This window comes from Patagioenas fasciata, chromosome 1 (genome assembly GCF_037038585.1).
Source record: "Patagioenas fasciata isolate bPatFas1 chromosome 1, bPatFas1.hap1, whole genome shotgun sequence".
Lineage (NCBI taxonomy): Eukaryota > Metazoa > Chordata > Aves > Columbiformes > Columbidae > Patagioenas > Patagioenas fasciata.
The window spans coordinates 77,101,833-77,360,212 of NC_092520.1; the positions used below are offsets into that span (position 1 = coordinate 77,101,833).

The 258,380-nt window shown below is 45.0% G+C and overlaps 7 protein-coding genes across 18 annotated transcripts; 5 read left to right on the plus strand and 2 right to left on the minus strand.

Annotated features, from left to right (window-relative positions):
• Positions 1–41,149: 41,149 nt before the first annotated feature.
• Positions 41,150–74,361, plus strand: LOC136097136 (galactosylgalactosylxylosylprotein 3-beta-glucuronosyltransferase 1-like). Of its 4 annotated transcripts, none has more exons than XM_071809344.1 (6): positions 41,150–41,590; positions 62,671–62,815; positions 63,135–63,673; positions 65,203–65,499; positions 65,983–66,090; positions 71,009–74,361. In XM_071809344.1, exons 2-5 carry the CDS (start codon positions 62,704–62,706, stop codon positions 66,067–66,069), a joined length of 1,035 nt encoding a protein of 344 aa, XP_071665445.1. In that variant the 5' UTR covers positions 41,150–41,590; positions 62,671–62,703; the 3' UTR covers positions 66,070–66,090; positions 71,009–74,361. The 4 variants fall into 4 exon arrangements, with proteins under 4 accessions (XP_071665445.1, XP_065685289.1, XP_071665436.1 ...); XM_065829217.2 differs by having other exon boundaries at positions 41,151–41,590; positions 62,667–62,815; XM_071809335.1 differs by lacking the exon at positions 41,150–41,590 and adding an exon at positions 58,255–58,425 and having other exon boundaries at positions 62,667–62,815; positions 63,138–63,673.
• Positions 74,362–79,365: 5,004 nt separating this feature from the next.
• On the plus strand, positions 79,366–93,666 carry LOC136097135 (beta-1,4-galactosyltransferase 3-like). Its single transcript, XM_065829216.2, has 7 exons — positions 79,366–79,508; positions 79,718–80,177; positions 87,069–87,304; positions 88,173–88,363; positions 88,890–89,012; positions 91,937–92,041; positions 92,987–93,666. Exons 2-7 carry the CDS (start codon positions 79,940–79,942, stop codon positions 93,126–93,128), a joined length of 1,035 nt encoding a protein of 344 aa, XP_065685288.1. The 5' UTR covers positions 79,366–79,508; positions 79,718–79,939; the 3' UTR covers positions 93,129–93,666.
• A 998-nt stretch (positions 93,667–94,664) lies between these two features.
• B4GALT4 (beta-1,4-galactosyltransferase 4) lies at positions 94,665–135,665 on the minus strand. Of its 5 annotated transcripts, none has more exons than XM_065829212.2 (8): positions 135,644–135,665; positions 134,497–134,628; positions 109,193–109,672; positions 107,817–108,049; positions 104,062–104,249; positions 98,508–98,630; positions 95,807–95,911; positions 94,665–95,380 (listed from the first exon to the last, which is right to left on the minus strand). In XM_065829212.2, exons 3-8 carry the CDS (start codon positions 109,458–109,460, stop codon positions 95,239–95,241), a joined length of 1,059 nt encoding a protein of 352 aa, XP_065685284.1. In that variant the 5' UTR covers positions 109,461–109,672; positions 134,497–134,628; positions 135,644–135,665; the 3' UTR covers positions 94,665–95,238. The 5 variants fall into 5 exon arrangements, with proteins under 5 accessions (XP_065685284.1, XP_065685282.1, XP_071665474.1 ...); XM_065829210.2 differs by lacking the exon at positions 135,644–135,665 and adding an exon at positions 134,736–134,938; XM_071809373.1 differs by lacking the exons at positions 134,497–134,628; positions 135,644–135,665 and adding exons at positions 127,444–127,567; positions 128,260–128,403.
• TMEM39A (transmembrane protein 39A) lies at positions 135,090–156,433 on the plus strand. Of its 2 annotated transcripts, none has more exons than XM_065829207.2 (9): positions 135,090–135,463; positions 148,117–148,310; positions 149,746–149,968; positions 151,385–151,468; positions 152,853–152,995; positions 153,452–153,800; positions 154,611–154,798; positions 155,298–155,418; positions 155,910–156,433. In XM_065829207.2, the coding sequence occupies exons 2-9, from the start codon at positions 148,198–148,200 to the stop codon at positions 156,141–156,143; spliced, it is 1,455 nt and encodes a 484-aa protein (XP_065685279.1). In that variant the 5' UTR covers positions 135,090–135,463; positions 148,117–148,197; the 3' UTR covers positions 156,144–156,433. The 2 variants fall into 2 exon arrangements, with proteins under 2 accessions (XP_065685279.1, XP_071665468.1); XM_071809367.1 differs by lacking the exon at positions 135,090–135,463 and adding an exon at positions 141,269–141,357.
• Positions 156,434–156,986: 553 nt separating this feature from the next.
• On the minus strand, positions 156,987–175,544 carry LOC136097131 (uncharacterized). Its single transcript, XM_065829205.2, has 20 exons — positions 175,353–175,544; positions 175,220–175,276; positions 172,699–172,736; positions 171,332–171,472; positions 169,346–169,408; positions 168,096–168,216; positions 167,579–167,671; positions 166,384–166,544; positions 165,212–165,297; positions 164,909–164,992; positions 163,644–163,706; positions 163,424–163,501; positions 163,243–163,331; positions 162,462–162,498; positions 161,056–161,204; positions 160,778–160,840; positions 160,379–160,454; positions 159,634–159,718; positions 159,365–159,452; positions 156,987–158,815 (listed from the first exon to the last, which is right to left on the minus strand). The coding sequence occupies exons 1-20, from the start codon at positions 175,509–175,511 to the stop codon at positions 158,705–158,707; spliced, it is 1,842 nt and encodes a 613-aa protein (XP_065685277.1). The 5' UTR covers positions 175,512–175,544; the 3' UTR covers positions 156,987–158,704.
• Positions 175,545–175,590: 46 nt separating this feature from the next.
• CHD1L (chromodomain helicase DNA binding protein 1 like) lies at positions 175,591–199,844 on the plus strand. Of its 3 annotated transcripts, XM_065829202.2 has the most exons (23): positions 175,593–175,784; positions 177,027–177,139; positions 177,900–178,006; positions 179,850–179,964; positions 181,492–181,523; positions 183,601–183,682; positions 184,932–185,094; positions 185,446–185,601; positions 186,216–186,308; positions 186,737–186,833; positions 188,256–188,329; positions 189,429–189,539; positions 191,119–191,233; positions 191,680–191,833; positions 192,928–193,093; positions 194,434–194,579; positions 194,944–195,107; positions 195,842–196,050; positions 197,083–197,181; positions 197,940–198,010; positions 198,269–198,383; positions 198,633–198,741; positions 199,435–199,844. In XM_065829202.2, the coding sequence occupies exons 1-23, from the start codon at positions 175,688–175,690 to the stop codon at positions 199,508–199,510; spliced, it is 2,664 nt and encodes an 887-aa protein (XP_065685274.1). In that variant the 5' UTR covers positions 175,593–175,687; the 3' UTR covers positions 199,511–199,844. The 3 variants fall into 3 exon arrangements, with proteins under 3 accessions (XP_065685275.1, XP_071665447.1, XP_065685274.1); XM_065829203.2 differs by lacking the exon at positions 189,429–189,539 and having other exon boundaries at positions 175,591–175,784; XM_071809346.1 differs by lacking the exons at positions 192,928–193,093; positions 194,434–194,579 and having other exon boundaries at positions 175,591–175,784.
• A 5,536-nt stretch (positions 199,845–205,380) lies between these two features.
• Positions 205,381–252,078, plus strand: VANGL1 (VANGL planar cell polarity protein 1). 2 transcript variants are annotated; one of them, XM_065829201.2, is made up of 8 exons: positions 205,381–205,486; positions 213,693–213,981; positions 215,723–215,849; positions 219,283–219,890; positions 238,302–238,435; positions 241,728–241,860; positions 243,845–244,079; positions 245,751–252,078. In XM_065829201.2, exons 2-8 carry the CDS (start codon positions 213,899–213,901, stop codon positions 246,009–246,011), a joined length of 1,581 nt encoding a protein of 526 aa, XP_065685273.1. In that variant the 5' UTR covers positions 205,381–205,486; positions 213,693–213,898; the 3' UTR covers positions 246,012–252,078. The 2 variants fall into 2 exon arrangements, with proteins under 2 accessions (XP_065685273.1, XP_071665488.1); XM_071809387.1 differs by lacking the exon at positions 205,381–205,486 and adding an exon at positions 212,939–213,001.
• The last annotated feature ends 6,302 nt before the right edge of the window (positions 252,079–258,380 follow it).

Genomic DNA, 258,380 nt, shown 5'->3' on the forward strand with positions numbered 1-258,380 from the left:
CTTTTCATGCCGCCCTTGGGTTCCCAGACCTTGTTTGTAGGCTGCAGAACAATAGCAATTGCGGAAAATACAAAATGGGAGAAAACATCTTGGTAAAACACTCACACACAGGGAGTAGGATATAAAAACAAGAAGTGAAAGCTCAGCTCTGGGGACCCAGGATCTATGGGCTGTGGATAAAAACTATGTCTATTTTTCCAGAGTCTTACCTCTTGTTCTGCTTCTGGAAAATGCCAATGAGGACATAGATCTTCCTTTTCATCGATCCTAGGAAGTACATTTGTCCTGTGCCAATGCCATCTATTGACCTAACATATTCTGGATCCTTCTCCCACCTTTTATTTGGCACTTAGAGCTCAGTGAATAATTTTGCAATGAATTGTTTATTCAGCAAATCTCACTTATTTTTTCATTTGTGGAATATCCCAGAGCAGATTGCAATTTCCTCAGGTTCTTTATTATCTTCTGTTATCTGTCACGTTTTCTGCAGCTTCTTTGTCTCGCCCATGGACTGACTGTGAACTTTGAGGGTGATATTTGGCTAGTTGTGGTTTCAGGCATATGGGATAGCTGTGATGGGTGAGACTGCATGGCTTGAGAAAAACCAAGAGTGTAGTCACATGCCAGTGTTTGGCTGCAAAATAATCATCAGCATTACTTTAAAGTTGCTATTAACTTTTACATCTGCATCTTTCACTTAAGGGAAGGGAACATGAAAGAAAGGAGAATAATAAATATGGGACTGCATTTCATTAAAGGGGAATAACTTTTTCATTATATTCAGAGCAGGATATAGCCTCAGCTACAAAATTCAGAGACAGAAAGACAGAGAAATTATATTGCCAAGCTGCCAACAGCCGCCTCATTTCATTGCTATCCTGGGACACCCTGGTATTTCCTACGTCCCCCATCCCAGCCCCTGTTGTTCGGTTGCAGGAGTTGACTCTGAAGACAAGTGGAGCAGGTAGCGACACAGGAAAACAAAACAACACAAAACAAAACCATCCTTCCTCTAAACATGGTGTGGGCGTGGGTTGCCAAGCAAGGAAATCCCATGCAAGGGTGTCCCAACAGTTGGTGGTAGAGTATGTAGGAGGGCCCTTGAAAGGAAGTGCTTGTCTTGGCTGACCTCCTGGATTGTGTGCTGGCCCCACCTTGCAGTAATGAGAGGGTTGGTGGAATGCACAGGTTTGTTGCGGGCTCCCGTCATCCCTGAACTCCTTAATTTACCTTTCCAGTGAAGGAAGGAGGGGCAGGGAGTGGAAAGGAACAGTGACGGGTCTTTTGAACAGGCACTGACCAAGAGCCAAAGTACTTCGGGGAAAAAGAAGACAAGGGAACTCCACCCTTTTACCACAGAAGCGTCTCACTCACATCCCAAACCCCAGCTAGCTGTAGAGTCCTTCCTCACATTGAGAAGCAGGCTGGAAAGGAAGCCAGAAGTGGGATGTACAGGGACCCAGAAATATTTTGAAACATGCTGGAGGTCTGGTTGCATAGTTTTGGCCTCGTTTTGTTGGCACAAGGCCCTTTCTTCCCTTGTTTTGATAGATCACACTTGCTGAGGAGGCCCTCCTCAAGATGAGACGAGATAGCTCTGGGGACAAGTAACCAGCAGCAGCAGCTTTTCTAATTGTGCTTGTTCCGCAGTCTGTTTGGTTAAGGAGACTCTCCTCTCAGACCTGCTGCTCCATGCACAGAAGCAAGACTGACAAGAAGGACATGCTGTGGGCCTTCAGATAATGTCACAGATCTCACTGAAGGACTTCAGGCCAAGACAGCCTTTCCCTCCCACACAGCTCTTTGGCTGTCTGCTACAGCTGGAACCTCTTTTCTCTGTGCAGGAGGAAGACCGCCACCGTGCCATGTTTGACAGACCTTCTACCCTTACAGATGTGTGCCTCAGGGCCCCTTCCCAGCTTGCTAGCCACAGAAGAGGACCACAGGAGGTATTGAGAAGGCACCAATCCAATAAAGGACATGAGCCATGGTGAAATGTTGTTTGAATGCTCAGGGTATATGCAGCGCAGACAGGGAAAGGATTGTGGCTGTATGCAGGGAGGGGGCTTGGGTGCTTTACACCTCTGAAAGGTGTACAACACCATTGCTAAACAAGAAGGTCAAAATGAGGCGACTAAATCCTCCCAATTAGGCTGTGGAGGGAACACATGCCTGTGCTGTCTCTGCACCCTTGATCAATGGGGAGATGAGAGTGAGGAGGAACTGCAGGCCGGAGGGGCCCAGCCACTTCCCCACGCAAGAGAGGGCTAAGCTGATCTCAGCCCATGTCATGCTCTGGGGATGTGGGATGTTGTGGTGATGTGGGACATCCTGTGGCACAACTCGTGACAAAGCCAAGAAAGATTAAAAGTGCCAGAGAAGAAATGCCTTGGTGTGTTTACTTTTGGTAGAAACAGGAAGGAAGCTGGTGTGGCTAAAAAGAGCCCAAGCAATGTCCTTTCAGAAGCCTACATGTAACAAGCTATGTATTTCCCTACACATGGTAAATGCCAGATCTCATCCTTTATGTAATAGATTTCATGGAAGAGGCATCTAGTTAGATGGGAAATTTTTCACCTCCTGCTGAGGAGGCAACCCTATCTGGGTGGTAACAGAGCTGCCATTTAACTGTGAAGGTGATGAAAAGAAACACATCCGAGAAATCAAACGTGTAAAGTAGTGAGTTCAAACCTGGCCGGAGTAACCATGCCAGAGACCTTTCCTGAGGAAGGAAATGCAAGACATCTAATAAACACCCTTCATTAGGGGCTTCAGTATTCAGCTCACCTGAAAGAGAGCAACTCCACCGCTTCCAAACTAAGCCACTCAAATGAATCAGCTGTTCTTGTGGGTTTTGTTCCGTGCAGGGGGGAAAACCTTGATCCAAATGCTGATCACGACTTTTGTGCTTCGCATTCATGTGCTGCCAGAGCTGCAGTCCTGAGCTGAAGGCTCCTCAGCTTTTTCTCTTTACTGATTTTGGTTTTAAAGCAACTCAAACTGGCCAAGAGGGAACAAAGGAAATAATATAGCCTCTGTTGCTGAGAAGTTAACTTTTTCTCTGTGGACCTATATTAATTGCTTCTCTCATTAACGTTGGGAGCAGGTAGATTCAATTTTTGAACAAAATCACGGTTGGTAGCTGTTAGTAACACCTCAGCCTGCCTCTCTGGGAAAAGTACCCTCTCAGAAATCCCTGTCTCTGCAGTAGCTGAAGCCCTTTAAACATGTCAATCATTTTCCTCTGAGAAAAAAATTAAAATCTAACCTGACGTTGTTGCTGAGATGGCTGCGCTGGAGGCATTTGTGTGATTTGGGACACAGTTTGACATCTAGTGGTAATGTGTGGTATAATCTCAGAGCTCACACTGGGGAGTTCAAGGGTCACAGTCCCGGGCCAGACAAGCTGAGAAAGGATCCCTCCATCAGCCAAGGACACACCTGTGTGCTGCATGTACAGCCACATACCTTGGTATTATGTATCTTCTACCTTGTACTGGCATTTGATTAAGGGAGGAAAAACAGCTAAGACATAGGGCCACGTCATATTTCATGCAGAAAAAACAACATATTTTAAGAATTGTGTTTTGATCTCTCTGCCAATGATTTCTTGGATCATTCTACATGCTTTTACTATGCTCATGAAGCCATAGCAAGAAGGTCTTAACCCAAGTAAGGCAACAGAAGGTGTCCAAAGAGTTAATTTTGAAGTCTGCTAGGAGGCTGAGGTTAAAGAAATTTGCAATATTTCAGCTTCAGATTTGATCAGTGCCATTTATGATTGCAACCAGGAGAGTCTTGTGGAGCTGATCTGCTATGAGGAACTGAATAATGAATGCACAGATAGAGCCATCTTTATTAGAAGAAAATATAGGGAAGAGTAAAATTATTCAGGTGACGTGAGCTGCAGCCTAACCTAACACTTCTGAAGGGTTACAAAGAGACTGAAATCTTCCTTTTTTTTTGTACTTCTCCACATTTCCTACAATCAAAATGGGAAAGTATCATAATTCCTCCAGAAACATTATTTTAGTCCAGCCTGCACTCAAAATCTCATAGGGAAATCACATGTTCCCAGAAAGTTTGGTTGATTTCTACCTCTAAGAAACTCAGCTTGGACTGCAAGGATGAGCAGCTCCTCTGAACTTGCAATATCTACTTCTTACCACTGAAATCAACCTATGCAGATAGATAGTGGTTGAGCAGTTGCTCTATCTGCCTGGAAACATTAGATTAAACATGTGTACAGGGATTAATAACATTTTATCAGGGATTAATTTTGCCCACTGTGTACAGCTGCCAAAAGGAAAAGAATAAATATTAATTAGAAATTATATTAAGAGTTTTGGAGCACTCAAGGCAATTGTTTTCTTTCTATGTATTTTTCAAGAGAGAAAATTAAAACAATGCTTAAATCAGAATAGCAATTATGAGTTAGAGCTGATGAAATCATATACCCTGTCTTCCAGATTTAGAAGAGTAGAGAGACTCCATTCCTTCTCCCTCTCTGGGAAGTAAACCCATTTTCTGTGTTCATTAAGGCAGGGGGTAGTGCTCTGTAGTATCATTACGTGAACCCTATGTGCTACAACGCAAGCTACTTTTGAAGGCCACTCTCTGGTGCAGTAAAATGAAGTTTGTTCCCTGGGGAGCAATTTCTCAGTCTCTGGAGTGTGTTGAAGTGTGCAGTTTTAACTCCCCCCCAGGATGCAGCTCAGCTTGTCACCTGAAAATTGCCTCGTCAGCCCTTTTTTGGCAGAAACAAACCCAAGATTTCGGAGTGTCCAACAGATAAATACAGCTATGTTCAGCTAAAAAGGCCAAAGATTTGGCCCATTTTGTCGACCTGCCTGTTTAGAGGCATTCCTCTGTTTATGAAGTCAGGCAAAGGGCCTGGCTGGCTGAAGAGGAAGGGTGGGTTGGTTTCCCCTGGTAGGCAGATGCAAATCAGGGTTCTCCTCTGAGTAAGTCTCCAGCTTGCAGAAGTCTCCAGGTGCAAGAGGTGGAAAGGAGTAAGAAGAATCGGTAGGCTGGCTTGCGGTAAGGAAAATTTCCTTTTGACCCTGTTCTTGCTCTGACCCATGGCCCACACACCAAAACAGCCACAAGGTCTGAGTGTATCTCAGTCAAGTCTTCAGACTCTCTTCACAGCCCTGTTACGCACTTCACAGCTGCTTGCTTCCTTAAACAGTCAAATGAGCTGGTACAGTTTTTCTAACGAGACTCTTAATTCTGAGATAGTGAGCATCCCCTCCCAGCTTGGAGCAGAGAAAATCTGCACAAGCAATGAAGCCTTGTATTTCTCTCCCTATCATCAGGTTTGTATCTGTTTTGTTTTGTTTTTTTCCTTAACCTAGCTGCAGTCAAGAGCTCCTTGGGGCAGGAATTATGTATGTCTATCTGCAAAGAGGGTGCCATAAACATTTTAGGCACAAGACAAACAACTAAGTAGTGTTCCTCTAGAAACCAGGCACTACTAGAGAAAGAAGAGAAAATCCAGCAGTAACAGGAGATCCAGGGCAAAAGAGTCAGTGTCCTGGCCATTGACAGCTCTAGCGTTTTCTAGCTGGTGGGGATCCTGAAAGCAAATTTTATAGCAGGTATGCTTATGCATGTTTAATGTGATAGAGGTTTAAAGGAAGACTATCAGACAAGAACAGTGAAAGGTTATTCATAATCTATGTATTACTATCAAGGTGAGGGTATATAGGGTTCTTTCGTGGCTGGCGATGAAAAAAAAAAAAAGGTCATTACTTCATAAAAGACCTTGTAGCTTTCTCCTATTTGCCCTGACTTTGCAATCAGCCTGTGTTGCTTCATGTTAATCTCCGAGCCTGGGGACAGCCAGTGAAATCCCCACTGAGGACTACTGCACAGGAGCACAAATGCAGAAGAACTCTAAAATGTTTAAGCATTATTTAGAAAGTGTACAAATCTATGAGAACTCATTATGAGTACTCATGACAAGTTTCCATGGATTTATTTTTTTAAATAACACTTGGATATTTTGGAGAGTGTCAATTCAGATGAACCTAAAAAGACCTGTGTGGGAGAACGTTATAAAGGTTAGTCCTTTACAAGGTAACAGCCATGTCTTCCGTCTTTCAACAGATAATAACAAAATATTCTTGTCTTATTAGTATTATCTTAATAAAGATCACCAGTGCTCTTCTTGCTTTGTACAATATTATTTCCTTAAACACTTGATGCATTGTGTTGCAACTATGCATCACTGTTAAAACAAAATTACAAGGAAAGATTTTAGTGAAATTTATAAAATATTTGTGGAGCTGGATGCTGCTGTCCCCAAGGTAAGAACTGCCCTAGTATTGGCCTTCAAAACAGGAGGAAGAAAGAGGATTTTCATCCCTGCTTATAGGAGTTCTTTTTTCCTCTTTCTCCTCCCATCATGTCTCCTCCAACAGCCAGATCCTATAGCCCTCTCCAACTGGGAAGGTGAAATTCTGAATAATCAGGAGAATTCTGGCTTTTGCTGTCAAAAAAAAGGGGATCCAGGTCCTGGCATTTTACACTGCAAGCCTCTCAGCTCTAGGGGTGTGCTGTATTGCCTGCACAATATCAGCTTTCTACGTTCTTGTTCCCCAGCTGACTTCTTATATACTAAAAAGCACAATAAAACAAACACCAGCTTATTTGCTATGGAGAAACATTTGAAGGGAGACATGTATTGCAGTGTATTATGAGCTCTGATGCCTTTTGCAGGGACAACAGAGTAGAGGCTTTTGCAATCCATTCCTGGATATTGTTCCTATTTATCATTAATGCCCCTTACAACTGTGCTGGGTTCCTGTTACTGCCTCAGGCTCCGCAGGCCCACAGAGACTGTGCAAAGCACAGAGCCGGCATGGCCACTTATGCAGCAGCTGGTGGCCACTACCCATCGTGCTTCCAGCATCCCCACTGCCATGCCAGCAAGAGCCCCAGTATCACTGCAATTTAGAGACGAACCAAACAGCCTGGTGAAGCCTGCCCGTGTGTTTCTGGACAACAGTTTCCTTCATAACCTGGACCTCAGACACTTATTCTCTGCAGCAGAGCAGCTCCCGGGCAGAACTCACACTGAGGTGCTGGAGGAGCAGAGCTTTCCATGACATCTGACAGGTGCTCTTGTTACATTATGCCTTTGCAGAGGAGGTGCCATCATGGTACTGGCTGGGACCTGTGCCTGCCACATGCCCAGCGGTCCTTCCCCTGAGGCCCATCTCACCTCTTCTTTAAAGAACTAAACTGCAGCAGCTCCAGCGCTGGAGCTTGAAACGTTTTTCCCGACAGATTTTCAAAGGAGCTGTCAGGGGAGAATTCTTCTCCCCCAGCTGTGCAATGCCTACGTCAGACCTTGCCATCTACAATATCTCTTTCTATGATCAACTGCAAGGAATAGGCACTTGAAGAGCATGGTTCATTTCTTTTTGCTGACTATAAAGGGAGCCCATGACAATGAACTTAGCTGGAAACGTCTGCATTCAATCAAGCTGAAGGAAATGGATTCCATCCCAGGGCCCAAAATTTTTGGAGGCTCTAAGCATTTAACCCCATTGCTTAACATTCAGAAATTATTCCACATTTTTTAGGTTGGAAGCATTTCTCCTTTTTTCTGGCAAGCTCAGTCTCTCCCTTCTTGCATGCTTTAGAAAAACACATCATCTTGGCATCATCTCAGACTAAAACGGTGGATGCTAGTTAATTGTCTAACAAAATTGATTGATTAATTTTTTATCTATCTATTTATAAAAGTCTTTTAACACTATGAAGTACTATAGAAATGCCATGTTGCTGTCAATAATTAATGCAGTAACATCTGGTGGGCACAAAGATGGATCACTGCCCCACAAATTAAGGTACACCGTGTTAACTTGAACACTATTTTTAGGTGAGTACAGTTCATTACAAGCCTTCACATAACAGTTTTGCTGAAAGAACAGACCTTGCCTCTGACAGCTTTTATTGTTGTTCTTGCTGTGGCTAAAATAAAATAGTAGCCCGATGCTTTGTTTTCGTCAGGATTATTATAGATATTCTTTCTGCTCATGCCGTTCTGCTCAGTTTCTGGAGCCACCCCAGCAACTGGGATACCTGGTCCCCCGCCAATGCTCCACCGAGCATCTGTCCTGTGTGCCTTTCCAGTACCCTCCCCAAGAGGTAGCTTCTGTGAGTGTGTGATGATAATGAGAGGCATGTGGCTCCGTTTGATAAGTCCAGAGAAATGTGTTGTGCATTTGGGTTCCAACCGATCCCTCCTTTTCAAGGCTGCAGGAAGTAAATCAGTCATGTTTTAAATGATCCCACGCTCCAGCTGCTGCAGATTTGGAAATTGTTAATGAATGCTGCTCACAGCGTTATCTGCTTGTGGCCATATGGCTCTGTAGGGAGAAACTTCCATCCTGAAGTATTCTGTGCACCTTTCCGCTGTACTTGCAGCACTGCTGGAAGTCAACCATCACCGGGCTGAAGGGTGACAAACAAGTCGTGTTTGGTAGCTAGTGCACTGTAGCTGGGTATGAGGGAGATTTTTTTTTTCTTATTTTTTTCTTTTTAAATTTTTTTACACAGGTTGTTTTTTACATGGGCATTTCTTTTTTTGTTTTCTGTGCCTTTAAAGACTCTGAGTCCTAATGAGGTGTGGACAGCATTCTGCTTGGCATACTAACACATGAAATGGATCCTTTCTGATCATATGTTCTGACTTGGAAACTCTCTGATTCCTTTCTAAAAGCTCAACAAACTTTGGAAGCGATGTCCATTCCTTCTCCCCATATTCCAGTGCCAAAATTCTATCCCCTGTGTATGACTAGTGTGAGGCTTTGTGATATTCCTTGTAGACTAATAAAATATATGAGTTAAAAGGGATCTCAAACATTCATTTTATCTATCTCCTGCCCAAAAGAGAATTACCTATATCCGGACCATTCCTGGCAGGTATTTATCTACGTTTACCTGGATGGAAACCCACCCATCCCAGACAATCTGCTTCAGTGTGTCTCTAGCCTTACCCATAAAACCTGGACGTCCAAATTGAATTCCTCTTGCTGCAGTTCACCATGTGTCTTTTCCCCAGCACAGATACAAAAAAAGGATGGCTCCCATCCTTTTGTCACTAGTCTTTTATGTGTTGAAGACCGCACATCATCACATCCTCCTCCTCAGCCAATGTCATCTTCTCTAGATTAAACTAGCCCAGTACTTTCTGTCTTTTCTCACAGATCTTGTTTTCTTGACTGTTGACCTTTCTTGGCACTCTCCTCCTAGGCTCTGCCCAGTTGATCCACAAACGTTTTGAAGTGTGATGCCAGCTGTCGAGCTGAGTCTGTACCAATACTAGTGCTGAAGGATTGCTTCCCAAGTCTCAACAGGAGTCTAGCCATACTTCTTAGAATGGTCTTACACATTTTCACAAGTGTGACATTGATGATTCACAGTCTTGTTTTGGTCTGGTGGAAACCCTTCCCACCCACTCTTTTCTCAAGTCCCTCTATACAAGTCTGTGACAGAGATGGCAACAAACAGTTGCTTTTCAGTATCTAAGGGACTTGCTTCTCTTTGAATGTTACTGATTTACCCCTGGGAGAGATGAAAAATCTCCCATGGCTCATAGATATACCTTTTAAGAGCAACCTCCAGTATCCTTAAAATGTTTACATCAGTTTGCATGGCTGTTCAAAAACAGGCTTCTCCATGTAAGGTCCTTTTAACCCCCCCTATGAGGATTTCACCCTGTTTTGGTTGACACTCCCTGGGTCTTGGCCATCCCTGGCAGCAGAGTCGAGCACCCTACAGCAATGAGCAGGTCAGGAAGGGCTTGGCTTAAGCTGCAGCATCCCGTGAGCATGAAAGAGAGTGTTGTCGCCTGTCCTGCTGGAAATGTGGACTCAGCATTATGAGAACCCTTTGTTAGAGAACCAGTGGCAGATTCAGCGTATTAACTTCTCTGGTTGCTTCGTTGTGTGATGGAGAGCTGCAACGGTCCCTTTAACATTTCACTGCAGCTTCAAGGAAAGGCCCCTTTGAGTGTTGTTCCAAGGGCTTCAGAGCAGGCCAACAAAAACAGGCAGGGATGATTAAACTACAGACCAGTTGAGGTGAGCTTGACACAACTGCTGATGTTTGGGTCAGCCAGCGCTTGTCTTCGATCCAGAGGATTTTCCCTTTGACAGAGGAAGGTCCTGCCTCCACTCACACAGCTTGCCAGGCTGAAACAGGGAGGCGGTGCTCAGAGAGGAGGGAGGCAGATAACATCCAAAGGGGCTGCTCTACCATTTTCATAGCTGTTAGTATGCATAAGTGGCTGGAAGAGAGCACTCAGGAGAAGGTCCATACCAAACATTGGCTTGCTGGCTGTGTGAGAAGGATGTGGCAATGCTCTGTACAAAGCAAGAGATGGGTTACTCCTCATCTCTGTCGTCATCAAGGGCTTCCTACCTGCCCGTGACTCCTTTCCCCTCCTCCTGTTGCTCAGCCAAGTTCTTTTTCTTCCACACTCCCCATTCGGCTGAGAAGAAAACAGCCCTGCAGCATGACCAAGACAAAACAGAACTGTCAGTCTTCACTGCTGGTGTCACTGCCAGGCCAGATGACAGACAAGGAACCATTTCAGCTCAACTCTTTGGCAAGCTAAATGGGCAGTGCTGGGATTGATCACACACAGGCCTGTAGATATTCATTGTGGACTAGATGCACTGGTGCTTCACACAAGGGACATCCCTGTCTCAGCCTCTGTAGTTAAAGCACTGGAGGCAGGGAGAAGACGAACTGTCTGGAGTGACTTCCCAGAAAGTTAATGCCCTACTATGTTTCAAAAAAAAACCCAACTTTTTTCTCAACAGAAAATCTCTAAATCTTTTAAAATGAAGCTAGTTGCTGATCTAATTCCAAATGCTCTCTGCTTGACTTGAAAGTGATTTCAGCAACGCTTTGATCTATACCCAAAAGCCACTGGGAATAGCACCAACTGCTCAAACAGGTCAAAGCCAAGAAAGGAAAGGATCCCTACATTAGGAAAAGAAAAAAAAAAAAAAAAAGAATCCTGGTGGAAAGGATCGTGGTGCTTAGGCCTCCACCAAATCCACTCTGCACCCAGGCAAATCCACAGGCTCTCAGGAGTGCTTCCATTCAAAAATAACAATACCCTCTGAAAGGTCATGTGCTGTTGGGAATGTTTCCCTTCTCTTTCTAGATCACTCTATCCAGCCTTCTAATTACAGCTGACTACATTATTTTTACAAATAAATTATCCAACTAATTCAACCCTTTATCCAGCTCATGAATCATTAGCAAACAGACTTTGCTTTTTGTTGCTCTTGGTAATTATTTCATGAATGGTTCATGCAAATGAACTTCAGTCTGTGGGAGATGTCTGCAGCTTGCTCCCCTCTCCTGTTCAGGCTGTGTGAGTGGCTTCCTCACTGATGTGCTGTGCTTTACTGCTCTTGAACTGCACGTCAGAATGCTTTTAATTACAAGATTTCTCCTTCCTCATGCAGAAAATACTCCTGCCACAGCTGTGTCCCAAACGTTACACGCCAGGCAGAACCCCATTCACACCAGTCCTCATGAATAAGAAACAAAAGCGAGTGGGGGAGGAGTGGAGATGAGCAGCTGTGCAGAATCTGAATAAATATTCACTGTTTCCCTTTTCTGCAGCATCTGCTGTCTAAGTCTCCTTCTCATGTGCAAATAACACATGAAGTGTGTGCAGGGAGTGCTAGGAGACAGTGGTATGCCACAATTTTCCAGACTGGCCCACAGAAGTTAACAAGTCCTAATAATGTTTCCAGACAAAAATAAAGATTCTTCTGACCCTTATAATCCCTGTTGCTGCCTCATCCTCACACACCTGACATTTTTATGGAAAACATGCTGTTGCGACAGCGCTCCACCAGCCCAGTCTCCCTTGGGCATGCAGCTTGGCATATCCAAAGAAGTCAGAGGAATAGAAGAAGTTTTCATGCTGAAGCAGCTCTTTTCATCATATATTGTAGTATTGTCTCTTGCAGAATGATCAGGTAGATGTGTTCTAAGATGTAGTAAAATAGCTGATGACGCTTCTCATGTTTTCATATATGCTTTAGAAAGAAATGCCTTCCTGATGGCGATCCACTTAGACCTCAACACATGACAACTGGCAGCAATGGTTGTTCTCACCTACAGTGTAGTCCTGCAAATTCTGCTCTCTCGCATGGGCTAACCTCTTCCTCTGCCCTTGCTCTTGTTTTCTCCCTTAAATACTTTCCTGTTCTGTCTTGAATCCACTGCTGTTCTGCTGAGTGATATGTATCTTTTGTGCCCACGTATTACTGCCTGTAGCTCAAAGCAAAAAAAAAATTAAAAAAAATGCTTTCTGCCCTGTACCAAAAATAGAGAGATAGATAGATAGATAGATAGACAGACAGACAGACAGACAGACAGACAAACACACCAGTGCCACCAAAACCAAACTTGGAATGATCAGTTCATATTTAGCCCTAAGGCCATTGTTCACAAGATGCTATGGACAGCTCCCTGTGATTTTATGTTCACATTCTCTGTTGAATATTGCTCCCCCTTATTTACAACCTTTTACCTGCCATGCATTGAAGGTACTAATAGATCTTAACTGCCCTGGCTAGCTTACCTGGGCCTTCCATCCATTCACCCCCTAGCCATTAGCCTAGAACTGAGCTTAAAAAAAGCTTCTGGGACGTGTTGCCCATGTACCTGTGCTCAGCTCTGCACTGGCTTAATGAATTTTTTTGTCAGAGAGATGCTAGATCCGCCTTGTAGAAAGCCTTGGCTCGTTCCCTGGATGGTCCACGGACTTGACCCTATCTCTATCAGCACCCTGCTTGGTGCTGTGGGACTGTGCCTGGTCAGTGATGGTACCTGCCACCTGTTCTGCCATCTCCCTTGTCTACCCTATTGTCCCCCCTTATATTATCCTCCTGGTTGCTTTGTGCCACGAACAGCATACTCCTAGGGGTTGTCATTTACTCTCAGTGTTGCACCAGGAGTTCACAGACCTCAAAGGTACAGAAATCTGCAAGCACACCAAAATGTGTGAAGCCTTCAACTTCTAAATACTATGACTGGCTCAAATCTCTTCCACTTAAAAGCAACCATAAGTGGCTACCATCTAATAATGGCTATCTCTTGTGGACGATCCTGTCCTGTTGTGTTTGAGGAACTGTCCAGATCACAAAACTGTCACTACAGTTGTCCCCAGTTGTACCCAGTCTCATCTGAAGGGTTGAAATGTTGTTGGAGCCTGCCCTACATTTGGAGTTAACTCTCCTGTGGAAAATGAAGTATTTCAGTCTCAGTATTTTTCAGGCTGACATCTTTCAGCAACAATAAACATGACAAAGAGAGTGAAGAGCACTATTATAGACAATTAACCTGATTCCGGACTATATATAGCCCCTATATGCATTGTGGCCATTCACAGAGAGATTCCTGCCATGATATAGGGATTTCTACTGGACAGTCACCCTAAGCTGGAGGTGAGAGAGAGTCTTACAGAAGCACCATAGGAGCTTGCTGTGCGAAGTTCATCAATCCATAAAAAGCCATCACAGGCAGCTATCTGTTTTAAGAGGCTACTTGGCTCTTTTTGCTTCCAGAGAGTTTCATTTATTATTGTGGCTAGAGTGAGCTGCTAATATCTTCATCAAAGGCTTGCTTTTCTTTTTTTTTTTTTCTGGGCAAAACCTGAATTTTGAAAGCTCATGAGAAATGTTTGTTCCCTTAGAGATTTTAATTCTTCAGAATAAAAAAGCCCCTGTTTCTTCTCCAATTTTTTCTTTGTTTAGGCTGAGGAAGGGGTATTAAAACAGACAAACATTTTTTCTAATAGAACTGAAATAGGATGAAATTGCTTGATATGACTGAAGAAAGATGGTCCACACGGAATTAAACAGAAATTATGATTTAGTGTTCATTCCCAAATGAAACAAAGTTGGGGATGGGAGAAACTTTGGGAAAAAAAATGTAGGGGGATGTCATGTCTGGAAAACAGCCACCGTATTTTGCTAGTCCTAATGAAAAGTAAATGTATTTGGGTAAAGTGATGGGAGTTTCTAGTTACTGTTAATCAATTTTAGTCTGACCTCTGGCTGTACATTTCACAGCCACAGACTCCCTGTTGGTATTCTTCTAGACCTTTAGCTTCACCGAATGCAGAATGCTTTCAAAGTGCACATCGCAAGGAGTGAAACTAATTGCAAGATTGCAGTCAGCTAAGAAAGCGTGCCAGACTGTGAAGATGTTCTGGCATCAGAGCACTGATTTGGGACCCTGGCAACAAGATCCATCAGAAAGCTCTTACTGAGTTATAGGCTCTTAGATAACGCAGATTACTTGTTTAAAACAAAAACGAAAATAAAAACAAAACACACACAAAAAAAAAAAAACAAAACACACAAACAAACAAACAAAACCTCAAAGACCTTAAGAAGTCATCTGGTCCAATCCCTTGCTCAAAGCAGGGTCAACTGTGATATCAGACCAAGTTGCTCAAGGCTTTGTCCAGTCTGATTTTGAAAACATCCAAGGATGGAAACTGCACTTGACCCATCAAACTGATGGCTAATGACCTGAACCATGTCATCCTGAACCATATCATCCATTTTATGCCTCTGTTTATCTTCCCACCACAGCAACATCTGATCATAGCAGGAGAATGTGACACTAAAAGAGTTGTTCAGAGAGGAACTGTTTGTAGCAGATTACTACCATGCTGACTGACCACCACTTCCCTGCTGTCTCACTGCAGGATTTACACGCATTCACTGTTCAATATTCAGATTCTTTGGTGATAAACATGAACAAGATCAAATAACAGACTGAGCAACTCTCTGTGTCACTTTAGAATGTCTAGAAACTCCCAGGGATGCTGTTTATCCACAGGTATTTGCATGGAGTCCTAACCTCCTTAGACTTTTTCTTTTTTTATCTGTGTCTGTTAATCACTTGTGTTGCTTGCTGATGGGTAGGATGACATCAAATATGTGCTGTGTAAAATCCAGAGGCACAACTGTTCTTAATCCCAAAGATATAGCCAATGTTAAAGGTTCATATTTCATACTTGCAAGTCCATTATAATAGCTCAATGCTTGTTACAAGCACAAAGTCTCCTTTGTGTGCAGGAGACATGTCTAACACACGTGGCATCACAAGTGAATGATAAAGTTCTGCAAATTCCTAATGTTCATTTCTGTAGTCTTGGCTATAATAGAGGCTGGGGTTACTCTCCAGGACTGGATTAGTTTTCCACTAATACCAATAACTTCAGGTGGCTTTCAATAGCCAAAAAAGAAGAGAATTATGTGTGTCATTATTCACACAGCTGCCTATTTTTATTAGGACTGATTCCTGAACCAATTAGTGAACCACACAGTATGGCTATACACTGAGAAACTGTAGTATGGAGCACTGAAGAGCACAATAGATGGAAAGAGGGATGCAAAGTCATAGAATCGTAGAATCATTTTGGTTGGAAGAGATCCTCAGGATCATCGAGTCCAACCATAACCTAACTCTAGCACTAAATCATGTCCCTAAGAACCTCATCTAAATGCCTTTTAAACACCTCCAACGCAGTCTGTGAGACTGAGCTCCTAGTTGGTAAGGGTCATCCTTGTTATCTGTTATAGAAGACACACGGTGATAATGACAACAGTTACGTTTTTCATTTATTTCTTGTCAATTTTCTCTAGCAGACAGCTTCAGCACATAGCCATATACTCTTTTATCTACACTGGCATATGCCAAGATAGATAGAGTCTAAGTGCCTCTATGTCCAGAAGCTTCATCCTTAAGTCCTTACAGGAGCAGAAAAATCTTGGAGTCAGCAGGAAGGCTGCCAGCACTGAGTTCAAAGCTGCCTGGGAGGGTGTCTGCACTGCTGCTTTAGGGACACAAGGACCCTGCTCCCCCTCCTCTTAAAGTCTAACTGCACCTCATAGACATCCAGGAGATGATGGAGAAGAGAATACCAAGAGGTGGCCAGAAGAAATCAGTGATCTTGACTTCCTAAAAGTTCTTGATATTTATTGTTCACAGGATATGGGGTGGGGGTTTTCTCCCTCCCTAAAAATGATTCTTTTTCTAGGGCATAACGAACTTTTAGTCTGCTACTGTGTTTTGTCCCAGAGGCTAGTATAGTCATAAGAGTGACTCTTACACAGGCAGAAATTTTAAACAACGGTCCTAAAGAAAAAGAGGTTTCTAATACCTAATCTCAGTGCGTCTGTACATATTATGGGCCTGACTTCAGGAATTTAGTTTTGGTATAAATTTTTATGCCATCATACTTATAAGACACTACGTTATGAATGACCCGTATATTTTATATGGAAAAAGCATTCCTCATTAAAACAGTTACAGATGCCTAGTGCTAAAATCTACCTGCAGAAATGGTTGCTGGCAAAGAAAAGTCCTTTAGCATCCTCTTCTTTAACATATCTCAGCCCAATAAAAGATATTCACATTTTCAGCTAACTGAATCTCACCTCTATAAATAAGAGACAGGTACTTCGAAAATGTGCAGTAACACAATAAATGCCAACTTTCTTGAAAGTCACACTGCAAGTCAAAAGTTCACCTCTCTGAAAAGCCAAGATGGATGTGCACTTTCTGCAGCACAGAGGGTGTCAGATCTGTTACTTTTCCAGGGGGAAGGAAGAGATTGTACTTGAGATTTTCCATTTTAGTGCATTTGAGAGATATTTTTTATCCATTTACTCTCCTAGCATCAGTAGCAAGAAAGTGTGTGTGAAAGAGATTACTGAAAATATAGAGCCATTCAATAAATCAATAGTGTGCTTTAACTTGGAATATTGTGTTCAGTCCTACCCACCAGCCATCAAAGCGGTTACAGTAGAAATGGAAGAAGTTCAGAGACCAGTGACATGAATCATTATCTGCTTGGGAGGCTACTGTCAAAGAAATATTGAGAAGGATGCAATCCTTTAGTTTAAAGAAGAGACAAATAAGGATAATTAGGTTAGAGGAATATTAACCAGCAAAGTAGACCTAGCATTTCCTGGGACTCTTTTCAGTAAGGCAAACGCTGTGAAAATTCCCAGCCTGGGTCACTTTTGCGAGTGATTTTTTATATATTATTATAATAACTATTGTTTAATACAGGATAATGTTATACTGTGTGCTTTATAGACAAACATAAAGACAAGAAGCATCCACTCAGCATTCATCCTGCAGACAGTTGTAGCCACCCCCAGTCAGCGTAACCCACAGCAGAATGAAAATTCTGCAATCACAAACATATGTTTCAATAACTATTTATACCAACATGTATAGAAGTGCTGTACCCTTCTTCCTTCCTCTGTCTGTTTTCAAATAACACTGCAATGAAGCGCAAGTTTTCAATAACTTGATGGTTATGGACAGCTAATTTAGGTCCTGTAACATTTAGGGCTCAGTGAGATTATTCCTTTGCATGCATCAGTGTTCAGCATCTGAACTTTGTCTGCCAGTATGGCAGGTTTTGCCTCTCTTTGCTTAGATGCTCCAAAGTCTTTCATAGTATTTAGTCCTATATTATGTGGGATCCAAGGGAGAGTGGGGTCAAGCCACATAACTACTTGGGACTTGATCAGTTTATAAAAGCATTGGGGTACAGTTGCTTTTGTTAGCAAGAGCTATATTATGTCTCCTTGGAGAATTCTTGCATTCATATGTTCCTAAATATGTAGCTGTAGCTGCAGAGTTTTTCAGCTGTGTCCAATATGAAAGCCTCCAGTGTTTTGCCCCATTGCAAGATGATAAACTTCTCATCATACTCACAGTCATCCCTGCTGCAGGCTGAACATCTGACCCATAAGACAGTTTACGCATCTTAGTTTCCTTAAGTGTTATCTGCTATTTCTTTTATTCACGATGAATCATGTTTTATTCCCTCAGCTGTCCTGCTGAAATAAAGAGAGTCGCTAGTGATGGAGCAAAGTACAGCTACATGCTGGGGGAAGTGGTGGAATTTGCAAGACCTAGTTGAAAATGCAAATTTGTCATATTATCTCAGAGTCTGGTGGAATAAATCCTGACACTTCACTCCTAAAGGCATGGAGCACATTTGCACAGGGAGGCTTGGGGTGTAAGTCATGCTTTACTCAGAGCTTAGGCAGTATGAACCATGGTGCCCATGTCCTGAGGTGGCTCTCTGCAAGAGCACTCTTTAAGCACCACTGAGGTATGTTGCAATGTGATGCTGGGGTTTTTTTGTATGTAGTCATTACTGGGACATCAGGACCCCATGACTCTGAGGGCCAGAAAAGGTAACAGCTACCTGACACTATATCCTCATCAGCACAGGTTTTCACTCTGGAACCCCCTGCCACCATCAGGGAGCTCTAAGCCTTTGTTAAAAATATGATTCTCTTCAGCCACACGACTGTTAAACCTTTTTGCCTGTAGCACTGCTGACAATCCAGCCATGATTCATACTGTTCAGATGGAGCTGAGATCCTCTTCTGTTATATCATGCAGGCAAGAATATGAAAGGCTGAGGAAACAGCTGATGTACCCCTTCTTCTGATATATTCTTTTTAAAATGCTTGACTCAGCTGAGAGGCAACCAAGCATCGCCTGAATGATTTGCATTGGAGCAGGCACCTGAGCTTTTCCTCAGCCCAGATGACACAAGCGCTGGTACTTGGTGACTTGATGCTCGCAGTCCATTGAATGCAACAGGGGAAGAGATGGATCATAGGCAGGCAAAGTGGTTGCAAATTAGGGCAAAGGAATAAGGTACATATCTTGACCCATGTTCAATGGCAATGGAAACTGTGCTTTGTAGCAAGCTGAACAACAATTTCCCACATGGTTTTGCACAGAGACTGTGTTGTGAGCATACACTGGAATCAGATTTTAGACTAATTGCCATTTTACACACTGCATTTCCCAGATAAACTGTTCATTGTCCTCTTGGGTGTTTATTATTTGTTTGTGCTGTACAAAGCAAGCTGAGGCACATGAGTAAATAAGAACTCTGCACTAGTGTTGCACTTAGTGAAAGAGATGTCAGAGACTTGTGGCTGAGAGTCTAAACTAATGATAAGCATTGATCAAGAGCAAGTTTCTGGTAAAGGTATGTGTTGTGCTAGGGAGATTTGTTTTTTCATGCTTTAGTTTGTTCCCTATCAGCCACTGGTGGAGGAACCCCAAACAGTGTAACCAATGAGTCTTTCCTTTACAGAGGAGGTGAGGACACTGGCTGGGTAGATGCCTGTCTTGCTCCAGGAAGAACCAACGTTGGGTCTCTCCACATAGCCTGCTCTAGGAGAACCCAACAAGCCTGCCATGGGTTGGGAAACCACTTGTCAACTGAATCAACTTCTCTTTCGCGGTGATTCCAAAGATTCAAAACTGATTAATCCGATTGGCACAATCTGTGGTATTGGCTCCTTATGAAAACAAGAATTTTTTCAAGGTATTATACTGAAATTTTAATCTATGTTATCTCTCTGTCTCTATGTATGTGACTATCAGCATTGCAAGATCTCCTGTCTCAAATTTATTATTTGGTATTTGATATCATCTGCTGCAAAGATTTTTCTCCATCTAGTTGACTGTCCCCTGCTTATCAAACAGCCCTTGTAACCCAGGCCTCAGGCAGGCTACAAAGGAGACATCCTCTTACGATGGACAGTTGCTCATCTGCCTCAGAAGCCCTTGCCTGCATGACTTAATACACCATCCTCTGAAAACCCTCAGGAAGATGGAGAGATGTCACTGATTCCCAGTCTGCTGCTAAACAACCATGCATGTGACATGGACAGCACCACCGGCCCAATTTCAATGCAGCCTGCGATATTTAACTAGAGGGAGAGCAACTCAGGCAAGAAAGATATTTAGCTGGAGCGTAGAGGGAAATAATCTGACTTGCCTTATGGTTGATAGTTAAGGGACTCCTTGCCCTCCAGATCAGTTGCACAGATTCAGCTGCGTTCTGGACTTCTTAGCTCATCATCCTTGGACCAAAGTACAAAAGGTACCTTTTCCACTAGCTCCCCACAAAACTCCCTCCAGCTGTAAAAATGAGAGGCAAAGACATTTTTGTTTTCCTTTATTTAATATGTCTTAGCATTAAATATCATGGGTTTTCTGAAGACAGACAGACTTGACAGGTGCCAGGTTCCAATGCAATAGCTTTAATGGTTCTTATAGGCAAAAGAGCAAGCCATTTCCAAAGCTAGCCTCTAGCACTGTTATAAAACAAGGATACTGATAGAGTCTTGACACCAGATCACACAGTCCACACCCTGGGAGTCTAGCCACAGTGTGCAGGAGTGAAAAACTGACACTGAACTCAGCTCATCACAGATAAACTGCATTGATGCAGCAGCATATATGGGAAGAAAGGTTTCAGCTGCTCATCTTGCAGTGCAAAGAGGTTCTGTAACAAGCAAAAGAAATTGGAAATTCTCATTGATATAATTGGCATTGCTGAAACCTGGTGGGACAATTCGCATGACTAGAATGTTAAAATTCATGGGTTTAAACAGTTTAGGAACAAGTGAGTACATAAAAGAAGTGGAGGTGGCAGTCTGCATTAAAGATATCATTGCTTAATTTAGAGTTATTGATAATCCAGAACCAAAGGATGTTGAATGCATGCGGATTAATGTGTTGCCTAATAAAACCCAGGAGGCATGCTGGTATGGGGATGTTCCAGACTGCTAAATCAAACCAGAAAATAGGATGAGTTATTCTTTAAGTGCCTACTTCTTCTTCATACCTATGGCAGAAGAGAAAAATGAAAGCACTGTTTTAAGGAGCTTTAATCGTAAGGATATATGCTGGAGCTGATAGAGTTTAAAGGTTTCTAAAATTACAGATGATAATGACTGCAAGATGATTACATTAAATGTGGGCAAACAGAGGGCAGTTGCAAAGAGCTAATTTCTCAACAGTAGAAGAAAAATACAAGTGAAATTGATGGGCGAAAAATTAGGCATGAAAGATAAATGGAAATTGGCAGGTCTTACAGAAGAGTTTGTTATAAAAATGTATGGCTTTGCAATCAACAAAAGGCATGCTTTGGCTGAGAGCTCATCATCCTTATTCAGCTGCAAAGTCAAAGCAGCAATCAGAAACTGGAAAGACATGTACGATAAATGGGTTATACTGTATCAAGCGATAGACAGCAGTCAATATAAATTACAACTTGTGAATATAGAAAATTGATAAAGAAAACTAAAGACAAGTTGAAAATAAGTGACTGGTAGAGCTAAGGGCAATAAGAAGTTTAAGTGTTGTAGGATCTAAATGAATTCTATCAGTTGCATGGGTCTATGACTAATGGAGATAATATTTTATTATATATTGGAAAAAGGGAAACTGATTAAAGTACATCTCCTCGTCTGCATTAAAAAAAAAAAAAAAAAAAAAACTAAGAGGATGACAAAGTACTTTCCAGTCCATTAGTGTGTCTGAAGATATTAAACATCATCTGCTCAGGTTAGATATTTTGATGTTTCCAGACGTGAATGACTTGTAGCCAAGAGTCCTAAAGAGTTTGCTGTGCTACCTATTGATTAGAGACAGTAACCAACAGTAAACAAAACCTGGCGTAGAGGAAAATTCTCAGAAGACTGGGAGAATGTTAATGCTGTGTTCATGTAGCAAAAGATCCAAGCAGCTTATTCCAAGTAGTGGTAGGTGAGATAGCCAGCCGTCAGCTGACAACAAAGTAATGAGCACAAATATAATTAATGCCAAACAACAGGTTCTTACATAAAAAGAACATGTCAAACCTGCTGTGATTTTCTTGGATTCACAAGTTTAGCTAATGAAGATAACAACACAGGTTTCTTTTCACCTAGTAGTGCATGATACGCTGCTTAAAAAGTAGACCGGCAATGATTTTACAACATGCATAAAGCACATCACAAATGGATTAAGAATAAACAACTGCAAGACCTCTAGAAAGAGTTGTCAGGAGGAACTACTCTTCAAATGGGAATGGTGTCTCACACAGCTCCATAATCAGAACTGGGTCTGATGCCTAATGATCTAGAAGTAAATAAAAAATTGCAGCCAGTAAAGTTTATAGAGACATAAAGTCTGGTAGAGTAGTAAATATTAGAAAAAAAGGCAGTCATGGACCTGGAATTGCACCGAATAGCAAGTGGGTGCTTACAGACAAAATGCATTTTGACACGGTTCAGTGCAAAGATAAGAAGAAAGAGTGCAAGCCATTCCCACCAAAAGTGCTTCGGTACACATTGTTTCTAAATTGTATGTAGTGGCTATGCCAGGCAAGCGATGATCATCTCGTACCATTATGTGATTAAGGGGGCTAACTAAAAGCCTTGACTGCAGAAGAAAAAAACGGTTTTTACTCCTCTGGTGTAGAGAGGTTATTTTGTGTTTGTATAACAGTATTAGTGAGACTAAGCCTAGAATAATATGTTCAGTTCTGGTGTCCATCTCTTAAAGGATGCTGAAAAATCAAAGATAAAAGAAAATAGTCACTAAAGTGTTTAGAGGGCTGGAGAAAGTGCCTTACAACAGGAACCTCAGTGTTTAGTTTCTTTAGCTTATCAAAAAGAAGACTGAGAAGTGACTTGATTGCAACATTCAAGTATCTTCATGGGGAGAAAATGCCAGCTACTAAAGGGGTCTCTAATATAGCAGAAAAAAACAAAAAACAAAAAACAGAGTAGGAGCCACTGAGTAGAAGCTAAAGCTGGACAAATTTGTGCTGGATAAATAGCACGAATTCCAACAGGGAGGATGGTTAACCAGGAAACAGCCACTGACATAAGGTACAGACATCCCATTCCCTGCTGTCCTTCAATCAAGCCTAAATATTCATCTGAAAAAAAAAAAAATTAAAAAAAAAAAATAAATGCTTTCATCAAAAACAAGTTCTTCTTGTCATTACAGTGGCAACAGAGTAAGAATGCAAAAGACCTGCAGAGCACAGAAGGTCAGACTGCTTGATCAAACTGTGATTCCTTTTAGACCGAAAGTCAGCATACCCGGGAATTGCATTTGCGTTCCCTTGGTCAAATGAACCACGTTGTAAAAATCTGATCTCCAAGAAATAAAGAGAGTGTCTGCTGCTGCCGACTGTGAACATTTTATACCTCTCTACTGACCAGCTGCTGTGGAATCTGGAGTCTGGAGAATCACAACTAACACTGTGCTGCTCCTTCATCTGTCTTCCTTCTTGTTGCCTTTAGAGGTTTGGGTAGCAAACCCTAAAAATCAGCAAAACATGAGCATAAGATCATCTGTGGCATAGCACTGTGGCGTGTTGAACTCATTTCTCTCATCTGGAAAGCCGTCTTTAACCAAAACCCTTTGGAATTACTCAGTAATATTGTGTTGTGCTGTAGTGTAGCAGGGAAAGAATTTGTACAATGCAGGACCAGCTAAAGGCAGCTGCAGAGCCATCAAAGATATTTCATTCCCAGGAAAAAACAGCACTTCCATCCAAGATAATACTTTCAAACCAGTTTGGCGCTGTTTGAGTCATATAGTCAGAGTGGAGGCATAGCACAGATCATAGGAGAGTAAGAATTGCCTAAATTTATGGGGGGACTCCACCACTGACAGACCATGTCCTAGTGACCACCAGCCAGAGGACACTGCACCTCACCGCCTGTTTGAGGTATGAACACGTATGTACTGTTCTTCTTCCTGCCAGCTCAGGGTCTGGGTCCTGCAGGGCAAACTGGCTAGCTGCTCCCTGCAATCTGAGCAAAGGGAAAAGAATGGAAAAAGCCAAACGGAAAAAAGAAACACAAATCCATTTCGCAGCTAATTATTAATCATATACAGTTTCCCAGCATTTCGAAAGTAGTTCTTGATCCCCTCAGGACTATGCTTTAGCCTTATGAATCAGAAGCAAGCTTTCCTCTTTCTCTCTCTTTTGCCACATCTTTTTCCATTCTTTTGCTGCTTTTCCCCTGTCCATCATCATACACCTTCATTCCTTTCTCCAATACTTCTTTCTCCAGCTCCTGCTCTCCCAGTTTCTATTCCCTGTATCTCCTTCTCTTCCATCATCTCTTTTGCTCCATACTGTTTTCTCTCATATCCTCTCTCTCACAGCTCTACAACAGCAGTGGCCTGACACAGAAAAAGTGATCTGTTCCTAAAAGAATGATACAGCTGCAGCCCCAGCCTATTTAATGAAAGCCTCAAGTATACGGCAACAGCAGCTTGTGAGTCCCTGAGGCAGAGGTAATATTTTGTATTAATATTTGATATCTTATTTAGGATGCTAAATCAGATGCATGAAATCTCCCAGGAAGAATTGAACACGGAGTTCTGTTTAAATGATATGGTGCTAAGCCAGGCTGGCAGACCACCCCCTCTTGTCTTCCAGCCAGACCTCTCTGAGCTGCCCTGGTTTTAGATGGAGCACAACCTCCTGTCAACTTAAGAACCAGGGGAATACTATTTATGAAGCCCCTGTATTGCTGCAGTTAAAATTCCCTGCAACTGTGCTGTCCTCCAACTTTTGTCTTGAGTTATTTTGTTCTGTGGTGGAGTGCCTAACCCCAAATGCTGAGTCAGATCCCTTCCCATGTATCTCAGGACAAGCAAAGAAGATGACGGTGCATTTTTTACTCTCCCTTTCACACACATGCATAGGGACTTCACCCTCTCTCTGCATCCACATAGATGTTGTAGGGAGAATTAAAAAAACCTTATCACTCCTCTTCATAAAACACATGTTGCAGGCATGGCTTGTATTCAAACAGGCATCAGTTTTGCGGAACTTGTAGTCAGACAGGAATCATGTGGCTTGGGAAAACAATATTTCTCTGGCCTGGAGCTTTAGTCTCAAGAGGTCAGAGCTATAAGAAGCTTCTTGAAGCTCACATTCTTATCTACTCTGCCCCTGAGAAACCCTAGCACAACAGCTACTCATGGCATGTCTACCAACCTTCATCTAGGCACTTTCCAAAAATGCTGTACCTGACTGGGTTCCTTTCTTGAGGATGCAGTATCTCAGCATGAGAGCCACCTCAGCAAATAGAGCAGTGGGAGAAGGGAGGTTACCTGCCCTGCAAACACCCAGAAGGGCAGTAACAGGAGTAGGGAGAAAAAAAAATAAACAACAACATTTATTTTTTTCCTTCTGGGTTTGGGCAGACTGACAGGCACAATGAAATGTGTGGGTGTCACTTGGCAGGTGTGAATCGTTCAGGCAAGCTACGGTACACAAATTTAGTTGTTTTAAACTGTCTTAATACATCAGACATTGCCACCCCTTATGCAGATTTATTGCTGCAATCTTTCATGGAAAGGATTAATGTCATCCAGACCTGGCTGCTTTGGCCATTTGCATCAAGGCTGCCAGCCTGGTAGTCAACATTTCCTCCATGGCCATTTCTTTTATGAGTCATTTAGGAGAAGATCAATGTAGGGAATGGGAAATTCTGGGGCTTCACCCTCAGCATCCTTCAGTTAAAGCCATGTCCTATCAGTAAAATTACTCTCCATGGCCCCTTTCTGCTAGTACACCATGCGTTGCCCTGGCTGAGCAGAGAAATCCTGCCCAAGGCCTGGGGTCAGATTTTGAGAGCAGTTATAGCCTCATCTCAAATGTGGGCACACATCTGAGAAGTGACATGTTTCCTTGTCAAACACTGAGGCTGAGTCACTGTGTGACCCTTGCAGGCAAACCATTTCCCTTTGCTGAGCTGGTTTTCCTGCATGAGTTAGGGCTGATGGTAGTGACCCAGTTAGGTGCAAGATGGGGAGTCTAAACTTGTTACTGTGAACAAAAAATAATTGTTGATGTCAAGCAATTAGGTGTGTGTTTGTTTGCAGTGTTTGGCAGAGTCCAGTGTTATATCTGGCTTCATAGAAGCAGAGGATTTTATTTTTTTTCCTTAGGAATAGTGATCAGCTTTATCTCAAGAATAAATAGGAATAACTTTCCAGTTCTTCTAATTTCCTCATGGAAGTAACATGAATATTTTCTCACACCAGAGCTAACACTTCCTTCTCCCTCATTCACTGCTTGTCCTTGTGTTTCCTTGCCTGGCTACACAGTAGCAATTATCTTTCCTTTATCAGGCTGCCTGCCAGCACCGCTAACCTACCAGTTCCTCAGCAGAACCATTACACTTTCGGGGAAGAAAAAAAACATTGCCACCACGGACAGACAGCCCTGCCTCGCTGGGTTGGTGCAATGCACATGCATGGTTGCCCCCCATGTGCACGCATTACGTCCTCCCCACCATTAACCATTTTTATATGGCTTCTTGTTTGTTTTTTTCACCTCAGGGCTGCAAAAACAAGTGGACTTTGTTATATGCACATCCTTGTCTCTCTGTGCACTTAAGCAAGCCAGAGGATGCTGGCCTCTCTACAAGCACAGACCTGAAGGCTCTGCAGAGCTGTGTTACTGCCAGGCAGCCTTTCTACAGTACTGTACTGTGGTTCCCAAGGGTACATTTTCTTCCTGATATAAAATACACTGTTCTTCATGTCCTTCTCTTGGCTACTGCTCTTGGTCCTATTTTGGTCATATACATTTGTGCTATAAATGATCTCCTAAAATCAGAGCTTATCAACATTGGCTCTGCTCTCAGGGCTTCTTTTATTTCATCAAAGGTGCACTGACGTTCTTCCGTCTAATTTACTTCTCTTCTTTTTGGCTTTTTTTTTCCAGCAAATTGGTCATAAGCAAAAATTCAAAAATAGATCTCAGATAATAACCTTCCATCCTTTAAAATGTCTTGTTTTTCAGAGCTAGGAATTCACAGCTTCCACTACAACTCCAGCTTCAGAAACTACTTGGTTTTTATTTTCCCAGTGCCCATCAGATACTTTAGGTATTGGCTCTCTGAACCAGCCAGTGTATGTGTAGCAGGGAAGGCAAGGAAGAGGAAGGCCGATAGTCATCTCCACTGATTACTTTGGTTTTTTAACTAATTTCGCTGGGGTTGAATGTTGCTCCAATCAGTTCTGTAAGGAAACAGGTCCCCTAACTAGGACATCATATCCTCTGCTTGGGCCTGTAGAAATAAATCCATGAGATTCTGGAAGGTTGCCTGTGGCACCCAGAGTCCAGGGAGCAGTGTGGCCTTTTAGAGGTGGCAAAGCAGGTTTGCATTTGCATCCCTTCACCAGGGCAATCAGCCATACATGCTGGCAAGGTCTAGTGTGGAAATGTACCTGGCTCTGCTTGCAGATTTTGCACCCTGGACACGGCAACCCTGGCTGTACATACAGACTGGGGAACGAGATGCTGGAAAACAGCTCTGCAGAGAGGGATCTGGGGTTTCTGGTAAGTGGCAAACTGAATATGAGCCAACAGTGCCCTGGCAGCCAAGAGGGCCACCCATGTCCTGGGTGCATCCAGCACAGCATTGTCAGCCGGGCAAGGGAGGTGACTGTCCCGCTCTGCTCTGCACTGGTGCGGCCTCACCTGCAGCACTGTGTGCAGTTCTGGGTGACACAGGACAAAAAAGATACAAAGCTACTGGGGAGTGTCCAGAAGAGGGCTACAAACCTGGTGAAGGGTTTAGAGGGGAAGCCGTATGAAAAGCGGCTAAAGTCACTTGGTTTGTTCAGCCTGAAGGAGACTGAAGGGAGACCTCATGTTGGCTACAGCTTCCTCACAAGGGGAGGAGGAGGGGCATGTGTTGATCTCTTCTCTTTGGTGACCAATGACAGGACCCGAGGGAATGGCAGGAAGATGTGCCAGGGGAGGTTCAGGTTGGACATTAAGAAAAGGTTCTTCACCCAGAGGCTGGTGGAGCACTGGAACAGGCTCCCCAGGGAGGCATCACAGTCCCAAGCCTGACAGTGTTCAAGAAGAGACTGGACAATGCCCTCAGACACATGGTGTGAACTTGGGATTGTCCTGTGCAGGGACAGGAGCTGGACTTAATGATCCTTGTGGGTCCCTTCCAACTCAGGACGTTCTATGATTCTATGGATCATCTAGGTGAAATATGGGGTAATTGGTGCTTCAAAGCAGGTCAGCTCTTGAGGAGCATTGAGTGCTATGAAGAGACAACAAAGGTGGAGATTGATTCTGTCAGCAGCAGACACCAACACCTGTGCTGCTTCCTTTCTTCACCCAAGGCTTGGAGGACTGTTTGTGGGGAGAAGCATGTCTTGTTGATATCATGCATTACCCTGCATCAGTCCTATGTACAAACATGTTGCCAAACTTGTTAAGGCTGTGACCTCTTCCCACTAGCTGCTCCTTTGGCTGCATACCTCCGCCTTCCCCCCAAGACTGTGTGCTTCCTCCTAAAAATAATTTAAAAGAAGGGTCTTCTTTTTATTTTTTATTTCCAATTCTGAGGTACAGTTCAGAGCTTCATGGGATTTAATTCAGGCCAGAGTCACAGAAAATCAACTTCAAAGATTCTCCTCAAACTGCTGCATACCATAATCTTCACATTCCTCTTTCCTGCTCAGCCCAAACAGCTCTTGCCATTTTGCCAGTAGTTTATCTTCAGTTGCAGGTAGTAACAACAAAGCTCTTCCTCATTGCCAACCTGATTAGTTTTATCAGTCAGCCTGCCCTGCTGCTTTTGTCTGAGATTTTCCCCTACAAGATTGTCTCTCTTATCTGTAAACTGTGGTGGAACCTCTGTGGTTTAGCTTTGGACTGAGGAATAGGAGGCTTTCAGCTGTCAGCCATTCAATACATCAAATGGAGAAAGTCCTGCTGAATCCTGTGCAACCTCCCACTGGACAAACAAAATGCAGGACAAAAATCGCCTAAGCTCCATTCACCTGCTTACAGTTTCTTCTTAGGGCCTGATTCATCATTTCTACTAATTCATCCATCCAGTGAGGGTCAAAAAACATGCAAACAGCTTTTATTGGGGGAGAAAAACCTGAAAGTAGTCCTCTACTCCATCAGTGTTTCTCAGCGCATAGTCAGAAATGTTTAACCAAGTCTTGCAGAGCTCTTTCTGCATAATGGAGCTCCCTCTGGCCATCAGGTCATATTATCACAGATAATCAGATCGTATCAGTTTCACACAAAGCTCAGCCAGACAAGCAAACCAAGACAGTTTCCAATGCACCATAAATCTCTCACTCACATCACACATCATTTTGCTTTTAGCAAGACCACCCTGTCACAGCATATAATGTATAGTACCCATCTTACAGGGCAGCAGTGAAAATCAGGTTATAGCTGTAAAATGTTTTATTGCTAAGACCTATCCTTTTTATCCTTATTCTGAATCTCAATGTCTCAATATCTATGTTTCTGTGATTGTTTTAGGGTTTTTTCACTGTCATGCCTCAGAAAACACTTCCTTCTGCTCAGTAGCACCAGACAGTGGAGTTTTTCAGGCTGCATTTCATGCAGAGGAGTGTGCCATGGTACAGATGATCACAACACAAGGAAATATGGCCAGGAACCAACACAGAGTGCAAGAGGTTTCTTGCCCAAAGGGAAGTCACATGGAGAAACAGGGTGAACCTGCATCCAGCTTACTCTCCATCTTTCAGACTACAGCGAGCAAGGAAGGATCATGCAGGATAACAACGACATGGTAGGATATTACCCACAACTTGTCATGGATGAGCTACAGGTTGTTTAGGAAGGACAGGCAGGGCATAAAAGGATATGGAGATCAGTCCTATGTAAAGGACTGACTACACAGAACTTCAATGAAATGGTCAGTCTCTGAATCAAGACCAGCAGAGAAAGAAACATGGGGATGTTGTATTGGGGTTCCATCACAAACCACCTGACCAAGAGGAGGAGGTTAATGAGGCTTTCTAAAAACAGCAAACAGAAGTCTCCTTACTGTAGGGCCTGATCTTCAGAGGGGATATCAACCATCCAGACATCTGCTGGAAGGGCAATAGGAAACCCAGGAATTACCTAGGAAGCTCAAAATGCTACAGGGACAAAGCAATGTTCTTCTTCCTGCTCACAAACAGGGGGAAATGGTGCTGAATGTGCTCACAGAGAGTAGTTCGGGCCACAATAACCATACAGTGATTGAGTTAAAGATCTAGATCAGGGGTGTAAAACTCATTTTCACCAGGGGCCACATCAGCCTCATGGTTGCCTTCAAAGGGCCGAATGTAATTTTAGGACTGTATAAATGTAGTAGTTTGATACCCCTGATCTAGAGGACGGTTGGGAAGGTAAACAGCAGTTAATACTCTGGACGCTCACAAAACAAACTTTGCCTTTTTTTAGAGACTTTCTAGGCAGAATCACTTGAGAAGCTGCCATGAGGGGTTAAGATACCCAGGAGGGCTGACTGATTCTTACAGCAAAATTATTGAGAGCTTAGGAACAAACAATCTAATTGGGCATGAAGACTGGGTATTTCAACATAAGGCCCACTTGGATAAACCAGGAACTTCTCAATGAATTAAAATGCAAAAGGAGAGCACACAGGCAGTGGAGACAAGGATAGACATCAAAGGAGGAGTACAGAACCATTTCTTGGATCCTTGGGGATGAAATAATGAAGTCCAAAGCAAACAAGGAACAGAGCGGGGGTGATTGGAAACCTCAGCAAGAAACGTCCAGATGGGATTCATTTTAAAAAGTCAAGGCTAAAAAATTGCTAGCACATACTCAGCAAAGAAAAGATATGTGAAATGGTTCTCGTAACAGCATCAGTCCTAGGAAGAGGAAGCACCAACTAAACAGAAGGTTTTAATATAAAAACGTGTTGAAAATGGTCCTTGTTTCTTCGGGCAACTAACAAAGATGGGGAGCAATTTGATTCTGGCAAGAGTTTACATCAGCTGTTTACTTGTAGAACTTCTGGCAATTTCTGGAACTGGAAAACAGAGAAAAATGATGAGACCAGTCAGGGGACTAGAAGGTCAAATTTACAGCAAGTATTACAGAAGTTAAATCTATATCTGCGGGATAATAGATGACCAAAAGGGAACACAGCTATTCATCAATAGCTAAAGGGCAAGGCTGCTAAGGAGGCAGGGAGACAAGCTGGCATAAGCAGCAGCAAAAGAGGATATTTCCAACTTGGTGTCAGGAAAGTTTTGTGGCCAAAGTTGCACTGGGTCATGGAAAAGTTTCCTGTAAGCAGAGATGGAAGCTCTCTCTACTTCATTTCACTTGTACAGTGGCCTCTGTGCTGGGAAACACAAAGTGACCTGTGTCAGAAGTGGGTGGAAGTTTTTGGAGCCAGGATGTGAGAGGGGCAAGGAGAAAATGGTGTCAGGTCCTAAGAAGGGAACAATGTCACCACATTGGATTGCGCTGAGTTTCTACCTGCCACACATTCTTCTGCCTTTACCTGAACCAAAACATCTACTGGGGATTGCTGCAAGAGATCAAGGCTTGGCTCAGAATACAAACTTGGTTTCTCATAACCCTTAGTTTTCAGTCTTATTGTAAGAGAACTGACTTATCTCAACCTAGAGCAACACAGCACAGCAGGAGCTACAAGCATTTCCCATGAACCCACTTCCTCTCTCCAGGCAAGAGTGTTAGTCAAGCCGCTCAGTTCCTCGGCTGTGAAGTCCCATTTAGTCAGATGAAAGGGACATAAACAATTTCAATTAAGAAGGTGTTGGAAAGGAGTGGGAAAGGATGCTGGATGATGAAGAAAAGTGAATCCTCCCTCCCCGAGGGCCATTTGGGGAGAAAAAATCAAAGTGAGGCCATATAAATATAGACCTAGGAGCAGAGACCTGCACATCTGGGGTGAACTGAGTGCTATGTACAGTAGGGAGAGGCTGCATCATGGTTCCCCAATCTTGGTTCCTCTCTCCACCACATACACCCCCTTCCAGAGGGACTGCTTACTAACTTTGCATCCTGGCTCCTGGTTCTTCCACACTGGGCCTGCATCTGAAGATTCAACTCTTTAACACAGGCTTCAGAGAGAAGTGGCAGCTTTGGGTAATTGCAGTCTGGTCAATTGAAAGGCTGCCCTGTCCACGCAAATGGCAAAAGGCTGGCGATTCCCCTATCTCCCCCGGCCGGCTCACACCTTGCCATGCCCTGACTGAGCGCTGAGCTGCCACAAGAGGAATCCCTGACAGCTGCCGAGCCGTTAGAGAGAGACGAGCACTCGGTAATGATGTGTACGCTTTGCTCTGTCAACACGAAGATTTGTCCCCCGCCCCCGCTACCCTCCCCAACCTCGCCCCGCGGCTGGATTTCAGCCAGCGGAAGCCCTTTAGAAGATGGGAATGGATGCATCTTTCACAGTCATTAGTGTGGATCGCGCTAATGGGATGTCATGATAAATACTGACAGTTAGCTGAGGGCAGCAGCATTCACTGGGAGACTCTAAATGAGAGGGCAGCAGATGCTACGACAAGCTCAAAGTGTGCCTGTGGAGGGGGAGGATGTGGTGGGAAGGCAAAGGCAAGCTTGCGGGCAGGCAGGCAGGCTGCTGAGGAGCTGACAGAGCTTGCTGCTGCAAGATCACCAGCCTGAGAGCGGCCCGGGGCACTAGCAACGCTGCAAATGGAGAGCAAAGCGGGTTAAAGCCCCAGATTTTGCATATTAGAAAGGCAAGATGCTGCTGAAACTTCAGGAGAATCCCAGGTGTTAGCGAATGTGGGGATCTCAGAGTAGGCAGGGGGCTGCAGGGCAGGAGGGGGACACAGGCAGGATCTCATAGGTGCTAGTGAGCTACTGAGCACCACCAGCAAAGGTAGAGATGAGATGCTGATGTTCAGGAGAGAGGATTACTTGACTTGCATTATCATTTGAGCTCACATACACACACCAAAAAATTAGCTTAGAGCTTTGGTACCTCAGGGAACTGACCAGCATAACTATAGTTAGATAATTATACCATTAAATCTATGCTAATACTGCTAAGGCTAGTCATGAATTTTTTAACAAACCAGTGTTTCACTGGAAAATACCAACTGATATCATCAAAGATGAAACTTTTCTCAAGGACAAGCACATTTCAAATAAAAAAAAAAAAAAAAAAAAAAAAAACAACCAAAAAACGTTGTGGGGAGAGAGACAGAGAGGGAGAAACAATAAAAGCCATAACACACACTTATTATAGTGAAGTGTTTTCAGGACACTTCTGCTAAGCAAGGTTTTCAAGTAAATGTCCACACATGAATCAGACAGTCGAGGGACCTCAAATTGTGGATACTCCACCAATAGCACACACTGATCAGCAGGCTTTTAAGGAGCTCTTCCTGACCTCTCTGATTTATTTTCCTTGAAAAATCTCAAAATAATCTGATTTTCATTCTGATGCAGATCAGAAAACAATTTTTGTATCCTGAAGTTTGGTAAGGCAGGAAAAACTAGTTCATTCTCTGCTCTTAGTATAATTCACCCTCAGGGAAATGCTGTTCTAGAATAAAAGCATTTTCTTACTTTGGAGTAATTACTCTTATTCCAGAATAGATTATGCACATGAGGGAGTTAAAATAACATAGCTAGAGCAATAACTGTTATTCTATTGCCACACTACTCAACTTCCCAGTCTATTCAGGTCTTAAAGGATACAAAAGTAAATTGTGTACTCTTTTTCTTATTGAGAGTATTAGCTCTCCTCATGTCAATGTTGCAGGTAGATGCCCTATTGACAAAATTAGTCTTGCCTGAGAAAATTAGACCTGCAACAACAGGTCTTGTTCAAGGAGTTAAAATCAACTTTACTGATTGAGCAGCACTGGTGTGCAGCATTGGTGTGCATGCATGTTCACATATGGACACACATGTGTGCACACATACATGGAGCTTTTGTACATTCCTGCTTCTTTCATGTCCCTGCCCTAATCTTTGGCTGATTCTGAGATGAGAAACACAGAAAAAACAAGGAGGCTTTTCATCACAAATGAGACTGAAATAGGGAGGAGATACAAGGTGCATGTGGTATCAGCTCATTACGTTACATCCACACATCATTTTTCTCCTAATATTTCTCACTGGAGGTAGCTCTGAAGATACCACAATAATGACTATCGGCAGGATTTGTGTGGGCGAGGTGCTGAGAGCCAAGCAAGCCCCAAGTCTGAATTGCCATTTGAGTCTCCCACGCAGAGTGGCCTCTTCAGCGCTGAGACGAGGTCAACAGATGGAGGAGAATGGAGAGGAAGGGAACTCCATATCAGTGCTCGTGAGCTCATCCCATTTCTTTGCACAATGAATATATCCACCTGTTTCAGGTTGGGTGGGACGGCCTCTTGTTCTTAAAAGCAGCCCATGAGCATGCAGAGCATTGCCCAGGGCTCTGAAGGCTTTCTGAGCCCTGTTATGCCATTGTCACATCACATTGTCCCAGCACCACTCTGTAATGCTCTATTTCAGGCTGGAAAGAGAGTTTCATACTGCAAAAATTACTTAACTGGCCATGCATTACAAGCAATCAAAAGTGACAGGTCAAGATGCCTTTAACAAAAAGCCCAGCACAGTGGTCTTTCCATTTGCTAGTATAGCACAATATAGCAATCACTGAGAGTCTTTAATTCTTCTACAGACCCTTACATTTGCAGCCTGTTGTCCTGTTCAACTCCTGGTTTTGCCCATGGACACATACTTCGCTGCTGATTGACATAGAAACAGCATGTCTTGGAATTCAGCTCTTTTTTTTTTTTTTTTCCCTGCCATGCCACTCAGCACAGCTGTAATCACCTTAGCTTGAACAGTGCTTAAGAAATTTCCAGAAAGCAAGTGAGGAATTTTACATGCACTGAATCAGTAATGTCCAAGCTATCTCCAAGCAAAAACCTAGGCAGGACTACACTGGAGTGGTGGAGGCTGTCCATGTTGAAAGGGAGATTGCAAGCTTAGAGGACATCACGTTGCAAAGCAGACTGAACACCACCTATTTTTCTGCCTTGACAAATTCTGCTCTCTCATCAACAGATTCAGACCTCCGATGAAGAAAGGCTCTGCCCAGACTCACGTAGACAGCCTTGCCAGGCTGGTGTCAGTAGCTGACATAGTCAAAGGTACCCGTACGCAGAAGAAGACTGGATGAACAAGCATTTAAGTGCACACCAGTGAAGACCCGCATGCATCTTTCTGTGTGTCCATAACCCACAGCACAAGGCAGATTCTGTTCTAGACAAGGGTGATCAAAAGCTTCTGTCACATTTGTGAGACCTCTTCACATGTCTGTGTTGGAAAAGGCATGAGACTCACTTGGAGAATCCACAGGGATTCGTGGCTACTTCTCATTTAAAGACCACAAATCACAACTAGAGCTGTTAATCAGATCAGCACACTGCCACATCAAGAAAAAATTCCCATCTGACCACCAAGCATAGGCCTTTCATATAGGACTTTATAGCTGCAACTCCACCCAACTGCCAGCATGCTCCAATTCATATCCAAGCACTAACCCAATGAGTAAGGGGGGACACCAAGAGCAGAAAAGCCCTGCTCAGCCACCAGATGTTGCACAGCTGCAGCACTGAGTGTCACAGAGGACAGCACTGCCCTGGCATTTGCCTCCTTCCCCTCCTGGATGTATGGACTCTGCCCCCACGTGTCCAGCACCAGGAGGGGAGCCAGCCTTGGGGGCACACACAACTGGCGGTGATTGTGTGTCTCCAGGACAAGCTCATACTGTGTGAGGCAGGTTCCAGCCTGTGCAGGCAGTGCTATTTGACCCTTACGCAGACCATTCATTCCCCTCGTACAAAAGAAAGTCTTGTTTAATTCGATGTTGATGAAAGATGCAGAGCAGTGAGAAGCTCGGAAACAGAAGCCACTTTCTCATATAGCTGAGGAGCTGGGTGACAACTGCCCTCTGTTCTCCACCCCCAGCCTCCCTCTGCCTCCCCAAGGGAACAGACAAAGGACATGTCATGATCTGCTTTTGGAAAAAGGAAGGCTTGACATCGCTGTCAGCAGAGTGGTTACGGAAAGCAGGGCCCTTTGCATCCTTCTGGAGGCGAGATTAATATTGGCTGTCAGGAATGGTGGTGCAGAGAGATCTGCTGTGTTTGGTGTGTGTTGAGTGGCAGTGTCTCCTCAATGAGATCGGGGTCTGCATGACAGAGCTTTCAAAAGTTCCACCTGTATCAATTCGATGTAATGGCACAGAGAATCTAGCCTATGCTTTCAACAGATAGCTCACTTAAGAGATAATTTCCCATAAAAGCAGTTACTTACCTTTATGGAAAAGCCTTATTGAATTTAAAGAGATGAGACCAACAGAATGGCATAGAAATTATTCTTAAGGATGACATTTTAATAGACAGTGACTTTCTTTTTTAAGCCACCCTATAGAAATCAACCATCAGGATATAACTCTCTGCTCGACATTAAAAGATGGTTCATAAATCAATTGAAAGGTAAACTCGTATTTTCCCTCTGCAAAACCTTTCCAGATGGGCGGCATGATGAAGTGCCATCCCCTGGGTGCACAAGGAGCCCCTGCCCAAACAGCTCAATAGTACAGGAAGACCAGAAGGGCTGGCTGCCTTCAGGTGATGGCTACATATGTTCAAGCTTCTCACCTGCTATTGCGGCTACAGAAAATGCAATCTATTGTCACCTAAGCTTGGGTTTCTTTCAACTTCTCCATCATTACAACACTCCATCCCGTTCCGCCTCCATCACATGGGAATTTTCCCTGCTGCTGGTTAAGACTCTCTTTTGTGTTGCATTTCTTGAGGACAGGAGCAATTTAGTTTTCTAGGACCTGGGGAAAGGCAGTCACTCAGGCTCTCCCCAGCTTTCCACAGATAGCCCCCATCCCTTGGGTGCGAGGCAGACACAGAGGCAGGCAATTGCTCAACCCCCACAGAAGATGCATGAAGGCTCTGGCATGCACACAGCAACCCTTATGTACACTGTAAACTGACAGGGGATTTTTGTGAGCTCAGAGCACCTCTGTGGTAATGGTGCCTCATAGATGGCCAGGAAAGAGGCAGAGAGCCCTGGGACCACCAAGCCAAAATCCTGTCGGAGGCTGCAATCCCAACCCTCACAGCAGCTCCTTGCTGCACCTTTGGAGTCGTGCTGCTGAAGGAGCCTCCTCCCGAATGAAGAATAACAGATGCGTTTACCACACATCAATCTGTCTCTGTCTGGGTCCTTACATGGCCCCCATCATCATCCTATTCAAAAGCCTGCAAAGTATTTAAAAATAGCGTCAACACTAACAATCTCTCTTTCTTTCCTCCCTCCTCAGCTTGTAGCAGAAATAGCTTGATTAGTGTACAGTTCTGGTGCTTCAAGGGGGAAAGAAATGAAACTGCAGAGCTTGCAGAGTGGCTTTTCAGCTCTCTTCAGGCAGCAATTGCCGGCTGCTTCGCTGAAGCACAAGCTCTTCAAAGGATGGTAGGCTTTAGATCAAGGACTGCTTGTTCTGTCACACATCTTCTGAGACAGATTTACAATGAGGAGAGAGGTACTGCCACAGCTTTGGACCTTGGAAGAGAAGCACCTGAACCCTCTCCACACCTCCTGCCATCACTCCTTCACCATGTTCAGAAGGGTGGGAAGAAAAGGAGTTTCAGAGGGCATCAGTCTTGGAGACACAGGGATGGCTAGGCAGAAGACAGCTCAACAAGCTCCCTGAAAATGTGATCAGGCTGTAGCCTGGCGAGGAGCTTGGCAGGCAAGATCACCAAGGTCTCACCACATCCCTCAGATATGGATTTCAGGGGTGGCTTTGCAGAAACAGCTTGTCCTCTCCAGGGCTCATCCTCACTCTCAGCAGAAAGGGGGTGCCACCTCCTCAGCTCACACGGAAGGTTTCACTCACTTCAGTATGTGTGGTGTTTCGAGATTTGTATTTACACAGGCAGTGTGATACCACTCCCTAGTGATGCTTTATGGGCCATGTCAGCTGTGGGCTTGGCTTCTGACTGACCTTTTCAGTAGGTTTCCCTCCTGCTTCCACACACCCTCTCTGCTCTTCCTCCAGGGCTGCTGGTGGCTCTTCCTCACCTTTTGTTTGCGAAATACACCACAACAGCAGAACCAGCAACATCTCTGCTTGCTTCTCCCCTGCCTTGAGTGCAACGAAGAGGCAAGTTCTCAGCACAACCGCAAACAGATGGGTATCCACAGCACAGTGTCACACACCTGCCTACAACAGAGGACACTGTCAAAGTCCCTGCTGCCCTGTAGCCAAATCCCCTGGCAAAAGGGAGAGTGGGAGGCATGAACTCACCCCCACAGTCCTATAAGCTGCCTTGGATATTCACAGCACCATGCATTGCTCTTAGAAGCAGTAGCAGAAGGGGTGAGCCAGGAGAGCGGGAAGCAGCTGCAGCCACTCAGCCCAGATGGAGTAAGACCTCCAGAGGTTCACAGCACTGAGGCACAGCTCACTCCTTTGCAGCACGAGTCAGTGAATATTTTCCACAGTGTTTCCTCTCCTATGACTTACAGCAGGGATGTGGTCTGTGGGTCTGCCTCAAGGCTGACACAGCATCAAGCCCCCTTAGGGCATGGCAGTGAAGAAGAAGGAAAAGCAAATTGCAGGAATAAGTTGTGAACAGATCGCAGCAGTAAGCTACTTTCCCCAGCAGCATCTCTTTCAGGATCTCAAAGCGCTTACTGCTTGCGAAGGAGCTTAGCTTTGTAGTGACATCAAGACGAAGATTTCATGGAGCTTTTCACATCATGCTGTACATCCAGTGGAGGAAGTGTGGGCAGAAAGAGGGGCAGATGGCCTAAGATGGCACAGCATACTTGGGGAGAGCTGCCACCCAGAGCACTGGAGTGCAGACTGCTGCATTTGTCTGGGCTGGACACAGATGTGGTGGCAGTGAGAGGAGGAAGGACTTATCAGTGCAGCACCTCCACCGTGATGTGGCTGGGAAAACAGACTGCCGCAGGCAGTACTTTCAGGAGGGACAGGGAAGGTTATGGCACAGTGGATAACCCACTGTCCCCTCCAATCAATTTACTCTGGCTGTTCTAGCCAAGAGAAATAGCTCTGCACAGACCCACCTTCCTCAGACCTGAGTCCTAGTTTAGAAGTGTGCAGCTTTTGTCAAGAGCCAGCTCTGACCCGGTGAGGGGAGCACATTCCTGAAGCGCTGACCCTCAGCCCCTCCAGTCCAGCCATGGGATGCACTGCCTAAACTGTGTCTCTGTGTATAGCAGTGAAACAGTTGTGTCAAAGCTTGTGGACACGAAAAGGAAGAGCCTGGAGCATGAGTAAGCAAAGCCTGAGTGGTTTGAGATTCCAGAGTTGCCAGCAGCCTTGTATCTGATCTCTTCCTCCTGCCTTTAAACTTACGAGACACCCCCAGAAGTCAAAGACCTTCTTAAGAAACCTCTCCTAGAGAGGTCCTGAGGTTAGGGTGTTCACCCAAGACTTATCTCCAAGTTGCTGACCACACAAGATGTTTGTGGCTAACAATAAGTCAGTTATCTCCTCCGCAAGTCCCTTCTCCAGCCACAGAAGGAGGGTGAACTCTCTGTCCTGTCCCATGAGGATGCTGAGAGACTCAGTGACTTGCAGGGGGATGCAATCAATTTCTTTGGTGCAGGTTTGCCTAAAATCAAGGTGCTGCAGAGCTAGAGCACCCCAGCTAGCTAATTCTTGGAGCAGGCTAATGCTTATGCCAGTAGCGCAGGATTAATTTAGGCTTCTGCTGAGCCATCTGCAGGGAAGCATCTCACCATTTCCTAACACCCACATGCTGGCTTTCAGCCCTTAGCACACAGGACTCTCCTGGGACAACTGTACAACCTGGGGACTTTATGTCTCCAACACTGAGGACAGCTGGATGATCGGGTGGGTGGGTGGGTGGATGGATGGATGGATGCATGCATGCATAAATGGATGGCTTTCTCCCAGTGAGGGCAGCCTGGGGTACCATGGCTGGGTAATGCCAGCCCTCAACACACTTGATGAAAAAGACAGGTGATCTCGTGCCCCATTCTGGCCTATGGAGCTGTGTGAGAACAAAGCCAGTGGGTCTGCACAGCTGTGAGCATGGTAGCGGTGAGTGTGGCAGCAGGTCCTGCTGGGGGCTGAACACATCTGGCTCAGAGCGTCACTTTGGCAAGGGGAGAAGCAGGTGAGCAAAGGCACTGGCACACACGCACCTGCTGCTTTGCCCGTGTTGGGTTCACCTCTGTGTTGCACTTTGTAAATGTCATTTGGGCTGTAAAATGTCACTTGATGTCTTTCTTTCTGAGGTGTTTTCAGCAACGTCTGCTCCAGAAATGTGGCTGAGACCTGCCAGCTAACCTGAGGAGACAGGCTTCTCTTGTTCTTCTCCAGGAGCACTTTCCAGCCAAGGATCTCAAAACCTTTTGCCCTGCTTTATGCATCCCACAGCAGGAGCTTTGTTATTTGAAGCCAAACTTGATCAACAAGTCCCCACCTGAATCTGTGACTGTTCTACATTCTGTGCCTCGTGGTTTGCTGAAAGCTGGGGCAATCTCTTCAGGAGAAAATCCTGGGATGCAACAGTCACAACCCTCAGGAAATTAAGTGGGGGGCAGACATGTGCTGTCCTGCCCTGAGCAAGGAGGAGGAGACTGGAAATTAGACTTCTAGAGCAGGTCTGAGGTGTGATAGTCCTCACTTCTCCTTCTGCTCTCTGTGCATTCAGGCCCAGAGAGCTGACTGAGGGCTGAAGAGCTGCTTCATGCACACACCTTGAAGCAGCATGGTGACTTTATGGCTGTGAGACACAGCTCACATTGGAGGCAGGCAGGAAAAAGCCACAGCAGGCCCATCTTCTGCTCACACAAAACCTGCTCCTAGGCAGAGGCTGCGAGACAAAATGTTGGCTATGCTTATGTGGCCCATGCAAGAAATCACCCAGTGGCGACTGCAATGGGAAGTGGTTGAGCTAACACTCCTTGCTTAGCTCAGAGCTAGAAGGGAAACTGAGGCACACATCAGCGATGTTAGCCATCAAGTAGCAAGCAGGGCAATAAAACCCAGGATCATTGTGGCCCCCAGATTTGGGCTGTACCCCATAGGTTGCCTCATTCTTAGTCCACCCTGAGGGTCTGTAGTGCGGGCAGGCAGCTCCTCCTCGGAGCAGCCAGAGCTTCATCAGGGACCGAGAAATCAGTCCAGCACCCGGCCAGTAGCAAAGCCAGTCCCCCTGGAGAGACAAAACAATCCCACTCCCTCGCCTTCAGCGGGGAAAGCACCGGCCGGCCCCGAGGGAGGGAAACTTTCCCCTTCGAGGGAAAGGGCCCCGCTCCCTGTCCTTTCCCCGCCGCCGACCGCGACCCCGCGTTGGGCGGCGCGACGCTCCCGGGCGCGGCGCTCCGGGCGGCGGGGTCAGCGCTGCGGCGGTGCCCGGCCCCGCTCGCCTTCCCCCCCGGGCCCGGCTCGGGTCGCCTTCTCGCCGCTCCTTCCCCCCTTGCCGGCTTTGCTCTCGCCCCTGCCCCGCTTAAGGTGGCCCCGCGGGATGCGCGGCGCGCAGCAGCCGGCTGCGGGCGGCCCTGGCGCTCCCCCCACCCCCGGCACAGGGTGGCCTTAAATCGGCTCCGCGCCGCGCGTAGCCGCATCGTCGGCGCCGTCTGAAGGCGGTCGCCGCCATCCACCGGCAGCGCCGACGGGCCGGTCCCGGTCCCGGTCCCGCGGCGGCAGCAGGGCCGGCGGGGAGGACACACCTCCGCCCGGCGGCGGGCGATGCTCCTCCGGCAGCCCCCGGCGCGGTGCCGCCCCGCGCTCGGCGCCCCGGCATCTCCGCCGTGACCGGCGCATCTCACCAGGTAAGCGGGAGGCCCCCGGGCACCGGGGTTTTGGGGGTGGAGGGAGCGCCAGGGATGCAGGGGTGACCTTGCGGTTCCCCGGGTGCCTAGCGCTTGGCGCTGGGAGGGCTACGCTGCCCCGGGACCAGCAGCCGGGTCCCCAAACTTCACCCGTTCCCAGCGCCCGAACCGGCTCCGCGCTTCGTGGGGAGTCCCTGTCCTTGCACGCCTCTCTTCCCCCGGCCCGAGCACCTTCCAGAGAAGCAACATCCCGCTGCCAGACTGGAATTTTCCAGCTGTGGGGTGATGCCCCCAGTACGTGGGGCTATCCACTCGTGGCTGCAGCAGCCGCCGAGTCAGCGCCGGAGGGGATCTCCAACCAGGTTACCCAAACGCGGGTGCCGGGCACTCCGCTGCCCCCCAAGAGGTTTTATTGCGCCTCTCCGTGACAGATACCGGGGAAGCCGAAGGACAGGCAGGCGATGGTATTTGTGTGTGGCCACACAGAGCCCAGGTGGGGTCCGACCCTGAGCGGGTATCCCCGTGAGGAGGAGCTGGGGGCTCTCTAATAAGAGTTGAGCTGGGACAGGGCAAGAGCAGGAGGGCTGGGGAAGGTCTCTGCCCCTTTTCATCCCTGCCTGGCACATGGGTGTCTGTCGAGAGATGCACTTGCTGGTTTTCTGGAGCAGAGTTTGGGGTGGATGGTCCTTGGTGGTGGAGTTCAAAAGTGCTTTTTCTCACCCTCCTCTGCTGCTGCCACCCGTCCATCCAACCCAGGGCCAGGGGACAGCACAGGCAAACTCAGCAGCTGATGCATGAGAGGGAGAAAAAAACCCAGGTGCTGCAAGTCTGGAGGAAAGTAGCTGGTTCCTCAGTAGCTCCTCAGGCAAATCTGCCAAGGCACTATTTCTGTGTGCACTTGGGCAAAGGGGTGTTCGGATCAGTGGGGCAGCAACAAGCATCACCGTAGCAGAGGAATAATGACAAACAATAAATACCCATCTGGCAACTCGAAGCCTGTGCAGGTCAGAGAGGAGTGGGGGAGCACGAACAACACAGCCTCTGCAGGTGTTTTCGGCTCCTTTCTTGGACCCAGAGGAGGCCTCCTCGTGCAAAGCATGTATGTGGAGAGTACAGCAGGGTGCAGCGACTTCACACACAAGTCTGATCACCCACCTCTGCTCAGGCTCAAATCTCGTCTGGTGCAAAAGGGAAAAATGGGTGGTGACATTCATGCCTTACATCGCTGGACTGCCAGACAGCTTCAGACAGGGCTAGGAGCGGGAGCTTAGATAGCGAGTTGGGAGACAGGTGCACAGAGACAACAGAACAGGATGATACTTGCAGAAGGGAGGCCATCATTACTCTGAAAAGAGATATCTTGGTAGGACATTATGGGGAGATCAGTCTCAGGTAATAATAGAGAGGGTTACAGGGCAGAATGGGGGCACTGGCAAAGCTGCCTGTGACAGCTGCATGTCACATCTGTTTGCAGCCATGTGTGCTGCCAGTCCCCCTCTCTCTGCTTCTCAAAGCAGGATGCAGGGACTGGGATCACTTTTGGTTGGTGCCTGCTTCATGATTTCCTGGAAGTTATCTGTTTGTGGGCACACCTGGGACACAGATCCTATGTGAGCACCGGCGACCAAGCACACATTGTGCCAGGAGCTCGGTGGCTGTGATTCCTCCCCTCCTTCTCCCCTGGGAGTGACTTCAATATCACTTTCAGGGCACTTCAGTCTGCACTGAATTAAGGCTCCGCAGGACAGTTAATGTAGATGCACTGAGCAGCTAATGTGTAGTATCGGGTATTTCAGGAATCGGATGAGATCAAATTAAAGCTTTTGGCTTCTTTGACATTTTCGGTGTAGTAATAATTACAATAATTGATAAACCATTTATGCAACCTTGCAATACCAAAGTGATTCAACCTGCTGACACAGAGCACAGCTGAGATGCAGCCACCTTTACAATGGAGGGCCTCAGCCTGACTTGCAAGGCACTTAGCAGCCGCAGGATAGAAAGTAAAGCAATTGGGCTGAGGACACTTGCTCCCATGGCAAGGATTTTTAATGAGCAAGGCTCCGGCACTTTTGGGCTTTGTTATGGTGTCATTTGGGAAGACTGTTGCCTAGGGAGCTGTACAGAGCTATAGAGCAGCTAAATGTATGCAAGAGAGAATATACTTCCACAATTTACAGCCCTTAAATTCACATTCTGGCCATGTTTTGGGAATGTCTTTGTGACTAGTGCTTGTGTCCTCCGATGGCATCTTCCTTGCAGAGTGTCCGAGGTGGACAGCTCAAACTGTGTCTCCTGCGTACCCAGCATCCTTTCTTCTTGCCTGCAAAGCATCTGTAGAGGTGCTTTTTGGCAGGTAACTTTTCTCTGCTTCAGCAGCAGGCCAGGAGATGTCCTTAGGGTCTGAGAGCGAAGTCGTACCTAGCAGGCAGCTTGCTGGCAGGAGCCTGGAGCTGATTCACTCCAGCCATATCCCTGGATGGCTTTCTTCCCTTCTTCACCACAGTAATCACCTGCACACCCCGTGTTTCTCAGTGCCTTCACAGCTCTAGCCCCTGCTGCCCTGCTCCCTCGGGGTGCTGATGCTGCAGGCACAGTCACCCTCAGCTTCCCACTGATGCCTTGGGAGGCAATGTTGCTGTCCCAGCTGTGAGGAGCCACCCCGCAACTCTATCCACCTCCCGGGGCTTCTTCAAAGGCCTCTTCTTCCTCCTCTTCAGCACTCCCAGTTGTCTTTCCTATTCCCAATATTTGGGAGCAACAAAGAGATCTCCTGATGTATGCTGCAAACCTTCATATATATGCCTACGAGGGATGAGATATTTGATAGGCTCCAAAGATGCCCTTTACTGAGCATGCAAAATTGCTCTGGGAAAGCTCTGCAATTATTCTGAAGGATGTACACAGGAAAGATGATATCTGTCCCCTTCCTCCTTGTATTTAATTGTTCCTAATAAAAGAAGAAGCCTAAAAAGGTAGCAATAAGCCAGACTGGAGGCTGGGTCTTACACCTGCAGGGCCCTGGAGAAATCTAGAATTGCTCTGCCCTTTTTGCTCTTGGCTTTTCTGTCAAATAATAAGCATTATGCTCGTCCGCACTGTTTTCCCATCCTGAGATCTCAAAGTACTCCGCATACGTGATTAAGAGCACTCGCTGCCCACATACAGAGCTGTTTGTCAGGATGACTACCCCCACTTACAAGGGAGACACTGCAGCTGATAGCATCATAGCTGAGACAGCCCCAGATCGTCTGTCTCCCAGGCAAGGCCCTTGCATCTCTGAGAAGCACTTGCTGGGAAGCAGCTCATCCTAACAGGACTGCGATTTAAAACCTACGAAGAAGACTAATAAATACAGCGTGCGGATGAGACTTGTGGCTGTCGGTCACCCTCCTCTTGGACATGACGGTGTGAAGCCTGCCCTTCAAAAGGGACAGTGGTCAGACCCTACCAATTCTTCCAGGCTGGTGTATGCCTCCAAACAGCAACCCCACCCATGGTCAGCACACTTATAAAAACTCGGTCCTTCTTCCTTTCATGCTGTTTCAAGATGTGCAGGCTCATAATTAAGAGCTTGAAGTCTCTTCTGTCACACTCTCATGTGACATTAGTGCTCCCGAAGGTCTTTCTTAAGAGCTCGAATTTATCTACTTTGCCAGTGTTCCCAAGTGTTCAATCAACTGCCTTGTTGGCTTCCTCCGCTATGCGGTACGGGGGGCTGTCTGAGATCCTTCCCCCTGAGATAAAAGCATTGCACTCTGCAAATTCCTCAAATTTATAAAATGTGAGCTAAGTTTCCTCAGGAGACACAGCTTCCCAGGGCTGTGACACAGAGCTGGGATCTGCAGCCCCAGCACAGGGACCTTTAGATTTTGCTTGCTGTTCATCCCTCCTCTGAGCAGGTAATCCCACAACTGCCTGATGCACATAGAGAGATTCGTTAAGATGGGGCTAGTTAGCTCAGGGAGACAAACAAGGAAGGACATTGGGGTGAAAAACAAAGCAATCAACAATGTAGAACAGGGAGAAAAAAATGCTGCTCTATATGTCTTTTAGTAGATGAACTGGATTGCATTCAGGAAAAGGTGAAAGGTAGCAACTTGATGATGATAAAAGTAAGCATTTTCCCGTGCTGTGCATAGTGACATGTGGAACGCGCTGCTACAAGATGCTGCTAGTGCTGGGTGTAGGATTCAGGAAAAGAGGAGACATTTTGATGGATAGTAGATCATTCATCACTGGACAGGACAGTCCATTTGAAATAGATCTAAATCTTCAGGCTTCAACCTCTCACAATTGTCTAGCATAGGATTTCTTGTACCTTCCGAAAGCCACAACATTGATCAATGTAAGAGACAGAGGACAAAAGAAGACAGACATGCTTGAGTGAAGATCACTGGGGCATATTTTCATTTCCATGCAGGAGCAAAAAATATGTGTTTTCCAGCCTGTGTGCTGACACTTAACTGTCACAGGTTTGTGTTTTTGTCAGCTGGAGCAGGTTCAGGTTAAGTTCTGATGAGATTTGAGCTGGTCCAGTGGTGTTTAGGCTAATACTTGCCCTGCCTGTGCTGTTGATTTTAATAGACTGCCAGCACCCTGGCAACTTTGTGTGGTGCTGGTTTATGAATAATGCTGCATTACAAAAGAAAATGGTATTGACCTATTCTTCGGATGTTGCCTCTTGGCAAAGAGAGCAAGGGCATTTATTCCCAGTACAGCCAGACTCTAGCCAAGGAAGTTCTGGGATTACGTGGAGCTGAACAGGGTTAGCAGTCAGACAATATCAGCTCTGGATAAAAGATTTTAGAGCAGCAATGTTGTCTCATTCTGTAAGTTCACGGTGGGTTTGTGTGTGGGAGTACAGGGCACATGGGAGCTGCGTTTTGCTAGCAAAGCAGGATTGCTCCTCAGCAGTCCTTGTGTGGGAGAACTGGAAAGAGAAGCCAGGGAGCAGGCAGCCAGCATTAGCTTGCAGACCTTGTTTCCCCTGAGGTGATGCTCCCCATGCAGCGTTTCAGGGCAGCCTGGCTCCTGGAGATACCGTCTCAAAGGGCAGGGGTAGAGATGTAGTTTTAGCAAGGTCCTCTGTGTCCAACAGAAGTCCCCCCGTACCTCTTTCTAGAAACAGCAGAGTTTGATACTTGCCTGGCAGGAGTAGAAGTTGCTAGCTCTTCTCCCCCTTCATGTCCCAGTCATTAAAATAGGGTAGTTAATATTAATCTTGCCCTGAGCCTTCCTCATTCTGAAAGCATGCTAAAAAAGCCAGCTGTAAGGGCATAGTTCTCCTATGGCTACCAGATTAAATTTATTATTATGGTTATGTCCATAGCTACAGGTCATGCAACAGTGCTGGGCTCCCTGAAAGCTCTGTCTGAGACTACAGCAACAGGAGTGCTGTTCATCAGGGCAAAACTGTGCAAAGTGCCACCTCCGAGGCCAGTGCTAGGCAAGCCCAGGTGACAGCAAGGGATCTTGTCCCCTCTACAGTGATGGAGTATCTTCCTCACTGGGGGTGGTCCAGCATAGTGTGTTCGCTGGCTCCCCTCTCCCCTTTCTCCTGCATGGATTGCTGGGTTGATCTTAGCTTTCTCCCTCCCGATATCCCATCCCCTGGATCCTTCCCTCCTGCGGCCCTTCCCCCAGCCCAGATCCACACAAAGGTGAAAAGGAAGGAGGCGCCAATGACTTTCCTGTATCTGCCAGCTTCCCTCTCCACCTCTGACATGAATGAGGCCCTTCATGTGCTCCTCTTGAGCAAACACAGATGCTTTTGTTTTATGGGCTGGTGGGATGGGATGGAATTAATAAATCAGAGCGCCAGTGCTGTGCTGCCACATTCCTGCAATTTCAAGGCAAGATCACACACATTAAAAAAAAGGAGAAGCAAAATAGGCAATCTCTTCAGATGCTCTGATTGTGCCTCCTGCTTGCTGTTCCAGTTGGTCTCCTGTTCCCTTGGCCTTGTTCATTCCTGCTCCTCTTTTCTTCCATTGCCCTTTAACCTCATCTCTTCTCCTGTTCCCTCTGCTTCCCTCAGGAACCACTTTCAGTCACACCTTAATATCACACCTACACCCATTTTTATTCCCTAAACTTTTTGTCTGTGCTTCTCTCACCATCACACTACATTAAGTTCCACCCAAGGGTTGTGCATTCGTATATGAAGTTAAATGTCCCTTCTGCAAGCCCAGGAACCAGGAACTCCTCAGCTCTTATATTGTGGACCAAAATGGTGCTTTTTTTGTCCAATTCTTCCCTGCCTCAGTTTCTCTGTGTAAGGGGAATGGTGCTGCCTGAATGGTTCAATGAGTGACTCAGGGGATAATAAAACACCAGGTATTACTGTTCTCCTCTCAGACATGCTAGTTAAGAGTGTTCCTGCGAGCAAAATTAGTTCCTGCCCCAGGAATGGCCCTCTTTCTCCTTGAAGGGTAACCAGAAATACTTTGCTAGGCTTTGCCTAAAATGAATTCTTTTGATCCAAATAACAAGTTTTTAACATCTCTACTTGGCTACCATCAGATGGTAAGGGGCTAGGCAATCTTTTTTTTCCTCTCCTGTAATTAGCTAACAGTATGTTGGGTTTCAGGAGGGCAGTGCAAACCATGTGGTTTGTAAAAGCTACTGTCAAGAGGCTGAGACACATTTAACTCACTGCAAGGGTTTGGGGTTTTTGGGGGGGGTTTCTGTTGTTGTTTGGTTGAGGTTTTTTGTTGTTGTTGTTGGGGGACTTTGGTTTTGTTTGTTTTTTCTAATGAGCTTAGGCACTTGAAAGTCATTTGCCCAAGTGCTTATCCATTATTGTGCTCATCTTACCTGTGGGGGAACTGAGGCACTGAAGCAGGTGAAATGATTTGCCCAGATCCACACACTTACATTGTTGAAGCCAGAAAAAGAAGCAAGAAATCTTGTTTCACAGTTGAGTGCTTTAACCTCTGGCCTCAGAGGAGGCCGGCAAAGACCTTTATCTTGTTTAGATGAGTGGATAGTCATTCCAAGAGGACGCTGGGGCAAGGGTATCTTTCTGTACTAATACATGTCTTAATGAGTCCTGTTGCTAAGCGGCTTCAGTGAGAGATCATGCATCTTCTTCACTAAGCATTGAAATAATTTTTTAATCATTAAAGCTAATATAGAATCCTCAGAAACATTCAGATCTCACAGCAGGGGCTCAAATTAGCAAGCAAACAGAAACCAAATCCTGATTATCCCTATGCACCTCTACAAAGCCCATAGGCAGCATCTGCTGAAGTCAGACATGAGCTTGGCTGAGCTGGAGCTCAGGCTGGGCAGGGCAGTCCGAGGCGAGCTGACAAATCCTTCTGCTCCAAGGTCCACAGCAAATTTCTTTCTTCCCTCAGACACACATGCCAGCCCCCCACCTCTGCGGAGCAATAGTTAAGGAGGTAGGGGCCTTAACCGCTGACTCCACATAGCTGAGGGGTCCCCTGGCAGATCTTAGGAAGGAGAAATTATTTGCATTTTGGCAAGTGCTATCAAGTGGGAAATCTCAACCTGGCCAGCATTTCTGATCCACCCCACTTATTATTTTTTCCCCACTGGAACTACCTCCTCTATCCTACTCCAAACAATCTCTTGCAGCTTCTGTTTTGTCAACAACTAGATATTTCAGATGTCCTCTCCAGTCCAGCCCTCTGCGCTGCCTTCATTCACATATCTCCCCTCCACCCTTAGATACCAGCACCTCTTGCACTGTAGCAGCCCACAGGCTTCTCGATAGCTCCTCCAGTAATCCCAGTGCATTTCTCATTCTGGTTAGAAACACTCATGCTGTTTCCTGTTTTCCTCAAATCTACACCGCTCAGCAGCATGTTATCAAATGATAACAGGAGCTTTCTTTAGAGCAGAAGTGATGTTTCTGACTTCCATGTTAGAACAGGACTCTTGGAGCATTAAAGGAAAATGCAACAAATCTCTTGTTACTTGATATGCATCGACAGCTCCATTACAAGGGAAGGCACGGGACGCTGCTAAGCATTTCACTAAGACCCAGGCATCACTGCTGACCTCTAAGCTAAGAAGAATTTTGTGGGTGAATATAGTTTGCTCCAAAGGATTGTCTGAGAAAGAATAATTAAAAATTGCTCCTAGCACCTCCAAGACCCTTTGCGCATGGTGCTTCCATTTCTTGTCACCCACTTGAGAACAAATCCTGTACTGTTCATGTACCACGATCAATCTTCCTGCCTGCACTCCCAGTCACATTAGCATACTAGACAAACTCTGCACACTTCATCCCACCTAATAGCCTCTTCTGCAGGTGCTGCAGAGGACCCCCATGGCTCTCCTGTCAACACCTGCTCCCATTCAGCAGTAGATAAGCTGCCTTCAGCAAGTTTCGTTCATAGAATCATAGAATAGTTTGGGTTGGAAGGGACCTTCAAAGCTCATCTAGTCCAACCCCCTGCAATGAGCAGGGACATCTTCAACTAGATCAGGTTGCTCAGAGCCCCGTCCAGCCTGGCCTGGAGTGTTTCCAGGGATGGGGCATCTACCACCTCTCTGGGCAAACTGCCTGTGTTTTACCACCCTCATTGCAAAAAAATTCTTCCTCATGTACAGCCTGAATCTCCCGTCCTTTAGTTTAAAACCATTACTCCTTGTCCTATTTCAACAGGCTCTGCTAAAAAAGTCTGTCCCTATCCTTCTTACAGGCACATTTAAATTACTGAAATGCCACAATAAGGTATCCCTGAAGCCTTCTCCAGACTGAACAACCCCAGCTCTCTCAGCCTGCCCTCATAGGTGAGGTGTTCCAGCCCTCTTTGTAGCCTCCTCCAGATCCTTTCCAACAGGTCCATGTCTTTCCTGTACTGAGGGCTCCAGAGCTGGACACAGGACTCCAGGTGGGGTCTCACCAGGGCAGAGGGGCAGAATCACCTCCCTCAACCTGCTGGCCACGCTCTATTTGATGCAACCCATCCAGCAATCCAAGCCACACTTGAATTGTGTCTCCCTGGAAGTCAAACCAAGTCCTGTAGCTATTAAACACCGGTGCAAAATAGTCTATAGTCACGATTTCTGCTCTTTTGCACTCCCTCCTGCGTTGCACTTACCAGACAGATAAAATCTGATACTAGGTATTTCTCTCCTAAGCTCAACATGGGTCCTGACCTGAGTGTCAGGACAAACACAAATGGCCTAGAAATTAGTTACAGCAGCAGAACCAGGAAGCCAGTTTCTTCCTTCTTCCTTCCCAAGAAGTTTTGGGATGTTTCCCCTGCCTAGGAACTGTTACTGGCCTTTTGGGGGTATTTTTGCAGAGCTGGTAAGGGATGGAAGTAGTTCACATGTGCATGTGAGAAGCTGGGAATTCCTCACCCGGCTTGTTGACCTCTACAAATACCCTCACAGAGAACTGCTTTTGGCCTCATCCTGCCGTAGCTCAGAAACACCAAGGTGTCTGTCACGCTGAGGACAGACAAGATAACCATTGATAGAAGACTGGCATGCCAGGCACGAGCCAGAGAGGTAGGATGTGTGCATGCTTGCAGGGGTTTGGGAAAGAAAAGGGTAGGATCAACCTTAGTAACATAATCCTAAGATCAGCCCAACTTGGGCAGCACCCAGCATCCTTCTGCTGGGAGAGAGTTAATAAGTTCAAAAAGGAAACTCTACTGCAGAAAGAGAGAAAATACTGTTCACCACTCACATAATGTACAGAATCTTGTGAAGGACAAAGACTGTGAAAAGCAACCAGAAGTGCGCTTCAGGGGCAGGAGCTCATTGTCCAGAAAGGACAAATCTGACCTCTGTTTTAAGGCATTTGTGATCTAGAGATCCAGTCTCTATTTCGGCAGCTGCCACTTTTACCAGTATTGCTGTCTGTGGAGAGACTATACATTGACCCAGTGCTCAGAAAGCTTTTTGATAACCAGAGGGTGCTTTCCTCCCCCCAACACAAGGAGAGAGCCAGATGCCTCCCCAGAATCAGAAGCGATCCAGATCCACCTCTGAGATTTACAGCAGCAGCCCATTTCTTGTTTGAACGTGAGACTGCTCTTCGTCTGCCCTGATGTTTCAGGCCAGCCTGATCTGTGTTTGAAGGGAGCTCAAAGGGCTCTCAAAAGAGCAGAGGAGGGTTCAGAAAAAAGCCTAGTTCATCCCTCCCTCCAAGCAGAAGTACGCGTTCCTCAGTTACTCTGCCCAAGGCCAGCTGGCAGCCTGTCCATGTGGAAGGGAGGTTAGGAAGGACAGCACTCTCCAGCAGCCCCAAGTGCAGAAATGTAAGAGCTCGGGAGAGGCACCTCACAGTATTTTCTTGCTGGTATTTGTGCGAAGATCACACTCCAAGCTCAAGGGACAGACAGAGCAGACAATTTACCAGCTTGGACGGTAGCATCAACCCCTTACTACATGCAGGTCTTGAGCAGCTGAAGCATGCAAATTCACAGAGAAGCCCATTAATACAATACAGCACAGGCTGACCTCCCTCCCAAGAGAAGGTTTATAGGCACCACATGCAAATACCACTTTCAGCTCAGGTCACTTTCATTTGCAGTTAAGGAGCACAGTAGAGAGCAGTCCCTATACAACCAAGCCCTGTGGCAAGCCCTGTGCACTCTAGGAGAGAGCGGAGTTTGTTTCTTGTGCTGTGAGCTCATCTGCCCTCAATTCCTTCCCAGCCTTCCTTGCCTTCCCAACAGGCAACCCTCTTCCATTTTAACAGTGCAAGACCTGGAAAAATAGTAACCAAAACTTACACCTTTTTTTTTTTTTTTTTTTCTAGTAAGACTGAATTTATTGTCAGAAAGGGGCATTTGGCGTTTGCTACACATCAGCTCTATCAATTCGCCCAAATGCATCCACTGCATGCTTTTTCTACAAATAAAAACTTCTTTCTGTTGTGATGTAAGGTTATCTTCTGCCAGTGCCTAAGTTAGATATTTTGACTGTTAACCTGACTGCTTCCCTGGCATTCCTGGAAGGTGGGAATCACATACGAATCTCTTGATCTCAGATGCCTTTGGATTTGGGTGTGGCCTGCTCGTGGTCCAGAGTCAACCGCTTCCCTGTTAGGACAGAGAAGGACAGCAGGATGGCCTCAGCAGGACACTGGCCATCACCTTCCTGCCCCATTTTCTGTCATTCCCTTCCTCCCTTTCCATTTCATATGCAAACGGCAGGAGAACAAACACTGTTGTTTTCTGGCTCTCTAATTGTCATTCTGGTGTTTCTTTTAATCAAACCAAAGCTATACAGATCAGATGTGGCATTCAAGGTACAAATCAAGCAGCGGACCATAACGTATATCTACTGCAAAAGACAATTCTCTAGGTACCACTTTATTTCTCCATTCTCCATTTGTTTTGAAAAGTGTCTGCATGACACTTGGATGCTGCACAGCAAGTGGCAAATCTAATGAGTGCTGATGATTTATCTGGAGGAAGAGATCAGAATTAGCATTTTGGACCATCTCAGCTAGTTAGAGATCAAGCATGTTTCACACAGCTCAGAGAGCTGCAACAGCAAAAATGTCCATCAAGGAGGCCAAAGTGGAGTTTCTCCTCTTTCCACTTCTCACTTAACCAACTCCTGCCTGATGTGATGGCAACTCATCAGTTCTGGCCAGAGTCCATTCTGTGTTAATCTCTGGAGCAGCCACCCACATAAACATTTTGCTCAGATTTGCTGTTTGCATGATGTTTTCTTGATCACACAATTCAGCACGTATCTTCTGCCCACAGTTGTTTCTGTGCAGTAAGGGGTCTGGACTCTGATTCTCCAGTGTGCCAGTACACACATGTAACCATTAAAATGGTAGTATTTCCACAGGTTTTGGGAAGACAGTAGACATCTTTAGCTGCATCTGTGTTTTAAATGGCATAATTGCTGTTCCACTCATTTTCAGTGTGATTTCAGTCAGAGCAGCTTCTCCTTCAGTTTCTTTTGCCCTCCCTAGGAGTAACTGGGAAGTCCAGCAGGGAAGAGCATTTTAACATTGCCTTTGAAAATAGGAGGAAAACAAGCTGTCTAAATCAATCAAGAGTGTGCATTAGTGATAGTATGTTCCTCTGGAGGTATGCATTTGATGTCATATTGACACATATCTAAGATCAAAGCCCATCTCTGCATCCTGGCTGCTACCAGAGAAACAGCATTGGCCTTTGTGCCCCATATCTTTACAAGGAGCTTGTGATCAACGTGAAATGTTTTTCCCCCAAACAAGCACCTGTGAAATGTAATTATCCATCAAATAATGCCTAATGCCTTTTCTCTGAAAAAGTAATTCCTCTCCGTCTTTGAAAATGTTCTGGAAGCAAATACTATGGGTTTTTCCTTTCTGCTTTTGTAAGAAACCTGTAAAATGACAGCTCCCACTCCTGCTGGAGAGAAATCAGCTGTTAACTCAGTAGGAAAAGCTCTGGTTGAAATGTACAGATACTTTCGAACAATCCAGTATTGTTTCTGCTTCCTTAGAATTATTTTGCCTCCTTGGAAAAAAGAAATTTTTTTTTTTTTTTTGGATAATGCAGATATTGGGCTGAATCACGCTGATACATTTGGAATGATTATTCTGTAATAGTCATCAGTGCCTAAAAAGGACCTCAGTTCTGCCAGAGCTTGGCAGCAGGGGAGAGAAGTTGACATTTGAATAAGCTCCCGACTTCCCTTTCAAGAGGGGATCACTCCAAGCGGCAAGGTCTCACAGGAGAGAGCTGGCTTTCCCAGGAGACATCTGGTACCTCCTGCTTCTGTCTGGGCCAGAGCTGCCAATCTTTCTCTGGGTATTTCTGGCACCCCTGGATTACGGTTCTGTAGCACAGGGAAATATGGTTGGGGCAGAGCCCACCCTTGCCAAAGCTCAGGGGGACAAGGAGGCAGTGACAGGTCGTATGGGTCAATAGTGAAGGACATGTGGGGCCAGGCTGATTAAAAATAGTCTGGTTTAGACCTCCTTTTGCAGGCTCTGGAAGGCTCTCTGCACAGCTGGGCTTTGCAGCAAAGTTCAAGGTCTAGGCTATATCTGAACTGGGTTATCTTCGTTCCTGCTGATAGCCCAGATAGCGTCTGGATACCCTTGATCTTCCTGGGGACAGCAGGCTGAGCCACGCACCATCTCAAAAGTATTGGCTCCCGTGGGACCCAGCCAGCAGATTTAATTAGCTTCATTTCTTTTTTGTCTTCTGTTGGGGTTTTTTTGCCTTTTTTTTTTTTTTTTAATGAACTTGGGAACAAAGCCCTGTGTAAAGCATCACCCTCCCCCACTCCATGCTGCTCAGACACAAGCCACATATCTGGGATAGGGATGCTGTGGAGAAAGGCGCTGTGCTGAGCTGTTTACAGACCAAGGTTGAAGGAAGATGCTTGACTTGGGTTCACGCAGGCAGTGGAGGGATAAGGTTGTGGAGGGTGCACGGCGCATTCCCCAAGGATAAGCATGGTTTCTGAGATGAAGTAACTGCAGTCCCATATGGCAAAGGGATCGGAGCTGGCAGGGAGAGGATGAAGGCTTTCTTTGCATCTGAGGAAGCAGCGCGGGGGCTTGGGAAGGGCAGCTGTTTTGCTATGAGTGACTCACTTCCCGGGGAAGTTGTCCCCACAGGAGCCCGCGCACTGAGTGATAGAGCGGAGATGGGGCTGAGCCTTGAAACCCCACAGCTGCTGGTAGCTCTGCTTTTCCTGCCTTGGGGAAGAACCTGGCCATCCTTCCCCTTATTGTTTTATTATTTGTAGCTCTCTGTTTTTTATCTCTTCAGGGGGCTTAGTTAATTTTGCCTCACACTCTATCCCCAGGAGTGGTAGGGAAGTGCTCACCTCATTCAGATGGCAGGCGTCGCTTGCCCAGAGTCATTCACAAGATCTGCAGCAGAGGGAAGATTAAAACCCCCAGCAGAAGAGCGGCCTTCCACCTTCAGACAGGACTGTAGTGGCCTACATTGCCTGTGCTACTGGGAAGTCAAGATCCCAGTGAGAGTTAGCAAAGAGCCTTTCCCTTCCCTGTTCCACCGTTAAAATTTACCTTCCTAGAAAAAAAAATCCTTCTTTTTTTTTTTTCTTTGTTTTTAAACTCTCTGGTTCCAGCAGAGTTTATGGTAGAAACTGCTATTTATTGAGCAGAAAACCAAATCTCCCTTTTCGCTTTCTGTTTCCCACCCCCACAAGAAATACAGCTGGATGTAAGCCCTCAGGTGCTGTCCTTTAGATCTAGCCTGTCCTTTCTGTCCGACATTGACGCCATTCCTGCAGACCTGTCTTAGGGTCAGAGGAGTCCCGCTGCCGAGAAATGTCCTGTTGTGGCTACGTTTGCACAGTAATTACCCCTGCTTATCCCAGAGCAATAACCCATTCCACCCACTTCTGTTGATTCCTTGAATCCATCCTCCCACTTTATTGTGCACATCTCAAACAAGGAGGAGACTGCCCGGTGAGGGAGAGCACTGCAGCATCGAGGCCTGTCTCAATTTTAAACAGTATTGAAGTTTCAGCTGAAGGCTCTGATGGGCCCAAGGGAATGGCAGGGAGAGAGGACAGCAGTTTCCTGAGGATTTCAGCAAAGCAGAGACAGAGCCGTTGCTGATCACCACAAATACCAGCGCTGCCATGAATTATGCATTTCTTGTTTAAAGAGAGGTCGCTCTCATCAATAATTGAAAGCTCCCTGCTCTGCCTTCAGCATCACATCTCCCACACCGGGAGTTAGGGAACTCATGAAATCTGCATGGACTTCCTCAAGGTGGCTGGGGGCTGATGGAGAGAGGCAGCAAAACGCAAGCAAAACAAAGCAAAATCCCTGCTGACAATTTTGGTACGTGAAATTAAGAGTCATCTGAACCTGCCAGCAGCTCTGCTCCAGTTCTGTTCCTCACATCCCTCTCTCCTCCCCCTCTCCATGCCCCTCTCCTCTCAGGGTACGCACAGAACGGTAGGCTTGCGAACGTGGTATAAATCAAGATTAGAGGGTGTTTCTTGAAACTTTTGACTCCATTAGCTGAGACTAGTTTGCTTTGGGTGCTTGCCTAGAAAAGTTCCCAGGGGACAGTTTGAACTCTGAAATTTGTCCCTCTGGGAAGATAATGATCTTTAGAGTCTGTGTCTCAGACTACAGACATACAGTCCTGGGGCTGGTCCAACACTGAGGGTCTTGTAAGCCTGGCTCAGGCAGGCTGACTGCCCTGATCCAGAAGCTGCAAAATCATCTTGCCTGCAGAGCAAACTTTTCAAAAGGTGTGATTCTTGTGCTGAATCAGGTGAGTGGAGAGCAGAAATGAAACCTTAGAACAGAACTACCAAAGTCTGTGTGATGCTAACCATCTCAAAGTTATCAAAGAGGACATAAATTGAACAGCCTTTCATCAGGGCTATAGGAAAATTGCAGGCACCTGAAATCACATGTCAGCTGATCCTATCCCTAGCTTTCACCTTTCTCTACCATTCACCCACATGTGTCCTTTCAAACTACTCCACAACTCAAGAAGAAAGTCACATATATGACTTCTTAAAGTTGCATCTGAACAGTGAGACTGCTCAGGTTTTCTCCAGCCTGGGAATCCTTATCATGCTCCCAACACCTGAGCTGCCCTGCCTGTAGCAAATTTTACTCTGTGTTGGTAATTAGTCAACAGCAGATGAAGGGATCGATCACATATGATGCTCTGAGCCTCAGCCAGATCTTACTTCTCTTTAGCATGAGTCTGAGGCATGCAAGCTGGGACTGGACTCTTCCCACTATGTGCTTGTCTCATTCTTTTCTCCTGAATCCTTTCAGATTAATGCCCCCTGCATCAGCACACAAGCTTAAACGGAGACTGGATGCTGTTGTGTGCCAGGAGTTGAGAAGTCTGACAAAGCAGCATGAATCGAGAGTAGTATGCGAAACATTTTGTCCCTATCATACTCAGATTTGTGCTCTGTGTGTGTGTGTGTATTCGTTTATTTTTTCATGGAGAACAGAAGATTGATGGATGAAATTAAGAAGAGGGATGTGTAATTGGAAAACAGCTCAGGAAGGCTACAGGCAGCATATTGAAGGCATCCATCAAAGATCCAGATAATGTTGTTAAGGGTGTGTAACACAAACAGGGGCTGCAGAAGACACTAGGAAAAAAAATAAAAAGGAAGAGAAAGAGGAATAGGGAGGACAGGGGAAACAGCAAGGGAGGAAAAGAGCCAGCAAGAGAGTACAATCAATAATATTTGTATTGCAGTTGCATCCAAAGGCTCCTGCTGGGATCAGTGCAGGACTGTGCAAGCACATTAAGAGACAGTCCCTGCCCTCTACAGCTTAAACCCAGGAATTACGGGATGATCGCTGGAGGTGGGTTTAGATGATCACAAAATTTTCTTCTGATCTTGAATCTCATTTAATAGGATCTACTCTGAATGGGTTTAAAGGCAGAAGGAAGGTAGCTGGTTGTGCCAAGAATACACACAGTAGTGCTTGCCAGCCAGGCATGCAATTAATCTGAGCCACTTAGGGGACTTTGGTTTTAATTATAAAAAGTAGGTAAAAATCTGTGCAGTAAACCTTGGTAAGCCCCACTGGGGCCATCAGCAGACTAACCAGAGGCATTGACATGTGACTGGGTTTTGATTCTGTGTGTTCTAGAGGATGGGCTGATGCTTTAATGGACCACTTTGTGGGAAATATTCCAGGCAGGATGGACATTAAGAAAATGCAAAGGGCCTTTGTGTGGGCAAGGAGAGGAGATGAACACTAAAATGATTAGTAGGCCAGGGGATTCCTCTACTCCTGCAAACAGGGAAGAAGCGAGACTCTTAAGGACTGAGAAGAGGCAGGTGAAAGATGTAAAGGAACAGAGAAGAGCACAAGCATGATGGATGCATGGCGTGGCAGTGGGGGGGAGAAGGTAAGGTTTTAAAAAGAAAATAAGGTATTTCAAGACAGATTTTCTGAAAATCGGGTTTAAGTTAGCTCATCTGTGAGCTTCACAAGTAACCTGGTGCTATATGCAGGGTTCAACTTCTTCAGCATTGCATGCTTTGGTGAAGCAATAGAAAGAAGGTGCATGTAGAAATAAACGAGCAAGGAGCAACAGGGGAGTTGCACACACAGGCAGCACCTCCGCTTGTTTGCAGTGTTTGGGAAGCATGAACAGGGCTGCCCGTGAGGAGGAGGAGAAAGAACTAAAAAGAGAATTTGTTAAAGCTCTTCCAGCTCTGATCCACTCTCCTCTGTGCTCTCTTGGTAACACAGCTGCCACCGCCACCTCCTCCTCTCCTTCCCTCCAGAAGCAACTTCAGTTTGCAGGATGGGCATGCCCACTGCATAGAAACTGTGCCTGTATAATTAAGGCCTTTTATTAAAGGGAAAAACCACTGGCTGCCTGACTCTAGTTCAGGGACATTTGTAATTGCAAGCATACTAGAGGAAGCAAGGAGTTGTGATGACCCTGAGCCAGGACCTGGGTGGACCTACGTGTCTGCCACTGCTATGAGACAGTGCAGAGCCCTCTGTGGGTTTCTTTGGTGTCTCTGTCTGTTCTCATGGCCTTGAGTGATGGGAAGCTTTGCTATGTGCTATGTGCAAGGGAAACTATCCCTTGGTGTAAGAGTACCCTGCCCTGTGTCCAGCCTAGATCTGTATCTTACCAAACACCTATGCCTTCAGCACTAAAGCTTGAAGGGGATTCTTGTACCTGCCCTGGATCTGGCCATCAGAAAGCAACAAAATTATGCAGAACCAGCATCTTTGCTGCACAAGGCTCTTGCTGGAATCAGTAAAACAGTCCTGTGTGTGTCTGGCCACACAGACTCCTTGACCCACTCCTTCATCAGTTTTCACTAGCTTGAAAGTAGAGGAATGGCTGCCATGGAGTTCTCTGAGCAAGAACATAAGAAGCTGTGCTGGTTTGACTGAAAATGAGTTAATTTTCTTCATGCAGTTAGAAAACTTTCTTTTTGTAGCTAACACAGTCATTATTTGGATTTAGTTTGAGAACAAGAGAGAATACCCCAGGACAGAGTTAATGTTTTTAATTGCTCTGGTCTGAGAGCCAAGGACACTCTGAGTGCTCTGCCCACAGGTGTGAGGCAGTGAGGAAGGAGGGCATGGATGGGGCAGAGCTTGACTGACATCCAGACTGATCAATAAGAGCATTCCATCCCATTAGTGTCATGCTTTATGTTTAAGGAGAGTCAAGATCTTCTGGTTGCTCTTTCTCATGTTCTTCTCTCTTTTCGTCAGAGCTGGGGAAGTTCTTTTCGGGATGTTTAGTTCTGCCTTTTGCCATTTTGCAGAGGCCTCTGGGCCTTTCTGCCTTTTTTCTCTCTTTGACATCAGCTGTTCAGGAGCAGGTGCTGCTTCCTGGGACTGGCTGCTCAGTGTGGATGGAGTTTGTGAGGAACTGCATTGAATATCTCTTATTTTGTATTCTTTTATATATATATATTTACTAGTAGTGTATTAGTATTTTGTTATTTTATTAAACTGTGTTTATACACAGTCCCTTCCCTTTCAATTCTCTCTGCCATTTGGGGAGAAATAGAGGGGTGGTGAGTAAGAGGCTATCGTGGTTGTATTACTAGCTTGGCTTAAACCACAACAGAAGCACTACAGATTATCATGACAAATGGTTAGCTCCGGGAGCAGTGGAGATAGATTCCCTAGAAGGATTACTCCAGTGTGGTACCATTGCTGTTTAACAAGGAATGTGCTCATGTTGCTGCAATTACCCTGATAGGGCTTGTAAGTATTAACTTGCCTGCCAGAAGACTTGCTGAGATGTGCTAGTCTTCTGTCAGATTTGGCTGAAATGGGTTTGATAGTTATTGGCAGTAGGGTACTGATGAGCCCTGCAATCACATAATCCTTGTTTTGTCAAGAGATGAAGGTAAAATGTCAGGTAAACAATTAAAGACAGGTCCCAGGAAGGTCCCAGAGGATTAATATAGAATAGTATCCCCTGATTCCTTCCAGACCAGCCATGATGCTTCTTCTCACATGATTCTCTAAGGCTAAAGCAAGGCAATCCTTCTTCCCCTTTGGACAGATCAGGAGCTGCTGGGCCCATGCCCTGGGAAAGGAATGTCCTTTACACTCAATGCGCGTGCATCTCTTTGAAAACTTTGGTTGCAGACGAATGGCCTTCAGTATCTCCAGGAAATCCCTGGCACAGCAGGAATTTAGACCCAACCAATTCAAACCTCCTTTCCTTCCTTTGCACCTGTGTAATGCCATTGCCCTCTTCCCTCAAATTGCCCTCAGCCTGCAAAAGCTAGAGGGCCTTGTGAGGCTGTGCCACTCAGCAGCTTTTCAGTTCCCAGGGGCTGTGACTGTGGTTTCCCAACATAAATCTCTCTGCAGGAGGCTTATAAAAGTTTTATGCTCCCTTTAGCCTCCTAGTGAGCATCACTGTGGTAGCAAGGGAGTCCACTGGGAGAACTATTTGAGATCAGAAAGGTAATCCCAGAGGAAAGAGATTACAGATGTTACCAGGAGAGAGAGGGGGAATAAAATCCAGCTGTCAAACATCAGGCAGCCTACTTGGAGTGATAGCAGAAAGTCCTCAGATGGTGCCAAGTAACTTTGCTCTGTACTGTTCAGCATCAGAAGTGGATCCCTCTTTCTGGAGCACTTTCTGGAGCACTGCTTTTGTTGCTGGTGTGTAATAGCAGTATCGGGAGACTTCATACCCAGAGAGGGACCAAAGCAGAAGCTAAAAGTTGGAGGAAAGTGTTCCTGACAGTGTGCCAGAGCCATGCAGAGGGCAGCACGTGCACTAGGCAGGCTCATGTGATGTTGGACTTCCAGAAGTCATCTCTGGGATCTCATGGTCACATGAGCTACTGCACATGGGTTATTAAGGGTTTTTCAAACAGGTGGCCCAAGACTAGGATCTCATCACACCGTGACTATACACAGGGCTGAGTTACGTCCCTGCATGAGTGGTCTGCAATAGACATCAAAATGCTTGAGTCTGTATTTTTGAGAACTGATCATTAATGTTGGATACTTTGTTGCTGTCACGGCTACCTTGAGAAGCCAAGGATCTGATTTCCAGACAGACTGACTGCTCATTAATCGTATTAACTAGTGGGAGCTGAAAGTGCTCAACAATTGTGAAAAATCAAGCGCAGGACTACTGTAGCTTGGAACATCTGTAAATAAGCCACCCCCTGTTGTTGCTTGTTCCTGATACTTTTGTCCTTTATTTCTCTTTATTTCCTTTTAATTCCTCTCACCTTATAGAATGAGTTTCAAAAACAAATTATGAATGTTGCGATTCCTGAGATCTCATGATCACATACATTATAGAAACACTAAGAAAGAAATTGGAGTATTCCGAAGTCAGAGATTTAACCTAAATGCTGCAGTGGCCAAACACTGCTAGCTGGGAGTAGATAGGGATGTGGAATAATTAAACTTTCAGCAGGCATCACCAGCACTGTGAAATGACTGAGGCAGGGATTTTGTGGAAAACTTAGTAGGTGATAGCATGCATCACTGATTGCCTCAATGCATCTGCATAAGGAGGATGAATTAAAACTGCAGGAGTGAAAGAGATGCTGGCTATCTTGAGAAGCTCTGACATTTTCTGTTTTGTCCACTTGCATATGCAGGAACACAAATCTTGCACAGAGTTTTAAAAATTCTACAAAAGAAGCAAATTAAATGGTCATCACAAAGCTCGGGAATTAATACCAGCCCCAGAGAGGGGGCAAGTAACCATCCTCTCTGGCTTCAGAATCAGCAATATGAATGACCCCAGGTCAAGGACAGTGGGTTCATCATGGGGAAGCGGGAGAATCTGTATAGCAACATAAATAGATAAAAGGTTCTATTTAATAATACAGGAATTGGCCAGGGCAGCTGAATGGTGGTTCAGACTTGCAACATTGATGGGACTTCTTGTAAACTTAGCACTGAAACAAGCTGCCCAGAGAGGTCCCTTCCAACCCCAACCATTCTGTGAGTCTGTGATTCTGTGAAACTTAGACAAATGCCTTGCTGGTTCAGGGACCAACTTTCATCATGCCACCCTCCAAGCAAGCTAAACTCAGACTATTAGTTTAGCCTCTAGACTTACTGTCCTAATGTTTGTGGTGGCTGATACTTTAGAGGCCTTACTCTTTTTTTCTGCTCTGAAAGACAGGGAGATGCCTGGGCATTGGAAGCTCTCTGCAGCATGCTGAGGAGACGTAACCTTCTTACCACGCTCCTGATCGCCTTACCATGGGCTCTTCTCCTAACCTTGTGGCACCAGTACCCAACCACCCGCTACCTCAGCCTGCTGAGAAGTAAGTGCAAGAGTTCTGCTGTCAGTGTGCTGATGGCTGTGATGATTGCTGGTGCGAACCTTCAGTAGTAGATGTTCTCTCACGGGATGGGTTAAAGACAAACTTGCCCGAAGGCCTCCTCAGGGTTTCCCTACAGCAGGCAAACAAACTGTTCTTAGGACGTTAAACATGCACCTTCAGTGAGAAGATGCTGATGTGCTGAGTACTGACTCCGAACAGATGTGTCCCCAGCATTCTCTGGAGAGGAGACAGCCTGGCAGTGATTAGTTCTCTAACATCTTTCTTTATCTTCTTCCTTCTTTCCTTCCTTTTGTCCTAGAAGAGACAGATGAGAACGTTACCTCTAAAGCTCTCCTCAATGGTACATCTGCTCTGAGAGAAGAAGGCCTCCCATCATGCATTCGGCAGCAGCAAAGCATAGGGGCAACACCTAGAATCATCCAGAATTATGTGTACTCCAGGCCTCCCCCATGGTCAGACACCCTGCCAACCATCTTCGTCATCACCCCTACCTACACCCGGCCAGTGCAAAAAGCTGAGCTGACCCGTCTGGCCAACACCTTCCTACATGTACAGAACCTGCACTGGGTGGTGGTAGAGGACTCGCCCCGGAGGACCAACCTGGTATCCAACCTGCTGGAGAAGGCAGGGCTCAACTTCACCCATCTCAATGTGGAGACACCCAAGAGTCTGAAGCTGGGGCTGTCCTGGATCCCATCCCATACCCCAAGGGGGACACTACAGAGGAACCTGGGGCTGCACTGGCTGAGAGACAGCTTCAGCAACACCGCACCACCAGAAGGGGTGGTGTATTTTGCTGATGATGATAACACCTACAGCCTGGAGCTCTTTGAAGAGGTAAGAACCATAAGATTATATGGGACAGAAAAGCAGGATACAGCTGCAAACCATCTTAAGGCCAGATGCACTTGCAAAGACCTATAAGATAGGGCTACCATGTGGGCTTCTAGCATCAGCTGGGAGACAAGGGCTCTGGCAGGCTGCCTAGCACCCTCCTTGCCTGCCTTGTGCTCAGTGGGAGCTAGGTATAGGGCAGATGCAAACCTATAGCTATGCAAACCCAGTAGCCATGCTCTAAAGGGCTGAAAGAGCAAAGAACACACCTGCCATGGCATAGGCTGCAGAAGTTAATAGCCTCTCACACAACATTGCATCAGCTAGAGCCCCCTTTGGCAGGAACCAGAGGATACATGCTCCAGAATTTATAATTCTTCTCAGGGTGAGCTGACCTGATTTAAATAAAGACAAACTCCTGGCAAAGCATAAATCTGCACTGTTGTAGTGATGTGATGGGTAGGAGATGTTAGAAAAGTTGACTTTCTAATCCACTTTTTCTCCTTGGCTGCCCTTCAGTACTCTCAGTTTCAGCCACCACAACAGGACTGTGCCCCTGGGATCACAGAAGCTTGCCCAGACTTCTGCTGGAACCTTGGCTTTTGTGAGATATCAAGTCTATTGTAAACTTGCAAAAATGATTATTCAGTAAACTCCCTTGTCACAAATTTAAACCAAACTGTGCTACACAAATTGAAATACAGAGTTATGCATCAGAACACATTTCCAGTGTTCAGAATTGCTTAGATCTCTGTTAAGCTCATCCTTTCTTATTTCTCTCCAGGTCCTTTCTGACAATTTCAATAAAACCCCACTCTTTTTGGCAGTAGCCACGGATGAAAGAACATAGGTGGGGAGAATTTGGAATAAATGAGGACAAGGATGCATCAGTCAGGGAGGGAAATTACTTTCATAAGGGTGAAGTTGGAGGGAGTAGAGTTGATAATACGGAGCTAGAGGCCTGGTAGATGTTGTGTCTGGCATTTGCAAAAACCATGAAATTTTACAAAAATTCTAAAAGTTCAGATGAGATTGGAAAAGCAAAGGTTTTCCTTCTTCTGAGGGACTGAACGTGGGCACAGAAAAGCCGTGAACTTGGTGTTCAGAGAAGAGCGTGCTAAAACAGTCCTGTGCCTTTGCAAGCTGTAGCTCTTCAAGCAGCAGCACAGGTGCACAAGAGCTCAGCTCGTGCTGCCTGGAGCTATGTCATTGTGTGGGAAGTCAACGGGGGAGGACAGGTGCCAATGAAAGCAGAGGATGGCACGCTGATGGGGTGGGACAAACATTGCAGGGTTGAATCACACAGTCATTTGGGTCGGAAGAGACCCTCAGGATCATCAAGTCCAACCATAACTTACATGTAGCACTAAACCATGTCCCTAAGAACCTTATCTATGTGTCTTTTAAACCCCTGCAGGGATGGTGACCCTACCACTTCCCCAGGCAGCCTGTTCCAATGCCCGACAACCCTTTCCAGGAAGAATTTTTCACAATATCCAGTCCTCACAGCACTGTTTCTTTCTGTCACACAGATGCGATACACAAGAAGGGTGTCAGTCTGGCCAGTGGCTTTCGTTGGGGGACTGCGATATGAATCCCCAAAAGTGAGCCCAGCAGGGAAGGTGGTGGGCTGGAAAACCGTCTTTGACCCTAACCGGCCCTTTGCTATTGACATGGCTGGATTTGCTATCAGCATCAAGCTGATCTTGGAGAAGCCTCAGGCCAGTTTCAAGCTGGAGGGAGTCAAAGGAGGCTACCAGGAAACCAGCCTGCTGAAGGATCTAGTGACTATGGATGGGCTGGAGCCCAAAGCAGCCAACTGCACAAAGGTGAGCAGGACAAGAGACCTTGAAGATACATTCTCATTGCTGGGTTCTGGCTGCTTCTGCAGCCTTCAGCTGTGCTGCTCCACCTTCCACTGTGCCTGCCCTGTGCTGGCGCATGTCAGCACCAAATGGTGCTGGGACGGATGGGCAGAGCCTGCCAAATGCTTCACGGCTGTGAAGCTCGGGGAGCACTGAGGAACAGTTAGTTAATAAAGAGACTCAGGTGTACAATTTGTGCCCAGATTGCTTCTCCAAAGTCCAAGAGGTTTGGTAGAGGGTTGAGTCTGCGGTTTTGGTCCAGAGTGATCCCTGCTCCTTGTCACTGTTTCATGTACCTGTGAAGTCTCTCCCAGGTTCAACCTGTTTGAATGACATGCTTCAAACCCCTGCAAGCCCCAGCTTGCTGAGGTTCCCACCTGATGGATGCACTGCTCTCGCCATTTCTGTGGCATTCATGGCCCATTAACTCTTTGTGATTCCCTCTAGGTGTTGGTCTGGCACACGAGAACCGAGAGGCCCACTCTGGTCAATGAAGGCAAGCGTGGATTTACAGACCCCAGAGTAGAGGTGTAAGCAGAGAGCCAGCTCCAGGGTGTGAGTACCCTTGTCTTTATTGGTTTTGGCAAAGCAAACAATGTGTACCTGTTTCCTTACTTATGCTATTATTTCCTCAAAGACTGCATGTATGATTGCCCGAGTAACTCCCTTATCATGCCACCCTTTGCGCAAGAAGTAGATCCTCATCTTTACCTACTTACAGTCTTGATTTCATGCTCATTCAAGCCTCCTTGCAGTCCATGTGAAAGCTTTGCCTGCACACAGACAGAGAGAAGAGTGCCAGAAGCAGCCTGTGGTTTCACTCAATAATAACGACAAGCCAAATTCCTTGCTTCCCTATTTCTGCCAGCTCCAAACCCTCTTTAGTGTAGGATTTGTGTATGGAAAGAGATCACACCTCTGCAGATGAGGTTTTCCCCAGCAACCCTGCCACTTCTGCAGTGCCCCATGCATCCACTTTCATCTTTTTTCCTGTATGAACAACCATGGTATGGGTGCAGCAGGGAAGGGCTGATGGGACACTTGGGTGACCTCAAAATAGGAACCAGCAAAGAGCAACCTACACAGACTCTCACAAGAGTTTGAGGGGCTCAATACTAACATTAGCAGAGGTAGGAATACATCTGCTGCTGAGGAGAAACAGTGAAGGCACTAGCCGTGTCTTTGTGGTCCACAGAGCCAGGTTCAGCAGCAGGCTGGGGGATTATGGCAACCACTACAGGTGAGGGCAGGAATGTATCAGAGATCAGTGTTATGTTCTTAGAAGTAGAGATGGATTAAGAACAGGCTTCAGATGAACTGTGACCTCACCTGCCAGCTGCCATGCCCTCTTATCCTTTATGTCTGCCCTTTGCAGATTCCTAGCCCAAAAGTCCACAAGGATAAAGCTTGGGAGTATCTAGCTCTTTCTGGAATGACTCATAACTGTGGCAGGATACAGGATGCTGAATGATTTACTCCTACTTTGGAAGAGCTTCCAGAGCTGCTTTCAGTCCTGACACCAACATACACCTCAGCTCAGCTCTACCAGTGGAAATAAAACTGACAGCTTTTTTTCAGACAGTCATGAGTATTTCAGCTTCTGCAGTGATCTGCTGTGTGCATTACTAGTAGCTGCATACAGCATTTCCACATCATCTCATCATCTCTGAATGACAGCCATACAAAGTGCAAAGCAATCCCAGTGCCTGCTCACCCAGCAGCAGATGGAGGGACAGGAGTTAGTTACCTAAATATAGACACCTGGTGCCACCATAGGGACCCTGGGGTAGCCTATCTGGCCCTCCTGTAGGACACAAACTCTGTACCACATCTGCCAGCTTTACATTAATATCTCACATATCCCAGATAGGTAAATTATGCCTATGCAGCCCCTCTTTTAACCTGAGCTTCTGTGAAATCCACTAGCAGTAACGAGCTCATTTTACATACCCACCCATGCTGGGTCTGCAGTAGACTAAAGCTATGATTGCCCAAACTCAGCTTACAAGGATTCAGAATCCAGTTAACTGGTCTGGATGTACCATTCACTTCGTAAAGAATGAGCAGGTTTATAAAAACTCAGACAGATTAGACCTGCCTTGCCTGCTTGTCAGAGGAGGGGTTAACTGCTCCACTACAGAGTGCAGATGCGATGTTTTCATAAATGTGCCATTTATGTATCCCCGCTTTTGTCCTCACCCTTTCTTTTCTGCTGAACACTCCATGAGAAATGCCACACACCTGCTGTGGATTCTCATGGGAATGGCTCCCAATTAAGTCATTTGTTGTGAGAAAGAGAAGCTACCAGTCTGAAAGATCCAGATACTGCCACCCTTTCACCAGGAGGACTTGCACCCTTCTCCAGTGCCATTCTCTCAGGGTGCTTTCAAGCCAGATTCTTGGCTAGGCCAGCTCTGTAGATTTCAAAGGAGCTTTCCACTTGTATTAGCAGAGAATTTGACCACAATCCCTTCTGCACCACTGTCTGCCATGTGGGACAGCTGCTCTGACCTGCCAAGTGGGCAGGTGGCATCTGCTCCAGGAGACACCCGAAAGGTAAATTGCTTGACTGGGCAGTCAAGCAAAATCATTAGATTTTCCCCCCGCTTAAAGTTTTAAATTGAGATCTCTGCTGACAGCTATGATGTTTTGGAGGTCCTTATTATCAAGGCTGCCGAGCTTCAGAACCTTGACTGACATGATCTAGATAAGCCTGCACTGAGAAAAAAAAAAAATAGAGGTAAAATTGTTCCCCTGAGGATATTCTGTTCTTAGACACAATAGAGAGAATATTTCTGTCTTTCCCTCCTGGCAGTTAGTCCTCGTTGAGGATCGATCAAATTGAGCAATCCAAGTCACAGACCTCCCAGAGGCCTCTTTCCCCTTTAACGCCTGCCGATGTGAGCCAGGCAGACATTGCTCGGTGCAGGATTTGGTGCTCTGTTCATCTCTAGTTGTACCACTTGCATGGCTGCTTGGCACATGTGCCTACTTGGTGGATTGTCTGAGACACAGTGTAAAGGGACCTGCTGATCATGTGAACTGTGAAGACTGGGCTTCAGAAGGTGTTGCATAACTAGCAGTTATTTTGTCCTAGCTGAAGTCTCTTTCTTGCCTGCATTCCCACCACCCTTAGCCATGTCCCTGCTGAGTCTGAGGGAAAAACTCTAGGCGCCAAATCAGAGCAGATCTGCAAAGGGGGAGCAGTAAGATATATCAGGGCTTTGCTTTTCACGAGAGACAACAAAATTCAAAAGAAGAGCTCAACATTAAAAAAAATAAAAAAAAAAAAAGAAAGTGGTTTTCCTTTCTGCACTAGAAATTCTGCACTTTTTGCTGCCCTGAGAACCACTAGGCCGGATCTGAGATGCACTGGGATTGAGGATCAGGGGTGAGATCCTCAGCTACTTCCCCAGCCTCTTCATGCAAAGTGGAGGAGCAGGAGAGACAAAAATGGGATCTCTCGGCCTACCTTCAGCTAAACAAAGGCTTTCACTGTGGAAATATTTTGGAAAGTGGCCATAAACCTGGTCTCTGAGAAACACTGAGGGGACATGAAGAGTAGGATGTGGGGGATGTTGGAAATCCTAGGACTGTCTGTTTTGCAACAGGGGTTGCAGAGCAAGCAAACGCTATCACAGCATATGTCCCTACTGATTGTAATGAAACCCCCTAGAAACATAGGCTTTAGCTTCTCAGAACAGGAGATGGGAAATAATTTTTTCTTCGTATTTTACTTTGTTAAAGGCCTGAAAATTATCACTCAAGGTTAGTGTTATAAAAACTACCTATTCTAACTGCTAACATCTGTTAACAAGCATCTGATAGAGAAGAGTTTGCTTAGGTTAGCATAGGACTCCTGCTGCCTTATGATATTTGGAAAGAGGGAAGGAAGTCCACCTATATTTTAGAGTGTCCAGACAGACTGAACAGGGATCCTGAGATCTTATCCTCCTGCTTTTTCTTTAAAATAAATATCAGAGAGGTTAACATAATGATTTTACGGGGAGAACAAAAAAGTCCTTCAAAAACTTTTTCTGATTCATAAATAAGATACCCTGGCTAGGACTCTGCAGTGCAGATAGAACAAGCAGCACTTCACTCATATCCCCAGCCTGAAGCTGTGAGTAGTGTTGTTGAGGTGTCTGGTTACTGATATCTACCTGAGCCAGGGGACAGCCTGCTAAAGTGAAAGGTTATTTAGCAAAGATTTAGAAGTTCAGTTAGCTTAGTCTATGCCTTAATGAACTTACTGGGAAGACATAAAAGGAAGATAACTTGATTAGGAAGTCGTAGTGGGCTAGTTATAAATGGAAATAGTAGAACGTTGTCTGATGGAGGAAGTGTCTGACACCAGGTGAAATGCCTTGGTCATTATTTTGTTAGTTTTACTGGTTCTTTCAAAAGAAGCAGTGGAAGACCTACTTGATTGCGCAAAATCCTGAAAACTGCGTAAATGAGTAATCCTGTGTTATCTTGGAGATTAGCAGTAGTGCAAAGGTCTAGGCTACATTGACATGGGGAACTGGGATGACTTAAATCCATAAAGATAAAAAAGGAGTGGAAAAAAAGAAATATTTCAACTTTGAAAGTTCCTCAGGTTCACTGGGTACCTTCCTAGACTGCCTTTTCATTTCTCTGTGGATCTAATCTAAGGCACCCAGACATGTCCAGAAGTGTTCATTTGATAAATTTGATCATCCAGTTCCCACCTAATTTATATTGTAATCCAGAGTCTTAAGTGGAGAGGTGTGCATGTTCTTGGAAGACCCTAAAGCAGTAGGTGTTCTCAGGTTGTACTTTACGTATTCCAGGAATATGGATTCAGAGCAGTGGCCATAGTTGGTTTGATTTGCAAAAATGTGCAATAATTAAGGGTGTAATTGCATAATATTGGAATGATTTGAGTTCTAGCCCAATGCAAGCTGTAGGAAGCTGAATATACTGTTCTTGAGTTCCCAGTGAGAGTTACTAACAAATCGAATTTATCTGGTAAGAGGCATCCTCCAGCCCTTCAAAGGCAGGTCACTAGTGGGTTAGGTCAGGAAACCAAGATTGGGCAAAGAGCCAACAGGAGAAAACTTAAGTCCAGGGACCTCAGGGAGTGTGAAAATCTCATTTTTACTCCCTGTGTTGTGTTTTAAATCTAAAATTGTCCCATGTGAAAAGCCTAAATAATCCAAAGAGTAGGCTTTATAATGTTGCCCCCTGTAAAAGAAAGTAATTGTGTCTGGGAGAAAAGATGTCACAGATTCAAATCTCCTTTGATAAAGGGAGATGAAGTGTTGGGTTTTCTACTTGCTGGAGTCCTCTTATTACTAGGTGGCTATTAGTGAAAAATGAAGTGATTTGGCCAAATCTACATAGCTAGTGACAAAAGTTTGAGTTTGAATGCATCTCCTGCCCTGTTGTACTGGACGTGGTATTGACACCTCTATCTTCTTCTTACCTCATTTTGTGTTTGTTTTGACAGAAGCAATGGGCAGTGATTGTTCCCCAAGTTTGTCAGCAAGCCAGAGCAGCTGCGCGCACTGCCTGTTCTGCCCAGCCCTCTGCTCCACCACTGAAGGATGAAAAACACCCAAAATATAGCCACACTGATCAGCTCCTGCTGCCCAAAAGGTGGGGACAGAGCTGATGTGGTGCCCTGTGATCCTACAGCTCCTCATCTTTGACTTCGTGCACTGGCTCCCATTCCTCACCTGGGAGAGGAGTGCTTCCCTTCCCCTGCGGGCTTTGTGTTTTTAACCATTCATTAAAACTTATTAGATGTGATCTCCATTCTCAGCTGTCCCGGCACAGAGGCTGAAGTCCAGAATGGATGTGGGTGCCTCGGAAGATCCCCCCTGGCATATCGTCAAACCTAAGCTTCAGTACAGCAGCTGCGAGCTGCAGTGGTTCAAGGACAGGAGTTGTAGCAAAAGCACAAATGTGGACCTGTCAGCCTGAGGCTGGTATGCTCTCAAAACAGCTTAAAAACAAAGCTAGCTTGAGAGAGGCTCTCCCTCTGAAGGATGTACTCAGATACCCACATGGATCAGCCTTCAGTGTTGGCGAGGGAGCTGTGCTGAGGCGCTTCATTTGGGGTTTGGGAGTTCAGAAGGGACCTGGTGCCTACACCTCGGCTGAGAACTTGAACTGCCTTCACTTCAGGTTGTTTTGGAAAATGCTGTCCCAGATCCCCAGGCCCAGAGCCCTCTGGATAAAGTTCCTCTCCTGCTCAGGGAGACCCGGCAGGTACTATACCTCAAAGGCCATGCCTCCACGTCTCACTGCAAAGACTAGAAAGCAGGGGCAAAGATATGTGGACTTGAAGGTGGTGTTTCTAGCGTGGAGCCCTGCTGCAGCACCAACAGGCACTTCAGTAGCCTCAAATCACATATACAGACTTGTCTCCTGGACCTCTGGAAAGGAAAACACCTCTCTGAGGTGGAGGTGGGTGAGAAGTGCTCAGAGATGGGGAACCCTCAGCCTGCACTCGTCTCCTGTCAGAATGTCACGGAATGTGGAAATGCATCATCACAAAGCATATTTTGAGCATGTAAATGACAACTGAAATAGCAAATGTCACAAGGTTTTCCAGTGGAACTTTGAAAGGCATGTGTGGCCCTGTGAAGAGTGATGAGACCGTGTCATGTGGAGGGGTTTCCCTTTCCCTCAGTAAAACAGGAAGACAGCCAGGTAGAAGGCAGCCCACAAAGGAGAAGGTGGCAAATGAGGACCAGAGGAAGGATGCACTGGGTTAAAAGCACAAGTGTTGGTACCATGTGTGTGCGTGGGGAGCAATGTTGCTGTGACTTTTCCAGGAAGATTCCTTGAATGACCCAGAAACCCCTCTGAGCACATCTTGAAAACCGTCTTCACTCAGGCCGTGAGAAACAAGGTTTTAGGCATTCAAAACATATTGAGGATTTCACAGATGGGGAAAGTTATGAGCAATTGCATCATTCCCTGCCCAAGAAATTCTGGGCTGGCAGTAGACTTATTTATTTCTTGATTTATTTATACTAGAATTCTTCTTTGCCTATTCCTTGTTTCGTTTTGGTTATTTATCTTAGATCACCTGACATGCTCACGAAGATAGAATATTTCACCCTTCGCCCCAGACTCCCAGAGAGCAGTAGAGCCTAGCATTCTACCAATGAATGTCATATGTTCTGTGCTCCCTGGGGTTTCTCTACAATGGTGTCTTAAACTGGCAAAATAATCAGAAACACAGCAAGGAGGGAAGTACAGCAAAGGAAATTACAGTTCCTTTATGCAAGAGATGGGGTGGCACTAAGTTTCTGACTACCAAGCAATCATAGGGAGGTAAAAACATGTGCAAAGGAGTGCCTCACTCAGCAGATAGTCCCCATGGGATCTCAGCAAGCTTCCATGAAGGGGGCTCTTCAAAGAGTATCTGAGAGAGGGAGTCAGTCTGTGTTTCCTCACAGCCGTGCATCCTGCTATAGGAGGGGGACTAAATAGGAGGGGGTAGAGGGGGTGAGATGCCTCTTATCAGAGAGGGAGGTGGGAGAAGGCAAAGAATAGGCAGCAAACAGAGAAATTGAGACTGTGTTTAGTGAGGCTTATGCCAAGGTCTTTCTGGATGAATACACTCAGCACCACAAGGCCACCCTGCAGCTATCTCAGCATGAAGGAATACTGAATGGACCATGAAAACAATGTCTTCTCTGGGCCCTAAAAAGGTCCTTGCAGAGCAAGGGTCTGGCATACTGGCACTAGGTAGCGCGAAGGAAGCCCAGCATCTACAAAACACTTTTCATTCTCCATTGGTCAGAGCTTTATGTCCTGTCCTCTGCAGGAGGTGATGGGCCTTGCACTCCAATGGGCTTTGGCGATCCAGCCCTGCCACCAGGCAAGTGGGCTCAGTGCTTTCACCCAGCAGAAAACCAAGAGTAAGTCCCCTTCTTTGCGGTTTTGATGAATGAACAAGAGTGAGTGAATAAAGGATTTATGATCCTCTATTTTCCCCTCCGAGATGGGCAGGGTTTCTGCCTGTATGAAGAGGAAGGAATATGGTGATTAATTCCCTGGCCTTTAACCTCACACAGGGTCCCCCATGTTTTTAGAGAGTTCTTCTCTCTGCATCCCTATCAGAAAGCAAAATTATTATTCCTGGTTTTCCCACTGGGGATGTGGATTCCAGTGATATGCGCTGCACTGTCATTTCTATGCCGGTTGAAGCCTGCTCTCATGACCAGCACTATCGCACCATCTCCATTCTTGCCTGTGGAGAAGAGTTTCTGTGAATCAAGAAATTCTGTCAGTCACTAAATTGTGCAGGACTGAGGCCTTGTATGGACAATGTGGATGTGCACAGCTGATATTCCAGGCTAGCAGACATTTGGAGCTGTTCAGCACAAATATTCTTTTCCCTGTAGAGCAGCCTAAGGACAGCAAGGACTGCTGCTGGCCAAGGCGTATCAGCTAAGGGGAGGTGAGTAACAGACACCACGAGTTAATGTGGCTGATTGTGAGCAGAGCTGGGTGGGAGAGCCCGGGAGTGGAGCAGCGGTCAGAGTTACAGGCTTCAGAGAAAGTGAATGCAGTGAATGTAATAAGGAGGGAAGCTGCAGATCAAGCCTGAAGTGTTTAAAGAAGAGAAGGCATCCCAGCACCTGTTTTTTACTAGCATATTAGTATCTGATATTCATGTTCTCGGAGACTCATCCACTTCACCAACCAATAAATATTACTAACATTTCCTGTTGCTGAAAATACTATTGACAAAGGAGAGAGAATGTCAAGAAAGTACTTTTTAATGGTTATTTATTTATATTGAATGTTACTAGAGCGTTATTAAATATGATGTGAATAGTACGATATTGGATTATTGTCTTTTCTTGCAGCCTAAGTGCTTACTTATTTTCCAGGAAAACACCGCGGACTCTGTAATGGAGAACGTATCAGTTTTAGTTGTTCTCATTTCAAGGGCGCTCCTTCAGTCATCATCTGACCCAAATGCTACAAGAGAAACTCAAGCAAAAACATTTCAGGTCCCTGAGACCAGTGCCTGCATTTTGGAGAAGAAGGAAGCAGAAGGAGACAGGAGAATATAGTCTAAACTCCGTAGTCCCATGGCATTGCTAGCAACAAGCTGTCATTGGGGTGATGTGGTGACCATCCCTACTCAGATTGCTCTGTAAAGCTGCTGGCCACAGCTCAGAAGTGGGTGGCCATCAAAACACAGGGCAGGCAGGCAGTTCTCCATCACAAGGGAGGGGGGAAAGGTGCCACAAGCTGTCTCAGTGCAATGGCAAGCTGCATTGCACGGTCATGCCTAAACAAGGCTGCTGGTGGCAGTGGGTGGGCTGCCTGATTTCTGTGGAGGTCTACTGGGTGATGTTATGAGGTCTGCTCTGCAGGGTACACAGTATCTACTCCAGCTCTGTCAGGCCAGCTAGTTCCTGCATACTGTCTGCCCCTCTGGGAAGAGCCAGGACAAAGCACTCCTGGCAGCAGTATGGTAAGATACAAGGGATCTCCTTCAGAAATGTGGTGCCACAGTCTCTCCCAATTGGTTCTAGAGGCCATGAAGCCTCTCAAGAGATGTTTTCCAACTTCCTTCTTCCTGGAGGAGGATCAGTTGCTTAGGACAGCATGTGGTAGGAAGCAGGTGAGGGCAGAAGCTTGTGGTCCTCTGCAATATAGCCCACTGTATCTTCTGGGTAAGGTGAAGACACCCAGGAACACCATCAACAGGGTAAGGAAGTGCAACCTTAAGGTGTTAAAAGGTCTAGTCTTCCTAAACTGCACACTGTTTCAGTCCCAGGACCTATAAGCTACAACCGGCAGAGAAAAACGTATGAGCTCTCACTGGGACACTAGAGGGCAGTCCAATGGGATCAGGTAGAGAAACAACTCTTAGTTCTTCCTACAGACCAGAAGAGAACAGGTGCAGCTATTTGGCTAATCCAGAAGCCTGAGAGAAGTTAGTAGACCCAGGTTTCTGTTTCTAATGTTCTCACTGATTTAATCTGTTATTTGGCCAAGGTGTGTCACATCAGCAATCTGTAACTTTGTTGGTTTTTTTTTAAGAAGGAGGGGACCCTCCTCCCAGAAATATGGAAGCACTTTTATGACTCTTTTGAGAAAGCATTGCTAAAAATTTAACACACTAGAGTACAAATCAAATTTTTTCCTGTGTAATAAAAAAAATTACACTCACAAATGTGTTACATGAAGTGCAATGTTAAGTTTACAAGCCAAGATCCAAGATCCTCTGAAAGGCTGAGAAGAACTGCTGTGGCCGAAGGTACCTGAAATGTCCACCCCACTAGAAAGCACTTTCATCCTCAAAAAAGAGGGACAGCTCTGCTTGACTATGGTGGCTGAAAGCCTCTGCAACGCTTTTGCAAGGATTAATGCTACCTTCTTCTTCCCATGATAGAAGCCCTGAGTGTGGGGAGGGCAGTGAATAAGACATTTCTATCATCACTGCCTGAGCACTCTGCTGCAGTTTCAACAGGTATCTAGTGCAGGTCCTCTGAAACAAGGCAGGGAGAAGAAAGGGAAAGAGCAAGAGCAAGCAAGAATGAATCTTATTAAATGGTGCGAGGCACTTCTCTCAGTCCGTCATCACATTCAGGGCTGATTGGAGGTGAAATTACACTTGGAGGGAGGGGAAGCCCCCTCCCCTGGGACAATCCAAAGGCTCTTGCAGAAACTTAATTTCAAGCTCTGTTGAAGACAGTGTTTGTCCTTTTTTTCTTTTTTTTTTTTTTTGTATGCATTCAATTTAATTTCTCAGGCAGATGTGAAAATGAGAAAGGCAGACCTTTGACTGTGAAGACAGCCTGGTGCCTGCTTCTTACAGATCCAGCCTCACATTGTTTTCCTCCATCACTGCCCTCAATAAATCTGTGCACAGAATTTGCTAAAATACCCACCACGCCCCTCCCACGCTTTGGTGGACTCAGTCAAATAATTTTTTTTCCTTTTTTTGCATTTAAGCAATCCTATTCATTTTTAATTCAAAACAACCCACAGCTTTTGACAGCTTGGTTGAAAACAGGAGCACTGTGACCTTGAACAGGCTCGGACACACTGGCACCATGAAATTCTTATCTGTACTCTGCTCTACAGTTCATACTTGATCTCTTGTGAGTAAAAGGGTCACGGTGGTTTCTGACCCACCCACTTCAGTCATGATGACTGAAGGGGAAGAGAAGGAACTGCACTGATTTTGGAAGGCTCCTGAGGGAGTCATTCCTGGAGATTCAGCTCTCACAGCCCACACAGAGACACGTGCTGTTCAGCTCTTCTGCAGATAGTTGATCTGGCTACTTGCATGTTAGTTTTCCAGTCATGAGAGCATACATACACGCATGTAAAAATACATATTGGGGTAGGCTGTTGACTTTCTAGTTGACCTGCTTCTTCTGCCCAGGAAGTGACACAGGGTGACAATTTGTACAATTAAGCCCTGACTGCAAGGAAGTTAACAGAGCCGCTGGTGCAGGACAGTTCCAGTGGGTCCAGCTTCTCCCTGTCTCTGAGAAATATGGAAGCAAACAAGCCATGCCCAAATTATTCGTACAGTGCAATTTCCTACTGTGACCCAAGGGAGGATCACAAGCAAAGCATAAAGCATGAAGTAGTACCAGGCTCTAAAACAATTGCTATCTGCAACTCGAGCTCACACCACAAAAATCTTGGTTCCTCTGTTTGTGTCGCCACTGGCGCAGAGATTAATTCTTTCCTGTCTGTGGGATTGTACTCACTGGAGCTTTCAGAAGAAAAGAGAGTGTTGCTTTGTTTTATGGAGGAGAAGACAAGGATGATGGGTTTGCCATGGTCATGGAGGGAATGGTACAGGAAGAATATAAACAGTAGAGACTCACAGTGATGTGCAACAAAAGCAATTTTTGCAGCAGCAGCAGCAGTATTGGGTGGGTTTCACTAAAGCAAGACTTTGCACAGGCAAAATAAACATTAACTACATTTTTTTATTTAAAAAACCAATTAATTTAAAATTAGATGTCAAATGATTACAATTTATATCCAGGCCTTAAGCAACCCACTTAAATTGAATAATGGGTTGTTCTGTACAGCAGAACGACTGAGGTCAAGTTTGCTAATAATGTGTCCCTTACATCTTAGTCCAGCTCTGAAGCAAGAGTACTCCCAGCTCCCTCTATAAATGCCATCACCCTCTCCCCCCACCTGTTTCCCATGTGTCATGGTTTAACCTCAGCCAGCAACCAAGCCCCATCCAGCCACTCACTCACTTCTACAGTGGGATGGGGAGAGAATCAGAAGGGTAAAAGTGAGAAAACTTGTGGGTTGAGACAAAGACAGTTTAATAGACAAAGCAAAAGCCATGCACGCTAGCAAAGCAAAGCAATTCATCCACTGCTTCCCATGGGCAGGTAGGTGTTCAGCCATCTCCAGGAAAGATGGGCAACATCGCATGTAATGATTACTTGGGAAGACAAATTCCATCATTCCAAACATCCCACCTCTTCCTTCTTGTTCCCCCAGCTTTATATACTGAGCATGACATCATATGTTATGGAATATCCCTTTGGCCAGTTTGGAACAGCTGTCCCAGCTGTGCCCCCTCTCCACATTTTGTGCACCCCCAGCCCACTCACTGGTGGGGCGGTGCGAGGAGAGCAAAGGCCTTGGCTCTGTGTGAGCGTTGCTCAGTGATAACTAAAACATCCTTATGTTCTCAATACTGTTTCCAACACAAATCCAAACCATAGCCCCATGCTAGCCACTGTGCAGCAAATGAACTCTGTCACAGTCAAAACCATCACAACATGCCACCTCGTTTTGGGGGCAAAAAGCAGCACGTGCTTTGCCTGGTTTGGGTGAGACAGGAGCTGACTGCCCAGCCTGTGGCTACACCTTGGAGAGGGGCGGGAGGCTGAGGTAGGGGTGCCTGTCCCTCTCGCAGCCACAAATTTCCTTTTGACTACTCTCCTTAGAGCAAACCCAGCCCCTGACTTTTCTTTGAAGCCTTGCAGGAATTTAATATCTGTAAGACTTCTTTTCCTCTGCCTAGTTTGAGTGAAAATGGGCAACACATCAAGAATCGGTTATGAGTACAGGCAGATGGACTGACAGCACAATCTTGTAAGCCCCATCTCATTAAGAAATCAGACAAAAAAAAAAAAAAAAGAGATGGGTGGATGGGTGTAAAAGGCAACATTTTAATGGGCTGTGAGGCTGTGACAGGAGGTTCCTCACTGTGCAAGCTATGCTGCTGTAGACCCTTCAGGTGTAGGTAGAGTGTATTCATAGAATTACTTTGGTTGGAAGAGACCCTGAGGATCATCAAATTCAACCATAACCTAACTCTAGCACTAAACCATGTCCCTAAGAACCTCGTCTAAACACCTTTCAAACCCCTCCAGGGATGGTGACTCAACCACTTTCCTGGGCAGCCTGTTCCAGGGCTTTACAACCCTCTCAGGGGGAGAAATGTTTCGTAACATCCGATCTGAACCTTCCCTGGTGCCACTTCAGGCCATTCCTTTCAGTTCATCTCTTTCTGCTCAGCTCAGTGACCAAGTCAGAGTCAGAACTGCGGATGTGCTTTGAAATAGCCACGGTGGAGTTCAGCAGCCGCCCCATCGCTCCCCGCTCCTCCTCAGAGCGTCGTTACCCGGCGGCCACCCCAGCCGAGGGCCGCGACAGCCGCGGGCGCCGAGGAAACCGGTGGACTACAGCTCCCAGCATGCCGTGCGCCGGCACGGCACGGCCAGACCCACCCTGGCGCCGCTTTGCATACTGGGAGCTGTAGTTTCGCCGGACGGCGGGAGGGAGTGCGCGCCGGCTCTCTCTGTCATGCAAACCGCGGGGGGCGAGGCGAGGGGCGTGGCCACGGGTGCCGCTGCGTGACCGTTGGGCGGAAGCGGCCGCGTCGCCGCTGTCGTCCGTGCACTGCGTTCTTCATCCCGGTCCGAGGCGGAGCGGGGGGAGGCTGGGCTCTGGGCAGCCTCCGGAGGGGTTTACAGGTGAGTCAACGCCTGCCCACACACCACCCTGTCCAGCTGTGTGCTGCTCTGCCCGCGGGCGTCCCTGCCTCAGAGAGCCCGTCCCGCGGGGGCAGGCGTAAAGGTGTGAGAGGGCGGCCGCTGCGCAGGTGTCGCTGCCCCCGTGGCTCTTCTGCTCTGGGTGGGCTTGTACAGTTTTTTTTTAGTTTTTTTTTTTTCCTCTTCTTCAGTCCGCCTCACAGAGCCTGCAGCAGGAAGGGGTGGTTTGGCGCCAAGCGTCCTGATGAAGCCGTGCCAGAAGAGCTGGCTGCCGCCTCACAAACTTTGAAGAGGAGGAGGAGGAAGAAGGAGGTCTTCGTACGCAGTGATGCAGTCTAGAACGTAGAACAGCAGCTCGTGGAAGGCAGTGAAGCTTCTCACCACTTCTGATTCCAGAGCATGGGCTAGAAACTATGTCCCTCTCCCGTGTCGAAAATCCTTGTTTTCTGCTCTTTCTGTTTGTCTTCCAAGCAATATTTATCCTGATACTCTACCGAGGCGGACCTTCAAATGTGTTTCGTGGGTTTTTAGACTCGCATCAGGTTCTGGATTACTCAAAAACCCATGACGTGTATACAAACCTCAGCTTGTTCACCCAAGCTCCTAATGAAGAAACCATGCCATACTGCTCAGCGCAGTCACCAATATTTGGTAGGTGTGAACTGATAGTTTGAAATAACTGCTTTGGTACATGATAATACTGAACACTTTTTAAGTTGTATGTTTTTCAAACTTCTACAGTTTAGAAGTGGTATACTGATGTAGTAATTACACTGATAAAACTTTATTGTGCTGATGAACTCATTTTAATTGATTATACCAGGAGAAGTATTTTACTGATCTAAAAACTTCCAATATTAAGGACTTGGCTACATAGAGCTTTTAGAACAAGAATGAAAACAGTGCATGGTGTTAATACCAAGGTAGTAACACTTTTGTTTTGTTTTTTTGTTCCTTTTTTTTTGTTGGCAGACCTGTGTAAAATGCACTAATGATTGGACTTTGGTAACTGCCTTATTTTGACCTCTGACACTGTAACTCCTGGTTTGTCTCAGTCTTATATCAAGGCTGTAGTTCATTATAAATTGACCAAGTTAACTGTTTAAGTTGGCTTTAAATACTGATTGTATGAGACTGTAGCTTGGCACCTTGTTCTTCATGGTGATGTTCTTGGCCTATAATTGCCACGCATCCTTTAGGCTTAAGATTTGCCCTTTAAAGTCTGGTCACAGGTCAATTTGTATTTACACTAGAACAAAATTAGAGCTGATCCTAGAGGCAGCATTCATCCAGCTACTGCACTACTAAAACAGTTGAGAAACTTTAAGTAAATATAAAGTCAAAGCCATAAAGCAATGTTGTTGGTAGTAAAGTGGTGCATCTCTGATACTAGCAAATCAGTTCCACTCAGCCAGCCAAGAATGGATGAGTTCTGTCAACATGCACTTACAGGTAGTTTGGGGATGCCTGCTTCTTAGAGTGCTGTGTAGTAAGTTACTCTTGTCTGTTTTTCCATACTGTACAGGTTTCTGCATGTGTAGGTATTGCATATAACTAGTCTTAGAGCACTACTTGGTAGTTGCCCTGCTGTTCTAGGAAAGCTCATCACTGCACGTGAAGCACAGGAAGAGCAAATGGCTGACCTTTGTTCACAGGTGGAAGTATTGTGGAAGGCTACCACTGCTGTTACTCTTGTGTCAAGTTGCTTACTTTGGTTAGAGAGCTCCACTGGGATGCTTTGGATGAGCCTCCGTTTTAGGCTGCAATATTGATACTGATGCCTGTTCTTTTGAGAAGCATCTTCCTTCCTGTCTTCAATTAAACACATCCAGTATGTACGATGAAATTGTATGACAATTTTTGGGTATGTGCTTCAGCATTTCCCTTGGAAACAGCTCGACTAAGTAAATACTAGCATACTAACAGTACAGACCCCTTGTGCACAGCTGCCAGTTGGAATGGTCTTACTGTAGTCTCTGTTCATCACTGGCTACAGCCTATCAGTTCGTTTGGGAAGCTACAGTTCTACGTTTCCAACTTAATTCTTTTGTTTGAAAAAGAACAGCAGAAAGGTGCCTGCACCCTGCTCATATCCACTACTGACAAGAATCCATGGTCCTGAAAAGGGACAATTGAGAAAGCTTTGGTCTCAGACAAAACCAAACTAGGAACAATTCTGTGCAGCTTGCCAACAAACCATCAGATAAGCAAGAGTAGTGACGTATACGGTGGAGGCAGACACAGAGTAATCAATGCTCTGAGAGCCATGAAATCTTTTTAAGACCTCCTATGCATCCCTGAGAGTGTTGAGAACAAGGGGATTGGCCTGCACGTGGTACTTCAGAGCTGAAATGAAAACATGATGTTACAGACAGAAACAATCAGTAAGTTGACTGGGAGGGGAAAAGAAAAAGGCAAAGTAGTTGTGGAAGATGTGCTGCATAAAAAAGTAGAGCTGAGTATACGAAGCATTGTTGGTGTTGAAATACATAATTTGGAGTATTGATACAGAAAATGCTTAAGAAAAATGAATGTTCTACTACAATTTAACATTTATTTGGTGATATTTCCTTTTAAATATAAGAAGTAAACTATTCTTTGTGGTATTAATATATGCTAGCCTCTTCTGGGTGTGGTGGTGATTTGGGGTTTTTTTGTCTTGTTTTACCCAAGAAATGTGTGATACTCTGCAAGATAGTTGCACTCTGTATGTGATGGGCACATATGAATAGAGATATATAAATACTTTATAAATGCCCTGATTGGTTGTTATCATATTCTCTTATGGGACTGATCTCTTTTCGAAGCATTATATCAGAGAGGACAATGCCTTTTAATATTAATTTAATAAACTCTATTAAATGAGATTTCAAATCGATTCTTGAGGACTCCAGCTCCAATTCAGAGCTGGTAATAAGTCACTGTGTCGACTCCAAAGCATGTTAAAGTGACTGGAAGAACGCCAAATGGCTTAAATGGTTTCTGCATCAGGGCTTCATTTATGAAGTGCAGCACTTTTTCCACTTACGTATATAGTAGATCATTTCGATAACTGTTTGAATGCTTGCAGTTCATCTGTCTTTCTGCCTCCTGAATCTATAGCATCTTGGTTCTTCCAGGGCCATGGAGTAAGAATTAAAGGACAATTGCTGAACATCTCTGCCTTGGAGGAACTGGACTCTTAGTGACTCTCATGTTACTGTTTTAAAGCTTAGTGGTGTCCATTGAACCTTTTGTGACTGACAACTTCAAAGCGTTGTAGTAGATATGCAGTGCCTTTGTTAATATTGTGAATAAGTAACTTCAGTTCCCTTAAAGGTTTAAGTTTGTACACAAATAACCAGTTACCTGTTTCTTCCTCCCTTGTTTTCGGAAAAACAAAACAAAACAAAACAAAACAAAGTGTTTATAGGCTAGAGTTGTGCTTACTCAAACTTAACAATGTAGCATTTAAATTCAAAATCTGACTTGTTCACATTGCACAGAAATTGTGTTCATCTTTTACCAGGAAGAAGCTTGATGCTAAAAGACTCAGTTGTTGGTTTTGTTTGTTTATAAGAGGTACCTTATTTCATGCATGGTATGTGCTGAACGAGTTGGTTTGGCCCTTGAGGACTTCAAACAGTTGAATATTCTATCTGTAACTCTGCTGCTTATAATTTGCTCATGCTATGGAAGATTTTTTTTTCTCCAAGCCTTTCTTATAGTATTTACTGCCTTTCACTCCCATCTGTTGTAACCTTTTCATGAGTGTGACCATCTGTTGTGGTAATGAGTAGCTCCTGCTACATTTTCTAATGGATGTTCTCCTACTAGAGTTTCTTCTCATGGATTTAAAGAGAAGTAAAAAGGTGGTAATGCTGAGATTTATTTTCAGCTGCATTGGAGGCAGCTTTGTATTCTGTCGTAAGAAACTGATGCTTAAATTACAGCTGTTGTTTTGTTGCTTTTGGTTTTTTGTCTTTTTTTGGGTTTTGTTTGTATTTTTTTCTTTCATTCAAGCAGTGGTAGAATTATACAAATATGACTATTAATATACTGTGTGGTGCTGTGCTTTCTCAGTGAGATATTCATGCATGCTACTGTTCCCTTTTGTTTAGCTTGTGTAAGTTCTGCTTATTCTAGTTGAACTCAGTAATTATAGCTGCTAAGTCTAAATGTGTAGCAAGGAGTTTAGAAGTCATGTTGTTTCTTTCTTAAGATGGAACAGAGTTGGTCAAGATCCATAGATCCCACCCAGCAGTCAAACGTGTTGCCTAGAAAGTAAAGCAAGCAGAGAGTATGCTGTCACTAGTACCAGCTAACAATACAGACAAGAATTTGTGAGTTTTAACTTTATATGCTGAAGTTTCGTATTAGTCAAATACCCTTCCTGTGATGGTACAAGCACAGAAAGAGTTTAGGAACCAGGCGATGGAGAAATTGCTTGGACATTTCAGGCTGTTCATTCTGTACATTGTCTGAACTGGAATCATGTGCTTTCTACCCTAAGATGGGTTGTTCCTCCTTTCCCAAAGCTGCACTTGAGCAGTGTTGTTTTTCCCTGTTTGGGCCAGCCTGTAACTGCTCTGTTCATATCTGGATTTAATTGGATTACAGTGCATTAGCCTTTTGTTAGTTGGGCAGGAAGGAGACTTGAGAGCCAGAATTTAGTTTGTAGCCAAGGGAGGTATGACAGCTAGAGGTTTGGGGGATATAAATCACAGACTAACTTTTTTTTTTTTTTTTTTTTTTTTCTGTGTTTTCTTGGTATATACTAGATTGAGTTTCTGAGCTGAGTTGTTTGGGGTATGGAGCCAGGCAGCTTGGGAGTGCATGATATTTTGAAAAACCTGAAAAATGCAGATATTACCCTCATGAATCATATACTTAGGTATAGAAGGAAACATTGCATATTATCTTACTCATACCCTCATGTCCAAATTTAGATATGATTTTTTTGTAATTTAAGGATTGTTACAGAATCTTACTGTGCTATACAAAGAGCCCCAATTGTATTATAGAAAAAAAACCTTGCCTTTGTGGGAGAGCAAAAGGAATTAATTCCCTTTCTTATATTTTCCTTAGAGCAATGATCTGCAGTCGAAATCCAGTCTGAATATTACATTTCTTTAGGCAAGCTCCAGTTGTCATCAAATCAGTGGTGCTTAAGTTAAAAGATCTGATAATAAGGGAGTCCATAAATCTAAAAAGCAACATAAACTACAGGTTAAAAGCAATGTTGGACTGAAACATTATGGTCTTAAAGGCTGAAAGGAAACTGTCTGCATAGAAGTAGGTAATAACTTGATAAAATATTGGCCATAAGGGTGACCTAGATTAATGGGCCCGCAGCATGATTCTCTGAAGAACTACTGTTCTGTTTCAGGCACAAAGGTGTGGCAATATACTCCAGTTTCCTGCTGAGGGTAACACAGTCATAATAAATTCCCTCTGCATTTTAGATATTTAAGGAAGGACTGAAAAGCAATACTTAAAAGTCAGCTATTGCAAGATCATGCTGACAAGCAAAATTCAGGTTTTCCTTTTAAAAACAAGCAAATAAAACATGAAGTTGGATTGACAGTGGCTAGAACTTTTTGACAACATGAGGAATAAGATCAGTGGCTGTTCAGACCAAACTTCAGGAAATGCCATTTTGTGGGTTGCTCAAGGAGGGAAAGGCGACCCCAAATACAGGTTTGCTTATCAGAAATGTGAGGTATACCAACTTCCATGTACTAGCAAAATGTTTCCCAGATCTGAATGGACAGCTTGAATCTTATGACAAATTTAGTTCCTAAGCCTTGTTTAATACTCCAAAGAAAAAACAAAAACAACGCCCAAAAACCCATGGAGGGATGTTGCTTCCTTCTGTGTCAGTTAAACAGGATGTGGGTGAGTGCAGGCTCAATTTTTTTTTTCGTTAGAATTGTAGCAGAGACTTGAATGTAGGAGAATGTGGGATGGGCTTGAAGAAGTATCGCTTGGACTCACCCTGCTTAAACACTTAATTAGACTTAAGACACACCTGTAGCTTTCCCTGTTCAAATGAAAGCTACTAAACAACAGGCTTAAATATTTGCTCTTTCTGTCTCAGGCTTCATTATCAGAAGTATTTTGAGAGAATAAATTATTTCATTGGTTTAAGAGGGAATCTGACTTACAAGATACTGAAAACTTGCTTTTAGACGGCCATAGCATTCACTCTGAGCTTAGAAGGAAAAGGAAATCTTATTTATAGCTATTTAAACAGAAACAACCCGAAAACTTGCCTCACAGGCTTCTGGAACAACAAAAAAATATTTTATCTTTCAGTAGCATGGCTTGTCAGAGATTTGTTGGTCCTACTTAAAGCTGTCATTTGAAATTGTCAGCTCTTAATTGTGATTTAGGTGAAGGTTTCTTCCTAGTTCATTTAAGTAATAGATTTTAATCTTGTTCTGCATTTGTACTTTATTTTCCTAGAAGCTGACAGTGGTTGCAAACTATAAAACACTGATTTGTGTATAAATATAACTCTTCTGCTAGTGCTGGCACTTTTTCTCACTACCCAGAAGGACAGGCATTTAAACAATTGCAGAATTTGTTTATTCATATTGTAACAATATGAGGCTTGTGCTAAAATGGTGATTGACACTTTATATTGGTTTTCTTACTTGTGACTTGTCAAGCTTTTTCTGTCTGAAGAATGGAAGAATATAAAAATGCAGGTTTATTTTTTTAATTAGGTAAAAACTGTTGAACATAGCCAGTATGTTTAGTGTTTAAAATTGAAGTGCTGAGTAGAAGAACTATCATATATAGTTTCATTTGCTAACCTGCACGTTCTTGAAAATGTCATGTCTTTCTTCTTCCTTCTCAGTTGTGTCATCTGCTTCTCCCAGAATTTTGAAGTACTGCTTGCTTGTCACAGTGTGTGTAATTAAATAATATAGCAAATACAGCCATTGTGGCATGTGATTATAACATCAAATGGAACTTGGAACTTTTTGAAATATAAAGCTAACATTTCTAGAGCATTTGTATTTGTACAGGATTTAAACTATTTCTTCCCCAGCCTACTGCAAATCCTTTTGGACATCTTTTTCCTTGAATCGCCTCTGAAAGAGGCTTAGAGAATTGTTCTGTATGGGTAGCGAAAGCAGATACATCTGTTCATCTTGATTCATTTTCAATGCTGTTCTTACAGTGAATACAGTTATTCAAGGATCCCACCTAAGCAACACAAGACAAAAGGTTTGCTTGTGTAGCAGGGAGCCGATACCGGGAACAGGCAAGCTGCGCAGGAGTCTGGTGAGACTTCCTGGCTGTGCCAGGACTGGGGATGCCTCTGGCAGGTATCCTGCTGTCCTGGTTTGGAGCTATGTGGAGGTGACCAGCAGGCAGTGGTGGAATTCATCATGTGGGCACATCTGCATGGTGGTGTTAACTCTTCTGTGGTAGGGCTGATCTCTTAAGTAGTAAACATATGTAGCTGCTCTGATAGGTTTGAATGAAGGTTGGGAAACATCAGTGATTTTTTTTTTTTTTTTTTTTTTTTTCTCTTCTCTCTCCTTACAGTTGGTCCATTAACTATTACCTTCAGAGTGCTCCCTAGTGAAAGAATGATAATAAAAAAAAATCCCTTTGTTCAGGCTGGTGGCCTCTACAGGCCACCCCACTGCTTGGCCCGCTACAGATCAGCCATCCTTGTAGCCTACAGAAACCAGGAGAAGTACCTTCGCCATCTTCTCTACTATATTCATCCTTTCTTGCAGCGCCAGCAGCTCAGCTACAGTATCTACTTGATTCAGCAGGTAAATCTAAATCGGACATGCCTGGTGGCAGAGCTGAGCTTCCCAGTTAAGGGTTATGTTCTGAACAAGAAATGTGAATCTTCCAGTGTGGAAGTACTGTTTTATGCAGGGGTTAAGAGCACGTTAGCTATATGCTATCCCATCTCCGTGGCTGCTAATTATTGATATATCAGACCACTTGTCAAGATTATAATTCTGTTACTGATCTGCCACTTTTTTTTTTTTTTCTTCTAAAGGAGTAAAATTGTCTATGTGGTTAACTTGTATTTTCAGCTGTTCAAGAACTGAATGTGGTTTGTCTGTAGCATGTCATTGTGGCTATTAAGCAAAACTGTTGAGACTAAATGCTGAAGTGAAGTTGGATATGTTTAGTTTGTATCAAATAAAAACATTTGGCCTGACCCTGCTGTGGCCCAACCTGTGCAGGTCAAACAGCCATTTTAACTGACCTGGACTGGTATTGCAAAAGATGAGCTGAGAGAGCAAGTTTTGGATTCATCCCTGATTGGGAGGCAGAAGCTTTTTTGTTTGTGACCAAGATTTGTTTTCTCATTTCTAAGCTTTGATAAGTAGTAGTCACGGGAAAAATGTGAAAGTGCAGAAGTACACCTGTGGATTGACTTTTCTCTGAAAAGTCAGCCTTCTTTGGGTGCCACAGTGTAACCCCTGACACAGCAAAGCATACAATTGCTGAGCATTATCGTGAAGAGAGTGGGTAAAATTTTCATAGACTGGGGTTTCAAGTTTGTAGCCAGTATTGATTCATTCCAGTGTTATTCAACTGAATAAGGCTTTTCTGCTAACATAAATTTTAATTGACTTATCCTCTTTGTTGTTTTGGTGAAGAAATGTAGGCTTTCTTTTCCAGGTGGGGAATGGTACATTTAACCGAGCAAAGCTGCTCAACGTTGGTGTCCGGGAAGCCATGAAGGATGAAGACTGGGATTGCCTTCTCCTGCACGACGTGAACCTAGTGCCTGAAAATGATTATAATCTTTACGTTTGCGATGAATACTATCCCAAGCATATGTCTAGTGCCATGGATAAGTTTCAGTACACGTAGGTGTCTCCATTTTTTGGGGGTATATGTGTCCTAATTGGTTTACTTTCTGTGTGGGGACAGTGAAAGATACAATCTTTAAGAGGTTTTTTGTTTGTTTGGCACTAGTGACTTCCCCAGAAAAGGGTATTATTGCTCTAAGTATGCAACCTTGAAAAGTTCCTTGCCAGCAGTTCCCTGTTTCACTGTTAGCTTGGTGCCAAATGCCTGGCAGATTTGTTTGGCTTTATGTCCAGAATAAAAGTATAGGGTGGAAATTGTTGGATTATGTAGAAGATGTGTGATAGGATGCAGGTATTTTGAACTAACCGAAGATGGGAATTTCCAAACCAGCTTTACTTTGGTCTAGGTGGTGGGGGAAGAACAGGGGAGATGGCACATGATAGAAATGACACTGGTTTTGCTCTTCATGAGTGTAAGGCATGTGATTAATGTATGTGTGACTTGGATCACGTTAGTTTGTCGAGTACTGATATCAGCCTTCAATATTGATGCCTCTTTTTTTTTTTTTTTCCCCTCTTTCAGTCTTCCATATAAGTCCTTTTTTGGTGGCGTATCTGCTCTGACTCCAGAACATTACATGAAGATGAATGGGTTTCCAAACACATACTGGGGCGGTGGTGGTGAAAATGATGACATTGCTACAAGGTACTAATGCACAGGGCAGGCTTAAAATAGGACTAGTCTGGGCAGTGAAACATGTAGCATTAGCCTAAGAAAGGAACTAAGATGCAGTTCCTTAATGTGCTTGCAGTATCATTAAAATCCAAAATGCTGTTTGCATTGGGAATGGTTAATGTCAGAAGATGCTCAGAGTCTATGAATGTAATCATTGTGCGCTGGGAGGACAAAGCCTTCCTCAGACTCCGGAGGGTGGAATGTTGCTTTAAATCCTTGTGCCTTCAGTTGCCCTGGAGTGCATCCAAGGGGTTGTAACCACGAGTAGTTGACAAGTGACCCCACCGACAACCAGCACCAAGTGAAGGAAGGAATCTGTACGCTTGATGAATAAGAAAACCAAGAAGGTACTTATTAACTTAAATTCTCAGCTGTCTGAGAATTATGTTGGGCATCTAGGTTGCTCCAAATATTATCTAATGGCCAATACTTGGAATTAAGGAGCAAAATTCTAACTTCTCTCTTCAGTGCTGGGTAATGGAGAAGCCTGTGTACTATTGTGAGTCAGTGACAGCAGAATCTGATTTTTTTTCTTTTTTATTTTTTTTTTCCCTTGCACTTAAGTTGCCATGGCAGCAGCATGCTATAGAAGTGAATACAATGAGTTTAATTTCAGGTACTCTGCCTAATGTGAATTCTTCAAGTACAAAATCATGGCTGTAGCTTTTTGATTCAGCTTTGTAGGTGCACTGTGCACCTTCATCATCCTGCACTGAAGCAAGCTCATGGGGAGTTTATAAAACTAAACTGACAACAAAGGCATTGTCTGGTTTTTTTGGTCTTGCACAGTGTGACAAGTCACACAAGTTGCAGTGGAATGTTCTGTTCAAGAACCATAGGAGTTTTTACAAAGCAGTATTCTTCTGGGAATTTAAAGTCAGGTTTTCTAACACAGAATTCCTTCTTTTCCATTCAGAGCTAGCTAACTTAATGGGTGTGTGATTGTTCAGAGATTGGGCATTTACTAAAGAAGTTGAATGCCAGCAAAATAGATCTGTAAGTCAAACACTACAATGCTGGGTCTATTCAGCTGTTCTTGGTACATATTAGGCACCTAATGCAGTTTTCAGTCCCAGTGGCAGAGTCATGCCAATTATGCACTTCCTTATAAAAACCTCTTAAGGCAAGTAGGTTATGTAGATGCCAAAATAGCCCTTTCTTGAAGGGAAGTACATCATGTGTTGTTTCTCTAAAAACCAGTATAAATTATTAGCAATGTTCTCACCCACAGGTACATGGAAGCCACAGACAGTACCCGTTAATGATTTATTCACATACTGAAGTCTCAACCTGGAGAAGTTAGGAATGAGGTGGCTGGTTTTGAATGGCCAGCTTGGTGCACCTACTTGGTTTTGGATTTTAGGAGGTGCTCAAGCACTTGCCACATAGCAACAAAATCTAATTACTATTTGAAATTGGACATGGGAAATGTAAAAGAAAAAAAAACCTGTGTAAAGATTGATTTTTATTTTTTTTTTCTCTCTCTCCCTGGGATACTGTGTATTACAGCAGTTAACAGCCAACATGTTTTTTTCACTACATTTGCTATAGTTGGCAAACTGCAGTATTTTATGACACTAGTCCTAGCAAATATCAGGATCTACCTTTTATTAGAAGAAAACACTAATTGGAACCACTTACATGTTAACATTATCAACTCCAGGGAGGTATGTTGGGTTCTTAACAGTAAATTAGTGTGTTAACAGTTTCATATTATGGTTTTAGTTTAATCTTACAATGCAAAATCTGTAACAGCAAAGCTAGTTTAGTGTTCTGGCTTTTTCTCGGTTTTGCTTGAGCATGCAATAAGCTTATGCTCAGAAAACAAACCTCGTCTGAAATAATAGTATGTCATACTGTCAATGAAGTGTTGTAATCATTTGATGGCTCTAGACTAACAAATATTTTCTGTTCTTTAGTCTCTTTCAGCTTTATAACATTCTTCCTTCAGTGCAGCTTGCTGCTGTACCAGATCTCAAGAGAAGGCAATCGAATGTTGCAAACATGCCAGTTAGATAATCTCAACTGAACAAACATTCATTCTTACGTTCACAGGAATTTTCTCTGTGTAAGAGCTGCCCTGTGATAACAGAGGCCTGGTAGCCCTAGCACTATTACAGGCACTTTTTGTTAAACTAACATAGATGCCATCAGCAATGGGTTGCTTGAAAGTTGCTCAGAATGCTGGATTTAGGAGCTCTGCTCTGGAATTTTGAGCCTCCAGTTCACTTTTTTTCTTACCTGTGCTGCAGCTCAGCAGCTCACATTTATTTGTCTGGTGCCTGTATTTATCACTGATCTTTTATGAAGCTGGTCCTCTAATCAGGCCGTCTGAATGAATGGCACTTTTCAATGAACAGAGAGAAGTTTGATCTTAAACTCAGGACTGGCTTCCTTTCAGAAACTACCAGTTTGGGTTTGTGTGGGGTTGGTTTTCTTGCCTGTTGGTTTGTTTTGTCTTGTGGTGGTTTGTGTGTGGGTTTTGTTGTTGTTGTGTTGTGGGATTTTGTTTCGTTTTGTTTTAAGTTTAGGTAATAGACCTCTAGGCAGTACAAGCTCTGCTCATACAAGGAAGTGAAAATAATAACTCAATTGTCAGATTCATGGGAATTACTCTTGAATGCCCTCTATGCTGTTGTTCATTCTCTGCTTGCTGTAATCCTGTGTACCCCATATTGAAATGTGTTACAGTTGGGAGCTTTCTAACCTAAGCCTGGTTAGAACCTACTAGAGAAGACAACATGGCACTGTGTTCAACTTGTTCCCTTCAGCTTCTGCATTTTGCTTTGATTGTATTAACACTGAAAATTATCTTTGACTTTGAATTTTCTGATAACTAAGCCGAGAAATGCCATCTTTATGCTTAAGCAAACATTCTGTTTGTTGTTTTAAAGGATTCAGTTAGCAGGAATGAAAATAGTCCGGACACCACCTCACCTTGGACGCTACAAAGTCATGGACTACAATGAAGAGACAAAGACACAAGAGCCTTGGAGAAGGTAACTTGTTTTGAGGGCCTGGGGCAGTTAGGAGGCTCCTCTTTGCCTTGTGGTAGGTTGACTGTTGCCATCATCTTCCTCAGAACAGACAGTAGGTTTATGTAATGCCAGTGCTTGTTTTTCTGTTTTAATGAACCAATTAAAGAAAGCTCCCAGTCAGTTTTCAGCCAAATCATTCTGTTCTTGTCTCTGCATTTGAAGGGTTTCTCCTAGTCTCCTACTTTTTTTTCCTATTGTTAAGGACATACAGTAGCTAGGAAGCTAACACATATCAGACTTAAGCATCAATTTATTCAGGGAATAAAATTAAAAAACAAGAGTGCCTGTCTCATAAATAGGGTGAGTTGAGTTTGAAGAGGCACTTCGTTACAGCTTCCATATAATAAAAACTTGCTCTTCAGTCTGTGCAGATTTACAGTATGCCATTAAAATAGCAGAAAGCAGCATTCTAGTTTGAAGACATAAGTGCTATGAAGGACTTTAGCAAAGACCGAGTTTTACATAAAAGAGCTAGAGGGGAGGGTGTTGGGTCAAGTGTTGTGAAAGCTTCTCATACCAACAGTGCAGACTTCCCTCTATCACCTCAAAACTCAGGTTTCCATAGCAACCTACCTACAGCAGCCTGTGTACACTATTGCTGTGAGCCTCTGTGGTGCACTCCCAGGTCTCTCTAAGCTGGTGCCAGTTTCTTAGTTTTTTTGCAGACTGTAGTTGCTACCTCACTAGTCTCCCTCCCTGATTAGATTGTGGTCCAGATTGTCCTCCTTGTTTAGAATACTCAGTGTGATCTTATGCTAATCTGTTTAGGCTTATAAAAAGTCTTCTCTCTAGTCTGTAGCATGTGAGAAGAATTTTCTTGGGGCTTTTCTGTTAACAGCTTTCATCTGCTAAGCCCTTGTCCCATCACCTTTGTTCATCTAACTGCAGATATTCTTCATTTTTCAGTCCTACTTCTCGACACAACACCAGAAAAACATGGAAGGATGATGGAATGAATTCATTGGAGTTCAAGCTCCTTTCCAGAACGAAGCATCCTCTGTATACCAACATCACTGTGGACATAGGCTATGTTCCCCCATTTTCTTAAGAGAATGAAAACAAAAGCTCAGCATGGCCACATGTGTATGGGCATTCAGCCTCTACCTCCTGTTGTGGTGTGGAGTCTGCACCACCCTGGACTAATCCTTTTGTCTTTCATGCATTTCACTTTTCTTCTGACTGTTTAAGATTTAGAAGAAAAGGCTTCAGGAACAGGGTGTAACAGGTAATAAACAGGATGTGGCTTACTGTGAAACCTGTCAAAGCACAGACTGCACCTCCCAGCCCTTGGGGATCAAGGTCTCCTTGATAGTAAGTTGGTGCAAGTTTTCCTGAACCTTTGTTCCACAGCTGGATAGCTCTGTCCTGCTTCTTACTGAAGTGTTAATTGGGATGTAAGCCATTCTGTCAGATGGGCCTCTGAAGTGTGCAGTATTTTGAGAAAGTGTTGAAGCCAGTTACAGGTCTGTAAATATCTTTTGTGAATTAGAGTAAAAAAATGATTTAGGTGTTTGGGTTAAGATTTTCTAGAATATTTAATAAGAGAAAAATAAAGGAGAAAGTTACCCTGCAACTAGATAAAACAAGAGCTGTGTGGGTTTTTGGTTTGTTTTTCTGGCCTGATCCATCAGTGTTTAAGTATTTCAGGCTGAATGGGACCTGAGGCTGTCACTAAGTCTAACCTCCTGCTCAGAGTAGGGAAATTAATCTAGTATTTCAGCTGTTGTCCAAACATTAATTATCTTTCAAGGTTGATCTGTCTTTAACAAATACTTATTTTTAAAAAAAGTAAACCACAACACTGAGAACAACAAACGTGCCAGCAGGAGAGCTGTGACCTTGGCAGGAATGCATTTGTACTTACCTGACAGACCTTCCTGCTTCTGTAATCTTTCTTTCTCTATAAAGTCAGTCATTAGCACTGCCTACAGGGCCCAATTACTTTGCAAGCATGACAGAGGGTATTTTTTTGCTTGTAACTTGCAGATACTAAAATTCCCTGTTAATGCAAAAAGCTGCATTTAAGCTAAGCATTTATTTAAAGCTTCAGCCTTCTCTACAGCTGGAATAATGTGTCACCCAGCTAGAGGACCATTCTTCAATATTATAGCAAGCAGAAGCTGCTTTTTGTCTTGTAGTTCTTACTATATTGTGTCCTACAAGAAACTCCCCCAACCCTGGCTTTACATCTGCCTGCAAAGGATGCATATCCAACACACAGGCACAAGGACAGTTAGGTATAACATAGTAAGGAAAGTGCTCTAATCAAGACCTTAACAGAAACCCTGCAGCATACTGGAACAGTTAGTTAACCACAGACTTTCACTAATCTTCTAACACAAGAATTACAAATAATAATGGCCTGGGTATGTATACAAATATGCACTCTGCTAACTGTGGCCCGAAGCATTAAACGATGTGGACAGCAATTTCTTCCATCCAACACAGTTGGCCACTGCCTTTCCTTCCAGATCCACCAGAATAACACACAGCCTACTACAGAACTCAGACTTCCATCTTGCCACAAGACATTTCAGCAATCGCAGTGCAGAGTGAGCTGAGCTCATGAAGGACAAGGGAAGCCTTTTGAGTTCATTGGAGAGTATTTATTGAGAGACTTTTAAAATCTTCTCACATATTGCCATTATTGCCCTTCCCTCACACATCAACAGTTTTTCCTCACATTGGAAAAATGATTATTTTTTTTTCAGCAAGTTTGTGGTTGGTCAAGAATTCTTGTGCTTCTAATAGAAGATTGACCTGTTTGTTTTGAAGTCATGGGAGCATTGGCAGTGCTAGGCTGTCTTCCCCCTACAACAAATAGGAAGTTTAGGTAGAAATAGTTGCAAGAATGTTGTTTTTTTTTTCAGGAGACTCAGTTCAAGTCCTTCTGCTGGACCAGCCCAAACAAGGTCACTTTTGCAGATGTCCCAGCAGAAAGTGCATAGATGAACATTAGGACCTGTCTCTCAGGTCAGCCACTATCTCCAGTCCTCACAAAAGGAAATTCTCAACCAATCAATTAGATGCTGTGAAGAAAAACTTTCTTCTGTGCTACTGAAATACTCTTTCAAGCAGAGTGCCGGGAGTCATCTGCTGTAACAGCAACCACAAACACGATCTGTTGCCACTTCGTCTAATCTGTGTGGCACTCATCCTTATGAGATCTTGGGCTGCACACTGAAATCCACCGTGATGTTGACATATAAAGGGTTATGTTCCACTGAGAGCAGCTTATATGAACAAGAGTTCAGTCCATCTGTTTTCCATGTCCTAGATACCTGATGTAGAAGCTTCATCCTGAGGACAAGGAGGAGAAAATCTTTATGACATGCATAGGAGAGGAGTTTTGAGCTCTCTCCCACTACTAGTAAAATTAAAGGCAGAGCTATGGCCATTCTGTATCTACTGCAAACATGCAATTATGCTTTTCCTGTCCAGCATGGACAATCAGACATGGTGAAATGAGTTCTTTGGCTTAATCTCTAAAATGATAAATCATATCCATGTAACTACAACTTTGGAAGTTTCTAAGGAACATGACCCAGTCAATTCTAGGTAGATCTCACATACAGAACAACTGCCAGCTGTGAACAGTGGTGTCCCCCAGAGCCTCTAGCTACCACAAAATGCCTGTTTGGCCTAGAGCAAAGAACTCTGCCCCAGTTGCCCAGCCCCACGCCACATACCAAGAGAATGCAAGTTGGACCACTGTTCATGACTCACCTCTCTCCATTCTCTTCATTACCGTGGTCTCGTTTGTGGAAGATCATTGTGTACCTGGCTACGTCAGCAGATGGCCTCACGACTCTCATCTTCTGTATCTCAACCCTGAAAGAAAGAATAGTGGTGTGAGCAAGACATCACCAGTAACCAAGCTCTTAAGGAAAAAAAAACATTTGGAGACTTCATTTCTTATAGGTGCCATGGAAGCAAGCACAGAGAACTTCAACAGCCTATTTATTTTGCCAGAGAAGTGGGGCTCAGAGTTGCATTTCTGGGGAGCAGGTCCAGTAGGGTGACAGATACCCCCTTCTTTTGAACAGAAGCAGGTAGTTAGTACAGTAGAGATCATGTAGAGCTTTATGCACACATTATAGAATAGAGCACATTTAAATTAGTATTGTCTGGTGTAGTTTTTACTACCCTGGGAGGTCTGTAGCAAGATTTCACATATTTTGCAACAAGATCATCTCAACTCCTGCAAGAAAGCCCCTGTAACTTGATAGTTCTCCACGTTAAAAAAAAAAGGGGGTGGGGTGTGGAAACTTGCTTTCTTTTTTAACAGTTGGCAGGCAGCTGCAAAATTTTCACTTGTTGATATGAAAAATTGCTTTCTGAAAACAGTGACAGAAACATTAAGCCCCATATGTGAATTTTTAGTGTCTGACATCAGGCACTTGGTTGGAGCTTTTGTCCTTAAACATATCTGTGGAGCACAAGAATTTTTCCTGTCAGTAGAAAGGGTTAAATTCATGAAAAATTGAATTAAGGAATAGCCTGGGGTCCTTGCTAGTCACATAAGCAGCTGAAAGAGCAATAGGAAACCAAGAATTGAAGAAACTGAGCCCCTACAGCCTTGCAATGACTGTTTCTAGCCCTAAGTTATCAAACCAATACAGCAAATGATTTGAAAATCTCGTTGTGATGCACACCTTAGGAAAGGGCCCAGAAGAGACCATCACAGCATAGAGGCAAAACAGTCAGACCATCCAAGAACTCTCCAGCCCTGAGTTCCTGAAGATATCGAAGGTGATACTGCCATCTGCTGTCTTTGCTGAGGAACGCTGCAAGGATCTCTCTGCACAGCCACCCACCGAGACAGCAAGCTTCCCAGTCCCTACCTGCTGCAAACTGTGTAACCAGCCCAGTCCAAGGTCAACCCAAGAGGAAAAGCATGAGCCAAGTCCAGTTGCATTGCATGCTCCGGCTTATATGACTTAGTTTCCCCACCAAGACCACAACAGCTGCAAAGTTATAAGGCACCATGCACAAGCAAGCATCATATTTGATTCCAACCACTTGCAAACATCACTGAGACCCTCAGTAAATCCTGCTGATCTGCTGCACAGCTGGTTCCCTGCTGCCCACAGGAACATTTGAAAGAACACCACTATCACCTTTGTTCACTCGTTAACTGTGACACTTCTCAGGGAGCTGGAGAATAAGATGGGACCTGCTATCTCCTTTCCACTATAAAAGCCAGCTCCCAAGAGGTCACAAAGGAGAAGCTGGTGTATCTAGGTAGAGGTAGGGAGAAAAAAAAAAGTTGTAATTAAGGGACAGAAATTCACGTCACCAGCAGAGCTTTTAGATTTGAGATACAGCTGACCGATCTACTAAACTAACACAGACAAAAACATTCATTTGGAAGTTCCTAACTTTAGGATGCTTGTTTCACCAGCATAATTATTTAGCATCGCAAGGGATATGAATTTTATGTCCCCAAAATGTTTGTTTGCATATTTAAGCAACTGAAAAGGATAAACACTTAAGAATGACAGAATATACCCAAGTTACAAATTGATAGGCTCTGTCAACAGAGCTTGTGGGGTTCTGTTTGTTGTTGTTTTTCCTTTCTCCACTAATAACAATGCAGTATTAGAGGTTTCTTCCTAGGCAGAAAGCAAAAGTTCAAGATAAAAGTTTTGTTGACTTCTTTGTCTCACTAAACCTCTCAAACAAACAAGTTTCTCCTACACTGGCAGGCATGTCTGCAAAACTAGTTTTAACAAGAGCAGAGGGCATATGCGTACACATGCACTCTTTATAAAATTCAAGTTATTCATTATCTTAACTATCATCAACACCACCCACGTACAAACTAAGCCCTGCTTGGGTAATCGATGAATGCAAAAAAACCCAATCCCACCAAAACCGAAACACTCCCACACTCTTGCAAAGTATTGGAACTCGATACATTTGGGTCTCTTTGGCAAATCATACTCCAGACTTCCGTCATTTTATTTCAGTTATTACCAGTTTCCAAGCAAGAATACAAATACTGTCTGGCTGAGACAAAAACAAAACAACCAAAAAAAAACCCCTACAACCAATAAACAAAAAAACCACCACACCAAAAAACACACACACAAAAGATAAACAAGCCAAAACCAAACCCACAACACCCAAAAAACCCAAACCCACAACAAAACCCACACCCAGCCAACAATTCTGTCAGGAGGAGGATGACGTCTCAGGTGTGCCGAACCTTTTCAAAGAGGAAACTGTTCACAGAACTGCCTCTCACACTCCAAATCCCCACAGCAAGACTGTTTTGAACTGAAGGCTCCTGTAGTGTTCCACCTTTGAAAGCTATGTGTGAAGTCACTCCATTTTTGTTTTTTAAAACAAATTTGTCTACCTCTCGCATCCATTTCTGTCTAGCTTTTAAATAAATAAATAGATAAATAAATAAATAAATTACCTGATTCGAAGGTCATCATCTTCTCCACCCCAACCCCAGTAGTTGTTAGAGAATCCATTCACCTTGGAAAACTGATCTCTTGTTAGAGCAGTTACACCTCCAAAATATCCCTGGTACCGTAACCTAGAAGTACACAGGAAGAGAGAACAAAGAATTAAAAGTCACATTCTACCAACAAGGAAAATATCCCTCTGAAACTCTGGATCTAGACCCATCTTTCACAGAGTTAAGGGCGCACAAATCCATGAGGCAGGTTTTGTTTTCTTCTTCTTTCACAAAAAGATGGTGGTTTGCTTTAGGCCATAAAAGGTTAATGCTCCAACTGAGAGAACAGAGCCTTCAGCAGTAGTCACCCTCTTTACGCAACCCCCCTTGCCAGTCAAAAAGGGACATCAAGGACTCCGAGGAGCAGAAAAGGAACAAAGCCACACACTAATATAGTGGAAGCTTTGCAAAAATGATAGCAAAGCCCTTGGCTGTCTTAGAGCTGAATCTGAAAAACATGGAATGAAATCAGATCACAGCAAGGGGGCACCTGCTGTGGGACCTCAGCTCTGTTAGGAATGATGCAGGACCAATTCCATGGTAAGGTGCAGTGCAAGTTACTTAGTAACATAATGTGATGGAGCTCAGCTCCAAATGAGATTAATTTCTAACTTCTACCTTCCTTCTCCTGGAAACTGCATCTACTTTAAAAAGGTATTTACATACCATGCTTATACCATTTTGTTAATTGCATTTTATGACACCCTCCTCTTCCTTGGCCCTTAAGGTAACCATTATAACACAGCCTTTATTACAAACAAACACACACAAAACCAAGAAATCACCAAAAACCTCCTAAAACCAAAAACCCGTAACAAAACAAAACAAACCCCAAAAATACACCACATACAACCTCCCTCACAGACTCTTTCTCCTGGCTAATTTTTGCTCCTCTCGTAGGATCAAAGGAGAAGCACAGAGGTTGAAGGAGCTTCTGGAGATCAAGTAGTCCAACCACTCTGTTCAGAGCAGGTCTGCTAGAGCAAGTTGCTGAGGTCCATATCCATTCAGGTTCTGAGCATCTCCAAGGATGGAGACTCCACAACCTCCCTGGGCAGCCTGTTCCAGTTTTTTGTATGTTTAAATGAGATTCCCTGTATTTCGGTTTATGCCTCTTGCCTCTGACTGAGAAGGGCCTGGCTCCACCTTCTTCATTCCCTATCCACATTAGTAAGATCCCTCCTGAGCTGCCATTGCTCCATGCTGAACAGTCCCAGCACTGTCAACCTCTCTTCATTTCTCAGACGCTCCAATCCCATAATTATCTCCATGGCCCTGCCCTGGACTCCCTCCACTATATACACATTTTTGTCACACTGGGGAACCCAGAACTGGGCACAGCACTCCAGATACCATTCCACCAGTGCTGAGTAGAGGGGCACAATCACTTCCCACAACCTGCTGACGATGCCCCTCCTAACGCTGCCCAAGATGCTACAGGCAGCCTTTGCCACAAGGCCACATTGCTGGCTGATGTTCAGCTTGGTGTCTGCCAGGACTCCAGGTCCTCTTCTGCAAAGTTGGCCTCCTGCACACACGAGTCCATGAAGTTACTCCTCCCCAGCTGCAGGGCTCTGCATCTCCTTTGAGTGGAACTACTACACTTGAGATTCCTGCTGGCCACATTCTGCAGCCTGGCAAAGTCCCTCATGCATCAACCACTCCTCCAAGATTTATATCTTCTGAAAAGTTGCTGAAGGGGCACTCTGCCCTATTGTCCAGGTTACTAATGAAGATGTTAAACAGTACTGTCCACAGTATTGACCCCTGGGGTAAACCACTAGTAACTGGTCTCCAGTTGGACTTTGTTTCACTGATCAGAACCCTTTGAGCTCAGCAGTTCTGTCACTGTTCAGTCCATCTCACTGGCCACTATCTAGTTTATACTTCATCACTTTATCAATCGGGATGTAACGGGAGACAGCGTTGAAAGCCTCCTTTAAGTCAAGATAAACACTACCCACTACTCTTCCCTCATCCACTCATGTAGTCAATTCAGAGAAGGTTATCAAGTCGATCAGGCATGACTTGTGAATAGATTTGCTTTATCACCTTCCCAGGGATTAATAAGTGAGGTTCATCAGCCTGTAGTTCCTCAAATCCTCCTTGCCTGTCCTGAAGATAGAAGTGACATTTTTTTTCTTCCAGTCCTCAGGAACCTCCTCCAATCATCATGACCTTTCAAAGATAACAGAATGGCCTCACAATCACAGCAACCAGTTCCTTTTGCACTCATGGACACATCCCATTGGGTCATATGATTTTATGGTGTATGCCCAGTTTATTTAAGTATTCCTTAACTTGATTCTCTTCCATCAAAGGTAAGTCATTGTAAGTCCAAACTTTTCCACTGTTATCAGGAGCCTGGGATTCCTGAAGACAAATCTTGCCAGTAAGGACCAAGACAGAGAAGACATTGATTATCTTGGACTTTTTCTTGTCCCTTGTCACCAAGTCCCCTGCCACACAGCAGGTACATATTTTCCCTAGTCTTCCCAGCAGCTAACATACATGTAGAAGCCCTTCACGATGCTTGCAAGATTCAACTCCAGATATGCTTTGGTTTTCCTCACTCCATCCCTGCATGCTTAGACAGCACCTTGTGTGCTGTTGCAAGTCATCTGACTCTGCCTCCACCTCTTTCATGCTCCCTTTTTTTGCTCAAGTTTTCTCAGCAGCTACTTGTTCATCCACACAGGTCTCCATCCACCTTTGCTTAATTTCCTGCACATGGCATGGACCGTTCTTGAGCATGAAGGAGGCAGCCCCTAAAGATCTACCAGCTCTCCAGAACCCCTCTTCTCTCCAGGGTCACCTCCCAGGTGATTCTTCCAAGCAGATCCCTGAACAGGAAGTCCAGGGTTGTGATCTTGCTATTTGCCTCATTCCTTCTCTGTTTCTGACCTTCGCATCCCTGATCAGTTCTTCTTTGTAAGTATGAAGTTCAGCATAACACCTCCTTTCATCGGCTCTGATCACCCATGTCAAGACATTGCCATCAGTTCACTTCAGAAATCTGCCGGACGACTTGTACCCTGTTGTGTTGCACTTCCAGCAGACACCAGGATGACTGAGGTCTTCCATGAGGACCTGGGCCTGTATACATGAGGCTTCTTCCAGTTGTCTGAAAAAAGCTTTAACTGTCATTTGCTGGGATTGTGACATACTTTCCAAAATATGGTGTTATCTATATAAACATACAAAAAAGGATTGTTCTGAGCAGATGCAGTCTCTTGTACTCTACCTGTCTTGTTTTCTACCTCTGGAATTTTTAGTCTTTCTTGCTCTCTTCTCTTTTTCTCCTTTCCTACAGGAGACCAACCATAAGGCAGGTGAGGCCCTATCAAGTCTGAATTATCCATTACTACCTTGAGACTCCTGCTATCGGTACCCTAGAGAAGTGCAGTGAAGGGGCAGAATGGACAGCAAGGAGCTTACACACCCCATCATTCCCCTGCACCCCTGGAGAGGCAGACACTGAAGGAGCCAGAGCTGTAACCAGGACAGTGCTGCCCACTCAACCCTCCTCAGGCAGAGCAGAACTGGCACAGCCCAGGCATATCTTGCTCTTAGGTGACATCATCTATAAAAGCACACCTTTGTAACAGCATTCAACCACCTCTTCCCTGAGGACAAGATAATATCAGAGTATCTCCTTTGGGATTTTTAAAATGGGACTGAAGAAGTCATAAAATCAAAATGGTCATAAGGAAAGGATATCGTGCCGCTCTCAAAGAAATAGCTTAGCTATGCTAGGAAAGCTTTTTTCCCACCCTTATCTTTAAAGTTTGAATATATAAACCTTTTCTCAAAGAATCTAAACTCAAGTTGTAGTTTATATTACTAAACATAGGGTACTTGCTCTCCAGAGCTGCACAGCTGCTAAGGCTTGCATGCACTGCATCACCATAGATGATATCCCCCCCCAGAAGAAAAACAAAAATCCACAAGAAACCCACAGAAAACCCACATTCCTGCCCAGGACATTTTGTGTTAATGCAGATCCTGTATGACTTCAATATTGTCAACCTCATCTGAGTGACATGTCTCAGTATGCTCACCTCAGCCTAAACAAAAGACTGAGGGCACCCAAACAGGATTTCAACCTGTGGCCTCAGCTCAGTTTAGGTATCATTCTTGAGCTCAGGATCTCAATTCCTTCAAACGTTCCCAGGAATTCCCTTGGAAGTAGAGCATTGTTATCCCCACCTCACAGATGCATAAACAGAAGCAGTGACACAGAAAAGAAAGCACAAATCTAATTCAAACCACCAGTATCCTAGCGAATACTGGTGCAGGGGATTCACAATAAAAACATTTTGTCAGTGTAAGACTCTTGAAAGCCAAAACTTAAAGCTAACCTGTAACTAACAGCTTCCTTCTACAAACAGGAGAAATCTGAGGAAATAATTAGTAAAAAGAACCCTTAATAAAAGCAAAGAAGTCCATTTGCATACTTATGGAAGCTAAACACTTTCAGTAACTAAGGCACAGGAGGTTAAGTAAAACACCTCAAGCTTTGTGCCATCTTATTAGCCTGGATTCTACATGCCTGTCAATTAACCAAAGCAGTGGTTCTGTTGCTTTGGTGAATGACCATCCTGTAGCCTCCAGCATCCTCTCTGCAAAGCACAGTGCTTCAAAAACTTGTCATGAGCCTCGTTCGTTTGTGCTTGTTCCTCTTTTCACTGAATAACTGGAAAGTTAATATTATACTATATAAGAATTTGCACATCCCACCTCTTTCTCATTTATTTAACAAAGGAAACACAGAAGCAAAGCAGACCTTTACTTCAAAGTACTCAGAGATCAGCTTTTGAAGAGCCTAATTAATATTTAGAGTGACATGACCTAAAGGGTGACTCTTGAAATAAACACATTCAATGAAACCACTCTAGTCATTTAATTCATCGAGTTCAGAAGCTTTTTTTTCTCTGAGGTAAACTGAACCTGACTTTTTGCTTTAAATTATTTATACCAGACTATCAGATAGGGACACCCCTTTAAAAATCAGAACAATCCTGTATTAGGTGCTATACAGCTAAATAAAGGACAACACCATCCCTTGGCAAATTCTCGCATTTGAGCTCTCAATATCAGAAGTTACCTCTTCAGCAGCAAAGCCTAAGTGGCAATTTTATTAGCACAATAGTAAGATGACAATGTCAAAATCACAGGACCAGGAGACTGCAAATGTATATTTAGCTTTGACCGAAGGTCTCTGCACAACCTCTGTCATGTTGCTTTCCTCTCGGAACACAATTTACCTCACCCCAGAAACCAGAACGATGACAATGATAATTTGTACAGGTGAACACAGAGCTGACTTCAAACATGCCACACAGTTCTCTTTTGTCAGGAGGCGCTCTAGAGAGGCAGACCATTACCCTCAGAAATCTGGTGTCAGAAGGAAGGGTAGATACCAGTATACAGCTCTATCAGAAGAGGAACATTATCAGTAACGTGGCATTTCCCAGATGGTATTATTTCCATATTACTGGTTTCCTACCTGTATCCAGTATTGTTCCTGCCAACTACAAGGTGCTTTGGTTGTCTGTCACACGTGTAGACATTAAAGTCATTTTCTGGCACCAGATCCACATCATGGAAAATGAAACAGTCCCAGTTTGCTTCTTTTAGGGCTTCTAGGTATCCTACGTTCAGCAGTTTAGCTCGATTAAATTTGGTGCTGCCAGCCTGTGAAACAGAATGGAAAAAAAAACCACCCTGAAGAAAGAGTCAAACCTTTTGAATGTGACCCGTTCCTGGGCATTTGTTCTGATTGCACAGTGTGCCACCACGTGCCTGCGTCACAGCACAAAGAGCTCCCCCATAACATCAGATATATTACCAGAGCAGCCAGTGGTGCAGAGTGTTTCTTCAGTCTCTGCTTGCCATGAACAAACACAGCCAGGGCCAGGAGTGCTGACGGTTACCTGGGCACCAGCAGCACACATGCTGCACGATGCAACTCCACTACCATTGCTGCTCCTGTGCTGGAGTTCCCATCAGGCTACATAGTAAAAGATGCAACAGTAAACTGTTGAGAAACTGGTGCTTCATACAACTGTGTCAGTAAGGCTTATCGGAGTTTAAAAAGAAAGAAACAAAAAACCTCCAACACCCCCCACCCCCCAAAAAAAGATCTAAAATAAATAAAATTAAAACAAAGACAGACATAAAAAACATTACTCCTGTACTAATTCATTCGTAGATGTCAGAGCACCTGCCACTCTGCCACAGGTGATCTATGCTTGTCCACACAGCTTGGAGGAGAGCAATGCTTAAAGAGTGCAGTGTAGTTCCCTAAGCACACAGTAGGTGGCAGAGTGGGAAATAAAAATAAGTTATTTTCATTTTTAACTCCTATCTATAACCTAATTGTTTGGCTGCACAGGAACTCCCCATAGCACAGAGCTTCACTTTACTTTTACTGGTCTTTGTTGTTTGCTTTTGCAGTAAGTTACTGCATCTTCACTTTTCAAAAATATAATTTTCCACCTTTGAGGTATACACATATATACACACTCCTGGCAGTTTTGTAAGCTTACCATGACACCATTCACTCTGCAGCAACAGGTGTGCTTATCTTGCCATTTATTTTTCACTGGGCTGTACAGACATGCCAGCCTGTAGAAAGTTTTCTGCTGCTGAGGACAAAGGGGTCAGCTGCCTCCAGTTCTCACTTGGGAGGCACAGAGCCAAGCCCTTGTGCTCCCAGAAACTGATAGGAAGCATATTTTCCAGAATTACAAGTTTGTTTGTTTGTTTTTTAAAAAAAGCAATTTTCAGGAGAAAGGGGTCATTTGCTAGGAAGCTGCCTGGACAGAAAGAGGGTCCATGGAAGATAAGAAAGAAGCTGGCCTCTGCTGCTGAGAGAGGTTAGCTGTAGGGAAAAGCAGTTGATACAAAGCATGTGTTTTCATTCTAAGTAGTAAAGCTTTGCTCTAAAGCAGCAATTTGTTCACCATCGCCAACAGCCACGTGCTCCTGCACAAAGCAGATTTATGGCTCCTTACCTGCAGTTAAGGAAACAGAGCCCAGTGCCCACTTTGAGAAATTATGAGAGGGATAATCATTTGCTTCCATTCTCAGTCAGGAAATCACCTTTCCAATAAAAATTTAGATACAATTCACCCAAAATCTATGATATCAAATTTCTGAGGGTTTTTTGTTTGTTGTTCGTTTTTTTTAGAGCAGGTTTAAGTGTCTTGCATATTAAACTATCTGTCAGATAATCTTCTCCTGATGATGAAAACACAGGTTATTGAGTGAACAGAACAACTCAGATGACTAGAAAAAAAAAAACATACAAAGAACTTCACGGGTATCGGGTACCAGACCCAGCCCAGTTCAGCAGCAGCATCTCCCATCTCCTGTAGTTCTGGTTCCCCCAGCAGTGAAGCCACCACAGGCTGCTTCTTGCACAAAAGCAGCAAACAGGTGGCTAGAATTGCCTTCCAGGAAAGGCAGTTTTCAACGCTAGACCACATGCTGAACCAACAGCAAAGTTTACTCTCATCTTTTATTGAGGGGAGAATTGTCTTCCTTCCTTGCTACAGAAGAAGAATACTGACCAAATGACAAGCTTATGTTGAGAAATAAATTATTCCCCCCTTCAAGGATTACAAATTCACATTTTTTTCAGTATCATGTATGCACACATTGGTGCAGAGAAACACAGTTTTCAAATTGTTAGAAGTAGCCCATAAAGAAGAGATCTGGAGTATGCCCTTCAATAGCACACAGAGAAAAACATAAAAGTGGCCCATTTCTTAATCTTCCTCCGAAGTAAGCTCAGTGTATTTTAAATAGTTAAGTTCTGGTTTTAACTACTGCTTTTCCCAAACGATACTTGAAACAACTAATGGCATCACAAATGGAGAGTGAAAACGTATTTGCCATAAAAGAGAGTTTTGTTAGACCCACTTTCCAGTCTTTCAGTATGCCTATCTAAAGGAAAAGGTCAAGCAAAAGTTTCCATCTTCCAAGTAAAAACTCTGATAGAACAAGCTCAGACTTGACATCGCTGCTCACATCAGACAAGACTTTCCTACTTCTGTATTACTTTTGCTAACATGACAACTGCTGCTCTCCAGATCACGTATTGCAATAAACGAAGAACATGCATCCATTCTCCCAATGATTTATTAGTAACTACTGCTTGCTAGTTGGTGGGCCATGATACATATAATTACAGTACATACAAATGCAGAAAAAAGCCTCATTTTTTCCACTCTACAGGCCACATGATGACTCTAAACAATGAAAGAACAGTCTATTCCAACTGAAAGTATATATCCTGCCATGACTTTTTTGCTGTTGTGCCGTGTCATTCAGCAAAAGTATAAGCTTTCACCTAGAATGCACTGCCTCTTACTGATTGACTCTAGCCTCTTTAAACAGAAGGAAAGAGAAACCACATTGATTTATCTTTTTCTCCTGCTGTCTGAAAAATCTGTACTGAGTCAAAGCAGAACACTTAAGTAAACAACAGTAAAAGAAAGCAAATACTATAAAGGATCAAGAAAAATACAAGATATTACAAAAGAGAAATCTATACTGCTTTTAGCTTATGTGACCTGAACATAAGCACATTAGATCAAAGACAATGTGACATGCCCGTATGCTTGAATTTTAGCCACTGACTCAGTGGAGCTAGAAGGAACACAAATAAAGAAATTACTAAATCTTTCAAGATCCAAATGCTCTGCCACGACTATTTCTTCCCACAGTCCTTGCTGGACAAGTGAAGCACCCACAAGCAGTAGCTGGCATGTTTAGTTTGAGACAGCAGAAATAAGTACAAACACATGATACACACAGCTTACACAACAGTCAGTAAGCGGATGAGATGGGAGAGAAGAGCTAGATACAAACCGAGGCCTCCAATCCAAAAAATTTCAAATTTAAAGACAGAAAACATGTCAGCCCAGTTACGTACGTGTACACTGCAAGAGAAGCGAGTTGCACTAGTACGGCAAAACATGCCTGCCTTGAATAACTCGGGAACAGTGAGCTACTTAGACTGAGAAATGGTCACCGGTTAGAGACACTGTTTGTTCACACTTCCCAGCTTTGCTAACAGCAGCCAAGATCCTGCAGTGCAACCAGCAATGGCTGCACACACAGCTGCATCCCTCTACAAGCAGAAGTGTCTGAAGCAGGCTGGGAGGGCTGATGTTGGACAGCAGAGGCAGCAGCAACGCCCTCCTCAGACTGCACAGCACCCCACCCAAACACAACCCCGCACAGTTGCCTCACCTGGTGAATAACATAGATGCCGTAGTCCAGCTGCTGCCTCTGCAGGAAGGGGTGGAGGTGCTCCAAGAGGTACAGCAGATGCTTCTCTCGATTGCGGTGTGGGATGAGGATGGCCACATGCTGCAATGCTGAGCACTCTGTAGGGTGATACCGGCCCTTGGATACCTGAGGGTTCTCCTTTTCAACTTCTTCTAGTGTGAGAGATGCTTTGAAGGTGAGTTTGCTGGCACCTCCTGTCAGAGAAGCACAAGAAGTGTTCCTGAGGTGTTTCTGGTTGTGGCTAGTCCAGTCATGTAATGAGGCACTCTGTAACCAGCACAAGAAACCCAGGTTCAAGCCCCAGTTGGTTTCCCTGCCTTTCCAAGAGAAAAGTAGTGCTACAAAGACATTACATAGAGAGGGTATGGAGTGTTCAGTTGCTTAAACTGATTATAGTGATGATCAAAACAAATGTATTAAAAAAAAAAAAAAAATCAAGAGAAGTTCCACGCTGCCACAGGAGGATTGGCCAGAAACAGCCGCCAAGGCAAAGCAGAGGAGAGCAAAGTGGAAAGAGACATAGAACTGTGGCTGTGAGAAGTCATCTCTGCTTACAGCATGGCAAAAAAAAAACAACAAAAAAAAAAGCACCACAGGCTTAAGGCTATGAATTCATAAGATAAAATCTACCAAGGCTTTCTGTAGCTAAATGAAGTTTTCATCACTTCTCTTGCACTGAGCTATAATTCCAGCCCCTCCAGACTTGGACTCAGCAAACCCATGAAAGAGAAACAAGGCAACTGTGACAGCTGCAGCCGCATTGCATTTACCTAAGCAAATGTGTCTTAGTGTGCAACTAGACAGGAGCTTTTTGGACTTCATCAGAAGAATCCAGCTTCCCAAACAAATCCTTAATCGGGTTCACAAAAAAGGAAGAGGAAGATGACAATTACATGGTACTGCAAAGCAGAAGCCTGGTACTGCTAGCAACACCGAGACAACAAAAGAAGTGGGCTAATAAAAACAGCCAAGCTAAGGAAACAGTCACCTATTTGGACCTTCAATGTAAGTACTGCTAACCCCAATGCAGCAGCGAAGCCCTTCAGTTGTCAAGACAGGGACACAAAAATACATCTAATAATGAAAATGCAAAAAATTGAGGAACAGTGAAAAGACTTGTGGTCAAGATAAAGATAATTTAATTAAAATAATGCAAAAGGTACTCTGTGCCACATGTAACTTCCTCACCCAGAACTGCTTACTGCAACTGGCTGCATTGTATTTGTTTCACAGGAAAAGTGTCTTAATGGTAAAACAGCGAGGAAAAAAAAAATCAAGTCAACAGTCCCAAAGCAGATTTAACTTGTTAGAGAGGAGAGGAAAGCACCATCACTTACGTAGGTATGGAGAAAGAGCTGGGCAGTGATCCTGGAATGACTTCACTGTGGGAACTTTCGCAATTGATTTTATCTTCTCTTCCTTTTGACTATCCTCCAGGCTAGTTACCTTTCTGAAATTGTCCACCATGCTCTTAGCTTTAGTAATTTCCTGTCTGGAGTCCACAAAGTAGCTGAACATGGCCCATAGCACCATCAAACACAAAGTGACAAGCACCAACAATTTGAACTTGTAGAAGAGGTGAAAGGCACATGAGTTCAAGGCCATGGCTCTCCCTGATCTACAAACTGTTTCCTCTGCTCCGCTGCCGAGGCAGGTCACTGCACACCCAGCGGGGGGACAACCAAAGGTCCCAAGAAGACTGTCACAGTAAGGAAGGAAGGCTGGAGGTAGAAAGAGCTGCCATGCTTCCTGCTTTGTTGCAATTCATGGAGCCATGGTGCTGTTTCCTCTTCAAATGCCAGAATATACGACTTAACCTGGACAAAGGAAAAAAGGAAGGAGAGAGTTAGTTTCTATTGCCCTCCGCTGCCGTTCCTTCACAGATGTCATTAAAAGAACTTACGGCAAAACATGAAAGAAACAGCAAGTGTGAACTACTGGTCATAAACTAAGTCACTGAACTTTGATCCTAGCTCAGCCACAAACGAGCCACACGATTTTAGGCAAATCACTTTCCTTTTTGTTCTCCACTCCCTTCAAATCAGAAAGTGCAATCACTACTCCATATTATGTCTGTCTACAGTGCCTGGCAATACACAGGCTTTACTACTTCTATTATTATGAAAATTAACAACAGCTGCAAGACAAGGGATTCTCCTGGCTATAAGTAAAGTCAGCTCCCCCCACCAAAATGAAAACCACATGACTTGCTGCAGAATTAAACTGTTTTCTTCTGAAAGAGAGTATTATTGATGCTGCATTGCTCTGCACACCACAGTGTGAACCCTGCAATACTTGACTGGCATCAGAAATTGTTTCTCTGTGTCTGCTGCCGGCCACTACCACCTTGAGGGTCTTTGCCCTGTATTCCCCTCTCACATGTTGCTGCAGGAGGCAAATCTTCCTGCTTTTCAAGGGAAAGGTTCGGTCTTTCAGTACTATGCCTGTGAGGATCTGATCCTTTGTTCTGTTTCTTGCTCTCTTTCAAGAGCTCCATTTTCACACAGCCTTTCACTGCCATCATACTATAAAGTTACCATGCTAATATTTGTCTGTTATTATCATCTCAGAGCAGAGAAAGAATGAAATTTTAATAAAAGAGAGCTTTGATATGGAAAACACACAAGAAAATTGCCACCTGTGAGAAGAACAAGGACTAAGGCTAAGTGAAGCAAAGGCGGTGATTAAAGACAATGCACACGAAACAGGCTGCATCAAAGGGATGAAACACAAAAACATGGAAGGTTATTTTATACCAGATTTCAAAATGCATTTGAGACCCAGGAGAGATATTGCTGGCAGAAGGAATACAGTAACTCTACATTCCCACTAGTTTAGCCCAAGTGTCTTCCGGAAAAGTTTGCTGATTCACAGGGATGTTACGTGGGAGCCAGACCTAAGACTGACAAGCTGAAATTCTCAGTGTACTGCTAGAATTTCTCAGGGTTTGCTGGGAATGACCAGCGACTGTCCCTCTTGGCAGGCACTACACAGAGGGGATAATGAGGGGTAACCCAATCTCTCCATCCACACGCACCACACAGCGCTGCTCCAAGGATCCGAGAGAGGAGTTTCCAGTGACGTTACCACTGATGGCGAAGGATCTCCACAGCCACTTCGACCACAAAGAGAGAAGACAGAAAAAACAAAGAGAGGCTATACCAGAGAAGAGAATATTATTTATAAGGAAAGGAGGGAAAGAAAAAAAAAAAAAGGAAGAGAGAGAGGTTCTCAAGAAGGGAAAAAAAAAAAACCAAACACGTGCAGTCATCCCAATAACCACAGCTTTTTAGGTAGTTTTTGCTGGTTTTTTTCCCCTCTCTGGTCTTCTTGAAGAACACAAGGACAGACTCACCGAAACAAACATGAAGAGAAAGCCCAAGTTCCTCTTAATCCTCCTCTCCTTGTCTCCTGGTCCCCGATACCACATTTTCCAAAGAACTCTTTCTGTTCCTAGGTAAATTACACTGGAGACTACCTGGGTCTCTGCCTCATTGTTTTAAGATAGACAGAAAAATTAGCTTAGTGCTCTCATTTATATTGTTTCCTCTGATTTTCCACATGGGAAATCATCAGAATAGCCTGTACAACATTGACAGCATGGGTCTGTACAAGGAAACCTGAAAATGAACAGAACTAGTTGTTTGTTTGTTTTTCTGTTGATAGCCATTAACTCTGTTGTCAGAAAATACCAGCCACTGGACAAAACCTAACATCCAACTGACCTACAAAATGAGGAAATCTACACAGTTCAGGACAGCTATAACATTAATAAATAAATAAAATTTCAAAAGATCAAAAGGATCGGCAAATCTAAGCTGCATGCTAATAGCACATAGTACTTTCTACTGTCAGTTTGTAATAAACAACTGGAAAGCAACATTGAGGGGCAGTCAGTAACACATTTCACGGATAAAGTAAGCTTGATTACTTATTTCTGAAAATAATTCACTTTATAATCCTAAAAGGACTAAAACAGTATCCAGCTTATGCGCTCTCCTTGGTAGATTCACTTACATACTGGGGTAAAACCATGCCTCCATCACTTCTCTCCTATACAGACAACACTGACAACAGAAGAGAGAACTGGAAACTTTTTTCTCCTTCCACCTTATCAGACCTGTTCAATGAATTTTTACTACAGAATCAGCTGGCAGAGGTATCACATACACCTAGAAGACCACCGCTCTCCCTGCTGACAGCAACCCTAAAAAGTCATGTTTCTGCAAACACTCAATACTCCTTTCACCACAACCCTGGGACAAGCAACATTCAGCCTTAACATCGTGCTGTGTACCACCACCACTCTGGCAGGTGCGATACAGCCTTTTATTACAAATACATGTAGAAAATAGTAATGTCTCAGAACCACCACACACAGTCCAGAGGAAGCCCACCCCAAGTATTTTGGAGCACGCTTTCTGATAATCTGCTCCAAATGCCGACTGATGCTAACACTCAGCAGTGTGCACATGAGCCTGTCTGTACCAGCTCACCTGGAAACCCGATCTAGTTGAATATGTCCCTGTTCATTGCAGGGGCGTTGAACTAGATGAGCTTTGAAGGTCCCTTCCAACCCAAACTATTCTATGATTCTAATCCTCTTTGTGGTACGGGTCACACCACCTTTGTTACTTACAGCACAGGGCACACGTGCTGACTGAGCACTGGTGATGGTACCACCACCCCTGTAAAACCAATTCTCTAGTCTCTGATCCTTCTGCAGTGCTCTGCAACTTTATCCTAAATATTACAAACAAGCCTGGACCGGAACACAACCAGATGGAGCTATTAATAGTGACTAATAGAGTCATGTAGATATCCCAAAGCCTGGAGTTCAATGCAAGAACAGCAAGGATTTGTCCCCCTTATTTATTCCACTCCCAGAAAAAGGGCCACTTTAAACACAGAAACCTTCTTCTGACCTGGTAACCTTCCTACTGGTTCTGGGTTTAGTGAACAGCTGTCCTAACACACCTTTGGTGGTATTCAGAAGATAATTCATCAATCCAGAGAGACAGGAGAGAGGGCAGCAATGGAGGGGGCTCTCCAGCTTCTGATCCTCAAGGGGGACATCTGACGCATCTGTTCTACAAAAACTCCATCACCTTTTTAAAAGTGTGGTGGTCCTGCGTATTTTAAAACTAGAGGTTGAAACGGATGCCTCACTCCACTGTGTTTCGTACTAAGACTGACCACATTATCTCTAGGGACCTGCAAGATCATAATCTCCATAAACCCCAAATACTGGTTTGTTTTAATGCATTTGGTTCATCGTTGGTTTTTTGTTTGCTTTGGGGTTTTTTTGGGGGGTGTTTGAGTATTCCTGTAGCTGCTGTCATCAACCAATACTATGTATTCTGGCAGTTTTCATTGTGCTTTTCCTAACAACAGCTGTAGGCTATAGCTGAAGTACTGTAACAATATGCAAAATGCACTCCTGGGAATGCAGGCAGATGGGGGCAATGGGACTAAGATGTGAAAAAGCAACAGGAAAGGAGGGAAGAGGAAAATCTTAATTAAAGAAAGAAAAAGCACAATGGAGTTCACTTTGCAGCAAAGAGAACACTCCAGTTTACCCAGGAAAACAGAGGAGAGTAATCACTGTTTCACAATTTAAAAAATTAATCAAAAAGTTTAAATTCAGCTCAAGCAGAAAATGGGTTAAACCTAGTTAAAAATCTCCCCATGCTTCTAGGTCAATTCAAACACACTCTGCCACAGGCACGGAGGAAACCCCCCCTGACTAAACAGGAAAATAAAAAGTAAGTAGAAGGAAATTAAATGGGAAAACTACATGAATGGAAGACAAAAATGCTGAGATTTTCCATTGATATATTTTGTTTCAGCAATGACTTTTACTTCCTACATTTTGCTGAGTCTTGCTGGCAGACATGCTGTAATAATATAAACTAGCAGCAATAGCGCCTGAGAGGTGATGTCAGAAATATCATATTGATACAGTTTGAGTTAAATAATTCCATTTCTGAGCTCAACTAATGAGCAGTAAGCAGGATAACCTTTGGTTTTTACTATTACCAGCTGGAACATCAGTGTGTGCCTTTCAGGCCTCTATTACTTCCTAGTTAGCTCTCACACGAGAGAAAGACGTTTGCAGGACAGAAGTGATTCTGAACCGCAGCTCTGTTCAATTTCAGGTTAGTTGCTTCAGACTCGATTCACAAGTGCAGCAACTGGGGCAAAAATGGTCCAAAATGCTCTACCCTATTAGCCCACTGTGTATCATCACTGAAAAAACAGGGATTCAAATAAAAACATCCACCACTCCAACACCAGTTTATACTCTACAATAGCTGCATATGGAAAATCAGTAAGAAGTTACATTAATGATCAGGTATTATTACCTCACAGGTAATAAAGGCCTGTGATGATTAAATCAAAGACCTTAGAATTTGCTCATGTGAACTCTACTTGCAAGTTTCTACGGAATAACCTAAACGGCGGCCTTTTATAACCTCTCGGTTACTATTCAGCAGGTGAAGCACTTCCCCCAAGGGGGGTAATCTCTCCACAATAAACCAAGAGTATTGCAGCACAAAGGCGGTGCACTGGGAGAGAATTACCTTCACCACTCAACCCAAATGTGTTATAGATTAATCCAGGTTGAAAAGGACAACATAAAGTTCAGATACTGAACTTAATGTGCAGGGAATGACTATCAACAGGTGTTTGCTAAAAATCAATTTATTAAGTTCATAGCCTCCCACTTTATCAGAAGTGGACTGCGTTCTTAAAAAGAAGTTAAGACAGTTGCTTACCTCTGATGCACAGATTACTGGAAATGGGCTGTTCTCCCAAGGAGTTCTTTTTCTCCACAAATGAAAAATTAGAAATGAACTATCCATGGAAAAAGACATCATGAAACATCAGGAAGCAACTGGTAGTATCAGGCACAAGTACAAGCTTCTGAAATACTTATTTTGCTTGTTTTGTTGGTTTTAAATAACAGGAAGAGCACACAGGTGTAAAATTGCTGAAGTACAAAGATGTTAAACTATGAACATGAACTCTGAACTTCCTCCACCAACCTTATTTCTGCTCTCCTCTCCTCCCCTCCTGTTCAGTTAGGTGAAATCTCACACATATCTATTTCCTTTGTCAGCTTTGCAAGATTCCATTATAATCAGATGTTACCGCAAGTTCACAGTACTTGCATCTGACAAATGCAATCAGACTCTATTACTGTTGGAGTGAATTATTTCACATAACTAAAACTACATCTTCACTGAGTTCTATGGCAGTGTCAGAATGTTGCTCTTAAAATACACTTGAGCATTTCAACAGAGCAGCATGTATCTGCGTGCATGATCACAACTAGTCACTTTCAGCTCATCTCCACGCACACAGAGGGGCATAATCCATGTTTCACAAACTTGCAGCTTGTATGTTTATATTTTCTACAGAGAATACAGTATGTCATTCAAAATATGGTAAGCATGGAGATACTTGGGGTATTTTAAATGGAAAACCATACATGAATCAATTCACCCATCAATTTACCTTATGTTATTACTTCATAGGTTAAAAGGTGTTCGTTTTTTTTCTCCCCAAGATGCAAGAATGGCACATGCACAGAAACGTCTGATTCTACTAACAAATGATAAATAACTGTACCCTTAGGAATAAATGCGACTGAGAAACACAATGAAGAGCTATCACTTTCATGACCCCCACTGAAAATGGAGAACTCATGAACTTAAAGAGAAGGGTATCTGGAAATAAAAGGACAAGCAAGAGGTTAAGCCTCATTAAAAACCTCCCCGTTAGAGATACGAAAGGAAAACTTTATCATTGCCCTCTGGAGAACATTGCTTTACCGCTTCAGGCTAAGAACTCTTCATTTGAAAAGTGATCTTTCACCAGCAAGCTTAAAATACGTGGGTTGCTAACTCAGGCAGCTAATCCAGAGTCAAGAACATCAGAGTTTGGGCCTTGCTAAAGAAAGAAAGAAAGAAAGAAAGAAAAAACCAACCAACCAACCCACAACAAAACCAAACCAATTAAAAAAACAAAACAAAACAACAACAACAAACTCCCCCTCCCAAAATAAACCCCATCAACCACCACAAAAACTAGAGTATAAAAGGCAGAGTTGTAATGTATCCATAAAATCATTATTAATGGAGTAGCCTTAATAAAATACTGACTAGATTAGTAAAACAGAATTTACTTCAACCTTAATAGAGCCCAACAGTCACTCTGCAATTCACATAAAATAATGGAGCAGATGCTTTGCTCTTCATAACTTCAAATTAGACAAAATTAAACCCAGGATGATGTCCAGACAGCTTATGGATATCTCCAAAGATGGAGACTCCACAGCCTCTCTGGTCAAATTCTGCCAGGACTCAGGGATTGCCACAGTAAAATAAGTGTTTCCCAATGTTCAGATGGAACCTCCTGTGCTTCAGCTATACCTACTGCCTGTGGTCCTGTTACTGGGCACCACTGAGAAGAGCCTGGCTCCATCCTCTTTGCCCTCTCCCTTCAGGTTTTTCTACACACTGGGAAGTTCTTCCCTGAGCCTTCCCTTCTCCAGGCTGAATAGTCCCAGCTCTTCCAGCATTTCCTCACAGGAATGATGCTCCAGTCCCTTCATCATCTTCATGGCCCTTTGTTGGGCTCTCTTCAATATATCCATGTCTCTCTTGTACTGGGAAGCCCAGAAATGGATGCAAGACTCCAGGCATAACCTCATTAGTGCAGAGCAGAAGGGAAGGATAACCTCCCTCAACCTGCTGCCAATACTTCAGGGGTTGTTTCTCCCTCTGGCGTATCTGCCACTCTACACAATTTGGTGTAGTCTCCAAACTTGCTGAGGATACAGTCTTCCCCATCATCTAGATCATTAATGAAGCTGTTAAACAGGACTGGACCTGGCATTGACCCCTGAGGTACACTAGTTACTGGCCTCCAACTAGACTTGATGCCACTGACAACCAGCCTGTGGGCCCAGCTGTTCAGCCAGTTTTCAATCCACTTCACTGCTTCTCCAGCCCACACATCAACAGCTTCTCTACGATGACCTTATGGGAGACAGTGTTAAAAGGCCTTCCTGAAGTCCAGGCAGACAATATCCACTGCTCTTCCCTTGTCTACCAAGCCAGTCATTTAATCATAGAAGGTTATCAAGCTGGTCAAGCATGACTTGCCCTTGGTGAATCCAAGCTGACTACTCCTGATGATTTTCTTGCCCTTCATGTGCTTGGAAATGCTCAGCTGCTCCATCACCTTCTGAGGTATTGAGGTGAGGCTGATCAGCCTATAGTTCCCTGGGTCAGACTTCTTGCTCTTCCTGAAGACAGTAGTGACATCTGCTTTCCTTCAGGCTTCAAGTGCTTCTTCCAGTCACCATGATCGACCAAAGATTTTTTGAGAGTGGCCTTGCAATGATATAAACCAGCTCCTTCTGCACTCATGGGTGCATCCTGTGTATATCCAGTTCGCTTAAGTATTCCCTGATCTCTTAAGTGATCCTCTTCCACCAAGGTTACATCTTCCTTGCTCCAGCCTTTCCTCCTGGTCTCTAGGACCTTGGATTCCTGAATCTCAGTCTTGCTAGTAAAGACTGAGAAAGAAGACATTCAGTAGCTCAGCCTTTTCCATGTCCTGCATAACCAAGTCCCCAATCTCACTGAGCAATGGGCCCACATTTCCCCCGCATCTTGCTTTGTTACTTATGTACTTATAAGAAAGAAGCCCTTCTTGTCATCTTTGATATCCCTAAACCATGGTTGATATATTGGTTGGAGGGAGTGAAAAAAAGACCACGCAGTCAGACATTAAAACATATCCAAACAATAATTCAATTAAATACTAAACAAAATAATAATCCTCAAGATGCTGAAAACATGGTTCTTCCTTCTTCTATACTTTGTAACTCAGGGTAACTGTCCCTCAAATATAGGAGGGAAAACACGTGGTGCAACTAAGCCCTTCTTATAGCTCTCAAACCTGTCTCTAGCTAGATCTGACCTTCATCAAAGGTATCGAGAAAACTTCATGGGAACAAAAAGTGCAACTCTTCTTGTGACATAAATTCCCAGTGAAGCATAACCAGACCTAGTTTAGAAAGTTACAGCCGACTGCAAGGGCAGAGCACTTCAGGACACAAAGTTAAACACACATGGTATCCTTTTTAAAAAATCCATTAAAAAAATAAACAGAAAAAACAGTTATCCAAATGTGACATCAGCCAGAATTCCTAAATGAATGAAAGATGAGAAAGGTCTCCATCTATATGCAGACATATATCTAGACAAACACTACAAATACACTTCCAAATACATCCATAATCATATTGACCTACATAAATACTGCATGGTCTGCATTCACCAACATCGTATCTATTCTGATAACTGTGTCTGTGCTCTGCAGCTGTCTGCCGACTCAAGTTCTGTAGCCTGCCATGCTTTTTGAAACATATGCCAGACCCTACGTGCTTGCTCCAAGGTTCCCAGCACTGTCCAGAACAGGCTACCTGTAGGAACTGACGAGAAATGCAGTGTTGTATGACTCCTCCGTGAACAAGGGGGTTCAGTTCTCATCCTTGAGCCTGTTGGCACAAACATGAAGCCCTAACTTAAACCCCCTCCATGCAAGCAGCTCAAAAATCATACGCAAGGTTCCAGCAGGGACAAGCTAACCAGAAAGGTCAGAGCCATCCGTTTTCATTCAGGGTTTTCCCAAACATAAACACACATGCACTGGAGTCCGACATGCTGTGTGAGCAGAGCAGGCAAGCAACACACATGCAAGCTGGTTCCCCACACAAGGGCTGCAGGGTCCATCTACTCATATGCACTGGGCGTCTGCCCAGCCACCTGGTTGAAGCCACTAGCATTACTAAGCTTAGAGATACTGAGAAACTCTACAAAAACATTCTTTTTCATCTCAGCAAAATTCCTAAGTAGACAAAGAAAATAACAGAAGAAAGACGGATTACTGGTAGTCCTGATCGAGATACTAGTGACTGAAAGTAACCTTATAAACATAACTTGATATGCAATTTGAGCTGATAAAAACTCATTATTTTCCAAACACTTATTTTTCCCAAAAATGATTTGAGATAAAAATTGTCATTATAACCATGGTAAAGCCTAGATTCATGTGATTACTTATTGAAAAGATATGTTAAACAGCAAAAAAAAAAAAAAAAAATCAGTGAGAAAACACTTTCTACCTGAATTTTATTTTTCCTGTGTTTGTATTTAAAACAATTCACCATGGATGGAACATGTGCAGAAGAAGCTCCAGAGAGACATCTTCATTTGATGCATGGAAAATTCATATTTAGTTTACACAGACTACTTTCAGACTCTACCTGTTTCACACTGACAGTAAGGATAGGTTTCTTATCATGCAACTTCCACAAGCTTATGCACGAATTTCAAAGACAGTAGAACAGGTTCAGCAGCAAGAAAGATTCACTTCAACCTAACTTTAAAAAACTCATAAGTTCAAGCAAGAAATGAAGCATGAAATAGTTAACCTTGAGACTGCATTTATCAGCTCTGTACTACGCAGACTGTTATTTAGTATTTTATCTAGGCCCAAATCAAAAGCAGCAATGGGTTAGCTCTGGGAGTAACATGAAGTATAGCAATCATCTTCATTAAACCCTCTAAGAAAGAAATAAATTCTTTACAACTGACAAGGTTGAAAGATCACTGTATAGCATTGCCTTTTCTATGCAAGACAGCTCAAGTCCTCAAGTTTCATGAGAATCTAAACCTGATCCTTTTGCAGGCATTTCCTTCTTTTCAGCAGATTAGTTTTTAGTAGGGCATTGAGCTAATAGTTTTTAACATTTCCTTGATGCAATAGTTTTATAATCCTATTACCTCTTCCTACTAGAAAAAACAAAAAACCAAAACCAACCACCAACTGCACTGAGAAATGAAGCCACAGGCTATTAAAAAAAAAAAAGAAACCCAGTCATCAGACAAACACCCTTTCCACTCCACTTTCCACCACATCTTCACAATTTCAAGCCAAATCAATCAAGTGCATTAAACCACTCACTGCTGCAACATCCCTCCTTCCCATAGAAGTTACTCCAAGAAGTGTGAAAAGTGCTACGCAACCGGCATAAAGAGAAACCCACGCCATAAAGAGACCTGTTACCTTTCACATGCTGCAGGAAAGAGTCCACTCAAAAAAACCCTAAGAGGGTCCCTAGTGCCATCCTGCACACCCATCCCTCTGCTCCTGTCCCAGCCCATGACAACAGACAGATTCTCTCCTGTCCTCCTGGTGCAGCAGAACCAACACTGAGGCACTCGGGCATCTCTCGGCAGAGCACTGTGCCAGAAGCCTTTGCTCCTAAAAGCAAACCACAATTTCTGTCAAAACCCTTATTTGGAGATTTTTAAGGTTAGAGATGCCATTCTTCCTACACGGATCAAGCTGCCCTTTTGTCCCTACCCTCAGAGAAGTCCAGGTGCTCCCACTGCACTGCCCTCCGTTATTGCCCAGACATACCTGCTGATGACAGTGCAGCACAAACAGAAGTGTGTATTTTATGCAAGGGTCTTCCAACCAGCCTAGCTTACTGACCAGTCTATCAGCCTTGCAGAATCAGCAGGATGTAAACAACAGAGGTGTCCCTTTGCCATCTTGCCCATCAGGGGCCCTCCCAGGCTACCGGGACAGCAGCACCGCAGTGTCAGCCACGTTGGCGAGCCCCAGTACGGCACACAGCTGTCAGGAAGAGTTTTACTGCCAATCTATCTAAGCCTCCTCCTTAGCTGCTATATATTAAGCTGACAAACACACTTCCTTCCCTAGAATCGCACCTACATTAGAGGAATTTATGAGCTCACCTGTGTCAGGAAACAGGTGTGATTTTCTCATGTTTCCAGTCAACATACAGATTATGACAAAACACCCTAGAAAGGGCTGAGGACTCAGGGTATGTGGTTAAAGTAGATTGTATTAGAGGTGGGGAGAGAAAGGATAGCTACAGCCCCATGACAAGTGTTAATTTCCTGTAACTCAAACCTATTTTAACTCTTTGTGCAACATGTACAATCCAAGCTGGCATATACTTCAAAGCTTCCCCAAGAGCCCATGCATACAAACGTTGTATTTATTATTAGGACTACACAAGAGTTTTGGGGAAAAAAAACTTCCTTGTTTCAGACAGTAGTGTGGAAAAAAACCTGTAGGACTACTGTGTGTTTCAACTGGTCAGCCACAAAAAAATAAAACCAGCCTGGATCTCAACTGTCAATGTCTCTCCTTCCTCATCGCTCCAGTCCCTAAACTGTACTTTCCCTGCACCACCACCAGCTCTCATGCAAACATGGGGAGGTGAGCGGTATTTCTAGCAACCTTCTGCCTAACCTTCCCATTGAAGAATGTCAGAAGACCTGGTAAAAGTACCTCCAGAAAAACAGTACTTCAGCTTTCAGTTTAATAAGAATAATTATTTTAGAAGGATGATAATACATTTCCAGGCAATACCCGGTAACTGTCTCAAACCAGACAATTTTAAAGAGGAAATGTACAAGTTAGAAAGCAACAAACCAATGTGCATTTATGGGGCCTGATCAGAATAACAGCTGTTGCCAGCTAAAACATTCCAGTTGTGCGGAGAATACAAACAGATGTGCTGGCTCCACACTCTTTTCTTGCTATTTATTACTTGATAACTGCTTGATAGTCACTGCAAAAGAAGAAAAGTACTGGCAGCTCCAAATCCCTGAACTATGAATTAAAAAAGACAAATAATATGTAACACACCAGAAAATAACCTTGATATTTATCTTACGTAACTTACTGTCTCCATGCGTGTGGGCATCATGGAGGAAGCAATTGCAACAGATATAAATTAGGAAAAGCTTGACAAGCAAATACAAAAAGAACTTAACAGCAGAAAAGGACTGAAAGAGGACCCTCCACACATCTTTAACTCTGACATGCAGGAAGGAGAATAGCAGCATCTCACCTATCCCTAACAGGGATGCCATTGTTCTTTCACCCAATATTACCGCAACTAGGGAGTGCTATTCCTCTGTTCAAACCTGCATTGGTGTATGATCAAAGAGCTGAACAACTTGCTCCACAGGGAACACACTGGACAAAAGCAGCAGCCCCTGAGCACTGGTCTGCATGAAGTCTGCTGTCCTTTGGATGTGTGCCATTGATCTCCTGGCTGGCAGATACCCACCCAGTCACTCCCTCACTTCCCCCCTTCCCTACAAGACATGGAGAGACAATAAGATGAAAAACCTCGTGGATCAAGATAAAGACAAGGAGATCACTTACCAGTTACCATCATAGGCAAGACAGACTCAACTTTGCGAAAAATCAATTTATTGCCAATTAAAAATAGAGTAGGACAGTCAGCGACAAGAACCTATAATGCTCTACACCACTCCTTTCTTCCTAGGCTCAACCTCACTCCTTCATTCCCACCTCCTCTAATCCCCACCCCACAACAGTGCAGCAGGCTGGGGAACGGTGGTCAGTCCATAACAGCTCCACTCCATCACTCCTTCCTCCTCACATTTTTTCCCCTGCTCCAGTGTGAGTCTGTCCCATGGGGCAACAGCCCTTCACAACCTGGTTCTAGTACGGGTCCCTTCCACATGCCACAGTTCCTGTCTGAAAATCTGCTCCTGCATGGGCTCCTCTCCACAGGTTGCAGCCCCTTCAGGGGGCATTCAACTGCTGCGGTATGGGGTCCTCCACAGGCTGCAGGGTGGGATATCAGTGAGTGTCTCCTCCCCTCCTCTCCTACCTTGGTGCTCGCAGAGCTGTTTCTTTCTTTCTTTTTTCTTTCCCTCTTGCTCTCTCCTTTCTCATTGCTGCTGCACAGCATTTTGCCTTTTCTTACACACAATTTCCCCAAGGTACCACAAGATGGGCTAGTGGGCTCAGCCTTGGCCAGTGGCGGGTCTGTTTTGGAGCTGGCTAGAACTGGCTGTGTTCAGCACAGGCGCAGCCCCTGGCCACTCCTGCACCACCATCCCTGCTGCCAATACCATGCCACCTACACTCAATACAGCATTTCATTAGCTGAAGTGAAATACTGACTTAAAAGTGGTTTAAAAGATTCAGCATGTTGCTTGAGATATATGGCTTTTTAATGATTACCCATACCTGTTTTCCGAGAACATGGGCCATTTTCTGACTACTAGTACACCCAGGTGACAGTTTCCACCCTGTACCTCCAGCCACAGCTTGCACCCATGAGCTATACCCATGGGCTTCATTGTCCTCTGCTGACGTCCAAAATTCTAACTACACACTTCTACCACCTCAGATTAACTGACTGACACTTGTTGACTGTTCACCTAGACCAGGAGTGTCAAACTCATTTTAAACGGAGGCCACATCAGCCTCATGGCTGCCTTCAAAGGGCCGAATGTAATTTTAGGACTGTATAAACGTAGGAGTAGTTACATTTATACAGTCCTAAAATTGCATTTGGCCCTTTGAAGGCAATCACGAGGCTGACTTGGCCACCAGTGAAAATTAATTTGATATCCCTGCTACATGGCATAACTATTCTGCTATAGCTACACAAACCCATCTTCAGGTAGACAAACCTGAGGCAACAGTTTCACCCATGCAGAAGAAATTTCAGTTGACATTTTCATTTAATACAGGACCCTTGAGGAATCTTGGCTTTAGCGCCACTCTTGTTCCAGTGTTTTACATTTATCTCAAATATTAGGTAGTGGATACACAGCTACTTTTAACATTTCCAGACAACTTAGCGAGCAAGCAGCAGACATTTTTGCCACATTTCACTTACAGAACAGAGGCCCAACTCCTGGCAAATACTCAATGCCTAAAACATCACACTAAGATGTCCGAGACTACCAAAGGAAAAGCTTATGGTTTAGTTACTAAACAAGTACAGAGCCTTTGTTGCAAATGACACATCATTACCAAGCACAGGCCAATCGAGCAGGTGCTCCTCCAATACTCCAGCAGAGTTTTCACTTTCCTGAGATATAACAAACTCTGATTTTTATGCTAGGAAATGCAATTTAATGTCTCCAGGCCAAGAAAAACATTTATGAATGGCCTCTCTTGTTACACAACCACAGCCGAGCCACTGACCTCATTGTAAAAGACACAGCACTGTCAGGCTGAGTGAAGTCAAAGAGACGAGCAAGGCACCAGCAAACAGTACTAGCACAGCCTGTAACTACCTAACTGCTTACCACGGAAATATCTTTTAAAGAAACACAACATATTTTTAAAACACCTTCCCTTCAAGGTTAGTGGAATATCTTGAAAAAGCACATGATAAAACAGATTATTGTCAACACAAGAATCTCATGTATAATGGAAAGCTAAAGTCATGATTCAACTCAACAATATCCCATCTTTTTCTGGCAGCTGCTGCCTTGCTGGAGTGGTATCAGTCAGTATGGATGCCAGATGTCAGAGACTTTGCCCTTTTGGCCAGAAATGTGATGAGGTTTTTTTGTCAATTCCCCACTTACCTCCTGTACAAAAAATAATATCTGAGAAAAACACTACATTACAACAGCGCACATTTTTATTTCAGCTTTAAGTACTTCACAATACATTTTTAAACCAAAGTGTCAACTGCAGATAGATAACGCAATACTGGACAGAGGCTGGAGTAAGTATAGACCTGTGGCTACTTAACACATTTTTAATGTTCAGTTTACAAGTATCTATGAACAAAGTTGTAAAAAAATGAAAACTAATAAGTTGTACATGTATTATGAAAGCATAGGTAAAACCAGAATTCCATTATTTGTTTCTCATGGAGGTACTTCAACTTGAGAACTGCACTAATCACATTCCAGTTGAAGCTTCCTTAGGCATGAACAGATTTCACTTTTTTTTTTTTAACATTTTTACAGTCTTATCTCAGTAAGGATTACAAATTGTCAGTGCCCAGTGCAAAGACATCTGTCAAGAAACTGTGTAGACAGCATGACTTTGTTAAGCTATTAAATGATTTTCAATCAATCTGCAGACGGATTTTTATGCAGGAAGAAAGCTTCAAACATACAATTTAAGAGGTCTCACATCCTTTGAAGTGTTATGGCCTAGAATAGTGTTTGACATAATTCAAAACTGTTCCAACAATTCTAGTTCAACCTAGCAACAAGCAATTTTAGAGTTACTTCCATGAGCATTTAATTAAAAAATAACCCTGAAAATCAGGATACTATTAAACTCTTTGAACAAGCGGCTCAGTAAAATTTTGAGCAGTGGGAGATTGTGCATGACTCTTCCTAAAAATTGTTAAATTGTTCCTGTCCCTCAACAACCTCCTCCTCACTCAAACAGCCTCAGGGCTCTATCTCTTTCGGGGGGGGGGGTGGGGGGGTGGAAACAGAGAAGGTGAGGGGGATGATACTTAACTTGGAAGCAGACCAGGGGAAAGTATCTACTTTCCAGCCCTTCACTTCTCATTACTGTGTAAGTTATATTAACCTCTCCCCATCTCACTAACGAATACTATTAGCTGCAAGAGTTCAGAAGTAAACTGCAGGACTGAAGACTGAGGGGAACACCAGATTAGCACTGCAGATGCCCCAGCAACATTGGATCCTAACATTTTCCTGTTATTTATCATAGAATCATTTCAGCTGGAAGAGACCCTCAGGATTGAGTCCAACCATAACCTAACCTAACTCTAGCACTAAACCATGTCCCTAAGAACCTCGACTAATCGCTTTTTAAACACCTCCAGGGACGGTGGCTCCACCACTTCCCTGGACAGCCTGTTCCAATGCCTGATAATCTGTTTAATGAAGAATTTTTTTCTTAATATCCAATCTAAACCTCCCCTGGTGCAGCTTAAGGCCATTTACTCTTGCCCTATCACCTGCTGCTAGGCAGAAGAGACCAATACCCTCCATGCCACAGCCTCCTTTAAGGTAGTTGTAGACAGCGATAAGGTCTCCCCTCAGTCTCCTTTTCTCCAGGCTGAACAGCCCCAGTTCCCTCAGCTGCTCCTCATCAGACTTGTGCTCCAGATCCCTCACCAGCTTTGTTGCCCTCTGAACTCTCTCTAGTACCTCAATGTCTTTATTATAACGAGGGGCCCAAAACTGAACACAGTATTATAATTGTACACATTTAGAATCATCATGATACCTGTTTAAAAGGATTATTTGAATTATAATGCATGACAACTTTATCCCACAATTCACTACCTGACAAATACTACCCACTTGTTGCACTCAGCAGCAGCACTGTATATATGCTAAAAATATTTAAGGACACAAAGATAACACAACGATAGCTGTAAGACATGTTACTGTAGGTATGCCAAAGCACTTTCAACAGGAAAAACAAAACAAAAGTGAGGCACAACACTTAAAAAATAAACCTAAATATGGTAAAAACTACAAAGAAAAAAGTGATGGACACGCTCTCACATTGTTTACAAAATTTTCGAAGTCCCATTTATACACAGCACAAAAAACACAGCCTCTGAAGCAAAAAACGGCTAGCACATTTGCACCTGCTGGGTGCCTTCTGGACTACGTATTTGCCTAAACAAGCAAGTTTTTCACTGAACTCTTGCATCAAAGCAGGCAGTAATTTGACCAGGCTTCAGAATCTCCAGGCACACCGCCTTCAAACTAGCAGACCCCAAGTTCACCAAACTCATTCTTACAACTTAAATTTAGGATCACATAATTAAAAAATAGAAATCAAGTACCCATCAACTTCTATTTTTTCCTACATATTATTCAAAAAAGAATGTGGCAACTCAAATCAGAGAGAAAAAGAAAATCCCTAAGCCTTCCAAAGTTGAAGTAACGAATTTCTAACTTCCAACTGAAAAGTATTTGTGAAAATGAAATATCAGCTGTTACAAAGATGACAAGGAAATACCTACATAAATCAAAAACATAATTAATCATACTTAAGAAAGTGTTTATCAAGAAAACTCATTTTCAGTAACGGGATCTTGGATGAAAGGTGATATACTTCACAGTGTTAAAGAAATGTTCATGAAACATTATCTAAATTGAATAGTGACAGAGAAAAATACAAAAAACTGAAGACATGTTTTTTGGTATTCTAAATTTAATCAGAGTACTTGCAATTAATGAGAGAAGACTTACAGAATCATCACTGAGTCGCAGAAAAAAAAATCTCAGGAGAAAGAGCATCTCACGTAACTACCAACCTTACTGATAAAAAGTGTAAATATTTACAGTTAAAGAACGTGAACAGATCATAAAGTTTCTTTGTTCTGTTTTATTTTTTTATTGCTAGCCATCTCAATGACATCAAACTTTCACCTTCCTTTTCTCTAATCCTCTCTGTTGAAAACTGAGCTCTTCCAAACTGACTCAGCTGTCCCTTGGGAATTTCCTTAGCTGTTAAGTGAAAGGGTAGAAAGAATGTTAAATTGACAAGAGATCTTCATTGTTAACTCTTTGACACAAGCACGTATTAGTAAGAAATCAAACACACATATTCTCCTTTCTGACTATTATTACCACAGTGCTGTGAAAATCTTAAGTCTACAAAGTCTCCAGTCATGTCAGAGCCACATCTGTCCAAGTACTCCAGCCAGTAGCCCATTTCTGCATCCCCTCCATACCTGCAAACAAATTTCCATCAGCACTAGCCCACCTGGGGCATTTTCATCAAATGAGGGCTCCCATGAACCTCTGCAAGTCTCCTCTCAAGCATCCTGATCACTTTTGGCTCCTCCAAAATAATATCTAGAACGAGTCAAGAAGCCTATATCTCATCAGTGAGAAAATTTCAGTTAACAGCATCACTTGCCTGTGCTCCAGTTTCTCCACGTGTGAAACGGAGAAAATAATAACAGGTACTTTATTTACTTTTCCATAAAACCACTGAAAAGCTCTGGGTAAAGTGAAAATACCAGTGCACTATCTCTGTCCTTCTGACTTGTGATCTCTGAGCCTGACACAGTAAATACTTCCACCTGGTACATAACTTTTAGATATGCAACTGTTCCAAATTATCTCAGCAACACTACACTGGAATGGAAGTATGTTCCAGTGGACTTATTTGCAGGATCACATCCTCAAGTCCTGCCTTTGATATTCACGAGACATCACTGCAGAGGGATTCCCTGCATATACAGGGGACTGCCGAAAAGTAAAGGGGCACATGAGGCGAAGCAAAGTTCCCTCCATGCAGCAGACGCTCAGTGTGTGAGGCACAGACAAGCAAACCCCCTTCGCTCTTTTCGCTAAGGCTTTAAAACTGAAACACCGTCCTTAAGTTTGCTATCCCCACTACTCACTTCCACCCTTTCACCCCTCCCTCCACAATTTAACCCAGTCCCAAAACCCCGCTCTCTCCCGCACTCCCACTCTCGCCACCGCAGCGCAGTTCCCCTCCACCCGCTCCCCTGCTCATTTCAACCCAAGCCCGTACTTACGGGGCCCACGCCTGAGGGCGCACACAGCCCGGGCACCTCTCCCGCCACGGGGCCCCAGGGACACTCAGCCCCGCTGCCACAGCGCGCCCCTGCCCAACCGGCGGCTCTTGCCAACCACCGCCCCCGCGCGCAGGCGCCCTGCCCTCACCGCCCCGCTCCGCCCAGCAGCTGCCGCGGCGGCTGAGGAGGGAGTAAAGGGAGCAGGGCGGGGAAAAGCGAGGGGCGGGATGGAGGTGAGGTGGTCCCCTCCTTCCTGAAGGGGACGGTCCTTACAGGCCGGCCGCGCTGCGTAGCGCGGCGGAACCGCCTCCGCAGACCTCAGCGTGCCACCGCCAACCATAGAGCGCGGGGATAGTGCGGTCGCCCCCAGTCACGGAGACCATCCCGCCGCAGGGATAGAGCAACCCCGCGGTGGCCGTCGTTGTGTCCCTCCCCAGAATCATAGAATGTTAGGGATTGAAAGGGACCTCAGCAGATCATTTAGTCCAATCCCCCTGCCGGAGCAGGAACACCTAGATGAGGTTACGCAGGAATGTGTCCAGGCGGGTTTTGAATGTCTCCAGAGAAGGAGACTCCACAACCTCCCTGGGCAGCCTGTCCCAGTGTCTGTCACTCTCACTGAGAAGTTTATTCTCAAATTTAAGTGGAACCTTCTGTGTTCCAGTTTGAAACCATTACCCCTTGTCCTACCATTGGTTGTGTAAGGAACATTTAATGAAGAACTGTTGTTTTTACATAACTGAGGACTTGGCACCTAACCCTAGCAGGGGGGAAGGACTGAGAGACATCGGACTATGAATCCTTAATGTAATACACAGTCTCTTCCTGGAATATATACTGATACCTGTATACATACCAATACCTGTATTGATAAGTTAATTTAGGGGGAAGTGTAGCCAAAGTACCAGGAATCCATATCTTAAATAGACTCATAAGGGGAAGGGTATTGTGTGCGGCGGGATAGTTTGTAAACCCTGCAGTATCCAACCAATGGGGAACACGGGAGGGAAATTGCGGCCGGGATTTTGGAGAAATATAAGCAGGGGCTTTTTGCCCTATTAGGTGTGCCTACCTTTAGGTAGAACACCCAGTCTTGCAAAATCGTTATTAAAATATGCTTTGCCAAGAGATCCTGCCTGGGCCTATTATATTTGCAAAAGAATTGTTTCCTACAGTTGTCACCGAGAAGAGCCTGGCTCCATCCTCGTGACACTCACCTTTTACATATTTGTAAGCATTAATAAGGTCACCCCTCAGTCTCCTCTAAACTAAAGAGACCCAGCTCCCCCAGCCTTTCCTCATACGGGAGATGCTCCACTCCCTTAATCATCTTTGTTGCCCTGCACTGGACTCTCTCCAGCAGCTCCCTGTCCTTCTTGAACTGAGGGGCCCAGAACTGGACACAATATTCCAGATATGGTCTCACCAGGGCAGAGTAGAGGGGAAGGCGAACCTCTCTTGACCTGCTAACAAGCCCCCTTCTAATACACCCCAAGATGCCATTGGCCTTCTTGGCCACCTGGGCACAGTGCTGGCTCATGGTCATCCTGCTGTCCAGCAGGACCCCCAGGTCCCTTTCCCCTACATTGCTCTCCAATAGATATTCCCCAACTTATACTTCTCGGCGGGGATGGGCATAGCGGGCCACACTCGCTTGTTTGCTTTAGGATTTCAGCTCAAACTCATAAGGCTTAACTTGAGTGACACAGGTTGGTTGGTGGCGGCGGCTCAGCGTGCCCGTGGGGTGCGTGGCTGGGTGCCAGAGCTCTGCCCAGCCTTTCCGGCTGTGGGAATGCAGGTGCACCTGGCTCTTTTTGGACCTGCAGAAGAGTTTCAAGGGGCTGTGGGCACCACAGCATTTGCACTGCTGGTACTCATCAAAAGTTGAAAGTTTACCTTCCTCTCAAAATGTATTTAGCACTTCAGCAAAATTAGATGGGGCTTGGGAGGAGTTCTTAGAATCTCCAAAATCAGAATTTAAGATACACGTTTCCAAACCCCAATTGCTCAGGAAAGAGAAAGGTGTTGCCCTTGCTTAATCTTAAGTGGAACCACAAAAGGGTTTTTTGTGTCGAACTCTAGTAGAGTGGAAACAAAGCCATTTCAAGTGTGCATGCCCACATGCAGATGGCTGAAAATGTTTATCTGTTAATTAGTAAGTTTTCTTAACATTTGTAAAAAGCCTCAGAATCAAAGGTATTTTTGCCTGCAATACAAATTAGATCACCTTTTGGATTGGCTAAAATTCATATTGCTATAATGTAACATTTGCTCTTTCTCCAGGGAAAGGTTTCCAGTGTAACTGCCCAGCTGCAAAAACCAAACAATTTAAAAATATTATTTGGTCAAAATATCAAAGCCATTTCATTGACAATAGCAAGACAAGCAAAAGGGGGGCAGAAGGGATGACTATGGTGCTGTCCTGCTGAGCCTACCTGGCTCTAGGGTAAGGCTGAATACTTGCCCATCAGGAACTGGAATACTCCACCCAGACCTTATGAAGTTACACCCAAGAGGAATCTGCTGTCAAGCCTTCAAGAAAAAGGCAACATTTGTCTGTTTTTATGGTGAGAAACTACTTCTGTTAGAAGAACTAGAGAGGAGAAAACCTCTGTTTAAAAGTGTAAGAGATTGAAGGAAGCAAAATGTTGCAAATGTTTTTGCAAGGAAGTATAGCCTCCCCTAAAACTGTCAGAAATTAGATCTAAGAGAGACTGAAGGATAATCCTAAATTCCTTCTGTTTGTAAATAGTGAAGGATATTGATAATCCAAAATTTAAAAAAGTATGAGTAGTTGTCCAGTAAAAACTGTGTGAATGACCCCTTTTCTAATGGTATCAGTCACACCTGTTGATAGTTTTAGTTTGGTTTCATAATCACAGAATCACAGAATGTTAGGGATTGGAAGGGACCTCAAAGGATCATCTAGTCCAATCCCCCCACTGGAGCAGGAACACCTAGATGAGGTTACACGGGAATGTGTCCAGGAGGGTTTTGAATGTCTCCAGAGTAGGAGACTCCACAACCTCCCTGGGCAGCCTGTTCCAGTGCTCTCTCACCCTCACTGTGAAGAAGTTTCTTCTCAAATTTAAATGGAACCTCCGGTGTTCCAGTTTGTATCCACTGCCCCTTGTCCTATCATTGGTTGTCACCAAGAAGATCCTGGCTCCATCCTCATGACACTCAGCCTTTATATATTTATAAACATTAATGAGGCCGCCCCTCAGTCTCCTCCAAGCTAAAGAGACTCAGTTCCTTCAGCCTTTCATTGTGTAACTCTTAAATCCAGATACTACTTGCTGATTGTAATAAAAATTGCCAAAGCGGCATCCGTCTCAAAGATAGTAAGTTTCTGTTAGTGCTGTGAGAATTAGAGCTATAGATACAGGAATCACTCTGCTCAGAGAGTAACATTCATCATTGTCTGACCCAGCTGAGTGTGTATTGGCGTTATCCAACTTGTCAGTCCACATGCTTATTGCAGATTTAATCATCGTCTGTCTGTCCCAATGCACACAGCCAATCACATTCTCGCTCCTCCTACAGGTCAATGAAGGTAAAGCACAAGGTACCTCTGCATGTTTTCCTCCACAAGTGTTCTTATCTGGCAAATTTAGCATTTGTCAAACTTTCTTTAATCAGGTTTCTTTCTGCTCCACTAAATGTTATGCTTGTTGTAAGAAATAAGACCCTCTTATGAGAAAGGAGTCTGTATTGAGAAGGGTGCTGAGGTCTCCTTCAGTGATCTATCTTTAATATTTTATTAAGCAAAACCTTACATTTTCCCTTCCTCAAAAATTCACATTCTCCTAGGCGGGATCTTTAGCTCTTGATTTTAATCTCACTTGTGGAATATGGCAAGAACTGAACTTAAGCTATCCAGAATATCAGTCGTGTATCACTGAGCCCCACACCACATGCAAATATAGTACGATCTATTTTTTCCCACATGTCCCAGGGACTTGAGGTTTTCAAAGTGTAAAATGATATTTTTGAGATATTTGAAAAAGACTGAAGAACACTAGTTGTGGAAATTATGCCATCCAAGAAGTAATTATCTGTAAACTTAGTAGTGGGTATTTCACTGGAATGCTACATCTCCACTTTGGAGAAGAACACACAGTATATGGCATATTGAATAACATCACTATATTGAGGTGATGAACGGACAGTTTTTTTCCTGTTTGGGAAGAGGCAATGATATTAGACAGAAAGCCTAATACCTCATCAGTTTCCTTAGCACAGCATAAACAGTTTCCCTCAGAAATCAAATCTGTACCAGCAGGTTCTTAGTGCTACTAAAACATTACCAATGAAGCAATCTTGGATGTAGTTTATCTCAATACAGTGTCATAGAAATAGCAGAATTTCTGAGCAAAGAGAATCAGAACATGGGTCCTTTAGGTCTCTTTCTGGCAGTGTTGCTATCTGCTGCGCAGGGGTAGATTTTAAAGCCCCGCAGGTTAGTTTCCTAATCACATAGACATCAGTGACCTCAAGTGAAATAGTTGCCTAACAAGGTTGTAGAAGATGTACGGAAGCACCTTCTTCATGGACACAGGTACAAAGTTCATGTAGGAAGCTACTCCCTGCAGCAAGTGTGAAAGCAGCCTTTCTCTTTGTCTCTGTTCTTTAATCTCCCAGTTTAAACACAGGCCTTTTACACTGTAATCTTTTGGATGAAGGTTGTTTGCCTGGTGCAGTGTGGCACTGAAAAGTGAGCAACAGCAGTGACCCTTTCTTGCATGCAGATGTGATACAGAGGAACCTTTGGAAAGGAGATTTGACAGCTCTCTGATGAACTTAATGATAAAAATACAACACACTATAGATTTGCTACAAGGACCTTAGAAGATAAATGCAAAGTATTTCTGAAACAGCATTATCAAGGATAGATGGGAGTAAATTGTCCTGGGCTCATACTGTTTCCATGTAAGAACAAGAAAGGAAAAGATGAGACACCTAAGTCTCCATACCATTTCATTGAATTCTGTATGCATAACCATAAATAAGTATTATGCTAGGGAGGAGAGTGTGTAAACCTTAAAACGTTCAGAGTTGTTGTCAGGTCATTAGCCTAACTTTGACAAGTAACACAAAGCTGTTTGAGTCAAAATGCCTAGTAGCTATAAGATTCTTCTACATGTATCCAGACTTAAACTGGTGTTCAGATTTGTGGCCGAGAAGGAATTTCCCCCCAGCTGAATTGCCACAGACTTCTCCTACCTTACTGTGCTCTGCTGCACAGCTCCATCAACTAAGATCTCCTGAGCATATTTTGCACAAAGAGCAGCTTTCTATTAGAGATGGGGCCTCAGACTTTAGAAACACCTGGACTGAGTTTAAGAACATTTTATTTTTTGAAAGACTTCCCATTTTAGTTCATTTGGTTTGTTTGTTTGTTTTCTAGCTGATCTGGAACAATGAAACACTTTGGCAGATTTCCTAGCACAAGGTGTGTATTACAGAGGTGCAGACACAGTGACTATGGCTGCAGTCTGCTGGTACAGCTGGGATATCACTGCTCATCTCTGTGGCTACAGGGAGAAGGATGAGCAAAGTTGATGTGTGAGGGCAGTGGTCAGGCACATGTGGTCTGCTCAGAGTGCGGCAGCACGTAGACATGAAAATCATTTGAAGATGTTGTTGAAGCTGTAGGAAGGAAAGTGAATACATGAGGGACAGGCCCTCATCTGCTGACAGGGAATGAAGGAAAATTCTGTATCAGAAAGAAGCCCAACCAACACTGATATGCCAATGAGACTTTATCAGAGCCCCTTCCAGACCATTGTTTAAAAAGTAAAACAGAATAGAGGGGAGGGTTGGTCAGGCCTGCTCTGTGCCATTTATTATAGACTTACCAGGTTCTCAGGATAGAACTTTTAAGTGGTGCATCCCTATGCAGAATTGTCTACTTTTCACACACAATATTCTTTCTTTCCTCAATACTTCCTCTCCCTCTCTGGGAGAGTTTTCTTGTGATTGTGAAAGCTAATCGTTCAAAGAGATGCCTTTACACCAGTTCAGTTCCCCAGCTCTGAGCTAGCATCTTCAAGCTGGCCCAGAAGTCACTTGCTGAACGCTGCTCAAGAAAGCCTTGGGTTGGTTTGGTGTCAGCCACCGCCAACCTTTGATTATTTGCTGCCGCTTGGTGGCTATTGCAGACACTGCCCGATGTCCATTCCCCACCGCTCGCTCCTCACTGGGTCTTTCAGTGCCTGAGGCTGCCCCGAGTACCTGTGTGCACCTTCTCACATCTTCAGGTGGTCCAGGGCTTCTCCAGTTGGGCATCTGCATCACACCTCAGCTGAGCATGGCAATGGCGGCAGGACTTTTCAGCTGTTGATGTACAGTCGTGGGATTTGCTGGCTGTAATGAAGCAGATAATGACGCAGTTAATGACGATTCTTTTTTTTTTTTTTTTTTTTTTGGCATCTCACGATGCAAAAGGTGGAGCTTTCTGGATTTATTATTACCTGTGATTCTACAGCAACAAAAATGTTCTTGGTGCAACAAATAAGGAGACGGAGCATCACCCCCAGAGTCTCCTGCTTGGGTGTGCCCAGCGTCCCAGTGCTGTGCGGGTGTAAAACACCAACACAAAGGACAAACCAGCGGCGACACCGAGGCGGACGCCGCCACTAACGGGTCCCGGCAGCCCTGCTGCCACCACCAAGATGGCGGCGCAGCGCGGCCGCCCCGCCCCCGCGGCGCCCTTCCCTCCCTGGGCCGGCCGCGGCTCCACGGCCGCCGCGGTGGCTGCTGTTGCCGCCGCCGCCTGTCGCTCTGTGATGAGAGCATCAGCCCTCACTGCCACGTCTCCCGGGCAGCTGCGGCGGCGGCAGCGGCGGCGGCAGCGGCGGCGCGGGCAGCCGGCGGTGTGCAGGGCCGCGCCGGGGTGCCGAGACCGGGCCCGCCCTCCTCCTCCTCTTCCCTTCCTTTCCCTTCCCCGCAGGGCGGCCGCGGCTGCCCGCCCCTGCTCCTGCCCCACCGAAGGGCGCTGGGTGCCGGTGGGCAGCGGCGAGGGGCGTCTGCCCGGCGGGAGGAGAGACGCTCCGTGGGGCACCTGCCACCGCCACCTCGTCCCCCGCCGGCGGACCGGGGGGCTGCCGGGGGTCGGGGCTCGCCGCCGGGCCGCTGCCGCCGGAAGGGGACCCCGCTGCCGGCTGATGTCCGAGCCGCGCCGCCGCCCGCGCTTGGATGTGTGAGTACCGGCCCCGCCGCTCCCTCGGGGCAGCTCCGCTCCGGGAAAAGCCTGAGCGACTGAAGCGGGCGGCGGGCTCCGCCGGGACCCTGCCCAGGTGGTGCAGGGCCGGGCGGCCGAGCCGGCTCCCCATGGAGCTCCCCAGGCTGCCTTGGGCGTGAGGTGCTGCCTCTCGCCTACCTGTAACTTCGGGTGTGTGTGTGTTTATGAGGTGCGGGGGCTTCTGCCGTTTTTGTTTCTTCCTGGCTGGTAAGTTACCGCACCGGGTGCCGGGCTTCTCGTTTTGGACGTTTCCTGCTGTGTCTGGGTTTAAAGCAAGATGTCTGAGCATGTTGCTCAGAGCTGGGTGCTCTGCGATAAGAGGGTTGAGGATCGAACACGAAGAAGTTGGTCTGGGGTCATGGGGAGATTCGCTTTGGGCTTTTGAAACGCTGTCCATATGTAATCAGTCCTATGAAGGAGTTAGGAGAGGGCACTGTCCTGTGGCAGATGAAGAACTGAGGCAATCTTCTGTAAGTCATGGCAAATCTAACCCCCCATAAGGTACTGTTTCCAGAATAGATGTGGGTGCTGTTCTTTTTTGTACAGCTGAGGAAATGGTGTATCCATCATTCTCCGTTACAGAGGATAGCAGTTAGACTGGTGACTTTCCTTATTACATGAGGTAGCTCCTTTGCTACTCCAACACCATTTTAACATGTCAATGTGTAGCGGAAACAGAGGCAGCTTTGTTTGCGATTTATGATCACTCTCATGCATGTTTTTTCATTGTGAATAGTGGCCCTCCCGTGTCACTGCTATCTGTTATGACTGTAAGTGAAAGAATGAGATATGTATGTTATAAAGTGGTGAGTTGTAAATTTTTTTGGAAACGAGGCATTGGATCTGTAACCAACTCAGGTCTGTTAACTTGCTGCGATCAGAAGAAATTTTCTGGGGGTGGTATAGAGTAGTACGAGCATGGGACTGGAACGGCTCAGCTCCAGTTTCACAGAATGCTGAGAACAGAACGGGACAGCAGCCCGTTAGCCCACAGTGTGCTCCTTTGCTCACCTTCTGGCACTCCTGTTGTGGGAGTGGCTCTGTTTCTGACGTGGATTTCTCCTTCCAGCTCCTCCTCTGGAGTGCCAGCTCCTTAAGTCGAGGTGCTTGATATTGCGATCAGATAATACTCTTCTAGTAAAACCTGGGCCCACTGGAGCCAAGGTGGTAGCCAGGCACTGCTGACTTCTCTGGGAGTTGTGCTGAAACTTCACGCACTCCTTGTTGATCCTTGTCAGACTGGAAGTTCTTCAGGTGTAGGTATAGCTACTACTTGTTTCTGTTCTTGAGCATCTTTGACTTATATTTTGCAGTGGAAACCAGCATGTTGGGTGGGAATGCTGCCCAGATCTGATTTATTTGGAAGCGCAGAGGAGCTCAGGTAATATGACTGACGCAGTAAACTGTGTCCAACATGATGTGCACTCCTAATCTTGGGACCGAAGAGGTCTGCATGCCACCTGTACGGCTCATTCCGGGCTCTATTTGCAGACCTAGTGACTTGCAGGCATTTGAGACCTGGTTTTCCGAAGATCTGGTTATCCACACTCCTACCTATATTGCTTCAACCTGAGCATTCAAAATCATTGATAATTTAAATTAATGGCAGGCTTCTTATTTTCAATTTATTTTTTACTTTTATTTTTTTACAGTCATTTTGACTGTAAAGCTGGGAAAAAACATTTTGTTTCCTACTTTTGCAGAGTATGTTGCTATTCTGCGTGTAAGAAAATAAATTATTTTCAAAACTTCTTTCAAGGTACAGGTTAGCACCTTGCTGAACTGACACCAATGTCATCCTGCGGTAGTTAAGGAAATAAGCTATTCTCACTTTAGTGGCCTACCTGTATTAGAAATATTCATGCTGATGTAACATTGCCAATATAGGTATACTGTTAAAGCAGAGGCCTAATCTCTTTTTTGTCTATGCTTTCTTCAGACACCGCTTTTTGGTCTGAAATTTTAGAGAGAGACTCAAATGATGCATGCAGCATTTGAGGGAGGAAAAAACATACCCTTCTGCTGTTTTTGCAGTTAAGCAGCACTGAACACAGATCTTTCTTTGAAAATTTCTGTATTGCAAATTGACTTGGGCAACTCAAGCCTGGAGAGCATAAAACTAACCTTTTTTTTTCTTCTGTAGGCACCAATTCTGGATGTTTGAGAATACAAGAAGAGCATATATGCTAGAAATGTTTGTTAAGGTGGCTTCTAATTTCCATGAGTGTTAAGTCCAGAAGCCAGTCAGGCCACTCACTGCAACTCTGTGGAGTTACAGCTCTAAGGATGGATATGGTGTAAAGCAAGAAAACAGTACTGATTCTGAGACTATCCTACTCCTCAGTCTCAGTGCTTTCCCTGTGCCTCAGCATCGCAGAATCCTGGAAAAAAGTTTTCTTCTTGCATCTACAAACATGTGATTCAGTTTTAGTTTTATGGATGTGAAACCCTTGAGTTGGAGGGGTTGGATTCATACTCTGGATTTAAAGAGGAACTATGTTGTCAATACAAAGATGTGTGTGCATTTTAGCACTGGTGAAAATCAGTTCGAGATCTGGCTGAATTTGTTTACTATTAGAACATTTGGTCTTAGAAATATTACCAATTTCTGACCATTATTTTGTTTGTCTGTTGTGAAATTTTATGTCCTGGCATGTTTGTGGACTGAGAAATAGAGAGGAGGGTTGAATTTGCCTTGCAGAAGCTGCTTAAATACTTGAAATCTTTAGACTCTAGTATTACTGTCATACTTTAATGTGCAGCATGATATTCTGTTATACATATTTACCTTTGTTGTGGTCCGATTTTTGTTCTCCTTGCACTGCCATTCAGTTGGAGAATTCATACAGTTTGATGTCAGTACTGCAGTGCTACCTTATGCACAAGAAACTGCAAGCAAGATACAAAATTATGACAGTCGACATTCCTCTTCTTTCGGTGATCCCTTTCCTCTGCCATCTCCTTAATCCGCTCTCTGACTGCAGAGTTTGGCCTGTCACAGTAATGGATGGTGCCACGAAGTTCACTCTCTCTTCTTTGTTCACTCAACCACAGGAGGTCTCTTGTGGTGTTAGAAACTTTAGCCCATTTATGTATAACCATTCCACAAACTGATACCTACTACTAGATGAGCAGTAGAGCTTTCAGCAGGTGGATTTTTAAAATCAGAGGTGAATCTCTAGTAGCTGTGTGACTTGGACAAATAGTTCATGAGCTATCACAAACTTGCCCGAAAGGTTTCCTGCCATTCTTTGTGGAGTGTAGCCATTGGAGAGTAATTTCCAACCTTTTTTTGACTTTTTGGGCTGAACGTGTTGCAAGCGGAAAACGAGACTTCTAGTGGGAAGTGAGTATTATGCAAGCCAGTCAGAAAAACTGTGCTAGCTAACGTGAGGCAGCGGCATCCACGTGTGCTGGAGGTTTGAAATTCTTGGTTGAGAGCAAAATTATCAGCAGACATCTGTGACCCCGTAATACTTATAAGGGAGTGTGTCTGCAGATTCAGGCAGCTAAATTAGTCTTGGTATAATTAATTATATCAGGTATTAATGTATCCTATTGCATTTTCCTGAACTGCGGTGTTAGTTGCTCTGTAAATGGTTGTACAATGTTCTGAGTGCTGCCTACCTGAATAATGCAAGCTGAATTGAAGACTTTTACTGTTTTGTGGGGAGCTTGTATATCTGTTATTTAGGAGGAGATTACAGCGGAGCGATGTATTCTCATATGTGTTCTATGTATTAATGCGAATTTATGATTTATGCAAATTACCATTTATTTAGCATTCCCTGCAATAATTTGGCTTTTCCACCGTGTCAGGGATGTGCAAGTAGTCGTTGCACTGATGCTTTCCAATGTGAATCCCAGTGCAATGACATGGGGTAAGACTCAAGAAGCTGTTTCTTCCTTGCTTTCAAACTCATTGCTACAGATGGCAGATGCCTGCCTTATTTTTAGCTATGTGAGGACAAAATAGAAAAATCCTAGTGACTCCCTGTGATTTGTCATCATCGCTGTTCTCCATTAAATTAAACATAGCGATTGGCAGATGAGCAAAACCAGCAGGAAAGCAGCTTCTGTTTGTTTTTAAAAAAGCTTGTCTAAAGCACTAAAATAATACTGTAAAAAATAGTCACTACTATGTACAGAGACCCCTGGGAGGAGAAATACTTGCTGAACAGTTTATCCTGTTTGGGATAAGGAAATTGAGGTCTAAATCAGTAAAACAACTTCCCTGGAAGTCAGTTGAAGAGACTAAAGGCAGAGAGTTCCTGGTGTGCAGTCCTGTACTCAAGCCATTGAACAATGTGTATGTATTCAGGGTTTGGAGGAGAGTGCATATTTTGGTGGCTTGCTTGGCTGAAAATGTTAAGATGGGCTCTTAAGGCAAGAGCATCTTTTATTTTTTTTCTCTTCTGCCACCTCCCATAGGGGTCTGTTTTGCTGCGTGTTTGCCCCAGTAAGTTGGGAAAGAAAGTCTCTGTGGCTGTAGCTAAAATTCCTCTCCTTCCCCCGTTGCTGTGCAGTGTTCTTTGTAACAGAGGGCAGTTTCTCTGAGTTCATCAGTGGCTGTGTTTTAGCAGCTCCCTGACTGCATGCAGTATTTACTGAAGAGCTTTGGTGCAAGGTAGATGTAGGAGTGCATGTTGATAAATTGTATTAAGAGCCAGCTTTGATAGCTTTGCCTGTGTTGTGTCTGCTGATACATCGCCCTTGTGATTTGGCATTGCTTCCCAGCCGGTGTCCCTTTCTAAAGTGAACTTCTGTTTCTGTCTGTAACAGGCGCTTGGAGTTGAAGCTGAAAACTTTTATGTTGTTACATATCCAAACCCTGTTTTGGATCTAAAGCTGAAACTTTAGATCCTGAGCTTACAGACGACAGTGCAGGTTGTCTTTAAGAACTTTAGATCTAGCTCACTAATTCTCACCAGCTATTTGGTTTGAGCCTTCTGCTGTGGATGAGGCTGGACTTGCTGCCCTTTCCCCATGCGATTTAGAAGCATAGGAACTGTAGGACCAAAATAGACCATGACCCAACTGGTCAGGCCTGCATTTCCCTCTTCTGCTGGAAAAGCTCAACTTTGCAATTCTGTCTTGCTCTCCTATGAGGACAAGCCAATGCTTGCTTTATTCCCAGATCCAGTATTTGGCTGTGAGTGTTGCTGTATATGTCAAAAGAAGCCGAAGAAAATGTTAATGTCTTGCTAACTGTGCAATCCTGTTGCCTTGGTGAGAAGTGTGTTATCAGCCACTTGTAGCTCCTGAGCCCTGAGGATCTCGTGTTGTGGGTTTGGTTTTGTTTTGTTTTTTTCTCTCCACCTTTTTGGAAGATAATTTCCCTTGTCTTCATTCATAAAATTGTTCTAGTCATTCATTAGAGTCTTACTAAGCTGTTTACTTTGACCTCCTGGAGCAGTTAGTTGCACAACGTAATTATATGGTTATAAGGTATTATTTTATTATTCCAGGAACTGCAGGAACTGCGGCTTTGTTCTTGTACTTACCAGAGGTTCATTAAGAGCGCTTCGTGTGTGTATCTTCTTTCCTCCAATTCACAAAGACTTGAACTCATCTGTGTTCTGAAGAGGACTGTATCTCCTGCATACTTCTGGAAAGTTCTCCCTTGCAGCCTCTGAAGTAAGGTCTTTGAGGGAATTTTTAAAGAACGTACAGGATTTGTGTTGGAAATCCTTCTCCATTTTAAAGAATTGCTTTCTCAAGCTCTTGGATCATTTTCTTGATCTAGAGTATTAAGAACTTAAATCCATGTCCCATCCTTAAAGAGCTTACTGCACTTCAACCTGGAGAAGCTTTTCCTGGAAAACTTTTCTTTCCTGCTCCCATTTTTGTCGGTGAGTATTTGAAATACTGCGACACCCAGACATGGCAGATGCTGCCTTCACCTTGTCTTTAGCTAGAACTTTTATTTTCTCCACTTGTCTGTCTGCTTAACTCTAGCTTTCCTTGCTGAAGATGGCTGAAATGAGTCATACAGTAGATAGGCTCTTTGTGAAATCTTGCCTTTTTCTTGCTGCTTTCACCTTTTGGTTTTGGCACGTGGTTAGACGACTGATAGGTGGAGCCTCTTTGGCCAGAGTTGTGCTGTATCAGAAAAGCCTACAGACTTGGTCTTGCCAGGTTGGTTTTGTTATTACAGAGGAGGTTCTTGGTTCTTAGTCACTGAGCAAAAATTAGTCTTGCTGATGCATCACCTGACAGCGGTGATTCACCACTCAGCGCTCGTCCTCCTCGCCCAACCCTGCGCTGTGCTTCAGGGGGGTTTCTGTCTCTCTCCGCACCACATCTCCTCCTTAATCCATCGCTCCATACAGCACAAGGATGTGGAAAATCTGCTGGTTTGGTAGACCTCCCTCCTAACTGGTTTTCCCTCCCAGCCCTGGGGCCAGTGCTGAGCTTTGGGCCAGATGAGGGGTGTGTGCCTTTGGAGCCAGCCTGAGTTGAAAGGTTGTATTGACTTAGCCCTGGGGGAGCTCTGCACAAGCCAAATATTTATCTTTCCATCTGATAACCTGTTGGTTGTTTCCTCTCTTGTAACAACCAAATGCTTTTTTATTCCCAAACCAAGTTAAGGCTTCCACAGAAGTTTTGCAGCTTCTCAGCTTTTGGTGTGGCAGATGTGCGGGCGCTGACACGGTGGCCTTGTGACCAAGGCATGTATGCAGCCAATACTGTTCCTAGGCTCTCTTCTCATTTTATTTTGGTTTGTTATCTGTGGGGATTTTGTTGTTATTGTTTTTGTTTGGTTGGTTTGTTTTTTTTTTTTTTTGGTGGGAGTTTTTTGTGTTTTTTGTTTGGTTGGTTGTATTTTTCTGTTTGTTGATTTGGGCTTTTTTTTGGCATTATATTGGGTGAATCATTTGCCAGCTTTGTGTCTCAGTTTTTCCAGCTGTCAAAGTGTGATGCATAAATAAATAAATAAAAGGCTCACACTAAAAGGAAGTAAAAATAAGCCATAGTAACTAGGACTCAGAGCAGTTTGAAAGAAAACTTGACTATAAGGTGGATTCACTGATAATATGCAAAGACATTAGGATTGCTGGACAAATTTAAGTTTGGGGTTAGGTTGACCAGCTACAGCGACTTGAAGTGAGAACATCAGTAGCCCAGTGACCTTTTTACGTTGCCTGTTTCAATTTCAGAGAGTGATGGGGGCAGGAGGGAGGAAGAGGAGAAAGAGCCGTTTGTTGGCCGGCTGAAAGTCAGAACAGTTATGGTATATATTTAATCCCAAAGGTTAGAGAATCCTACCCGATTTTCCTCCTTCCATCCTTCCAGAAGTGGTTTCATCAGGGGCTAGTAACTGTCTTTTGCTGCCTTACAAACAAGGTTTTATAAATAAGCCACTGTCTGGGACTCAGTGAGCTGTTGTCACCTGCGGGGCTGCTTGTGGGCACTGGCAGTCAGCAGCCTCAGAAGCTGTGCAGGTGCTGGCCGTGCTGTTCCGTGGCAGCCCTGGGGACAGATCCTTTTGCTCAGGCCAGGGTGAAGCAGTGAGGTCTTAAATGGTCCCTTGCCTTTGTGGTCTGGGAGCTCATGCCTTGGGGCTTATACAGACCAGGATATATGTTCCTTTTTGAAGGAAAATGACCTAGAAGCTGGTGCTCCTGACAGCAGGGGAACAGGCAGGTACTGTAGGGGAGGAAGAATTGCCAGATGGCTGGATGCAGGAGTGAGTGCTCTGAAGATAGTGGTGCTCCTTGCCCTGGCGCTGAACGACTGCTTCTTGCACTTCTGCTCCCACCCTTCTTGGCGTGTACTTTCCCTGTGCCGTTCCCAGTTCCTTTATCCTTTTGTCTTGCACTTGACGCTAGCCGTGGTTCACGTTATTACCAGTAGCACCCAGAGGGGCTGGAAACATCACTGGCGTTTTGTCAGTGCTGGTGGTTCCCTGTGCTTTGTGTCAGTGCTCTGCAGCCATATTGTGGGGGAGGCTTACTGTGATTCCCTGTGAGGGAGCACCGCAGAGCTGGCAGGTGTGTTTCCATGTCTGCAGAGCTGTAAATTTCCTGTGCCCTCAGTACAGGAAAGACACAGACCTGTTGGAGAGGGGCCAGAGGAGGCCACAAAAATTATCAGAGGTCTGGAGCACCTGACAGCCTGAGAGAGTTGGGGTTGTTCAACCTGGAGAAGACTCCAGGGAGACCTTATTGCAGCCTCTCAGTACTTAAAAGGTGCCCATAAGAAAGATGAGGACAGACTTTTTAGCAGGGCCTGTTGCAACAGGACAAGGGGAGAATTCAGTCTAGATGTGAGGAAGAAATCTTTTACACTGAGGGTGGTGAAACACTGGTACAGATTACCCAGAGAGGTGGGAGATGCCCCATCCCTGGAGACATTCCAGGCCAGGCTGGATGGGGCTCTGAGCAACGTGATCTAGTTGCAGATGTCCCTGCTCATTGCAGGGGGTTGGATGAGGTGACCTTTGATGGTCCCTTTCAACCCAGACTATTCTATGATTCTATAAAGCATGGGCACCCTGAATGGGAAGTTTTGCTAGCAACCCAGACAATGCTGGGAGCTTCTGTGTTGCTGAGAAGGAAGAGGAGGAGGCAGGCAGAGCTCTCTCACTAATGGCCACAAAGGCAATGTATTGCTTCACCACAAGAAATCCTGTGCTTACTGACCAGGAAGAAAGGTGCTTTGAGCAAGGCGGAGAGTTGCAATGAGAGACCTGTGGTCTTCTCAAGCCACGTTGCTGCAAGTGAGGGTGGCCAGATTTCCCTTTGTGTTCTTGAGAGTATCTGGTTGTAGGACTTGTGGAGTCAAGGAGAGCCTCTTGAATGTCTTCCGGGCTCTGAGAGTTCTCACATCTTGGTTACATCAAGCTTCCCGAGAGGATTGGAGGCTCAGAGTTTTCTCCAATTAAAAAAAAGTCAACGCCATCAATATAGCAGGCTAACTATTGTAGTGTTTCCAGCAAAGAGATGGGGAACCAGGCAGACTTTTCGTTCTGATAAGTCATTGACCCTCTCCTGATTCGCCTCTTGTAAGAGCTGTTTGGGCAGCTGCTGATGCAGGAATATGATTCTGAGTGATGGTCCCTGGGGAGCAGGACGTGGCTTCATGCTGAACTATCCTCCTCTGAACTGGTGGATAGTTCATCTGCATAACCCTTCATCAGCAAAGCCTTGCTCTCAACTGTGGTTCTTCCTTGCTTTGATCCTACCTCATCAGGGTCACTGTGGAGCTGATGGATAGGAAATCAGAAGGTGTGATGCCTTACATTCCTACATCTTCTTAGAACCATGTCACAGCTGAAAGTTTTGTCTCTGTCCTGAAGAAAGACCGTGGTCCCTTTCTAGGACTCAAGAGCTGTCTGTATCCATATCTGTTCCCTGTGCACAGATAGGGCCACTGTCCACTATTCTGTAGCTGGTCTCCAAATCTTTCTTGTGTGTATTTATGATGCCCACGTCTGCCTGAGTGAGGAGAGGACATCTTGGAAACTAGGCACATTCTGTTCTGGGGATGTTGAGGATGCACGGACTATAAGAATGTGACTTCTTTTTGTGATATATTATAGGTGAACTAGAAAGAACAATGTGGAATCGCATTAATGGACTAAAGAGTCTTGTCAAGAAAAGCTTTTATCTTCCATTACTCAGTTTTTGTACCTGTGACTATATAAAAGAAAATCGCTGATGGAGTGGGGACTTGGTGGACTCCCAGCTCCCCTTGTGGGCTCTTAATTCTTAGTATGACTTGGATGCATGCAGGAATTTTATCTGTTGACATAAGGGTCTTGGACACTCTTTTTTTCTTAGAATATTTTTCACAGGAGAATCATGTCTTTGTTTATTAATTGCAAACCATAAAGAGACTTCTTCCCATGTCACTCTCCTCAAAAAAGGAGTGCTGTTGATTGGTACAAGGCCAAAAAAAGCAGTCTGAGAGTCAAACTGATCTGGGGAGACTCAGTTTTGTGTAGCTAGTTTTACAAAACAAAAGCAAACAAAAAAGGAATGGTTATTAGGCAGATTTTGCTCTGATAGACACCTACCTAATTTGATCAGACTCCAGTGAAGTTATTTAAAGCTTGGCTTGAGGAACTGCCCAGTCTGTATATGTTCATGGATCACTGTGAAAGGGCTTATTCAAGTGCATTTAAAATATGGTGCACTGACGTTAAGGAGGGCTCCTTTTCCACAGACATTCTGTTTTACTGGTAGGAAGCTGCATTTTACTGGTTTGCAAAACAAGAGGGTGGAAGTGTGATTACTCAGTGTCCAAGTGTCTATATTGGTGAGCATGTGAAGCATACTAATGGGATAATGCTAATTAGAGCTGTTAAATTATTTACATGAATTACTGAATGAGGTATAAAATACCTTCCACTGTTAATACCACTAATTAGACCACTGATGTATTGCATCCGTTATAATAAATAATCTGTAGGTTGAATCAGACCAATTGTTTTAGCTTCCACAGTCCCTGTAATAGTTTAATTTGGCTTAAAATGGCTTTCAAAGTTGTTCCTTTTAGAGGTTTTTATCTATTTTTCTTTGCCTTAGCTGCTTCTGTAAAGTGTCTGGATGTCCTAAGTGAACATTACATTGTGTGTTGGTGCCTCTGCTCATCTTGTGCATGCAGGAGAATTTTCTTCTTTTTATATTCAATTCCTGAAATAGAAATATTCCCAATTAAAACTCTAGAACATCCTAGAGAAAGGTTTCAGAAAACTTTAGAGTCTTGACTAGAAGGGTAAGAAAGGCTTCAGTTCTCTGTTGCGTTGTCATTGGAATTATAATGAAAATTTTGAAGTCTCCCAAAATGAATTATTTTCCTCCAAACCCAAATTGTCCTGTGTTTGCTCTCTCATTTCATGCAATTTCACAAGTCTTTGTTTTTTTATTTTTTTCTTTTTTTTTGCACAAGTGACCTTTATGTGGGTATGTGGGAAGCATTAATCTTTTGAAACATCCTGATTTTTTTTGTTGAAATGTTGAGAATTGGTTATTGAAGTAGAGATGAAGGATGGGAAATTTCAATACAAAGGACAATTCTTTGAGGGGTTTTTTTAGAATTGTTCTCCTGCAGGCTGTATTCATGGTGACACTGGTGTGACTCATTGAGCAAACTTCCTGGCATTTCTGCCAGCTGTGATTTCTCAGGATTTTAAAGGGGGTGATAACTGAATTATAAATAGACAATAGGTTCCATCTGTAAATTTCAAAGATAGACCCAGGGTTTCCCAGAAGGTGTGAGTACTTTTTTTGGACCCTGGGGTGTTTCTGGTTATGAGGCTTTGCCAAAAGGGCAGGTGATTAGGCTCCAGACATGCAGACAAACCAGAGTCCTTGTAGGGAGATGCTCACTAAGCGTCTGGATTCCGTACAACACACGTACTTGGAATGACTTCTAGATTCACTCTCCAATTCAACCCCTTACTCTCTCATGTCTGCTGGCTGTCAGAAACTTACCTGACTACTGAAATCCTTGTAGTGTTAGAATAGTTTGTGTTGGAAGGGACCTTCAAAGCTCATCTAGTCCAGCCCCCTGCAATGAGCAGGGACATCTCCAACTAGATCAGGTTGCTCAGAGCCCCGTCCAGCCTGGCCTTGAATGTCTCCAGGGACAGGGCATCTACCACCTCTCTGGGCAAACTGCCAGTGTTTCACCACCCTCAGTGTAAAAAATATCTTCCTCATGTCCAGCCTGAATCTCCCCTCTTTTAGTTTAAAACCACTGCCCCTTGTCCTGTTGCAACAGGCCCGGCTAAAAAGTTTGTCCCCACCTTTCTTATAGGCCCCTTTTAAATACTGAGAGGCTGCAATAAGGTCTCTCCGGAGCCTTCTCTTCTCCAGGCTGAACAACCCAAACTCTCTTAGCCTGTCCTCATAGGAGAGGTGTTCCTCTCTTGTGAGACACCAGTGAAATAAAAATAAATAAAACCATAAATATTTAAAGGCTTTTTTTTTTTTTAAGGCTGGGATATGTGATTGCCTCTGTGTGCATTTGAAGGACATGCATAATACATGTGTGTTTTGTTGCACTACACTGCTAGCTAGAACCACTTTTAAATGGATGTCCTACCATCATGTCAGTGGGGCTTTCGCAGCACAGAAGGGAGCTGAACCAAGCAATTAACTTCATTGATTCATTGAGACGCAATGAAGTTAGCCTTGCAAGAGCCTTTTCTAAGCTCTTGCAAGAGGGGTTCCAGCATCAGACCCTGCTATGTGATCTGTTGGGTGGTGAAGACCTGCAAAGCTCTAGTAGCTCCTTGCAGCAGAACAGGGAGAGGGCTTTCCCCAGGCTTGCTTTTGAAATGAGGCAGGCAGTCCTGTGGTCTCAAGTACTAGAGATGCTCAGTGGTGCTTTCCAGCCCACAGGAAGTGCAAGCAGTTGCTGATGGCTAATTTAAGCAGCCCCTTTTTAAAGACACAGTGTCAGTGGCATTCATGCTGTGTATGTAGGTGGATGCTGATCTAGTGCTGTTGAAATGGTACCATGTTTCAGGTGGTGATGGGTGTCCCATAGGGCTCTGCATGTATGAGAGTGGCTTCCCTTTGCATGAACTCACTTGGCCGGGGTGTGAACTAGGTGACCACTGGTTTGCAGCTTAAGTGATGTTTCTGCCTCCTTTGCAGACCTGGGAAGGCTTCGGGATTGTTGTCTGGGTCTCGGGGCACAGCCTGCTGGAGGCACTGGAAGTGGACTGGTTCCTGGTCATGCCCGGTGGAAGGAGGGGACCCAGCCGGCAGCAGCTAAGCCGTTCAGCTTTGCCTTCTCTCCAGACGCTGGTTGGTGGAAGCTGTGGAAACGGTACCGGTTTGAGAAACAGGTGAGGACAAAGGGAGGGTTGCTGAGACTCCTGCGGCCACGATAGTGCTAAGAGCCAGGATCCTTGATCCGCTCTAAATTCTGCCCGGGAATGTGGCTTCATGGCTAAAGGAAGGAACTGGGAAGTGGAAACCTTGAGCCCTCTGCAGTGGCATCAGGAGATGGCCCCTCCAAGAAGGGGCCCTGCGTGATAAACCTCTTCCAGCTTCTTTTCCGAGCTCTGCTGTTGCACATGCTTCCTTTTGTGGTCCCTCTTGTCTTCATGCATTAAAAATCACCCTGGGGGGGCAGTTCATAGAATTGTAGAATGTCCTGAGTTGGAAGGGACCCACAAGGATCATCAAGTCCAACTCATCTGTGAGTCCCCCTCCTACGTGAAAGAAAGGCAGGGCAGGAGGGTGCCTACATTCTATTTTATCCCTGTGGGCTGCAGATGAAACTAAGTCTCACAGTTAGCAAAGCTGATCTCCATTTTCTGGGGAAGTTGGGGCTTGAAAAAGGAACATCCAGTGATATTTAGATCTCCACATTTGGCCTAGAGACTAAAAGGGCCCAGTGTTACTTCCTTCCATACAGAAGTTAGCAGACTAGTGAAGTTATTTGCTCCGTGTTGAGGGCCTGGTCTACTTGGTATAGGTTCATCCTTACAGAGTAGAGAGATCCAAGCTGTTTAGCTTTGGCCTTTAAATACTTCCCTGGCTGTGAGAGATAGATGGCACAGTCTTGGATTCTTGAGGAACAGGTAACTGTTGAGACCATGGAGTTCAGTGCCCCAAGGTTCTGGGGGAGCATCCCTTATCCTGGTTTCAATCAGACACAGCATAGTTTATGGCTGAACTTCCTCCATCAGCTTAGCCTGCTGGAGCTTTTAGTTGTCCAAGCCTCCTCTGAAGGCCAGGGAAGAAGGAAGTGTGAGAAGACTTGAGAGGTCAGTCTCTGCAAGGTAGCCAAAGTCCTCCATTTCATTTTTAGTTACGTCTCTTTTCAAGAGAGGAACTGTGAGCAGAATGATGATGGTTACTTTGCAATACTGGAGAATGAGGCTGGGTGCTACTGTAATGTCGTAGTGATGGGTGGAAGGAGCCAAAATTAAGTGCTTGGTCTGGCACAGAGTCCTCAATGATTTTTACTTGGAGTTGCCTCCTTACTCTCTACCTCTGTTCCTCCATCTGCAAGTTTACTGAAATACTGCTGCAGCACTGCTGGCAGACCAATCTGTTGTCTGGTGAAAATGCTGGCTAGCGGTTTTGTCTGGGCTAAGAAGATGAAGAATATCACCACCAGTCTTGTCCCACAAATATGAATGCAAGGCTGCTGCCATCTCTCCTCTAGCAATGCCCAGTCCCAAATTCACAACCCCATGCACTCCCTGTCCTGGAAAATGGTAAGAGATTATGTAGAACTTTTACCAAATGAGTGATATCTGTCTCCTTCAGGAATGGTAGTGCCATCAGCCTCTCTGCGCCTCCAATCACAGCGCTGATTACTCCAGAGCCTGTACGGCACTGCCGGATCCCCGAACTGCCGTTGGATGGGAGTCTTCTCTTTGAATTCCTGTTCTTCATCTATCTACTGGTAGCCCTCTTCATTCAGTACATCAACATCTACAAGACTGTTTGGTGGTACCCATACAATCACCCTGCTTCCTGCACTTCACTGGTGAGTTCCCCAGCAAATGCCATCACTTATGCTTTTTCATTACACAGCTTCTTTTCATGCTTCTTCAGTCCAGGAATCACCAGGCATTTGACATTAAAGAAGTGTAAAGGAGTTCACATGCACCCCCATCAGCCAGGGCCATGTCAACCCCATTTTACAGGGGAGAAGATGCATGGAAGGTGAGAGAGAGGTGTCAGCAGGACTCCTTCAGTGGAAATTTATTTCAGATAGTTGTATGGCCTAGCTAGTCTCTAGGGTTTGAAATGGAGCTGAGACCCCAGGAGCCTGCTTTCTCTTGCTGTGGGTGCCCCTTCCCGGTGGAAACAACAAAGCCTGAGAGAAGGGCGATGATGCAAGTTTTCATTAAGGTCTCTTAGCAGGTCAGTAGCAGAGGAGTTGAGGAGGGGTCAGATCCTCAGCCTGTGTAAACCTCCCAGTCTCCTTGGTTTCAGTCTCCTTCCTGGCCTGTTAAGCTGCACAACCTGGCAGTGACCTGTACCTGAGTCAGCAAACGTCATCTGATGGAAGCCTCTGAGGTGGTCCTTCAATTTATACTGTGTCCTTGCTGCTTGGAAGTATGAGGTGGTTCCGTAGTTAACTATACCCACAGGTGGTGCTGGTGTTCCAGTTATCCAGCTGTTCATTTCAAATTCAGCTGTGTGATGCTGGACACAGCTTTCTTTGAAGAAAAAGCATTCTGTTTGAGGCTTGCTACCTGAAAGGATTTAATGGTCACTTGTTTGTTCCCATCAGAGGTCAAGCGCTCTTTTTCATGCAAAATGTCCTTAAGTCCCAGACAGCAGTATTCAGAGTCTGCTAACTGTTCTAGCCAGAACACGTTTGATGGCTTCACTGAAATACCATAAGGGGTCCAAGAATTGTATCTAACTGGATGCAACTGGAGTGAACGTTAACTTCTAATACTGACCTATGGCCCATGAAGATGACCTTTCTCAGATCAACTTGATTATCAGGGAGCACTGGTCACTACAGACCATTTCTGAGACCAAGAGCTAAAGTGAGTTGGTGTGCTCACTCTGGGCTCCATTTCAGCTGCCCTTTCTCTGGTTGCTCAGTGGCATTTCCCAGGAGAACTTGGAAGCTGTTCTCCATAGTAGGATCCTGGTCCTAGACATCCCTTTGACCCCAAAGATACCTGCCTGAAGGGTGGGCTTGTTTTGTTTTGAGTGGGAATCTCTGTGGGTAGGAACACCCATGTGGAGATCATCTTGCTTCTGGAGACATTCCTGTGTTACTGATGTTTATCCCTTCTCCCTCATCCCTAACAGAGAGATTTGGGGAATGCTTACGTGAGGTCCTAATGTGCTCTCAACAGCCAGCTTTCCAATTCCACCCCAGCTGGGTGGTTTCAGAGTCCCTTCCCCTGGTGAAGACCTTTTTTCTTTCCTCCTTCAGAATTTTCACCTCATTGACTACCACCTGGCGGCGTTCATCACAGTGATGCTGGCGCGGAGGCTGGTGTGGGCCCTCATCTCTGAGGTAACATTCCCACTGTTCCCTCTCCTGCCTGCAGTACTGATTGCAGAGCATGACCATCCATGGCCTGAGAAGGTTCTGTAAGTTGGATAGCTGGAGGGTTTCTTCCTCCAGAACAAGTCTGGGTGTGAAGGACTAAGATTTTGGGGATGCCTTTCTGCCTTGGAGTTTTCTCCTTGGGCCCATTCGTGTCCTGCAGTATTGAGTAGCTCTGTTGCCTCTGCAACTAGACTGAGATGAAATTGTCCCACTTGCTTCTGTATCCTTGCAGGTGCAATACTGTACCTCACTACCTCGTGCCAGAGAAGTGGCTGAGAGAATTGCAAGTCAGGTAGCAGAATGGCAAATAGGAATGTTAGTCAGGACTGGAAAAATGAGCAGGAGATTAGAGGTGGAAAGGTCAGTATGCTAAAGTGAAATACAAATAGCTGGTAGAACTGCTTTTCCAGTCCTGGTTACTCAATAACTCTGAGGCTCTGGTCATGTCACCTCAGATTTTGAGACCCTCTCTGTGTTTGTGGGAGCAGAACCAGATCAAATACATGTTTGAGAAAGGTCATTTTGAGGAAAGTGGAAGTTCTGTCCACTGAATTGATTAATACAACTCCAGGCTAAGCAACCAAATAATAACTTTAAAAATAAGGAACAGTTATGTCCTGTTGAACAGGTAAATGGAAAACATGGGATCTCTGAAGTTCTCTTTTCATCTCAGATTCCTGCCATTTTCATTTATGTTCACATCCTCCGTAAAACCTCCCATAGACTGAAATTTCTGCACCTTCCATGCAAGTTTTTGCACATCCCTTCTATTGACACTAACCCCTAAGAATGTTTTCATAGTTCAGTTGCCTTCTCCCCTCTGGAGGCTGGAACAAGCTTTCCTGCTGTCCTTTTAAGGTGGTACCTCCTCACTGGACTGCAGCCTGTGCGTAGACAGGAGTGGTGTAAATCTAGTTTGGGGATTGCCGAGGTGCACCATCTTCTCTTCCCTTAGCTGAGAACTGCGACATTCCAGTTCTTTAGGAAAACGAATGGTGACACCTGATCCTTCTAAAGGAAAGAGCAAGAGGAAATGTGTTTCAGGCTATCTTGGACTATTATTAGAGCAATACGGGACTTTGCAGCTCTGATTTTTAAAAGGCCCTCTTTCAATCGCACCCAAAAACTTGTGTTTATTTGAAACTTTTGGATTCTACAACTCCTGAATAAGAACAAAGGTATTTGTCTTTGTAAGAGTTGGTCTCCTGCTTCTGGCAGGAAGAGGGCAGCCATCCCTCTTAGAGTGCCTCCTGGCACCCCTCCCAACTTCTCCTCCACAGGCAACCCCTGTGCTCGTGTTCCAGCAGTGGTGTTACAGGGCCATTGAATGTTTCTTCTCCATTTACAGGCCTCTCAGGTGGGTGCGACATCAGTGATTCACTACATGGTGCGCCTGGTGCTGCTCACCCTCTGTGGATGGGTGCTTTGCTGGACGTTGGTCAACCTCTTCCGCAGCCATTCTGTTCTCAACCTTCTATTCCTGGGCTACCCGTGAGTGATACCGCCTTCTACCTTCATGGTGGGGGGAGCATAGCAGCTTAGGGGTGGCATGAACCACTATGGGAAGCAGCGCCATTGGCTGTAATTTGTCTCCTCATTTTATGATTAAAGGGGAAGCAGGAGTGGCTGGGGATGATGCGAGGAGGTGGCACTGAGTTGATGAAGCAAATTGCTTCAGTATGCTGTTTACGTGAGGGGCCTTGACTCTGAGTGAAGAATGAGCCATTGAGGTTGTTGGTTCCACAAATGGGATTTAAAGAAGCTTCTCTGCACACCTGTTGAGGCTGAAGCCTCTTGCCTTTGATGAGGGAGAAGAGTTGGCCACAAGCTTTTGGAGTGAGGGTGTGGTGTCCCTCTCATAAGGGCCACCATCTGTTGAGAAGGTGCCCCCTGCTTCATGTTAGGATGGCTGTCATTTCAGCCCTTTTTTCCTTTCTTTCCCTGCAGGTTTGGTGTCTATGTTCCTCTATGCTGCTTCCACCAGGACAGCAGAGCACAGCCCCTACCTGCGGACTGTGGTTACTTGGTACAGGACCAGATGGTGGATGATGGGGCTTCAGCCGTCAGCACTCTGGTCAAACCCAAAGATTTCCTCTCGCTTCTGTGGGAATCCCTGAGGGAACAGTTCAATAATCCTACATCTATCCCCACCCACAGCTGCCCCCTCTCCCCAGATCTCATCCGCAATGAGGTGGAGTGCCTAAAAGCAGATTTCAACCGCAGGATCAAGGAAGTTCTCTTCAACTCTCTCTTCAGTGCCTACTACGTGGCATTCCTGCCATTGTGTTTTGTGAAGGTACCTTTTGTCTGGCTCTCTGTGTCCCTGCCTGCCGTCTCCTTCTGTATGTTGTGTGAATTGCTGCCAGGCCAGATTCCTGGTTAATTCCCCTTTTCTCTGTCTCCCCTTTGGCAGCCCGGATAGCGGAGCATGGCTGCATCCGGAGGGCACTAGTACTGCTCCTGGTTGGCGGATAGGTATTGCCATAAATGTGATGCACCTCTAGTCCCATCACCCCACTTACTAACTCCCCTTCTCCCACCCCCTGTCCTAGGCAGATGGATAGCTGTGTTCTTCCTAGGAAAGGGAACCTGTTGTTACCTGTCTCGGATCCAACATCCAAGCTTTCGAGTGCTTGGATCAGAGGCTTTGGTGGTCAGCTTGTTAGAAAGCAGAGCCAACGAAGATGCTTGGCAAACTAAATCCAAGAACCTCTTGTCAATGTGGGGGTTGTATCTGTTGTTTTTCTGACTTGAACGAGCTCCAGTTGGTGTAGTGAAATGGGCAGGGCTCCACAATCCATGTAGTAGTCTTGGTGCAGTTGGTGCTCCTGGGGCAGCTCTGTGGCAGTGAAGCCCTTTGTTGTCTGCTGCTGGAGGAGGAGATGCACCAGCTGCAGCATCATCCCCCTTGCCCTTTCTCCTTCAAGTCAAGGAGAGGGGAGTCTTAAGTGTTTCCTAAGCTATTACCCTCTGAAATCACTGGTCCAAAAGCGCATGCCTGTCATGTGTGGTGTGGGTCTGCTGGATGCACACGCAGTACGTCCTTTGTTATTCCTTCCTCTGTTTTGTGACAGCGGTGCCAAGTTCTCGTCTGGTCTCTTTGCAGAGCACCCAGTACTACGACATGCGCTGGTCCTGTGAACACCTCATCATGGTGTGGATCAATGCCTTTGTCATGCTGACCACTCAGCTGCTGCCTCCCAAGTACTGTGACCTGCTCCACAGATCAGCTGCCCACCTCGGCAAGTGGCAGAAACTAGAACATGGTTCCTACAGCAATGCTCCGCAGCACATGTGAGTGTGGGGATGGGAAGAGGTTGGCATGTCCAGAAAGGGGCTGAGAAGGCATTCTAGTAGATGAGTAAATATCAGCAGTGCTTATCTACTACGGACACTTCTCCATTCCCCATGCAACTCTGCTGGTCTTTCAGTTCCCTAGAAACAGAAATGTGCTCTAGAGACCTGTCTGAGCTCCTATGGTCACTGCTGGTTCCTTCCCAGAAACAAACGCTGAGATTCTTCTTGGCTGCTGGAGAAGCAGCTTGTGCAGGGGCAGGGGGTGGTGCCCTCCAATGCAGTGGACTAGGGTCTTGCACTGGAAATAATTTGTTCACATTATCCAGAGTTCACCTGGTGCGTTTGTGATCACCTCTCTATGCTTTTCCAGTGGGAGCAAGGACTTGTCCTTGTGGCAGGGGGTCTGGTATTTTGCAAGATGCAGTCCATTTCTATGAACCTGCATTTGGGGAGCTGGGAGTACAGACGCTGATGTTCTGGCATTCTTTCCCCACAGCTGGTCAGAAAACACAATATGGCCACAAGGAGTTCTGGTGCGACGTAGCCGATGCCTGTATAAAGCGGTTGGGCCTTACAACGTAGCAGTGCCTTCAGATGTGTCCCATGCCCGCTTTTATGCAAGTATCTCTTCTCTTGCTTGACGTGTTACGTCTGTGGGGGGGAGGAGAGGCTCAAACCTAGCTGCAGCAGAGCACATTGCTGCACCACAGCCTGTTGCTGCGAAAAAAAATACAGGTTTGCAGAAGGGCTTTCCTGTTGCAGTGTTACAGTGATGGCACGATAGAAGCTACAGCTGCCCTAGCAGTGCTTTTTCAGCTCTTGATCAGGCAGTAGCATATTCTTAAGAGGGTTCTAGTTAACATTTTCTGGGGAAATGGGAAAGTACATCCTCTGGCCAATAGGTCCTCCCTTTCTCAAGCAAAATGACACTTCTACGTGCCTTGTTTCTTATGCTGCTTTCCCCACGTAGCAGCTAGCAGTGGTTGGAGTGCTAACATTCCTTCTGCCCAGCACAGTGGTGCCTGACAACATTACTTACTTAGCCCTCCCTGCTTTAGCACTGCAACAAATTACAGAACTCTGTCCTTTTTTAACTGTTTTCCTGCAGTTCCTATTTCACCGTCCATTACGGCTGCTCAACCTGCTGATTCTCATCGAAGGCAGCGTGGTCTGCTACCAGCTCTACTCACTGCTGCGCTCCGAGAAGTGGAACCACACCCTCTCCATGGCCCTTATCCTTTTCTGCAATTATTATGTCTTATTTAAGCTCCTCCGGGACCGGATAGTATTAGGCAGGGCATATTCCTACCCTCTTAACAACTATGGACTCAAGGCACACTAGGCCGGCCAAACGTGTACCCCTTCTCTTTCCCCAACCACAGGGCAGGGAGGGAACCTCAGAAAAAAAAAAAATATTTTCGTACAGTTCTATTTTTTTCTTGCGGCGTTTATAAATATTTAAAATATTTTATATTTTGTATACTATTGTTTTTGTGGGGCGGGAAGGGAACCAGTGGCAATTAAATGTCGCTTTATAAACAAGGTGTTATTTTATATATATATATATATATAAAAAATCAATGTGTATATACAGTATATCTATACCCATACATATATCTATGTGAAGCAACAGGATTGTGTGTGTGGTCACTGTGTCTGCTTTGCTCACATAACTGCCTTGCTGTTGCATACTACGGAGAGACAACTGCTGTTCATTAGGAACTGGTCTGGTGCAGGACCTGGATAAGCCTCCAGCTAGGGGAAGAAAAGAAACATGGGGTCCTTTCACCAGGATGACTAAAGTTTATCTTAGTAACCTCAGTAGCAGGGAAGTCATGCAGTGACGTGATACCAGTTTAGGGAAAGGGAGGAAGCGGTGTGCAGAAAGACAAAGTTGCCGTCAGTCAGTAAAAGCTCTCAGCTCTTTCTTCTTCCCACTGTTAGCAGGATAAAAGTATTATTTTTTAAAAATAGCAAACTCTTTAACTCCTACCTCTCCTCCTAGCAACTTGAGCTCCCTCACTCTTCCCAGAGAATGAACTAAAGATTGAAATTATAATTTTGGGGTAGTATATCATTTAGGAAGGGATTTGAAATAAATAGCTTCATCTAGCAGGACAGTAATTGAATAAACATCCATCTCTAATCCCTGAGTAATAGCATTAAATTAGGGAATATTCAGCAATTTCCTTCAAGCAGTAATCTTCCTTGCAGAAGTTTATTCTTGTCAAACACTTATTGCTATACAATGCACTTCAGTAGTATTTCACTCTAAGGTATTTTGATAGTATTTAATAACTTATCAGTAATAATAGAGGAAAAACTTTGCTTTTAAAACTGTTTTTCATAAAGCTGAACGATACTAAAATCTAGTGAAAAAATAGTTGTGGCAGTATCACATAGAGGAATAGAAGATAAAAGACAATATCCACCATATAATTAATTTAACTGCAGATGCTGGTGACAGCTGATGGGAGGAGCTGATGCTTTAAGTCAGGTAATGAAGGAGCAGATGACAATGCAATGTCCTTCCATTCAGGTGCCATCTGACCTAACTTTAGCTATTAGTAAAGTGCTAGCTCTGTTTAAAGAGTGGATATATGTGGGGAAAACCAAGACCAAACAAAGTGTACTGAGTTTGGGAGAAACTGCAACTACTTTCTGTTCCTTCCTTCCTTCCAAGCTAAGTAAGAATACAACAATCTTCTCTGCTTCTGGCTGTAGGACAGCTTCTCCAGCAGCCTGATCACAAGCCCAAGATACCTGATGAGGTAGGCAATGGGAGATGCCTCTGGGCATTAACCCCAAACTACTCTAAAGCAAACACAAATGCTTTATGTGGTATAACCTCATCTTTAATCCATGCCTTTATTCTGCCTTGATTACTTCAGGAAGTACATTTTGGATAAGAGGGGATTGGCTTCTTATCAAGACCAGGCTCTTTGCTGCACATGGCTTTGTGCAGCAGCTTTCTTGCACCCAGCTTCAATTCTTGCAGTAGCTCAGTAGTTTGCAGTAGTTTGCTTCCTACAAACGTCACTTGTTTGTTACAGCTGGCTCAGCACCCCTTAAACAGTATTTCACAGCATTACCAAGTAGTTTCTTCCATTTGGACACCTAAATGATAGTAGGCTTATACTTAAGAAACCAGTGTGAGAGAAGAGGCTCTCCAAGGCTTAGCTTGGGAAGTAGGAATGCCCAGCAAAGCCAGAATCCTGAATTAGGGCTTTGGGTCACAGAGGCGATGAGGGTTCGTGCTCTGCTTTTCCTTCCCCTTGCACATAAGGCTCGTGCAGTTTGCAGGATAAAGGGCAGAAGCACGGTGACACTTCTATAGCTAAAGGCTTTCTATTTTGCACTGAGGGATTAAGTAAGGGGCCAAAACACACACTACCTCATTACAGGTGTGTCACGATCCTCCTCATTTCAAGGGAGCGAGGCATTACTTGCTGCCTCTCCCCCTCAAAACAGCACCTTGGTTATGTCCTGGAGCAAGAGGAGTTCTCTGAGAAGTTTTAAGGTCTAGAGGTTGTACCTTTGCACACACAGCAGTATGAACTGCCTGCATGCAGTCCTGTAGATGAAATTGTCTTCCATCTTTACACAAGACTCCTACGTGGAAAGACATTGCAGAAGATAGTTGCAGCTTCTCCTGTTGGCAAAAGCACAATGAGGAATGAACTAGCACAGTTGGTCTCCCCAGTGTAAACCGGACTATGCAATAACCAACAGAAAGCAGAAATTATGTCTGCCTGCTTAGATGAGGGTTCCTCCCCATTCCTCAAATGGACCTGCTACTAAACCTTATTTAGGTGAACACCGAAAACAAGTCCACTGTAATACTTGATCAGATCAGGGGAAAAAAAACTAAACCACAACTTATTCCCCATCTTGGTCGCTCCATCATGCGAGGACATCATAATAAATGGATGGTTTTCTGGTCTGGCAACGGAACTCTTCTAGTTTCAGGCCAATCCTCAGAAGAACAGCTTCATCCCACCATTTTGCCATGACCTGTGAGAAGATGAGAGAGGCAGAGAGAAAAAGGAAGAGGAGAAAAAAAAAAAAGTATCATCAGATGCTCTTGAAAGCCCTGGAAAATGTAATTTCTTGCCTCCGTCTCAACAGCAGCTGAAGGACACATGCTTTTCCCTTTTATCCCAGAACTGCATTTGAGATAAAAGCAGTTGTGTGACTCTTAATTACAAGACATGGACCTTTCATTCATGTGAGACCCATTTCAAGAGGGAAGGTCTTAAAGAAGTTACAGAAATGAGAAACAGGAAAAAGAGCGGAAAGAATAGTGACAAATACTGGGTACTGATGAAACTAGACAGGAAGACAGAGAAACTTGTCTCCCATATACCCAAAAAGTCCCCCTGCCATTCAGGAGTGAGTCACTGTGACACAAATCTCTTCAACTACAAGTTAAAACTTCTATTATTAGTACCTGCCACCTCCTCAAGTGTGCTGTGTGGAACAGCCGGAACCTGCTTATAGTGGTTCTGGACAAAGCCAGCTGGGGATTATGTGACCCAGCATATACAATGAGCCAATATTCACCTGGAAGCTGATGGGAAGCCCAGCAGCAGAATATCCAATGGGGACTACAAGGCCTGGAATCCCAGTGAAGTTACCGAGCTGCATGAACCTGTGGGAAAAGCTGTCATCAGCATTCCTGCCTTGAAACAGCAGCAAAGGCATCCTTTTTTGAGAGAGGCAGCCAGGATCTCTCTCCCCTGCTCTACAGCCTGAGCTCCTTCAGTTAGTGCAGCTAACAGAAGTTGTTCCCAAACTTTTGCTTCCGCAGTGCAAGCAGCACCCCTTCTTACCTCATGGACCGGACGGTGAGGGACATATCACTGCTCCCAGTCAAGAGGTCAGATTCGTAGATTCTTGGGGCAGTGCAAGCAACAGCTGTAAAGGAATCACAAAATGTTTGAGATTCAAAGGGAGCTCAGGAGGTCATCTTGTCTAACTTTCTGTCTCAAGGATGGTCAGCTAGAGCAGGTTGCCCAGGACCACATCCGAATGGCTTCTGAATATCCCCAGGGATGGAGATTCCACAGCCTCTCTGGGCAACGTGATCCAGTGCTTAATAAGCAAAGGAAGAGTCAGGCAGTGGGCAGTCTTTAAGGAACAGCTCAGTTCATTAAAGCCACATGTTTGATATACAGTGGTGATGCAAACCCACACTCCTGGAATGCAGTCAGGTTGCTGGGATTTATGAATTAAGCAGTTAAGTTTCTATTTAGAGCAAGAACATTTGCATACATAAGTAGATGTTCTGTCCCTCCTGTGTAAATGTGTTGGCTCTGCAGCTTGTGTTTCAAGTACCAATAAGGTGTTTCTCACTGTCATGGGTGCAGGCAAGAAGTCTAGAAATACACAGCAAATACAGAAGTAGACAGCAGTCTTTCAAACCAGGCTGCATTATCTCCTAAAGGCTTGGGCCACAGCAAAGTATTTGCACAAAAGGGATGCTCTTAAAATTGGGGGAAAGTTAAAGGAGTGACTATTTTTAAAATGCACCATACAGCTGTTGGGGACCAGCTCTTTGGCCAAGACCGCCAATACCTGGTGTAAGGATACAGTTCACCGTGGTGAAGATCTCTCGCAAAAATCTCATGGTCCGAGTTCTCTGTCGATTGGCCTGCAAGCAGAGAGACTATTGTCTGACCAAGCCCTCTTGGTTCATGAGGCTCATGTTTGATGTTGACAGACTCTGCCCATCACAGCCTATGCCTTTGCAAAAGAAGACACTGTTCCTGCAGTTTGGAATCAAGAGGCAGGACACCAAGTCCAGATGTCATGTCCTCTGTGGTGCTCCACCATTCAGCAAGCTTACACAGCAAAGGGCTGTACAGCTGAGCAGTGTCTTTCCACGTGTATGGGAAGGGTAAGAGAATCCTCTACCCCACCCTTACAGTTTCGCTAGATGCCTCCCTTCAGCCTTCACCACCGTATGTTCCTTACCGTAATATAATCCAGAGCTGTGAACTGGGAAGCCAAGGCCAGGTTAGCCCGAGTGTCCAAATTCTGAAAGAGAGAACATGATCGTGGCTCTGCTTGCAAGAAACTGATTGTGAGAGCCCAGGAGTTCTCTTCCAGGCCTGCTCTCGTGTATCAGTAGTCACCCAACAGGTGGTTTGTCACAGAAAAAGCAGGAAAGCGTCAGGTTTCTCACTGACATGAAACACGTTCTGTGTCAGCTGGGACAACTACTGGCACTGATGCAAGCTACTGCTACTTACCATTTCCTGGAAATGTTTATTGAAGTCGGGTTGCAGGAAGTCCCTCATCTCACTGAGAATGCAGATTACATGTGCTACTCGCACTTCCTCCATCTCTGGCAGAGACAGCTCAATCACGCTGGCTCCCAAACTCTGCAGGTGCTCCACAGCTGCGTGCACAACAGGTAAAGCACAGACAGCATCCCTGAGTTCACCCAACTTCACAGAAGGGTTGTGAATCCCCACACCCTTGAGAAGTCAGAGACCCCATCAGGCATCACAAGGCAAGCATCTTCGGTGCATTATGTGGCATGCAGACTGCTGCAGCCACTTCTCATAAGTAAAAGCCTTCAGCCTACCCAGATCTCAGTATTCCAACAGGGCAGGGGTAGGGGACTTTCAAACAGGTTCCTAACTTATCTGCTACATTTTGCCCATGTTCTTCTCTTCCCTCTAGCTGCCCAGTTAACCCAAAGAGTAAAGGTGGACTGACAATGCTTCCCTGAGCACCTGACATGACCAGCATTCTATCAGCATGAAATGATTATTTAGCGTCATGAGATTCCCATTCAAAGGCCCTTCTGAACCACAGCGGTAGAGGAACGCAGAGGATACTCAAGAGATCAGGTCAACAGTATGGGTTCAGTAAATCCTGATGCACTTCAGCAAGGCTGAACACCAAGAATTCAGGAAAAATAAAATCTTTTGCGGTTTAAAAACAATCACCTCCTTTCTTTGACCCCAACTTCTTCACAAATACTCAAGCTTGCCTATTTCACTGGCTTATGGTGCATCTCTCCCAAGAAAACTCTATGCATGTAGAAGTGTTTCTATGGAAATAAGGAAGCTGAAGAAAATCCAGGCAAACAAAGCCTGAATACTGTGAACTATCTCAGCTCCAATGCATAGGAGGCCAACTACTAAACCAGGCACTGTAGTCTTTTTCCCCACCCCCACGGGTTGATTCTGCTTAGCCTAAAATCTGACAAAGACATCCTAAAGGCACCATTTGGCTGATTTCAGGGAAATACCAGACGAGGGGTTATATCACAAAGACCCAGTCCTGTCTTTCCTACTGAACTTTATGTTGTGAAACAAGTCCCTCCCTTAAAAGTCTTTTACCATTTAAACTTGCAGAGTAAGTATTACTGAGCACAGATCTGTCTTTATACAGACAGAGGCTTAGCACACTGGACTGCATTCTTCCATTGTAACCTGACAAGCCTACAACTGCTGAGCTTTTTAACCCTCAGCAGTCAGGAGGGCTTCCCTAATACAAAGCTACTGCTGTTGGTCTAGCCAGACCTCTTGACGCATCTGGCTTTTAGGACTTCAGGCGAGATCTTTTTAATGCATACATAAGAGAAGCACCAAGCGATACCATGACATTAGGCAGAATAAGAGACTTACAGCCTTTTCCTCTTTACCTTTCTCACAGATGGATAGGATTTCTGCATCACATGCCTAGAGAATAAAAGGAAAGAACTAAGTAGACTTTAGTCACTGCCCTCCTCTACTTGGTGAGCACCCCACCAGGACTTGGGTCCTCATGGAGCTTTCCTTGTTCCTGTCCCTAATGGCAGTGAAACGCAGCCCTTCAGGACTGCCTTACACTGGCTGCTCCATCTAGAACAGCTTGCAGGTCATGCTCCTAAGGAAAAGGAAAGGTTGTCTTTTCCAGAAGAGAGGATATTCCTCCTTTGCACTTGGGTAGAGACAGAGAGAGTCCTTATTTTCCTCCAGGGAAGAAATCCTGACCACATTTGTGGGGCTGCATTACAATTGCCAAGCAGTACTAGCTTGCAAGCCCAGTTTCTACATTGGAATGATGAAATAGCCCTCAGCAGCTACAGCATTGTCAGCAAATCGATACACTAATTTTCCTCATTTGATTTGAAACTTAACTGCCTTTTATAATCAGCTCAGAAGCATTTCTTCCAATGGAAACAGCAATACAAGGAAGCATACCACCATCAGCTGTACGGTCGTTACCTTTCCTCATGCCTCCATCAGACTTTCAGTCAAAAGGCTGGCTTATGAAAAAACCTATCCCTGTCAATGTTTTCACCCATGCTACATTCTCTTCCAATTATAGGACTAAATATGAGAAGCTCTAATGATGACAGGCAAGAGAACAGTGAATGCACTGAATTCCTTTAAAAAATCTAATTTTCCAAAGCAGCAGACAGAGATAGAACAGGCACGCACCTTAAAAAATGTCCAGTCCACTCCCAGTTTTAGGCCTTTCAGGTCAGGAGCACACATATCAGATAGGGTTGCTTTGGGCTGTTTTAGTCCTGCGGGGAATAAACAAGAGTTCCTCCTTTTATCCTGGATGCGCCTAAGAAGGCAGAGCACCTGGGCTCAGGGAAGGAGAGGGCTCACCTACCATATGGATAGAGCGGATCTGGCTCAGCAAGGATACTGTAGACAATGGCTGCATCTGCCACTGAGGTACAGATAGGGCCTGTGAAAGAAAGATCAGTTCTAAAAATGTGACAAGGGGTAAAAAATACCTTCCTCCCCAGGTCTTTTGGAGGCACACATTGCCTCCTCTGTGAGAACATCACACAACAAGGTCCCTGAAATGGAGCACAAGTTCCTCTTACCTACACTGACTGTGGAGTAGGAGAGTGGCAAGCTGCCGTGACAACTGATGCGCCCAAATGTACCTAGAGGAAAAGAAATGGGCAGTTAGCTAGATATCGTCAGTTGCTGGTAAGATCTGACCTAGGTGGTTTTGGTGCACCCAGTCACTTAGCAACACACCCCTGCCAGTCACGTTTAGGTTTGGTGTTTTGGAGCCCAGTCACTCATCATTCAGTACCCTGTTCTGCTGACCATGATCTGACTCATTCACAAATAGTGAAACTGGTTTCCCTCATAATACATTATTTAGTTGAGGGGAAATATGTGCAGGGATGTTTCCAAATATATGCATTTAAATATGCAGAAGCAGCATCTATGGTATGGAGGATGGAGAAGCAGAAGCAGGATTATCAACAGCACAAGATACCACCCCCCCAGGAGATCTCACCCAATTCACCAATGAGACTTCATGCCTAACACCAATTGTCTTCTGAGAGTACTTTTATTGCCTTTCTGATGAGTAACATTTTTGTCATCGTCATCATTAACTTCCTCAGATGAATCAAGATTAATCAAGTTGATCACATATAGAAGGATGGAAAAACAGAGTAATGGCTGAGTCTCAGATGAAACAGCTGAGGTCCTTTGGAATGATAAATCATTCCCAAAAGCCAGCATCTCTTCCAAGTGACAATCCTGCCATGCCACTTTCCACGCTGTAGACACTGCCCTATGCATTTTTTAGGTCCTCTGCACATTCTCCTTGATAACATTAATTTTTACTGCTAAAACTGCATTGCTACTTCTTGTAACTCTGAGATAAGAGGGAATGGCTACATACTGGCTTCATACAAGCATATCACCAGGTTTAACTTAGCAGATACAAATCTGAGCAGCATCAGCCTTTCCATATAATTGGGGTGATGGCAAACTATTGTGGGTGGAGATGTTTTTCACCAGCTCATTACAGATACACAACTATGCGGGGAACACTTCCCAGCAAAGAAGAAAGATTGAAGATGGACGAGTGGGTAGAAAGGGTGCATGTATGTTTTCTTTAGCATTTGACTCAAGGAAGTAAATTTTTTTAACATCTGTTCAATAGCCAGTACTGAGAATACTTCCATGCTGCCAGGCCAGTACGTCTCTCAGGGTGTTGTACTCCAGAGTCTCTCTGGTCAAGTTTTGCTTGACAGGAATTAATGGACTGTGCCTGACTTGTTTGTGGCATCCTATCTGATACAGCAAACAAGATGCACCCACTTCCATGATTAAAGGTCTCTACCTTTCAGCCCCACCACACCACAGAACGAAGCAGGAATCCTCACAGAGCCGCCTCCATCTGTGCCAATAGCCACCGGGCAGAGACCTACAAAAAAACACCCCACACATTGGCTTGTGATCAGAAAGACCTAGTGTTGTCCTGTCCATTCTACCAGCAGCTGTAGCCAAGACAGCACACAGAGCTCTCTGTTCAGCTAGGAGTTCATTCCAGCTTCTAAACACCTTAATAAAAACCAAATGCCTGAGGTACTTTGGCTCAGAACCTTCCTCCCACCACTCCTGAACTCTGTTTAGAACCACCTACCTGCTGCCACAGCTGCTGCTGACCCACTGGAGCTCCCACCTGTGAAGTGGTTAGGCTTGTAGGGATTTCGAGGGATCCTGTGGTACCTGAAGCAGACAAATAATGTTGAAGCTTTTCCTAGGAAGGACTGCGTGCACTACAGGGCAGGGAAAGATCCAGAAACACAGCTCAGGGATTCTGATCCTAGTAAAGAGATACCATGTAATTCCAGATAAAGCTATGTCCCTAGAAAACAAGATGTAGAAAAGACTTCTGCCTCGGAGTCCAATCTCTTGTTACCATAAGCAGCCTATCCAAAAGCAGCAGACTCAAAGCAAGCTCCAGCTCTTCTGCCTGTGACAGCACTGTACCGTGACTGCACGCCGCAGCGCATCACCCAATTCCAAAAGATGGAGCAGCTGGTGGCCAGCAATTCTTACAGACAAGCAAGTCAGCACCCCCAGCTCTGCCCTTTATCCCAGAGCAGCAGTTTCAAAAGTGTCCAGATGCCCCAGTCCTCAGACACCAAAGAGCACTGCTGGCTGCAGAGTCCAGCCGACCTCATACAGTGAGGAGATGCCCTGGCATGTTGTTGCAGCTGAGAGGGAGCCCCAGTTGCCCCCAGTTGCACACACACAAAGCGTGGCCCTACACATGGCTTCTTACCAAGGCTGTGAGGGCTGCTGCTCTGGAACAGCAGTTCTCAGCTTGGCTATAGCTGGAGAATTCGCAATAATAAAGCAAATTTCTGTTTTAGCTAGGAAATAAAAACACTATGTTCTGCTGAGATGATTTTACCTTTTCTCACTGTTTGGGCCTTTCGCCATTACTGTGACTGAGCATTAGATTACTATTTATTTCCTTTCTGCCACTGCTTTTTTTCTACCACTCATCCTGTGTATGTTCATACCTCCAGGCCTGTAATGCCTGACAAACGAAGTTCCTTACTCAGCAGACACCACTTAGATCCTCTCCTTCCTTTGGTTTCAGGAGCCTTCAGGCTTCCACAGCTACTCCGACCCTCTAATCTACAACGCTGAGTTTTCATACCCACACGGTTCTCCCTGCACAGGGTGCTTCTAGCAGTTTTACTCTCACATGCTTGCCTTCTTTTTGTACCATTTTCTGCCAGTTTTGGACAGACATTTAGGTCTTTCTAGATGGGGCAGAAGAGAGGGGAAAGGGATTTTTACCTATTAGGATTGCATCCCGTTGTTCCAGTCCCTAGTTCATGCATGTTTGAGACTCCAATAATGATAGCCCCAGCCTCTCGCAGCTTCTGGGCCACAGTAGCATCTTCTGTTTCGGGCTCTGTCCCAAGATACACTGTTCCCACTCGCTGATGGTAAGGTACCTTAGCAAGAAGACACCTTATTATTCATCCTAAAACCCTGGCAAGGTAGGCAGGCACATGTACATGCTTCACACGTGCACTTCCACTCCACAACAGATTCCAGACATTAGGACCCACAGAGGTAAGGGCTAGGAAGCTTCACTCTTCAACTCATCCTGTGTTGGTTTCTGTTAGGAGGGACGCTTAACTCTTCAATATTTGGTCCTTCTCCCATGCAGAGGAGTCCTTTTAATACCATGACACAAAAAAGCAGAAAGCACCTAGGTGGTCAAGAAGTCTGCCTTCCTACAGCAATGCAATTGCTGTGCCCAGAAGCTGCAGAACAGACACCTGGGACCCACAGCACACAGGATATCTGTTTTCCATTTTTTTATGGACAGAGCTGCAGCATTTCAGATCTGCAGTGCTCTGAAGTAAGGTACCAAGATTACATGAATGCCAAACTACCAGCTGGCCTAATTTTCAGGGTATACTTAGTACTCTGAGGCAGCAATGGAAGAATCTGTATATAAACATAACTCCTACCCTATGGGTAGGTCTCTGCAGAACCTACAACAGCTTGACGGCACTGCCAAGATTATTTAATAGTAATGTTGTTAGGCCACAGGCACAACTCCTCATCAGTGGGGATTTTCAAAGTAACTTGCATATTTCTGACATGTGTCCTTTAGGTAAGACACTTTGCCAGTGGAGGAGAGTCAGTGCCTGAGAAATGCAGAACAGTTACACCCATTGCTACAGATCCTTTTATAAATTCTCATTTCATCACAAGAGGGACTGTTTCCCACCCCCACCCTCTATTCCTCATGGATTAAAAAGATCAGCATAAGATATGGAACACATCTGCTTTACCCAAGATCTGTCTTCACCTGGCAAAACTCGTTAATCCTACTCATTACAAACCCACATACTACCCTTTATTACAAACATATTCTCAGGCTTCTCCTGAGGAGTTAGTCTTAAAACCTTGTCACAGTGAGTTGTCCAGGTTGACCACCTGCAGCATGAGCTGATAACTAGACAAGGAAACTCACCACTTTGAACTCTTCTTTCAGACACACTGGGATGCCATCCAGATAAGACAGGGTACATTTATTCCTGTAACGAGCAGTGGAGGCCTCAGCCATCTGTACAGAGAAAAAAACCTGTATGTTATATATATTTACTTGAGCTGAAGGTCATTACTGGTATCAGAACGGATACCAAAAATGGCTTTCTCAGGCTGCTACTAAGCCAAACTAAGTTTGTTTCTTCCTTCTTCCACCATATGCTTATGGGCAACTACCACTTGGAAGCATCTATGCTAACGGATGCCATATAAGCACAGAAGTCCTGTTTTAAATATAGTTGTCCAGCAGGAAACAGACTGCTTTAATGCTACCTCTCTCTGCAGGATGGAAAGCAAACTTGTTTCTAGTCCTCCACATAACGAGGGAGAAAAAATGTATATATTTCTCTGTGCAATATATAAGAAGAACTTCTGCCCCTTCTAATGGATGCTGCTGCTCTTGGGGTGGCAGAGGCTCCTTTCCTAGCAAAGGCAGACATTACCAGCATTATTTGCTCCTGGTCCCATTGCACTATCGCTCTGAGTGGGGGCGTGGATTTGTCGCAGTCCTCCAGCGTGGCAATGATGTTCTTTGCTACCTGAGATGGCGTCAGCTTCCCACTCCTACAGGACAGAAGTTGGGACCTTGTTACAAGACCCCCGCACCACATCCACACACAGGGTTTGTCTCTCACGTAGCAAGATGGCAGCTGTCACAGCTGTAAACAAGAACTAGATACGAATCTGTGTGCGGTGATGATTTCAACACAGTTGACACCATCAAGATGGAAGACTCCCTTCCTTAAGGGGAGAATTTGTCTACACACCACATCCCCAACCCTTTAGAGTAGGGGCAAGAGCAAGGAGAGTTACCCACATATTCCTGAACCACCAGATAAACAGGGAAATCTTTACAGAGAGTCCTCATGCTCCTGAAAGCCTGAGGCTATGAAACTCGCAGTATCATGAACTAAGACCAAAAGGCCAGCCCTCATTATACAGGCCTCTGGTTACTGAGAATGGGCTCCCAGCAGTACTGTCATAACCCACCTTCAACAAACTGGACTTCCTCCTGGTAAGAGGCTAGGTTACCACAAACACATCTCTGTCTGACACGAAAGCCTCACAGTCTGGATGCACCTATAACACCAGAACGCGGATGCCTTTTGCTCCAAGGCCGCAGCCTGCTGGCAGAGGTGGCCCCTGAGGAACAAGTGCTAGGAGCACAACAGGATTTTTCTAAGCACACATCCACAGGCAACCAGCAGTTACTGAGCAGCCAACAAGCTTGCAGAGCCTCAGAGTCAGGGATGTGGTTCCAGCTCTTTCCAAGCTGGACAACCTTACTGGGTAACAGCAAGCAGGCTGCTCACAGGAGCACAATCAGCTGGGGAACCAAGGGATTCTTCAGAGACCCACAGGATGTGCAACATGCATCATCCAGATGAACCTTCTCACTTACATGTTTGGGCAAACAAGGTATGTAGAAATGTCTCCCATAGAAAACTGACCATCAGCCAAGGAAAACAGAATTTAAGTATCTTTGCAGAGTTTGTAAAAGTCATGCCAGCTCTCCCAGTTGGCTTTCCTTCATTATTCTATTTAGAGGGAAAGGAATGCAGAGGGTGATGCTAAATAGCGGTACCTCAAGGACAATCCTAACAAAGAGATGCCTGAGAGCATGTAGAACAGCAGCAGCCCACACCAGGTGAACATGCGAGACAGATTGTTTCCAGATCACAGTTTCACCTACCGGTAGCAGTCCAGGTAGTCTTTGATCCCTTTGAAGCTAAACCCATTGCTAGTAGAATCAGATCTGCAAAGAAAGGATTAAAGAGGCAACTGTGAACCATCAAAGCCACCTCTGTTTAGACCTGTAGACTTCAGCATCACAGTCCAATGGAGGCTGGGCATCATCCACTCACAGTAAACTGGCTGGTCACCATTTGGACTACTAGACCACGCATTTCAGCTCACACTCTATCGAACTCCTTGCACACATGCCAGACACCAGATACACTTAGGATTCCCCAGAAATAAAGGGTCAGTCTTGATGACATGTTCTAGTTCCTTCATATTTCTACCACAATACAGCAGTCATTAAACTGTTCAAAATTTATTCCAGGTTTACACTGGCTACTCACTGCTCCAACATTACAAGAGTAGGCCCAGGTGGCCAAAAAGGCCAAGAGCATCCTGGCTTGTATCAGGAATAGTGTGGCCAGCAGGACCAGGGGAGTGATCATTCCCCTCAACTCGGCACTGGTGAGGCCCCACCTTGAATCCTGTGTTCAGTTTTGGGCCCCTCACTACAGGAAAGACATTGAGGTGCTGGAGAGAATGCAGCGGAAGGTGACAGAGCTGGTGAGGGGCCTGGAGCACAAATCTGATGAGAAGCCGCTGAGGGAAGTGGGGCTGTTTAGAAGAGGAGAAGAGGATGCTGAGGGGAGACCTGAGCGCTCTCTTCAACTACCTGAAAGGAGGTTGTAGCATGGAGGGTGATGGTCTCTTCTCCCTAGTAGCAAGTGATAGGACGAGAGGAAATGCCCTCAAGTTGCACCAGGGAAGGTTTAGATTTGATATTAGGAAAAAATTCTTCATGGAAAGGGTTGTGAAGCCCTGGAACATGCTGCCCAGGGAAGTGGTGGAGTCACCATCCCTGGAGGGGTTTAAAAGGCGTATAGATGAGGTTCTTAGGGACATGGTTTAGTACTTAAGTTATGGTTGGACTCAATGATCCTGAGGGTCTCTTCCAACTGAAATGATTCCATGATTCTAAGTTTGATCCAGAAATAGCCAGCAGCACATCCAGTGTGTGGTGTAGGAGGGGGAAAAGGTGCTATGCAGCATACACAAGGATACACATCAGCAAACTGCTTAAAAACTAAGTTGATGGCTCTAGCACATAAGAAATAGACCATTTCTCATCAAAACAGAATGAACATAAGATCATCTGAAGAGCTAGCTACAATTACTACTTCTGAGATGTCTCCCTATCATCACCTAAACCAGAAGTCATATCCTGGAATAGAACACGGTATGGGATCACAATGTGCTACGGAGGGAAGAGGTAAGGCTCCAGTAACCTGCTCCATAATACTCAATGTATCACTGGAAAAGCTGGGGACATGACCAGAAGGCTGTACCCACCAGGATCCATGCCTGCAGGAAATATATCCTTCCCTCTAAAGTGAAGGAAATGAAAGTTTTTCCTTGCTGTAGCTTAAGAATTCGAGTAGGGAACAAACTTAGTCCTGCTAAAAGCCGAGATACATACAGAGAACCCGCTCTCTGAGATGCTAATTAAGTGCAGCTCATATACACTTTCAGTACCTACTCAATAGGCCCACAACTAAGAACCAAAACCAGATGGGGAGAGCATTCACAGCAGCCCAGCTGCTCCCACCTCAGCATCAGACATCAGTGAGACACACGAGTCTGAGTAACATTTTGCCCGGAATCTAGTGGGATTTAATCAAGCATAGGCTGCAAGCAAGAAGCTTAACAGGCATTTATCCAAGCAACCTGTCTAACAAAGCCTAATACTTCACGTTGCTTGTAACTACCGGTGATTTACAAGTTACGAAAGGAAAGATGACTGACAGCATTATTTGTTTTGTAAAGTAGCCGAGCGTGTAAAAGATTTTAATCCAGATTACTGACAACAGCAGGTTCCCACTAATGTAACAGTGCTAACACGTGTGTTCTTCCACTCCACTCTTACACATCACATACTGACCTTCCATCTAGCAGCTGCTCAATAACATCTGAAGTGCTTTTAGCGTCAGACTTGTCTTCTGTAACCTCCGCAGCAACCTCTGGGATAAATGTGGGATCTTCATGAATGTCAAGCGAACGCATGAGTGAGAAGTTGTTCAGCCTGAAAGCAAGACAGTCACTGCTAGAGTTTGCAAGCTCTACCATGACTAATTCTTCAGATTGTTCAGAGGGAAGCTTACGCAAGAACATTTTGTATTAGCGGTCTGCTCTCACAGCAGGGAATTGCAACCATTACAAGATAATCTATCACACCTTTCCAAAAGGCAGCATCAAATCTATTCTGTTTAATAAAGTCTCCTACCTCTTGACATAAGGCCAACTGGCCTCCGTAAGCCCAAGCTGGGAAAAAAAGGGTGAAAATCTTCAATTCATTTAATTATAATGCGAAAGAAAAGAAACAGAGAAAATAGTATAATTCATAGTGTTCATAATACCATACATTCAAGTACTAATCCTGCTAAAACAAGAACCTGCTTCAACATAGTTTGCAACCAGATACAACAGGCTTGCAGCACAAGCCCAGCGCTTGGAACACATAAAGTGAGGAAGTCAAGACTCGGTCATAAGATGTCTAGGAATGATCTGCTGTATAACAGCAGTGCCACTTGTCTGGGTTTGATTCACTCAAAAAGCCCATGCCCCAAGTAAAAACTCAGGGGTACCAACTGTGTGTATTACATTTCTCAGTGTCCCATCAAATGACCAGAAAACTATGTGAGCCAAGTGCGGGCCTGAGGTTCCTCACACCTCTTACCTGAGTGGCTCTCAGTGCAATGTACACTTGACAGCACAGTTTCTAAACAAAAATGCAAAGTGAGAGAGGAGAAAAGGCTGGCCTAAAATAGTTAATATCTTTAAAAAGAACATGCTAAAACCTTTGAACTTCATGTCATTTCCTCAGTACTACTATTCTTTTATTGCTACTGGTGACAAACACAGCAGATTTGCACATCTGCAAGCTTTGAAAGAAAGACTGCTCTTCAGCAAAAGGCAAACCAGCAAACTGGGTTTCTATGCAGCCGCTCCAGTGTGAAAAAGTTGATTTCTTGTGATAGAGACTCACTCAAACCAGAATAGTTAAAAAAATATAATCTAGTAAAAACATGCATGAAATAATCTTGCTCACTCTCCAATCGTTATGCAGCTTCCCTCTTAGAAAAGGTCATTTCAGATAATCTGTAGGTGGTGTGCAATGCAAGCACCTTTAAAAAGCAAACAAAACAAAACCACAAAGAAACAACAAACAAAAACAAACAAACCAAACGAACCAAAAACAACAAACAAAACCCAACAACTTGAAGAGGTGGAAAATCTCTGCAGTCTTACCTTATTAAGAACGGCAGTAAGCAGATCTGTCCAAAAGCCTAGAAGAAAGTAAGCAGAAACACTGTTTTGCAGCAACTTTGACCTGATCACCTTCCCCACTAGACAAGGAACACTGAATGTGCTCACGGTTGCTGGAGTCTCAAAGCATCCTACAGAGCATGCAATGCTACGTAGTAAAAAAATAGTGCAAGTACTTGTATTTCAGGCCACAAAATGGGCTGAAATGCTTCCCCTTCCACCTCTCATATAACTATAAAGAGTGTATTCTTCTGTCTCTCCTGCCTTTGTCCTTCCCTGGCTTGGTCCAGAAAGTCTGCAGCTGCGGGCTGCAACACTGTTAAGAGACACGCGTATAGCACCCATCCATTTCTTTCTTCATGTTCCACAGATTGGATAAGGTAGAAGCCTATTATTATTTTGTGTATCCCATTGTTAGGATCTTCCCTGTCACTCAACCAGCTCCTGCAGTACACCAAGTGAGCTTGGAAACACATGAGAAATTTGAAGGCTCCATGGTAGCAGGCAGCTGAAAACACTCTGAATAACTTGCTTCCCAATGTAGCAACAGCAGCAGCCCCAAAGAGAGCAGCCTTGTTCTAGCCTGTCTTAATAGCTTAACAACAAACTTTGAAAACGTATTACAGGATGTACAAATACAGTACAAGTCTGAAGCAAGGCTCACACTCCTAGATCCATGAAGCGATATACTGCCTCACACATTCCATAAGAATTACAGTCTGTTTTTGGGAAGGCATTGCTCCTAATCTGCACCTAATATAAAACAGCACAATCCTGTAACATACTGAGATGTTGTGTGTCCCTCACCCAAGGGGGATGCCAGGAAAGGAAACAAGCCCAGGGCCACGTACCAGAAACAGTCACAAAACAAAGGGTAAAAAGGTATTCTGGTTATTATATCCTGGAAGAAAGACACTTGCAAAGTATTCTCACAAATAAAGGCAGAGCCCATCACTAGCCTTCACTCCAGATTCAACCAGGCACTGAGCTCTGTAACAGGTCACGTTGCTGAAATGAGACCTTCATACCTAACTTTGACACCAGCACAAAAAGAAAGGCCAAGTAGCAGCAACAAAATCCACCTGCTTTCAGGCAGATGATGCTGCAAGGCACTCACTACCAAAGGGACAGAGGCTTTTCTCCCAACAGCACCCTGCTATACAGTGGCCGTGCCTCCTCCACACTGGTCTTGGCAGGAATCAACCCACAGGCTCAAAAACCATCCAGAGGGATTTGGCCAGGTTCAAGAAGTAGGACCATATGAACCTCATGAGGTTCAACAAGGCCAAGTGCAAGGTCCTGCACCTGGGTTGGGGCAACCTCCAGTATCAATACAGGCTAATGGATGAAGGGATGGAGAGCAGTCCTGTGGAGAAGGAGTTGAAGACACTGGTGGATGAAAAGCTGAACGTGAGCCAGCAATGTGCACTTGCAGCCCAGAAGGCCAAACATACCCTGGGCTGCATCAAAAGGAGTGTGGCCAGCAGGTCAAGGGAGGTGATTCTGCCCCTCTGCTCTGCTCTGGTGAGACCCCACCTGGAGTTGTGTGTCCAGCTCTGGAGCCCTCAGCACAGAAAGGACATGCACCTGTTGGAGAGGGGCCAGAGGAAGCCACAGAAATGATCAGAGTGATGGAGCACCTCTGCTCTGAGAATGGGCTGAGACAGTTGGGGTTGTTCAGCCTGGAGAAGAGAAGGCTCAGAGGAGATCTTATTGCAGCCTTTCGGTAATTTAAAGGTGCCCATAAGAAAGATAGGGAGAGACTTTTTAGAAGGGTGTGTTACGACAAGGGGTAATGATTTCAAACTAGAAGAGGGGAGATTCAGGATAAACATGAGGAAGAAACTTTTCACAATGGTGGTAAAAGACTAGCAGTTTGCCCAGAGAGGTGGTAGATGCCCCATCCCTAAAGACATTCAAGGCCAGGCTGGAGAGGGCTCCGAGCAAACCTGATCTAGTTGAAGATGTCCCTGCTCGTGGCAGGGGGAGTTGGACTAGGTGAGCTTTGAAGGTCCCTTCCAACCCAAACTATTCTATGATCCTATGAAAGACAACACAAAGCCCATTAGTGGAGGAATTCTGGGGGAACGGGTGCCTTCACCACCTTCCTGAAAACCCCACTCACAGGGCTGAGGGACCTCAATCCTTTCACGTCTGAGGAAGGCTGGTGGCAGCTGTATTCTGAGTTTGATGTCAGCCTCAGGCTCTCCATACCAGAGGACCCTCATGACACCCCCACCCCAGAGACCAGCTCTCCCCATAGCATCCCACCCGGGGGACAGGGTGAACCCGAAACCACGCAGAGAACCCCAACTTCCCCACAACTCCCCTACAAACGCGAGTTTAAACTTCTCCCTGAGACCTCCTCCCTCTGCAACCCCCGGCAGTCCTGGCCGGTTTCCCCCAGCAGCCGCAGGTTTTACTGCTTTGTTTACCCGGCTCCCTCCGTGCCGTCAGTTGCCCGCCGGGGGCGGCGACCCCGACGCCCCTCGCCCTCACTCACCGTGTTGGCCACATGCACGAAGAGGCGCAGCCAGGTGCCGCACAGCCGCGGTGCCCACTGTGGAGAGGAGGCGAGAGGTGAGCACTGCGCCCGCTCCCCTCGCCCGCCCATTCCCTCCCTCCCCGGCGCTCACGGGGTCCCGCGGCGGGCTGCAGCTCCGCGGCTCCGCCCGTCCCGGCTCCCGGCGGCGCAGCACGGCCTCCGCGCTGCCCGTGTGCCGCCGCACGCAGCACAGGTAGGCGGCAGCGGCCGACAGCAGCGAGAGCAGAAACAGCAGCAGCAGCGGCGCCATGGCGGCTCTGACACCGAGTCCGGCGGCGGCGAGCCCACCCCTCGCCCCGCCTGCGGGCCGGGCCTGCCCGCGCACCGAGGGCGCCTGCGCTCCGCTGGGTGAAGAGTGGCGGGAGTAATGCCGTGAGCGCTGGTGCCTGGCAAGCCGTCGGCTCCATCCCGCCCCCGGCAACCGCCATGTCCCGCTTTTTCCAGGCGCTTCGCCGCGGCGCCAGCGTCCAGGCGGCGAGTCCGGGCGTAGAGGAGGCGGACGTTCACCGGTGGGGTCTGACAGGTCAGCGGGCCGCCCGACCCGGGGCTGCCGGGGGGAAGTGGGAGCGGAGGGAGTGGTAACGCGCGTCGCGGGGTCGGTTTCCGTGCGAGGATGGCGGGAGGCGACAGAGGGGCCCTGTGTTAGCAGCCTTAGTGCCTGAAATAAATCAAAGTATAAATGAAAGTGGCTCTTGGACGTGTAAAAGTGCGCTACAGCTGCTGCACGGAGTGGTATTGCCGTACTCGCTGCTCCATGCAAACCTTCCCCAGGTCAGTCGTGCGCCCATCGGCTTTGCAGCTAAGTGTGAGCTTAGGCCCGGGACTTGGCTCCCTGGGCCCGGCTTTTACCCGTGCGGTGTCCCAGTGCAGCCTTAGACACCTCTGTGCTTCCGGAGCTGATCCACAGGGCAACGTCTGTCTGCCCCAGCGTGCATTGGTGTTGAGTGTGAATGTTTTTGAAGTGCTCTTCACTACCCGAAGGGTAGATGTTAAAGTGGAGTGCCCAGGCTATCCATCCTGCTTGCACGTTTTCCTTAGCCGCAGGTAGCCCTTATTTCAGTCCCCCTGCCAATTTGGGTTTGTGTTTCCTGCGGGCTGGTGAGTTACTTCACCCACTCAACAGTGTCCCCAGGGATGAGAGGGTGGCAATGGTGCAACGTTATTAACAACACACAGCGCTTGAGTGTGGGTACAGGGAAGGATCTTGAGAACTCCTACTTGACTTGTTTGGTGGGGTTTTTTTGACATATTGTGCCCTATAATAAGGATTGCAATGGTGGTAGTAGCTACAGTGACCTACAGTTCAGGTCTGCCCTAGTTTAAGTGCAGGAAAGCTGCATAACGTCTTGTGGAGAAATGATTATTATACAATAGTAGATAGACTGTTACTGGTAGCCTAAAGCGTGTCCCTGGATCTAGTATTTATATATTTTAAAAAGTGGCTGGAGCTGAAAATCAAGCTGTCTTTTAGGAATGCAAAGTAGCAGATTAAATATCAGATTAGGTTCCTTGTACAGGCTTTTGTAATGACCTGGGGCGTTTTTGTGGGTACAAGTTCCTGAATATACTTTAATGGGTTTACTGTAACACTGGTGTCTCTGTTCTCCAGCAGGGTAAACCAGTTTCTGCTGAAAACTTTTCTCACAAGGCTGCTGTTTGGGAAGGCCTGGTTGCGCAGGACCCATTTCTGGTGGCTTCAAGGTCTAATTGTGTATGGAGTGTATTGGATAACTATGTAAATATAACAAATTTCTTTTATTCCCAGGCATTAAGCTTCGTCCCTATCAAATAGAAGGTGTAAACTGGCTGGTGCAATGCTACGAAGTCCAGCATGGCTGTATCCTGGGTGATGAGATGGGTCTTGGGAAGACTTGCCAGGTGTGTTGTCTTCTTCTGGAAAATGATCTCTGTCTAATTTAGCCCAATGTTTCTCCAGAATGAAAGGAAAATCACCCTAATGATTGGTCAATTACACAGCCCTATCCTGAAGTCCATAGTCAAAAGAGAAAGCTCATTCTTTCATTTCTTAATCACTTTAAATCCCTGTGAGGTCCTGAGTGACACTCCAAAAAGGTTTCAGTGTTTTGTAAAAAGATAAATGGTCATTTTAGATGGACATCTGAATGTGTCATTCATAGTGTGCAGACCTGAAGGGACAATACATAGTTAGTAAAGAGAGGTTGATGTAATTTTGATGAACATGCAGCAGGATGATTTTTGTGTTTGTCAACACAGGGATTAAAATTTACAGGTGTAAATTTTTCAGTGCTGCCTTTTTTTGTTTGGTAGGTTTTTTAATGGGTTTCAGTTTTGTTGGAAAATGAATGTTTGTGCTTTGGTTCAGCTGATAGTATTCAATGGGTCTTAAATAACGAACTGGTAGTTTTAAAAATTATGTATGGTAGATCTTCTTGTTTGTGACTGTGGAGAAAAGTCTTTGGAAGGGGGCTCCAGATAGCAAGGTCACTTTTTTGTCCCTGATGATGGATCTCACTTGACATTCTCTTAGCTGTGTTTAGTGCTAGAGAGCTGGTGGGAACCAGCTAAAAAACTTAAGAGGGAGACAGTTTAGGCAGGTTCAGGTTATTGGGTTTAACCCTTTTCTTATTATTAAAAAAATATTTTTTTTGCCTTTTAGACTATTTCTCTTCTTCTTTATTTGACAAAAAAAGTAACAGACAAAGAGAGATTTCTGATACTTTGTCCTCTGTCTGTTCTGAGCAACTGGAAGGAGGAACTGGAGAGGTAAGTTTCAGTAGTTGTCTGGCTCATCGTATTCTTGCACAGCAAGTTGCAAAGATTCTCTTGAGCTCAGTCCAACAGTTTTCTTCCTTTCAAAAGGAAAAAAAGTAAAATAGGAAGCTACCAAAACAGCAGACCAATGTAAACACCACTTGCAGTTAATGCGTAACCTTTACAATGCTGTGGTATATGTGTGTTGTGGTTTAACCTGAGCTAGCAATACAACCACAATAGCCACTCACTCACCCTCTTCCCCACACCCCCAGTAGGGGAGAGGATCGAAAGGGAAGGAAGAAACTTGGATTGAGATAAACACAGTTTAATAAAATAAGAAAATACTAATACACTACTAGTAAATATATATATGTATATATCAAATAGAAATAAAAGCTACTCAAGGCAATTCCTCACAAACTCCATCCACAACCGAGCAGCCAGTCCCAGCAAGCCAGTCCCCAACACCAAAAAATAAAGAGGAAAAAGGCAGAAAGGCTCAGAGGCCTCGCAAAACAGGAAAAGCTAGACTAAACATCCCACACAGACCTACCCCAGCTACACCCCAGAGAGAACAAGAAATAGCAGAAGACCAAGAGAAAAGGGGAGCAACCCAGAAGAGCAGCTCTCCTTAAATCTGAAGCATGACACTAATGGGATGGAATGCTCTTATTGAACAGTCTGATTATCAGTCAAGCTCTGCCCCATCCACGCCCCCTTCCTCGATGCCTCACACCTGTGAGCAGAGCTCAGAAAGTTCTTGGCACTCAGACCAGAGCAATTAAAAACATTAACTCTGTGCTGGGGTGTTATCTCTTGTTCTCAAACTAAATCCAAATAACGAACATGCTAGCTATGAAAAAGAAAGGCTGACTTTCAGGCCAAATGCCCCCACTAGCTCTGTACTTTTTATTGGTTTGTAATCCGCCATGCTCAGCCTCTCTTAGGCAAAATCTGCTGAAGACAGCCAGGATTCTGTATGATGAAAGGTAAGACCCAGTGTCTTTCTTGGCATGCTCATATGTGCATGCAAAATACATTACATCTGTGCATGCAATCCATCTTCACTGGGGTGCAGTGACTCTGCTGATAGCACATATGCTGTGCCCAGAATGCATACATTAAGATGGAACCCAAAGTTTCCTTTTAAGAGAGAGGGTGTTGGGCAGTGCTGTCTCTTGGCGTCTGAAGTCATCCAGGTTACATTCTGAAGTGAGCTGGCCTTATTTGGATAGACTTGCGGTTGGAATAGTTGGGGGAAAATGCCTCCCTTCATAGATCAGCAGTGAACAGCTACCCAGGAGGAACATTAGGCAGATATCAGTGGTGGAATTAAATGAGGAAGAATTTTAAGATCCCAACTTTTCCTTTGTAGAACTGGTTTTATCTGCTTTTTTGATGAAGAGGATAGATTCTTGAGGCCCTAACTTGGACCTGTTTGCAGCAAACATTGTTTGCCTTTATTTTAGCATGATTTAGGCCAATTCTTTGGTCCCAGCTAGGCAAACTGTGTTCATTCACCTGCTTCTTATGAGCTTTTTCAGTTCAGGATAGCAAATGTGCCATGAGACTGGTTTTCAATCATCTGCCTTGGACTTCAAGACATAGAACAACACAGTTTATTTTGGACTTGTCCAAACCAGAACCAGGAGTTGAGGTGCCAACCTGAGATGCACATCAGTCAGGAAGGGGTTAGATTTTGAGATTCACATGCATCTCATAGGAGGGTAGGGTAGTGGACAGGAGGTTCTCATTATCTGTGCAGTAGGTATGTTTGATAATGGGGTCCAGGGTCATAAACACATGAAAGACCAGGCTCACTGTTTTTGTTCTGTCTTTCTCTTGACAACAGGTTTGCTCCAGGACTTTCCTTCGTGACATACATAGGCAACAAGGAGGAACGACCCAAACTGCAGCAGAACCTGAAAGAACAATCTCACTTCCATGCACTCTTGACAACATATGAGGTACATGATACCTTTGTCTTTTGAAAGGAGGGCTCAGGTTTTTCCTTGCCTTTTCCATTGCTCTGTACCACCCAGCTCATGTCTTGTCCTCTCTACTTGTCTCTAACCTTCCTCGGTGATTTTTCTAGTCTGTAACCCATTTCACCAACTCATCTAAGTTCATGCAGATTTTGTGTCCCTAAGATACTCTAATTCAGTTTTTACTGCACAGCTGTATCACACCTTGAGTAAAGAAAACAGACACATGTCCATCCTTAACTAATGCTAAATGGAAAAAGACAAAGGCATTGTCTTTGTATAACGCCTTACAGACCTTTAATATTTAATAGAAATATACACGTGTTATGTTCATTAAGATTCTATTAATTAAGCAGTGCAAGAACAGTTAGAAAGCATTTGCCTTTTTTGTGCCCTCTTCAGCATGCCCTCCTCAGACAAATCTCTCATTCCTGGACTGCAAAATGGTGAGATTCCTGTTGCAATTGATAGGACTTTGGGCAGAATCCGATCAGAGGTCTCCTAAGAAGGTTCTGTCCCGCTGTAAATGGAACCAACCAGAGTAGGGTTTCTTCCTTGGTCACTGCTTTGGACTTGGCATGATCTGGTGCTTAGTTATCTGGAGTGGGAAAAAGCCCTTATTTTTCTGTTATGAGTCCCGCTTGGGTGTTACTTCATACCAACACTTTGGTTTTATTTTAACAATCTCTTAACAAACACATGAACTTGAAATTTGATTAAAAGAGTCTCTTACAGCTTGTTCCGACCCCCTCCTCCTCTTCTGATCTTCCTTTGCCTTTTTGCTTTCCTTCTCTTTAAGTATTTTATGGTCTCTTCCCACTGGGAGCTGTGTGACCTGTGCTGACAACGCTGAACCTGCATCTTTTTCCATGTTGCACAAGTGGGAGTGGGTAGCAGTGATAACCCTTGTCCTAAATGGGATAAATGGAGGTGCTCATTCTGAAGCAAGTCCAAGAAGGCAATTGTCTGTATTGAAATATTCACTTAGCTAGGATTTTTTCTTGTCTCTGCTGCTTTTAATGATAAAATTCTGTGCTTTTTAAGGATTTCTCTTGAGTGACCTGATTTCTCTTCCTATGAATCTGAAGTTGGGCAAGCAATGTCTGCACTTTGGGATACTATTAGGCTGATGTAATATCTTAGAGTAACCCATTGAAGCGTATGTTTGGTTAGAGTGCAAAAGACTGCGATGCTGAAGGTGTGTGGTGTTTCTTACTGAGTGAGAATCATATGAAAAATTTACAGAAGTGAAGAGCATTTATGATGTGTGTAAATTTTCATTAATTCTCTGAGGTTCTACTTCTGGTGTGTTGCCAGACAAGTGTTAAAAGGTAGGATCACAACAGCCTGTTGTTACAACAGCTGTCATGTTGCTTCCCTTAGGTAGTAAGTGGTTTCATTCCACTCTGCTCTGTTCCACTATAGTTTGTAAATAGACAAAAAGATGTTCTGTTTCTTAACTGGTATATTAACTTCTCATGAATCACAGTTCATTTCTTTTCATTGCAGATTTGTCTGAAAGATGCAGCATTTCTAAAATCGTGAGTCTGGTTTTAGTTTTTTAAAATTTAATTCTGCATGTCTGTCGGTGACTCCTTAAGCGTATGTTTGTATGTGTGTGAGATCCCATGCTTGTTTCACAAGAGCCAAGGGTGTTCTTTGCTTGTGATTAGAGCTTTTGCCTTTGCCAGATTTCAGTGAAGAATCTTTAATGTCAACTAAGGTGTATGTGAACTTCCCCCAAGGACAGTTTTCAAGCCAGCTAATGCAAAATAATATGATACATAGTGGCTTATAGCAGTATACTAAATATCAGTTCAGAAGACTGATATTTAGAACAGAGGAGATCTCTCAAAGATTCAGATTGTAAAGGTATTAGATGCAAAATTTACTGAAATTGACCTGCATTATACTATAGTGATCATATGGTAATACCATATCCTGAAGTTTATTGCCTTCTGCCACCAGTCATAACTGTGGAGGGTTTATGGAGCATTATGCTTTCTAGCAAGACTGATTATACAGCTGAAGATCAGCCTGCAGGAAGTATTGTCATGGTCATGCAGGATTTTACAGAAGCCGACAGTTGAAGTGGGCAGGAATTTTCATATCTTTTAGCAACAGTGCCAATGCCTTGCAATAGTGGTTAGGTGCTGTGTCACATTCTGGGGACAACCAGAGGTCATGAATGGCTCAGGATCTTTGTAGAAGCAGAAGCCCAGTGGCCCCCACTGACAGAATTTTGGACCTCAGGACTAGTCAGGCCCACTATGGGTGCCTTGTTGTCTTTCTGCAAAGCACCTGCCCTTGGCCACAGGTGGAAACAGAAAGTTGTGCTCAATGAATGCCCTGTGGTAGAAGCCAGGCCTTATGAAAGGTAGCCATGGCCATACTGTCCTTACAGTTTCATATAATGTCCTGTGCTGCTGCATATGATCCTGCTTATTTTGCAGCTTAGCCACGGGATGTAGTACCTAGGGAGAGCACGTAACTAGCTCTAGTATCATACAAATGTCATCTCCAGTGCAATTTCCTACTTGTAAGGTTAGCACATAACCTCAAAGCCATGCCTTCAAGTTTGTTTTTTTTTTTTGCCCTCTAGTATTCCTTCTGGAAAAAGTGTCTGCTAATCATTTGTACCTTATTCTCTGTAGGAGCTCTTTTTAAAGGCGGGTCAGAGTTACCAGATGTCTCACCACCACCATTCCTTATAAGCAGTGTAACAACACAAATGAGTTGAGCAAGAGCCCTGTTCTAATGTAATGTGGAGAGATTCAGTTGCTGAGCTTGTAGAATAAGAAAAATGACATTTTACTGTCCTGGCAGTATAAAACCACTCTTAAAAAGCAAAGAAGGGGAATCAAAGGACACAGAAGAGATGTGAGGAGAATGTAGATCCCTGTGATTCCAGCCCTTATATTCTACTAGGAAGAGAAGTGTGTGGGTGAGAAAAGCTGGAGGGTCATGCTTTCCCTCTCTTGCCTGCCCATCAACCAGTCTTAGCCATATGGAAATCACTCTGTGATGTGGGAGTTGAAACCCTAGTGGTAAGCAGGCACAAACACTGAGGGCTGAAAAGATCTGGGGTTTAAATTAAGCCTAGTGAATCTACTAGGTCACCAGTGATTCTGCAGCATCCTTGATGCATATAGCTGTATAAAGTCCAGGACGTGCTGAAGCTTCTGTCTTGGGTGATTTGCAAAAAGCTCTTAATCACTTTGCCATCACTACCTGATCGTAGTTGCTGGGCTTTTGCACAGGTGCAAGGGCCTAGTTTCACATCTCTTGTTGCAAATTGTGGACCTCCTTAAATGTTTGACTAACTTGTGCTTATGTCATTTTCCCCGTAGAAATGGGGGTGGAGAGAGAAGGAACAAATTCAAGTGAATTTACTTAGTTTTGATTTCAGAAAACCTCATCCAGACTACAGTTAAGAAGCTGAGTTGGTTCTTGAAAAAACAGTACTTGTGAATTCCTCCCACTCTGCTTGTGATGTTTGCTTGGTTCATGGCATAGGACCATCTCAAGTTCAGCCAAGCAGTGCCACTGCTTATTTCAGTGTTTTAGCACTGACCAGAATGAATTGTCTGCCCCTAACTGAAAATGGTATTTTTTCAGCTTTAACTGGGCTGCCTTGGTTGTAGATGAAGCTCACAGACTGAAAAATCAAAGTTCTCTGCTTTACAAGACGCTTTCTGAGGTAAAATAACTCCTGCATCTTTTAGTGTCTAAAGCCTCTTTTCTCTTCAATATAGCATATAGATTCTCCGTTCCTCTGAGTATTTATTAAGCTCTGGGCCACAACCAGTTGCCATCAGAGCTGGTGAACAGATTCCCATATTTAGTGTTAGACAGATTAAGGCCTGTCGAGTTGGCTTTTCATGGGCAGTATTGAGAGCTTATCTCGCATTTTGACTCACATTTGGGCTTGACATATTGGAGTAATTTGAGAGACCAAAAAAATGTAAAGCAGCCATACATAGTGCCCCACCACAGCTGTGCTACTGAAGTGGTAGAAATCTGACTGACCTAAGACAATATAAAGCAACAAGAGTCTTATCTCCAGCTCTGGGAGAGTGAAGGAACGCTTGCCTGGTTCATGGGACATCCAGTCGTGAACTATTGACTTCCATTGTCCCATTTACTGGAGCCATCCTTTTTAATTTAAATTGTTCTGGCTTCCAGAGCACCCTGTCAAAGTACAACGGATGCCTGATTGAAGGCTACACTTCTTGTCATGGCAGTGAAACATGGGCATTAAGTCTGGGCTCACATCATCAACAAAGAAGTACAGCATTTTGAAAAATACTTTTTTAATAAATTCCTGGAAGTCTTATATCTTCTGAATGTATTGCCCATGGTGTCTGTATTTCAGGAGCTTTGGTTGTAGTCACAAAGAAATGGGCATCATGTACCTTAGCTCTCCTCCAAACGTATTTTCTATCACCAGTCTTGTGAGAAGACTTGTGTTTTTTCACAGTTAACCATATTCCCCAAGTCTCTTTACAAGGATTGCTGTAAGCAACTCGGGCTTGTGTTTGCCAGTTTGCCAGTTAGCCAGCAAATAGAAATGGAACATAGTCTTTTACAGTTTCATTTCACTGTCCTATTCCAACAGCATTTTCCAGTCATCTCATTACCTAACACTGAGCATGCAGTATGTAGGGTGCATGAATCCAAGGATGTTAATGGTGTCTGTTTTGTACTTTGTTCTTATTTTGCCTACACTGTCTTCCTTGCATTGGTGCCATCCTAGTCAGTTTGGTGGAGCTGTTTGACTGTCACACCATACATGGATGGTTTTGGCAGACATTTGCAGCATTCTGTGGGCAGCTCTGTGCCACCTGTCATCTTTATGTTGAGTTTGAGTGGTGTGGGTGGAGCTGTTTATTAAGTAACATTGCAGATATTTTCTCCTAATAATTTTGTTTTGTTGCTGGTTCTTTCAGTTCTCAGTAGGCTTCAGCCTGCTACTCACAGGCACTCCAATCCAGAACAGCCTCCAGGAACTGTACTCATTACTCAGCCTTATTGAGCCTGACATCTTTCCTAGGGAACAAGTGAAAGAGTTTGTTGATTATTACCAAACGATTGAAAAGGAGAGTGAGCCAGGTCAGTAATAAGCAATATTGTACTTGTATCAGAACCAGCTGTTTTCTTGACTAGGAAGCAGACATGTTGTGTCCCCTTTATTTGCCTTTTGTTGTTGTTGTTAATGCTGACTAGCTTTAAAACAAAACCACTGAAAGTAATGATTACTTACCTTAATGTAGCTCTTATATATTTAAAGTATGCAGCTATGTTTTATTTTATCTGTAAAACTGGGCTTGAATCATTTAACTAATAGATGTAAAGTTCCTTATGCATTTATATTGAAAGTGTAGTTGTGAAGGTACTGTATAAATTCCATACATTTAATGCAGTAATCTCCTCTGATTTTTTTTTTTCCCTGCCTCTGCATAGCCAAAGAATTGCACAATCTTCTGCAGCCATTTTTGCTTCGAAGAGTCAAGTCTGAGGTAGCTGCAGAGCTGCCAAAGAAGGTGGAAGTGGTTCTGTACCATGGAATGTCAGCTCTGCAAAGGAAGTACTACAAGGCCATTTTGACGAAAGATCTAGGTAAATGGATTTGAACCCTATCAACTAATTTTAAAAACGACATGAATTCCTTTTGTAAATCAGTGCTCTGTTGTGCTGAAGGAGAAGATACTTTGGCCTGCAGAATATGCATAGAATGAACATGCCAAATTCACTGCTTTGCACTGCTTGATTTGCAGTATTATCTTGCGATAAAATAAGAGATATATTAATATAGAGCTGAGCTGTTGCAGCACTGGGGTGGGTAGCTTCAGGATTCTGCTTTGGGCCAGCCTGTAATTAAAAATACTTATTGCCAGGTAAGCCTGCTCCTATCCCATGTTTTTGTGTTCAGAGTGGTACAGGGAGTTTTGGATCTGTAGGTCTCTACAAATTTTCCAACAGTAGTAATTTACATCAGGGTCTTTTTTTAAAGGCTTGTCCAAAAAATGTGAGAGAAATTTTGTTTGGTCCATGAAAATAGATGTGTTAGTTGTGAGATGGAAATTCAAATGCAGATGTCATATACAGAGAGAGAGATACTTCAGTACTGAAGCTCTGCAGAGCAGCGCTTGGCGCCCAGACATTCCCAGTCACACCCATTGATGGAGTGTGGGCTTTCCTGCTCAGATCCTTTTCTGTGCTTTTTGTTACAGATGCATTTGAAAGTGAAACAGGAAGGAAGGTTACTCTTCAGAATGTCTTAATTCAGCTTCGGAAGTGTGTTGCCCACCCATACCTTTTCAATGGTAAGAAAGTACTCCTCGCTCTTGAAATAGAAATAAGTTTCTTGATTTACACAATGTTTTTCTATTATTGCTTGGCAGTGTAATGCTTAGAAGCAGCAAGTAATAAACAATGTTGTACTCGAATCAGAACCAGCTGTGAGTTTGTGACCAGTTCCAGCATATGACAGTTCATCAATAATGAGGATAAAGTAAGGGGGCTGCGTGAAGTCTGAGTTTCTTACTGCAGCTCTCTGCTTGTTTTCTCATCGATGCATCTACTCTCACAGAAACAATGAAATCAAAATGCTTTTGGGAACTACTGAGGCTGTTTGCATTGTGGGGGTCTGCTTGGCAATAGCTGGCAGTGCAGATACACTGAGGTTGACCACTGAGTTGTTATAACACTTTCATAGTATTATGTCTACTTCTGGAATTCCTTTCTGTTCCAGGTGTTGAGCCAGAACCCTTTGAGATTGGAGAGCATATTGTTGAAGCCAGTGGCAAGCTGTGTCTGTTGGATAAACTCCTTTCATTCTTGCATGCTGGGTATGTCATGTTGGTGTGAGGAAGATAGGGTGGGGTTGACATAAAGAAGTAAACTGGGAAGGCAAACTACCTTCTTTAGCCATATATTGAGCAGATATTCATCACAATGCAAGCACTGCCCTATTTATTGCATGTTACTGACCACTTGAAATAGGTAATTTCACTACAGGGAGCTACATTGGAGGTGGTAGAGGAATCTAAAAGATTTTTGCAGCTTCCCTTTAAACATTTCTCAAAACACTTCACCAAATCTCTCACATGTTCTCGTATTGGGAAAACAACCATCTGACCTGGTATTCAGCATATCTGGTTTGACTGTGGGCTTCCTGAGAATGGCTTCAACATCAGTTGGGTTCATTTGTGCTGCCACATCTGTGTTAGCCTGGGAGACAGAACACACAGCAAATGTGAAAAAGAAATTCGAGTGGACCAAAAACTGAGAATAAGCTGAAACTTCAGCTTTGGGAATGGCATTCAGAACTCCTGGTGCCAGGCTTTGGTGACTTCAAAACCTGGAACCTGAGGACCTTGGGTATTTATGTCCAGCTCTCAGATGGGATACAAATGAAACTGCCGTTTGCATTCTTGTGCGGTCTCTGAAGCTGTGTCTCCTGTGTGACACAAATTCTACTTTCTCTCTTAACTGGGCTGAAATTTCCCTTTGACTACTTCCAAAGGACAGAGCTTCAACAGACCTTGGGAAGTTCTAATGTGGTTATGGAGGTCTTTGTCCTTCTGCTGTACAGCACTTTGTGAGTGGATGCCTCTCCCTTAAATGTCTTTGCCACAGGACCAGCCCTGTGCAAAACCTGGGCTTTGAAACGCCCACTTCTTGCTGTACAGTGAAGTCTGGTTAAACAGAGCACTGAGGCCTACAGCTGAGAAGGAGGAGAGTTGATGTCTCGCTTATACATGATTGTAGGCAGAGTTTGATCTTCGAAGGTCATTTGCTGGAGGAGGAAATGCTCCACTGTCACAGAGCTGTTGATACTATATTTTCCCAGCATCTAAGATGCTTTGTAGTGTGTGATTTGAGAGCAGTCTGGTGCCAGGTCGTGCGGTGAGGAAGACGTCATGACACTAGGTTGAAGCTGAGGATCCTTTTAGACAGGCTTCTTTGGATCCTCACCAGGCTGTATCCAGCCAGCAGCAGAGCTGTGCCAGAACCTTGTCATGTCTCTGTGACTCCAGACTCTAGACATGACAACGGATGATGGCAGATGAGGCCGATTGGTTGCATCTGGATGTGGGGCTGAGAATGTAGTGAGGAAATGGGCCGTGACTCTGTGAGGCTTAGTGTACAGAGATGATGAGGTCTTGCTGTGTAACACTGACTGGTTGAGCTACTGTAACCCCTCTGCCACCCTGTGGAGTGCTGTCACAGTATGTTGAGACTCATGGTGTCTCACGTTCTTCTTCCAGTGGCCACCGTGTCTTGCTCTTCTCTCAGATGACTCAACTGCTTGATATCCTGCAAGACTACATGGACTACAGAGGTATGTTCTGCGTGCTTTGGCAGCAGAGGATTTATCCTCATGATTTCTGCCATATATTATTCCTCTGATTTTGGTTCATCTGCCTGGGATTGAGAAAGGACTGTGATTAGAATTTATTGTTTCTTAGTAGACAGAAACCATATTCTTGCAGTGGCTCTGTAAATTGTAGGGTCTTGAGTTCAGCTCTTTGCTATGTTACCATCTGCCTGTAATGAGCTGGCACTTAAATGTTGTTCTTGAAAGTAGTTTCAGCTTTGGTTCTTCAATAAAATGGAGCTAACAGATGGCAGGGTAGCAATATGTCATTATATACCTGTGTTCAATTATGGGCCTGAGTCCTGAAGTAATTGCACTGACGGCACTAGGCTTGCTCTAGATTCAGTTTGTCCAGCACAAAATGCAAATGGGGCCACATTCATACCAGGAAATTAATTTTTGATTAAAACTGTTGCTGGCTGTGGGGCACCGACATGTCTGCAAGGGCAGGTTGGATCAGACCATTTTTGGCAAGGTTGCCACAATGTTCTTGGGACATTTTCTTTTGTTTCAATCCACATGGCTCCATGCCTACTTAGGATTTCCTATGAAAGAGGCTTTTGTTTGGTGTTTATGGTTTTGGACAACTAATAATGCAGGATAAAGCCAAATGTAGGGCCATATCCCATACTGCTTGCTCACAGGAAAGTGCACATTAAAGGAGTTTGCATAAGGAGGATCCAACGGTTGTTGGCGTGTTTTGTGGGGCCAACAGCCAGCACTACATAGTCTGAAACGGGACTGCGTGCTAACGTTCTTTTACTTTGGCTCTGAATTTTCCTGCTGTGTTTCCAAGCAGTAAATTAAATGCGAAGGGTCTCTATTTCAGTATCAGCTAAATTACCCTTTGCCGACAGTCAATCTGGAAGTCAAGGTCACTACTTCATTCTATATGAGATTTAACTAGGAAAGAATGAAGGAGTTGACGGCAATAAAATGAGAATCAAGGCAGGAGGATTTAGCATAAAAAGATTCAGGACAGCAGTGAGACAATAGCAAATGAGGCAAGAGGGTAAGAGCATAGACAGAATTTCAGAAACATACATGTTGCTTGTTTGAAAAGGCTATAGCTACGAGCGGCTGGATGGTTCTGTCAGGGGTGAAGAGAGACACCTTGCCATTAAGAACTTTGGTCAACAGCCCATCTTTATCTTCTTGCTGAGCACCAGAGCAGGTAAGTAAGGAAAGGAGAGACAAACAACCCATCTTGTTTCTGCACTCTTCTTTTCCTCTCTCTGGCAGGATTTTGGGGAGTTCTGAATCCTGCAGAGCCTGTTCATGTGGGGGATTTTTCAGTGAGACAAGACACATCCTGAACTTGGGTCTCTCAGCTAGGACATCTGGTTTCTTTGCTTTTCTTTCAGCAGCTGGTGCCAAGATACTTTTTATATTGCAGCCACTTGAGTTACTTTTTTAATTCCAAGTCCCATAATGCCTGTCTCTGTGCCAGGTTGAGCTTAAGGAGTTTTACTAGCATCTTATTTCTGCAAGCACCAGACTTCAGGCAGGAACAGACTTCCTTTAAGTAAGCTGGTGGAATCGCTTCACGAGTTCGCTGAACATGGACATGCTCTCTAGCTGGCAGACAGACTGACATGAGAGCATTTTATTCTCCTGAGACGGTGGAGAACACCATGGGACTGCATCTCTGCTTCTTCCCCTCTTAGCTCCTCAGGCAGATCTGTGTCTACAGTTTCAAACCTCCCTGTCTCTCTATTCAAGCAAGTGCAGAGGCAGGCGTGTTTCCAGAGGAGGGTTTCACACTGCTTCGTCTCAGGCATCAAACTTGAACTCAGTTTTGCTTTGGGCTTCTGATCAGGCTTTCCTGGGTGAGCTTGGCTCCAGTGATGCTGCAGTGCATTCAGGGGAGTACACGGAGAGACTGAAGAGAAGCACCTAATGCTGGATGGCAGGAATAAGTGTGTCTCTCACCACAGTGCCTGAACTCTCCCTGCCCTTGTCAGTGAGGCTCAGAGTTGTTTTTTACTATGGTTTTTTTTACTCTTCTATGTCTGTCCAAAGAATTTCGTATTCAACTGGGAACAGTAATTCCATCACTGTTAGGGACAGAGATTTGAGGTGCATGGCTGTCTCCACATGCAGGTATGTTCTGGTTACTGTGAAGAGGTACTTGGCATGACCTGAAAGAAATGTAAGGCAGCAGGCTCTCCCTTCTTTAGCTACAGTATGTAGTCACAATAACGGATATTGTAAAATATGTAATTAACTGTATTTTTTTTCTTTTAATTCCATGAGAGCCCATGCTCTAACCTCAAAAACTTTAAGTCATATTAATACCTAGGCTCTGCTTATTGTACGGTTGAGCCTGGTGTTTTCCACTGCTTCAGCAGTGTATTTCCTAGTTGATTCTGTGCTGCAACTAAGTCATGACTTGAGCAGTCTCTTGTAGCCTCGGTGAAGGCAGTCCTTGCTGGGTTAATCTGCCTGTCAGCTGAAGAATAGCCATGTTCAACGGTCTTGACAAGCAGTGCTCTTCGTGTTGGCTCACTTGCACCCTATTTTATTTTTTTACTGTATTGCACCGAACAGCTTGGGTTTGGGCTGTTGCAGAAAGCTGGAAGTGGGCAACGGAAGACCTACCCACCTTTTTAGACCCTTATGAGACTTAGATTTGGGGTTGAGAGATAGTTTGAATTAGAGTTGATCAGATTTGACAGAACCTTGCATAGCATAAATTCTCAATCTTCTCCTTTATTTTCTGCTGGTGACATATTTTGTGACCTTCTTTGTAGGCGGCGTTGGCATGAACCTGACAGCAGCAGATACAGTTATTTTTACTGACAGTGATTTTAACCCGCAAAATGACTTGCAAGCAATAGCAAGAGCTCACCGGATTGGGCAGCACAAGTGAGAAATGTTGCTACTTCTGGTTTGGTTGTTGATTCTCTCGGTCTCTCAGTATTGCTTTCCCTGTCCATAAGAAACGGAGGGTTACAGTACAGTAAATTGAAGAATAATGAAGGAGAGCAGGGAGGATTTTATGTCTTTGTTTTTCTGTTGCAGCCTTGTGCAGTCTTGTCCTTGTCATGCATTTAGGGTGGGAGCTTTGTTGATTTGGAGGCGGAGAGGGAATCTGGAGGTTTGCCTGCCCTTTTACACTGAGGATTTCTCCTCTGTCGAGAAGTGATTGTATCAGCATTACATTTCTGCTGATTATTTTTGTTGATTTTGTTCTTGCCTTTTTTTCCTTACCAAAGGAGTGGGTGAAGGGATAGTGCACTATGCAAGGAAACAGCTTTAGTGCACATCAAAAAAAAGAAGAAAATAATAAGAATTTTCTTAAACTTTTCAAGGCCTGTAAAAATTATCCGCCTGATTGGGCGAGATACAGTTGAAGAAATAATCTACCGAAGAGCTGCTTCTAAGCTCCGGCTGACAAATGCCATTGTAGAAGGGGGTCAGTTTGCCCTGGGAGCACCCAAGCCTCCGGCAGCACCAGAGTTACAGGTAAAATAGAGCTCTATCCTCAGTTTGACTCCGGTAATGTCTTTAGGAATGTTCAAAAGTGTTTCTATCTTTATGTGTGATATGAACCTAGCCAAACACTTCTGTTTGGGGGGAGATGTACATTGACTTACCAGCTTTTGCATATCTTAGGCACCAAAATGATATCACAGGTCCAGACGAGATCTTACGTTTGCAGACAGTTTTTACAATTTTGAGGCACATCCATTGTTGCAAAAGGGTGTCTTTTCTTGGAGAACAGGGGAAGGCAGAACCTCTCCTTGTTTTACTTGTTTATTTTTAATTTTAATAAGTCGAAAGTGGAAGCTGACTCATTGTTTCTAGAACTTATCTGCTATTCTCTCACAAACAGACCTGATGATAAGTACTTAGTCAGCTTTGGGTTGCTGGTCTGAAACTTGGTCAACCTTCTGTGGACCTATTGGTAAATATAGTGTCTCGGGAGTCAGGGCATGATTTAGAATTGTGACCTGAAAGCTGAGGTTTGCGCTAAGGACTTGGGTTGAAAACCTCAAGCAAAGTGACATTTAGGGTAGAACATCCCCTATATGCAACTAAACCTAGGAGAGGTTTGGAATTAGTGTATCTTTTCCCCTGCCAACTCCCCTCCCAGCCCTGTCAGCATGTATCTCAGCAATTACAGTTTCCGTGGGAGAACTGGAACTGAGCCCGTAGGAAATTCCATGATGATGTTTTTCTCCCCATGGATTTTTGTGGTATTTAAGCTTTTGTTTTAAAGGAGTTGGGGGCAAAACCAAGCCTGTTCTTTCTGCCTATTGAAGACAGCTGCTTGAATTCAGTCAGTAGAATGCTATTTTGTCATTTAGCCGGGAACAAAAGTGATCGTTCAAGTCTGGATGAGTTTATGTTTGAGGGAGATATGTTATGGGGCCTGCCCCATCAGGTGTTGGGAGAACCAGACGTGTTAAAGCATAAGTATTTTGACAGGTAACGTTAAGGCTTGGATTTCTGTGCTTGCACATCCTTTGCATTTAAGCCTGAGAAGCCTGAGACACCGGGATTGACATGCAATTAGGAGATATTAATACTGAACTTCCCCTTCTCTTTGTTTAAAGCTGAGTGAAATCTTGAAATTTGGCTTGGATAAATTGCTCTCCTCTGAGGGGAGCACTGTACAGGATGTGGAGCTAGAAAACATCCTTGGAGAGACAAAAGGAGGGAAATGGGTAATGGATGTTGTGCTGCCACTTGAACAAGAGAGTGAAGAGGAGGATACAGAGAGTAAGTTAAGAATCTAAATACCTATGAAATGCATGTCACCTGGGTGCTGGTAGAGAAATTTTCTCAGGCAAGCGTGGTATTTCTCAGTCAACAAGAAGAACAGTGGACTTAAGTATGTGACTTGGATTTTGTTTGTGGCCTTATTTCTGGGCTTTTATTGGTCTTTTTCTTTGTTTTTGTGTCTTTATTTGCCTGTTTGAACACTAATGGTAACAATACTTGCCCAGTTTTGGTGGCTGGGGGGCTGAATTCATGTGCTTCAAATATTTTGAGACTTAAGATGAAATTAATGAGAAAAGGGGAAGTATTCAAATTGTAGCTGCTGTTTTTCCCACAAAGAATCTTTAAGATATATCTATAGTTTTAGAGATGTAACAGTAACTGAGATATAACAATAACTTAAGGAAAGTCTACATAGCAGGTGTTTTGTATTTATCTCCAAACAAGAGATTATTTGCCATGAAAATCACAGGTTGAAATGACCTTAAAAAATTCCAAAATGTGAGATTAGAAATGCAGAGTCATGGTGTCTAAACAACTAGAACAAACCCACTTTGTCTTCAGTACTCCAACTTCCAGTCCAAATGTCACACAATTCTGGTTCATTTTTTATAGCCCAATACTACACGAGAATAAATTCTAAGGATACTTCCCTTCTTCTAATGTCATGGTGAGAAAGACTGAATTTCTGTTTTGAGTACAAAGTGACACGTAAATATAGATCTGTGACTGAAGCAGAAATATGGCCCAGGAGGTTAGGGATTGTCCATCCTGCAGCAGTTGCTGGCAACAAGTAATTATTTGCTGAGACTTAGCAAAGAGTGGTATTTTCTGTTGGTAATTTAGCGAGGAGCATCAGGGGCACACTGTGTAAAAGTTATTGGGGAAAATAGCTCACTTGATGAGCAGTTACTCTGGGTTGCCAGAGTTATGTGCTTTTATTTTGTTTGGGAGCTCCAAAGAAAATGTTTGCTATCCATTTAAAAGAGTTGCTTGTAACTAGATAGCGCAGCTGAATTAATTTGCTACTGGCAAAGATGGAATGACCAAAGAGAACAATGGTGGAGCCACAACCTCAAATAGTTAATTGACTGAAATAGGAAAAAAGGTTCTTTGCCAGAATAAATGACTTAAATGAAAAGCTTTTGCCTAAGGAAGTAAATTTTGATTCTGTTGTTTCTATATGATGCTGACATGTTATACAAAAAATATGATGAGACTGAACAACTTCTTCTGCTGAGTGTAGAACAGTGTTACAGAGAAGCCAAATTTCTTTCACTGTATACTTAGGTGTTAGTGGCTTTCAGTTACTTTTAAAACATTTTAATTGTGTTTTAAAGATCACATGTATGTGTACGAAGGCAAAGATTATTCAAAAGAACCCAGCAGAGAAGACAAAAAAGCATTTGATCAGCTTTTGGATCTTCAGAAAGCCTTGACTGAAGAGACCAGTAAAGAAGGGAGAGCTCTCCGGAACAAAGCAAATGTAAGACAAAAGACATGACAAGGCACATGATGGTCTTTCATTTGCTTGTGGAAAATGAGGCTGACAGTTTTCTCTCTTTACCTACAGCTTGCAGAAGGAATGTTAAAAGATCTGGATGTCAATGTGGCTCTTCTAATCTGAGGGCTTGACAATTCAGTAATTCTGATAACAAATCAGAGATATCATGTGCAGGGCTCTAATAAAAACTTAGGTCGCAAAACCACATATTATGGGACAATTGGGATCTGATGATTAAGGTCTGTGAACAAGTACACAAATGGGAAAGGAATGTAGGTTAAGGCAGATACCAGATATGGCTTAGAGATGAGCAGTTTGTTTCCATGGTGCTTCTTTCTTTCTCCAGACCCTTCTCACAGGCCTCCGGGAACAGTCAACCAGGAGAAAGCACTTGTTGAGCGCAGAGGAACTGGAGGCTAGGAAGAAGAAGCGCCAAGAAGCAGCAGCAAAGAGAGCAAGGCTCATAGAGGAAAGGAAGAAGGCAAAAGCAGAGGCGGAACACAAGAAAAAGTATGGTTTGTGTACTGTATCTACTACTTGTAAGCTGATGTCTGTTATCGTCTACTCTAGAAATGTGTGTCTGATTGACAAAAAAAGTTGTGGTCTGTATCCACTCTGGCAGGTGTGGCTGGGGATGAGGGAAGGAGATGATAAAATGGCTCTGGCCACCCTCACGAGAGAGTTAATTTCATACATCACGATGTTTCTGTCTGTGTGTGTTCAAACTGCGTAACATAAGGATGTGAAGGTGGAAAAAAAGGCTTGAGCCCCTAGCAAGGTTCTTTTCCTCTGAATATACTGCCTGACTTCACATCTAATTTAATTCATAGAGACTGGCCTGAGCAGGAACCCCATGTCTGAATGTACAGTGAGCTTGTGGGAGAAGCTTTCTGAAATGTCACATTTGCCCCCCTAATTATTGGCCTGGCTTCTGTGGCTCTGTGGCATATGTCTTAACTTACTCCGCCTTGTTTCCTAGATGTTCTTCCTTTTCACCACTCTGAGTAGCTCCTTGCCCTTTGTCATATGGTCACTTTTTCCATGCCTGCAGTTGGCTTATCACACTGGCATGTGGCTCTTAATATCACAGATAGCAACTGTGGTAAACTTGGTTCTGGTCTAACATAGGGGAGGGAGCAGAGGTAAGGCAGGTCTGGGTCTCCTGTATTTCACTGCAAAGATCTAAACCAATGTGCATCCCCCCAACTCTTATTTTCATTGAACATCATCATCTTTTGTTTCAGGATGGCCTGGTGGGAGGCAAATCATTACACGTCTACCTGCCTTCCTTCAGAGGAAAGTGAATCTGAGGAGCCGTTTGAGGAGGATAAGGCTGGGCTGAATGTGGATTTGGAGTACAAAGATGCAGACCTGAACTGTATCAAGTACGTCATGGGAGATGTCACCCACCCCAAAGCAGAAGAGGAGGATGCCATCATTGTCCACTGCCTAGGTACAACTTATAACAAGGGGAATGTGGATGGGTGAGGTGGGAAAGGGGGCTGAATCATCCCTACTAGCTCAGTAGTTTCTAATTCCCATCCAGACTGAAATAATTTGGATTTGAGTGGTTTTTATCTTGAGGCAATACAGACTCTACTCCACCATGTGCAACCCACACAAGTACTAGCAAGGTGTACATGGGTCTTTTCATGCCCTCTCTGGATTTATGGGTGGGTCTCTTGAAAGGTGCCCGTGTGGCCTGAAATTGTATGCCTGTGGCCAAATGGACGTAGTACCTCCTGAGTTGAGGGCCTTTTCTTCATCCCTGGTAAGATGTAGGGATTGAACTGAGATATTGAAATAATTTCCTTTATACAGTCAGCAGAGACACACATTTCCAGAGGCTGAGGTCACAGCTGCTCTCTCTTGGTGCTTGTCTCTCAACACTGACAGTACAGCAGCTCTAGGCTAGTCTCCTAATTTAAGGACACTGAAGCTGAGGGAGAGAAATTCAGGTTACAGCTTTCCTCCTGGATCAGTCTTGGAGCTGCTCTCTGGCCAGGGCTGTAGCAGAACATTTTAAGATGCTCTGGCTTATGTTAAACTCAGCACAAAAATTCGTGTTTCAAGTAGAAATGCCAAGTAAAAGACTGCAAGTAACAAGCACCTAGTTGTGGGAAGCCCAAGGCACCGATGTGGAGACATAGTAGTGCATGCTCTATACACCTATATGCATATATGTAAGGATACCAACAGGTTTATATGCTCAGAGCCACGGTTAGTGCTTGTTTGGGCATTGTTGGTGGACAATAAGAGTGAAATTCTTCCTGCAGAGTTTTTCAGGGAACTGTCAGAAGTTTGTTTTTCTCAAAGGCTGAAGTTTATCCTCCAGGATGGTCCCTTCAGTACCAGCTGACTTCAGTTTGTGTGTCATTCTCCTATCTGCTTTTGATAACCATTTGTACAGAGTAGGTCCTTTTCCTGCAGGGGTGGTCTTCAGCCTTACTTTCTAAAAGGAGTGTAACTTGTCATTTCATTGTAGATGACTCTGGCCGTTGGGGAAGGGGTGGATTATTTACAGCTCTGGAGGCTCGTTCTGATCAGCCAAAGAAAATATATGAGATGGCAGGAAAGATGAAAGGTAAGAGATTAAAATATGACCTTAGGCCAAGGTACTTGAAAGAGCTGAAATCCCACTGATGTTGCAGGACTGTAGTGCCTGGATACCTTCATACTCATGTTTTTTTGTCTTTCTCTAGATATGTGCATCCCTAGTTCTGAAAGTAGTAATATAGCCAGTGCTTTGACTTGACTTGTTATGAGTCTGAGAACTCTGCATAGGGGCTGGTCATTTGGATCCATGCTAGAAGACATTTAAAAAAAAAAAAAAGAAAAAGAAAAAGAAGAAAAAACCAAACTCGTTCATTATTCACGGGATGTTTTTCACTATATAAGAAAGAGCCCTTTATCTTCTGTCAAAGTTCTTTTAAGAATGATGAAAGTCACCTCAGGCAGTATTCAGCCTTTGGTTCTCTCCAAGCACTGACCTTCTCCTGAGCATGTATTAGCAGTTTTGAGATACCTGCAGTTGGTAAGGAATGCACATCTTGCTGAAAGGTGGATCTGTTTTTTTCTATTTTCCTGGGAGATGCTTTCTTCTTGTTCCCAGTGTCTCTTCATTTGTGGTCTTTAACTGGGATGTGTGTGTATCTTGGGTGGGGTAACATCAGTCTTGTTTGCCTGGGCAAAGGGACTGACTCTGCTGAAAACATCATGAGGAGACAAAGAAAGCCAAAGAGAATACAGAATGTGACAGTGAAATCACTGCTGCATTGATTCACGGTTGACTCTTCAGGACTGATTTTTTTTCGTGTTGTTCTCTTCTTGTTTTCTGGACAGACCTGGAGTTAGGAGGAACTCTGCTGTTCCCGATTGATGATAAAAAATCCAAGAGAAAAGGCCAAGACTTGGTGAGGATGTGAAGCTCCTTTTTGTCTTGCTCTGTCCATGTGTTTTTAAAGCTGTGTGAAATGAATGTTATGTTCTTTTCCCAATAATAATGGTACTGAATACAGAACAGGGCTAAGTTGCAGTTAAACATTAGAGAAAAGGAAATATTTTTCTCATTTATTAAAGCTAATAGTAATGTGGTTTTCTAGCAGCTGTCACTGTGTCTCTTAGTGCTGTATATAGACTCCATTTCATGTTTTTGTGTGTTTTCTCCTTAGCTGGCCTTGATTGTAGCTCAACACCGGGATCGGTCCAACAACTTGTCTGGCATTAAGCTGTCTGCTTTGGAAAAGGGCCTGAAGAAGATTTATTTAGCAGCCAAGAAAAGGAATGGTAAGTGTTTGTGCAGTAGAACAGTGAATCTTAACACGTGTGATTGCACCTAAAGATGATGACCAGTTTCCACCTCTCCTGTACTGTTTTTTCTGAAGTGAAGTAAGAGTGAGATCCCCATGGCAGATATGTTGTATTCCAATCTATTTATTCTGTTCTTGTTGGGTAGCTTGAAGTCTTTATCTACATCGCTTTCTATATGTGTATCTTGTCCTAAGGAATGTGCGCTCTCTGTTCCCTCCTTCTCAGCAACAGTTCATCTTCCACGTATTGGGTACGCAACAAAAGGTTTCAACTGGTATGGTACCGAACGACTCATCCAAAAGTACTTGGCAACGCGGGGTATCCCCACTCTTATGTATCCTTTTGCAGTATGTTTTATTTGGTTCACAATCTAATATTGAAACGATCCCCTAAATATCTTGGTAGGTGCAAAGCAAGCAAGCAAGGCCGGGCACAGATGCTGCAGTCCAGCTGGAAACTCGTTTTATCTGACTTTGTTCTCATCCAGGTACTCATTGCACAATGAGGACTTAGTGTCTTGGGTGATAATGACCAATTAGTGTGACTCAGTATGCCTGTCAGAATTTGTTGGGACTAGATGCTGGTCTTCTGTTGACAGCCATCAACTTACCTGTATGTGCCACCTCTGTGGAGCAGATGCCTGGAATTTCAGAATAATGGAAGTGACTCAAAGTAGCAAATGTGAAAAAAAACATTACAAAGTACCACACAAATGATAACTTGCTTCCTTGGCTCAACATGGTGGAGTTGGTGCGTGTTAGGACAGGCTTTTTTAACAAAACAGCTCATTGTTTTCACCTTACAGAAAATAAAACAGAGGTTTACAAGGAGGTTCTGTTTTGTCACTTCTCTAGGAATACATATGTTTGCTATACTGCCACTGCCAGTAATTCTATGAAAATGAAAACCTGAAACAAAGACAATAGTATTCAGAGCATTCTGCCTCTTTCCTTGGTGAATCTCTTAGTGGACGTGTTGTCTGGCACTCCTTGACGCTTAACAGCATTTCCTTAACACTTCTTGTTAGATACTATTTCCCTAGGAATAAAGGCTCTTCTGCTTCACAACCATATTCATCTTCAATGACAGTCTCAAAGCCATGAAGATGTAGTAATTCCGTTGAGAAATGTGAAAAAGCCAAGGATCTTTTCAACATCGCTCAGTCAGTCTGTATGCATCCACTTCAGAAACATGGTTTACACAGCCATTATTTGCTCCTCTATCTCTCTGCCTTCACTGGGCAGAACACTTACATGTTGTTAGTGGCTTTGGAGAGGAGTGAGACTGCTTCAGAGTTCAAAGAGTCTTCAGATAAGGATGTTGGCTCAATCCCAGATCTGTTTTGGAGGTGGAAAATTAAACTTTCACTGATGGTCTGTTATTATCCCTTATATTAAGTTATTGCTAAGGCTTGGAATAAAGTATAGTTTGGCTATATTTTTCCCCTCTTCAAGTCTCATCCCTTGTTTCACTATACCTGTTTCCAATCAGCTTTTTATTGGTTACCTTGGACTGTGTGTACGTGCCCACATAGACATCTCAGTGGAAAGGAAGCTGTCTGCATTAACAACACTGCATGACAACCACAGAAGTTGACTTGCATTTGTTCAAATATACATTTTATCCACATAATCATGTGCTCACAATCTCACAGAATCCTGACCCATATTCTTGGCAAAGGAATGCAAGGCTGCGAAAATTTGAGATTGGCTTTATAAATTACACCTTTCCTTTTCCCACAACTGTTTTTTCATTACACGGTTCTTTGTTGCAGCTGTTGGGCAAAACCAGTTTCTTATTGCTGTCCAAAAAGCTGTGTGAAAGGTTCCATGACCCTTTGATTAACTTCAAGGGAATCTTAATACAGAGTTTTTGATGTTGGCTTTACTATGTTGCAAGTTTTTAGCATTGTTTGCACTGTTGGTTTTAGCATATTTTCTAATTTTGTTTTGTTTTCAGTACAAACAGGCAATAGTAGCTCTCCTAATAAGTGTTTTGACCAGAGAGACTGTGAGGTACCAAACTTAATTCAGTGTAAAGTTCAGCTTCCAATAAGAAGTTACCCCACAAGGAGTGGAAAGTACGTCTTTAAATATCTAATTGCCATTTACACTGCCTCTGCAGCAGCGTCTGGTTACTTAATAATTTCAGGCCTGAAATGACACAGCTCATCACGCAGACTGGTGTGTTCCATACTAGAAGAAGCCTTCCTGAGTTGGATGCTCTGTCATTAACTCTTAGCTCTACCAGAAAGCCCCAAGTGATTCATTATCTCCTTTGACCCTGCTGAAGCTCAGGTAAGCAAGCACTGCACAGCACTGCTCTGGGTAAGACTTTTCTTGCAGCTACTCCCAGGAACAGCCCCTTTGTATTCGGCAAAGGGCTTGCAGGATCGGAGTCTGACTGTGAAGACTCAGATGAAAGGTGGTGAGTAGATGTACATTACCTCGTTTTCCCACTCCGTTAGGCGAACTGGCGCTCTTCCAGCAGGCCAGCTGGTGGCACTGTTAATCAGCTGCAGCAACGCATGTTGCTCCTCGGCCTCCTTTCAGAGAGCAGGGCAGTGATCTCCAACCTGGAAAAATGCTCCTTCTGTGCCAGAATTAAAACACCAATCATGCTTTTCTCTTTCCTAGCTTGACTGAACACGTAATTTCAGTCTGCAGACTGAAGGCTCTGTTCTTCCGCCTATTGTTTTCCTGTATATTTGCCCTGCTTTAGGTTTCATTCCTGAGTGTTCTAGAGTGTACAGTCTCGTGCCTCAGCCTCACACACACCTATGGTGAAATCCCAGCCCACCCATTGGTTCTCTGGTCACCGTGCAGTTACACATGGGCAGGATTTGTCTTGTGGCTGAGTCCCCCAGAATAGGTTGAAGTTCTGCATCTGCCACCACTATATTTGAGGCCTCTTGCTTTCCTTTGTTTCTGCAAGAAAGCAGGGCTGTGCCTCTGTCCTGTGCCCACCACCCTGCTGTAACTCTGACTAGAGTTATAAAGGAGAGGAGGGCATGACTACCTGCCACTTAATGTCCCTTACCCTCTAAGATAAGGTCTACAGGGGCCTGAGAGGTCCCTGGCACACACAAGAGGAAAGGTAATGGTATGCAATGAATTGTAGCCCTCTAACTTAGGGGCAAGTCAGACAAAATATGTTTTCTTTTCTCCCTCTAGTCCTCTTGGCCTGTAGAGATGAAATCTACCTTATTTTTTCCCCTTTAAATTTACTTAGGAAAAGCTACTGGAGTGTGGGGGGTTTGATATTTTTTTTAAAACTATATTCTTTCTTTAAATCTGCTGAACCCAAATAAAAGTCCTACCTCTCTATGTGCTTTGAAATGGAAGGAAGATTTCAAGTGAATCTCTAACTGGGTTTTGCAAAATCTCAGCCAAGCGAAGTTTTTCTAGTGTTTGCTGCCCACCTCCATTTCTTTTTATGTGGGCAGAAATCATGTATTTTGGATAATTAATTCCATAAAGGGCTCAGTAGATTTTATGCAAGTTGCTATGCAAAATAAATGTGTCATGCTGTTTCTTCAGCTGTGCAGTACTATGCATTTTCCCTTTCTAAATAGCAACCACCCCAAAAGGGAAGGAAGGTGTTCTTTTGCAGTCGTGTCTCTCTGGCCTTTCTCTTCCTCTAAACAAGATTTTCTGCAGCATAAGGGGTGAAATGTGGCTCCTTGTGCATATCTGTCATTGCACGTTTACTTAAACTTCAGATGCTTGCTCCTAGATTGAGGTCAGAGGCACGGAGCAAGATCATGCACAGTTCAGATGGGTTATACACGCAGTTTCATCAGAGAGGAACTGCAAAGGGGCATCCAGTCTCAGTGAAAAACTTCCCTCTCCAGCCCATGCTGGAGGCTCCAGCTCACACCATATAAGAACAAGCAGTAATTCAGAATGACATTTGTACTTGTGTTGGCTCCCTCGGATTCTCAAAGCATCGTGCAGACAAATTCTGTCTTTGGTGAGGAATCTCTGTGGTCTGTAACTTAAAAATTATCTTTTCATTCTACTCAGGAAACAGTAAAAAAATGGAGAAACCAATCAGGTTTCATGGACACCTATAGATATGTGATTTTTGTCACTGAATTATGTCACAGACAAAAATTATTTGGATAGGGAAGGTGGAGTCTGGATTTTGGGGAAGGAAAGAGGAAGACTGGTTTCCAAGGTGATGGAGAAAATCTACAGCAAATTCAGCCTCAGTATCTTAACAAAAAATGTTTTATGTATGTGCCTCCAAACAAGGCAGAATCTGGCCCACAAAAATGATCAGTAGAAAAATACAAAGATAACTAGATGGATTTACATCTAAGAGAATCTAATGGTCCTGAAGGGGAAAAGAAAAAAAAAAAAAAAAAGGAAATATTTAAGCAAAGATAGGACTTAAGAGTGTAACCTACATGTCAAATTGTATGAAAATTCTGACCGCTTTACAATAGATGATCCTACAGGAGAGAGAGCAGACTCTTCCCACTGGTGTCCAGTGAAAGGAAAAGAGGGAACAGGTGCAAACTGAAATACATGAAAACAAATAAACAAACCCACCAAAACAAAGAAACACCAACAACAGCAAAAAACAACTCTGAGGATGTTCAAACACTGGAACAGGCTGAAGAGGGAGGTTGTGCCCTCTCCATCCTGGGAGATGCTCAAAACACAATTAGTCACAGCCCTGACCAACCTGCTCTAGTTGATACCGTTCTGAGGGGGGAGACTGGACTAGCCGATCACCACAAGTCCTTTCCAACTTAAACTGTTCTGTGAATCTATGAGATCTGTTCTGGGTAATCTAAAAAAAAAACTCTAATCTCACCTATTCAGTAGTGTACAGGAGCATAGCACTTTACAAATTATTGAACTATGACCCGACCATGCAAGTAGCTTGACTCAGGCAAAAGATTTCCTCATGTCTCAGTGGTTTAAACAGATGATGAGAGATAAGCATGTAATGGTACCTAAGCATCTCCCCCTGAGCCTCTCTTCAGCGTATGCCTCCTTTGTCAACATTCTGTGTGACAGCTTGACCTAGCTGGGTGCCAGAGGGCCTCACTGCTGGGTGTAATGGGTATCTACACCAGCTAGGTCTGGACAAGACACAGGTGCTGGTCCTCTCTGAGGTTTATATACATCCCCAGGTAAGATCTCTTAGCAATCTCCCTTCTGTGGGCATCTGCAACAAGTCCTGCTGCTCTAGACCATGAAACCAGTATTTAGAAGTCATTTAGAGTAGCAGAAAAAGAAATACAGACTTAGCAGTGGAGTTTCTTGGTCACTTTCAAAGCAGTCCAGTTGAAGACCTTTGAAAAAGTCCCCTTTCCCTTGTTGAAGTTTCCCTCTGAGTTTCCATAGCCTTTCAGGCTGGGGCAGCATCTCCCCTTTCTCCCTTTTCCCACTGAGCACAGGTCAAACCTTCCTCTTTGCACCAAGTTTCTCCCTCGTGCCTGATGGACGGCCTGCATAACCTCTAGCCTGTTGTCTTTTGTCACATTTTCCCCACCTCTGAGCCAGGAGGAAGCAAACCCTGTGATGATAGTCGAGCGGTGGGGAGCCATCAGCAGCCAGCCAGGCTGAGAGCTTTCAGCAAGGTGTCAGACACTTTTCCAGGGCAGGGCCATCGCCTGGAATGCAGCAGAGTACCCGGGCCTTGGGCAAGTTTAGACACATGTAGACACATAATACAAGATGGAGCCTATCACTTGGTATCAGCTTCTACCAGTCAGTCACAGGCTTGGGTAAGCATGTACGCCATGTGAAACAGGAGGAAATGTAACTGCCAATTCAGAGTGATATGAAAACTTTTCTAATTCTTCGTTGACTGTTCCACTGTAAAGTCATTCCATGTTGTACGGGTGTTGAGTATGGCTCAAGTGCCACAAATCAAACCATAGCATGATTTCAGAAAAAGGGATTGAGAGAAGAAATAAAAGATGTCTTCTACAGCACCCACAACAATGTAACAGAGAAACTACCTGACAGGAATAACTTGAGTATTTTCTGCATTTGTTCCCTTTGTAGACTGGATTGTTCTTGAATAGTTCAAAGTGTGGGACTGGAATCTAGGAGGTCTAGATTTTCTTCATGTGTTCCCAGCTGCTGTTTCATTGTACAGCCCGAAAACTACTTTTAAAGGGTAAGACGACCCAGGGGTGAAATGAAAAAGGAGCAACATCTGAACACAGAAAAGGCGGTAGCATGGCACATAGAACTCTGTGTGTTCCCTCTCCGGCTGTCCAGACCAAGCAGCGTAAGGAATTTTGGTGCCCAAGGTGGGCTTTGGGCAGCCTGTTAGAGGCTTCGGGCAAACCAGGCCCTTCTCCTCGAGGGGCAGTGCAGACCTCTTGTGACAAGGGGCAAAGTCTGCTGCAGCCATAGGCCACAAGTGGAGGAAATGACCAAGCTGACCCGAAGGCTCGTTGCTACAGTGCCTAGCACATGGTGTTGGAGAGAAACCTGAGAACGTGGTTGTCCTGGATGGGAGAGCTCCAAAGGGCTGTTTCACCGGCTGAGGGAGAGGGTGATGGCGGAAGGACAGGCGAGGGCAAGGCTGGGTGGAAGAGAGATGTAGGAAGGGCTCAGCCTTGGAGGGGTTGTGGCGCTCAGGAGGTGGGTGCCCAGGAGCAGGGCGATGGGTAGGTCTCAGAAGGAGGGGCAGCAGCAGGAGATATGAGGGACCCATGTTGTAAGAGCTGAGGTGCAGAGGACACAGAACTGCAGGGTAAAATCAGGCCTGGAAGGGTTGAGCAGCAGGTCCAGCCGGGGGTCCCCACCACGTACGGCTCCAGCGAAGGCCGGCTGGGTGATGCCAGGGGCAGGCAAGGGGGCTGAGGTCCCGGTGGGAGCCACGGCGGCCGCTTCTCGGGAAAGGAAGCACCGCTCGGAGGGGAGGTGGCTCTGGCGGGGCCGGGGCGGTGCAGCTGCCGGCGGGGGAGGGACGGGGGAGCAGGGCGGGGCGGTGCCGGGCACAGGAAGCGGAAAGCGGCGGCAGCAGCGACGGCGGCCGCCGCCGGGGGAGGACGGCACGGCGGCGCGTCGGTGCCGGGAGCGGTATGGGGTGGACGCGGGTGGGAGGTGAGTCCGTCCGTATGTCTGTCTGCGTGTGCGGGGATGGGGGCGGCGTGTGGGGCGGTGGCGCTACCCCTGCCATCCACCACGCCCTCCCGCCGCCGGGACCCCGCCGCCCTCTCCGCCCCAGGGTGCCCGGGCCGGGGTGGCGGGAGCAGCTCTGGGGCAGCCTCCTCGGCGCCTGGCGGCAGGGGTCCGTCCCGGGCCGGGAGGGCGCTCAGAGCCCCGCCGGGCTCCGATGGTGCCGGCTGTAAGGGTACCCCGCCGTGTCCCGATGCTTCCTGGGGCGGCTGGATGCCGATCCCCGTGGCTGGGCGGAGGGGGAAAGGCGGGCAGGGACGGCCACCGGGCCTCCCTTCATCCGGCCGGGGCTCTGTCGGGCAGCCGTGGCGCTGCCCTGCCCGCGGTGAGGCTGCAGGGACGGCGGGTCGCGGCTCCCGTGCCGCGGGCGGGAGAGACCTGAGCTTCCCCGGATACAGCCCTCAAAGGCCGGTGAGGGCTGTACGTGGAGCCCCTCAGGGCGGGCAGCAGTTTCCCTGGCAAAGCCTTGCCTTTGAAGGAAAGAAACCGTGCGTTGCTAACACACCAGCACAAGTGAATTCATGCTGTGGCGAAGGCTGTGCTGATGTTTTGCATGCCCAGGTTGTATAAAAAAGCTGCTTTATGCCTTGGTTCATCATACTGGACAGTGCGGGGGTCACTGCCAGGAGGAGGGAGGGCACAGTCATGCTGCTCTGCCTAGAACCGTGTTTGGTTGCCGAAGCGATGCATGTAGTCACGGGCTCGCAGGACTGAAGGGTTGTGTCCGTTCAGCAAGTTATGGCCTGGGGAAGCTCCCATGGCTGGAGATAAATCTGCTCCAACAACAGCGATGGAGAGTAAAGTCTCCCTCTGTGCCTTGGCAGTGCTGGCCTGGGACGCGTACCTGAACGCTTCAGAGTGTGCCCAATAGAGGGCAAAGCTATTGCTGTAGCTGTTCATTTCCAGGAACAACGTGCTTTGGAGAGGCACTGTGAAACAGCAGCATTGTTTTCTTATTTAGAAGACTGTCAGGATTATAAACGAACTCTCTTATGCCAAGGACTGAACTCTTTGATTGCAGGGTCTATGGAAGCATGAATGCCTTGATGGCAGGCTTTTGTTCTGGGGGCGCTTGCTTAGCAATTCTTTGGCAGTTTGAAGCAGTGGGGTTTTTTGGCCCTGCATTTGTCAATATGGACTTGACCACAAGAGCTTCGCAGAGAGAAAGAGTTAAGAAATCAGTTGCACTGGCTGGAAGAGCAAATTAGGATGATGCTGAGTGTATTCTGTGATAACGTGTCTTGTGGGCCCATCACCAGGGCATCCTGACTTTGAGGAGAGGAGTTGTGGGAAAGAGAGCTTCAGCAATGCTTTACAGCCTTTGAAGAGTTTCATTTTGACTGCGCTTGGCTCTTTTCCTCCTCTGGGGTTTGGCTAGGTAGCTGGCTGTGGCTATGGGACCAGTGTTGGCTTTGTGATCGTTTTACTTTTTAATTTTGAAAAATAAATGATGAATAGGGTCTTACAGAAAGCATCCCTTAAGAGTGCTCCCAAAGAGTTAAAATTTTGAAAGGATTCCAGCCTGTGCTGAAACCACCCAGGCAAGCATCTGACTGCCCATGGTCATGGGCCAGCAGCTCCCTGTGTCTGCTGCTGGCCTTTGGTGAGCAGTGGCAAGGTTCTTGATGGCCTTTATCTTACGGATTTGTGTACCTAGGCTTACTGTTACCGGGAGACTGGAATACTCTACTAGCAAAATGCTACCAAGATGACTGTAGTTGTCCTAGAAAAACTGCATGTTGTATTGTTGTGGTAGCTGGCCTTCCTTCCAACCCCATTTCTGACAACCAAGTGAAGAGTGGTATCAGAAATGTGGCTTTGCTGCCATAGGGCACATTGTGCTGTGTAGAGACCAGAGAGGGGAACTGTGATGTCCAGTTCTGCTGGTGTGAAACAGTGTCACACTTCTCCTTATCTGTTACTGTCACTGGGGAAGTTTGCAGAGGGAGAAAATGAACCCTTGTGAAAACTCTTATGCCTTCTTTTGTCATCAGCCTTTACTTCAGAATTATCTGAAATAGGTCAAATTAAAAACACAGTGGTTATTTCCTCAGGGGTTAACACCCTTTCCCTTCCTCCTTGCAAGGTCAGAATGGTGTTGCCTTCGTACAGGGTTGAGCAAGTGGAGCGAGACAGGAGACTCCATACTGTGGAGTCCCAGTGTGTTGTATACTGGGAATCTGATCAGGGTCTGTAGACTTCTTTTTCTTTTTAACTTCTAATAGAAAATGCGGGAAGACATGCAGTGTCCTAAAGAAGGGGGTGCGCATTCAGCAGAGAAACCTTCTGCAGTTTATAGCCTTTAATGCTATCTCAGTATCTAGATGCTATGGCTGAAAGTAAACTTTGAAAGTAAAGTTACAGGTACTGCCTCCTTGGATAGGCAGAGTCTGAAGAATCATGTTTGTTTCAGTAAAGCTGTAGGGCTTTATATGTCAGTATAGTAAACTGCGGTCCTGTGCACGGTCCAAGGTGCTCTAGTTTCGCGAGGGTGAGACCACAATACCTTCTACCATGTTGTGTGGCTCTGGGGTTGAGAGTGGTACTTGAAGGTCTAGCGACACAGGAGAGATGTATGAGCAAGGAAGCGCGAGATTTCACCAGTCCGACAGGACGACAGCTGAGGTGTAATTTACACTACAGACCATTGCTGGTTTTGCTTCAAAAACTTGGACAGTGCAGGCTTTTGGCCTGGGCAAAGGAGATCCTCCAGGGAGGTGCTTCACTGATTAGTCCCATGTGTAAAACTTCCCAACTTCCAGCTGTGTAATTGGGAGGCAAGAAGCTGGGGCTTCCCTTTTGGAAACACTGCTTGCTTGGCTGGTGGTTGTGGTCGGGCATTTCTGCTGTCAATTGGAACAGCCTTGCTGTCTTTTCAGACCTGTGTTGTCACATGTTCTGATTAAACATGCAGGTGGATTGCCTCATTTAACCAAGTGACTCTTTTTTTTGAAACATCCCTGTCATGGTTTTCAGCCTAGGGGCTGGAAATTCCCAGGGACCTATGAAATCTTTCCAAGAAGCCTCTGAGAAGCAGAAGGAAAGAGAACCTAGTGCTGAAAGGCTTGAATTTCCTGAGTACTGAACATTTTTTTTTTAGAATGAGGGGCTTGCAAATCAAGAGCCACTGCTGTAGAGTAAAAGTCCTGGTTTACACATATATCCAAGACCAAAATTAACCTTATTTAATTACATGCAAAAATAAATAGAAAGCTTTTGGAACAAACTTGGTGATTAAAACTGAAATCCTTGGCTCTGTGAGTAGATTAGCATGGGCGGACTTCTGTGCGTACAGATCAAATGGCTGGATTGGGGCCTACTCAGGAAATTCAAAAGCAGAAGGTTCCTGTGGCATTGCTCATAGGTCTTACTATACATGCAGTCAAACATAGCAAGTTACGCAACTTGCAGTTTTTCCTGAAGTGAATAATGGGAATACGCTGCAGCCCTACCACGCAGCCGAGTTAATGCTAGAGTCGGAAGGCTTCCACACTGCTTAGCCACCTTTTAATTATTTTCACTCTTGAACCTTAATGCTATCCCATATCTTAGCTCTTGGGGTTCTGCATGTTTAATTTGTAAAGCTCTTCGTTTCACTGAATGAAGGAAAAAAGCTTTCTCGGCGTGATGGCTCGTGGGCATCCGTTACCCTATAGACAGCTGGTGCTGTTTAACAAGCGAGGCTGACGGCGTGTGGAGCCGAATGTGCCCACATCCTTGTGGACACTTGTGGCTGCTTGTGCTCCATATGGCACTCCCAAATATATGTAGCTTCATGAACCGACTGGTAAACCACCTCTGATTGTGAGCTTTAAAAAGGGTAAGATTGAAACTGTACGGACAAGGATTTCAAAGCTGAGCAGCTTTGGAGTTATTTGCCTCGACTTAACAGGGGAAAATCCATTGGGGAAGCATGGGATGTAAAAGAGCATTCTTGTTTGCGTTTGCCGTCTTTGATTTAAAGATGTAACTTGCTCTTTTAAATTTCTCTTGGGCTGAGAGCCAAACTATGCTCCCTTGAAGATGATCACAAAGCAAACTTCACTGGAAATGGGACTGGGCTCCCAGCATGGAAAATAGTTATTCAAAAGAACTCTTTTTGGAGATTTATGAGCCTATGAAAAGAGGGAGTTACAATGAGTTGTGTAGCTGCGTGGAAACTGTAATTACAGTGATCTCTGCAGTACTCAGGATAGCTACATTTCTCCACTGTCATTCAGGATGCAGCCATCTCTACTACCAGAATAGGGTCCCAGAATTTCCTTTGGGGTATCCTTAGCGTTGTTTCCCATCTAGTACGTGCTTGTCGATGACAGAAGGATGCTAAGGGAAAGGCATAGTGAGAGTGCCAGCCCTGCTGGGAGCAAAGTGCTGGGTGTGCAGTGACACAGTGCCCTGGTTGGAGCGGAGGAGGCATCCCCGTCTCCCCTCCAGTCCTTTGCTTGCACTGCTGTTGGTTTTGCTGTTTGGGGCTGCGCTGTGAACTAGGTCACGGAAAGGATCCAAGACAAAAGCGTGGCGAGGGGGAGAAAAGGGATTTTTTGTTTTGTTTTTCAGTGGTGCTGTTTGCTTGCCTGAGAATTGTGTTGACACAACCGAGAGTGGTGAACCGTGGTGTGGAGGTGGAAGCTACTTAAACCAGCTTTCTTGTCAGTGCTGAAATACAACTGTACCCTCAGGCCAGAGGAGCTTTCTTTCAGACAGGGCCAGAAGCTCTGCGAACAGAGCTTGCCTTCAGTGGCATCCTGCAAGATGTAATGATCTTTTGTGAAACCGTTTCAATTGGCTAAATTGGGCTCTCCATTCACACTTGTGTGTGGAGGGATGAGGCCCCAAATGATGGGGCTGCTTCTTCATGCAGCAGTTGTCCTTGCCCAGAGGGGTATGATAAGAATCGTCAATAGTGGTTTAGTAGTGGAGGTGTTTTAAGTACTGTGCTTAGCTTGGATATGGTTGTGCTATGTAGGACACACATACAGCTTGTCTTCAGTAGCTTTGCTTAGGCTCTGATGGTGTGCACTATTGAGGTGGTGGCTAATCCAGGGTTGACTTCTGTCTATGCCATTGAAAGATCTCCAACCTGAAAATGTAGCATGTTAATTTTTTTGGTCCTTTCTCTGGCTCTTCCCCAGTAGTTCCCGAAGCTTTTCTGGGGTAAGGCTGATCCCCTTTCTGCTGTAAAATAGACCAGGAGGTAGGTAACCTGCTTGGCTTGGCTATGAGGAGCATGTGTTTGAATGGTGCTCCTCCCTCCTTGGTTTCTTCATCTCATCCTGCTCAGACTGGGAGTGGTATCTGGCTAGCAGCCCAGGCTGTCATTTGTTGGCCAAATCTAGGAAACCTTGCTGAAGATCTGCCTCTGTTGAGCACCAAAGCTTCTGCTTTTTCCAGCTGAAGTTGAGAAGAAGTATTTTATTCCCAGCAACCACCTTGGTGGGAAGATCTGTTTAGCTACCAGTGTATCCTGCAGTTGGGGTCATGAGGTGGTGCAAAGTCCCTGACCTCATCTTATTGCTTTTGACAACAATCCAAGAGGTTTAACGTTTTTTGAGGCCCTTCTTGTTGACTTTTCACAGGGCTGCGTCAAAACCGTTGCTCTTGTTTACACAGAAAACTAAAGTTGGCATGACCCAGCCTGCCCTGATGTTCCTGCATTGGTCCTCCCACAAGTCTGCTTTCTGTGCCTGATGCCCAGTGCTGCCACATTCTCCCACCATCAGATGGGCACTGCTTGCTCACAGTTCCTGTCCAGGCAGCCCGTGCATTTCCACAGCAGCCTCTATCTACCTGCTGAAATGTTCTCTGATATTTCCAGGGAAGTGTGACCTGTGCTGCTGGGAATGGGAAGGCTCTGCTCCCTGTCCCCGTCTCAGCTCTGCTCCTTCTGTCTAGGAGTTGGGGTGGGGGGGTGGGAATCTTGTTTGTGGTTCAAGGAAAAGGCTGGGAGTTGATACTTTCTAGAAGCCTAAGAAAAATGTGTAGCTCTTACTGATGTATGCCAACACCTCTCCTTGCTTTCCGTGTTCTGTAATGTGGTGGTATGTGTTTGTGAAGACAGTGGTTGTTCTCAAAGGGACTCTAGTAATGTCACAAACAGTCAGTGATGCAAGCCTTGTTATCACCTTTCATACGACTGAGGGTGTTTCTGTTTTGTAATGCCTAGTTTTAGTAAGGTCCTCTGTAGTCATCTCTATTGGTATCATAGTGCTTTTTGAAGACAAGGCAGTGGTGGCCTCACCACCATTTATTGGGAAAGGACAGACACAGAGGAAGGATTTTTTCCAAGGTTGCCTAGCAGGGCAGAGGTAAAAACCAGATTTAATGAGTCCCAGCCTATTGCTGGAGCCATAAGTTGCAGGCTCTGTGCAAGTCAAAGGAGTTGATGAGTGTTAACATCATGTGTCTTAGGCCGGGGGATTTTTATTCCTGCTACAGTAATGATGCAATTTTCGAACTGTGCCGTGCCTTGGCTTTATGTTTTGAAATGCTTAAACACTTCCTATTTCCTCCCCTCCCAGAACCAGGCCTTTCTTTCCCATCCTTACTTGTCCTTCCCAGATTCTCTGCTGCCTTTAAGGAGCTTTCTCAAGGCACGATATGGCCTTAGAGCCAGGGGATACATGTACGCTAAAGGTCTCCCCCTGCCTTCTCCTTTCCAAGAGCCCTGGCTAGCCCAAGTATTGTGCAAATACCTACAGCTCCCAGTGCAGCAGGAACACTGCTTCACGTCGTCGCAGATTGCACCGCCAGCCAAGGAACCCCGTGGGGAAGAGGCTTTGTTCTTTGGCATGGCTTGCATGTGGTAGAGCTCTCTGCTTGCTTATGGGCTTTTCTGGAGGTGTTAACGGAGGTATCTTATGGTTGGAAAGAATAGTTGGACTAGTACAAAGCATGACTTCTGTTGTTGTCCCTCTGTGTTTGGGGAGGGAGAAGGCGGAAAGCAGTGGTTTATTGCTAACAGCTTTGAAAACCGCTGTGAACAGAAAATAACGGAGGAATCTAATTTAATTTTAAAGTGGTCTTTTGCCTGCTCTGAAAGTGTGGCATGGCTGTGGCCCTCCATTCCACCAGTGTTGGCAGGAGGCATATGAGGCTGCTCCTTTGTGCCAGACTCTGGGCTGTAACAGGGTACCTTAGCTGCAACCCTCCATCTGTACCTCTTCACCATTTGCACGCGTTTTCCCAAATGGGTGACAAACTCCCATTCTTTCCATTTTTCTTCCCACCTAATGCAGGATGTGGGTTTGGATAAGGGGGTTGACATCCACCCTTCTTCCCCTCAGGGTTCAGGAGTTGTGACATGTCACTCTTAGGAATTGTTCTGATGTTGCCCTGCTGTTGTTCCAGAAAACTGACCCTCTTCTGCTCTTTCCTGATGAGACATAAGCTTCTGTTCCAAATGGAAGCACGTTGTAAGAAGTGTTGGCCCATATAAGCTAGGTATGATCTCTAATCAACTCTCCTCAGTGTTATTAGCATGTGTATATATAGTTATAATTTTTAATAAAATTCAATTCTCCCAAGGCTCGAATTAGCTTCTGGAGGCAAAGGTTATAAAGAAAGGGAGGTGCTTATAGTGCCATTGATTGTATAGTAACTAGTGCTTGTGAAACCTTGCAGTTGTGAAAACAAAGCAGGTTCAGACATGGTGGTCTGATCCTCTCCTGCATTTTCTTAGGAAAGTCACCCTCGCCCCCCCACCCCTTGCCCCTGTTTATAGGCTACAATGCTGCTGTTCTGAATCTGGGGGTATTTGGGCTCTGTGCTACACAGGTGAAGAGATGTGGGTATGGAAGTTGAGCCCGGTGCTTTTTCTGGGGGTGAGTTTCTGTATCTAAGCTGCTGAGCCTTCTCCAAGTCACTGTCTTTTCCAGGTGATGACTTACACAGTCTTCTGGATTTTTAGATGAAAGATCTAGACTTTGCAAAACAGAGATATGTTATCAGCTTATTTAAAGCTCTACAAATGCGTATATTTCTCTGGACTGGAGAGATATTGGCCAGGATGGGCTTGCAGATTGGGCACAGTACGTGAGTTGTGACATGTGGCTGGGATGAGGGAATTGCTGCAGTAGGAATGCTGTTTTGCTTTGCTTACAGTGCACTTCCATGCCCATTTTTCTCTCCTTAGGTTGATCGTGAGGAACCAAGCACCCTCCCTTTCCTCCCCTGTGGTCGGATGCCTTGTAAATGAAGCTCACTCACTCCCTGAGGACCAGGCCTCACTGATGACGGGGAAGCAAAGAGTACCCAGGAAAGCACTTTTTTACCACGGACTCCACCTCGGGAGCGCCAGGAACTCATCTGCTGAGTAACATCTGTGCCTCTTCCGTGCAGATGTCTGCTGCAATGGATACAGAATCAACATATTCGGGATACTCCCACTACTCAGGTCACTCCAAAAAAGCCCACAGACAAGGGTAAGGAAATGCTTATTTTTAATTACTTGCTGTTTTAAGTTAGAACATGCCTAGTGGAAAATAACTGTAAACTGGGATGGAATCAGCAGGGCCACAGCTCTGGAGGAGATACGTGCATAGAGTCCTCATGAGGAACCCAGTGAGGAGACTGGAAGCAATAATGCTGCTAATTTAATGATGTTCAACCTGTTGGATGCACTCTGGGGTCATGTATGGCCAGAAAGATTGAGAAAGTGCCGATATAAGCAAATAATGAGTAGAGTCTCTGGGGAGGAGACGTGTCAGACTTTCTAAACTGATAATTGCCAATTGTTTTCTCTTCTGCTGATGCCATTTCTTTATTGTGTGTAACAATGATGTTTCCTATGTCTCCCCACTGCCCTCCTGGCTACTCTGTTGCTGGTGTGTTGGGATTTTTTTTTAATGGAATTTTAGTGGTACTTAAGTCCACAAGAAGTCTTTTATCAGCATTGATTGGATTAGAAGTCAGGCTCTTCTGAACTTGAATAGCAAGTTCTCTCTGTTGTGGTAGTTCAGCATCCTCAAAAATGATCTTGCTCTAAAACTTCTGATTACTTGGAAATGTTATCTTTTTTTTTCCTGCGTCATCATTAGTTTTACATGCAGAATGTGTGCTAATTAAAGTCTTCACAACTTAAAACTGAGCTGGTTCAAAATAACTTTGCGTTTCAGAAGCAGTTATCCTACGTGGCTGGAAAAATAATTCTTCTAGGAAATGAAGTCTCTTTGCTTGCAGTCCAGTTATTGAGTAAACCATCTCTTGCTTGCCTTTTCTCCCTTCTTTAACACCTCCAGCCTCCAACATGGGTTGCCCTTTGAAACTTAAAATACAATGTGGAAAAAAGCCTTCAAAGTTCCCAAAACAGCATAAAAAAATTCTAGAACCTCTTCCTGTGAACAGGAAAAAGTCTCATCCAATGAAATCTTTGTACTTTGGTAATTCCAAGAGAGGTGCACTGGAGAGAGCGGAGCTGGGACACTGGATGTTCCTGAGCTTTAAGCTGGTCCACAAGCACAGTGAGTGTCTCTGGTGCAAAGGCTGCTTTTCTGTGCAGGCAGGAAGAGGGAGGAAAATATTAGTGAGCAGATTGAGTGGGACTTAACTCATCTTGAGATGTTCTCAGATGAGAAGTCATGAGGTCTAACAAGGGTATTCTGGAAGTCAGTGCTACCCTGGTACCATTGATGTTCCTGCCGTCTTTGTAAAAGGTTGCCTGGGGATTATTAACCAGTGGAAATAGGCTTCACCAGTTGTACTGCAGTGTTAAAGTCCTAGTTGACAAGACTCTGTGTTGCAGGACCTAAAGCTGTGTTGATTAATTCCCTGTATCCCTGTGAGACATTTGTTGCAGGTGGGGAGCTGTGTAGATGAGTTAACATCAAGTGGAGTTGCCAGTTTGGAGAATGAGAGCTTCCCTTTCATGTGCAGGACTGACAGAAGCTGTTCTAAGAGAAGCTGAGGTGGCAGAGATGTACCCCTGTCCCCTTTGCTCTATGATTACTGAGGGTGTAGACAGTGCCAACCACCAGGTTGTAGGCTGCTCTGGGCAAGGTCCCTTTCTACCACTTCCAAAGGGTTTTTGTCACCGATTGACAAATATTGATCAAGACATGGGCTAATGCTCAGGGCACCTGCTGCAGGCAGAGGTATAGCAGGTTCCGGACCTTGCTCCAGAAACTGTCCAGTAATGTTGTTCTCCTCTTGTTCTGTTTGGAAAAGGAGTCGGGACAGGCACAAATCACCACGAAGCAAAGATGGCAGTCGGTCTGAGAAGTCCGTCACTATCCAGACACCTCCTGCAGAGCCACTGCTTGGGAACGACGCCTCTCGAGCGGAGGAGGGCCAGGTAAGGAGGGAGTGAATGCAAACGTGGAGTGTGGTTTCTGGAATAGAGCATATGACTTACCAACATGTGAGTAGGAGAAAAAATGTTGCTCGTGTGCTGTTAGTAAAGAATCGTGACTTACAGCTGTCCTTTATTCATGCATAAAGCCAAGGTCTCAATCAGTTTTGTCTTTTTCCGAGAGCATTATTTTTGACAGCACCAGTGCTGATGTGACTACTCCTGAGGCACTAATTTACCTTTGTCTCCAGAGCGTCATCTGCCAAGCTCTATAGAAACATCTTGTTTCCATCATCTCACTGTGCATTTTTTCAGGTCAGCCCTTTCACCTGTATGTGCACTTTTGTTTTTAAGCAGGACTTGCTCTGGGTAATCATATAAAACACATTAGGACCAGTATCCCAGTAGGAAAGGGAGGCAAGAAATGTAAAATTAATGTGAAATAGCTTGGAAGGAGGGTGAACTTGGTGAAAGCTGGTATATTAACACTGTGTTAAATAAAGAATGAAATAATGCTGACTTTAGATTGCACCTAGGATGGATCCAGTACTCTCTGCTCTGGCAGTTGATGTGAAGGTGCATATTCATTTTCAAAGGATGGATGATGTTGCAAGACATAGGGTGCAGGATGTTTCAGTGCCTCCTGGGCTGGATTTGGGGTCTGTTAATCCTTGACTCTGGGGCTCCACCTCTGCTGTTTTTAAAAAAATAAATAAATAAATTGATGCCCAGTTTCTACTCAGATTGTGTATGGTAGTACTTGTAACGGTATTCATGTAGCTAGAGGTGCGCTCGCTTCATGTATTGCAGTTTGGTATTTTGTAATCAGATGCTTGTTTTCATGAGTCCTAGATATGCTAATCGATCTAAAGGTGCTGGTGGATTCTTATGCCCTTGTTTTCATACAGACTTCTTCAATGTGAATTAAAGTTGAAGAAAAATAAGTTGATGTATGAGCAAGATTTTTTTTTTTTTTTTCAGTGAGCAAGGTTGCCTGGGTTGAGCCCAACAACTTTGTAGCATTGGAGATTTAGACTTATCCATATAATTGTAGAGTTTTTTGCTTGTGTCACTTAAAGTGGAAAGAGGTGTTATAAGGGGTAGGCTGGGACTAGGGTTGCCTGTTGTCTTCTGGGCTGTAGCCTTAAGCTGCTGTGGTGTTTCTGTCCCTTCTCTCTTCTGCACAGTTTCTCAGTCCATCAAATGGAGGAAACTATGCAGAGCTGTTTCGTGCATAAACATAGAATAGTTGAAATGCTTAGATTGCTTTACTGGAGACACTAGCAAAGAGGGAAATGTGATAGGATTATGCTGCCTTTCAGGACATACTGCAATGCAGATATCTCTTCTGAGGCCTCTGTTTTGGTGAGAAGTGACTCAAAAAAACCTCATATTAATTCAATATGCTGACTGTGGCTGGTCTGTCTCAAAACCCTACTGCTCTAGGCATGGGCGGTATTCATGTCTTGGAGTACATTAGAAGTTGAATCCCTGGAGTTGTTCAAAGTAGTCGTACTGCCCGTGTCTACTCCTTTCCCAAAGATTCTTGGAGACTCTTTCCTCTAATTCTGTTAAGGAAGCTAGTAAAGGTCTAAAACTATGCCTGTTTCTTTAGAACAAAATGCTTTGATCAGCATGTGTGGCTGCAGGAGTCTGGAGGAAGGTGTAAATCCTATTAGTGACACAGGCTGCAGGAACATACACTCAGGAAGGCAGGAGGAAGAGCAAAACGTGCGCTTCTCAATGAGCGTCGCAGCGACAAAGGTGTCAGGTGCCAGGCAACACAGCACACGCTGTGCTGCTCCTTGGTGTGTATTTGTGGGAAGCAGCAGGAGCCTTCATGTATATGAGTCACTGCAGCAGCAGCTGTGAGTCAAATCCATACATGTCAGTGTAACTCTTTGGCCGTGCCAGCACTGGGAAGGATCAATTGGAGGCATCGTGGGATGGGAGAACTAGATTGCAGACGTCCTCTGGTATAAACTAAGGAATAGATGAGACTTTCAGAAAAATGTAGTGTAATCTGAAGCTTGACTATATGGCTGTCAGGGAGGAACCTCAAAGTCAGTTTTAGGGGACAAAACAGGTTCCAAAACAGACTTTATTCTGGCTGGAAAAGTACAACCAATGAACCGACCGAAACAGGGTTTATACAATCTGTTATCCCTCCGATAACATAAGATAAAGGTTTGGATATCAGCCGAGGAGATTATTGAGGTGCAGCAAAGGAGAAGAATGAGGATCCACGGTGTGCATGCACGCACTCACAAGAAACAAAGCCAGAGCCCTCTGCCCCAGATACTACACTCATCTGCTTCGGCAAGGACTACACTTGCCTGGTCAGCAAGGACTACAGTAGATTATCACTCACCCAAACAAGAGGTGAGGTGCTCCCAATCTCAGGAAGTTTCTTTAGATGGTGTTCCTGCCTAAGGGGAGAACCCCGACACTGACCGATTGCTCAAAGATCACACAAAGGGAATCTTTGGCAGGAACCCAGTTTTATAGTCTGATCAGATCTGGCTGTGGGCATTCCAGAAGCTCCTCCTCTGCTAATGACCCTGGCTAACCGACTCAGGGTCCCACAAAAGAGCCATTAACTGCCCCATTGAAGGAGAGGGGGATGTACAACTGCCACAACAGTTCTCAGAGGGGGAAAGAGTGCAACTGCCACAATGGCAACTGTGTTTCAGGTAAGCCCCTTTGAGTGGCTCTGACAATGGACTGTACCAGAGCTACTTGTTAGTCCAGGATCCTCTAAATTTAAAGCCCCATACCTGAAAATAACCCCTTTGACCACCTACGATTTGTTGGTTTAACTAAACTTCTATTAGAATGTATCAACTATTGAGGGCAGTGCTACCGTAAAGGAGGATAAAAGAAAACAAAGTGGAGGAACTTGCTGGAAGTGTGGTTACTTCTGTGACAGATGGAAAAAATGTGTGAACATGTTGTTGATTGTGTAACAACAACTGGCTTGAAACACTGCAATGAAAGCTTCCCTTCCAGGTGCTTCTGTGGTGTACTTGCGCTGTGGAATTTGTGGGCTAGAAGGGTACTAGTCCTTGCCCTGCACATGGGAACTGTTGATTACTGCAGTTTCCAACAGTTATGTGATATTACTCATTAAGTGTGCTGGAAGAGGAACCTCTGGGGTACAGCGAGTGGCATAGCAAGTTGAGCTACCTGCTCTACAGTTACAGGCTTTTAATACCTAGTGTTTATAATCACTGGTTTGGACAAGTTGCTGTTGTCTCCAAACCTTTATTAATTTTCATGGTTGATTATTCAATATATTGAAGATTGCTTTTGCTATGGTTTTTTTTTTCTGGAATTTAAGTCTGCTGTAGCAGTCTTTTTCCAGGAAAGAAAAATAGAAGACCTGGAAGGAATAACCTGATTGTTTCAATATTATTTTTATTTCTTCTTCCCTCAGGATGACAACTGGGGTGAGACCACAACAGCAATCACAGGCACCTCTGAGCACAGCATTTCCCAGGAGGACATTGCCCGTATCAGTAAGGATCTGGAGGACAGCGTTGGGTTGGACTGCAAACGTTACCTGGGCTTGACCGTGGCAGCTGTTCTCGGACTCCTTGTCTTCCTTACCCCCATCGCCTTCATTCTGTTACCCCAGATCCTGTGGCGGGATGATCTGGAGCCGTGTGGTACTGTCTGTGAGGGACTGTTCATCTCTGTGGCGTTTAAACTCATCATTCTTCTGATTGGGACCTGGGCTCTGTTCTTCCGCCAGCCTAAGGCAGATTTACCGAGGGTGTTTGTGTTTCGGGCCCTTCTGTTGGTCCTCATATTCCTGTTTGTATTTTCCTACTGGCTCTTTTACGGCGTTCGCATCTTGGACTCGAAGGACACCAACTACCAAGGAATAGTGCAGTACGCAGTGTCTCTGGTGGATGCTCTGCTCTTCATTCACTACCTGGCCATTGTGCTTCTGGAGCTGCGGCAGCTGCAGCCCATGTTCACTGTCAAAGTAGTTCGGTCAACCGACGGGGAGTCGCGATACTACAGCTTGGGGCACTTAAGGTAGGTAAGAGCCCTTTGAAGTCCAGTGGTGCAGATAAACGTGACTATGCTGTGAGGTGAAGCATCAACTGCTTTTGTAAATGTGATGTCACTGGTCGCTGAATCCTCCCCCAAGGGAGTCTCTCCAGAGTTAACAAACTCAACTTCTCTTCCCCTCTGCGACTGCGGGAGGGGTTGTCCCTGCTCTGGAAGGATCCTTTGCCTTTCTGTAAATGAAAAGAGCTGATGGCACAACTTGTGGCGGGTCATTGGGCTAAGCCTTCTCTGGGCTTCTTGCCCTTTCTTCTTGCTGGAGGAAAGGGTAGAAGCCTGCCTGCGTGGCTGGGGCTGGCTTTGTGCTCTTTGGCTGTAGGGGCCCGATGTCAATTTTAGAGCAGCTCTTCAGGCCATGCAGAACATTGCTCCTTGGAGACAGCTGACAGCAGGCCAGCCCATGTGGCAGTGTCTGAAGGGAGAAGCGACTCGCATGGTGTGAGGAAGCATTCAGCAACCTAATGTGCTGTTGAAAAGGTCCGTGTGTCCTCATTGGTGTGCGCAGCCAAGAATTGTTTGAGGCACCTCAGCGAACATGGTCGGATGGAGCACTGTCGTTTGGATCCTGTGTCCAACTTTTGCGGCCAGTTGAGGTGCTTGTGCTCATGTGTTTGTGCTCTGGAGCCTGTTGCTGTGACAGGCTGGGCCTACCTTGAAGGGCTTAGCCATGTAGCTACACTATGGGATCTGAAGGCTGCTGCCAGTGACTAGGGACTCCTCCCTTGTTTCCAAGATCAGTGGTTTTCCACAGTTTTATGTTGCCCTGAGGGAAATAGCGTTTAGTCCTGCTGAAACAGCTGCCTTGATGCAGCCAAAACCTCCCAGCAGGTCAGGCATTTAGGAGGAATATTTTTAATTGAATACTGGGGCACATGTAGGTGTTTTTTTGGCGGTGCTTGCTATGCTGTTTCTGGTTTGTTTTTGTAGCATGTTGCTCTCTTTTTCGTAGGTATGGATCAGTTTGCTGGGTCAGGTGTACCTGGGAGCGTTTGAGAGTTGTGTAGTGTCTGTAGGTATGATCTATGCGTTCCTGCTTCCACCTTCCTCCTGGAGTTAATGCTTCCCTCAGCAAAGGTACAAGAAAGGACATTTGTCTCAATCTCCTTAGTTTCTGTGTGCTGTGAAGCTCTCTAGAAATCTCTTTGTTCCTGTGCTCTGTTGAGCTAGCAGCTGAGCTCTGAAGATGATTCCTCAGACTGTACATGCACTTAAACATCTGTTCCGCTTATCCTGTCCAGACCCCTATGGCATGCGTATCTATTGCAGATGGAGAGATTAATGTCTTCTGGTTTAAGTGGCTGTAGGAACAGTCTCCTGCAGTCATTAGCTTAGCAGTGGAATTGCTTTGAAGCAGATTTAGTGGGTGAAGCTCAAGTCTGAGAGTTGACTCCTGGATGTCATTTCTGGCTTACTGGAAGAACTCAAGGCCTTTTGGGTGAAGTAGGTCTGGACTCCTATTATATTTCTTCTCTGTAAAATGTGAAAGAGAGGCCCGCTGTAATGAAAGTGTTCCCCTTGATTTAATGAAATGCCACCTGCAGGGTTTGAAAAATGAAATAATCTCTGCTGGTTTTCTTGTGAAACTTTTTTTTTTTTAAAACTTAAAAATACCTCTGTGGTACATGACAGATCCAGTGGAGCATATAAGACTAGGGAGGTGGAGAGATGACTACCAAAGAGTTCCCCTGTGCCACAGCTTTGTGCCTTGACATTTGCCGGGGTAGTACTCTCATAAGTGAATTCCGCACAAAACGCTTAGTATATGTATGTCTATATCTATATACACCCAGTCTACATAGTAGGTTTGGTTTGAGAGAGTGTGTGGGTTGCTTGGTGCTAGATTGTGGGTTTGTGTTCAGAGGATTTAAGATCCTGTGCCTGCGGACATCTGCATACCTGACTTCAACCATGTAAGTAACCTTGCCATCGGAGGCAAAGAATTTGCTCAAGAATCAGTGCACGTGTATTAGAAATGGTGTTTTTTTCCAATTCTCTCCTTGCATCTAGGTTTTGAAATGTCTCAAGTGATGCAAGAGCAGCAAAGAGTTGTAAAGCATAGGATGAAATCTGAGATGTATGAAAAACTAATAACTTCTAATTTGTTGGCAAACTGATTGTAATTTTGTTTGGCATATTGAACCCAAACTATGCAGCATGTAGGTGCTTTAATGTCTTGTGTTACAGGAGTCCTGTCAAGTGTGCCTAATAACGGTAAACTACTGTTGCTTTTTCCTTAGTTTCTCATAGATGAGTGTAATGTGTATTGACACAGTTTGGAGTCTGTGTGTCTTCCCATCTTTACTAATGTAAAGGTAGAACTGTGTAGGTTTGAGTTATCCAAGTATCTCCCAGCTAAGGAAGAGCTCATTCTCTCTCTCTCCCCCCCCAAGAAACAGGGAGAGTTACTTGTATGCAAATGGCAAGAGCTGCTGGTCCTGACACGGAGTGTGGCCCCAATGTGATAAACACTGAAAGAAATAAATGCAGATGTTATCTCCTTCAGCTTCTAAAGGCTTAGGATTGTGAGATGTTTATGCAAAACATGAGAAATTTGGGAACTTTTGCACACTTTTGCAACATAATTTTGCAAAGTTTCCATAAAGGTCTTGACATGCTTGTTGGTGAAGTATCAGTCAGGATCACTCGGGGCTGCCTGCTGCCTCTGGCTGGCTTTCTGGCTGAGGCACAGGGTTGGAGTTGAAGGTATGCTGATGAGAAAATGTGGAGACATGAAAGGACAGTTTGGATTATTCAGGAAGACTGGAGAAGTCACCTTGTGGGTGTGCTGGAGAGGTGATTGTAGCTATGATGGAGTGCGCATATACTACTTTTTGCTGCCTCTGGGCTCTCTGTCACAGCGTGTGCTTGCTTCACCCCAGCACTTGTAAAGGGGGCTTAGATAGGTTGTGGGCTGCCACCTGGACGGAGGAAGTGTGCTTTAAATAGGTATAGCAATCTGCCTGCCTCCTGAAATCAAAGCCTTGCTGCCTCAGTCCAGCCTTTTGTCCTCTTCATGCTCCCAAATATCTGACAAGTTTTGCTCCCTGGCTGTCCATGGAGTCTGTTTCAACAGTCCAGCGGGCTCTGGAGAAGCTGGTAGTGAAAAGTGTGTGTTGAGTCATCTTATCTTTCTCAGTGTTGTCTCTTGAAATAGATCGGGATTTTCCACAAGAAAATTGCAGATACCAATCTTTTTAATCCAAGGTTGAAGTTTTTGAATTCTAGGTCTTTTTGATGAGGCAGAGGGAGCTGCTATGTAACTATGAGGAAAATAGGCTTTGTAGGGGAGAATGGAAGAAAACAATAGCTCAGCCACCCTTCTAGGGAACCGTGTTTTTGCCAGCCAGGGTACAGACAGGATTTTCCACTCTCCCTGGCTCTAAATGCAGCAAAGAAGCTGAAAGTGCTGAGTTAGGTATTCCAGTCCACTTCTGAGGGCCCTGGGTCCAGGAGGGTGAGCATATTTGGGAGTAGTTCCCCAAATTTGTATTATAATCAACCTATTAATAGGCTGGCTTGGTCCCACCCCCAGCACTTTGGCTGTAACTTTTCTTCTGGGAGACCTGACTGCCAAAATGAGCGTTCCCTTTGGCATTGATTCAGGAGCTTGGAGGGGAGGTAGAAATTAAATTGGAGTCCCAGTGAATGTAGTGCCAAGTCTCAGCTCACTGACTGCTCTGCTGCTCCTGGTAGGAAGGGTTGCCATGCAGCGGGAATGCTTTATGGTGATATGTAGGGGTAAATAGCGGAGAACAGAGTAGATGCAAGAAAGGTCAAGCGTAGGAAAATGTGAGTGAGATGGGGTGAGTATGCTGGGTGAGACTTTTGACAGCGACAACAAAGGGGAACAAAGGTGGGGAAGAGTGAAAGGAGAGAACTTTTCTGTTGAAAGGCCGATAGTTTTGTGAACTGAGGCTGGGATTTGCAGCTGAGGCTTCGGTTTGTCCCTGCAGATAGGGACACTGATGGTATCTGTCACCCACAGTTAAGTTCCTTCTGGATGGCTCAGAAACTATGTAGGAAGGATGTTGCAGGAGAAAACCTTCCTTTTCTGTCACTAGGATGTTAAACATATTCCCTTTCTTTACAGTGAATTATCTTTCCCCACCCTAGAGCTTTGCTAGTCTAGACAGATCAAGAAAATGAATGGCTTCAAACACATGTGGTAATTAATGATCTTACACACAGACTGAATGTTGAGCTCCTGTGTAGTCTTGGTTTTCTCACGTTAGAAATGTCTGAGAGTGGGTCTTTCTCATCCCAGCAGTAGGAATATGAGGAGCAGGGCCTTGACAGTTCATTATGTGTTGGGCAGTATGAAGTACTTAGAGTTTCAGTCTGCTTTTCTGCCCTTCCTGGCATGGGCTCGCCTCAATGAACCAGCTGGTTGGGGAGGCCTTTGGAATCAGGATACAGCTTTTGCAGACAGCTGCGAACTGGTTGATGTTCTCTGCCCGCCTAATCACGAGAAGCCTTAGTACTCAGAAATATCAGCTCTGTGTGGAAAAGATCTGTTAGAACATTACCTGTACTCCTGTTACCCATCAGCATTTGGATGAAAATTTGCTGAACTGGGATTTAAAAATACAGGAAGAGAGCAGCTGCTTACTGAAAACAGGCACCTGTCTCTGGAGAGCCTATACCTTCCCTACAGGAACAATTCATCTCATACTGAAAAACCTCATAGCTTCTACATGCTCACGAAACAAAGTAGATGTATATGTGTTTCATGGAAGGGGAAAACACTTGGCCTGCCTCCCAGCTGAACCAGAGGTGCCAGAGTAGCTGTTTCTTAGATGGTGCTTGAGCCCTTACCTTTAATACACACCAGAGCTGAACCAGAATTGCATGGTGGATGCCGATGCTGCTTTTGAGCCAGCTGCTTTGGGTTTGCAGACTTGTATCTATTGATCCTATTGCTTATAAAATAGGTCTCTAGGCTATCAGTATTTACTGATCTAATCTGATGAGTGCTCTCTTGGCTGTGTCCCTTGGTGCCGCTGGGGCTATGTTCCCTAGTGAGGAAGCATGTAGAGGTCTAAGGAGCAGGAATAAACTTTTTCATACCCCAGCCTGCATTTGTAAACCTCACGCCATCTGACCTTGTGACAATAGGCTGTTGCTCAAATATGCCTCCCCCTATCAAGGGTGAAATTTCTCTAATGAAGAACACCTGGTCAACATTTGAACTGTACAGAGCTCTCTTGCCTGGAGTTGTGTCAACACTTCTCTCTAGGTTATGCTGTCCTAAAATCTGCCTATCCCCCAAAAAGGCATATAGACACCTTTGTTTCTGTTTCTAGTGTGGTGAAATGTATCAGTTTAACCGTGGGTTTAGGAAGCTGGATCTCTTGCCTGAGGGAAGAAGTGCTGAAATCTTGCGGTTTTCTGGAGAAGGCGCTTCATAACGTGTGTCTAATTGCATTGGTCATTCCCAGTGTGACTGATCCCATACAATTGTGTGCTATTTCTGTTTCCAGTCGGGCAGTCAGAAGCAGCACTGCAGAGCACTCGGAGCTTGTGCGCTCGCTCTTCCCTCTGCCCTGTGTGCAGTTCGCTTGGTCTGCATTCCCAGTGAACAGAGGAACTACACTGACACCCCCCTCTTTCTCCTTGAGGTTTCTTCAACCCTCACCGTCTTCCATAGTGATAAACACTGTGATGAAAGAGATTGAGCTGATGGGTTTTTAGCTTGTTCTGTAGCAAAACATCTTATTAACTGTCCTGCTGCCTTGATTACGGGATCTTCCTAGACTAGCATGTTCCACAGACTAGCGACTTTGCAAAGCAGCTCCGTTGCCAGAGCCTGGATGGAGTGTGTGAAATCGGCCTAATTCCTTAATGCATTTTTTTCTGCTCTGAAATCTGTACAAAGCACCCTGATGAGCATTTGTGTGACTGTCCATCCCCCCCACCCTGTCTGTCACCAAACCTGATGAGCACTGGCATTAGTCTCTCCTCCCAAGAAGTTCTGGGATAGCCGGTTAAATGGGTGTTAATTGCATCTGCAAGTGTGAAGCTCTTCAACGAGCTGAGCTGTCTGCTCCAGAGCAGCTTCTTTAGCACTGACTTAGAGGTGTTAGACTTGTGACCTCCAAGCCAATGTCTTTCCAGCAGCACTTCATACAACTGAGTGCTTACAAGCGCCGTATTTGCAACTCATCATCTCTGCAGCTGGGCCGCTTCTCCATGCTCTTGTTCCCGAGCTTGCAGAACTCTCTGTCAACAGTTGTGGGGCATGGGCAGTTGAGCATTAGCACCCGTTCAAACACCCCATGCCATGGAGCAGGGAAGGAGGCTCTGACTTGGGACTGAACCAATAATGACTTAATGGCAAAAGACTTCCAGCTGCATTCTAGTTGCATTCTTAGTCACAGGGCATACCTTTCCCCCTCCCACCTGTGTCTGCTGTCTCACATCCAGGGGTACGGTGCTACAGAGAGCGTTTTGCCTCATTGCTCTTGCTGGGAGGGTGCTGGTGGAATTGGAGAAGTGAATTTTCTGGTAGTCCCTGAAAAAATGTGTGCTGTTGCCTGCTGAGCAGGGACCAATCTCCTTTGATGCTCCAGATGAGTTATGGGGATGGTGCCTTGCTCTGTTTTATGAGGGTCTGTTTGATGGTGCATGGGGTGTGTTGGCAGCAAAGACCAGATGGGATGTCTTACTTGAGTGAGAGTAACACCTCATTAAGAGGATGTTTGTTTGTGACAGTAGTGAACAGCAGACACCAGGAGTGCCAGGTGCTTCACATTAGAAGGGAGGAGAAGGTCTAGGATGGACTGTCAGTATCTCACTGCATGCACAACTCATCTGGGAGTTTCTGATGTGGTAAAGCCTGGGAGTGCTCTGCTTTTTTTGAAAGGAGCATGTTTTTCTACCCCCTTACCTTTCTGCTTGTTCTTTTCAGGAGGTTTTATACATGGCTTTACATGTAGAGCTGCTCTTCAGCTTGATAAAAGCTCACAGAGCTCAGGGAACTGAAGTGCCCATGGTCATCTTTCTACCCAGTTCTCCTTGCCTGTTTGATGTTTGATTACCCCCCACTGCCCCTTTTGTACACACTGCCTCTCCTCTTCACCAGGAGTGTGGAATTGAGTGTAGTAGATGACAGCCCAGGTACCAGTCGTATTGCGTTGCTGCAGATGCACCAGGCGGTGGTGCAGGGTGGTGGTTATACCTTGGAGCGATCTCACATTTTTGGAATACTTAATACTTTAAAAAGTTTACAAGCCTACTTGTAAATGAAGGGCCTGCTGTCAATTATTAATTCCCCTGGTTAGTACAGTATTATTTGCTCCCTGGCAGGGAGCTGCTAGGCTTCGTCCCTCTGAAAGAGATGGTGTGGAGGAAATGCCATTGGTTTTATCTGCAGGGATTTCCCTACTTTTTGGGTTGTCTTTCAAAATCAACACTGCCCAGAAGTCGAAGAACAGCATGCACTCCAGCCTACCCTGTACTTAAGGGGTTTGTCGTGTAATTTCTTTTCCCCTGCTGTCAGTGCCCTCCAAATCGCCTGTGTGTACCACCCACGGAGACAGATGGTCTCCCTAAGCTGCAGAACAAATTTTGTGGCCATGAAGATACTTTTATCTTCAAATGCTCCAAAAAAAAAATAATCCACCCCCTCAACCTTTGACATCCATTTCTTGTGGTGAATGATGAAATACAAATATTCTGCAAAGGAGTGAGCTGTGTGCCCTTTGGGGGAAAGGAGAAGGAGGCTCATGTTTTGTTAAAAGTGCAAGAAATGGTTCTTGTACAGCACAGTGTCCAAGAAAAGAGATCCTGTGCTGGATGAGTAAGGAAGAGTTAATAGGGAGCTGGGTGGTAGTAAAAAAAAAAATCCCCCTTCCCTCCGCACCCCCACCCCCCCCCCCAGCTGAAGGCAGTATTTTCGCTTATAACCTGATTTCCCCCTCCAGCTCTCTCTTGACATGAATCTCTGTGCTTCAGTTCATCTCGTGCAGTTTAGTTTGAGTGGAGACCTCGGCTGATGCTTTGGGAAGAGCTATTCACCAGCAAAATAAGCTCCGAGCACAGCAGTAAGGACCTTAACAGAAGTGTGAGGGGTGCTGCCTCTGGCGCATGCTCCCAAAAGTCCTGGCAGAAGGTCATTTACATCCTTGTTGGGGCTGGGTTTTTAACACTCAGCACAGAACCGTGGATGGCTTCCCTGCGGCAACCCAGTGTTGTTTGTAGGGTTTCTGGGTGCTGGCCATAAAATGAGGTGGCTCTTGCTTGTACAAAACTTGCTGGAGTGGAGCTGGGTGGGGGATGCCCTGCCGTGGAGGGGTGCTGTGCAGGGGGTCCTGGGCTGTGGTTTAAGAGAGCTGATATTCCTCTGTGTGCAAGGGTCTGCTAGCAGGTAGCATTGATGCTGCCTCTTCAGGCCTGGCTGTTTAGGCTTGCAGGGAAATAATGCTGCGAGGTGTTGTGAGAGAAATCCTAAAAGAAGAAGAAGCTGCTGTGTTGACTCAAATGGTGAGCTTCATTCAAAGTCTGGCTGTGTTAATCCCATCCCCTGCTGCGGGATCAAGTAAGAGCTGGTCCTCTTTCCTGAGAGAGCACCCTACCAGGCCGCTGTTGGAGCAAGAGCTGAATACTGATGTTTCATGGCAACAGCATCTAAATGTAAAGTCCTGTTACAACACTGAAGTTTTGCTGCCAGAATCTTTGAATACATTTTGTTGTTTCCTTGGAATTAAAGTTGCATTTCTTAGCTTTCACTTAAAAAAAACCAACAACAACAAGAAAAAAAAACACAACCAAAAAACCCCAAACAAAAACCACAAAAAACCCCCACCAAAAAAAAAATCACAAAAAAAACAACCAACCACCACCCCCTACCCAGCCCCCCCCAAACAACAACAAAAATGCCAAACAAACAAAAAAACACACAAAAGAACAACAACAACAACAAACACCCTTAGTTGCTTCATAACCATTTATGTAACTTGAAGAATTCCTTGTCTGAAGAGTCTGGCCTTATTTGATGCTTGGTCAGGCTTTAAATTATCTTTTGAAAATGTAGACTCTTATAAACTTCTTGCCATACCTGCCAGTTTCTGCATATTTTTTTTTTTTCTTTTGAGGCTCAGACTGATCAAAGGCACAGCATGCATTTTTATGTTGGGAAGAGGAAATGCGTTGCTGTCATGGTTTACGCTGCTCCCAGGGACTCTGGAAGTGGTAATCCAGGGTACTGTGTATTGCCAGCTGCGGCAAGGTTCCTAGGTGCTTGAGTGGGGCACCAGCTTGAGCTGGAGGCTCCTGGGTGCCCTGTAGCTCAGGGCTAGGGGAGTTTGTACTTCATCCCTTCCATGTCTGCACTATGTGCCTGTCAGACTCTTGCATGCAGGGGAAGCTCTTGGTCTTGCTCCAGATTCCTGTGTTCAGAAGGTAAAGCACACCTTGGTGTTGTCCTATCCACCCTGACTTGTGTGGAACTCTTTGAAACTTTAATGTAACCTGCAATGTGTAGAAATCTTTGAAAGAGATTAAACCTCCCTCATAAATACTCAGTACACCCTTCAGTTACATAAATGCTTGGTCATAGTTCCACTTTGCTTCTTAAAATAATGCTTGCTACAAAAACTAGTCCTGTCAACAATCTGGTTCTCTCTCACCCCTCCCAAAGAAATCTTATCTGATTGCACAGGAATCTGAATGGTGGAACTGGTAATTTATATCTCTGTATTATCTATATAGCTTTTTAGTTAGCTTATCTTTCTTCCTGGATTATTTTACCCAGCTCAAATTCGCAAACTTTTAAACTGTCCTTCTGCTGCTTGAGGTGTACAAAGGTGACACAGGGCAGAAGGCAAGAGGCAGGACTGGTTTCATTGAAAGCGGTACTGCTACATGCATGAAGATGTAGGTTGCACACATGCATCCCAACAGTCTGCCTGCACAGCAGGAGCAGTCAGTCGTTGGTTGTGGGTGGCTCTGTCTGCAAAGGTCTGCTCTGCTGAGCCTGGGGAAAGGAGAACATCAAGTCCTTGCTTCTTCTCCCCTACCCAGCAGGCCTACAGGGGACCAGCGGTGGCTCAAACATGAGGGATGGGTCTCATGTCCCAGGCCACATCATTTAAGGTGCAGACCCAGATGTGATGTACCCCGTGGCAGCTTATTGTTGCGGGCTTGGTGTAGAGTCAGATTGCCAGCAGTGAGATGAGGCTATAAATTGTTATCCTGAACTGTGTGGGTCTCCTTCCACCGAGACCATTGGCCTAAGTAGTCTGCTCAGCTATGGAGATCTTAACTGCAAGATTGACTTCAGCAATGTCTCTGGCTCTTGCAAATCAGTCACAGGTCTGCGTAGAGTTGGGTTAGGACAAGTGGAGCCTGCTTGGGCTGCTGGCAGCTGGGTGCAACACTCGTGAGGCCCAGGGAAGCCAACTTGTCCCTGCTCTGTTGGCACCTGCATCTCTCTGTTGTGCCTGTATCTGCCACGCTGTGCAGGTTTGTGGGGACAGCCTGGCAGCAGCTTCCTCTTATCATCTTTTCACTTCAGTTGTCCCCTTTGTGCTCTTCTCTCACTGCCCTTCTTCCCAACCTGTCAATTTGCTCAGTAGATAAAGGTAGCCTTTCACAGCTTTGGTTTTGCTTCAGTGTGAGCAGACAGTAGTAGATTTTTTCTTCTCCTAAATAAGCAAATTAGTATTCTCTCTAGTTCCCTTAAGGACACCCTACTGCTTTGCAAAACCATGGCACGCAGGCAGACTGCTTGGTGTGCTGTCGGTGTGCTTGGAAAACCCATTTCTGAGCTCTAGCGCATGGATCCAGCTGCTCTCCATGTCTTATTCAACTACGGCTGGTTCCTGAGGGCACTGAGTTGAGCTTGTAGTGTGGGTGTCCAGCCAGGCGTTGGTTTGGTTCACTGTGGGTGTCTGGGACGTGGTTGCTCTCATCTTTTTTTCTCTGCTGTTGCAGCAGACCCTGGGGCAGTGAGGTGCTGGTAGCAAGGGCTAGCTCTCTGCTTGATGAGAAGGTAGCACCTTCGCCTGTTTGAATGTGTTATGCATGATCAAAGGAAAGTGGATGTCTCTAGTTGGAGAGCTGTTGGGGCATCTGCTTGTGGTTATTGGTGTCTGAGGGACTGGTTGAAATCCAACCCAAGCTGTTAGTGCCTGAAAGCTGCTGTTGTCTGCTGGCTAATCCGTGAGCTGTACCGTTTGGATTTAGTGGTTCTGCTGGGTGTCTGCATGGTGAATGCTTGAAAACACCCCCCCCACACACACTGTTCGTCTTGGAGAGACGGTCTTGGCGTAGGAGGATGTGAGTGGTTTGCTTTGGAGCCTGCTCTCCTGGCAGCTGGCTTCCTCAGCCTTCTGGGGCAGAGGTTTGTCACGCCGCACGCTCAGGCTTTCACAAGCTGCTCTTTCAGATGCATCCCCTGAAGCTGCTCCTGTTGTACCCGTCCCCATGGATGGGCTGAGGTAATCGGTGCAACGTACCTTTGCCACATGCTAACAAACTCCCCTTTGCTGCTCTGCATGGGGGTGGAAAACAGCCTTTGGTTACCTAGGCTGACCCCTGCCAATAGACCGTCCTAGAATTGCATTCAGTGAACCTGGGAAGCAGCTTAGGCTCAGCAGGGGCTTAAGTTTTTCCTTTCTTGTGAAAAGAGTCCCCCACCTCCCACAGAAAGCTCCTCCAGTGTTCCAGGTCCTCTGTTGTTTCTAAAACTCACTTTAGGATTTTGCAACTTATTTCTTAATTCATTTTTCAATCTGCTGAATATGATGCTGGAGGTAACAAGTGTCCCTATGATCTTTGTCTCCCTTGGCACTGCATACTGTGAAATAAGATGTTTACTGTGTCACTGAGGAGAAGTGTGGTGCTGTCACAGTATCCAACCTCAACACAGTGATTGTCTTTTTCTGGTAGACTATATTATTTGGTAATTTGTACCACTCTTTGAGAGGATTGTGCCCTTTTCCTCCTTCTCCTCACTATATATTACTATTAGTATCCGGGGTTTTTGTCCTGGCTAATTATACCAGGTGCCACCTTGAGCTGTTGGAATTGAAAGCAAGGGCAGTGCAGCTGTTGGGAAAGCATTCATCAAAATGTGAAGTTCTACCAATAAAGGTGACTGGGAAAAGCATTCAGCCCACATGCTGGTACCGTGAAGACCAGTTAACTTCATGAAGTATCAGGATGTAAAGCTTCTCAGAAGGAGAATTGCAATGGGAACATGCCTGTGGGTTTACTGTGGTTTTATAGCACTCTGTACATCTGTAGCAGTATCTTCTTAGTACTACCCTGGGAATACTTTTATAGGGTTCTTCAGGGAGGCTTAAATAAGTAGCTTGTTTGGATCGTGTGACATAAAGGAGCAGATTCCGCCCCCCCCCCCCGCCCCCCCCGCCAAAGTTTGGTCATACCCTTCTGTAAAACTGTCTTTTTCAAAAGCTCCGATTTCCATATTCACAGCTTATCTGGACACACAGTTAAAATCCTGTTTATTTATTTTTGAAAGACTGGGAGGGGAGAGAACAGATGGGGACTGGTTGCTGCACAACCGTGGCACAAACTGTGTATTTGGGCTCCGTTTAAATTGTGCCATTAATAGATGTACGTTTGCTTCCTTTGGGTCATCAGTCATGCTGCCATCACAGTGACAACCTGTTAACTATGCTGAGCTTTCCTTCCCTGTTAAAGGCTTGACCTTGCAAATTCTGTTCCCTGCCTGACCAAATGTCAGAAGTCAGGTATCTAAAACAAACTTTCTGCATCCCGGTTGCCTGGTGCCTGTTCCAGGGAGGGCGAGGATTGCATTTGGCTGCCTTAGCAGAGTAGAAACTTCAGTTGTAGTCGTCTGACAAGAAAATGTGGTTTTCCTGTTCCTAGAGGTTGCAGTCTTGTTCTCCTGACTCTACCAAGCTAAAATGCTGTTCTAGTTACGACGATCAAAAGACATTTTTCTGCTCTGCTTGCTTGGCTGCAGCTGCTGAAGGAGTTCCTTGCCTTGGCATCTCTGCAGAGCTCTGACTCCAGCTCTGTGCGAGAGGACAAAACTGTAGCTAAGGCATCCGTGCTACTGCAAAGCGCTTCTGTATGACCTCTGTCCCCTCAGGAGCCTTGCTTCAAGGTGCTGCTTGGGGAGGACAGCGAGTACCAAATCCCTCATGCCCTGCCAGCTCATGGGAGGCAGCCCCTGATGTGACTGTGCTGCCCCGGGTGCATCTGCCCGGGCAGCCTGTGGTGGCCTCGCCACTATCTGTGGTAGGCATGATGGGGTGGCAAGTCTGTGTAGAGGGCAGTGGAAATACCTTCTGTAAGAGCTTCCATCAGGAATGTTGTTGGTGTGGGAAGTGCTTTAATTCTGCATTTCAGATTGGTATTTCCAGTTTTGTTTCTGAGGCTTCAGTCCTGGTGACTGCTTTGGAAGAGCAACCAAGTGTGGTGAAGAACCAGGAACTTGAGCCCCAGCTCTGGGCCCAGCAAAAGAGTATGTGAAGGAAAGGGGTTTTCCGGGAGGCAGGTGTGATTGTAGGGTGCTTCTCGGAAGGCGTAGAAGTTTTCTGAGCCTGTTGGGTGTGAGCTGACAGCGCTGCTAGAGAGTAAGAAGTGTTCTGGATAAGCAGCTTAGTGTTCCAGGAGACCTCAGCACCTCTTGCAGCAGATAGAGCTCGTGCACTTCTTGTAGGCTGGAGACAACCTACAGGTTGGAAAAGGAAAGGAAAAATCAGCTCTGCGTGGAAGGTTGCTTTGTGCAGTCCTTGCTCAGCTTCTGTTTGAGGTATCAAAGCTTCCCAGCTGGCTGTGGCATGTACTTTTAGTGTGCCCAGATACCCTGGCTTGTTTTGATGCTATGTCTGTTTGGGAGAACATAAAAAAAAATTGTTTGGAGGAGAGGAGTTTGTGTTCGGAACCATTTGATTAAATAACCCCAGGCTTCTTCAGCCCCCAGTTAGCACAGGGCTGATCAGACCTATCTGACTGTCCCTGTGGATTTTAGGTGTGTGGCTCAGGCTGAACTCTGATGCTGCAGGATTTGCATCCATAGCGAGATAAGGAAGTGAGTGCTCTGGTAGCAAACAGCTCAGCTCTTTCTGGATGTATATTTTTATCTCTGTCTGTTGCAAAAGCATGAGGCACTCCTCTGCCTCTGATGATCAGCGGTGTCTGGCTGATGGTTGGTATAGTGCCATGACAGGCTACTTTTCTAGCTTAGCAGGAAAGCACAAAACTGCTAAAACCATGTGAATGACTCACAGCTGGGTTTGACCCTAGTGTGTCCAATGGCAATGAGTGTAGAGTTGTGGCTTCAATTTTTGTTTTTCCTCATTTTCTTTTTCACTAACCCTTCTTCACCACTTTGGAAGACTCAAAACTCTTACTAGAAACCAGCATGGCCCAAAGCCAGTATTTTGATAATATGAACAGACTACTTGTGCTTTGCTTCAGTATAGCACTGGCTTGTTTTCCTGGAAATCTCCTAAAAAAGCCAATTTCAGTATTGATACATCTATGTTACAGAAGGCAAATACAAAGCCAAAATGGCCTCTGAGCTGCTGAGTATGGCAAGACTCAAATCAAAATTCCATATAGCAGCAAGTATTCAAGTTAAATTGTTCCTGACTTACCTTTTGAGAGAAAAAATTGGCAGTAGTTGCTGCCTTTGTGTCACATAGTCCCCTCATCCACTTCTTTGGATGCCCTGTAAAAGTTAATTCATTACTGTTTGTAAAGGACTCTGCGTTTCTTTGCTGCCAAATACCACTGAGGTACCCTGTGCTTCTGTTGGGTCTACTTGTTTGCTTTTCCTCTTGGCAGCATGCTGTGACATGGCCTTCTTCAGGGTAGTGGTAATAATAATAATAAAAAAAAAAAGCAACCCTCCATCTACACAAAATGCAAAGTACCAAAACGTAGAGCCTTACTGCTTGCAAGGAAAACTTGGTTTCTACTAGGCCACTGACCTGTGCATGAAACTTTTTCTCGTATCATAGGTTTTGAGTCGGAACTGTTGCATGAAAATGCTTTTTGTGTCCTCATGTGCTTTTCTGTATTCTGGTAGCTCGTTACAATGCTTGAAGTATATTGGGCTGCCAGACCTCCTTCATAGGATTGTGAGGAGGATCCTCACTCTGACCTTCTCCAAGCATGCAATTAAGTACTGAGACTTTCTGTTCGTTTTCTTCCTGCCCCTCCCCATTCTTTCAAAATCCTACACGCCAAGGAAAGCCTCGCTTTGCTGAAGTGGGGGGTGAATGAATGCGGTGACTGACGTGGTGCTGAACCCCTCCAGAGACACGGCTGTGAGGAAGCAGCCTCCACACAACGCAGGCCCAGGGATGGCCACCAGCTCCCATCCCTGTTGGAGCTGGCGTCTGGGTCGGGAGGAGGTTTGGTGCAGCCTCTTCACCTTCCTCACAAGGCAGGAGAGGGTCTGCCCTGCAGTGGAAAGTCTCAAAAAACCTGAATTTCTGTCGGAAGACTGCAGTCTTCCTTAGCGTTTTTGCTTTGCTCCTCAGGGCTGCTCCAGGTGCTTATTTGCTTGCGGTTACCCCCCCTGCTTGCACATGGCGTTGCACAAGTGTGGTGGGTCTCTTTCTGCCGGGTTTGGGATGGCTGTGCCTGTTTGAGAGGGGGGTTCTTGTTGGTCTGCAGCTCCCACGTGGGGCAGGGCTGGCTATCCTGTGCTGTGCAGGGTGAGGCTTCCCCTTGATGTGGGTGAAGAAGTTGAGCAACACAGCCCAGAAGGCTCTGATTCAGCCTTCTCCTCGCTCTTGCTAATTATTGTGACCCTTCTAATTTTCTTGTTTGGAGAATCTTCTCTTTAATTCTCTCTTTTTTTTTTTCTTTTTTTTTTTTTCCCCTTCTTCTTCTTTAAAAGATAATTTGAAGAGTCGCAGTACAGCCGTCTTCTTAACCTAACATGCTTACGATCGACTATATGGGAGACAGAAATGGGAAACTGATGTTTAATTAAAATTCTCTCCCTAGAGGGCAGACCCTCTGTGTGATTGGGGTGTCTCATATGTGGAACTGAGCCTGTACTGGATTTGCATCAGCAAAAAATACCTGGGCTTTGATTTTCGAGGCAATGATGGTTGCTTATTGCAATGTAAAAGCTTTGTTGTGTTTGGATTGTGGGTGCATGTGCCAATGAATTGGTGGAGTAGGTTACTTAGTGAGGGGATGGAAGGGTTAATGGGTGGGGAAAGCTGGCATCCTGATGATAACATTCTCTGTGGGGTCCAAGGGAAAATGCGTATGTATCAAAATAAATTATTCTATCCAGTCTTGCATTGTGTTTTGTCCTAATAGAGCTAGTTGGTCAATGAAGCACCTCCCAAACATTTCCCACTGCTGCAATGGAAGTCCCAGTGCTGTCTGAAATGAGTGCAGTGGATTAGCAGAGTATAACTGATTTTTATCTTCTTGTTTTCAATTGGTCCTAGTTTTCCAAATGTATTTTGAGATGAAACTCTGTGGAGTTTTACCTTTCTGGGAAGCAGACATGGAAAAACTTAGTCATGTTTGAATGCAGTCAGAAAGGGGAATATGTGCTGCTGCCGCGTGGCTTCTGTTATGACATTTTTATTTTAAGCTGCAGCAAATTCAGAGTAGAAATCAGAACTCTGGCAGGGAGAAAGAAACCGGTTTTCACTTGTTCTGTATCAGTGACTACGTGTGTGTGGCAGTGGGTCAGTCTGTACTACTTCATTAAAGGAAAATTATTTCCTTGATTCCGTAGTGGTTTTTTATTACATATCAGTAGCTGAGTGCTTAAAGGGAGTTGCTTTTAAAAAACCTGATATGAGGAAATATGAAGGACTGGCACTTGAAAGGTAAAGTTTCTTTGAGATGCTCTTGCTAGATGCAAAAGACCTCACCAAACAGACCTAAAGATGGAAATTGCTTCGAAAGCTAAATTCATCATCTTCAAGATATACAACTAATGAATTATATTGTGCTGCACCGTAATACTGACTGATGAAGGTACATGGTGAACAAGTCTGGGTTTGTTTTGTTTTTTTTTTTTTTTCATAGAATCTTGTGAACGGGCTGGCATCTGTGCTTAAATCACTGATCAGTGGAAGGAGGGGGCAACGGGAGAATGAGGGTGTCAGAGTGTGTGTGTGTTTAAATTACTGGGGTGTGATGCAGAAGTTTAATATTAGCACAAGGCACAGGAAAATTTAAATTGCTCCTCTGGGAGTGTGCACTGATTCAGTGGTAGTGCTGAGAATTGAATTTAGGTCTTAATTGGCTTATGTCTTATTTTCCCACGTTACCATCCTTATAGTGTTTTCTTCCTATGTTGTAACATGTGTGAGAATACTCGGTTGCTTTCCTTAGGAGAAGTTGGTAAGTGTGAACCTTACAATTAACTGGCAACAAATGTGTTGGCAGTTCCCTCATAATTTTTATGCGTTCAAAATGAAATTAAGTTTGGGTTCTTGGCAAATTCCTGCTGGCTGAATTGGCGATCTTGGTTCTTTGCTGAGAATACTACTGCCGGCTGAACATGGAGCTGGAGCAACGTGGAGAGTTCCATGTCCTAGATCCTCTGTGTGCATTGGCATTTCTAAATACCACAGCTCTAGTTTGTTTTGAAATACTGTCTTCTTTCTTGGTAGCAGTGCCTACGGACATCTCTCTGTTGTCAAAATGATTGCAAAGGAAGATACCTCTGGGTTGAGCCTTTCCTGTTGCTGGCACGTGTGTTGTTTTGCTCCCATGTGTCGTCACTTCATGTAGAGGCATCCCTTCAAAGGGGCAGAGGGAGTGTCATCGCTCCCGATTCTGTCCCTGCCTGGGATTTAACAAGCAATACTGAGGTAATCCCTTCTCTGGCAGCCGTACTCCTCAGGCAGTGATCTTATCGTGCTGTGAAAGCTGAAGAGATTGGGCTCTTGTCGATGCTGGGACAGGGGAGATCTGAGGAGCTGCTGCGAGGTGTGGCTGAAAATGACTCAAAGGGGAAAGCATCCATCCTGAGCTGGTCCCTCCATCAAGGCCAGCCAGCTGCAGCAAAACCAACGTGGTTCTCTGATCTTCAGCCTGGGCAAGGTCTCTGCATCACATCTACCCTGCCTACCAGCTTTAGGCAGCCTGAGCTCTTGTTCTGTTCTTTCCCATACTTTGGGCAGCCTAGTGCTTTGGTTTATGTGCTGCCCTTGTAGGGATTTCCTGTCCTCTCCCTGTTTGAGATAGGGGCAGAGACATTTATCTTGCATGAAATTTCAGGTCCTAGAGAGAGTAACTAACATTCTGCGTATTCTGTGGGTGTGACAACCCTGTTCCAAATAATGTGTCTATTATTTATTTATGTATTTATTTATTTAAAGGAAACAAAAGAACTTGTTGCATTTTGGGGGATTTGGTCTTAGGGGTTTTTTTTGTTGTTTGTTTTCCCAGCATCCAGCGAGCTGCACTGGTGGTTCTGGAAAATTACTACAGAGATTTCACAGTCTACAACCCAGCTTTGTTAACAGCCTCCAAATCTCGTGCAGCCAAGCATATGGCTGGACTGAAAGTCTACAATGTGGATGGTAGGTGAGGTGAAATGTAGTCTCTGAGACTGGGTGGGATGGGGAAGGGCTGGGTTGGCTTTATGCTTTGTTATGCACACATTCTCACCTTTTTGCTTTGCCAAATCCTTGTCTCTTGCTGGAAATCTTCCTAACAGTGCTGAGTTTACCGGTTCCAGATGACTTTACAGATGTGTTTAGCCCACAATAAGGCTTTTGTCTTTGCCAGGTGAAACGGCCAAGTTTTGGATCAGGCTTAATTATTATGTGGCTTGTCAAGCACTTTTCGACACCACTGCTTGTTTTAGGCAGCCCCTGCGTTTTGTCACCCTTGGGCCATCTCCTTGCTTGTGCTAGTACAATAAATACAAATTTTAACCTAAATGAGCTCCTCAGTCGTTTCCCATGCCACTTCCACAGGCAGACTTCCAGAAAGTGAAGGAGGTTGATACCAATGTGGGAAGAAGCAGCAGCCTTAGCAGCAAATTATGCATGGCCCTGCTCCCAAGTCATCATGATGCTAAGCAGTTTGTGGAAATTCAGCAACAGATAACTATTCCCCTTGAGCTTTACCATTCTGTAAACCTGTTTCGAACTTTCTGGACTTTAAAGAGGCCCGTGGGAAGATGGCTGGGTGGATCCCGGTGGACACTCAGAGCAGTGTAAACTGGACTTAATCATTTGACACTCTTAAACCCTATCAGTGAAAGCTAGGCTTGATAAGCAGCCATTACAGCCTTTATGGAAGTGCGCATTCCCTTTATGGAAGAGTTGAAGTTGAGTAGGGAAGCTTTTATAGTGTAAGATGTCTGAAGTCCTGTCACAAGATGTGGTAAGGCACATTCTGCTCATGAATTTGTTAATATTGGAAGGCTTTGAGAGCTGGAAGGGAGAAGGTACTGAAGTGACTTAGCTGAGCAAGGTGCCTCTGTGTGCAGGGTGTGAAGTGAAATACAAAGAATATCTGTCACATGGAGAAACATGAGACATGACTGTTTTGCCTTCAGTGAAGTTTCAGTGTCTTATGGATGTTTTTTTGGGGGGGAGTTGGGGGGGGGGATTGGTGGGTTTTTTTGTTTTTTAATTTTTGGTGACTTTAGAATTTTCAAAGACCTTATTGTAGATGTTTCCTCAAACCCAATGCAGCACTCCTGAGCCCCTAAAATTAATTGGATATTTAGATCCTTACAGTGAGATGTCCCCGTCCTGACAGAGGAAGGGGGGAGCAGGGTGAAGTGAGAGGGGCAGACATGCCCATTCTGTATCCGCTGTTGCCTGAAGTGAAGAAGCTTTCAGGTGGGAGAGAACAACTTGGGTTGGAGAGAGGAGGCAAACAAGAATCACTCTGCACTTCTGTAGAGGTGAAGTCTCTGATTGCAGCTGCTCACTCTGAACAAAACCTGGTGTGTGGAAAGTGAGGGCTTCCCGATCTCACAGGTGTCTGTCCACCATTCAAACCCAGCGGCTCGACAGGCTGTGGCTGCAGGACATGCCATTCCGGTTACTGGCTGGCTTGTCTTCTCCTGCACTGCAGCATCTCTTCAGAAGGTGTCAGGGTCACTGTTCCTGCAGCACCTGCTGGGACACTAGGACTTGCAAGCCTGGAGGAGAAACTTCCAGTCTGTTAGTGTTAGTAGCTTAGGAGCTGCTAGCTCACAAAACTCTATTGGAAGAGAAGGAACCAGAAGCATGCCCCAGATGTGGCTGGCAGGCCTTTCCAAATGCCAAGCTCATGAGTTTGCCAGGGCCCAAAAACTCATGCCTTCCTTTCTGAGGCATTTACCAGTTCCCTGGGCTGTTGTGGAAATCTCAGGCTTACAGACATGTCCTTAAGGTTCCCGTCCATTTTGCAAAGCAGAGTGTAGTTCTGGCTGCAGCTTACCTTGGCATCCTGACAGTCTCTTACACTCTCTGTGTGAAAAGAGAGTAATGCTATTAAGGCAGCCTAATTTGTTGGCAGCTTTTGTATTTGATAGTGGAGCAGCCAGGAAGGAAAAACATCAGGCTGTAATCTCTCTTATACAGAACGGATAGGCTCACCTTCAAAACTAGGATTTTCATTGCCAGGCGTAGTCAACGAGGCAAATTACAATCCTAAACCAAATTTGGGAGCGAGTGTCTCCCTTGAGTCATATCTTCCATTTCAGAGCTGTGAAACAAAGTCTGAAGTGTTTAGACTTTTAAGAAGCTGTCTGTGTGAATGCTCATCCTTCCCACTGCCAAGCTTTAAGCTTCTGTCTTGGAATCTGGTTTGTGCTTTTTAGGAAAAAATTAACAAGTTGCCGTTGCATGAGCAGAACAATTTTAAGCATGTCTGTGCAATTGATTGGCCTTAACTACTGCCAGTTGAGAGTGTGGGCTTTCAGAGCAGTTAGTCAGAAAAGCAGCTCGTGGTGGCTTGGATGGAGTCCAAGGCTGCTTCTTTTTCCCTCTGGTTAGACCCTGCTCTATCTAGGTAGAAGGGCTGATAGACTCTTCTGGGGCAGCATTTTTTTCCTTTGTCTGCCCGAACAGCCAGACCTGTGAGCTTTGTGGTGGAGCGGCAGAACCTACTACTGTATTTGAAGGTCACTAATTAATGTCTTGTAGTAGACAGCTCTGTCACTTGGTCTGGTGTTACACAGCGGATCGCAGCTTTGCTGTAGCTGTTAACAGCAACAGAAGCTGTAATGGCAGGTGCTGTTCAGAGTGCCATGAGAAGCTGCTACGCTTATAGACCCCAGTGTACCCTTTCGCAGGATTGCTGTTCTGACAGCGTTTGCCCTTCTGGAAAACCCTGTGCTTCATCCAAAGGTGACCCTGCTGCCTCTGCCTCCTGTTTCTCCTCCCTGCGTGTAACTGCCTGGAGTTTGGCTTTTGTTCATTCATCTCCATGTCTCATGATGTTCTTGTGTTTGTTTTTCTCCTCTTTCCAACTCCTCACTTCTTGTGCTCACACACTGTCTTTTTGCTGAAATGTGATGTGTTCCAGCTGCCCTTGCCTTCAAACTGAAAACATATATAATGGGTGGTAAGTTGCATCTTTGGCATGTGCACCTCACCTCTGCCTTTGTGTATGTTGCGTGAGATCCTTCATCCCAACTAACTTTCCTCCTCCACGTGCCAAAGCCCCTTCTCTAAGCCTGTACTGCAACGCAGGGTTTCTACCAGAGCTCCTGAGGACTGGGGAAGGGTTTATAGATTTGGCTGGGACAGCTGGAGCCACAGGGCACTTGTGACAGGTGCTGTGGGGTGCTGGTCTGTCCCAGCCCCAGCCCTGTGGCAGTAACACCACTTTTCTGATCTCCTTTTTGCTCGTCCTCGCCTCCCGAAGGCCCAGGTAACAACGTGTCGGGGCAGTCCCGTGCCATGATCGCAGCTGCGGCACGTCGCAGGGACTCCAGTCACAACGAGCTCTACTACGAAGAGGCCGACCACGAGCGCCGAGTGAAAAAACGCCGTGCAAGGTAAGGCCGTCCCATCACAGGGGCCTTGCTGACCCTGGCGAGAGGGGGGGACCCATGATTAAGGGCTGTAAACCTGTCACAGCGAAGAAGCACGTGAAACCCAGATGCATAAGTGATGGCAACAACTTGCAACTGGAACTATCTGAAGAACATGCATAAAGCAGAGCTTATGTAGAGTATGCAGATAAGCTAATGCAATGTAATGGATTAGGGAACAGTCCAGTGCTTGACAAATCTGTAGTTACTTGCTGTAGGAACTCCTGTTATTTCCCCCCGTGCCCAGGCTGGTCATCTCAGCTCAAGTAATCCAGGGACAGGATCAGTGGAACACTTGGTGTTGCTTGTTCGTGGGCGAGGAGAATATTTGTGTTTGCAGACTACTAACAGGGGCAATTTGACTGCCCTTTTCAATTACTTGAGGAGGAAAGACCACAAGCGGTTACCTTTGTTTTGCACCGTACGTATGTTTTCTGCCAATTCCGCTCAGTTGCAGAGTTGATGCTTTGTTGAGGTGACCTGAGATAGTGCCTCTCTTTGCTTTGGAGCTCAATGGCGGTTTGTAGTTAACATACTTAACAGTTTGAGGCAAGTTGCTTACGGACAGGCACCCCTGAACTGAGCTGTGTTTGGAAGGAATGTGCTGTAACTGGAGGGAGCTGGCTTGTTTTGTGTTTCGTTTTGGCAGTTTGTATTTCATTGGGAAAGTGCTGGCACAGTGTGTCCCCGCAGCCTGCTTCCGTCTGACCTGTGCTCTATGTCAGCTCTATTTTGGGGTCTCTTCCAGCCTTGGAGCAATAGGAACTTAAACTTTCCTTTCTGTGCAGCACAGCATTCTAACTCGGGCACATCTCTGTTCCATGCTGAGTTTGATTAGAACGGCTGCTTAGTCAGGGGAAAGCCATCAGTCACTAGAAGATGAGGCCAGATATTTTGAAGGAGGAAGGTCAGAGCTGCAACAAAAAGACATGAGGAGATTAGAAACTCATTTCCACCCCCTACCTCCTCCAGATCAAATTAAGCAAAATGGGCGGGGGTCGAGGCCTCTCATTCTGTTTCTCATATGTAGTCTGAAAGCCATGTGCCATACCTCTGCTTGTCTCAAGGGAGTTCCACTGGCTTTAAGATGCTTTGGATATTGAGAGCAGTGTGGAAAGTAGTTGATGACTTGAGTGGAAGTCTAGATTGAAACAAGTCCTGGCTGGAGTGGCAAAAGAGCTTTGTTGGGTGACCCGTTATCGTTGCTTTTTCCTCACTAAATGCAAAGTAGCCCCTTGCTTGTTACTTAGTACTGGGCTAACTGGCAAGTGTCATATCCTTCTGTTTGCATTTTTGTGATGTGGTCTTGGTGTTTGCTCACCTGTGCCAACACAGGAATGGTTTGCAGGGTGTCTCTAGCTGCAGTGTTAGGAGTGAAGACGGGAGCCCTGTCGCTGTTCAGTGGAGGGGTGCAGGGCGATCACTCGGCAGCACAAGTTCTGTATGCAGCTGGTGTAAATCCAAGCAGACGGCAGCTTGTGAGCACAGAGTCTCGGAGCAATCTGCATCCTGGTCACAGTAGTTTATAGCCAGCCTTTTCCGGACTCCTTGCCTGTCCTTATGCTTTATGCTGCAGTACTGTGTGCTGGAATAATTGTTTTCAAAGGCATGCACTGAAGGCAAGGGCAGCTGTGACTTATTTGAGTCATGTAGCTGATGTTTATGCTGTGTTGGCAGAAACAAGTACGACACTTGGGCTTTTGAAGTGTTAATCCTGGTTTATGACCCTCGTTGCTGGATGGCTTGGGCAAAGAAAGAAAAGCTGCTGTTTACCCTTCTAACTATCAGCAGAGAAGATTTTCTGTAAATTGGCTGATGGCAGGCAGTGACTCAGTGGCAGAGATGGGAATAGGAGCTTGTAAATCCTGACTCCCAGGCTTTGCCTTAACCACAGACCCATCTTACCCCTCTTGTTATGACTCTTGCTGTCCTGTTTTTCCTTCTGCAGGCTTGTGGTTGCAGTAGAGGAGGCTTTCACTCACATCAAACGCCTTCAGGCAGAGGAACAGCAGAAAGCTCCAGGAGAGACGATGGACCCCCGAGAAGCAGCCCAGGCGATCTTCCCCTCCATGGCAAGAGCTCTGCAAAAGTACCTTCGCACCACCCGCCAGCAACAGTACCACAGCATGGAGAGCATCTTGCAACACTTGTCCTTCTGCATCACCAATAACATGACACCAAAGGTAATGCTTTCTCCAACATTGATGCAGGAAGAAGGGAGAAAGGGATGGCACATCTGTGTGTGCATGCAGAACTGAAAACAATCAAGGGAGGTGAGTGGAGGTTTTCATAGTTCCTGTCTGTGATCAGTGCATTGCAGGTGGCATCAGGTTTTAAAGGGAAGTAATGTTTCGCCTACAGCATCTTCTGTCTCTTTTTTTTCTGAAAGTGCCTATGAAATAATTGTTCTCATATCCAGTTCCGCAAACAAAGAACCAAAGAAGTGTTCAAGGTGGTGGCCTTGAGTCAAGGGGAATTCTCCCAGCTGGCTCATGGTAGCAACATGATCCCGGTGGCAACCTGCAAAGGGCCACTTTATTTTTTTTTTTTGTCCACTCTGCAGTGTTCCATTTTGGACTGCTTCTAATTATTGCCTAAATCCCCATGTGTTTGACAGTGTTTCTAATTCATGGGCCGCTTGATCAGACATCACTTTGCCCCCTGTGACTGTTGACTTGTAGACACAGGGAGGAACTGAAAGATGAGGGAAACAGGTCACACAATCCCTTTCCCACTCTCCACCTTCCCCTCTAAGAACATCCCACAATCCTTGAGAAGTGTTAGAAATATGAGAGTTTACTCCTGAGCACTTGCCCAGGACTTACTATGCTAAGAGCAGAAATGCTGTCAAGAGATGGGGTTGAGTACCCTCTCACTGGGATCCACCTGGGACCTTGCCCTGGGACGTTGCCCAGCAATTCTGCTACCATTAAGATTGCAAAGGAGACTTGAAAACACAAGTGATGTCAAACAGTGTCCCATGTTCTGCTTTCAGTTTTGCAGCTTCAGTCAGGCTGCAAACATGGAAACCTCTGCTGTCCACCTTAGCTTGGCCTGAACTAAGATGATTAAGGAAGTGGAACATCTCCTTTATGAGGAAAGGCTGAGGGAGCTGGGTCTCTTTAGCTTGGAGAAGATGAGACTGAGGGGTGACCTCATTAATGTTTATGAATATATAAAGGCTGAGTGTCATGAGGATGGAGCCGGTCTCTTTTCGAAGACAACCAGTGATAGGGCAAGGGGTAATGGGTACAAACTGGAACACAAGAGGTTCCACTTAAATTTGAGAAGAAACTTCTTCACAGTGAGGGTGACAGAACACTGGAACAGGCTGCCCAGGGAGGTTGTGGAGTCTCCTACTCTGGAGACATTCAAAACCCACCTGAACACGTTCCTGTGTAACTTCATCTAGGTGTTCCTGCTTTGGCAGGGGGATTGGACTAGATGATCTTTTGAGGTCCCTTCCAATCCCTAACATTCTGTGATTCTGAAGAATGGAGGGCCAGCTATCCCATCTCCTTGTTTGGGATGGGTTATGCAACTGGTAGGGGAGAAATGACCTCTGCTTTACTGAACTGCTGCTGGATGGCAGTCTTGACAGCAAGAAGTTGGGGCTGTAACTTTGCAGACTTGCTGGGATGGACTCAAAGAGGATCTCCTAGTGGTTGTCTCTGCTCCTGGGGTCTGAAAAGCTGGGAGGGACTGGAGAGAGAATGTATGCTGAAGTGTGGAAGCTGAAACAATTTGCAATGTGGCAAGCCTGAGCTTGCAGAGCTGTATCTGGTGATGGGAAGAGAGCATCGATGCAGAGCTAGTTATGGGGCTGGCACTAACGCGTGTCCCTCTCTTGGCAGGCATTCCTGGAGCGTTACCTCAACCCAGGCCCAACCCTCCAGTACGACAAGGATCGCTGGTTCTCCAAGCAGTGGACGCTTGTCAGCGAGGAAGCGGTCACAAGCGGGTTACAAGACGGCACTGTGTTTGTCCTCAAGTGCTTGGACTTCAGCCTTGTTGTTAATGTGAAGAAAATCCCCTTCATCAAACTCTCAGAAGAGTTCATAGACCCTAAATCTCATAAATTTGTCCTCCGCTTACAGTCTGAGACTTCAGTCTAAGGGATTTTGAGGGTGGGTTGTTTGGGGACATTTTTTTTTTCAATATTGTGCTTTTGGGTTTAATTTCCCTAATGCTGACTGAAACTGGCAGATGATGGACCAGTAATATTTGACCATCTGCACTTTATTTGGAAAGGGGAGGGGGGTGTTGGGATATCTTATCTAGAAAGAAATATCTTAAGAGGTGACAGGGTGACTTGGCTCAGTTAGCTCAGCCTTGGAGGCAGAACAGATTTCTTTTTTTTTTTTCCATTTTTCTTTTCCCTCCTCTTTCCAGGCATACTGTAAATCTCATGCTCTCTTCACTTGATTGCAATGTCTGTATTTTTGTTGGAGTGCTGCCTTATGCCACGTGCACCCTTTTGCTTTTGTGTCTCTGCTTTTGCTACCTGTAGCTGTTTCTAAGAGTGCGCTGCTCACCTCCCTGCTGTAGAAACCTCCTTGTGTGGGGGGGTGACAGTCCCTGTTCACTCAGGGAGGGTATTGAAGGGTGGATGTGAGAGGATTCTGCCTCTGTGAGCCACCTAATCTGGAGAATGAAGACGTCTGTTCTTTTCCTCCCCTCCATGTGTCAGTGCTGGACCTGTATGAGTGTAGTGGGGTGGTTTTGGTCTCTCTGTATCTGAAATTGCTTGTCTTGAACTGGATCAGCCCATCTTGCAGATCTGTTTTACCAGTGCTTGTTAATGAAACTGTTCTGTGTGACACAGCTCCCTGTTATCTCTCACCTGCTTGCCCATATCTTTGTCAGGCACTCCCAAGACTCCCCATTTCTGTCCCCTTCTGTCTGGCTTTCCGAATGTGTTTCTCCAGCCACAGTCCCCTCAGGGTCTGCCTTACTGCTGCTTTCTTTTGCACCTGCAAGGGCTGTGTATTTGAACCAGGACAGGGTAGGCAAGTAGCTGGCTCCTCCTCAGATAAATTACAGACCCTCCCTGTGACTGACAGCCTCTTTGAGGGGAAGGGGCTGCAGACAGGAATGCGCCCCTCCCTCTCTAGATGACTTTGAGTGTGTCTGGAGGAAAGATGTGCAAAAGCACTTCCCTGCTTGAGGAGAGGAGCCACTTGCTCTGGAGAGCTGCTGTGCTCTGGAAACACTGCAGTATGTCCTTCCCCACCATACGCCTTCAGCTATAGCTAAGAAATACCAAACTATATCTGAATGTTGAATATCTCCTTGCCTTTTTTGGCCTTTCTGTGCTGCTCAGTACCGGGATCTGCTCCTGTGAGAGATGCATAGCTCTTGCATTGCAGTTTGGTTTGTCCAGCTGCCTTTGCCCATCAGTGCAGCTTTCATGTGTGACTCCTGTCTTCTGAGATTTGTGGAGTTTTGAAAAGTTTGCTTTTAACAATGAACCTAGACTGGTGTCTGAACAATTGCCAGCACAGGATATCGTGTGACTCTGGAGCCATCTCCACGGCTGGCAGTGACCTGCCTTCGGTCAGGCATCTCTGAGAGCCCCCCGGCTCTGTGGCTGTGGATTTGTGTGTGTGAATGCAAATGCTGGATTCATTCTGCCCAGTCTTTTGCCATGCAAATGTCTCTATCAGGCAGGAGCTGACATGCCCTCCATACAGGTGTCTTAACACAGAGGGCCCCGATTCAGCAAGGTACATAAGCCAGTGCCTTTCACTGCCAGGGTGCATCATCTTCTGAGGAGGCCTGTGACACCCCTTCCCATCCCCTTTGGCCTTCCCTGGGCTGGTCTCCGCTCTCATCAGTGGGAGGTGGCCTAGCTAAGACCAGGGAGTGGGTCTCTGCCAGTCCTGCATGGCATGGCTCATGTGGGCTGGCCAGTGCCCACCACAAACTGATGGGAGGGAGCAGTGACCATAAGCAGGGTGCTAGGGACAGGGCAGGGGTGTCCAGCATCTTCCAGCTTCAGCAGCAAGGGAGCTGCATCTTCAATAGCACCTGCAGATAGTCCTCTTGGGATCAAGGGAACACCCTGGTGAGCAAGGGTCCAGAGTGATGATTCCCCATCCAAATGACACCTGCAGTCTCCTGCACCTTTCTACAAGTGCATCGTAGTCACCTGGGTCTTGTATTCTCCATGTAATGTGCCAGATGTAGTTGCAAAGAAACTAGATGGTGCGGTACATGGCAGGATCACGCCCAGATCCCTTAAAGGATGGGAAATAGAGTTTTCCTGTCTCTGAACTTAGTGTTTTGGTTTCTTTCTATGTCAGGATTTCTGGTAGTCTACATGGGGACTCTTTTATTAACTGTGGCCTTCGCAGTTTTATTATTTTGAAAAATTAGGTTGGTTCATTCTTTTATCTTAAAAAAATTAAAAATAATGAGGGGGAGCGTATAGTATCTCACACTTCGTTCTCCTGAAGATGTGTGTATCTGGCTTCTGCGATGTGCATAATCAGCAAGGTGGGAGAAACTCACGGTAGCTTGGGAGACTATGGAGCGCTTCCGTTTCTGTGGAGGCTACTGCCTGTGGCTGAATTGGCTCATTTCTGTGAAGCCAGAACAAGAACCACCTTGCCAGGGGCTTGGGAGCAATGTGTGTGTGAGAGCACCTTGTCACAGGCACCTCTGCAAAACTTTCTTATTTTTCCAGGATCTCTTTCCCTTTTTTATCTCCCCCACGGTGGGGGTTGTCTGACACTATCTGCTCAGGAAACTCCTGTCTTAATTACGTTAAATCATTGAACGCATGGAAATCATTGAACGCATGGAGAACCAGACGGCAGCGGCATGTGCTTGCTCTGAGTCTGCTTTCTCGTCCGTGTGCTGTGGTTCTGCGCTGCCTTTTCTGCTTGCCGCTGAAGAGGACACTGTCAACAAGGGGCCAGCTGCTACATTAAACGCTCTTTCCTTTGTTAGCAGTGCGAGTGCTTTGCCTGATGAAATCTGAAGGAGAGGACTTGGCCTCTCAAATGGTTTTTCTGGAGATGCAACCTGCTTAGGGATGAGGATAGACTAAATGCGGAATTGAGACTCCTGAGTATTCCATGTTTGTTTTGTGGTGTGTTGTTTTTTTTTTTTTTAATGACATTTTATTTTTCAGGGTCTCTCTTGTTTCCTCTCTCTGTGCAAAATCAGGGGACCACTGTCATACCTACCTCACTGGGGTGCTGTGAGGCTAAACTCAACTTGTCAAGTGCTTTGAGATCCACTGATGCATCTGTGGCATCTATAGGGATTCAGACTCTTTATTAAAAATACTGAGCAGTGAGAACAGACTGGTTTGTTTAACTCTGTTTGTAGCCAGCTAATGAGTAAGAATCGAGTCACAGGGAGCAAAGCTCTGATCCAAATCCTGCAGTCCTTGCTTCTGCAGAGCTTGCCAAGAGCTGAGCACAAATAAGGCTTGTAGGATTTGCCAGCCATGCCCAGGCTGTTTTCCTCCAAATGTCTCTCCTATCCTGCACTGTCTTCTTGTACGTATTCTCCCTCTTCTTTCCCAGCCTGGATGCTTGTACCTGGCTGGGAATTGTTTTTTAGAATTCAAGTGGTTTATAAGACAACCCTGTTTGTGGTGAAGTGGACAACATCCCCTTCAGAGACGCTTGCACTGGACATCCTTTGCTAAAGGGTGGACCATTTGATAGGGTGCTGTGTTGCCCCACTCCTCTCCTCTATGTTGCCATTTTTCCTGTGACTCTCAGTTACGCTGCTTGGATACTTCAAAGGCTTTGGGTTTTTTGCTCTCAGATTTGCTAGAGCCTAAATCTAAAGCCATGCTGAGATCTTCCAAAACCAGATGCAGCTAAGTCTTTCAGATGGAGCAGGTGGAAGTGGCTGTGGGTTTCCACGAAGGCTGGCTTTCTGTTTCGTGGCGAAACAGTGAAAGATTCTGATTTCTTGCAGCTTTTAGGATTATGCGGGCAGATATTAGACCCTTAATACCTTGCCAGCCATGTAACTAGGCCTGGGCCAAGTTTGTTAGCAGATCTGTTGGCGGCTTATTGCCATATGACTGCAGCCATCCCAGCATAGGCTCTGTGGGGCTGCTCCAGGTCTCAAACTCCTTTCCTGCTCAGGGGAGCAGAGCAGGCAGCGCTCACAGAAGTGTAAAGATTCTAGCACTTCCCTCCATCACGTACCAATTCTTGCCCAAGCCACTGTGGTCAGCTTGTGGAGACGAGGGAGCTGCTTGCAAATACCACTTTTCACCCTGCAGAGGGGAGATGCTGCCACTCGTGCACCCCTGTAGACAGCAGGGGAGCTGGGGAGGGACGGACCGTGCATGATGAAAAGTTGGCATGATGCAGCTTGCTCGCAGAGCAAGGTCAGCTCCGGCTTCTGGGGTTGTGCTGGGTGCCTTCAAGAGCAATCCCCCCTGAAGGGGGAAGTTGGAGAGAAGGGCAGATCTGATTTCAGCCTCTGTCAGCTGTTCCTCTGACATCTGCATCAAAATCTTCCTGCCAGCAACTTCAGTCACTCTAACTCACATCCTCCTCTCGCTGTGGATTTTTTTTCCCCTGAAATTCCCTAGTGAGGAACAACAAGTATCCACTGGGATGGGAGGTGCTAAGGCTGCAGTTTGGAGCTCGGGGACAACTGACAGCAAGGCACAAATCTGGGGGAGATCTGAACAAATCCCAACGCTCATGGAGCCTCTTAACCTTTTCTGTTGGGATGGGGATCTCCACACAAAGCCTTGGGAATCTGCTGTTGCCAAGTATACCAAAAGCTGTGAGGAAGCAGTTTCTAAAGCTGGCCCTGCCTAAGTTGCTTTTAAAAGTCTTGTTTGAAAAGTGTTTGTTTCCAACACTTGCTGATAAAGAAACTGGGAAGATCCATACTGTGCTAAATGTGGAAACCTCTTTAAGCCAATTTCATCTTGCTTACCAAAACGTGTAAACCTGCCCTTTTTAAAGGTAAAACAAAAGTTCTGCAGTCTTTTGCAGAAATGCTCCGGTCTCATCCCAGGTTCCTCTGCTCAATTCTACCCTGCTGTATGAGAGCTGATTGTGAGATGTGTGCGCAGGTGTCTGTTCTCTCATTCGGCTTGTGCGTGTCTATGCGGGTTTTTTTCCTCTTATAGGTGTGTGCATTATACATGTCTAAAAGCCTCAAGCCAGGCTTGGTGGTTCGATGTTTAAACTGTGTTTAAAGGAAGCGTGCTTGGGATTGAGCTGTTTAGTTGGGTTTTTTTTGTTGTTTTTTTTTTTTTTAAAGAAAAAATTAAAAATAAAAAATCGCTCCGAATTTCTCTTCTCCTAAAAGAAGATGGCTTTAGGCCATGAAGTCTCCTACAGGAATATGAATTCTCCTGCATTCAGGCTGCTGCCTCTTATAGATGATGACCAAAAGTTGCCGTTTCTGACAGCTGCCCTGTGATGGGTGCGGATCACTCTGGGATATTCCCGAGCCGGGTCCCTGCAGCACCAGCAGTACTGCTTGTGTTACCTGCTCCTCTGCATCCCTCCAAGAGACTGCATTTTTATCCCGAAGCCCTGCAGGCAGCAGCCAGCCCTGCCCTGTGTCTGCTCTGCCCGGAATGGGAATCGCTCCTTCCCTCTGGCTGCTTCCCGTGCACCTCTCACCAGTGCTGACGATGCTTGGGGGGCATCCCCTGTGTGCACGAGGGGACGCTGGGGCTCACTACCTGCACAGACGTAACTGTGAAGGAATCTTACACTCTTCTGTGCCTGTTTCTTTGATTCAGCATTATCGTGTCTTGGGGAAGGGGGCAGGAGCGATCGCCCTTCCCTCGCCCTCTTTTGATCACTGTGTAATACTCTTTTTCTACACAAACTGTGTATAGTAAGATGGGTTTTGCCAAGGTTTTCTAATTAATAGACACTAACCAGCATTTCTCTTTTTTTTTTTTTTCCTCTTTGCACATGTGACTTTAACTGCAATGGTACATGGTCTTTCTGTTCTTTTCTAATCGTGAACTTAAGTAAGCAAATTCCTGGTGTCTGTGACATTAATGCACTGTGGATCTAGCCTAGTAAATTGTTCTGTTCCAAGCTGGGTTCTCTTAAGTTATAGCTGGATGGGGTTTTGTCGTTTTTAAACTGAAACATAAAACCGTTTTACACTTTGCATATTTTGTACAGTAAAATTCTGGAAATAAACTGAAACCAGATTCGATTGTCACACTCCTTCCTCTTATCCTTTCAGACAAAAAAAGAAAGCTTTTCTGGCCTTCAAGCATTCCTTAGCCGTGGCTGGGAGGGGCCCTGCAAACATGTGGTTTAACCTTTTTGAGGCTGACTTCTTGTCACTCTCATTCTAGACCTTTCTCATCTGCCCTGCCACAGTAAAATGCAAACTCATTTATCACTTCTGAAGAAAGACTGGTAGGTGAGTGCTTTGAACACCTGAAATCTCAAAGGATGGGGAGCAAATGCAGCTGGTGAGGGTGTGTGGTGGGGGGAGGTGGAGCGGAGGGGACATGACTGGAGTGGGAACAGGTTTTTCTGCCTCCTGTCTTCTCTGGTAGTTTGCACAGGAATTATGAAGTGCAGGATTCATGGTAGAGTTCCTTATTTGCACCCGGCAGGGAGGAGGAGCCGTGAGAGGAGGAAAAGCCAGTGCTCCTTGTTTGTGTGGGTATGAGCCTGTGCTCCGCCAAAACAACGTGCGGGGATTTCACCCCAACAGCACCTGTGGGTACAGCTCTCCCCAGCTCCCCTTTCCATTGCCAGGAAGCTGAGAACTTGGAACTGTGGGAGCAGCCTTCTTGCTTAGAGAGTCTTCGATACCTGCTCTTCAGGAAAGCCCCTTTTGATGGGGAGCACCTGGCCTCGCAGCTGTGCCCTGCCTGGCAGATCTTGGTGGCTTTGACTGCTGGAAAAATCCACAGGATGCTTCTGTGCGGTGAAAATTACAGTGCAGCAGTTGTGGAGATAAGCAGCACACGTATAAATGCTGGTGGAGAGAAATATCCATGTGGGTAATTCTCTGCTTGTTGGAGAGAGATGGATGTATTTAGGATACAGAGCACTAAACTAAAGCATGGGAGGAAGCAGGAAGGGTGGGATTGTGGTGTGCTTGGTCCTGCCTCCTGCCCTCCCTTGATCTGTCTGCTTTTGATCTGTTCCCCTCATCCTCCTGGTGCTTTGGCAGTGCCCAGCCCTGGGCTGTTTGCAGTGCAGCTCCTGGAGATGGGCAGGGAAAGGAAACAATCCTGCTACTGCCCTGCAGAGCCTGTGAGATGGGTAAGCAGCCCTTGCTGGTTCCCTCCTGCTCCTCAGAGGAAGACCTGACTTGCCAGGCTGGAGCTGTGTAGGTAAATGTTCTGTGGGAGCCAGCTGCAAGTGTGTCGTGGGAAGGTGTAGGAAGCAGGAATTTGGCACAAACAAGATAATGGTCTCATCAGACTCATCCTAGACTCTTGGCCGTAACAGTTATAGAATCATTTTGGTTGGAAGGGACCATCAAGATCATTGAAGTCCAACCATTGCGTCTTTACATTTGTGTTCAGTATGCTCTGTTTTATTTGTGGCTTAATGTTCATACCAAATTGACACCCAGTTACTGCCATTTGTGGCATTTTCTCTCCTGCCATGGGTTGTGGAAGCCAGTGGAAGGAACAGGCTTTGCTGGAGGGACCAGTTCCCCGGCTTTTGCCTGAAGCTCAGCTGCCTGACTCATACGAGGCTGTGGTGCATAGCTCAGCAGAAAATAGAGCTGAGGGTGCTGTTCCGGTTTGACCAAGCCTTCCACTGAAGTTGCAAGGCTCTTTGAGGGGTGATGGAGCCCCAGGTGCAATGTCAGGTTAAGCATTACTGACCCCATCCTCTGACAGAAAAGGGATGCAGGCTTTCACTGTCAAACAACGCTTAGAGGGACCTGGTGCCTGAGGGACCTATCACACTAGGGTCACTTGGGACGAAGATGCCTCTCCTGCAGTGCCCTTCCTGACCATAAGGGCATAAGGCTGTGGCTGCTGTGAGACAGCACAGCAACAGCCACTGGGACAAGTGGACCATTTGAGCAGGGCTGATTTGATTCCAGTAGCTAATGGGACCAAGTGCCACAGTGATGGGGTGTCAAAAAATACCAGCTTTGGAAAATTTCAGTAGGGAAGTATGGGGCAAAAGGGCTACATGCAGGCAGGGTATAACAAATGGGTTCAGAAAGGGATCTGTCACCTTACACAACTAGCTCCATAGCCTTGCATGGAGGAACACCTAGCACTGGGAACACCTCACTGTACAAAATTGTTAGCTAAATTGATAGTTCAATGAAACACCTGGCTGTAGAGATGGGCAGGGCTTTAAACACTGAAACAGCTTCTCCTGGTATTCTACTGGCCCAGCCCCAGATCTGAACTCCTGGGAGGTACAGGGAGGGATTCATCTTGAGGGCTTCCAGGGAAAGTCTGTATGGCAAGCCAGGGGGCAGGTGGGTGGGTGAGAGAGGAAGGGGATCTCTCAGCAGGACATGGTGTCTCACAACAGCATGCAGGAAGGGAAGGTACGCTGGGAGTTGGCCGAGCAAAGCGCTTTGATTTGTCTTTCAACACCACTCCTGAGTTTATGTTGGACTGGGAAGGTGATGGGCTTAGGTTACAGTCCTTTCCGGTACTGACAGATAATCCAGGGGGGCAGGGGTGTCCGTTCCCTTTTCATCTATGCACCCATGCGCTGCTGGGTCAGGAGGTCCTGAGTGAAAAGGGAGCACTGGGCAGGACATGTCGGCAGATGTAAGTAGGGATGGTGTAGTGGGGTGATTGCATGTGCATAAGTCACTATATATCAACAAGGTTACCCAAAGTTGCTTTGAAATGCTGTAGCAAGTTTTACAGCCCTGCTGTGATCGTGTGTGTTGGTTTATGCTGACAGGTTGCTGGTAAAATAGAGAGTACCTCAAGCGGGAAGCAAGTTATTTTCCTGTTGCTCCTCATCTCCCTGTCCCTCTCCATAATGAACCTGGAAAATGGTTTGTTTTGTTTTGTTTTGTTTTGTTTTGTTTTGTTTTGTTTTGGTAGTCTGTGATCAGATTGGGGCCCACTGCAAGGCTACCAGCCTACTCCAAAGCCCTGAGCTGATCTTCCTTCCCCCATACTTTGGGGAGCTGAGTGGGGCGAAGACGGCCGCTTCTGTGCATGACTTGGGGCTTGCTCTGGTTCCGGCTCAGCTAATGCAAACAACCTGGGGACACCAAGAGCCTTCACGCAGTGGCACTGCTGCCTGCCAGCCTCCCAAAGGCCGTGGGGCCTGCCTGCAGGAGGTGGTTTGCTAGTGAGGCCATGGCCAAGATGAAAGGAACAAGTAGTGTTTGGGGCCCGTATGGGCAGCACTAAATACAATTCAGAAGAGGAAGAAGGGAGGTATCTTCCACCTTGTGCATGTGCATTTGGGATGGCTCAGTGCGTCCACCTCGCTTACATATCAAAATATGGAGGAAGCAACAAAACCTCGAGAGATGCAGTAAGACAAGGAGGAGTCAATGCAAAGTCGGTGGGAAAAACCTTGGAGAACAGGGTGTGGTTTTGCCTCTGGCATCCTTAGAAACATGAAGGTACAAAGATTTTAAAAACAGAGACACTACAGATTGCTCGAGGCACGAAGCTACTCTGTAAATTGAAACATTTAAAACCTCTTCCAAAGGCAAAAATCAGGCTTCCAAATGGTTGTCTTTTTTTCCTTTTCTACTTCTTTTTTTTTTTTTTTTTTAAATATTTCTTATTACTACTAGAAAAGATAGCATGAATGAAAAGTGGATGCGTGGAGAGAAGGGAGATATTGATAACATACATTGATTCAGCTTTTCAGAGACACTCAGAACTTTTTAGCTCTTTGGACCTCTCTTTAGCACAAGTCAGATGCTATGGGCGTGCTTTAAAAGCATGAACGAGAAGGAGCTGATTAAATTTGGGCCACAGATGTGAAACAGTTCTCCAAACCTTTTAGCTTCTATTTTGTAAAAGCTGCTTCTCAAGTACTCATAATACCAGATCCTACAGTTGATTATAATTTTGCCTTGTAAGTGGCTGGGAGAAACTGGTTTAGTAATTCAGTAACTAAACTGTGGGAAGCTGTGCAAATTCCTGCAGTGATTTCATTTTGCAGGGACTAAAACGTTCTTCAAACATTTGGTTACTTTTGTCATTCAATAGCCTCTCTCTTTGTCCCTAGCAGGAGCAGGGCTTTGACATGTTGGATTGAATTTTAAAGCAAAAAATCTAACACCAGGTGAATTTCAGGGCTGCTCTCTTGTTGAATATAATTTTACTTTTACCTGCATTACTGAGGGACCGGATTCAAGCCAGGCTTTCTCCAAATCCACAAGCGGAGGATGAGGTCACCCAGGGCTATTAAAGTCGTTTTCCACCCACAACCAAGGGATGGCTCAGTCAGGACAGCTGCTGATCATCTTGGGCAGGTAGTTGGCTTTCTGGCTGCTCTTAATGTGTGGGATAAACCCTCCAGCAAACTTGGTTCATTTAACCCTCAAGGCTTATTTCTCATGCAAAAAGTCACATCATTTGTCTTCTGCTCAGGCAGTGTACTGGTGTGATTACTGATGGCACTGGGGGTTACTGATCTCTTCCTGCAGCAGTTGGGGCTTGATCAAAGGGTGATGGTCCCTCATCTGGATTTTGGGACAATGGGAAAAGATGCCCACCCCAAAAACATCCTGGTATTTCCTCAGTGCCCAGGCTGGTGAAACAGCTTCTCCTTGAACGTGTCCCACGTGCCCCCACGAAAGGAAAGCCAGTGTCAGCCTTATCAGGTCAGCTTTATCGTCGGGGAGAAAATGTTGTCCCTCCCCAGGTTCACAGCCACAGTTTATGGCATGGGGTGCCACCATGGCTGGTTCCTGGCAGTGGCATGAGGGAGGCTGCTGTCTGTCTGGGCTGGGAATGAGTTCAAGCAGCAGGGGAGGGCCTTGTCCTTAAGCAACCCAGAACACCATATGCTGTGGGGGTGGGCTGTGGAGAAGAGGAGGACAGGCAAGATAGGAACAGCAAAAAAATTAGGGGATCTAGTGAAGACCGGAAGAGTAGTAAGTCAGGAGGAAGGAAAAGGAGGTTAAAAAGCTGTATTTTCTTCTCGTCCATATCATTAGGGACAATAGCAGAAGTCGTTTCAGTGCTTTGCTGGTGTCCTTCATCTCAGGGGTTTGGCAAGAGAAGGCACAAGGGGAAGCAGAAGTGGGGAGTGAGGCACTGGAAGAATCTCTGCTTCCATCCTGAAAGCTGATTGTAATACGACTCCAGAAATGGGTCCTCAAGCTGTGAGGGAGCTCTGTAACTCTTTTTCGGTCCCTTTAATTAGTTTAGCGCCTTTTAAAGCTGGCAGAGAAACTTCTGGGAGTGGGGCTGAGAGGGCTGGCTTTGCCCTGGACCCTGCCCTGTGGTCCATGTTGTCATTAGACGTCATCTTCTGGCAAGCAGGTGTGAGAGCCACCACTGGCCCCAAGAGCTACTGACTGCTGGGGGGCTGCTAGGCCCAGATGTTAGCGATGCAAGGGAACAGGCAAAGGCAGGGGATGCTGCAGCGCAGCGGGTTCACACACAGACTCTTAGATATCGGGCAGGACACTGTCCTGCTAGCACAGGCTCGTTACTGAGGTGAATCACCCTTCCTGCTGTGTTCTGCTGCTTTCAGTTTCTAGTGGATGGAATCACACTGCACAGCGTAGGCATACCTGGGTTGTACCATTAGCCAGCTGCTGTGCTGGGCAGCAGTTTGCTTTGCCCTGGGGAGCCTTGTCACCTGTTCTCCCTCTTCAGCCCCCCAAGTACAGGCATTGATGTGCAACTGGCCATGTGTGAGGCTTCCCCAAAATACAAAGCTTTGCTGGGGCAGAGAAGAATTCAGGTGAAGTCCTGGCCTGTTTCCACAGCACTGCGAGTCAGTGACAGCTGGGAAGTGACATGTTCCTGTCTAATTATTGCTCTGAGAATAAAAGCCAATGTTTTTTGTTTGGTCTTGGTAAGGAATCAATCATTTTTTAGGTATGCTGTGTGGACAGACACAGAGAAGCAGCCGGTGTGCTTGGCTGTACGTGCATGTTGGCATCTGGCTGAGCAGCTCTGCAGTGGGGTGGGAAGTAGCCGAGATCTCTGGTATCACTACGGGGCTGTTCTTCTCCCAAGAGTAGATCAGAATTCTCTCACAGCTCCTCAGAAACATCACAAAAACCGCTGACCCTGAAAATATGGAGTAAACTGTGACTTCCAATGTGCCTCATTTGTCCTCTCCTTCTGGTACTCTTTCCCAAAGGGTTGATATTAGAGCAGTTTCTGGATCACAGAGCCTCTCCATCAGTCTCCTTGGGTGCGCTGTAAAGGCAGAAGCTTTCTCCTCTGTGTATGACAGCTGTAGTATATGGCTCTTGATGGGTTTCCCTCTCCCTTGATGAAGGGATAGGTTGGCCTGCTATATAGCACACCAAACAAACTTTCCTTCTGTGGCCCCTACCCCCGTGCCTGGAGCCTGGGA

Excerpts from the sequence above, each read along its gene's own strand:
- VANGL1 (XM_065829201.2), top strand. The coding sequence starts at position 213,899 with ATGTCTGCTGCAATGGATACAGAATCAACATATTCGGGATACTCCCAC. Across the intron at positions 213,982-215,722 it reads AAAAAAGCCCACAGACAAGG|GAGTCGGGACAGGCACAAAT; the intron begins GTAAGGAAATGC and ends TGTTTGGAAAAG. Across the intron at positions 219,891-238,301 it reads TACAGCTTGGGGCACTTAAG|CATCCAGCGAGCTGCACTGG; the intron begins GTAGGTAAGAGC and ends TTGTTTTCCCAG.
- LOC136097135 (XM_065829216.2), top strand. The coding sequence starts at position 79,940 with ATGTCCCTCTCCCGTGTCGAAAATCCTTGTTTTCTGCTCTTTCTGTTT. Across the intron at positions 87,305-88,172 it reads GTATCTACTTGATTCAGCAG|GTGGGGAATGGTACATTTAA; the intron begins GTAAATCTAAAT and ends TTTCTTTTCCAG. Across the intron at positions 89,013-91,936 it reads AATGATGACATTGCTACAAG|GATTCAGTTAGCAGGAATGA; the intron begins GTACTAATGCAC and ends GTTGTTTTAAAG.
- LOC136097136 (XM_071809329.1), top strand. The coding sequence starts at position 58,397 with ATGCATGGCGTGGCAGTGGGGGGGAGAAG. Across the intron at positions 63,674-65,202 it reads GCCTGGAGCTCTTTGAAGAG|ATGCGATACACAAGAAGGGT; the intron begins GTAAGAACCATA and ends TCTGTCACACAG. Across the intron at positions 65,500-65,982 it reads AAGCAGCCAACTGCACAAAG|GTGTTGGTCTGGCACACGAG; the intron begins GTGAGCAGGACA and ends GATTCCCTCTAG.
- B4GALT4 (XM_065829212.2), bottom strand. The coding sequence starts at position 109,460 with ATGGCCTTGAACTCATGTGCCTTTCACCTCTTCTACAAGTTCAAATTG. Across the intron at positions 108,050-109,192 it reads AGCTCTTTCTCCATACCTAC|GAGGTGCCAGCAAACTCACC; the intron begins GTAAGTGATGGT and ends CTTCTCTGACAG. Across the intron at positions 95,381-95,806 it reads AATGAAGAGAATGGAGAGAG|GATGAAGCTTCTACATCAGG; the intron begins GTGAGTCATGAA and ends CCTTGTCCTCAG.
- CHD1L (XM_065829202.2), top strand. The coding sequence starts at position 175,688 with ATGTCCCGCTTTTTCCAGGCGCTTCGCCGCGGCGCCAGCGTCCAGGCG. Across the intron at positions 177,140-177,899 it reads GTCTTGGGAAGACTTGCCAG|ACTATTTCTCTTCTTCTTTA; the intron begins GTGTGTTGTCTT and ends TTTGCCTTTTAG. Across the intron at positions 189,540-191,118 it reads CTTGCTGAGCACCAGAGCAG|GCGGCGTTGGCATGAACCTG; the intron begins GTAAGTAAGGAA and ends CCTTCTTTGTAG.
- LOC136097131 (XM_065829205.2), bottom strand. The coding sequence starts at position 175,511 with ATGGCGCCGCTGCTGCTGCTGTTTCTGCTCTCGCTGCTGTCGGCCGCT. Across the intron at positions 165,298-166,383 it reads ACGGGATGCAATCCTAATAG|GTACCACAGGATCCCTCGAA; the intron begins GTAAAAATCCCT and ends TGTCTGCTTCAG. Across the intron at positions 158,816-159,364 it reads GGCTTCCCATCAGCTTCCAG|GTCATGGCAAAATGGTGGGA; the intron begins GTGAATATTGGC and ends ATCTTCTCACAG.
- TMEM39A (XM_065829207.2), top strand. The coding sequence starts at position 148,198 with ATGCCCGGTGGAAGGAGGGGACCCAGCCGGCAGCAGCTAAGCCGTTCA. Across the intron at positions 149,969-151,384 it reads CTGCTTCCTGCACTTCACTG|AATTTTCACCTCATTGACTA; the intron begins GTGAGTTCCCCA and ends TTCCTCCTTCAG. Across the intron at positions 153,801-154,610 it reads TGCCATTGTGTTTTGTGAAG|AGCACCCAGTACTACGACAT; the intron begins GTACCTTTTGTC and ends GTCTCTTTGCAG.